This window comes from Corvus moneduloides, chromosome 3 (genome assembly GCF_009650955.1).
Source record: "Corvus moneduloides isolate bCorMon1 chromosome 3, bCorMon1.pri, whole genome shotgun sequence".
NCBI classification, from domain to species: Eukaryota; Metazoa; Chordata; class Aves; order Passeriformes; family Corvidae; genus Corvus; species Corvus moneduloides.
This window is the reverse complement of record NC_045478.1, coordinates 58,963,351-59,251,708: the sequence shown is the minus strand read 5'-3', so window position 1 is coordinate 59,251,708 and position 288,358 is coordinate 58,963,351. Positions and strand designations below refer to the sequence as shown.

The following is a 288,358-nucleotide window of genomic DNA, read 5'->3' as shown; positions in this document are numbered from 1 at the left end:
TTCTCAAAATATCTTCACTGAAAAAGGACCAGCATTTTCCATCTTTCTATTTACTAAAATCGATATTGCATCAGGTTTTAGCAGTGGGTGCAATTATGTTACTTCTTTACAAGCCAGCCAGCATGATCCTTATTGACCTTAAGACATAAATATGTGGGCATTAAACAACCTAACAGCCTTGAGAAGTGGTTTCACCCCCAGAGAGTCACACTCTAGGATGGATAATGAATAAAGAACTTATCAGAATCTTTGTAACATATTAGAAACATTCTCCAGATTACCTATAAAATTCATTAGAGACTAGTGACCTGCACTGAAGCCTGATAAGACAGAAGCTCAGGAAAGAGTTGAGAAAAACATGATCCATCAGAGTCATGGAAATCAAGGGTTTGGAGTAGAAGCACATAAGTCTAAGTATATAGATAGGGAACACTGCTGTTTGGAAAAGATAATGAAAGGGCAAAAAAAAAGGAACAGAAAAAAGTCTTAGTTCTTAATTCTGCAAATATCCAAAGTGAGAGCTTCAGCACTGAATTGTATAGTTTGTAGGCCATATCTTTGTTGATAAGTAAAAGAGGGTCAGGAATCCAAACATTATGTACAGACTTGTGTCTGCCCTGCCCAGGGCTCGCACAGAACATGACAATTCTGTGGATCCCCTATGGCCCTAAAATACAAATGTCCTTTTGTACATGCTTTTTCATTTCAGGCATCCAAAATACTGTAATGGACACCTAACTGGTGCTTTAGAGCATGAAAGGGAGGGTGGGCATGGTACAACCTGAGGTGTTTGGGAGCGGTCCCTGGAGTGAAGAGCTGACAAAACGTACCAGCCTACAGCCTAGGAGAAAGATCTCGGGGGCAGTTTAAAACCTAAATGAGGGAATGAGAAAGCAATTAGTCAGTATGTCTGATCAAAGGCCTGTCTTGGCCTTGTGTCCAGCTGTTGCTAGTTCATAATATGGTCATTCTTTCAGAGACCTCTCATATTTGAGTGGCCTGCAATAAACTATTAGTTTAGATCTCTAACTAAGAAAGAAGCCAAGTGGGGTTTTGTTTCTGTAGCGTAACTTTGCCACCACAGAAGGGGAACATTTGCATTCATCAGCCATCATATACATGAGTGGGACTGCCCTGGGATCAATGGGAATACAGCATTTTTGCACAGATTAGGTGTGGACCTAAATGTTAGGCAGATGGTCAAGGCAGATGGCAAGATTGCCCTCTTAAAGTAAAGAAAGAGAGGGGTTTCATAGGTCTTGGGCTGGCCCTCTTTAAAGAAATTCAGTACCTCTCTGCGATGTCAATGGAAGGTGAAAAATTCATTAGCGTTGGTTATAGAAGTGTATGTCTGGAAGCAGATGGAAATGCCAAGAAAGAAAGCTTGCAATTGTAAAATGAATGAAAATTAGAAGCTGCAAAGAGATCATTAAAAGCACAAAATGGTACTGTTTATATGTAACTGTAAAATAAACATAAAAGTGCCTAATTAATAAGATTTAAAATTATAAACTGCAAAACAAAGAATAATTTTTCTGCTTCGCATTTAAGTAAGAAGAAAATCCATCTTGGAATCATTAGTGGTGCTTAGAGTTCCTGTATTTCATAGTGAATTTTCAGCTATGATGATTAGATGGCATTGCCTCATGTGGTTTGAGGCCTCTGAGCCTGAAAAATATATTTGACTTACAAATTAATCTTTGTCACTGTAAGAATAATTTTGATTATCATTAATGAAAGCTGTTCTTATTACAAGCTACCTCTAGAAATGGGCTTTTGATAACAATACCAAACTTCACAATACAGGTAGTGAAAATAGATGCTTGGCACCATTAAGAAGAAATAAAATTAAACAGAACTGAGATCCAAAAGCAATTTTAAAACCAAGTGGGATCATGATTTTGGAAAACTGAAACTACAAGAACCCCTGAGCTGACCAAAACTTTAATTACAGCCAGTTTCCCCTGCTTTTTACTATGTTTCTACCAGTGGTGCTGACTAAACATAGAGGGGCAGTGGCTTTCCTCTGAAATTCCTGTCCTTCAGCAGTGTTGCTAATGTCAGTCCAAATGACAAAATTTTATTTCTGTTTCCCACTTTCCTTGCAGAGACTGAGTGAGCCTTTCAGGTATTAATGAATTTCTTAATCTCTAGAGTTAATTTCTTTTCTGCTCTAAGTAGAACTTCTTCCACAGAAAGTATCATTTTTGAGAAGCAGGAAATAGGAGGGGGTCATTACCAGCATATGCAGCATATAAGAGTACCCTGCAGGCACTGTGACATCAGGAGAATTCAGGTTGGTGTAAGTGAGGCTCTAACTGCATGTACACCAAACCAAAACAAGCCAGAACTACCACAGAAACCTCAGTCCTGAATTGTCCTGTCCCTGCTGCTTGATTAAAAAAATAATAATTTTTTTTAGCTTTCTGTTGCATCTGTGGAACAAAAGGTAGAGATGTTCTTGGGGCATGAAAAAGTAGAACAGGACTTTCTGTTTTATTCTTAGCTGCGACCTCAGCTAATGTTGGCTCAAAATGTTTAAGTGAATATAAAATAAAGGCCTTGGTTTTAGCCTGCTCTGTTAGAAGCCAAATTCGTATCTGCCTGAGTATATGGAAGTTCAAAACATTCACTTGAGGCAGCTTTACCCTGTTTTTTTCATCCTTCCCTGTCACAAATACACTCACTAAATGAAAAGGCATACTTTTGCTGCCAGTTTTCACAGTTATGATTCAATTTTCACACAGCTTCCAATGGAAATCCAGGACCCATTTCCAAAGACATGAAGTAAACAATGTTTGCCTCAGTGTGTTGCAAACCTAAGTGGTTAATGCATTTAAGCAATGACTTTGGGATCTGAATTAATTCTCACCTTCTCCACAAACAAATATCTGTAATACAGCACAGGCACTGCCACTAAGTGGAGGGAAGCGTTGGTGAGTTCTGTGATGCCATGGCATTCTTTTAAGGGAAAAATAGGAAATTAATAGGAATTCTTGACAAGCAACATGACAACTATTTCAGTGCTATTTCATTTATTTTATAGAATCATAGAATCATAGAATGTTAGGGGTTGTGAGGGACCTTAAAGACCATCTAGTCCCAACCCCCCTATCATGGGCAGGGACACTAGACCACTAGACCAATTTGCTCAAGGCTTTTTCCAGCCTGGCTTTGAACACTGCCAGGGTTGGGGCATCCACAACTTCCCTGGGCAACCTGCTCCAGTGTCTCACGATCCTCACATAAAGAACTTCATCCTAATACCTAACCTAAATTTCCCCTCCTTCAATTTGTACCTGTTACTCCTTGCCCTATTGCTACAGCTCCTGACAAGGAGTCCCTCTCTGGCTTCCCTGTAGGACCCTTCAGATACTGGAAGGTTGCTGTTAGGTTTCCAGGCAGCCTTTTCTTCTTCAGGCTGAACAGCCCACACTTTCTCAGCCTATCTTTGTAGAAGAGGTGCTCCAGTCCTTTTACCAACTTTGTGTCCCTCCTCTGGACTAACTTAAACAGTTCTATGACCTTCTTATGCTGGGGACATCAGAACTGTATGCAGTACACCAGGTATATCAGCTTGAGGTTTATCAGAGAGAAATTTATCAGCTTCTGAGAGAAATCAGGGATATTTATCACCTTAAGAAAAGCTAAATTTGGCTAAATTTGTATCTCTAAACTAAATTCAGGCTGTGACATCAGGAAAGATACTGGCTCATTGATTTTATATTCCTTACGGTGCTCAGTTTTCGTTTTGCAAAATATGGTTTTCTGATGTTGAAAGAAACAAAGTGCATAATTTTCAGTTCGTAATTGTCTGATTCTTGTTTTGGCATAAACAACACTAAGAAAAAGTATTATATAAAACAGTATTATATACAATAAAAATATACTGGCCAAGCCACGTGTGGCTTTCTTACAATGAAGTTCCTTATGTGAATCCCTATCTGCTAACAGAAATGGGAGGAATCTTCTGACTAGAAGAAAGACAGAACTTATTCCTGGTGTTCTTAAATTATTCCTATGAGCAGATGAAATGTGACCTTTAACATGTTTTAATTATCAGGATATTGATACTGCAGTTTTTGAATCTGCTTTGCGTCCAAAGTCCTGAAAGAGCCTGAATCCTGCTAAAATTTCACGGCATGCAGATAGCAAACAGCCAGGATCCAGCCCCTGGGTTCAATCTCTATAGCAGGTTATCCCACACACAGCTGCACCGATGCAGCAGTAAGAGTTCCAAATCCTAATCCAAATGACATTTCTGGATATTTTATGGGCATTAACTAATTTGATCCTCACATTTCTTTCATTGTTTTCAAATTTAAATAATTACCATTGCGCTCATTTCACTCTTAAAATCTGTGTTCTGGAAACTGTGTTTTTTGAGCTCTTGTAGAGTTTTTTAAGTCTTTCAAAAAACTGCCAGAACCGTAAACCTTACTTCCCCCATGCCACAGCTGTGTACCGTGACTTCATGGCAATCCAGCCTGTTTCCAGGCCTAGAGCGTAACGCTGACATATATTTTACAAGAAGTTAAACTCTCTTTCCCCAGTACCTCTGCCATTCATTCCAGATGACAGACAGATGCAAAACAGCTTCAAACTTGTTTTATTCTCAGTCATTGGAGCACACTTCTCAGGATTTGCACAAATGATCTGTCTTGGGTTAAGAACATCTGAGGCCCAAACCCACTGCAGTAGCCAAGGACATGCTTTTGGCCATTGCTGAAGACTACTGAGTACTTTTCAGAACACCTTTTTACACCAGGTGCTGTAGACCCTCCAGCTGGCTACAAGAGAACTGCTGCATTACCCAGAGTAGTACAGGTGCTGTACAGTAACCACTCCAGGTGAGGTCCCTGAAGAGTATGTTCAGCTCCAATGGCATGATCTATTTAGAGACTTAAAAGATGCAGCTGTGCATCTTGCAGTTCTAGAACTAGTACGAGTAAGCCCTAGGGCATCTCTGTATTGACTGCATGGGGAGGAGAGATCCTTAACTTTTTTCTTTTAGTAAGTATAAAGCAAATTATAAACAGTAAAGGGATATTGAGGTAGTTTCATAAGTAAGAAATTAAGTAGACTCAAGGGTAGAGCAAGATGAGTCACTGAGTCCTGATACAAATGTCCATCACTCCCTGCAATCTGCTGCCCCTGCAGCACAGCTGCTTGGTCTAGCCCATCACAAACATATGCCTAACACTGAGAAACAGTGAAGTTTGCATATTGTTTTGGTGCTTGTTGCAGAAGTTGCAAGATAATGATTTAAGACAATAACTGATATTTGTGGTCTCTAAAAGGCCATTTCCTAGCCTCTGTCCCTTGAAGGGCATGACCATACCTGAGTCTAATGTCATGCATGCCCTGTTGTGTGAGAACACACTGGTGAACTCAGTTCAAAATTCAGATAATAAGTGTCATTCTTTTTTGAAAAATTTACCTCTATTTTGGTCTAGAGATTTTTTAGTAACCTGTTTTTTGGGGCAATAGCAAGCATAAGATTGGTAGCAGAGGTTTGACTGAGGTCCCAGCCACTTGTAAAGTTTTCTGGCGGTTCTTTCCAATATGCCATGAACTATCTTTTTTTCTGTCACATATACTCAGCCACATTTACATTTGGGTACAGCACAGGCCAGTATACTAACATAAGTAATTTCAAATTAAGTCTCTCAGTCTTTTCTGGCTCTATAGTATAAGTTCCAACGCAAAATGTACAGAACACCCACGTAACCCATGGCTTTTAGATCTCAAAGTAAATGTTTTCACATAATCATGGATTGCATCCAAGCAAATGTCTGTAAGATGACATTTCTGGAAGCTTTTGCATCTTTACATTATATTTAGTTTACACAATATACTGTACAACTGGAAAAAGTGGCCATATGAGCCAGACCAACATTTGACCTCTTGCAGAGTGCCTTTGAGAACAGGCTATTTCTCTACCCTCCTCTACGCTAACACCTTTTACATCAGACAATTTCCAAATCAGGAATTTCTTTGAAGTTTCTGGTCTTTCTTCCATAGTTTACTTTTCAAAACATCACAAGGCTAGTGGAATTCATGTATTCATATGCTGGGGGCCCCCATGCAACCCAGTCTGGATCTGAGTTACCCTCTCTTCTTTACATCCACCTTCTTTTCCTCTCTCTGTGAAGCACTCCTGTTTCAGTCTGAGTCACAGAGAGTCCTCAGAGTTTCTGGGTGGAGTTGAAATTTGGTTCTCCTGTCCCTACCATCATGCAGCCTTTGTCCTTGAGGCACCATCCACCCTGTTTCTCAACAGAGCTCAGCATGGCCTTCATGCTGGAGCACCTTTGGTGTGAAGGGAGAGGTGATGCTTGTCCCTGTAAAGGCCCACAAATCTACACAAAATTGATCTAAAAACATTTAGGGGAAGGTAACCATGACATTTCTACTGGAAATGTACCAAAGGACAAACTCCAGTGCCTTCTATCATCTGGCTTTCTAATACTATACATGCTGTTTCCAGGGCTTCTGTGAAAATAGTGAGTGAGCTGTGCTCTCTGTGGGAATGGCTGCAAGGAGGGCATAACAGGGGAAAATAATTTCCTTTGGAAATTTGCTTTTGAGTATCCCACGGAGCCTGATCCAAAACCCACTGCAGGCATTGGCAGGCCGGCCAGAGAGACTTTAATACTCTTTGTATCAGTCTTCAGCCTATTCACACATCAGCAAAATTTTTTTTTTTCATGTTGCTAGTTTTACAGAAAATGCTGTGGTGCCATCTGGGAACAAGAAGAGGGAATGTTTTCATTTCGTGAGCATAGGTGAGTGGATTTTTTTTGTTTGTTCATTTTAAAATGCTGTGAAATCCAAAGATGCAATAAGGACCATTTTTCTCTGGGCACAGATGACTGAAAACACAGCTTAAGTTTTTAACTTTTATCTTTTGTTTTTAATTTTTCCTGTATTTCTCAAATACATCATTTAGTGAGAATAATCAAAGAGATGGGGCAGAGATCTCTGTCATTTTCAGTTTGGGCTATTTTCAGTGCAGTACTCCCTGGCTTGCACAAAACAAAATGTCTTTCTGATGGGAAATGTGACTTCTTTTGGTCAAAGGGAGGAGAAACATAAAAAATGGATGAGACAGCAAATAGCAGATATGAGAAGGTGAGTGACAAACAAAGAAGTTAGCTTTCTAAGGAATAAACAGACTATAGTGCTTCTCAGAAGAAGATTGTGAGGGCAGCATGCAAAACATGACCTTTTTTTTACTTGGTTTCTATATCAGATATTCATGCAGGTCACATTTCTTTCTTCATGCTTGCAAACTGATTCTTCTTGAAATGAATGTTACCTTCCCGTGTCAGTCATTATTTTGTCCTCTGTCTTTTCATTGCCAGACTCAGCTGCTCCCTACACAGTAGCTTGTGGGACAAGGTCCCAGGTAGCAAGGTGTCAGTTGTTCCAGGAATGGCTCAGAGAAGGAAGATTTGTGCTACGAAGTGGGTTCTTCAATGTCCCATAAAGATAAGGCCAGGCATCATCCTCCTCCTCAGAAACAGCACAATACAATTTATTTTCTCAACCCACTCAACTATTTCCATGAAAGATGAATTTTTGTGTGTATATGAGGATGCTGCTTGTTCAGTATTTAGTCGTTACAGTTGATCAAGAGGTTCAGCAGCTAAGGGCATCAGCAGAGACACACCCACATGCATCCCCAGAGGTGTTTAAGGCCAGTCTGGGCAAAGCTTTGAGCAACCTGGTCTGGTGGAAGGTGTCCCTGTCCATGCCAGGAGGGTTGGAACTGGATAATCTTTAAGGTCCCTTCCAACCCAAACCATGCTATGATAGTATGATACGCAGAAAAGCAATATGTGGTGTGATGTTGTAAACGTTTTTCTTAGAAAAACTGGCAAAAAATGGACTTTGTTGCCCACAGCTAGAGACCTAGTACAGCTTACATCAAATAACTTCACCCTAGCAAGAAGAGTAGATTAAGGCAATAATTATGCTGTGTTTCTTCTTCAGTAAACATGCAAATTTAAAAATTGTACAAAATTTTTAGATACCCAAACCCAGAAACTCTTTCAAAGAGAGCACCACTAAGCAATGTCTTAGTCAGGACAGGGCTTATAAGGAGATGGAGTATTTATAAACTGCCCTATATACTGATAAGGCTGTATGATTTTAGGCACAACTACTCTTTGCTACATCATAGGTACCAGAGTGGGGGATGTGGAGCTTCTCATCAAATCATTTTGTGTAATTGTACATTTAACTTTAAAACAGGCTTAAGTATGTTAAAGTAATGTGTGTCTTTAAAAACTTCAGGAGTGGGTTCTTTATGGGAAACTCAGAATTTAAAAAAATGTTTGGAGTAAAGTCAAAATATTATGAGCAGTGCTCTGCACTAATGACACATATCAGCAGTATTTGTAACCAGAAGAACAATGTGATAAATTTTAATCGCTAGGGACCAGGCTTTGTGGGAAGTGCCTAATACACAGACATCCTTTATAGGTTTCCAGCTATGACCTATGTCTGAAAGACATTTTAATGATAACTACGGAAAGTAGATGGATTGTCTTCCCAGAGTGTTGAAGGTCCTGTTTGTTGTCATCCACAGCTTCTATAAAGACCAGAGATTTTCAAAGGTACTCTTCTGTCCTGCTATCAGCACGCAATACCACAAGGATGGGACTATCTAAGATAAAACATGCCAGAGACATGTAGTCCTCAGGATTTCCTGTGGGAGTCTGACCAAAAGAAGGCAATATTAATAAATGTAAATTCTGGAACATTATTATCACCAGAGCTGTGTCATGTAGTTTACCCTTGAATTCTTATAACCCCTCTAGTTTTCTCAGGCAGTTCAAGTATTTAACTGCAACTGGTCAGAGTGTTAGACCTCCCCACTGGGACAATTGTTTTCAATTACATTAAAGGCTCAAAGCCTTTGATAGACATGCCAAAGCAAGGAGTTTAGCTTGCTAAATGTTTTAACTCTTTGAACTAATGTGGGATCTGGGAGTCCCCATACTCCTGGACCTTGAAAATGCTTAAAAAGTAGATGCAATCTGGAAGAAGATTGGTGCCAAAAATCTGTAATAGTCCTCCCTTTGAGGATGCTGTTGCCTCTTTTTATATTCATTTTCTTGGAAGTGGTAGTTAGAGGGAGAATAACAAACAAATAGCTTTTCTTGAGGAGGATGAATTACACCAGCAAAGTCCCAGTCAACCAAAACCTTCTCTAAAAATCTAAAGTGATTTCACCTATTTTTTAAATTTTCAGAACTATTCTTTGTTCCTGTGCTCCTCATTGGGGCATTTCTTAGCAGAGAAGTGAAGATACCAGTGCTTAGTGGCTAGCTTCTTGCTCCAAGAAGGAAAAAAAACCAAAGCAAGGAGCAAAGCAAAAAATGCTTAAAATATGCTGATCTTGTGGGATTTTTTTGTAAAATCCTAGTGCACAATTCAGCATAACTTATAATACCATTTTTCTTACAGGACCCCCAGAACACCTTCTTTTCAAGTTTTACTTTTCAGAAATTTCTCTCAATCATGCAGATTACAGAACACTTTGGGCATCTCTGCCTCTATAGATTAACACTCAGGTTTGTCTTAGTTATTTTGGAAACTCAGGCAAACATTAGCTCTGTTACAGTCCTGCCTTGTATACTGAGTTCTTATTAACATATGGGCAGTGGCAGTATTTTGACCTCGAGTGCTTCAGGGTGGTTTCCACTGATTACCACTGTCTCCACTTCCCTTCCAATGCAGAACAAATCAGGAAAGGCAAGAAACAAAAGGTAGTCCACATCAAGTCACGCTACCTCCGTGGAACAGTAGCTTCTGAATAGGAAACATGGCTTAAAAGACAGCTGTGAGTGGGTGGATCACACTCTAATATCATATCTCAGCTTTGTTGAGAATATCTTTCTCCATAACTTTCTAGAAAAGAGCTGATTAAATCTCTGCACAAGTATGTTTGCAACAGACTTTGTCCTACTCGTTACAAATAGAAAGCCAGATCCTTCCTTTCAGGCAGTGTGATATTTTTGCTGTTCAAATCAGAATATGCTGTTCTTTTTGATGAAAAGAGCTGTGGAAAGCAACTAAAAGCTTAGCTCTAAATAAATACAATACACATCAATGCTTTCAGAAATGAGCTTTCATGATTTTTGCTTTGACAAAGATCCTATGAACTCTACAAAACATAAACAATACCTCATAATGAAAGCCTGTTTTTTCAAAGTTGACATCACATCTGACTCAAAGTGTGACTTTTTGATTGGGATTAAATTCAGTTTATTTAAAGGTTTTAGAATAACTCCTTAGTTATCTAGAACACAAGATAAACATAACAAACATAACATTTATCTCATGAATAAAAATGCTGATAAATATAACTTAGATAGTTAAGAAATATCTTTCTTTCTTTCTTAAATTCTTTGTGTTTTACATTTGGGAGCATTTTGTGTATGGAATTTTCACTATTATGCATGTTAGGATGATCAGATCTCACTTGTTTATATGGGGTTTTGCACAGAGAGGGAAAAATATTGTAGAAGAATATAATCACACCCATATGTCTAAAAAAGCATCAAGTTCTGACCTATACATGAGGAACATTTTGGCATTGACTAGCTTTCAGAATAGCTCAAGAAGGTTCATTTTAGATTCCTTAGAGCAACGCTGGAGTCTTGTGAAAATACCACCTCTCTTTAGGTACCCTGATGGTTAAAAATGTGCAAATCACCAAACAGCAATCCTTGGTTAGAGCTCAGTCCAGCCAGTAGCTCTGGCTATCTTATTATAGTCCTGCTTACATTCACACCTGGATTTACCCTGCAAGTTAGGAGAAGCGTTGTGGTGGGCAAAAAGGACCCTTCATAGCCCACATGTTGAGCAAATGAGAGAATCTTTGTAGAATGAGGAGCAAAAGCAACCACCTCCAGGACTAGGACTGTATTTCTGGATTTGTTCAAGGTTTCTTAATCTGTGCTATGGAATCCTAGCTCTGTCAAAATACAAAAATCAAGGTACAATCTGAGATGATAAGACTCAGAAAATTTGCTCCCTGAATTGAGATAATATGAACACTGCACTCAAAAATTAATCACTTCCAGGTGTGGTGTGACTTGGAGGTAAATATTTCCAAATTACATAACTAGCATACCCCAGGAATCCTCACATCTCACCTCATCTAATTAGTCAATTGCTACGTTGATCAACTATCAGTATCAAATGTGTTTGCTGTAATCTCTGAGTTACTAATAACATCCTTAGCATAAAGCAAGAATGATATGAGGTCAATGCTTTATAGCCCTACATGAAATGTTTACTTCCCTGTTAGTCTGGACAAATAAAAGTTGTTAAATCCCAGGCTGCCTCAAAGAACCATTCTAATGGTTCCTTCCAGGAAAGAGTCTAACTGGACTTAAATTGTCTAGTGAATCCTCAGAAGAGATCTAAATTCTAAGTGTATTCTAATGACTGCTTATTTTCTACTTGGTAAATTGGTAGCCAAGAGAAAGAAGGGAAGAAATTTTAAGGAATGTAAGCAGCATATTGAGACCAACAAATTGAATTAATGATAATCTCCAGCAGCCAAATCTGAGGTTAAGTTCCCCTGGTTTTGAGAACATCACCAGCCTGTGAGTAAACTCTGGCTAATTTAGCACCCAACTCTTATGCTCATGATTCAGATCTAAGTTGATTTTTATCCATGCCAAAATATACTGGTTGTTTTTTCTTTCTATAAATACTAAAAATTGGGTTAAAAGAGTCTATACTTCTAGGGTATTTAAAAAAGATTATAATTCAGATAAGACTAGTTATGGCAACCCATAGGTCTTTAGATTTCTCCTCTTTGCTGTACATACTGAAGTATGGAACCAGACAATGAGGGGTTAAATAGTAGTGGTGCAGATGCAGCTGGGCTATGTTACACTAAAAGGACCAGCTAATGGGCATAAAGGAGGATTAGAAAAAGGAAATAGATGAAACTGCATTGAGTGCTGGCAGGGAGAGTCTGGATTTTTGTTTAGGGGCAGGGACTCTTGTTTAGGCTTTTGTATGAACATCAGATAATAAAGGGAGTTTGCATTTGTTTGTTGACTGCTCTCTGTGCTCATTTTTTTTCAAATATTTTTAAATTCCAGAAGTCTATAAGAGCTAGAGTTGTGAAGGTTATTGACAAATGAATACTGAAGTGTTTAAATATGAAGATGCACCTTTATATGTAGGGTTTCCTGGGTCATAGGGGTTAGTTTGATGGAGTATTATAGTAGCCTGGGGTTGACATATCCTTCACCAGAAAAATGGTGGAGAAAGAAAATGGAAGATATCAAGAGTAGAATTATGCTCCTTGTAGGAGGTTCAAGCTCTTCCTCTTTCTTCTGTGTGCTTTCTTGCACTACTGAGAACCTGGCAGGGTTTTAACAGCGTATAGGTAACCATCTACCCTCTCAGATGCCTATCTGCGCCCTGAACTTTCAGGGGGGAAACTCAGAGGGCAGCTGAATTAAAGAATCCCTGGGTCACCTTCTCCTTTTCCATGTGAAGGAAGAAGCTTGATGGGAACATGTATCTTTGTCAGTGTACAGAATCGCATAATCACAGAATTGTCTGATTTGGAAGGGACCCAGAAGGATCATTTGGTCCAACTCTTGAGTGAATTCAGTATTTGTTTGTATGGAGGGAGAAACAGGAGAAAGCTAATATTTGGATATATAAACATTATTTCAGGACTCTGCTCATCCAAAGTGTACCTATAATCACTCTTATAAGTATTAACTGGTTTGAACAAACCCAGAGCTGTTGAAGCATATCAGTACTACAGTATAATGGAGATGCTCTTAACCTATTTTGATCCAGGCTAGCTCGGGCCTGTTGGGGCCCTCCCCCCTGCCATGTGGTCCTGAGAGAGGGGCCCTGGGGGGAGACACGGGGTTTTCCTGCCCCTGGTCAGCCTCGTTCCCCATGGGTTGTTTTGTGTTTCCCTGCATGGGCAAGGACCCTTGGGTCCCCTGATTGAGCAGTTCCTTGGCAGAGCTCCGGCCATGCGGCTGGAGAAATAAACATTTCTCTGAAACATCTGTCAAGAATCGGTCCATATCTATTTCTTTCCATGGGCCTCGTTGATTGATATGCGTGTTGCAGTATCCACACTGTAACACAGGCCCTGCTAGCTGCTCACAAGGGGACTAGTCACAGCTTCTGTGTATGTGCTTCTACTCAGCTGGGCTTTACAGCTCATTTGTTTTTTGTGGATATAACTAGACTTGGTGGCTGGAGGAAGCTAGACTTGCTGTCCATCTAAAAGTGGTAACAGTGGTACCTAGTTATGGTGTTCTTGCCCATCCTGCTATCCCTCAGCTTTAAAGTAATGCTGTGTTGCTGGCTTTTTTTTTTTTTTCCAAAAATAGTCGTGTATCAGAGTTTTACCATCACGAAATATTTGCAGGTGTTTCAATGTCCTTGAAAAACAAACAAAAACCCTCAAAAACAAACAAAGAAACCGCACCAAACTCGCAAACTCCAAGTGAAGTTTTTTCTCTCGGCCTATGTCTTTCATCACAGAGAGGAGTAATTTCTCCATTCTTGTTGAGGTTAATTATCACCTTCAGACCAGGATTCATAATGCCTTATCTCCTAGGGAGTTTCTGACTGTGCATGTGCAGGTAGATAATAGGTGTGCAAAGCCAGTCCTTGGGAATGGGTCCCACAAGGACTTGAACTTTGTGCACCACCACCATCCCCTCCAGGGTGGCTGTGAGTGCTCTCCAACATAATGGCTTTCCAGTAATATCCAAGGTGAGAGAAAAGGGGTAACATCTGGGTCAGACCCCTGCAAATGGCCAGGGACAGACAACAGACCAGACTTGTGTCTGTAGGAATGGTCCCTGACACAGATATGGCCACACAACTGGAGGACACAGACTACAGAGTCCTCATGCCCTTTGTCTGTATAGGTCTGGTATTGGGGCAAGCAAGTTCAGTGTAAATGAGGCTGACTTGCCTTAGCCTCTCCCTTGCAGCAGAAACAGCATCTGCCATTGCACTATGCTTTAAAATTCTGGATTTATAGATGCTGTCTTTGGCAAGGTCCCTGAGATTGAAGGGACTGAGACAGACCAAGCATCTGCAGACAACTACCTGCTTGTGGCAAGCTAACACAAAGAGTTACAGCTGACTAATGTCCAGGACTCATGTGCATTGGCTTATTGCACGTTTTTGTGAGAGGTGAGAGTAATGAGTCTATGCTTTAAATCCATCTGGAGTTTATATCCAAATTCCCTCTTACTCTGATAACTCAGTATTTATTACAGTCTTAACAGACCTCCTGTTCTGTGGCTTCTTCCTGAAAGATCATGAGTCTACATAATGTTGCTGTCAGGGGGATGTTCTCCTCCTCTACCTCTGTTACTCTCAGCCCTTTCCTAGCTCACTCTTCGGGACTGCACTTATCGTTTTCCCATAGGACAGCATTTAATTGCTCCTTGATTGACCTTTTGCCTTGTCCCAACAACTTTGCCTCTGAGGTCATTTTACCAATTCATTATTCTTGGTGGTGGAGAAAAAACGTCCTTCTTAATGTCTAAGTTTCTCTCCCTATTATTGCAGAGTTAATCACAGGAGAATGATTTAGAGTTATTTATCACCACCTTTTAAATACTGGGTAGCAAAGTGTTCCCTGAAAATAATGGCTTGAGAATCCCTTCACTACTTTCTGCTTAGAAACTCTATCTTTCATATCCAGAAATAGGTTGAACATGATTTTTGAACAGAGACTTGAATATTGTGCTGGATCATTCACACTTTCCATCATCCCTATTTGCACCGTTTGCTGTAAAAGCAACAGGGTAGTAGAACCAATTCTAATCTGTGATCTTTGCATAAAAAATAATTGTTCTTTGCGGGACAACACATTTTAAAAGGTTCAGAAAACCTGCTAATCAATCACACAGAGGACTAATGCTTATAAGCACTCTGCTGAAATCAGGTGATGCTGATAAACATACTCTAAGAATGTTTATTAACAAGCCATTAAGGAAAAAAATAGTCCTGGCTATGGAAATCATTTAATCATTTCCACATGAGTTATTCTCCATAAAGCCAGAGTCACCTATCTTCCCTTTTCATACACTCCGATCCTGTCCCCTAGCTTTGGCGTTTGGGGGGGAATTACACTGGTTTGCTGTTCCAGTGGTCCACTAATCCTTCAATAAGACATTCATAAAAGAAGCATGGAACATTAAGTGTGGTCAGAGCAAACCACCGGCAATGTTTATGAATTTTATGTGCAGTCTGTTTTGTCCAGCGCTAATGTTCATTTGTCTGGTGGGTTGGCATCAGGTCTTTCATTTGACGGAGTTTCTTCTAACTTGGCTCATTTGTGCAGCTTTCCTTTTACAAATAGTCACTTGTCGGAAGTTTCAAGGCAGTATTTGTAAAAGATCTTCAAAATAATGACAAATGGTTAAAATGAGCATTAAAAAATAAATAAATTCAGTAACTATTTATCAAGATTACAAACTAGAAGTGCATTTCCTCCAGCTAATATGTGGAACACTTCACCCTGGCATAGATAAATCATGAATCAGCCAAGGGGTTAGTTAGGGCTTCCAGTTTCTATTAGGTCATCTTACTAAAGTCTGGATTTCTGAAGAAGTAAGGGTTCAGGGGTTATTTCTTTTTTAAGTTATAATAATTAACTCTGGGGATGCATAAAGCAGCAGGAAAAAGTGTATTTTAACTTGTATCCCAGCAAAACAGAATCTGAAACTGTTCTTACAGACTATTTTCTCTCTTATGTTGAGAAAAATAGAAGACCCAGAAAAAGAAAGGAAGAAGCATTTCTCTCAAGTGCAGGGCTACAATCTGTAAGAAAAAGCCTTTCCTGTGAGCAAGTGAAGGGGGTGGAGATTCGCACTAAAATAAACAACAAAGTCGGGTCTTGTGTTGGATGTACTGACAAGGTTGCAGTTTAAAATGTTTCATCCCGAGTATCCAGTGTCTCCCAGAAGGACGTGCAGTAGGAGGAAGTGTGAGGTTAAGAATTCAGGGAGATTGGATAGATAGTCGAAAGACTTGGGTAGACAATCTGAAATTCATTACGAGAGTGTATCCCGGGGGTCACCACAAACGTCCTATAAACATCAGTGAACTTTTCTGCAATCCAGAGCTCCAGGAGCAAGTGTGGTGAGCCATGAGATAGCTCCTCCTGTGCACACATATACCCAGGGGGACAAAGAAGGAGATAATGATAGGTGCTCTCTGAAGGGATTAGAAATATAGGTTTCTAATCTATTTTTAAATGTCTCCAAACTGACCAGCAAATATGATCTTTCCAAATGTTGAGCGCATTCTTTAAATTATGCCTCTACTTGGTCAGCCTCATGAATACCCCTCAAGATGAATAATCAACACTGAAATGTCTACACATTTTCTGGTAATCCAGCAGAAAAGCACATCTATGCACACTGATACCCTTTTAATGATTAGGAGTGAGGGAAAACACATGAATTCAAAGAAATAGAAAACCTGGAGTGAAAGAAGGGTCATAGTAAAAAGTCAAAGCGAAATGATTTTGCACTTCAGTAAATGCTTTGATTACCGTGTCCTATCCTATTCAGAAGGATTTGCAGAGTGTCTCAGTGAAAAAGGAATTAAGTGCCTTAAGATCTTACAGTGAGGCTACCCAGTGGTATAAGCAGACATCCTCTCAAGTAACAGAGTTTATGTGCAAATCCTGGATTGAGCATATGTGACATCTTTGATTCTGAACACCTGCCTCAGCTTCCTTTCAAAGAGTTTTGGGTGGTTCAACTTTCTCTGGCCATTTTTTGTAACATTTTTCATTTGCATAAGCATGCTTCAAGTTTAAAAAAACCAGTTATGACTCAGTGTTGTAGTGGCAAAGGAAATATAAATGGAAGAAATATATACTAAAAATGTTCTGTAGTCCACGTTGCACATAAGCCTCAAACCACTGAGCTTTAACCTTGAAGAACTTTGCATAAAATTAATTCTGCCAAGTGCAGTGGGACAACTTAATCTCTGAATATGGTGTAAAATGTTTAGCACGTGTGTAAGTGATTGTGGGGTTTGGGTCTAATATCAGAAACCTCTTCTGCACCAACAAACCTGAAAAACTGTAATGGAAAATAAGTTCACATTGCATTTCCTCAGGTCTGAATTGCATGCCACTTTGATTGTTCCTCTTGCAATAGTCTGCCAATTTGTTGTAATCTTGTACAGACTTTTCATCTGAAAGTTCGGTTTTGCAAGTACAAGATGTGGGAGCTAAGATGATATATTGAAGCATATAAGTAATCAGGAAAAAATGCAGTTCAGCCCATGTATTCTTTGGAAATATGTATAAATATTTACAAATTATGGAGTTAAATCCAGCTCATTTTGTAAATGAAGGGATATTCTGCTTTTTTATGGGAAACATCAAAATCCAGGAAGCATGGGAGAATAAGACATAAAGTCTTTTCCAAGGGACATTCATAAACTCTCATAAAATCAAACATCATGCAGACTGCAACCTTTCTCCTATTTTCATTGTGTGCACGCCTACGCATCCGTGCATTTGTGGAAGCAACTTTCATACAAGAACTTTTTTTCTTTTTTGCATGTACCAATTACTTTGTAAACAACTTAAAGAGATTGGTGAGGGACTGCTCTGTAAAAATGATAGCACATCTGCAGCACAGGCAGTTAAAGTCAACAATTAATTAATTGTTAAGGGCTCTGTTCATCCAAACGTTTGGCTCTGTATTTACTGGATGATTCATGGCTTGTGATCCCTAGTTTCCAGAGAACTCAGCCTGATCCTCCACTTCAACCCTTCCCCTGCTCCCCGTTTCACCCTTCCCTGCCCACACCCAACTGCAGAGAGGCACAAACACGTTCCTTACAGAGTAACAGCACTTTGTGGCAAGCAGCTCACCCAGAACTCCACCCACCAAGTGTATTCAGCAACCACAGGCACTGCTCTGCTGAAGCCTATGAGACAGAGAGCCCTGCTTGCCTGGTGTCAGTAATTCACTGATAGACGGGTATTTACAAAACAAGGCATCCACAGAAGCACATGCAGTCATCTTTTGTGTAGCTGGTTTTTGGTAGGTCACACTTTAATCCCTCAGTGTAATGCATTGTCTGCCGATTGTAGCAAACAGATTTTATATCAGCCTGAATGAAGTTGTGCAGTGCTGTGGTCAAGAGAGTCTCTGGCAGTCTGGGGGGCACTTTATGTCCCAGCTTGGTTCTGAGCCTCCAGATAAGAGATGTCATAGTGATTTGCTTGAGTTACCTCCCAGGGAAAGATCTACTATCTTCTAGTGTATGTAGGACAAACAGAGAGCATTATGTTTATGGTGAACCAAATCCATAATAGTCAGGGTCCAAAATCTGTAGTTCCTAGGTAAATTCTTAGGGGAAGATGTTCCTTAAGTAAGGAGTGCCAAAAAATTGCAGTAAGAATAGATAAAACATTAATTGTTCATTAATATTTTTATTATTACTAACTTGCAAAGCTCCCCTGGAGTATAACAGCAGAACATTAAACATGTCTAGCAAAATAACAAGTACCTATCACTGAATAATCAAAATTGTCACTGAAGAAACAAAATGTAAAACCATAAACAAGCCTTGAACAAACAAGAAATAATCAATGCATGATGATAAAGGGAACCAAAACATCTGGCATCTTTACCAGAAAGCATCTACAGATGTGTTCTGATGTATGATAAGAAGAAATAACATTTCAGAGTCACAGGCCCTCAGTGAGGCTCCTGCCTTCCAGTGTGGTTAAGTCACAGGGAGGTGCAGCCAGTTTTGCTCCCGCTGTGGGTCTCAACAGACCTCCTGGTGAATTGTTCAGATTTCTGAGAGCTATTTCTGGTGTGTGGGACAGAATCTGATCCAATTTCACAAATGAAGTGACAAAAGGAAAGCTGTGCTGTTTGCTGCTTCCTTGAGGCACTCCCTTCGTTCTCAGATCCAGGCTGCTTCTAAAAGCAGCCATATGACAGAGCCCAAACTTCACCTGAGTAATCCAGTTTAGACATCACTGATGGGCAGGGACTCATTGTTTTGGTATATCTTTTAATCTTGAATTCCTGAAAGGGACAGGGAGTCTAGTGAAAAGACAGATTAGTACTATTTTGTACTTTCTTACCCTTTCTTCAGATATAGTCTTTCAGGCTCATCTTGCAATGTACAGCTGGTTTACAGATAACCTGAACATCCCCAGATAATGGCCAGCTGCCATTAATCCAGGCATTTTACTGGAAGATTCCGTAACTTAGCAATAGTCACTTCATAAGGCATGACCTAAATTCATAATCTAATTGCTTCAGAATCAGATAACAGGTTGGTAGGTGAGAATTCACTACAATTATATTAAAAAAAAACTCAGAAAAAAAAAAAAGGTAAGACATCTTGTTTAATTCATGAGACACTGCTAGAGCTGACTGTGGTTGTTCTACCTTTTCCACTGTATCTGCACAGTTTTCCTTATGGCAGGACACACAAGAAGTCACTTTAAAATAAAAAAATACCTGGCTGACTGCTGAAAAGATCATTTGTCAAGAGAAGAATGCTGTGGAGGGAAACTCTGACCTCTAAACCTGCAACAACAACAAAAGCCAGTGTTTTAAAAAGTTATTTTGAAGCCTAAATAAACCTTGATGGACTCCCCTTAAACTTCTTTTACAGTGATTAATTTCCAGCTAGGGAAATATTGACTCTAAGAGAAAATGAAAATATTTCCATCTTCTTTCTAACACTGCATTATAAGATCATTTGACCTACTAGATAGAGTGGAAAATCACTATCTGTCTTAATGTTATTAGATGGATCAGGTTTCACATCTCTCTCCCTCTGTTTTCCTTTGGTTCCCCTGTATCAGCATGTTGTCTTCCCATCTCCATCCCCTTCAGTCTGGCTTCAGGAGGCAGAGCCCTTGGTGCTTATGGGCAGGGTGGCTGCCTTTTTTGTGGGATGATTGTAAACATACAGGGGGCAGTCAAAGGCTCATGGAAGGCCATGAGGAAAAAACCCACCTTGCCCAAAATATTAAATGTACATGGTTACTCACTTTTGTTCTGATTATATTTCCTCTCCCTGTGTGGAGGAGTTGTCCTTTTCAAGAATCAGAGCCATTTGTTACATCACCCACACACCCTCCCCATTTCCACACAGACACAGAACTCCTCTTATGGGTTTGGCTAGATGCTGTAAATGCCATAGGAATCTTCCAGAGGGCTTTTGATCATAATGCCTATGCATGTATATATACTGCAGCCTCAAATTTATTAGAAGGGTAAATAAGTTGTAGTAACCAGCCCCAAAAAAATTCCTTTTTAACTGCCACTGATACCTTTAGATGTGACATGCACCCAAAGAATTGCATGGCAATACTGCCTCCATCCTATTCAGCTGGGCTCTAAAGTGCATTTGCTGTCCTCTAAAAAAGTGAGGGCAGAGGGAGCAGGGTGCACCAGCTGGAGAGCGATAGGAGTTGTGGCAGAAAATCTCCATTGTTTGTTGTATGTCCCACTGAAAGTTTTCTTCATGAGTGAACTTACACTATATTTCCTAAAGTGGCTAAAGTCACTGCTCCAAAAACTTTGGCAGCCTTTGTGCATATCCTATTACTTGCTTGGCTTCAGGGACAGCAGGACATAGAACACCTTCTAGAAGAAAAAAAAAAATGTTTGATCCTAGTTGTTTCTAACAGAATTAGCCAATTCAAACAAGATGAATAATAATAATAATAAAAAAAATCTAGCTCAGATCTCTGTGTCAAAAGAGACATAGAGGAAACATCAGTCAACCCCATGGAATATCCTTCAAAGTGTCCTTGGAAGGATGAGTTGCCCATAGTTCATTACTTTAGGAAAAGTCGCTGTAAACTACTGTGTGCCACGGCCCTGAGGATTTGCCTTGCCATGCTTCCTTCCTGCAGCAAACTTCTGATGGAAAGAATTATTTGGTTTTGTATGAATCAGGAGAAAAACTGAACTTAGAGATCTTGTTGAGGTAGAAGATTGTAGTGCTCAGTAGAAAGTACTTGCATAATACATTCACCCCCTCCACAGCACCCAAAATTAGCACCCAATTGAATTCATGTGTAGGTAAGTTCAAAGAAAATTAAATATTCTTCTGGTAGAGAATCCTTACACAGGGTGAGGTGCTGAGTCCTTTTCACAGCAAGGCTTCTCGGTGCTCACTTCACGGATTCAGGTCATTAAGATAGGTCCTAATTTATGAGATCTTTCCTTTGCAGGACTTTTTTATTGGGCTCCAATGTAACAGCCTGTTCCTAGGCACTCTCACCCAAAATAAGTGATTAAATTGCATGATTCTGGCTCTTTTAAAATATTTTCCTGTGATTTTCTGTGGATTATAATGGCACATTTGCTGTATTTCTGTCATGACTTAAAATGCTTAGCCAAAGGAACAATCTTTGCAATCTGAAGTATTTGAATTTAAAGTTGCAACTATCAGCCAAAAGGTGAACAGCCAAAGCCTGCATTACTGAGAACTTCTTGGTCCATTGATTGCAGTGCTCCTGTGCCAATTTACAGACAATAGTCCATAGGTGCCAAATCAGTTAAGGAAAAGCTGAATGAAATTAAAAGTTTACACGTTCCTGACATATAAATATACTTTAAAAATCAGCCAACAGCTTCTGACGATTTGGCTGTACTCTGCATAAGGATATGTACATGAAGAGTTAATGCACTTGTCAAGACTGAGTAAATATTTGTTTATAATTGCACATAGGCCCCAAGCCAAGTATTTTTTAGGTCCATTAGCCAGACTAAGTCTACAGCAGAAATGTTGAGTAGGACCGTGCTTCTTGTCTTATCCCTCCACTTCCACAGTGCTCATTTCCCTCACTTTGAGGTTCCCCAAAGGTTGTTTCAGGAGAAGATTCTCTTCTCTTCTCTTGAATTCTTATAAGTTTCAGGTGGCAGCTGCCATCATTTTCCTTTGAAGACAGAAGTAGTCAAGCCCCAAAGAAAGCACTGTTAGTGCTAGGATCTGGCCTGACCTCCGTAAGTGGCAGTAGACAAAATCTCTTCTGCCACCAGCTGTCACTCCACCAGCTTTCAGTATTTGAAGCCTTGCATGAATGTGAACTTCTAATACCTTTCATGAACCAGACACTGCAAGAGCCTTTCAGATCTCATCTTGACTCACTTTAAATATTTCCCATTCACTTTTACAAGAATAAATATGGGTTCTTTTCTTAGTGAGTTTTCCACTTTTCTCTGGAAGGGACCAGAGACTTCTACAGGAGATTGGGCTAGCACCTACTGCTCTGCAATGGATTGTCCCAGTGCACCTCATGTTTGCCCTAACATGGATTAGCTAGGGGCAGAAATATTTTACCCAGAACCAATTACCACAGAGTCATCTGTTTTCTGGGGTAGGGTTTCCCCGTAAGATGTAAAACTCCCTGGCAATACTGTGCCTTAGTGCTTCTTTCAAGATGAGACAGAGATGAATAAGGGCAGGGAGGTCTTGCCAAATTGTACAGGCAATCTGAAAGGAAAAGGAGTTTCATTTGTGATAAGGAAATTAGGGCATGTCTGCTACAACTTAGCACTCTGCCTAGTTAGAGAGGGGAGCAAGGACTGGTTAAACCAGAAGGAAAAATGAGTATGAGGAAATACTCAGAGCCGGATGCTGAGCTGGCAGAAACCAGCAGAGGTTCACTGGAAGAAACTGGTTGATTTATATCAAGCTTGGATGCACAATTAGGATGGAGTTTTCAGAGCTGAGATTTACTATTGAAAACTGTCAGTTTTGTGGGGGCAGGGGGAAGAAGGCCTGCCAAATAATTCGCCGAAGAAGATGGGATAACTTGTGCTCTGAGCAGAGCCAAACTACGCACATGTTCAGCAGTTTCAGATGAGCCACATTCTGGAGCTCTACATCTCCCACTTGCAAACATCAAAATGCAGAAATGATGCTTTTCATTATATTTCCACCTCAAAATCTGAGTTTTTTGTAAAAAAGGGAATTACCTGATAGAACCACTCAGAAAGACAGATATTCTTGTTTGGCAGCGGGATGCTTCTGCTTCTGGCCCCAGTGTGAGACCCAGACCATTTCTTTAGTGAAGATGTCACACTCCTTCATAAGCCTGTGTGTTCATATATTGTTAACACAACTGTATAGCTGCAGTAAGCACCTGATGGAGAAAAGTAATAGACATCTCTCATGTGTGTGCATTGCCATTATGTGAATATTGAAATAATCTTTTATTTTTATTCATCTTTTGTTGGGAGTAGTAGTAAGTATTTTTGATTTGATAGAAAAGGAGCTCCTATAGCTGGAGACAAAAGATTGTCTTCAGCAGTACTGAAGGTGTATTTCGAAGGCAGACACAGAAGACTCCAAGCTACACGCAGGCCAGGATTCACTGTCCTGTCTTAAAAACTTGCTGCCTTCTTTCCCTTTTCTCTCCATATCTTCCTTCATTCTTCTTCTGTCTTTACATCTTTTCCACTTCCTGTTCTTCACAGCCAGCTGGCCTTCCTCGGCCACCTTAGTTTCCTGTACGTAGAACTGTCACACTAAAAAAGGTGTGATTTCCCTTAAGGTACCCAAAACCCATACTCCAATGTTTGCTGCCTACAGAACATATTCTTTCCAAGAGCAGAGTGTAGTTTCAATTCCTTTCCTCTTTCATAGGCAGCTTGGGTTTCAGAGAGAAACTTTATTGCACCTTCAAATCTGCACCTGTAGAAGATGGTATCAGAATTCCTTTTGCCAGCCGGTTTATCACAAACCCCTTACAAGCACATGTGCATTCTGTGTGCTGTTTTTTTTGGAAAACTTCTCTATGTTTTGTTGTATTTTTACTCCTATTGGCACTAGCGCAGGGATTATACAGTGCAGCCAAAGGCTCCAAATGAAATACAGAAATAAGGGCGCTTTTTTTCAGTAGACATTGCGTAGATAAAAATCAAAATGCAAAATACTGTAACTCTTCATCTGCTCAATAACAAGAGGAATATCATGAAGAAGTAACAAAGCAAATAAATTTTTCATAAATTATAATAATTGCCCTTCTTTTCTGATCACTCCTGTTGGGATATGTAAGCATTCTGGCATGAGTGAGAGTGAAAAAGGATTTAATGAAGAAAACCTCAAGCTGCTAAAAGTGATGCTGGATATGTAGCAGGAAAGGTGAGGAACAGTGCAGCCAACTTCATATGCCTCTGGTGCTACTAAAGTTGCTTAAAGAGACGGTGTTGACAATAATCATCATCATCATCATCATCATCATCATCATCATCATCTTATTTTCTCCCATTTCCTTATAGTGTAAAATGAGACCTAGTAGTGGTGGAAGGGTTGAATTCCCAACAGTGACATCATGTACTATCAAGGGCCCATTTCCATTCTGGAGCTGAGGATATCCATTGGCACAGCAACAGGTCCTCCCAGGCAGGACAGCAAGAGGCCTGAACGACAAGACAAAACAGAAGGAGAAAGTGTAGCATTGTGGTGCTCCTTGACAACTTGCTCTGCTTAGGAAAGGAGGATGCTTGCCAAGGGGAAAGACAAAGGGAGGCTGAGTAGAGAAGAGGAAGATGAGATTCTCTTTCTCCCACTAGTAGAGATAGAGCAGGGGAAAGTAGAAGGGGCATACATAGAAGAGGAAGAATAAAAAAGATAGGGAATATCACAGAGGAGGCATAAAGTAAAGAGTGGGGCAGATTTTTAGAAAAGGGAAACTGTGACCCTGGAAGTCAACCAGGCTTAAGACCATTACCCTGACTGCTCTCTTCTGCCCATGGGCATGAGCCCACAGTCATCAGCACTTTCTTCTCCTCTGAAGCAGGTCCTCTGGCAAGGCCTCTATTTACTACCTTCTAAAACCATAAGGAACCTGAACTATGTCATTTCTACTTGCTAATTTAACCACACTAAGTTCACAGAAAGCATTTTGTAAGAGGGACATGACCTAGCTTGTTAGCACCACATGTTGTAAGATACAGAAAAAGATCTTTCATACTTCAGAAGTCTTGTTTCTCAATTGCTGGTCTCTTACTTTTTAACTCCTTTGCCGTTTTGAATGGATTTCAAAACAAATCAACAGACACATAGAGTCTTTGGTTATTTTTGGCCAGAGTTGGATAAATGAATAGTCCAGAAAGTTTCTGACATCGTGCCAAATGTCTATGTGCCTAAAGTTTAAGAGTCATGTTTTCCAGGAAACCTTGAAGTTTGCCGAGATTTATGCTTTTGATATTGTCATCCATTACTGTATTCAAAGGAGTTGTCTGCATAAAGGTTGATAGAGGGCAGTCAAACCTTTTGCACCGAACAAATTATATCATTAGGTGTCTGCCTGTGGGTCAACTTGTTCTCAAGCCCCAAAAACTAAACACAGCTGAGTTCTAAATCCCCTGACAAATGAAGGCTGTGAGCAAGGATCATGAATAACATATGGCAAATGGAATTTCCAAACACCACGCTGCCATACAATATACACCTGATAAATGGTTGTCTACAGTGATGCTGTTGAAAAAGGCACTTGATGCAAGCCTCATGCATGGCAGAGAAACATTAACAGGATTCTGTAAGATATTTCAAAGCTGGCAGGGTGCTCATAGGAATGTGTTGTCTGGTCCTCCCTTCCCCGAGCAAGGACAACATCCTTGTTTTCTTGTACATGAGAACAAAGAGCAGTAGTAATTTGACTTGTCATGACTGAAGCCTGTGGGGCAAGAAGTGTTCAAATAAGAACAAAGACAGAATTATGATGGGGAGAAGAAAGAAAAAGAGAAGATCAAGAAAAGGACAGCAAAATATTACTCAAGATTAACTTTTAGGTGCATTTGTAGCCACAACATTTAGAAGATTGCATGGCATTGTCCTAGATGAACGGCAAACAATTTTGTCCAACTAAATAAAAATGTGAACATGAGAACCACTTTCCCCGATCTTGTAAAATACAACCAACTTTGGGGCAGACCTGAATTTAGACAGCACATAAAACCACTGGCTTTGTAAATGAAGTGTGGGATGCTGCATCTAGACACCCCCTGGCCAGCATCACAGCCCCAAAATCAAAATGTGACCCAAGAATTTGGCCAGGACCCCAGAGCAGTGCACAGAAAGTGATAAGGTAGTCTACTGACCACAGGCAGGCAGTTAAAATGGGGAGCTTGTTATATTTCTAGTTGTTTTGGGATTTTTTAGGGGGAGGGGGGGAATTTGGTTTGGAGTTTGTTTCTTTGATTTTGTTTTGGTATTAATTCCTGGAGTTGTTTGCAACACAGGTATCCTTTGAAAATTTGTCTTTTTATATTTATATATATATGCATATGCAAAAATAGATGTGTTTGTTACTGCTGGCTAGCCTCTTGAGGTGCTACTTACCCTTAATGAAGTTTAGAAAATAATAGTAATAATAATAATATAAATGTTTCAAATGTGTTATTTTCAGAAAAGGTGTAAAAAAATTATTAATTTTTCATTGAATTAGACTGATTTGTTTTTAGCTAAAAAAAGAAATAGCAGGATAATTGGGATGTTCCATTTTCAAGTGTTCTCTGCACTTTCTTTGGAGTTTCATTTCAAACATGAAAAAACTATAATAATTAGAAAGTGATTAAATAGTGCCAGGGACTGAAAGTGGTGGGTAAATGCATTCAAATTATTTTTTTTTTAGATGCAAATAATTTTCAGTTTTTCATTATAGTGATAAAATCAGAAAACCTGAATTCATTTTGCATTGACTCTAAATTATCTTTTTTTTGTTTAAATCTGTCTATGTCTCTTGAAGGAAATCTCTCACCTTATTAATAGCACAGGGAAATACATGGATTTATTTCTAAGCTTCATCCAGTTTTTTTCACATAAACATTTGCATAAGTACAAATGAGAAAGTCGCATAAGCCAAAAGTGTTAGGGAAGGGGAAGAGAATAGCTTTTCGTTTAGCCATAATTGCCACCAAGAAAGCAGGGAAAGGCCATGCACCCATGGATCGCCCGTGTCAGTTACAACTGGACACTTAACTGATGTTAATGGGTTAAACCAGCGGTCATATAGCAAGAGTCACTGTGAGACCAAAGTTACCACTACTCTGGCTGTTAGGTGTCAAGTTCAACTCTCACAGATTGCCCAGTGTGGTCTCAGAGCCAAATTTTCAGATGTTCATCCATGCACAGAATAATGCACATGTCACTCAGGGCCTGTGCTTGCTCAGACAACACCTCCATTAAGACTTCAGAAGAGAGATTTTCCTGCCTAGAGGTCATGTGGAGTCTGTAGGCAGGCTGATGTGTAGTTCAGGGCATGGCTAAGTGCTGCACCATTCACAAAAGGCAATGTGTTAAGGTAACAGTTGAAGAATCACTAATTCATGAATCTAAGTCTGATAATTATTTTTATTGCCACTGCTAACTTTTACAGTTTGAACTAAAATGTATGGATGTGCAAGTCAGAATTGCTTGGGGAAATCATACACTAGTCTACATTACGTGGGAAGTCAGATTAGATGATTGTAACACTTCCTTCATGACAGAAAAATTCATGACACTATTAGATGTTTTGTTAAATTGGAGTCTAAGCGATAAGCAAAATTAATAGATTTCTGTATTTCCTTGGGTGGTCTGTCAACAACATGGGAATATTTGTGTTTCTCTGCTCTGATCTGCTTGTACATGCAATATATATGTGTGTGTATGGATCTATTGCTGATAAATAAATAATCTGATTCTCAGGCTGATTGCTTAAAAGCCCCATAGAAGATTGAAGAAATATGCTTTACACACTAATTTTGTGCATAAAGTAACTCTTAATCAAATTAGCCATTCTAGAGAACAAAACAGACCCTTGCATTTCAGCGGGACCGTCCCCATGAGTAAACCTTTGCAAGATTGGTCTCTAGATGTTGCTTAGAGTTGCAAAGAAGCTTAAGTGCTGAACACGTCTTCTGTGCATGTTTCCTTTTAGCCTGTTTCTGGCTCTATACCATCATGATTTTGTCGCAGGAAACATCTATGCTAAACATCACTGTCAATTCCAAGACAAGAGACACATTCAAAAGCACATGGAAGCTTTTTTTGTTACCATAAGTTGCCCGCAGAGGGTCCATTCATTCTGTTTGCTTGTTCCACTGTGTAATAGCTCAACTCAAGTATCAACAAGATAAGCTTTTAAAAGCAGAATATTCCCAGCTGTTGCGGTCAGGCAGCAGCAGCAGGTTCCTATCTGAGGACAGCAGAACAATCCAGTGCACTCGCAGCGATGGCAGTGTCGAGGGGAAGCATGTGTTCTCTGTACACAGTAGCGAAGGGTCCAATAGACAGCAATTAGCACCAGCAGAATGAAGATGAACGGTCATATACATAACCTTAATAAAAATGTCACAGAAGAGAAATCTCACACCATATGGATCCATGCTGAACTTTTTTTTTCCTTTTTTTTTTTTTTAGGAGCAAGACAGCTCCATTTCTTTATAGTCTTTTGCATTAGTTTTTCTCCCTAATTTTTTGCAGCCGTGTTCCTCCCTAAGCATTATGCAGATGCCAATTCATCCAATAACAAAGAAAAATTATATTTTCACTTCTGTATTTTTAAATACACACTCAGTCTCAGATCTTCATCAAAAGTATCTTCCACTCAACCTTATCAACCTGAGTAGGTTACTTGAATGTCATTAGATCCCATTTCCACTCACATTTGAAAAGAAAGTTGCAAGGTTTTATTCCTGCCAAATTATTGTAGCTTGACAGTGTGTATTGCTTGTTCTCAGGTCTTCTACTTGTGTTTTGGACATAGAAAAGACTATAAGTTTTATCATTATAAAGATTACTGTTACAAATAATATTTTGTAAATAATTTTGGCAAAAAGCGTTTTGAGGTATGAAGCTGCCTTAATGCCATCTTGGAGGTGTCATTTCCATTTTCCACCATGAGATTAAAACCAAAAACCAGGAGAAAAAGTGATTTAGGGATGCTGAAGTAGGAAGAAAACATTTTCCAAGAAGGTCGTGTTAGAGTTTTGTGCTTATTCTTTTCAAGTCATGTCTTTGTATTTCCCTGATCAAAAGAGCATTTTTGATGCTTTAAAAACTCAGTTTGAGGTCTGACAGCAATGTTTTGATGCTTTCTGCCTTTTCTCTACACCCAGTAATAAGACTCCTGCCTTTAGTATGTAGCTGTGAATTTTGTTGATTATGTTAACAGAAGATAGGGCTGGATGTGGCCTCCTGAGGTCTTCTAACCATCCCCTTGCCAATGCGTGGGATTGACTATTCATAGCTGGAGATGTTTGTCTGAAGGTCTTCTGTGAAGAAGATTCCACTGTCTCCATTTTTCTTCTCCAGGCAAAAAAAGCTGACCGGTATCCTATTTCTAAAACTAGAAAATTATTAAAATACTAAGGGTTATCAATCTCCCATTTTGAAAGTGAGCCTCATTTCTTTTTGTTATGTCTACATGGAAATCAGGTTAAGTCTTTCCTCTCTGTGACATCCCCTTGCATGCTTGCAGATGTCTCCCTCTGTTTTCACTAGATTAAGCAAATTCCTTTCATGCCACATCCTCTGCATCCACAGTAGTGTCTTCGAGGCTTCTGATTATCTGATTTGCTCACCTCTAGATTCTCTCTTTATTTGATTTGTAGTCTTCTTGAAGTATGATGCCCAGAATTATGGGCTTCAGCTGAAACTGACTGCTGAGGTGCGATAGGAGGGTAATTTTACATCTTCCAGATTTCATTTCCGCAGGAGCATCCCATCTTTTTTCAATAGGCAAGAACAAACTTGCAGTCTCCTAGCTCCGTTGGTTCTCCAAGGAAAAGATTGACATGACAATAGAATGACAGATCATGACTTGAAAACATGCAAAAAGACAGAATTTGTGGAAAACGTCACCATTGTACACAGGTTTCAGTCCTTCCAATACTTAAGTTATATGAACTCTTTTACCAGTGGGAGCGTTCCCATGGAAATGAATGACCACGCTCATGTGTAAAAAATTTGGTTGCATGATAGTGATTGAAGGATTGGGACCAAGATATTACAGAGAAAACACAATGGGAAACTCCAAATGGGAGTCTGGATTTCTCTTGCCTCTTGTGCCACTGCTTTTCTGTTAATCCACTGTAGTATTTCTAAGGACAGGGTGGCCCTTCTCCAGTCCCTGGGAGGTTTCTTGCAGGAAAGAAAATCTAGCAAATCTTTACTTAGAGAATGAAAACATTATTATCTCAAGGAACAAAGCAAAACTCAGAAATACCCACAGGACTACAAGTGTAGAAAAATGCTAGTATGAAATCTCATCTTCCCCCTAGTGCCCCTAGTTTAGCCTTAGTGATGACAGCAATCCACTTACAGCACACACTAAGACATGTCTATCTTCATTTAACTGTGCTCACTTGTGGTCACACTGCCATATAACTCTCTATGCAGATGGGAAACGGATGCATGCTTACAAAAAATGTCTTTAACAATTTTAAATGGAGTGAGTAATGAATCAGTTCAGGCTCAAAATCCATAGAAGTTTCTCTCCCTTCTCCAACTCCTTACTACACATTCCCCCTATGATCTGAACATTAACTCTTGGGGACTATTGACTTGACATGATTCAGAGGTGGCTGGTTTGCATCAATATTTCTAAAATCCCTCTTATTATCTTGCATATGTCAAAGTGTGATAAGAAGGAAGAAGAATGAAGCTATTTATAATTCAGAATGACTGATACCAAAAGGTATTTAAAATCAGATCACAATATGTCAGAATTTACTTTTAAATAAGCTTAAACAAAAGACACAGTTTGAAAATAATTAGTAAATCTGACAAAATTAACTTTGACCTTACAATCTTATAAATACCAGCACAGCTTTTTTTCCAGTGTCAGTATGCGTGTGTGTCTGCATGTGTATTTTCAGCAGTGCAGTAATTTCACAGCAAAGAGCCATACTGAGACTTAGCCCTCAGGCAAGAATTATGCTTCCCTGCTCAGGAGCTCCCCTTGGGGGAATGTGCTATTTCACTGTTCCCTTATGCTGGAATTCCATCTGTACAGACAAGTCAGATTAGTGCTTCATTATTTTCATTATTTCTTATAAGCAGACATCTTCTTCCAGCCCAGCCTTTCAGTCATCTCCACTGCTCAGCTCACAGGGGAGGGTCTATTTAGGTTTTTTCTTAATTTCTCTTAGTCTTCCTCAAAAGAACCTCAAAACAACCAGGTGAAAATGTAAATTCTCTACCTTCCACCCAGCCTGAGAATGGAGATTGTAAAGACACAAAAAATGTGCTGGTGAGCTTGTCACTGTGCTAAGCCAGGAGAGAATTCCCTTTTACCCTGAATTTACCAGTCCAGCCATCAGGACCCCAATGCCAGCTGGTGCCTATATTTTCTTCTCCTTGTCCAGACTATCTGCAGACTTCCCTGAACTGTTTGCCTGTCCTCCCTCTAGAAGGAGACAGTCCTTTCTGTAAACTGAGAAGACCTAGAAGCCCGTTCTTTATCTTGGCTAATCTTCATAGTTTTTTCTTATTGAGTTAATTCCTTGTCCAGCCACCAGCAAAATCCAATATCTTCCTGGAATTTTAGGGGTCTCAGTTATTTGGGATCTGGACTACTGGATTATGCATGTTTTTGCTTTCTGTGGTTCTATGCAGCTGTTTGTGTGTTACTGGGTCATTTCTAGGCCCAAGGACTGGGTTTGTACACCTGACAGCTTGTTTTAGTCCCATCTTCCATCTGCGTGCCAGCTGCACAAAGATATGTGGTGACAAGCCAGAGGGTCACCAAAGTGAACTCCTGAGTGGAGGAGATGGAGCCCAGATCCCTGCCCCTAAAGTGGCACATTTCAGCACCCAGGGCCATAGGTGAAATTCTACATGGTCTGTGGAGCATCATGGCTTCACTGGGGGTAAATAGTGCTTGACCAATCTGGTGGCCTTCTATGATGGAGTGACTGCAAGAGTCGATAAGGGAAGACAACTGGTGTTACTTACCTGGACTTCTGTAAGGCCTTTGACATGGTCACACACAACAACCATAGCTCCAAATTGGACAGACATGGATCTGAAGGATGAACTATTCTGTGGGTAAGAAATTGTCTAGATGGATGCAGCCAATGGCTCTGTTTCCAGATGGAGGCTGGTGGTGTTGCTCAGGGCTCTGCCTTGGAACTGGTGCTCTTTAATATCATTACCAATGACACAGACAGTGAGACTGAGTGGACCCTCAGCAAGTTTGCAGGTGATACAAAGCTGAGCAGTGCAGCTGATGTAATAGAAGAATGGGATGCCGTCCAGGGGAACCTGGACAACCTTGAGAAGTGGGCCCATGAGAACCTCATGAAGTTCAACAAATCCAAGTGCAAGGTGCTGCACTTAGGTCAGGGCAATTCCAGATGTGGGCTCAGAATGGGAAAAGGAACCATTGAGAGAAGCCCTGTAGAGAAGGACTTGGGAGTTCTAGTGGATGAAAAAATGGACAGGGAGGTTTCCTTAACCTCAGATGCTAGGAAGAAATTCTTGCCTATGAAGGCGGTAAGACACTGAAGCAGGTTGTCCGGAGAAGTTGTGGATGCCCCATTCCTTCAAAGCCACATTGGACAAGGTCCTGAGCAACCTGATCTAGTGGATGGCATCCCTATCTATGGCAGGGGGATTGGAACTAGGTGATCTTTAAGGTCCCTTCCAAGCCAAACTGTTCTATGATTCTATGATTATATTCCCCTTATGTTCTTTCAGCCAGAGCTAAAAGACATGACATTCTTTCAGTATTTTTTTTCTGAGGTAACACAAACTTAAAATAACTTTTTCCTTTACAGAGGAATCTGCAACCCATCTTTCTAGACTCTTATATATATATATTCCCTCTTTCCACACTGGAGGATACCAAGCATCTGCCCATTGAACTGTCTGCCAACTGTCCACAGACGTCTTTTTCAGCATCCTCCTAACATTTTGAAGTGTATTCCTTTATTGTTAACCCTTCCTGGACATGCTAGTGAGATTACAGAAGATGTCTGGACATAATTTGTCCATTACTGGCAAGCAAAATTTAAAGGATCCCACTTCAGTAGTCTGAGAACTGAGTTTTTGAATACAGCATGCAATTCGTGCAATCCATAAGAATGAATTGCCAATTTTGATTTGCAATTGCTCAAAAACCTACCCTTTTATAAATTTTTCTTTAGTCCTGCTGGCAGTTGAATTCCTGATCTCTTTAGATAGAAAGTAGGCTTCTATGCAAGTTTAGAAAAATTCAATGTACAGACTGTCTTTTAAAAAATTATTAATCAAATTAAAGATTGACCTATTAATTTAAAATGAATTATACTTTGCTTTCAGTCCAAAACTACATTTGCACATGTAGTGACAGTCACTTACTAATACTTTTGTTGAAAGTGCTATCCCTCCTGGCTCTATTTATTTTTAGAAGACACCTCCAGAGTATGGGCTTTCATTTACAAGCAAAAAAAGTCACCCTTTATGGCACTAAAAATGATTTTGAGAATGTAAACCAAAGTCTGATGGGTTGCCTTCCATAGCCTGGAGACAACATAGAACTACAGCTGTGCTGTATGAATCACTTCGTTCATCTCCATCTTTGCTTTGACTTGCTCATTGTTATTTATTTACAAACTATGGGCCAGACTCTCTCCTGTGCCAGAGCTCCACTCAGTGCAGTTTGGAGATGGGTCATAAGGAAGTCTTTACAACTCTCTCCAGTTTTGTGAGTGCTCCTGGTCTGCACCATTTCTCCTGTTTGCCAGGCAGTCCTATGTTACATCTCAAGTGAGGCCCTTAATGGTGCATTAACTTCAATGAGACTTACAGATATGCCAAATCCGTGGCACATGCTTAGGCTCCTGGCTTACACAGTTGTAAATAAAAGTGACCTGACTTTGTAAAGATCTTTGCAGGTAAGTTTTCTGAAACTTCACAGTGCTTGATGTGGTAAAATTTAGGCCATTTATGATGAAGCTACTTAATCCAAATAAACATACAGAATTATATGCAGCCATCAGTGATGGAAAATAAGTCCTAACTCAATTTTTTCAATGCCTGGTGCAATTGATCTGGAGGCTTTCAGGAAGTTCTGTATAATACAAAAATCACGTGGAAAGAGGAGACTTTGGAAGGTCCTTCCCAAGTGAAAAGGTTAAAAATAATGGCAAGACAGATATCATACTGGAAACCATTTTTGCTTCCCTCTCACTTGGCATCAAGTACCACTGCCCAGACTTTTCCCATACATCTGTGAGATGTTTGAAGAAGAGCCTGGAAAGCTGCTGCTGCATTCTGAGCTCATCCCACCCACTTCAGGCACTCCAGAGAGGTGTCTGGTCACCATAGCCTCTCTCTGTAATTGGAGGAGAAACTTATCTCCAGAGGGTGTCTGGCCACTTGATATCATCACCTACTTTAAAGAGAGATGAAAACAACTTGGATCCTAGCATATGGATTACTGTGAAGTGTCTAAGGTTAAGTGAACGGGCTTTCTAACTATTTATCTTCACGTATGAATAGTCTTATGGAAAGATAATGATGAATTTCCCTCTATGCATTCCTTTGTGAATTAACTTGGACATTTATTGACTTGATTGTTTATTGTCCCACAAATACTAAATTATTCTTGCAACACTCCTGTTCAGTGACAGGATCTAATGGACAGATAGGGAACCGAGGCCCCAGGAGTGGAAACATAAGTCTCCATGCATCTTCAGGGCCTAGTGTGAAATTAATGAGTCCCAATCTTTCTTCCTCTTTTTTTTCCTTTTTCCTTTCTGTCACACCAGAGCTCCCTCTGACTGAAATTGCTCAGTGCACCTGTAGCTATACCTGCAGTATCTCCTCAAGCATCTCTGTGCTAGAGACTGGGGCAGAAACCATTCACTACCAGCAACTGTGTGTGAAACTCAGACGTACAGTCATATACAGCTCAAGTAAAGCAAGGGACTGCTTGCTGGGTAATGGAACCTGCATAGAGATCCCCATGTACTCACATATGGACGTGTACCCACCCATGCACTTGCTGACCAGTCTCATTTACTCAGAGAGTCTTGCTAAAACACTACCATGTATTCAGCAACCTGCTAGAAGGTACAAGCACAGGGTACCCTAGCTGGAGTTTCCTGGACCACTGTACTGCTAGCATTTTCTACTTTATGACTGCTTGACACAGGAACAGTTTTAGAAGTCTTTTTATAAAGTTCAATTACGGAAGTACTCCTGCTTCAGATTTCAAAACTTCTGAAATGACACACTGAGGCCAATGCAGTTTGATGTGTAACTGCTTTTGGAGACTTCCTTCACTGTGTGTATTTAAGCTGTTTGTGTTAACAGAGGGACAGACAGAACTTGTTGCTTTTTATTTTCCTTGTGGACTACTATTGGCAGAAGATGAGACAGGTGCTTTGCCAGTGGGATCTAAGGCATTAGGATAGTAAAACTCAGTTTGCTTAGGTTCTACTTTGCCTGCTGAAGTATTCTGCTCTTCTCTGCTGCTTCCCTCCTTCCAGGCACTCTTCTTTCTCCTGCACTGCTTGCATCCACCATTCAGTTTTATTCTGCACATCTGCCCAATCTAGAACTCTCAGACCTTCCTAATCTCTTCCCAGTTTCTTTGCCTAAGTAGTCCCTGTGCATTGTGTCCACCCCTGACTCCCCCCCCCGCCATCCCAAAACAATTTTCTGTTCATTGAATCTCATACTACCCTTCCAAGATCCTTGTCCAGTCTTCCTGTGACAGTGAGAGGGACTGAGTTCCACCCTACAAATATGGATCCCACCTGCAGCTCAGATCATACCAGTCATGGAGCAGCATTGCTGGGCAAGGTCCTGATATTACTGGGTAACGTGAAGGGATCCCCTGGCCTGTATCAGACCATTTTTCTGTGAAGAGGTCATAGAATCATGGAAACATAGAATCACTTAGGTTGGAAAAGACCCCCAAGATCATTAAGTCCTGCCTTCAACCAGACCTAATTAGTGAGAATGGATTTCTGAGGAAATTTTAGCTGCTAAAATCAAACTCTATATTCAGTACGCTTAGTCTGATTTTTCAAGGCAGTAGAGTCTTGTTAGAAAATGATTCACACCTGATCAGCATAAAGGACCCCTTCCCTACCAAATCTGAAGTGCCTCCTGGAAAGCATGGGGGCATTTGGAGACGTAATTCACTAAGAAAAATGCATTCAGTCCTAGGATGAAACTGGAAGCCATGTGAGGAAATGTCCATAAATTGTCTTGGCACTTCACATTAGATCAGTAATGCAGAACTTATGTTCAGTTGCTTCACCTTATTTTAGCCATGTCACCCAGATGCCCATTTCTGTGGCCAAAGAAGAGGAGTGGACTCCTCCAGAGAGTCATTAATTCCAGCTCAGGCAAGCAAACAAGCTAAATCCCTCAGCCCAGCACAGGCCGTCCTGCCTTACCTCCCACAGAAGCCTGAGCCAGGTACATTTGTTTTTGTGGTAACACTTAGAAACTTCAGTAAAGAGAAATGAATGTGAAAGTGTTTCTCAGGCTTACTCTTCCTGAAGGAAGCAACTGCATCTAGCAGAGCTCCTGCCACAGGAGGCGTGTCAGTCTCTACCAGCACTGTGCCTCCGTTTGTGCAAGGCACACATGGCTGCGTGATCCTGCAGGTATCATTAATATTTTTGAAGAACTGTTTCCTAAGCTGGGAGAGAAACACATTTGTTGCCTGGGGTGGCTCCTAGACTGTAAATCATATGGTAAGCCCACGTAAATGCCTTATAGAGCTTTTAATGAACTGTATCCCATAGGTGAAAGCCAACAGCAATATTAGAAATGGTGTTTATTTTATAGCCTAGAAACTGCATTTTAAATGGTAGTCTAGGTTTATATGACAGTTCTATTAAATATAAAATAGACCCATTACAAAGAAAGTCCTTTACATCTGCTTTTATCTGTGTCTAAATGGCATGCCCAGCTCTGCAATTCCTCAAATGAGACATTTTTAGAACTTTATTTATGTTACAGCCATAACAAACTAGCAACTAGAAAACTATAATGGGCACAAACGGCTAATAAAAATGAGATTGTTGAAAAATACTTCTTAATAGCAATTTACAAAGGGTCCTGATAAAACAGAACTGAGGCTGCGTTTCCCTGGAAATTTGCCACCGCTGTAATCACAGCCATTTGGCATCAGGTACTCCCCTTCTTCCATCTTCTGTGACCATTTCCCTCTGAGAATGCTGAAAGCCAGGTACCCTGAGGTTATTCCCCCGCCCTGCCATTTGTCAGTTGGTGCCTATGGATCCAGAGACACCCTCGGGGAGCTCCCTTTTCTCCCCTCCCACCGTGCACCGGCTCACCTGGAGGAGGAGACATCTTACGGGCTTTGTCACTTGCTCAGTGGGGAGCAGGGCAGCAAGGCATGATCTGTCCCAGGTGCGCAGAGAGTGCCCTGTTTCCTCCTGAAACCTGCAGCACTTCTCTGATGAACTGAGCTGTTTATACAAGCTGGCTAAGATGAGCAGGTCAAACTTTTTGTTTACAGACTGAAAACTATTTTGCCCGGAGCTCACTAACAGCTCCCCAGGCAAAAGATTGGGAGTTGAACTCATTTCTTCTGCAGGGCAAGTTTTGTGGGATTTTGACAATATCCATGTGGCCATTTGTGTGATGTTAGGAGGAAACTTCCTACCACCCAAGGAAAAGAGGTCTTCTTCCAGATGTGCACTTGTCTGCAGCAGACCTTCTCATTAGGCAAGGGAGGCAAGGGCAAGACAGAATGTTCAAGTAAAGGTCAAAGTCCTTGGTCCGATCTAATTGCAGGTAGTGATGAATATCCTTGAATACAAATTGATGTCTTAACCAGTTTGGCTTTGTATCTACGTAAGGAGGAAAAGTTCCTCCTAATGAGATTTTATAACACACAGAAAAGAAGAAAATGTAGAAAAAATTCAAAAGGTTTTGAATCATCAGGGGCTGAAAACACTGCATTAGAAAGAGAATGGTGATATTGAGGTAAAAAAATTACATCATAACTTCACTTAAGACATACACTGGAAATTGGGTGTTCATGACATCTACCTCAGGCTTACAGAGCGAGAGGTTGTTCAAACTCCATGCAAAATAAGATTTAAAACAATGTGGGGAGCCACTTACCCAGTCTCTTCAGCCTTCCTACCAGAAGCACTAGAAATAACACCCATGTACCAGGAATCTCAACCCAGCTCCCCCTTGACCAGACTTACATCTTTCTTCAGTCTTGCACTCTTAACTCATCCATCATGCTTGCTCCTAGTTTACTTTGCAATGAAGGCTGTACATTATGTCCTTACAAATTCTTTTTTTACCCCAAAGAGATGCAGCAGAATAGCCTGAACTATCTGAGACTAGTGTTATGTGCAAAATAGAGCATACAGAGGTACAAAAGGAGCTTTGAAAATACACGTACAGGTAGGCATGCAATATACACACAGGTTCAGGTATAAATGTAAGTGATAGATATTTGGTACACTGTGAGGCTGTATCATTGCTGGAATTTACAAAAGCTCAATTTATTACAGCTCTGTGGCTGTCAACATGCAGAGTTAGCCTTCACATAGACCACCTTTGGCTTTTGCAGTGAAAATGAAGAATCTGACCAAAGACTAAACAAAGAGAGAAAAATAGCTATTAAACTCCAAACAAAATTATGGCAGCAAAAGTGGCAGGAACTGCAGAGGCAGCATCTGTTTAAGGCTGGGCTAGACACAGTGTGAGGTTAAGCCTCAACTGTGGGTAGCAGGGATTCCACTCCAAGTGCAGATAAACATTTCTTCTTTTCTTGTTGTTTTTGTTGTTTTGTTTTGTTTTATTCTGAGAGAACCAAGGAAATTAGGACACATATTTCCCCTAAAAATTCCTAGCTAACGTGAGCACTAGTGTAGTTGCACAGTCTGTTAACTGAACCAGTAACATAGACCCCAGTTTATTTGAACTGATTCTAAGAGAATTAGCAAAATAGAAAGAGTAAGCAAAATTTTTGTTGCTTTATTCTCAGGGGTAGCCAATAAGAATACTTCTGTGAGCGAGATAAGTAAGATCTGACCCAAAGAAATACATTTGGCAAATTCATGAAAACCGGAAAGTCAGTAGTAGCTATTGAGAAATCATAGTCATATTTTTAAGTTGTCCTGCTGGGGATTGCCTTTAACCACATCTCCCCTCCCCTTTCTGTCTCCCCCTTCTCCCAGACTTTTGTCCCAAGTACTTAATTGTGAGTAAAATATTTGTACTGGGAAGACATCAAAGGCACCGATTTTCGAAATTCAATTTTATATAACGCAAGACCCCTGAACTTCAGAAAAGTTCATTTCATCAACTATCACTAATCATCAGTGAACCTGGTGCTCTACCAACTAAAACACAATACTATGAATAATGGATTTTCCCCACATCTGAAGTGTAAGAGTAATTACAAATATGAATACATGCAATGATCATGCTTTGCATGATTCTATTTTCTGCTTTGGCAAAAAAGTGAAGAAATGAACTGATACCTTTGCTTTAGAAAATGGGTAGCCTGCAAAGTCAAAAACTGTAAAGGAAATACTCAATGAAAGTTTGGGGTTTTGGGTTCTTTTGCGCATCTGTTCTAGCTGTTATTTTTTTGAATCTTCCTCCTCCACTGCTCTTCATCTTCAAAGCCTCACTCAAATTATGACATTAAAAGGTGCCAGGTCCCTGCTAGCAGAGAAGAAAGGCCATTCTCTTCTATTTCTCTGGCAAAAAGGGTGCTAACACTTTAGGGAATGAGCCCATGGTATTATTAGAATATTTTCACCTTTACTTGAAGCAGTGTGATTAGAAGATGGGAGGTTGACCCTGAGCTGGGTACTGCTGCATTCCTGCTGCCTTCAGCGATGCAGAACAGACACTTGGTGACGGGGAAACAAGATGCATTTGGAAACATCCACCCCTGTCTGAGAAGGGCTTTTCTCCTCCTTTTCCAGCAGAAGAAACTCTTCTTCAGATTCCATGGGTACATACAAAGCATGAGCTTTCACTAGCTCATATAATTGCATTTAGGACAAAAGTAGCCAGATCCAGCATCTCAAAATCGTTAGAATGGGGACCAAAAAAAGCAATTTAAAATTAATAGCACCATACACATTAATTAGTGAAAGGACCATTGTACAAGACTTCTGAAAAAGGAACAGTAGTTATTTAAAATAAAAATTTAATTAGGTTTTGGTGTCATATTTTCTATGTGTAAAGATTAATTTCTTTCTTGGATGACAGAAATAAGAAAAATCAGTAGTGCAAGAAGGAAAATAAGTCAGTACTGCAGAAAAGAACATATTGCTCAGTTCTTATCTCTGACAAGCTGGTTTTCAAAATAAATCCAAACAAAAACTGCTTCCAGAGAGGTAAAGGCATAATTCACAGTAAAACCAAAGGAAAATTCATGTATCTTCTGGAGAGATACCCCATGCTCATCAGGAATAAATGGAAAAATTAGGTACTTGGCATGCTGTGTGAGGATGGCAAACTTCTCTCTGCAAGAATTGGAATTTTATTGGTAATCAGTTGCATTTATTCTGTCATATACTGTTGTGGATCTCTCTATTTCCACGTATATCAGTGTTTTAACATTAATATCAGCCAGAACACATCTCCTGAGAATGTGTAGCTACGTGAAGAAAATTACACTCTTCATTCTTTTCCCAAGTCAGAATTTTGTTTATATTGCTTTCCTGATCATCTCTGAAGTGGGTGCTTGGTTATTTTCTACAAATTCAGATATCTATGTTATAGCATTCCAGTTCAAAGCAAGAAACTGGAGTAAGAGATTTTTGGTTAACATTTGTTTCTTTTGTTTTGTGATGTTTTTCCATTCTGAAAGTATTCATGTGGAATGTACATCAATATTTTCAGTGTTTTCCAGTTTCTGGACCCCTGAAATTTCTCTCATAGAAATATGGATACTTGCATAGAGAGCTTAAGCTGTTCTGTTTCGCTATAGACTTGGTTTTCATAGCTGCAGTAACCTTCTTCCCTACAATTCTTCAAGAATTTTCTAATTTCATATTAAAACTCAGTCTTACACTGGTAATAAAAAAATCTCAAAAGATTCAGATTGCATTTATTTAAGTTTGAATATATACCAGAACCTTTTGTGTCTAAAGTTCTTGAGGAAAAAATAGGTTGTCTCTTATTAATTGGCTAAAAAACAGTAAGGGAAATTGAATCAGTCTTTTTTTTCTTTACTAAAAAATGCAGAAAAAAATATTTCTGTGTCACTTGAAGATCACGAAAGGTTGCAGAGACTGGGTTATCCTACCCTGCACTTCAGAATGGCTTCCAGTCATCTTATTTTTAGAAACTAGGACTAGAATAAGAAGAATATTTTCATGCATATGCAGCAATTTAGACAAAATCTTCTCACAAATTCAAACTTTTAGAAAAGAGTTAAACATGTAGATCTTAGGTTGACCATTAAAAGCATTAGGGATTAATTCAAGACATTATCAGACCACATTACCAAAAAAAGCAAATGAGCAGATTGGGATGATTTTTATTCTAAACTCTTTAGGAGGATACAAGTCTTAACCAGTGCAAGTGATACAGAATGAAGATGGTCTCTAAGTTCTTCCTTCTTCTGAAACTGCGCTTGTATTGAATATGTATAGACGTATATTTTGTTTATAATATGTACCAACTTCTCTCCTTGGAGATCATGGCTTATTTAAGATAAGGAAAAAGTCATTAGGGGAGATAAAAAATGCAGCCTAGAAAGAGCAAATCCCTTCACCCACATTTTTGCAGTTGAAATTAGGTTTCATGTCTTCTGATTTTTCTAACTCCATTCTAATGACTGGGTGCACTGGTCACAGTGAGGCACCATAACGTGATGCAATCACAAAAACTGTCCTGTGAGCTTGGTCCTGCTGTGCACTTCAGGGGTGCGTCTTTAGGGCTGCATGGTTAAATCCTAAACCCAACCTTTTTGAAAGATCTGGCTTTTTCACACAAGCACAAATAAGATTTCTCAGAGGTGTCTGGTAGCAGTTGTCCTTTCCTGGATGCCCAAATGATGTTCTTTCAAATTCTAGCTTAAGTTTTCTGCTGGCTTAGCTGAAAGCCATAAAGTAGGATTGTTTGGCTGACTATGATTTGAGGGCCAACGGTGTACTTGTTGGCTCTTGCTTCCACACTCTTTACCTCTGTCAAACCTCTCACAACTATTTGCTTTTATGCAATCCAGCCATATGCTACATGGCCATCCATGCAGGGCAACTGTGTCACCGGCTGAGGATCACAGCCTGACTGACTTCATGGGCATTGTCAGATTGTCAGCATCTCTTGCTTCTCACCATTTCGCTTTTTCACTAATGGTTAAAAAAACCACAAATGTAAAAACAAAAAAAGGTCTTGGTGACCAGCTGGGTAGCTGGGGAAGATAATAAAGACATGAACTCTTACCTCTCCTCCCAAAAGATGCAAACTAAACCACCCATTGATCTGGGAGGAACTCATTAGAAAGCCAAAACCAAGTGCAACAAATCATGTAAAACATCTGCGAGTGACTTCAGCCATAATACATGATGGGAGGGTTTTCTGTGTCCCAGATAGCCCCGAGTTCAACTTTCACCAAAAGCCAAGCATTGCTCCTCGGTGAGAACCACCACCGCTGCTTGAGTAACTTGAGGCATCAGGGGTTCAGGACTCACGAGCTGAGGTGTTGTTCTCTGCTTGTGCAAAAAGATCTTGCTATCCTCTGTGTCACTGAGGAATATTCTCTCAAGTGGTGCCCTTCCCCAGGAGTATTTTTGAGTTTCAGAAAATAATGTCGAAACTAAGATGGCTGGGTACAGAGAAAGATTATATTCCAATAATCACTTCAAAGAGAATGGGGGGGGGGGGGGGGGGGGGGGGGGGGGGGGGGGGGGGAAGGCATGTTCCTAATTTCTATACAAAAACAAAGGAAGTAATTTCTTTCAAGGTTTTTTATTTGTTTTTTTCAAATTGCACAGTGCTCAACTTTTAAAATAATAATCATTCTTGACAGCCATTTAATAATTGTTAGTGATCTATAGCTTTATTATAAAGTACTCATCTAATGATGTATTTCCTTTACCCTAAGGGCCAAGTACAAAGCAGGGAAATTATCTTGGTGATACTTTTAATAACTTCCTGTGGGATTGCAAACTCTGGCTGAAGCTGTCTCTGCAAAAGAGTTAATCATGTAATTTCACAGATTAGACAACACAGGGTTACTAATGAGAAACTTCAGTTCAGTGATAAACTCTTTTTTTTTTCCAAGAATATTTTGAGAGGCCTGTAACCTTTGGCTGACACCCAACAAGGCTATTAGTTTAATCATGGGATGCACTACCAAATGTACAAGAGTCAGCAGAACTTTTCCTTCTGAAAATTGCTCGTAACTTTCTGCAAAGAAGCCTTTGAAAACCCAGAAAGAATAGACGGAAGGGAAAAATCAGGCAACAAGGGGGCTGACTTATTGGCTTCCGATAACTGGCATGGCTTCAGCTTCCAGTTTCTTTTCAACAATGTCCGCTCACTATAGCAACCCCAGATCCCATTTAAATGTCATGCTGCCCTCTGTTCTATAAACATGTATCATCCATCACTAAATATTTAGATCTGAATTGTTGGAGCTGAGTTCTGTGCCAGGGGTAAGGGGATTAATTCCTTTCAAGGCCCTCACATGATGGATTTTTCACTGAAGTAAACATCCGAGAAGAGCTCACACTACGGCCATAAAATATATAAATAAAGTTTAAAGTTTAATTAAGTCAACATTATTTAAAGTGGTTGTCATATTTTATGGTGAACTCTCTGTGTTTATTTTGTATGACTCCTCATAAATAGTCTCTCCCTTTCAGACAAAAGGCACGGCTGGGTTAAAGTTAAGGGTCCCATGCATGGTACGGGAAGGAGGATCTACTGGACTGGGGGGATCCAAAACGCTCCCTATCGGGTCCTCTGCTATCTCGTGTCTTCCTAATGAGCTGAGATGTTGTGCAGACACAGGAAAAGCATGGTGGAGTTTACAACAGACGTGACACAGGGAAGTCTTTTGAGTGGCTATCTGGGCTTGGCGGAGGGAGAGTCTTGGCCAGCCCAGTCCAAGGGCTGCTGGTGTTGGGCAGGCAGGCATCAGGGAAGGAAATGGGGCTAGGATGGGGCAGGTCAAGAGGGGCAATCCCCCTCACCTCCACCAGCAAGGGGATTGTACCATGTGCTGGGAGAAAGCTGGCATTGCTCCCCTCCCTAAAAAAGTCTGTCAACCCAACAAGGTATATGTTCAAGAGAAAAATTATGTTATGTTATTATGTGGCCTAATACTTTGGAACAGAAAAAGTAATTTTAAAGGTGAAAGAAAACACATGGAAAAATTCATCGAAGTGGTGGTTAATTGATGCTGTCCTGTAGGGAGGTCTTGTAATGCCCTGATAAGGATTCCTAGATAATTAGCTAAGCACCCAGTGAGAAAGGATGAACCAATTGCTAGAGCTCCAGGTCAAACCTGAGGAAAACTTGCATTTAACTTCTGCATTTCCTCAACTGCCATGGGCTGCTCCTGCCCACAGTCTCTGCTTCTGCTGTACATCTCTATGTCAGCCATGCCTTACATCCCAGTTAAGGGGCTCTTGTTATCAGAACAAACACAAAACTGTTGTGAGATGCTCATGTTCTTGAGGGATGTATGCTGTAAGTCTGAGACCTCTTTTTTTCTCTTCTTCTCAGGATTTTCTCTATCTGTGAAAGGGACTGTGTCTGTGTCTGAAAGAGGACTACAAACATTGCCAGGACAGCAGACTTCAAAGACAGAACTAGTAGCAGAGGCATTAGCTGTGACAGGAGTTTGTAGCTGTTTTTCTATGAGACTGAGAATAAGGCATTTGGTATTTCTGATTCTTACTAATAAAACTGGAATAACAGTATTTTATCTTGTTTAACCTGCATCAACTATAAAGTTTCTGTGGCGGGGCTTGTCTTTTGCACTGTGTATGCAGTGCTCCCACCAAAATGTCCAGTCTGGAAACAGTCACCTATAACTGCTATTATGCTGCAAACACTGAAGCAGGAGAAGAGTCTATTCCCCTTTTTGATTTCAGTTATTTCTCTCTGAACAGTTTTTTTTTTTTTTTGTGAACATGTGAGAAGAGCCAGAAAAAAATGTAGGTGAATGTTATTCCTGTCCCTATGTATGCTCACTCATCTGGTACCTATTTATAAGGTGCATGTGTATGTATATCTGCATATGTACATGCACACACACACTTTATTAATTCTCAAATACCCATGTTTTACCTATGAACATGGACATGTTCACTCAAACTCAGAAGCACAGGTCATGCAATGTTTGTGAGGGGGAATGCAAGGCATACTTTGTCCAGACAGAACACATGCAGAAACACAGACTAGACTGAACTGAATTTACCAGACAGTAAATTCTCTTTCTAGCAAATGATGCCACATGATGAAAGATCCCTCTTCTTTCATTCTGTATCAGTACTCATTATGTTGCCCCAAAATCTTTAGCATTAGGTAACACAATCATGCTGAAGGTAGTAGAAATTTAATGAGGTCTTAATCTGCATGACAGGTTAAAAGCTATGAGAATTTCTAAGGCTCTATGTGGTATCAATGGAGTGCAAACTAATATTATTTGATAAGATAGGAAGAGGCCCAGCTGAAGGGAAAGCATTTCCCTACAAGCTTTGGACTTTGGTTAGAAGTGAGATTGTTAAAACTGAAGAAATGCAGAAAGGAAGAGACAGAGAGAGAGAGAGAGAAAGAAAGAAAGAAAGAAAGAGAGAAAGAACGAAAGAAAGAGAGAAAAAGAGAGAAAGAGAAAGAAAGAAAGAAAGGAAATTCGAAGTACAAAAAAGTGTTTTCATCATTCCAGAGCAAGAAGTATAGAGAGGGAAAAATGTTTAATTTGAACTTCATTTACAAGCAGTAAGGATTTGTTTAAAAACTGTTAAGGAGTGGTAACTAAAGAGGTTAATAATGGCTAAAAGTCGCTATTGCTACTTTTAATGTCATGGAGGGAAATTCAGCCTGTGCAAAGAACTAGCACTAAATTTGTTCATCTTCTAAGTCCTGTCCCCTGTGTTTGGCAGGCAGTAAAAGCAGCTCACAGGGCCTGAGACTTCCTTTCTGAGCTGCCAGAACTGGGAAATGGGAGGCATATTTGATTGCACCAGCAGTTGTCACACAAAAAAAGTGTTGCAATATGCAATGATATTCATATCTTGTAACGTCTGCTACACTTCCCTTGAGGAGGTTCCCATCTGTGGGAGCATGAAATCACCACCCTGGGGCTCACACACTGGAAAAGTCCTACAGAAAGGACTAACCCGGACTGGCATGCAGGCGTTGTTTTAGCCTCACTCCCTGACGTCAGGATGGATTTAGATCCTAACATACTGGCTGCGCTCCTGACAAGTTGCGTTTTAATACATCACTCTGCCTTCCAAAGGTCAGCCAGATAAGCCATCCATAAAATGCACTATTAGCGTTAAATTCCTCTCTTCCCAACTTGTCCCCCCACCTATGGTGTTAGCTGCTTTGGCAAATAGCACAGCAAAGGCATGGTGTCTCTCCTGCCGTTGGTCTTACACTTATGAACGTAAAACGTCTGTCACTTGTTTTGTATCCCCAAGCACCTAGAAAGCTGAGAGCGCAGTGAAGTATTCATTTCATTTCTGAAATACTAGAGGTGGGAAGCAAATATATTTCTATTTATATAGACAAATATATACATTTTCAAAATAAAACAAAAATCAAGTACTATTTTGCTAGTATTTTTAAGGGGGTGAGGGGAATTTACAGGAAAACAAACATTTCATCTCATGACCATTTCTGATGAGTCAGAAGTTTTCTGACTTCTCCTTTTGTGGCAGATATTAGATATGCCAATGCCTTGTTCAATTAAGGACAAGTATCTGTTAAGAGAAGAATCCCCTGGAAGGGAGGAAGAGTTCAGGCAGTTGTTCTTAATAACAGGAGCACAAAGATATGCGATGGGGAAGTGGTGATTAGGCAGACTCTTTGTCCAATTAATATTGATTTTATAAAGCTGTGTGAAATAGCTCCAGTGAGGAAGACTGATGACAACTTGTTCTGGTCAAAGGATTCATCATGGACTGGAAGAGAAGGGAGTATGTCTGGGAAAGCTTATATATGGACATTAGCTCTCAATTTGGCATAAGTGCTTGTTGGCTGTGCTGTGGATATAAGCTTTCTCTTTTTCCTTGACCACAAATGTGCTCATTGTAAAACAGGCTATATATATTTGTGCAGAAATGTTTATTTTTGACAAATCAACAGTTTTTGACAGCAAAATAAAACAAAAATGCATTTTTACTGGTGAATTCTTGGGCAGCCCTCACAGTCAATGCTCCGAGAATTGCCTATACACTGCCAAATCATTCCCACAAGCACAAATATGCTGTTCCAGCTACTTGATGGAATTTATATGTGTATATCAAGGGGCAAAATTTGGCTCTTGGTCTAAAACACGTGGAACACTTTTTAAAGAGAAAGTCATTTAGCAGTGATGTAAGTCTTTCAGTTCCCCTGTTTTGTCTATGCAATATTCCAGTTTTATAAAATGGGATGAATATATGAAATGTATTTATATTTGGCTTTTATAGCAATAAGCTACTGTCTAATGAGCCAGTTGAGAACATCTCAGTTAGTTGATGTTTACCAAAAATGTTATCCCTCAATTGTAATCCTTTAATTCCAGTAAAAATTATTGTCATTCTCTGTACTCAGATTTTTTTCTGATTTCACTGCTTTCACGCTGAGGGAATTCCAGTGATTTCAGCAAAGCTACCCTGGCATACAACTCATGCAGTGAAGTAGTAAACTAGACTCTGGAAGGAATCCTAGTCCACTGAACTCATTCAGAATTTTGTCATTGATTTACAAGGAACAACATTTCCTATAAAATAAGAGCACCTCTTTGTGTAGATGTAAAATAATAATGTCAGATATGCACTGTGTAACTAGTGCTTTATTTTTCTCTATATAGAAGCAACAGAAAACTTTTAATCTTGATTTTTATTTTAATTCTCACCAGTAAGTGTACTTTGGGCTACAAATATATCTGGAAAAATCATCCAAAAAGGTGTTAACAAGATAGTCTGAGCATAAGTCTTATACAAGGCATGCTGAAGTCAAAGCTTTGTGTAGCTGACCTGGATATTTCTTCAAGAGGAGTGTGAAAATAAACAGTGACATGAAGTGTTTGAGTTTTACTTGTTTTTTGGCAAACAACCTGGCCCTGATCCACCTCTCACTTAATTGTATAAGTGCTGTAAACGATAAAGTCAGATCTCATCATCTGGAAATAATAGAAGAATGAAAATATACTGTGGAAATTGTAAAGAATTCTTGACCATGAGAAGGCAAACTTGTAGTTTATCAGTTTCTGGTAGGGACTGGCCTTCTCCAAGGTAGTGTGAGTAGATCCTCTGGTATACTTTGAACCTATCTTTTTTTTTTACTGTCTGTGACCAGACCCACATGCAGGGAGTAAGAGCAGAGAAGAGCTCATGGAGTGATTAAGAGCTCATTGAACAACCCTAGCAAAGGGCCCACTGGGAATCCTACCTTAGGAGACCAGAAGAGCTTGGCATAGGTCAGAAACACAGTGAAACCTAAGGGAGGACAAGGTTACTTTCCACAAATACACTAAGAAGGAAGAGAAGGAGAAATATTAGGAAGAGGAGAAGTTTACACAGAGGAAAATTTTGTCACACGCAGAAATAGTTATAAACAGTCCAGGAATTAATTTAGGCTTCAAAGAGGAAGGTGGCTTCTGGGTCAGGTTTACATTAAGGCAGCAGATAAAATGGGAAGGTTCAAGGTGAAGCTGGTAAGTGTGTGTGCTGACTGTAGAAGATGGGGCTTGTGAGAATGAAGAGTCACTCTGTCATACAGGGCAAACCTTTTAGTCTCAAGTTTCCTCTCTAAATCAGGAGTAGTTCTCCTGTTTCAAAAAGCTGGTAATAAGGAAGCGTTATCATCTCCTCCCTATGAAAAATCACTTTAGTGACTTTGCTCTGATATCTGTGTTGCCTCAGAAAACCTATCTGCCACCAGAGAGGTGAGGGATTCCTAAGGAAACAGGTATGTCCCACCCACATACATGCTCCACTCCTCTCTGTATCTGGGATGCCTCATTTAAGAAGTGTTGACAGCTGCAGTAGGGATTTTACAAGAGATTGCCATTCATATTCCACAAGGACCAAAAGAGCCACATGGGAATATTTAATATAAACAGCAATAGTTTCCCACATCTTTGTTTAGAGAATAGCCTGAGGATTTCTAAACTTTAGAATCATATTTATTCCAGAAGAATGGTTTCACTTATAGCTGTATAAATCTTTCCTTAACTTAAATGTAAAGGAAAGACTGTTGCTTTTGTCTGAATATTTAAATACAATATTACAATATGTAATCATACTGCCATACTACTGCCACGTAGTACAGGTAACTATCACCTCGTATAGTTTTACTTTACAGTGCAAGAACTGACCTGCAGGGACATTATCTGTCTACAATTACAGTGTGAGTCCTGCCAGACTTTCAGGAAACACAGGGGGGTTGTTTAATTTTCTTAATAAAACAAATAATTGGAAAATATTTCCCTGAGATTTCAGTATTGGACTTGCAAAGAAATCTAGGGCTGAAAAATGAAAATCCTGCTTCTAGCTGGGCAGGGCTCCTAATCCTATGATCAGGCTGTGGAGCTTAGTGCTCTGTAAAGCCCAGCCTTGCTTTAAGTGCCTAAGGAGCTGTTAAATACTGAGGTCTCTGGAGTATCTGCTCTGAAGCGTCCAAAAAGCCGTTTCTCTTAGCCTGCCTTTGGAATATTTTAAATGCATTTTTGGCCTACTTAGCACTTTTAAACATTCCTAACTTCCTTAATAAAGCCTACTGCTATATCATTCTTGTCACTACTAGCCACAATCTGATATAGCACATGCAACCTCTCTTGGAATTAGCAAATGTAGGGGAGGGGAGCAAAAGCTATCTTTTGGTTATGAGATAGCAGTACAGTATTGCTGGCTTCCAGCACTCATATGTCAGGCTCACAAATAGCTATGAGACTGGAGTACCTTTATTTCCTTCTGTTTGCCTGCTGATTTCTGAGATTTAATTAGTTGTATGTATCAGCTCTTCTCCACAGCCACGTGGGCTAGAGTGCACCAGAAATTATAAGTTACTGGATAACACAGTGCTGTGTATTACGTATTCTTGAATCATTTCCCTACACTCACATATTTGTATTTTGACTTTCTATTTTCATATCTATACCCTCTGAGTAAGTCTAAAAGTGCTGATGCTCTTTCCTAGCACATTGGTTGAACATTTGTGTCCTATCGTGTTCCCAGAAACAAAAAAGATGGATGGAAAACAGAGGTCATAAACTGCTGCAAAAAGCGGTGCCTGTCCTTTCACACTATTCTGCTTCAGAAAATAACTGATACCTGAGTTAACACTTGGAAATTTTGCTAAAATTTGCAGCCCATGAATTCTGAACAGTGTATGAAGCCATGGAAAATTTCAAGCAAAATTAATACATCATAACCCTAACAGCTGTATGGGCCTGGCAGGTTTTTTTAACACATAGTGTTCCACACATTCATTTATCACTGTTTCAAGAAATGATTGATGACATAGATTGCGCTACAACAAATTTTTCCAGAGTGGCAAGTGGGAATGGTATCATGCAGTTTAAGGGAGAAATATAGAAGCAGAAGAGCCAGACACTCTTCTGTTTGTAGCTCATGAGACCATTACAAAAATAGAAGCATCACTTGTTTGAAGTGAGAGAGAAGGTTCTTTGGTATGCTTGCTGACTGCTGGGTTTTCTTTCCGGGAGTTAATAGAAATATACTGCTCTGGGCTCAATTCTTTGATGTCAGGAGGAAGGGAACAGAGGCATTAAGACATAAAGAACCTCTTCCACTCTAGAGAACCTAGAACTACTTTCTTCCTTTCTGCACAAATGATATGCTATGTTCTCTTCAGATAGACACACGAAGGGAAAGCAGCTTAGGACAGTAGGCATCTTCCCTCACCAGTGCAGTCATTAAAGACAATTAAATATAAGTAGGTTACCTCTACTTAATGTTAAACAGTAGTTCATTCTTTGCAAACAAAGCCTCAGTTTTTGTAAAAAGGATGTTTTATATGAAGAGGATCAGAAATTTTTTTCTTGAGCTTTCATACAAAGGATGCATTGATCTGATTTATCCATTTCCTGGAATACATGAAAGACAGAATAATGCAGCTTTGTGGTATTTTCTAAGAGCTAGGAAAAAACCCCCCAAAACAACAAGTAATCTAAGTCTATTCAGTTAGATGTTTGGATTCATTACATAATGTTGGAGTTTGGAGAAAAGAGTTAACTTCCAATCCATTAATATTTACTTTTTCAGTAATCAAGTGTATTATTGATGCCAAAAGCAAAAAGCCAAAATATAAGGAAACATTCACTGAAGGGGCTACTTTTTAAGACTTTGTCAGTATTGGAAACAACTGGTGTTAAACTTTTATTTGTGAAGTGATTCACAGCAAATATATTCTCTTGTTCTACTTGTTTCATCATCTGAAATTGTGATTTAACCACAGTTTGCAGTGGGTAAAGTATCTATGTATTCGAGACTACTTTTTCTTGATCATGTGCTTGACAAAAGTTTTCATAACTGAGCTTAGCTACTTTGATTGATTTTATGTTTCCCTTTTGCAGCCTCTACCCTTATTCTGCTCTCTGGACTCTTTTCTTCCAAGCACACCAATATTTATGGCATGCCCTAAAGTACAGTGCCCCTTAAAAACATATTCATAAAAGTTAGTACAATCCTAAAGTACAACAAGTTCAAAAGAAAAACAATCTGGAAATGAGCTTTAAGATGAATACTTTAGAGTCGTTATCTGAGGTACACTGGCAGTCTCTAATGAGACATTTGTAATTTAATTGTGTCATGGAGAAACTATAAATTCCCCCAGAGCCCACATCCAAGTTGTTTTTATAATGAAGATAAAGTGACGCACATACCAAAAATCTTTTAAATACACTATAACTTCTTCCAAAAAGATAAAGAGGGCCTATATCCTATTTATGTCACTACACTCAATTGCATAACAGAGCTTACAACAAGTAGGATAGAGGGCAAGAGTCAGTCTGTAATGATTTAATACTCTATGATTCTTTACATTTCTCTTTTAATCACATAATAATTTGGGGGAGTTCATATCAATATGGGAAAGAAGAAAAACAACAGCATTGCAAATGGTCTTTCTAAAGAATCTTTATGACAGATTATATTGTGTTTGATACTTTCTTCAGGGAAAAAAATGTTCTAATACTGCATGACTAAGCCACTCCTACATCAGATTTCTGTGGCTTTGGATAGACAGTTGTAAAGATTGTTATGCCTCAATTAATACCAAAGTGCTGCCTACTCACTCCAAGTTCCTAAATAAATTAGGGCAAGCTCAACTTTCAGATATGGAAATAGCTTGTGCAATTCACCCGTTTGATCACAACAATGAGCCCTCTGGGTCCCTCAGCTGGAATGGTGTATTTCCTTCTCTTGCAGATTTAAGCAATTTTTTTTTTTTGTGCCATGGTTTTGTCTATTAAATTGTGCAGGAGATAATCTCCAAAGTTCCAACTTGTTGGGACAACTTTCTCAAGCATTGAAAATGATACGAAATGGAAGCAGCTTCTAAAATCAAACTTAAAATTTAACTGATATCTAAGCATTCAAGTTTTAGGCAAAGTAGGAAATAAAACGCAGGAGTGGGAGATAGAGGATGATGAAGAATATTTTGTGTTCTAATTCTACAACAAGTATTGCAAAATACCAAATTCTACAAGAACCTGCTTTTGACTGTTTACCTCATTTCTCACACTCAGGGCAGATACTTGAGAACTGTGATCTAAATACAGGACAGGGAGTGATTGTTCTTGTATTTCTATTCTGTCTTCAAAATAAACTGTCTCTGCTTTTTAGGAAAAGATATCTCACAGTGAGGTAGCTTTTCAAAAGCCAGTCTGAAATTTGTCATGAGGTCTGTAATGTCAGCCCAAGAATCTGAGGCTGCCACCCTCGCAGATGCTGTCCACAGTGCAAGGTCTCAGATGAAAGACATCAAACTCCTCTCCAAAAGCAACTCCAATATATATATATATTTTTGGGACCATTTTAAATTTTTTTTCACTCCCAATAGATGAATCTTCTAATATACTTTCTGCCATCTGAAGCTGAGTATTTTCATCAATAAAGAGCAATAATAACCAAACAATCAGAAAAATAAACTCCATCTACAATAATTTTTTATTAAAAATAGGTTTAGCAAGATCCCTTCCAAACTCCATAAACAAACAGTATGATAATATGATTTCTCATTAATCTATTTAATTTTCTATTTCAGAGAGTACATACAGAGTGCAGTAAAACTGTACTGAAACCTGAAACAAGAGAAAATGAAAACATTATGTATAGAATCACAGAAACATAGAATCATTTAGGTTGGAAAAGACCTTTAAGATCATCAAGCCCATCTGTTTACACAGCACTGCCAAGCCCATCACTAAACCATGTCCCGAACTGCCACATCTGCAAGTCTCTTAAATACCTTCGAGGTTGGTGACTCAACCACTTCCCTGGGCAGCCTGTTCCAATGCTTTCAGTGAAGGAATTTTTCATTGTATCTGATCTAAACCTTCCTTGGTGCAACTTGAGGTCGTTTCTTCTTGTCCTGTAGATCATTACTTGGGAGAACAGACCTGAGGTCACCCCAAGGCACCCCCACATCACTACTACCTCCTGTCCAGCAATTGTAGAGAACAATATGATCTTCCCAGAGCCTCCTTTCTCTAAGCTAAACACTCCAGCTGCCTCAGCCACTCCTTGTAAGACTTGTGCTCCAGACCTTTCCCCAGCTCTGTTGCCTTTCTCTGGACACCCTCCAGCACCTCCGTGTCTTGTAGTGAGGGGCTCAGAACTGGGCACAGCACTCGAGGTGTGGCCTCATCAGTGCCGAGTACAGGGGGACCGTCCCTGCCCTGGTCCTGCTGGCCACACTCTTCTGATACAGGCCAAGATGGCACTAGCCTTCTTGGCCACCTGGGCACACCAATGGCTCATGTTCAGCCACGTGTTGACCAACACCCCCAGGTCCCTTTCTGCCAAGCAGCTTCCTGACCACTCCGTCCCAGACTGTAGCATTGCAATAGGTTGTTGTGATCCTCTAGGGATACATGAAAACTGGTCAGGAAAGATTGCAACAATTTGACTGTTTTGATGTGATTCTTCAATGCCTTGTGGAGTCATTTACAGGCCTGTATAAGGAATATGGAAGCTGGGGAATGCAATCATAACTGTATTTCATATTAACTTTTAGTGAAAATAGAAGAATATGCATTCTAGTCAGTGCAGTGTATTAGGCCTCAAATTGCAAAGAGCTAAATGAAATTTTAACACCTTAATTTTACAGGAAGTTAGGCTAGACAATGCAATTGCTTCTTCAGGCTTTAAAAACGTAGGATCTGTGGAGTAAATGTCTGCACTGAGTTCAAATGAATGGAGACAAGTTCTACTGCAGCTGGAATGGATAGGAATTTGCAGGAAATACAGTCCGGTATACACCAGAAAAGGAATGGGTTGTTTCAAATAAAAGTTTGTGTGACTTGTTGCTAATTCCAAAGAAAGAGGTTACAGCTTGCAGATGAGGCACAGGCTGCAAACTATTCAGGATGACTTTCATTGCTCAGAGGTTATAATTAAAAGTATGAAGCAAACTGCCAAAATCTACAATAGAAGTGAATAGTGTACACCAGGTTAAAAGGGATCTGGAGTCATTTCTGGAAGAAGAGACAGTGCACAGCTGTTAGTTTGAGTTTTTAAGGGTGAAAATGATCAGTTACTGTATGAATTGATTGGTATTTCCTGGCCATGTTCTGTTAGAATTAAAAGTCTTCTCTTGGAGCTTCATGTGTCATTGTTTGTTTCTGGCAGCTGCATCCATCCAGGAGCAAATGTCTTCCATTGACTGGATGCATATATTGATGAGTAAAATTTCTGTAGTTATCAGAAAAAATACCTCGGTGCAAAGGAATTTTCCTGATTTTTCTAGGACATAATTCAGATCAGGTGAGAAAAGGATGGGTACTAACTCCACCACTGGAAGTCTTGCCTCCCCTCTAACTGCCATGACAGTGCCTATTTCTGAGGGCATGGATCTAACCAATTGCATACACATGTACATGCAAATAATATCCAAACGATTGCATGCACCTTTTAAGTCCCACTGGCTCTACAGTCTCTGTAGTGTAATGTACCTCACGAAAACCAGAACAGGAGACAAATAGACAGGGCTGCAGAAAATCTCATCATTGGATACTGCAACTGTACATGAGTCCCATCTCAGTAATTCATCCAGCCAAACTTAAAAACACTGTCATCTGAAATAGATAGAGGGGGGCATAGGTAAAACTGAAGGGCTTTAGAAAATCTGAGGCTCACAAACTTGAATGTTGTAATCCTCCCAATAGTACAGTGTCACTCAGATGGTTCATCATCTGTAAGAGAGGGGATTACCACTTCTGTGACAATTATGAAATCATCAGAACAACAGATGTGACTTCAAAAAGTGTATTTCCATACTGCTGGCACAGAAGAAGACATGCTCTCAAGGAGGAGGTACTAGGGTGAAAAGAGCTTGCAAGCATTTGGATTTATTGGAATAATTCTTGGAGCCCTCTGTATTAACTGAAACACTGAGGGCTAAGAAGCCCTGCCTGCTCCTTAGCATACCCTGAGCTCCCATTTATCTGGAGCTGCAAATAACTGCTGCACCTCTTGAGCAAGGCTTTCTTCAGGAGACATGAGCAGCAGGCATGGGGGAATTTGTAAGCCTGGATTACACCCACTCTTTCCACTCTCTTTAACCAGGAGCAGCAACCCACTTTCACAGTACCAAACCAGGGTGGCCAAGTGTGAAAGCTGAAGTTTTTCTGAATACTGAACAAGTTACCTGGGACACAACTGCAGTGCAACATGAAATCTGCTCACACCAGAGCAGCAGCAGCCCCAAGAAGGTCTTAGGCTTTTTCTGTTCTCACTGGCACTGTCTATCCAGTGCAAAGAGGCAACAACTACTTCTGGCGTAGTCCCAAATTTACAGGGCCTTGGGAAAAAAAAGTATCATGCAGAAACAGCTTCTGTGGATAATCCTGGTACCATGCAGCCACTCTATTTTATACCTCTTTACTCAGAGGGGTTTATAAAACTTAAGTCATATTAGTATCCTACCTATATATGGAAAAGGCCCATGAATAACCAATTTTGCTCCTAGGCTTTTTTTTCAGTCTAATTGAGTCACCCTCTTCAGATGTAGAAACAGCAGAAATAGAAACAGAAATTCTCACTGGACTAGACCCAGGGAAGTTGCCTCAGTCTTTGCTCCACTCCCTCACAGGTTTTCCTAGGCTCTCCATAAATACAGCAGGAGATTGTCCATACCTCAAAGGGGTTTTAATCTAAATATTATCAGATTTAACAGAAGTACAAATGTTTCAAAATTTTCCAGCTTCATATACCACATGGATTACTAGTGGTGCAGGTCTTCTTGGAGTAACTTGAACTGCACAGGTTAAGACTCCTAAGGGGCTGGGTCATGTGTAAAACCATTGAACACTCTTGGGGATTGATTTTAAAGGACTTTATGATTTGTGCAAAGTGCTTCTGTCCCTATTTTCTGTCTACCAGCTCTTCAAATATACTATTACTGACTGCAAGAAGGCATCTCAGAGGGGTAAACAACACAAATTACAAATTGTGTTGTCCATTATCAGCTGGGTGGCTGACTCATGACTGTTACTGCTGAGCCTAACACTGGCTTTTAGTGATCACAGCTTGAACCAACAAGCCTTCCCATTCTTGTCCTATTTCCAGAATAACACTTGTAAACATGACACCAAACTGTGTACGGATTTCCCTTTTTTTTCATTTGTCATTCCTCATGCCCAGAGGTTTAGTTAATTATCTTTTGTCTGACTAATTTATCTGACTCCTTATGAGACAGATGAAATCTAGATTTCCCTGGAAACATATGGCAAACTAACCACTAGCTTGAATAGAGCTGGGAACAGTTTCCCATTACTGGGATTTTGTGGATTTTTTGTTTGTATATATATTATTTGTGTTCAATATTTCCTGTTCATGGCATATCTATGGAACATTTTCTATTAAGAAAATAATACCTTGGTATGAATCTTTTAATAAGCTTTGGTACTTACTTTAAGCTCCTGTTCCTTGTTTTGGGAAAAGTGTTCAATGTAAAACATGCAGGTTTCTCTTCTGCACTGAATTTACCAAATCAAAAAATGACAACAACAACAACAACAACAACAACAAGAGAAAAATTGTAGAAGAGACACTAAACTACTGCAAAGAGATCGAATGTTTCTCTGGTCTTGCTTCCATTTCAGCTCTAAGCACTCTGGCAAATCTTGCATCTTAAACATTTGGCCCACTGCCTTGGCTGAAGAGATGTTTTTGTGTGTTAGGCCTCCATGTAAGAAAAGATGTTTGTGTCAACACCAGGTGTCTTTGGTTGTTCATTGATCTCACAAAGAAGAGATCCTACCAAGTCCTCTAATACTTTAGAAACCTTTGCAGTGAGAGATTTTTCCAGATGTGGTTAAAGCTCCTAAATTGTCACAGGGAACATCAGTACTATTTTATGGAGCTGGTATTATGTCATGGTAAAACTTTACTTACAAAGATTAAATTAATCTTCATTTGAAGTGCTTGATTTTGATACTCCAATAACCAAGATTGTTAAGTGGTTTTTGTTTTGTTTTGTTTTTAAATCTTCCTTGGTTACTTTGTCCCATAGTACAGAGAAATTGAATAATTCTGAAGAAACAGTCTGGGACAACAGTCCAACTTGACAGGGCATCGAGATTGAAAGATCTACAGGAATACTCTTATTCTGAAAGGCTGATGCCACTCCTCTTTCAATTCACAGCAGTTATTTAGTTGTCCATTTTAACCATAGTCAGTGCATCTATATTCCTACATGGGGTTTCCTGGTCTAGAAACCAAGTACAAAAGAACGTGCTTCTCTCAGGAGATGTCTGATCTGAAGGTAGACTGCACACATGCATTAGATCAGAGGCTTTCAAAGTACACCAGATTTTGTGCCTGAGTATAAATGAGCTGTATAGATCAAGTGCAATTAAACTGATACTGCCGAGGGTGGTTGGAGTCACTGGGAGGACTGGTACAGCCAATTTGCTCTTTCACGGCCAAGGAGGCCTGGGCTCTGAAGCACGAAGCACTTAGGTAGGAGGGAGCACAGATCTGATTCCCCTGGCCTGAGAAATGCCCAGGAATCCTGAACAAGTCCAACATTCACTACTATTTTTCCTAGGCAACACCTCTGAGTGAATTTTCATGGTGGCCTTGCTGCAGTGCTCAGAGTCTCCTTGCTGGGCTGATGTTTCTGGGGACCTGTGAGGCTGTGCCTCATCTCCTAAACTGCATCTGAGTGAGTGCAATTCACAGATTTCTGATCCTGTGAGACAATGTCTGCTGAAGCTCATGGTCACTCCCCAGTTGCTTCTCTGGAGTGGAGATTAGGCTTGTTGTCTTCAGCATGGGAGCTTGTCTATTTGTCAAGAGCCCAGGAGGTGCTGCGGGAGAAAAAGAGTGGAGCTAATGTATGCTGCTCGTTTTCTGTATTTCTTCCACATGATTGCTGGCAGATGTGACCCGTGACAAATCCTTGAAATATGGCTGTGCAGACAGAGATGGGACAGATCCAAGGGTAAAAAGTTTGTGCTTGGGAGATACTGTGCTGTGACAGATTGCATGAGTTCAGATGTATCTCTCTCCCATCTCATGTTTGCCATTGCTTATTTAGAGGAAAGCAGAACTACCAAAGAGGACGGCTGGGCAGGATTCATTTCCTTACTCCCAAAACCTATGGAGAGGCAAAACACATGCTACTCCAAACACTAAAGCTCTCCTAACAATATGGATCATTTGAGACTGAGGAGTGGAGCTGAAATGACAGAGATAGTTTGTGCCAGAAGTGCATTTTTCGTGAATGCTGAAATCCTGACATTCCTGGCTAGCCCAGTATAAATATGGCCACCCAAGTGCTGTGCCATTACTTGAGTTCATCTGTGGAATAGCTGTTATGTGGTTTCTTTGGCAGTCCAGTGATTCCTTGAACTGAAAGAAAACCGTGGCCTCATTCTCTGTGACTGCTGTGTGGGGGCCAGCATTATGAAAATACCCAAACATGCCATGACCCTATGAGAGCACATGGGCCTGAACATCCCTGTCAGTGTGCGGCAATATCAGTGCTTGAAGATTTCCTGCCCTGGAGCTGGCCTCTGTTCTCCCTGCCTGCAGGGCTATAGCAAGACCTGACCTGGGAACTGATTTCCCTGTCCCTCCTCTTAAAACACAAACAATTTCTCACAAGTGTAACGAGAGGAAAATGCTGCACTTTTATATTAAGCTTGCACTTGGCTGGGTGTGTTTATGCTTTGTTTCTGAAGACTGGACTGGGCACATTAGTAACTAGGGCAGGACAAAGTTCAGTTTGTATGATGCCAAGAGGGCTGTGGGGGAAGATGACCTGGAGGTTGATACTGAGGCTCCTCCCTGGGAATTTTATTTTTTTTAATATTTGCTGTTTGTTGTAATCTCGTCCCTCCCAAGGGAAATAATTTGCTCCATTCAAGACATTTCATAAGACCCAAAGAGAAGTTCTTGCTTTGCTGAGAGACAACAGAGAGGAGTAAACACAATATCCCATAACAGTAAAGTAAACGTCATAAATTTCCGTTCAGATCCAAGGTAGGATTTTTTCAAGAGAAAGAGGAAGCCTCCTCTCTATTAAGCTCTGGCAAAAGAAAATGCCAACACCCTTCTTTGAACTGTAAAGAAAAAATCAGCAGAAATACAGTGGAGGCTGTGTACTGAGAACCTGAGAACTCACAGGCTCCAGACCTCCTTCAGGTGCTTGCCTAAGCTTTTCACACTGCTCGAGAGTATTTTAGTCTCTTTAGCCATGATATAGGAGTCAAATATCAGCCCACACTGTTTTTATGGTTAATGGATTGCACTGCTGCACTGTCAAACCTCAGGGGTTTATTAAACCTAAGGCAGTGTGGGAACAGGGGAGTGAAGGGAGTTTCACTGTCTCAGCCTCGTGAAAAGGCAGAATTTCAAGATTATCAAAAGTATTTAGAAATGTAACCTTCATTTATTTAGGGCCAAGTTCATTAACCTGAAAGGATCGCTATGTCCTTGACACTAAGCCACTATAGGGATAAAAAAAAAAAAAAAAATAACAGTAGTTTGGGTGTCAGGACTGCAGCATGACATTCAGAGGCGCAAATCACTCTTTGCGATTAGGGCTGACACTTCTGAGCTGCTTGGGCACAAATTAAGTCTGTTACTCAGCCAGCACGTAGTTGGGGTGGAGGACAGATGACACCTCACCTTAAAGCCTCCACAGGCAAGATGGGATGCTAGCCAAGGCTTCTGTCCATTCTCACGACTTCCCTGGCTGGAGGAGGGCCAGCCTTTCTAACCTTGGACTACCTTCTTCAGTCCAATCACACGGCACTTTCTGTTTGTTTAATGCTGTGCAGCAGCCTTGAGACAGTGGGGATGTTGCCAGGGAGAACAGGGGCAGCTCAGGGCCTACTTTGTGGTTCTCCAGCACCAAAAATTCACTACTCAGGGGTCCTTCAAACATTGCTCTCCAAGTGGGCCATGTTGTCCAATGCCAGGGTGTCAGGACTCAACTGCAGGTTGCTTTTGGAGCTCTGAGACTCCTGCTTGCCACCTAGTCATCAGCAAAGTCTGGCCTAATCTGACCACCTCAGTGATGTTCTCACCTCTGAGATCCCAGTCAGTGTAGAAAATGCTTTTGTCCCAAAAAGAAATGAACACAAGCATGTAAAAAAATATCACATCTATGCAAGGAGGCATGCATGTATGTAATGATATGTATAAACTTTCCCTTTGAGAGCTGTTTTGGGGATGGAAAAGTTTGCAGGCCCTGCAAAGGAGCAGTGCCGTCAGGCAAGAGGAAAATAGGAAAGTACGGCAGCTGCAAATCCTCATACAACATCTCACTTAAAATGTCATGTGTGCTACTTGGTTTAAATTGTCACCCCTCCAGCAACCACAAACAATGCAGAAACAGCAGATGTGTTTTCTATTTAGAATTAAACAGTTTATTTCAACCACTGTCATTGTTACAGAGGGAAAATAAATAAATATCCATGTTAATGTAAACTTCAAAAGGTACTTTCTGGCATGAATGGCTATTCTGAATCAAGATTTCACTGAGAAAACTAGGATTTGACCATAGATTTATATTGAATTTTTTTTTTTTTATTTTTCTAATAGGGATGCTGGCAGCTCAGCACGCAGTAAAACTCAGACTGGTCAAAAAGATGTTTTGGCCAGATATAGCATCCAATAAGTCATGTCATTTGGACTTAGTGGTCCAGAAAATTTAAGTAAACATCATAAATGTCTTTTGTTATTAAACTTTCCATTGAAACATTTTGTTTAACTCTTTCTTAATGGAGAGTAAAGATGACATTTGGAGCATATATTTACCTACATGATAATCCTAGAGTCACCTAATTGAAATTTAAAAATTGGCCATATTCTCAACCTAGTCAAGAACTCAGCAATTAGAATGATAGCTGGTGTGAGCATGTTTTCCAGAGAAGTTAAACTAATGATGAATTTGACCTTTAGAGGTCAAGGTCAATGTAGCATACAACTCTTAGTTTTATAGGTCTATCACTTTGTACTTTGTAGGGGCAAGAAGCATCTGAAGCAAGAGTGACCATATGAATATTATTAGATCCTTTTTTATTTTTAAGAGGAGACACTCTTTGTAAGGGCTGTTGTTGAGTAACGTGGTTGGGATAGGCCTTAGGAAAATACAGTCATTTTGTACAACAAGCCAAAATAAAGTTTCATTTAGTCAAAATGCCCTCTTACTTCGATGCTTACATTTAAGATACAAAAACAAAGCAGAACACTGTCTAGTTGTGAATATATTTTGTCTAAAGGAAGCTTGATTTTTTTCCACAGCCCAAGGAAGGTTCTAAACCTGAGTATCAGTGTGTTCCTCTGTGTGTGACATGGCCTTCACCAATACCTTTCTTGTGTTTGATTTGCAGCCAATATTTTAAGACCTCACCAGCCAGCTTGTTTCCAGATTTTATATTTTCACAAAGAGATTTTTGTCTTTAGGCAATCAAAACCATGAACTGGAACCAGTGGAGTGTTGCAAGAAGATTCTCTCCTCACCTCTCAGAGCAATTGCCCTTAAAATTGAGATTAAATTGCATCTCTTGATTACTTTAATATAATAGTCAATAGAATTTCTGTGTGTGAGAGACAAGACTTTGCCTTCTCATCTGCCTCTTTTAGCTATCCTGAGGAGAGGTAACATGCAAGTAGGCAAGGGCAGAGCTGGTTTCAAGGAAGCATGGTTCTGATGTCATCACTGGTACATGTTCACTGAAGTAAATCTGCAAAAATGAGTGAAATCCTTTGGTATCAAAGCATCAAGGCTTGACTGTGCTTTGGGCATCTCTGTTAGTGATTTTCTGTCAGCCCAGCCAGTCTGCCTGTCTTGAGTCCTTTTCTGGTTTATGTGACCTGAATATAGATCAGAAGGACTTTCCTGAATGTGATATTGCACCTAAACAGTTCTTCTGAAGGAAAAGATCTGGATCAAGATTCCTGAATAATCCATAGGCAGACAATCTCAATGTACGATAACAATATCTACAGGCGGAATTACACAGAAATAGGTAATGTTTAGTTTCTTGCCTGCATTTGTGCCAAGCTAATTTTCAAGTGTAAATGATCACTAAGAGGTTACATATTTACCCAGGGCAGGAAATGCACTCCTTTATTATAAGACTGAATAGCACAATTGAAGAAACATGTAATACAAATGGAATGGACAGAAATCTGTTACTAAGTGGAACTGAGGAACTTAATTAAGTGCATCATTGAACAACTAAGGTCTTTAGTTCTTAATATCAGCTTAACTGTTCACGCTCATGAGCATCCATAAAGTCTTCTAGGAGTTGGACTGTATGTTTGCATATATATCCTGCTTGTCTCTGTGTTAATATTAGTCTGCCTTCCAGCATTTGGTTGGCTAAAGTTTGAGTGAAGGTTGATGGGGAAAATTGCAGCCAAAGAGGCAATGTATTTTTTATATGCTTCTGCACAATTTAAAATTGATTTGCAGCAACCTAGAAACTTGAGCAGATAAATCTGAAGCCAGTATAATTTTCTTATTGTTATCTTTCCTTTTCATTAAGCCTTATTTGAAATAATTTTAGGCCATCACTCTTCAGGGATCTTGAGGTCAGACCAAGGAACCTTCCAAAGCAATATGAAGTTCATACTAAAACAATGCTATCAGACAGAAAAGCCAAATGCTAATGTTATCTACATGTCAGAGAGTATGGATAAGTTCTTACAGCATTTCTTTGGCAAAAAGGGTTTGCTTCCTTACTACGGAAGTCATGCTATTGCTATTGGTCTCAACAGAAAAAAACCCCAGATTCTGACTCAACTGTTTCTGTTTCATAAAATGAAAAAAGCCTTTTAAGACCTAGAGAATAAGTAAATGCAAATATCTGATTTCGTTCTTTTCCTTTTTGTGAGCTGCCTAGGAAAACAAATGATTTGCTGAGGCTATTCTATTTTCTTAGCTTGTTTGCTACATTGAATTACACAATTATTTATGCCTCTTCTGGAGATGCTGTGGCATATTTAACTGTGCAATAACATTTCTTCTAACAGAGATCATGCCAAAGTTTGGCTGTCTTGATTCAACGAATAACTCTGAGACTCCTGTTTCCAAGATCGACACAATTAAATATGTAGTGTAGTTGATTATTTCATGATATCAAATAAAACATCTAATATTACCTTTACATCCTTTTCTCAGTGAACATGGATGGTGGCAAACTTATTCAGCAGAAAAAGAATTATGACCATAAAATTGGCCAAACAATCACAAATTTATTCTTTTTATTTTGTTTTTTTTTTAAGTGTGTAGCAAAGCAAAATAATTGGTAGTAAGTCTGTAGCTTCAGGTAGTACTCTCTCTGTCTCAACACAGGGCACTTGCATCTATGCAGGTCAATCATAGTTTTTTGAAATCATGCCAAATAGATAAAGATATCTGTGCAACCTTTAGGGATAAGACTAATTAATTCAATGTAATCTTTTTTTTAAATTTTATTTTAATAATTTTATCACTATTTTAAGACAGATAGAAGTATTAGAATTACCCAAATGCCTTCTCCAAGGTGGTTTTCTTTGTGATGAGTGACTGTCTTAAAATAAGGGCAAGAACTGCTTCACCTCTGCAGTGTTATTTCTCAGGAATCAGAGGACGAAACCTTTGCTTTCCACCTGGGAAGGCAGGCTCTTCAGCCTCAAACCAATACTGAAATAACTGCTTAAAATTCTGGTTTCTTCTGAACTCTGAATCCTTACTCATCTTGCAGCCTCATTCCTAGTATCAGCCTTCTGTATCTTCCTTTTAGGGACTACGAGCATCCCTCCCTGGCAGGGCTGACAACAGCCATTGCACTCCTCACTTGCTTCTCATATCCACAGGAACTCTGCTCAAGGATAGAAATTTCCCTTACATTGAAATGAGTGCCCAGACAAGCCAGAGAGAGTGGAGCCCTATGCACCTCCTGGGAGTGAGGCAGGATAGCAGGTGTTCGGAAATAATGGTCACAACTTATAATGTACTGAATATCTACTCCCTCCTCAAGAAAAGAAATAGAGAACATAATTTGGTTCTGATTTCCTTTACAGACAATTTTAAGTAAATTAATCCATATATCTTAAGACATCTTTTTCCTCAGCTGATGATGGGAAACAAAAGTTTCTTGACCATTTCTGTCTAACCACATGACCTTACTACAGTAAAATTACTGGGTTTGCAATGGAGGAAAATGTTCTTTGTGAGAAAAGAGAAGATGAAGCTGGAGGAGATGAAAGTAGGAACAAGGAGGAAAGAATGAAAAGACTTCAAAAACTAACATTTAAAAAGTGTTCAGTGTAGGAGGTGAAAACAAGGGATGATGTATATTATGATATTACTTGTCACCCTATAAATTATGTATGGTTATAAAATGGTTTTGTTATCAAATGATCAAATTAATTAAATTCTAGTGAGACACAATAATACTACTGGAATGGTTGTGTTCTGTGACTTTGGCAGCTCAGGGTCATTAAGAACCCCAAGGAAACACCTATATTTTCCCTAGAGGGCAAACTCTATTTTGGCTGCTTAAATTGAAAATAAAAGAATTGTCGTCAAGACTGAACTATCACGTCTTTCAGAATGCCTTTCAAAATATGCTTGAATGTCTTTCAAAATATGGATGGAAAGGGAAGGAAGCTCTAGGTGTGAAAAGTACAAAAAGGAGCTGCGTCTGATCTCGTTCAAGAAAGAAAAGAGTTGCCCTCTCTGCCCGCCTTCTTGGTGGCTGCTGTGGGTGACTGGGGGTTTGTTTGACATTAACGGCTTGTAGTTTGCCATGGCTCATTGATTTGTTACTCCCAAGCTTTTTAATGTTATATATATATATATGCATATATATATATATATATATATACACATATATATACATATGTAAGTACTGCAGCAGGAGACTTCTGTTTATGCAGCTTACTCTATGGTCTGACTATGCTTTTGTTTCTCAGCATCTGGCAAGCCACTGTCACTCCAGGAAACATTAGCAACACCCACAACACCCACACCAGCCATGACAGATTAGGCACGGTGTTAGGATGGTGTTCATTGCATCTCGTTTGTCAGGAAAGTTGGCTTCAAACTGGGCTTAGAAATACATGCAACTAATGAGCATGACAGTGCAATGAAGCATTTAGTCTGGCTGGCCTGACTGGAACTTTTCCTTAATGCAATGAATATTTTGGGTTTTGTGCCATTTTCACCTGTTCCATTCAGGGTATGACCATGTCACTTACTGTATTTTTGATTGGCATTGTGCAACAGACCCTGGGGTCTCAGTTATCTCTGAACCAAGTCAAAGTAGGCATCTTTGCAGTGACTTCTCTTGGACATTGTTCTGGTCTGAAAAATACTGTTCTTGTTTTTAACATAAAGATGCTTTCATTGGAGCTAGTAAAATCTTGGAAGAGTGAAAAAAGTGTTAATTCCCAACTTGATTACCTCTTCAGCTTTAAGGTGGAGCACTCTATCTGCCTGTTCAGTGTCCTGTGTTCAGAGCTTACTGGAACCTGTACAGTTTTTTAAAAGCTCAGGGAAAAATACTGTTTCATTTGCAAAGTAGACCACTGAGGGACACAAAAATTATAAGATGAACTTCTAACTTTAACTGAACTTGGAATACTGATCTCCCACACCTCTATTAATTTCCATATGTTGTTTTTCATTTCACCATTTCTTTATATACATAATGTTGAACACTAAGTAGAATCATTAATTAAAAACTAATGAAACCAATTACATTTTGTACTTTACACACAGTTACTTGTGCAAGAATGACTTGTTATTTCTTTGAGCATATGAAATACAAATAATTTTTCCATCTGGGTAAAACAGTCAGGGACAAGAGATCCTTGAATTGGCTTGTAAAATGAAAAGGAAGGGGAGAGAAGCCAGAGGAAGTAGTCCGGTATTATTTAGTCACAGAGGCAGCAGCCATCCCACAGGAAGCATCTCTAGCCAAAAGGGAGAGGGGTGGTCCCCCTTCCAGTGCTCTGACCCTTGCAGTGCTGCAGAGCTGTCTGCAAGGTGTTGGAGCCAAGGAATATGCTGCTCAGGAAATCCTGAGACAATGGAGCAAAGCAGCGAACCGCAAACTGTGACTGCATTTTGCACAGGGTAGCAAAATCCTGCAGGCTTGGTGCTGTCTTTGAGGGGACTGACACAATGCAGGTGAAGAGCTTTCAAAAGCCTGATGGCAGCCAGCACTGAAAACTTCACTGCTTCTTCAGTTCATCAGGATTTCTTCACTGCAGCTTCCTTTTGATTCACTCAGATACCATATGCCAATCAAACAAAGAATTTCCGCTTATCGATTACTAACACAGACGATGTTAGACACAACAGTGAGCCAGATACACGTCTGCTTCCAACTAAACTAGACCATGGGCTTTGCCCCACACTTAGAAGGAGGAGGATTCTTCAGTAATGTAACAGGGCCAAACTGACTCTGTGTTTGGTTTTTAAAAAGAAAGCAAAATTATGCAGATGTAGAATTTTGTGAGACCAGATGGATTGTATCTGGAAGTGTTTATCATTTTTAATATTTTGAAACCAGATGTTGATGCACAGACATTGCTGGTTGCAGCCATAGGAAGCTGTGTTAGAAGGACACTCTCTAACCTTTGTTAAGAAATTACAATGTTTTGATCCAGTTAAGATCAACTATTAGTACAGAATTGGACAACCACTGCTGTAAACTGTTAAAAAAATAGGAAACAGATGCTCAATAGAAAGAAAGCTATCAGCCAGAGCATTCCTGATCTTTTTATAAAAAATAAACTTAAATACTTTATGTGCGCTTTAATGAACTGCTATAAAACAACTTTAGTAGTCAAAACATTTCACAAGATTACACAAATGCAATTTGTCATTTTTTAATATTTCCACAGAAGTGATGTCCCTGGGAAAAAGGGCACAGAGGTGGCACATGCCAGGTGATAAATGTAAAATGTTTCTGTGACTAGAACTCTATGCAGATCTGATACTCATAAGACTGATGGCATTTTGATTGTAGGAAAGCAGCAGCTTTTATCACTCAAATAGACTGGGTCTGTGTCTGCGGGGGAAGGAGCAGCCATATCTACATTATGTGGCAACATCTACAAATGTTAACAAGTATATGTTAATTGATCATATTTGCAGGAAGGATGACTGCAGCAGTGCTCAGAAACCATGAATGGAGTAGAGATTTTTCTGTGGAAGCCCACTCTGCTGCTACATTGAAGCATTGACTCTGCTTTTCAGATTTTTTTCGCTGATCACAAAACTCAGTGATCTGGTCCTGCCCCGTTTTCCTAGTTGAGAATGGTAATGAGTGGCAGGCCTATGCTAGTGCAATGCCTGCTGCCCTCAGAGCTGTGACTTCTGCATCAGAGAAAGAATGGAGCTGGATGAAGACCCTGGAGTAAGAAAATTGTCTGAGTTCCCCAGGTCTTCCTTTCTTTCTCTAAAACGGGGATAATAATGCTGTTTATCTCCTGCCTCTTTTTAAATGTAATATAAACCAATAATGATAATTACTGTCTAGTTGTTTTGAAATTTAGTCTAGTCAGAATCCTTTTCTTCAAACCACTTTATGCAGATTGACTTGATACTTTGAGCAACGTGAACAGCTGGGTCCTACCTTCACGGGAAAAACACAAGCAAGTTAAAAATGGAAAAACATCTTGAAGGTATTTCTGAATGTGTTCTGGAAACCAAGTCAGAAGGATCCTTCCTTACAGCAGGGCTCTTTTGCAAAACATTTCTGGAGAGGCATTCAAATTTCTGCCTCTCTTGCCCGTGTACTTGCACAGCTCTTGTACTGGAGCGAAGCAGCGAATCACAATCTGTGCCTCATTTGCACTGGGTAGCAATCCTGCAGACTCGGTGCTGTCTTTGAGAGGACTGACAGTGTTCTGACCATGCTCTTGCAGACTGGGGAACAGCTGCAAGCAGGCAATGGAATGGACAAGGCAATCTGATCTACATAGTGCTCCTAGGTTTCCCTCATCATCTAAATGGCTCGAGGAGAAAGGTAAACTCAAGTCATAGACATGACTGCACAAAGTATAAAGTGCTTGAGATAGGTTTAGATTAAATACCCATAGAAGGAAGTTCAGAATAAGATTATTTGTTCTCTTTCTTGGCACATAGGCTGGACTCAGTTACCGTAGTCCTTGGTAATTTGTACCTTAGGTAACTAGTCCTAAGGTAACTTGAGCCCTCCATCCCACAGCATAATCATGGAAGGGACTGACCATCCATGTACCACATACTTCATGGAGGGGCTCTCAGAACTGCTCTCTTGTTGTGAATTGTCCCAGTTGATTCACATTTTAAAAATGCAGTTTCTCAAACACAGCAGCAGTAGTTTGTTAAAAACATCAGACTCAACTGCTGCCCAACAAAAATAACACTCTCCAAGCTCTCCTCCCCATTTAGTGTAGTCTCCAGTGTTTATCAAATGAATTTAGCACAACCACAAACTGGATTTTTTTCCCTTTGTCTTTTTCCCAGATTAGATGTGATTTGCACATGGGGCAAAGGGAAGGGATACCTCCTTTGCGTATATTTTAGCAACCAAATAGTTTAGTCTTTTGTTCACAAACAAGCTGCTGCTTCTCTTCTCCCTGTCCTTGCTTTTGGAGGCTATCCCAGATCTCAGCTCATGCTAACCAGAGCTATATTACATCTGGCACTGTCCCTGTGATTGCTCAGGCAGCTGGAACAAGTTAGATTGCATTGTTTCCTACGACTTCCCTTTGCATATCAGTTGCCATTTCTCCACCTCTGCTGGAGCACTTTTCCATCTATGTTCTCTCCTTCTGTTCTGTTCAAACTGCCAGAAGTTTTCACAGTTTCTTCATTTCCACTGTGAAGAACTGAGAGGACCAAACACCCAAAAGCAGATGCTAAGGAAAATGTAGTATAGGCTTTTGACCATAGCAATGCAGATTACAACAAATGCTGCATTTTGGCCTGTCCTTGTTCAATAAGGGGACTTCTCTTTCCTGAGGGAGGACAATTTGAGATGCTTTTCAATCATTTTTATTTAGTTTACAATTTTGGACACCTCCCAGGTCATGTAAACCCCAGGTCATGTAAAACAGCAGTGATGTTAGCAGGAAGATTTTGGCAGGTGATATTTGTAAGGGGAAGCTCCGTGAGACTGTTACATATACAAAGTCCTCATTCTCTTGAGTGTGCTGATGTGAACCTGTATCCATGTAAATCCAGCCTGGATAAGCCACCAGAATTCTCTGTCCTCCCTGAGAGCTGGGACTGAATCAGACATGGATTAATTTCCATGATAAGACGCAGTCACTAATTCATATTTCCCTTGTGCCATTATTTACAGCTTGCTCCTTCCCAGCTATGTGTGGCTGCTGGTCAGAGACTTGGCCTTTTCCCAGGTGAGCTTTGTAGCAGGTGCTGCCATGGTTCAAGTTATTGTTTCGCTGCGACAATGCCATTGTCTAAAAACCATTTCATCACTCTGAATCACACCTCTGGATTATCCTTCACACCACATGAAGGATGTTGTTTTTCCCTAGCCACCCCATGAGCTGTGGGTTGGATTTTATATTTTCTAATTGCAATTGTGTATTGTTACAAAAGAAAGAAGGAATTGCACTTGACGTAGCATGGGTAATGTGGAAGATGTATGCATTTTTTATAAAGTACAGATACAGTCTCGCCATTAATTTCTGGTCCAGCTTTGGATTACTATTGTTTATTTGTTAAGTGCCAACTATGTGCTCAGAGCTGTGGAAGACTCAAAATGAAGACAATCCCAGCCCTTAAAAACTTGGATCTAAAATTCTCCAAAAGTCAAAAGAGGGTTTAGATCAGGTGTTCCAGTTCAGGCTCATCCTCATTATGAAGTGGTGCTGAAAAAATCCAGATGCTTAATAAAGAATTGCTGCATTTTCTTGTAAAAATGTAACATTTATTGTAAATGACTAATTTTTCTAATGAATATTTTGGAAGTGACGTTCACATAGAGAAACTATAAACTGCAATAAATTGCATAGGGGTTGCCTGATGTTTCTGGAGATTAAAGAGAATGGAAACTCTTGGCCAAGATGATGAAAAACTTTCAGACAAGCCAGGGAGTGAGTGCCGACATAGTGTAATCTTAGGCATCCATTAAGGACTTGAGGCTATATTATCTGTGTAAGTGCTGGATAGACATGGACTGAGGTACCAGAGGCTGTTGTAGCAAATAAATGTTAAGGCTGTGAGAACAGCAAAACTCATATGTTGATATGCACTGGGAAACTAAGTGCATATCTCTTTTTCTCGCAATTCTCCCTGGGGGAAAAAGTAGTCTATGAGCAGAGTGACTTACCCTTTCTTAGAGCAGGGAGGTGGAGTACAGAGGAAGGTCAGGAAGGAAGGGGTTAACTTTCTGGTGGGTATGGCTGGGTTAGCGCTCTTTGCCCAAAGCACATCAGTCCTGTGTACTGCATTGTTCTGGTATGAGATGAAATACTAAGCCATAGAAAAGTGGCACAAAATGTGTTTATGTGTACGCGTGTGTAACTTTTACCTTCCCCTAAACCTGCACCTCTGTTCCTGTGGGACTGTGGGCCTTAAACACCTTGCATTTAACATGGAAAACACTCACAGTAGTTGACAGGAGGTACACATTTTTCACATGTGCAACCTGCTTTAACTAGAAGCAAAGCCCTGGGTATTCTAGCCTCAAACAATCTATTCCTCATTATTACTCACATGACAAATAAATCCAGCTGACACGTGGGACATGATCTAAAGCCTAGGGAAAGTTCCCATTAATTATCAGGCCTTTTGGATCAAACTATCACCAGCTAAAGAAATACTTAAATTTTTAAAAATAATTATTAGTAAAAAAAAAATCACTTTTTTATTTTGCATGTCAGGGAAGAAAGCAAACACCTGTTCTTCGTGATTTTATTCCACGTTTGGGTGAACATTTTGTTCAGATTATTTTTCCTCCTGTATTCCCTTCTCATCTCCCCAAACCAGTCACCTCTGATGTTGCATTAACATAACTTAACTCTGTGTGGAAAAATTCCATTCCATTGCAGATGTCTCTAGCCTGAAGCAGGGTGAGTGACACACCTGTGTGCTAGACCTACTGCGTTGTTTAGCACGATAATGAATGAGTGGATGTGATTTGTTCAAGGAATGTGTACAATCACAGGCAAATACTGTAAACCATTCAAAAGCCTTTCCACCGGGATAGATCCTCCTGTCTTTACTCAGACAATATTCCCACCACTTTCCTGTCTAAACACAACCTTATTTGCAGTTCAGGTTTATCGTAGGCAGTCGGAAGGGAGAGGGAAAGGGGAGAGGCCTTTGCTAGTGCTTGTGCGATGAGAAGCTGGTTTAAGGTGGAGATAAAGAGTGGAATGACCCCTGGTGCTTTTGCTGGGAATTACTGGCCTTCAGTTTTGCACGGAGCTGGACTTCCAGCGGCGTCCCACAGGCGGCCCGGTGCGCTGGAGCAGCGACAGGCACGGCAGCTGGACGCTTTTTCCCAGCTTTGTCTCCCAAGCTTTCGTTTTCTTCAGTGGGGATGGTATTTGTAATAGCTAAACATAAAGGTGCATGAATTTCTTCTGATTTCAAGCACATATCAGTGTCTTTTTTTGGAGCGTGAAATTACGCTCTTGCTTCCTTTAAATGCATTCTCCTTCGGGAAGGTGGATCAGGTTCACCGAGAGGGTGGGCAGGCAGAGGCGCACGCAATTTACTTATTCCTGCCTACCCTGCTGCTAATGATGGTGCCAGGTATGGCCTGTGACAGCCCGCTCAGTTTTCAGCTCCCCGCACTTCTGTGTGCCTCCCGAGCTCCTGCTGCATCCGCGCTTGTCTCTCTGTGCCATCTCCGCCTCGGTGTGCTCCTCCAGCACCACTCCGACGTCGCGGCCCGGAGCGTGACCTCCTACTGCTGTTTGCTGTTTGCGGACAGCTCTCCAAACCCGCCCTGAAACCAGAACATGAGTGAACCAGCCCCGGGCCCCCAGGCACCTCATCCCGCGCTGCTTTCCCCGCAGCATCCCAAGGCGAGGCGGGTGCAGAGCGCTCCATGAGCAGGAGCCCGGCGTCGGGAGATGGCAGTGTCTCCCCGCCGACGAGCAGCCGGCAGCACAAACCACAACCACAGCGTTTGTGCAGCTCCTTAGATAAGATAGCTCTGAAGGAGAAACTTGATAGATGGAGGCTGGGGAGCAGCAATGGAACCAGCCTGTGGCATCAGCTGAGTCGTGGTGAGCATCTCTCCCGCTTCTCCAGCCGTCAGACTGCCTGCCCACCCTGCTGCCACTCCCTGCTCCTCACACTTCGGGGTCTGGACCTACACAGGCCACAAAAAAGGCTGAAATTACTCCTTCTGAGGTTTGTGCTGGTGACACAGAGGAATGAAAAACTGTCTCAAAGCAGCACTATCTGTTTGGGATCAACCTATACGAAAAAAATAGGGGAAATAGACTGCAAACATTCATAGGCTTCACTGTTCCAGGCAGGAACAATTACATCTCTGTTCACCTGTCACCCATGGGGGTTCACCCCTGCTACCAGGGGCTGAGTGACAGGAGAAATAACTCATGTTTTTCTGGGGGGGGTTCAGTGTGAAGCAGAAAGCGAGGGTGACATTATCCATCTCAGCACCAGCCCATGGCTGAAGAAGACAACTGCTTTCAAGCATCACAGAGGTTCAGGAACTCATACCCCAATTATGTTAAGCTCAACTCCAATGGCTGCTGCAAAAAATGGCTACATGGATCTCAAGCCCTGATCTGTACCAACCCCCAGCCCTGTCCCAGGTCCACTCTGTGCTTTTTCCATCCCAGTTTCATCCCCATAGCTCTTTGTGCACCTCATTCAATTTGGCAGTAAACTCTTCTCCATTAGCTGGTCCCATGTCACATCTCCTCCCCTGCACACCCCCAAGTCCCAGAAACTCACAGGGTGAAAGTGGGTGGGTGCCTGGGACCCTCTAGTTTGTCTTTTCTTGAAGAACAATAACAACAGGTTTTTGCAAAGATTTTTCCTTCCTTCCTGAAATTATGTTTCAAAAGCAAGAAATTAATCTCTGGATTTGTCTTCTTTAATCAGTTCCTTTACTCTACTTAGACATCTCTGGACTCTTAGTTTAGCTGGTCAGAGCATGGTGCTGATAATGCCAAAGTTGTAGGTTTGATCCTTGTATGGGCCATTCACTGAAGAGCTGGACTCAGTGATCCTTCTGGGTCCCTTCCAACTCAGAATATTCTGTGATTCCACAGATAGTACAAGTCACCTTTGAGAAACAGAACTGGCATTTTCCTGACCAGTATCAGTAATGTGTTTATCTGAGGCTACTAGTCTGCCCAGAAACTGAACAGCTGCATTAGTCTGTGCTTTCACTATTATTTGTTTTATGTCTAAGCTGGCAAAGCATTTTGCAAAATTCTGTGCTTGAGCATCATGATATTAAGATCAATTCTCCTTCCACAATGGAAAGTTGTAATCTGTTTTCCATCTGTGTCAGTGTGTTTGTGTCATAGACTGCACAGTGGTGAGGCCAGACGATCTAGGGGCTTATAAAACATTCATCCAAAACTTGTATGGATGTCTTACATTGAGAAAGTTGCTCAAAAAATCCTACAAGTACAAATTTCATTCACTGTTTCAGAACACCTTGGTGTCTGCTACTACCAGTAATTTTCAGTCAGCTTCCAAAATAAAATGGGAAATGGAAAAGCATGGCAGAAATTGTGAATTTTGTAAAGTAACCCCAGAAGGATTGCCATTGAGACACTGCAGCTCACATCGGTTTGCTGTTCTTTCCACCATTTTTCCAAAATGCTGAGTAGTAGAGAAGACCTCAAGAAGCCACTATAGCTAGAAAACTTTGGAGAAGGGAGGCAGTCGGTAGTATCCTATTTTTCAGGAAACACCTGAATGGCCTCCCATCTCTCCTCAGCCCAACAGATGCTCTTAATCAATCGAACTGAAGTTTGCTGAAAGATGTACTAGCACTGGCAAAGTCTTTTGGAGACCATCAACTGCTGTAAATAATGCTATGAAAAAGCCTATTTAAATGGTGGAGGTCCAAGGAATTCGAGGGTACCAGATACCTATGAGATTATCCCACCAGCTCCATTTCACTTGTTTCTTCTAGAAAGAATCAATACAGAGAAAATTTGTGACCCAAACAGGTGTATAGAAAAAGACAGGGCTACAGCTTGCTTAAGGTTGCTGGCAGTCTGTTTTGCACAAAGTCTCTCTGCAGGAAGAGCATGGGAATGCTGGCTCTTTTTATTAAGCCAGGGAGAGTGCAGGGACATTTTGCAGATAGCTGAATTACCCACTCTCAATATGCTATGACCTCAGTAGAAAGGAAATTCATTCATGGAAAATACTGTGTTTTAATCTTGGCTTCTTTGAAAATCCGGTCCTGGCTCCAGGGAGCTTATGGAATGTCTCCTGGCATTGTCTCTATGTCCAACTCATTGCCTTGTTAAGCACGGGGTGGTAAAGTTGCAGAGATCCCAATCTGTCCATTTATCTCTGCCTGTTCTAATGCTGAGAGCTGGAAAAGCCACACACACTGCACTGCAAACCCTTTGGCCCACACTCCTGCCATCTCTGAAGGCTCTCCTCTGTAGGCAACAATAGGTCTTGTCTGGTTTGCTGATAAATTATGCAGTTTGTCTGAGACATAAATTTGGCTTGCAGTGGAAGCATTTGCCTGGCCGAGAGGCGTACTGTATCAACAAATGTACTTATTGGATTGTCTGCCATCACTGAAGTCATCGTCTTGCAGCCGAGGCCAAATGTTACAGTGCATGTCTTCCCTCATCTCTCAAACAAATCACAAGACTGCTTATACAGCTCTGAGAAACTTTCACTGCAGACAGCATGCTATGGAGCTGACACTTGGGTAATGTTACACACGTGTAATCTCAGTTTATTGGATGACCATCAGCTGTAGAGATAGCAATTCCAGGAGGTTTTCTCGAGTAACTCTTAGACACTTGCTACCTCTCAGTTAAGGGGTCAAGCAGCATAATCTTCTTTTCAAATGGCCTCCAAAACATCATTGCCACATCCTAGGGTGATGTCTGAGTAGTCCTAAAGGTGGACTAATCCTGAGACAAAATGGATCTTTACTCCCTTGTCATGGTGTAACCCCAGCCAGCAACCAAGCCCAACACAACCACACACTCATTCCCCCACCAGCTGGATTGGAGAGAGAATCAGAAGGGTAAAAGCTGGAGAACCCGTGGGTTGAGATAAAGACAGGTTAATAGGGAAAGCAAAAGCTGTGCACGCAAGCAAAGCAAAACAAGGCACTAATCCCCTGTTTCCCATGGGCAGGCAGGTGTTCAGCCATCTCCAGGAGAGCAGGGCCCCATCACGTGCAATGGTTACTTGGGAAGAAAAACGCCATCACTCCAAATGTCCCCTCCTTCCTCCTTCTTCCCCCCACTTTAATCCTGAGCATGATATCATATGGTCTGGAATATCCCTTTGGTCAGTTTGGGCACCTGTCCTGGATGTGTCTACTCCCAATTTCCCATAAACCCCCAGCCTCCTTGCCAGTGTGACAGTACAAAAGGAGAAAGAAAAGGCCTTGGCTCTGCGTGAGCCCTGCTCAGCAGTAACAAAAACATCTTTGTTATCAGCCCTGTGTTCAGCACAAATCCAAAACACAGCCCCATACCAGCCACTGTGAAAAAAATTAACTACCTCAGCCAAAACCAGAGCATCTCTTGACAACTAAACTTGCCAAATCATTATGAAAAGGTTATTCTTTGACATCCCTCAAACTCAGACTGCAAGGACTATCATGAGATAGCTGAAAATGTGTCTGAATACCTGGACCCAATGTTCTCTGTTGACTGGAAGCAGCTAGCGCACTCATCAATAGAATGAAATGTTTAACGTTGGTTTTAAAAGAAAAACAATAATCCTGAAATAATGCAAATGCTTGATTATAATGAAGATAATTTTAAATGCAAAATAGTTACAAAGCAGACTAGGAAGTGCATTAGGAACTAGTCTGAAAGTAAATTGTAAAAATGTGGTATGAACAGAGATACTCCATCTGCAAATGGCAAGAAAGGGTGAAATATCTAAATGTTTATTTCAGCTATCCCAGGCATCTTTGCTGAATGTGCAGCTATGCACTACAGAATATTCAAGATAATTAATCTCATGAAAGGTGGGAGTAGGAAGAAGGGACCAGGAAAAATACACTGTCATTGCCAAGTACAATTACCCTTTTCTGACATGCCACTTGATATAGTAGACAGGCTAGATCTCCTGGACAGTTGATCTAATCAGATCTGATAAGGACAACTGCAGGGGAGATAGGATTATCTGAAGAAATGATTGCAAGCAGGCAAGTGGAGAGTAACCTTTCCCACAGCTACGACTTTGGAGCTCCTGACGGTGCTCCAAGCATCTGCTTACATCTGTAGAAAATGAGACAGTCATCTTTTCTTTGGTCAGCCTTTTTACATGGAAGAAACCGAACATAAATGACTGCATATGGCTTTTCTAAACCAGGCATTAGTGTTACATAGTACTAAGCTGCTGTGAAAGGGGAAGTAGCTATCAGCCATGGAATTGTAAGCTGGACCATGAGAAAAGCTGTGCACTGAGGGGTCATCTACGCACTGAAAACCACCGAGGAACTCTGGAGTAAATACAAAGGTGGAGAAACTCGAAAGAACATATCAGCCAGGATTGCACTGCAAAGTCTTCTGTGTTATTCACTTTGCTGCTTTCAACAAAGAAAATATCAACACATTTGTTTTGTACTTTATTGTTCTAATAAATCCAACACTGTGACAAGAGTTCTGGCTTCTTCTATTCCTTTTGTTATCCTGAAATCCACAATGATAAAAACTCTGAAAACATCACCTCTCCAGATGACAAAACATTGTGGAGACAGATTGTCAGTTTACTGCTGTGGCAGTCAAGAAAGACTTCCAGTTACAAGGCTAGGAGTATAAAGTGATGATTATTTATAACAATATTTTTCTTGTAATACATCCCAATATTGAAATCCATGGTTACCAGAGATAAAGAGGTTCACCCTCTTTTAATTCAGAATTATGCCAAAACAATGTCATCCACTTCTTTGCGCACCTCATCTTAAAATCGTTTAAAAGGAGCTATTGTTCCAGAGCCCAGTGGCTGCTTTCTATAGCCAGATGTTTTGTTCTGTGGTGCTATTGTATTACCACAGAGATCACTGCTATTGCATCACTGCAGAGATCACTACCACAAAGTCATCATAGCAGAGACAAGATTCCTTTACTAACCCCAGTTAGGTTAGTTTGAAGGTTAATTTGAGTGCCAAGTGTCTGTAGATTTGCATACTTGAATGAAGGACCTGCTGGCTCTGAGATCTACGGGTGCAAGAAAAGATATTTAAGCTCACAACTACCACTGGAATTACAAGGAAGATTGAAATTCAGTGAAGAAAGCCAGTTCCTTGAAGAAAGCAAGGAACCACATGTTCTCCAGATGTTTTCTAGCATAAAACCACGGAGTAGAGTCTGATTGTCGTTCAATGGGGGTGGGGACAAGAGATAGCTACCAATTAATTATATGTTCTACCCACCTCTAAGAAAGTGGTTGAAATACTAGATAGAAATTCAGTATCTCCCTCAGCTTATATGTAAAGGGTGTTATTTCCTCTTAAAATCCAGATCCTTTTCATTATAAACTTACACCAATCTCTGCACATGGAACAGAATGGAAAATTTCAACAAGGATTAAAGAAGTCTTATGGGGGCCTGGCCAGAGACGAATAGATACTGGATTTATCAACAGGTAAGGGCAAAGGGTTTAGATTAATTTCAGATGTGTGATTCATATCCTGCCATGATGTGTCAACAAAAATCGCTTAGTGCCTCAGTTACCTAAAGTAACAGCATCTTTCCACTCAATAGGGAAGAAGGAAATTGTGCCTGTCTCCCCAAAAACTCTCACCTAGGCTTGCTCCGTGGTAGAACATTACAGCTCTTGATGGGGGGTAGTGGGACAAGTAGCATGAATGCAATTTGCCTGAGAAGCAGAAGGGGGATGGTAGCAGCAGTACCCACCTGCCGCTGTGTTTCCTCTGCTCCATCCTCCCTGCCACATGCCTGGGCTATGGCTCTTTCCCTACACGTGCCCCACTGCAGCAGTTGCCAGCAGCAAAGGGGGAGGCCGCTGCAATACAGGATTTATGGTGAATTTGCACTTACTGTTGCATGGCATTGAAGCACACAGAGTCCACAGCATTTTGTGAGGAGATTGTTGGGTGATGAATTGGCTGAGAAAGGCCAGGCAAACAGTATTATTGTAACACTACATAAATATGTTTTTTTTCGTTTAACATTAAAACACCTGATTTCCTTTAGCATTGTAAACATGTCACTTTATTAGGTCTGGGAGAGCTGATGAATTTAAAGTCATTTTTAGCAAACAAGTGGCAGCCTTTCTGCTTTCTGGATGGAGGTGAAGGAAAGAAATGTTTATCGTGAAAACATATGAAGCAACAAAAGGGACAGGAGAAAGCTGTTGCCTGCACTGAAGTTTCTTGTAGAGAAGAGCCACCCAGGTGGTATTAGTGGAAAACTGTTAGAAAACAGAGGAAAGACAGAACATAATCTCCTTGAAACAGTTGGCACAGTCTCGATGTTTTGTAGCTAATAAATTTAGCTTTCAGGAGGAAGTTCAAATAAGCTGCATTTACTAGTTTTAAGAATGAAAATGAATACATTAATTATGTACAATGTTACCGTCTGCTAAATGCAACAATTTTGGCCAGGGCTTGGAAATTTCTTTGCAGACACAAAGTTTAACCCAAGACTTTTCAACCATAAAATTACTGCCTTGTAAAAGGACAGATAAATGTCTAAGCAAGTGCCTCATTACTGTCAGAGCAATGATTTGTTGTTTCATTTTACTGTTGTGTTTTCCTGGTTATTAGAGTGAAGGTTGAGTCAGCCTTTCCATTATAAGTAAGCTTTCTTTAAGGAACTGCAGTTCAACCAGAGAAGAAAACTCACTGTACACATTTAGGTAAAGAGGAAAAATAAAAACACTGGCAAGTGCTTGGATACCCTTTGGGGTGAGCAGTTCTTGACCTCTTGAGGCCCCAAATTAGCTGTTTCTTTTCCTCTGTGAATAGATACCTCCCAGTTAGGACACCTGCTTCACTGAGAACCGACTTGGTTTAAGGAGGATATAAAAACAACTTGGAGAGAATCAGCAAAGCACTGGGAGCTGCACCCCTTGCTCCCTGGGGGCTGCACCCAGAGGTGATGCTGCCTGGGTCATTGCCCTCTCTCGACTGGAATGGTGGCAGGCAAGGTTGTGGTGGCAAGGTGAGGGGCCAGGTGAGTGGGGTGAGTGGCCCCCTTGAGAAGGGACCCGTGCAGAATTGGCTCTTTCCCCTTTCAACTGGTCATGGAGGTCAGGTGGCTACACTGCATCTCTTTTGGCCACCAGGCAGTTCCATGTTGAATATGACTATGTTCCTCATCAAGACTACTCAGAGCTTGTAATAAATTCCTCATTTTAGCTCCCAGTGAGTAACTGGAGAAGCTGGGCTTTGCTAATTACCCTACCACCATCAGCTGCCATGATCAGCGGCCTGTGGTGATTATTGAGGATAGGACTTTCATAAATCAGTATGTATATGCCATTGGACTGGAGCAGCCCTCCACATTTGGCTCCATTATTCTCCCTCCCCCATTTTTTTCCTCCTTATTTTGTTTTGTTTTTCAACATGAGTGATCATGAGGCACAGATCTCATTAAAGGTTTCTGGTTTGCATGAGCTGCAGAAGTATAACACATTCTCCAGTCATGGCTTGTACCATAAAACCAAATCAAACTAAAAGCTTTCTGTGTGAGAAGGATAGCATTTGAGGCTGATGCATCCTTATAAAAATAACGTTATAGGCTGCTCATGGGATACAGGCAGAGGTTTCCCCTGGCACCAGAGCTCCCCAGCACAGAGCAGTCCCTAAGAGAATGGCTGGGTGGGAGTCTGGCTGCCAGCCACAGCTACCCCAACACCACTCCCAAAAAACACCTGCAAAGAAGTCCTACTGCTAAGTGCCAAGAGTTTGCTCCACTACCCAGGATGTTTACAATACTAGACATGATCGTCTTATGCTTATTTTTTTTCTTTTCTTCTTCCCTTCCCTTATCTTTCCCTCACTTTTTTTTTCTTTTCTTTCTTTTTTTCTGATCTTGGAAACATTACTCTTTCCAATTGGACAAAATTAGAACCTTTTTGAGTCAGAAAGCTCAAAACCAAGACCCTAATCCAGACAAGTTGAAAGCAAAGAACAGGGGCTTGATATGTCAGCTGAGAGCCACAGTCACCAGACTCCTGCAGTGGCTCAGACTGTTCTTCTGGCTGATGTGGTGAGCCCCTGATCTCAATTTCTGAGACTTTCTGGTGTTTTCCTCTTTTCTATCTTTACTTCCCAACCAAATTCTTAGTTTTTTTAACTTAAAGTAAATTCTTACTTTATCTAAGTAAGATATTCAGTTATTTGAAAATCAGGCCTTGAAATTTGTAGAGAAACTAACGTGGAAAAACAAACTGTTGTGATGTTTTGACTTTCTCAGCATTCCTGCTACTGCCTGGGCTTTTGGAAAATGCAAAAAATTCTCCCAAATTTATAAACATTTCCAAAATGTTTCAGAATCCATTATATGTTTGAAAAAAAAAAAGAAGATTAATCAAACAAGTCAACCCTAAAGTGCATTTTTCTCAAGGAGTCTTAGAGGTAATGGATAATGACAAAGAAGTAATTTTGCACCCAAATGAGGAAGAGTCCACCCATAAATGCTCTCAGTATATTTTTGCTTTAGTTCATCACTGTGAACATCATGTGCAGGGCACAATGACAGCCATTTAGAACCATGAGTTTCCAGCAATGAGAAATGAAGGTAATGTTGTGCTATCACCCATTTTTTGCCTACCTCACTCTTCTGAAACCATACTGAATGGCTCTTCTCTGGAGTCACATGCAAACCCATTTGGGAGTCACACTGTAAAATTACTGTCTGCTATGGGTCTCTCTGCTCAGTAGATGGGATTTCTTTGTATTTTGTCCACTTGATTTTTGATAGATCTTCCTTTTGTTCTGAAAACTCAGAAGGGGGCAGATGTACCTACAGAACAGGTGTGTTTGTAAGAGACATGCTTTAATCTAACCCTTCAGAAAGAAGTCCACTACTTACAAGCTGCTTCTTGTGGCTGAATCACTGTGGCTGCATCACTGTGGCTGCCAAGGCTCTGCCACTTGCCATGTAGCTCCCAAGATCAAAATGTCACATCTAAGTGTGCTGACAATTCTGTGATCCCACTTTGGCCTCTGCTAGCAGACTGTAGAGGGACTGCTTCCTTCAAATGAAATTCAGTTCCTCACTAAAAAAAATGAGCTACTGCTCCTGAAACAATTTAGAGTTTCATGAGGGTGATCTTCAACTGGGAAGGCTACTCGCCCCTCAGTAGCCCAGTCTGTCTCCTGAACAACCCATGACCATAAAGGTATTAGCAAAGCATTAGTGAGTGAACTGGCACAGGGATTTAAACGCATACACTGTGTGTCTACATCATCAAATTGGTTAGTTGTATATTTTGCCTCAAGGAGACTGCAACAGAGCTGCTAATTGTCTGTCAGTCTGCATCTGGAGCAAGACACCTGGTGTTCTTGGCAAGGAAGCCTTGGTGCAGAGCAGGGGGAGGTTCTCTCTACAGGCTGCACCCCGCACACAATCCACAGGTGAGCCAGTCTCTGCCAGACTCCATACATGGGCTCAGGACTACTCCAGGCATGAACAACAAGGGCAGCATGGATGTCAGAATCCCAGCTCACACTCAGATCTTGTAAGAGACACTGTGTCTTTCAACCACAAACCAAACAACTTACAACATTGTATAGTGCAGAAAATGACACTTCCAAGTGTATTTATTGAGAAACAGTAAAGATGTACATAATTTTACAAGCTTTAAATTTTAATTTACATTTTTCTTAAATTAGGTAGGCCCTAATAAACTATTATCTGCTAATACATGACAGAGACCCTTGGCTTCAAATCTCCAAAATGCTGCTATTTCTGGGATTTTGGCTTATGTCACTTCAGCTCCTCTTCAGAGATACTAAATAGCATATTCATTTACAGCCTATGCCTGGTGTCAATCCTATAAAGCAGAGATGACTTTTGAACTGAAACCCTGGGTCTGGATACAACTTCACCAGTAAAACCTAGTCTTCCTATCGTGGGTCAAGTCTGTATTCTCCATGAACTCTGCAGTTCTGATGGGATGCAAGATTTCATCTGGCCCAAGATGAAGTGTGCTTGTAAAGAGGACTTTCATTTGGCCTCATCTCCCTTGTCAATGCTTACACTGGAACACACTCTGCATCTGCTTCAGACGCGAGCACTGCTGCTCACACTGGATTCTAATGGAAACAGATCTGGGAGCTTACTGCTACCTATATCTTTGTGCCCAATCTCCACAGGCATCTAAAACAAGCATATATTTTAGGTTTTTTCTGCCCTCTTTTACTGAACTGCGCAGAGTTATGTCTAAGATACTATCCCATGACTGAAATCACACAATATTTGTATTTTGCAAGCTGAGCACTCATGAATGTTCAGGTTCTGTACTGAGAACAGCTAGAGTATCAGCAAAAGGCATTTTATTCCCTATTTCATTTCTCCAAAATACTTGCAAATGTGACCTTGTGCTCAATCTTGGTTGTTGAGGAGAGGCTGAAGGGAAGGTAGTTTCTGATTAATATGCTTCTGAATTAAAATGCATTCAATGTCAAAGTGACCAACCTTGAGTTTAATCTTCTTAGGCCCATCTGGAACAGTCTGGCGTGACTGTCTCTTGCCTTGGTTATTTTCTCCTCTGTATTGTTCATGCAGGAAAATATATCAGACTAATTTCTCTCTACAAGGCAGGCATTTACTACACACTTTTATTTAAAGATATACAGCAATTTTTGCTTAGCAAGAGAGTATTCATGCTCTGAAATTTTATTTTAGAGTTTTAGTATTGCAAAGGCTTTTGAGCTGCATCCTTGAATTTTCTTTGGATGCATGTTTTTGTGGATTACTTGTTTTAACAATTAACTTCTGCTATGGTAGCACACAGAACCTCGTCGTGCTCTGTAAAACTTCCCTCCTTTTGCCTCCACCTCCTCTCTAGAAGTCCATATATTAATTGAGCCATATCTGCCACAGAAAGCTAAGCACAACTCCAATGAAGGCACTGCAAACCTTTAATAAGAACCAACGGTTGTTGCTGGGCTACTTTTTGTTCTTACATCGGATTAGGAAAAGAACACTGAAAAGCTGAACAAATAACTTGAGAAATAATATTGCTTCATGCATTTAAATAACACTATGACATGTCAAAAAGAAAAAAAAAAGAAGAGAAAAAAAAGCTGGTTAACCATACAAATTTTTTGTTTTACCATGTCTTTTACATTGAGATTTTTATGCCATGCTGGAACTTGAGAAGGGCTTCAAAGTTCTTTCCCATTCCAGTAGAAGCACTTTTTTTCCCACCTGAAAAACTACAAAAAGCTGTACTACAACTTTTTATGACATATATTTCCAGGTACTGAAAATATAAAGAAGGTATGCATAATTTTTACTTTTTGGACACACAAATCTGTCACCCAAATATCTATCTAGTCTACAGTGATTTCATGTGTGGCAAGTCTCATGTGATGGCTTTAAACTGCCCAGTGATAAAAATTATTGTTAGTTTGTTGTGTGGTGACTTGTATATCCAATTCCAACACAGCAAAGAAATCCATTTTTATGAATTTATAGAGGAGTTTCACCTTGGACTTGTAGTGGCTCCAGGCTTTCACCTACCAAGTAACTTTATTAAAACCTCAGCAAAGTTTAAATGAACAAAGTTACTGCCTGGTAACTATGACATATGATGGCTTCAGAGCACAGAGAGGGAAGATTTTCACCTCAGTGCTGACTACTGCGCTTGTGCAGACATTCTGGAGTTTGCCTTTAACATCTCTTGCAAACACCTCTTCACACAATCAGTGCACACGCAACCTCACGTGTCTCCACATACAGTGTTAAAAATTGAAAAAGTAGTTTCCATCTTTTGCCATGAGAGACAAACCACTTGCTGTTGTTTCAGAGTGCTCAAGCTGCACATGGAGCATTAAGGGCTCTGCGTGCAATATGGATCTTGCTCATTTTCCATAGCTGAAAGGTAGCATGTTCAAATCTTGCAAGATAATTATTGCTGTATGGACCATAACTTTTAATAGAAATTATGAAAGCTAAGGTGATATATTTCTCAATGTTTCTTCATGAAAATCACCTCCTTATCCTCTCCATAGATGCCTGACTTGCTAGTGCTGTCCCTGTGTAATATTGTTGAGCAATCAAAAATGGATGAGAAAAATCATGCTGACCCAGACCAAAATATACAAAAACGTGGAACAGAATGGAAAATCTACCAAAATGTTGTTTTCTTTGCCAAAGTGGACTATTCTCCTGAAACAGCCAATGCTATCAAGCCAGCAATTTCAACAGCCTCTGTTGATCCTGAATATGCTAAATGTAGCATCATTTCCACATCTGACTGATGACAGCTTCTTTAGCAATCTTTAATTCCTAATGAACTTGTGTTTTATTTCCCATCTGGGATTAACTCCACATTTTCACCTTCTAGTAATGCCACCTGAAGACTTTGTCTGCTGGATGGAACTCTGTTCTTTTATATACAGCAGATGCACTCACTGTATGGCTTTCAGTGGACTCAGTAATTAATGAATATGGCTCTTAGTTCTCTTGTTGGAGAGTCAAGAAATGATGCTGAAGGTGTTAAACACTATTGTTTCTTTTACCTTTCAAGGTAGCAGTCCCCAGTATCAACCTCTCAATATATTCTTAACTTTTCTCAAAAAATCAGTGGAATTAATCAGAATCCAAATAAAAACACAAACTTTCCTTTATTATTTTTTCTTACTGCAACAAATACTTAAATTCTTTGGTGCAGCCCTGTTCTTTGATTTCTTTGAATTTCAAATTTGGTCATGTCAAAAATTATCACAAAGGTTTTTTTGTTTATCTACATAGTTTTTAACCAAAATTACATTATAACACACAAACACAGTCTTCTCCTTAAGGCACAACACATCATTATGCACATTCTGTTTGCCAAACTTATAAAAGAGACAACATTATATAACCCTTTCCCTCCCCTGCCCCCCCCCCAAAAAGAAAGAAAAATTGCATCCACTTCCAAAATCAGCTGCTAATAAAGTCACAGTAAATTATTTTCATCAATAATTTACACAAATTACAGGTCTAGACAGGATTGTCATTATACAGTCTGAGTGCATTCCAATTCAGATTTTCTGGGTTAGGTAGGCTAAAGTCTGGTTCAAACCTCAGTGCTGAGAATATATCCCATTTTGAGGAATGTTGTTGAACACCACCTTGTTGGCTGGAAAATGTGTTTTGGTGCTTTGCCAGTTCGAGTCCTTTGTTCACTCCTGTCAGGGCTCACTTGGTGTGTACCAGCAACCTCCACAGTTTAAATTCATTTAAAAACGTTGCATATATAAGACCATAGAGCTTCCTTACGTAGCACTAATGTTTTCATTCAGCAATCTGAATTCTTCAATTTGGAATTTTTAATTCCAAATATTTCTTCCCTTCTTAAGACAATTCATATGTGTAAAGCCAGAGGCATTGAATCACACATAAAAATTCAGTGTACTTGAAATATATATATATAAAAAAAAAAAGGATTGCCAGCTTTAGAACACAGTTACAAATACTCTAGTTCCAGTGCTTGATGCAGAGCCAAGAGGTCCGAATGACTGGATATCCTCCAGAAAGGCATGTTGTGCTGTGTTTGTTAGAGGAGGGAAAAGGTCAGGAAAGATGAACACCGTGACACAGGGCGGTATATGACACACGAGGATAGTTAGAGATTACCAGCACCTATTTTACACCACCGTGCTTCTGGATTGATTTTTGCTATTAAAGTACTGACAAAAATCAGACCAAAATAGATCTGAGCTTAGTAGCTCAACTGAAGTTAAAATAATTAGATGATAGCCTTTCTTAATAGCTTCTTTGGAAAATGCCTGTTACTTAGGAAGAGCTACTTGCTTATTTTTAGCATGCAAGCCCATACAAAGGAGCAATAGGAAATCCTTTGCTGCTCCACTTATTTGACTGCAAAACACTGAATATCATTTAAAGGGCTATAACATTTCCATGAAAAGACACTTCTCACTCAGCACTTCTAAACAGAGTTGAACTACATTTTTTCTCCATCCAGGGGGAAAAAGAAATCTCTTTGGATAAGTAAATAACACATTTCTAGTTTAGGAATAGATAATTTGTGTTGCAGAAAGCATCAGTGTCTGTGAGAGATGCAGGTATATGCACTATTCACTTTCAATAATTCATCAGAATAGAAAAAACTTCACACTTCCATGTTGTGTTTAGATCTACTTGTAATGTGCTATATTCATCTATCTCTCTGAATTCTACATCTATCCATGCAACATAGCCAATGTTAAGGAAAAAGCATGCCAAACCAGAAAGCACACAATCCAACCACCATTGTTTAGCAAAAATTATAAAGGACCCATCACCAGTACTGTACCTATATTAAGGAACCATTTGGAATGAGCATTTTGGTTATTTTCATTTTGTTTCCACTCCAACAAGAATGCTAAGAGAGTGCTTTATTTTGCTACTCCTAGAACAACAACGTTTACATAACTTGTCCTGTGCAGACACTGTGAAGCAAAAAAATTCAATTTCTGCACACTTCCAGGGGTTTTACTGGGAAGTATGGCACAAATTACTAATTTGATCTCTGAACATTAAAAAACCTTTCAGCTGAAATTAGACTTGAATTATCATAATGAAGGAACTAGGAAACAGTTCTTTTTTGGAAACACAGATTTGGTGCACAATCTCTATGTTGTGTTCTTTTTCCTTTAGCAAATATGCCTTTCCTGAAGAAAATTATATTTTTATCATAATTGCTCCAGTAAACTATGGATCTTCATCTATCTTTGCAAAAAAATTTGCACAGTCCTTTGGATGTTTTCCACATTCTCTGTAACATGTCTCTTGAAGCATCCTCAATTTCACCATTTAAAGAAAAACACCACCCAACCATCATATCATAGCCCTTTCTATCTCTTCCGTTTAACTTTTAATTTACTTGAAGTTTGTCGGACATTTTTGCTAAATTATTTTTCCATCTGTTTTAAAAATAATTTTGTGCTTTTTTTTTTTTCCAAAGTGAAGTGAAGCAAATGCTAGAATCCAAATGGTTCATTTTACTCTAAGTGTTGATCTCGTCATGCTCTTGTTGTCTTGCATCTGTGGACTGAAATTATTTGTCATTTTGTGCAACACTGACAGAAATGCAAACAAAAAGGCTTGCATTAGTAGCTATGTATCACACCAACATTTCAGAAGACAGGTTACCTTTTTTGCTGCCTGTTCTTCTTCTACACCATCCCCAATTACAACATATACTACTTTTCTGCCAAACCTTTGCATTATTCGTTCAAAGCAACTTTCTTTTCCTGGAAGATAAATGAGATAAGAGTTCAGAGTGAAGTTACCTGATTAGCTGCATGTTCCTCATCTCGGCCATCTCCAATCACAACATAAGTTATGTTAGTGCCAAATCTGGACACTATACGCTCAAAACAGCTCTCTTTGCCTGAAAAACAACGCACTATTTATTCAAGCTATCAAGTGAGTTATGGTGAAGCCTTACAAAGGATTTTTGCAGTGGTAAGACATTACTACTACTACTTTTAAAAAGTTCCCAGCCTTGAGATTTAGCGCCAAATCTGGTAAGAAGCAATAGATTCCCTTAGTGACACTAAGATGTTTCAGGTAAAACTAGATCTCTTAATCATTGCAGGAAAGCCACTGAGATAAAGGAATTTGCAGCACTGCAAAAACGAATAGGTTAGTGAATGAATAATTGAATTTAAATATTTCCTTATGATTGTAATCATATTCTTATAAGGAAAGTAGAAATTTTAATTCTAATGTATCTGCAACAACGAGTGATGTAGAAATGAAAAAAATTAATTAAATGATGACTGAGGTAACAGTTTTTCCTGACACTGCTAAAATATGCACCGCTTTTTCCCTTGTGAAAATAATTTAGGAAACATATTGCAGTGCTTTTGTCAATGAAGTGACACATTCCATGCTAAAAATGTTGTCATAAGTATAGAAATGAAACATTCCTGAGTTGATGATTGGTAAAATCTGCAAACTTATCAGTCATTGTATTGTCACTTTTCACAGGAGTGGCAGCTTCTCTTGGTTTAGAGTTTTGGGTGCAATTTCCAGAAATACATTTCCATACATTTCCAAACCATAACACACGAAATGCACACAGTTATGAACAGAGTGGGGAAGTGCCCTTTTGTTATGCAGCACCACAGGTTCTGTTAGTAACACTTGTCATTCCCATCACTGACATACTATGCCTTGGGAAAAGGTTTGTGAAGCTGTGGCCTGGATTGCATAGAGATGAAGGTCAGAGCAGAGGCTAATTAAACAGAAGTTCTGCTCAGGTTTGAATCACAAAACACTTTTCTTTATTCTGTTCTGCAAGTTTTTATTTTCTACACCATACTGATGAGTTTCTGAGGCTTTCAATCACCATCTTTATTCCTTTAGGCACCATCAAAAATAAGGTGAATTTGGAATTCTTTGACATAAACACTTCTGAACACATGCAATGCCTAAATCTTATAACTAAAACTGCTAAGTGTCAGGGAATTGTTTTGGAATCCATCCATTACTGGCAAAAAAAAAAACCAAAAGTAATGCAGTGTAGTCAGAATGGATGAAAGAATAATTTTCTTACCTATTTTGGTTGCACTGTAAATATTTTCAATAGGAAAAGCTCCTCCTAAACTGTATAGCAGAACTTTTGCAAGTGCTGGGATAAGCTGGGTTGTTGTTACCAACACATTTACACAATTACTCCTGAAATGAGAGAAACAGTTTAAGTTTAAATAGTTTTAAAACAGTACCCAAATGCTGATGAGGTGAACCAGCTGTGGACAGCATATTAAGGATTCCTCAACATTTACTTTCACTCACACAGTGAGCTGCTCAGCATCATCACTTACAGAAAATGTACATAAAACCTCTGGCAAAAACCTTTAAAAATATGTAGGTCTGATTTGTAGGAAATATTCCACCCTGGTTTATACAAACCAGGTCTTTGAAGATGGGTCTACGAAAATACAGACATTTAAGACCACTAACTACCTCCGAAACAAGGCATCTGAATCCTTTGAAAGCATAATTTTCATGCTGGTCATTAATTGTCAGTAGCTACTGGCCAAATAAAAGAGTTAAGAGAATATGAAGACATAATTTGTTACTCTTTTATCTAGGGGAAATAGACAGCCAGTACACATTTCTCTACAATGGCATCACTTTCTTCATGTTTCAGGAGTAAGAATATTTCTGAAAAGAGGGATGTCAATAAGCTAGCATCGAATGGTGAGGATGAAAAGTTGAATGGAGAAGGTGTGCAGGCCGGAGAACTCGGAGCTGAGCTACCTTAGGCACTGACAGGCTGGAACATGAGCATGAGCATGACCATGATGTGAACATGGAGTTGAGAGCAAACAGTTGTGACTTTTCCTTCTGGAAGAGACCCTAGGCTACGTTTTCAGCTTAATGTATCCTGATTTCCTGACAGTAACATAACAGTAATATTTAGCTGACTCACAGGTAGCTTCTGAGTTGTACAGTTGTACAGTTCTTTGAAGATATTACAAAAGACTATCATTTAACAGTCCTGAGTGAATGATATCAGTTTTCCAGACTCATCCACCAATGCTCAACGGGCCTTCATTGCTAAAAGTCTCTTTGATGACTAACAATTCAGAAAGAAATGCAGAGCTAAACACAACAGTTTACACAAATTTGTTACTTTTTTTTTTCCTGAAGTGCTTCACACACTGTTAAATAAACAATAATTAGGAGATAAGCATATTGCAAAAGTTGTTATGTTGAAATTAAGGTTTTCATGTCTTTCCAAGCTTGTTCTTTTCACTTGACACTGGGTCTTTTCCCAGACATGTTCAGAAAGCTAGATGACTTAATGTTCTTTTTTGTGGTTTAAAACCAGGATTTTTTAGAATTACTGGTAATATATATGTTACATGGCTGACTAAGTAGCAGCATCATTCACAGTTTTGTTGTTTCTAAGGAACAATACATTTTATCTCTCAATATTGGGAACCCAGACTTTTAACTTCGTTGAAAGAGATTTTTGCTCTTCTGAAAGATTAAGATATATATACTAAGATATACTGGTTTGCTTGGAAGGACAGAAGCAAAATGTCCTTGTGTTCTGCTATCTATACAGTATTTAGGTAGCACTGTGAATAGGCAGAAACATTGAAGGACAGAACAGAGAGCTGTGGAGTTCAGAGAATGCTGTCCACAAGACAAGAAATTAGAGGCTGTCTCAGAATTCTACAATACCCCTTCAATGTACACACATCTGAGAAGACATTTCATACTATCTTTACTAAATGCTGGAATCACTGAAAACAAAACCACTTTCCACTTTTCCTGTGTCCTATTCAAAAGTCATATTAGACCTGTTCTGTTCTTTAAAGGCACTAATTTATTGTAACCTAAAATGTAAAAAAATATCCAATACATGTCCAAAGCTAGAAACTTTTTTTTACAGCAGACTCAGATACATACCTTGTGCTGATAATTGATAATGATTTAAGTGCATTTGTTAGCCAGGAGTCTGTCAGAGCTTCAATCTCTGCTCTTAATTGCAACCATGCATCTCTTTTAGCAGGACCCAGGAGTCCTTTTATGTAAAAAAAGTGAGAAAAATACAATTAAATTCTGTATCAGATGGAATGTGATAGAGTTTATAGTCATTGTTTCTATTTTAAATTCCACTACAACTTGAAAAAATATCGAAGAGAAAATCTATTGTCTTCAGCGCTCAGTATATCTTTGGTTTTATTTGTACTTCACTATATCAAGCAACGACAGGTATTATTTAAGACTAATTAGAATTTTTTACATATTCAGGCTGCTTTACTGCATTTCAAAGTATACCTTTCAGAAACACATATTTTTTAAACCAGCTCCTCCCAAATATGTTGCTCTCAAATTATCAGAGGCAGTGACAGGGAGATCCATGCCATTAGGATCACAGGTGAAGATGGTCACGAAAGAAGATACTTTAGAATAAACTGGCCTTTGCAGTACCTGCTTATGTTTCAAACTGACCTCCTTATGACTCTGTACATAGGTGTGAGCCTTAGGTTACACATACAGAAATATATTTGCTGATGGCTTGCTCTTCATGTCCTGTTGTTGGTTCCTTTTATAGCATTTGCAGCCTTGAAACAGCTGCACATCTTATGTTCTCATATCTCAGTTAGTCCTTAAAAGTTAGTCCTCAAAATCTCTTTTTGGGTATAAATTGACAGATATTTAAAAATACCCAGCCTATTAAATGTTGAGACATGAATTTGTTGGAACCAAGGTATTTTAAATGCAGATTTGGTCCTGGAAGAGAAGGGAAATAGGCTTCCTGACCTTTAGTATCCCTCTTCTCTTTCACACCCTATCTCCCAACAAATGATGATGACTGTCTTCAAAAAGCAGAAGTGAAGTAACTAAAAATACATGGATTAATCTTGCCTTCTGATGCCTTCTAGCAGATATTTTGAAATAAACAGACACATTATGTGCTAAGAAGATTATTTAAAAGGCTAAGAAGTGGAGGATAAATGAAGAAACTTGCCCACTAAGGATGGCTTCTATTTCAGATGCAGGATGAGTGGGAGACAATAAAAACCTTAATCCAGTGCACCACATATCTGCACTCTGCCTTTGCAACGCTTTGTTCCTCTAGTGTGTTTCCCTATGCTGTGCTCTCGGACCTGTGCTCTTACCAGTGCTAAGGGTTTTGTGAAATGCAGCAGCTTTAGAATCTTAGATGCATTAGGAGATACAAGAAAACCCAGTAAACTTTTGGTTAATACTGTTTCAAAAATTAAAAAAGTATATACAATTTATATAAATACATAAAAATTCTATTCACAACACCAGTGAAGGGCAAGGCAGGGCAAGTGAAAGTCAGCCCTCTACTACCACCCTTTGGTCCTATTGCTTCATCCTGTGGCAAGGAAAGACTGAACTATTAACAGTGAAAATACGTGACTGTAGCAATTATCGAAGACTTCTAAGTATTCCCTGTCCTCACAGTCTATTGTTGGGGGGGTCAGTTGACACATTCACCTCCTCAGAAGAGGGCTGGCTGTCTCTGCAAGTCACACAGGACTTTCCAGAACAGATTCTTTCAGCTCTGCTGCTTGATTACCTACAACCTACTGGTGCAGACATGAGTGAGCCCATGAATTAAAACAGTACCAGCAAAGCTCTTGTCCCAATGAGATTTGGACTTTTTGGAGACAAAATTGTGTAAGTTACAGAGCCAACAAAAGAGGCTGTTGGGATAGCAGTGATAGAATTTTCTTGCATCCACTGATGAAAACAGACTAGCAGGTATGGAGCAGAGAGTTTAGGAGACAGTGTTGTTACCAACCAGATCATTAAAATGTAGGATGGAAATGCCCATCCACAACCAATTTGTGCTATGGAAACTATACAATATCTTTCCCAGAGCAACAGCAGATCTGAAGTAGAATGAGTGGTTCAACCACTCAGTAAGGTAAGAATAGCTGGGTCTGAAGGAGGAAAATGGGCTCTGTGGAAGCTAAATGGAAGCTTGCTTGGTGTTCCCAATTGTGTTTCTCCAGCACAACAGTGTGTGGCCTTGCCATTACAGTCACCAGCTTTCAACAGCTCATGGTCCAGTCACATCACTCTCCATTCCCTCTGTGGCTTCCCAGGCTCCTTCCCTGGGTGGGAGTTCATCACCATGCAGCTTAGACTGACCAGCATTTGAAGTTGTTTTTGACAACTGAACTCACCTCCTATGTTGTTCTTGTAAGTATTATACAACTCTTTTACTCTTCTGTAACGGAATGCCAGCTTCCTCATCCAGTCAACCCCTCCTCTTACACCTGTTGGCAGACAAAGGTTTGCACTACTTGCAGCTGCATGGAAGCCATCAGTTGCAAAACTGTAGGTACTGCAAACACCCAAAATACAGTAAAAATAAATACAATGTATTCCTGTAAATTCTCAAATTATTTAATCTTAAAAAAAAAAAAAAAAAAAAGAAAAAATGCTGTATCTTACCTTAGGTCTTGTCCATTATCATCAGAAGAAACATCATCTATATGAACTTGATCGCATTCCTGTTAGAAAGAAAAGAAAGCAAACCCAAATGACAAATTTATCTTGTAAGAGAGTGCAATTGCCATTCCTGGAAGCATCCAAAAGGCGTGTGGATGTAGCAGTTGGGGATATGGTTTAGTGGTGAGCACGGTGTGCTGGGCTAATGGCTGGACTAGGTGATGTTAGGGGTCTTTTCCAACCCGAATTATTGATTCTGTGCTCACCACAGGCTTAGTACAGAAGAAGAAAAATGACCGGTGCAGGCCACTGACTGCACCAGAAGATGGCAGCCTGTGCACACCCACAGCTTTCTATCGCCATCAACCTTCAACTCCTACACAGTCGAAATTACTAGTTAAAATAGACCTTTAGAAAATCAAAATGCAATTTTGGTGTGATTTTTGGAGGAAATTATTTTAATTGTAAAGCCTCAAAAATTGCAGGTCTCATTTATAGTCTCCCTTGTATACCAATATAAACCTTATATTCCCACTCCCTAAAAGCAATTGATGGTGAACCTCAACAGGCATAAAACTTATGTTAAGTGGTTTGGACACTTATCAGGTTCTTCTAATAAATTATGTGAGTGCCTTTGGCTGGAAAATCACATATCATCAGCAGTCCTACAGAACTTAATTATTTCCTGGCTTTGGAAGGGATGGAAGAAACTCAAGGGAACAGAGGTACACAGGAAAAATGAATTCCCCTCCAAGATGGTTTTATAATGAGACAGCTATCAAATATCCTTATCTGCACAGTGGTTACAGCACAAAGATAAGAAATTGTGGGGAAAGCAAAAGTAAATATATAAGCAAGCCATCATGCATCATATAACTATTTTCTGTAGTTGCTTGAACTAACACCTTAATCCAAAGACACACCTGAATTCAGTGTCTACTTCAGTCAGCACTTAATTCAGGCCCTCTGTGATATGCAGGAGCATGCAGTTCTAAGTTTCCAATCTTTCTCTTATAACAGTGCTAAATTGTACAGATAAAGAATAAATCTGAGCAGAAGAGTGATTTCCAAATGTGTAAGCCACAAGTTCCTAGAGCGTGAATTTGGGGAATTGTTATTTTATCTTTCTGCTGTATTTGCTTTGCAATGAAAAAAAAAACTTAACAGACTTTTACTCACATAAAGTAAGTTGTTAAAAACAAGGCAATTTTGTATTAAAAAACCCCATACAATTTAATTTTCAAATACATAATTTTGTTGCACCATACAAGCAATCATAATTTAAAATATTGGGTCAAAGCTAAAATAATGAGTTGCCAAGCTCTGCTCATGTGGTTTAATCCATTAAGACAGGATAATAGGGCTGTGTTCAAGGGACAGAAATGAAGCATTTTCCCCCTCACTAGAGAAATAAAATTTTTTAGTTCTGTCTGAGGAGATTATCTTGAGCTGTAGAATATTTTAATGAAGCTACTTTTGGATGTAAATAGCAGATGAAGAGAGAAAGTAAAGGGGGAGGGGCAGCTAATATAAAATATTAATTTCTTTATCCCTATTTGTTATTTACACTCCAGAAAAAACGCAACTATGCTTCACCCAATGTAGGACAGGAACTCAAAAATCAGACAAAAAGCCCTTCTGGGAAAAATTCTGACTCTATATTTTGCAATATCTGGGCAATATGTGGCTTCCTAATCACCTTCACAGATTTCCCTGGAACTGGTAGAAGTGTTAAGTTTAAAAATTCAGTAATCATTCCTGTGGATTTGAAGGTATACTAATTAAATGGAGGGCACACAAAAGCCTTGATGGATAAGGAGTGTCTGCTGCTGTTTGGGTTTTGTTAAGCCTTTCAGCTACATTGTTCCAGCCTTGAAAATTCTAGGTAGCTGTTCTGCTGATAATTTCATTATTAAGTTAAATGTGAGTGGGTGGCAAAGGCTCAGCTGTTTACTTTTGTTTTTTTTGTCTCACAGTTGGTTCATTGTGATTCTGTGATTGACTCCAGGAAAAGGATGAGGGGACCAGGCAGTTTTCTGATTACTCACCCCCTTGTCCCTGCAAGAAGGTTGTTAATATAGGAGTTATTACACGTGTTATATAGGAGATCAAACCCAGCAGCACTCTCCAGCTTCCTCATTTTCCCCCTTCCTGTTCTCCTCTGGATCTATGGGTCACCTCCTCTCTACATGCTGGCAATATGTATTTGCTGACCAACAAACAAGCTCATGTGCCCATCACTTCTTGTTTTCTTTTACTTTGTTTTCTTGTTTACTTATCTATTTTAACTAAAACGTTTACCTTTTGCAAATTCACTTACGAGGCATGGAAAAAACTTGCCATAAAAAAAGAAAAAACCCCAGTTTGAGCGGATTTGAGATAGTTCTCTACTTTTCTCAAAAGAAACAGGAAACTGATGGCACAACACTACGTCTGAGTTTGCTTTTAAATGACACCAAACAAATATGGGAAAGAAGGAAAGAGAGCAAGCTCTGTGTCACTTTAAATATTAAGGTAAAATACTCTCCACATCAGCTATAGTACTGGTTAAGCTCAAGACACAGTGACTCACTGTCAGTGCAATGTCAAAACTAAGAAACATAAAAATACATTTCCTATTAGAGCAAATACAGGAAAGGAGTCTAGGTGTAATATCTAGCTTTTGTTTGAAGCTATACTAATTTAAATTACATCTGAGTGCAGTCAATTCTTTGCAGCAATTTTTAGAGCCTGAAAATTTGAGAGTACAGAATCAACAAATCATCCATAAAACTTATTATCCTGGAATGGACACTGATGTCATTATTCAGTAAAAACACTGCCTTATCATGCTGAACACAAAACTGTTATTAATGAGGAGATATTCAGCACTTATGCTTTCTTAGGCTTTACAGCAAACCTTTTTTTAATATATATGCTTCGGTCTCTGTTAAAACTAGTTTTACCTGCATCCCAAATTCTGAGACTTAAATCCTATTTTTTATCTCTCATTTCTAATTATAATGAGAAAAAATAAAACACAAAATCTCCTTTAAAATATGGAGGGATAATGATAAAAATAGAAATATAATTCAGTTTGTTTGAAATGGATGCTTTTTTTTTTCTTCATTGACCTGAGAGTGGAGTGGAATAATGGAGTTGGAAGATTCATGTCTGAATTACTACTTGCAATTTGCAGAAATTGTTTTTTTTGGTGTGCCTAATAGGTCTTACCAACATTTCTAAATGCTGTCTTAAAATTAATACTGAGAAATGAAGAAAAACTTAATTTTATTCTTTACCTGGTTGAAAGCAGAATGCCTTAGTTTGGCTATTATTACAAAGCTGAGTCCCATCTCTAAGTGTTTAGGCACATGAACTTTCTAGAGCACCAGACTCCTATTTTTGTGGCAAAACACCAACCACCCTCCCAAGTGATACTTCTCAAGCTAACTAAAATTCATACCCTGAGAATGCAACAGCTGGAGAGCAGCCTAGCCTGAAGTAAAAGTGCAGCTTGGCTGATTAGAACATGGGTTACTGGGTCAGCAGGGAATGTCTTAGCAGATCGGAATTTCTGCATCAGCAGCCATTGCAGTGAGACAGATTTGCATAGAGGAAGGAAAACTTTATTTTTGTGTGTGATAACTTCTGTAACTTGGTTATTATTATGAGAACCTGCTATGTGGTGTTTGTAACCAAGAGAGACAGGGAAAAAAGAAGGTTTAGAGGATGTAGTGACTGGAGTAAATATTACAGGAATACAGGTTCCTTAGTACATTGCAGTTGTCACATCCAGAGCCATGAGGTTTCCTGTGGGCTGAAGATGAAAGCAAAACAGAAGGTATGGGACCTGAGGGCTGACCATTAAAACAGTGACATGATGAAAGGATAAGCAATCTATCTGCCTAGTGAATAAAGGCCTATCTCACTTCCTCCAGGGAGAATTGAAGTTCTCGTGTCTTGATGGTCATGATCATTGGCAGCTCAGCACTCATTTCTGCTCCCCTGGGGGAGGACAGAGAGAGAAAAACAGAGAAAGAGACACGGGGAGAAGAGGAGAAATGAGGAAGAGACCTCAAGTCAGACTCGGGGAATTCTCAGAATTCATTATACATTCATCATGCAGATGAACTGTAATATTCAGTAATAGTCACGTGCTCTGCAAACAGATTTAAACAGACAGGTTTACTCATCAGCATATGAAAGGGTGTCACTACATACTTTGGCACTTTATCTTATTTGCTAAGAAGATAGAAAATTCCTGGTCTTCTTGCACATGCTGGAATGTATGCGCACAACTCATTTCAGTACGTGAACTTTGGAATTTTGGTAATTTTGTAAGAGAGTTGGTTTTGAGACCAAGATGAATTCTGGGCCATAAAATACTTAGCTTCTTATAGAAATTGTGATGACTAAATACATATATTAATTGCTTTTAATTGAATCAAACTGATTGATTTCCGAGACTCTCTAAGACCCCTAAGTAGTATTTTTTGATTTATCTAAACCTGGGAACGGTTCAGGCTCTGGAATGAGCTGGTGTATGAGTTTTCGGACAAGGTATTAAAACCATCCTATGAAGATTAGCCAAAATATAATGATCCACCTATGACAGCTGAACTTGTGATCTACAGAGGAAATAAAAAATGAGAGAAAGGAATGAAGTTTCAATGGCCATAAGCAAGAGTAAAGAGGTACGGAAAGAGAGCAAAGCTCCATTTTGCTGAACTCTTCCACATGAACTCACTACAACACTGAAGAACAGATTCCACAGAATGGCTTAAAGTTCATTCATGCCACATAAAATCTGAACATGCAGGGGCAAAGGTCTGCTAAAAAAAAATTAAGAAATGCTTTGAAAAATTTATTTGGAATCTCTCCCCAGTACAGGGTACCAGAAGGAGACATTCACTGAATGTACTTGTCAAGAGATGACTCACTAGGACTGCAATAAAACACACACTGGGACAGGTGTGTCCAGGGCTTTACTTTCTTAGGTTTCTGCTGCTGCAAGGAGGAAGTGCAGTTCAGGTGTGGGGTGAAGTAGATTCCAGTTTCCTGACTTTAAAAGAGCTAAGAATGTCTCTGGAGGTCTGCAAGGGATGACAAAGACCACTGCAGACTGGTACCTTCTGCTTTTCTTACTGCCTACTTGATGAAGGAACAAAAGAAAAAATCAACATCCCAGTGCATGGAAAAATTTCACTTATCTTTATTTTTTCTATTCACTCACCAGAGACCTTTCTCTGGGATTCTAAACAAAACCTCAAAGTCTTCCAGCTCCCATTCATGGCAAGTATCTATCCATGGAGGGAAGTCGGGGATCTACTCTGAATAGGAAAGCAGCTGTTTTAGACCAGAAGAAGGTCTGAAAAACCCCTATGTTAATTTAAAAACTGCTTTTGAGTCCATCTCTTGACACACATGGTTGTAGGCTGTCACCATCCATGTTAAGAGATCCAGACTCTCAGAGTGAATTAAAAGCCTGTGAAGCCCAGCTGACCAGCCTGCTTCCCAGACCACTGTCCCTGAGAGAGTCCATGCCTGTGCTTCTGACAGGTGAGCTGCCCACAGAGGGCATTCCCTAGGAAGAGGTCTCTCCCTTTTCTGACCAATTTCCAAATTATACTCCCTGGGTATATTGTGACAATACATGTGGTTGCCTGGTTGCCTTGGGAAGAGACATTCACCGACCAGAACATCTATCACAGTTCCAGCTCTCTGAAGCTGCATTCTTTCAGGTAAATGAAGAATATTCTTCATTTGAACAAGTAACAGGGGCCTGTGGCCAAAAGGCTACTCAGGTATCTCAAGAGAACAGTCTCTTCTGGTCAGTTGAGGGCACCCACAGAAGGTGAATGAATATAGAGAACTTCAAGTGAAGAATGTGAAGCATGTATGTTCCTGTTGTGGAGATGACAGCAGACAGCTTTACATAGGTGGAAACCAAAAAGATGGCTACAGGACAAAGAACAGAATAGGTAGTTTGCAGTTCTCTCTCTCACTGAGTTTCACGGAAGGACTCTGGTGCCACAGGAAGTCAGTGCCACCTGGCTAACCTCTCTCTGATTAAAGCATGACTAACCCAAAGACCACATAGGCAGAAAATATCACACACAATAAACACTAATGCACAGCAAAGCCACTAAGTTAAAAACCAGGAATACCGGTGCTAACATTCCTTTGATTCTTACCTCTAAATCATTAAAAAATAAATGTGTGTCAGCAAGATTAAAAATCATTTCTTCCATTCGCAGTCCAAGGGTCACTGCCATGGGTGGATCCTTAAAAAACAAAAAACAAGGTTAACTAATTACATACCTCTAAGTTATATTAGAATTACTTTTAAAATTGCTGTATACAGGGGTTTTGAAACATTAACACTGTAAGAAATTTCTCTGAAATCCTTTCAGTATTAAGCTATTTTAATATAATGCTTATTAAGAAGAGACTGCTGAACTTCTGTTTGTGAGAAAATTCAGGGAGCTGTGGATGTTGAAAAATCAAATATTTTGAAAGTCAAGCAATTTGCAACCCATCTGAACTGGCAGGAAAGAAACAGGTGGCCATAAATATATATATATATATATGTATATATACATATATAAACATAAACAAGTATAGAGAAGATTGGAAACAGGGAAGGCACTTTTAATAAAAGATGTATATAGGAGCATACACTCCTGTGGAAAGCTTATGTAAGTTGTCTTTTGCTACAGATCATCCCTTCATTGCTGATGAAACACAGGAATCCTGTCCCTGGATAAGAGTCATTCAAAATGCTGCATTTGTTCATAGGTCATCTTTCACACTATCAAATTGCTCTGCCTCAGCAAGACACCACAAATCTACCCATCTGCAACAACACTGTCTGAGAGCATTAAGTGTACAGAAAGGCAAGGTAATTAATTTAACTTCTCTAAGTTTGCTAGGAGAGAGGTAAAGCAGATTTGTGTTGCCTTACATTTAGTTTAAAATAATGGTCCCTGATGCTTTGCTGACACCTGGTACCTGGTTTGATTATTGCCATAATTATCTGCCTGATCTTGAGGGGTTCTAACTTTTTAATGCTTAACGTACTGCAGTGGACTTTTAATACACATGCGATCTTCTTCTCATCAAAATATGGAAAAAATATATATTTCATCATTTAAACTCTGATTGACACCAGCAAGTTTTCAGAAATCCCTTCTTAAATACCTTGAGATTTAAAGTCTAAAAGTTTACCAGCATGTAGCAACAAAATCTTACAAAAACTCAAATGATCATTTGTTAGCATTAGGATCAAAGGCTTCCCAACCAGGATCAGGTAGTCACTACTCCAGGGCTTTGCAATGACAGAATAAAAGACGGCTTCTGCACTCAAGCACTTAATAACTAATGGTAAAATCTGAAACACTAACATTTTGACTCTTGCTCATGAAAAAGTCATACTTGAAGGGGAGAATAGTGTTCAAGAAGTTGTAATGATCCAAAGTTAGACCCAATTCTCTGGCCGTGAAAGGAAATATTTTTATGTTGACCCTTGAACTGGTCTAGGCTACCTTTCAGAAGCAAAAAAAAAATGCAGTGCCCAGGCAAAGAACTTCATCCATTCTGTCTTCTGTAGTAATGTTCACTGGATTTGAAAGTCACATGGCTGAAGGCAGCACCAAGTGCAAAGGTCAGTTTTCCGGGAGGGTGATTAAGGAGCACCATTAACAGATTAGCAAAACTCATGTTAGGCACTTAGAACACAAATCACAAAAATACCCTTGACTCAGGAGATTCCTCATCAAGCCATAATGCTTTTATCAAAACGCCATCATATATAAACATGTGTTTGTCTCTTCTTTCTTTTGCATTTCTTTTCTGTGCACAGTAAAATTTATAAAAAATTGTAAGTTTTTTCACCGTAGATATGATATAACAGAGAGTATTTGTAATATGCTTTTTTACCTCAATCCTATGAACACTAAGGCATGTGCATAATTTTATGCACAGGTGGTAACTCATTATTATTTAAGTCATTCACTGGAGTTCTTCCAAAACTGGAATCTCCGACTTTTAATTCTCAGCCTCTTTTTACCCCTTCCTGGGTAGAAGCAGACTTGAATGTGGAAGTTTCCTATAATGTTTTCTGTTATAATCCAGTTCATTTTTACAGAAACTACCAACTATGAATGACAATTTTCTGCCTTGCCTAGTATAGTTGAAAGATGTAAATGTGACAAAGCTCTTATGATTTTCTTATTAGTAGTAGTTTTGTAACCAATTATGCCTGATTATTACTATTAAAATTATATTTCCTATATTCCTGCTTTGGCAAAGTCATGAGAAGGATATTGCTAGGTACTGTATGTAAAATAAAATAAAGCAAAGCAAAGCAAAGCAAGGGGAATTAATTTCAGCTTAGTATAAAATCAGTATGGGATCTCCCCATAACAACTTCTGCTAGGGAGAGTTGCTGGAATTGAATTCTCAAGATATTAACTTCCCTTCTTCCCTTAATAAATTGGCCAAAACTTTGCACTGCAACTGTTTAACAAGAATTAAATATCATGTTCCATCCAGCTCTTGCCATGTTAAGTTCTTTCCTTCACATACAAAAATAGTCAAGAAAGCAGATTTGTCAGGGTCTTGTGGCTTTATAGTGTTTGCACAATATGGAGGAACATGACAATTATCATTTCAATGTCTTTCAGCCTGAAGCAGAAGTTACAGATTCAAGCGGCACAAAGAACTGAGTGTTGAAAAGAAAGCAAGAAACTTGCAGTTGATACAGATTTTAGCATAGCAAATTGAAAAACTTAGTAAGAGGTAGACTGAACTTCTGGAAAAATTGTATTTTGTGCTACTCTGCATAAGCGCACACAATAGAGTAAAAAATTATTTAAAAAAGAATCTGGACGTTTTCCCCAGATAATTCACAGAACAAAGAACAACTCTTTGGCCCACAGAGGTATGATGTTAGCCAGATATCATTAGTGTGCAGAAGAATCAAGACCAGCTACAACACTTCTGTACACCTAAATACAAATTACTTTAGTTATATTAGGATGAAGGCACTAAACTGGAGCCAGACTGTCTGTCTGTGGACTTCTGTACCAGACTGGTCCATCCATCGGAATGCCTCCTGGCAGACTAGATAAAAATATCCTGGGAGGACCAATACTTCAATGTTTTGATCAAGAGAGATCAACTGGAATAAAGCCCCAAAAGCTCAGTGTCCATTAGTGGGAGAAATCTATTTAATACTCTCTTGGTATGTCAGGTTTCAGCACATGTTCGAAATCATTTCATTTCTTGGGAAAAAACTGCAAACACCAAAGTGACTTTAACAAAACCTCAGAAAACAAAGAGATGAATAGACTGTCAGGTAGATTCATTGTGACAGGAATTTGCATGCATGAAGCCTTAAAAATAAGCAAGAAAACAAGCAAAAATTTAAGAAGTGATTTTCAACGGGTGGCTGTCCTGAACAGACTTAAAACAAAACTGACCTCAGGAAAAAGTGGAAATGCTCAAATTAAATACCAATATTTTAACCTGAAGACACTTCCCTAAATTACGTATGTGGGATTCTCAGACTTAAGTTCAGCACTCACGCTCTCAAAGGGGACACTGTCCCAGGAGAGATTCATGTGGGTGGCAATGGAGGAAGAGAACACATCTCTTCTTAATAACCGTAGCTGGTGGCTGATGAAGGAAAACTCACGTACTCCATAGGGAGTCTCTGTTCCACGCTCTCTAGAAGGCAGTAGGAAAATCAACTCAGAGGTCTCAGACAAGGAGGGAGTGAATGGAGAGGACAACTGGAGGTGATGAGAGATACACTATTAACACAGGCGGACAAGAGAATATTTCTGCGTGAATTTGGGAATGTCATCATGGATGTTAATGGTGACAAAGTTTTTCTGTTTAATGACCAGACAAGCAGACAGCGAGCAGTAAAAAGCTTCTGAGCCCTTTCCAAAGAAGTGCACAAGGTTAATGAGGCTTCCCTGACAACTTTCTGTCATTCTCAGTGCTATAAAAAATGGCAAAATATGATCATCAAGTGTGGATTTGTTTTGATTTTTCCACTTGGAAATCAAATTCTCCCTCTTCTAAGCTCACAGAGGAATTGTATTCTTTTTTTAAACAGTTGCACTGTGAGTCACAGCATTTATCTGGGAATCCTTGCCCTCTGGATTGACCTGGGAGAAATGAATGAAATATAAATGCTTGGAGCTAGAGAAAACTCCAGCTTAATCATCCTTTAACCAGCAAGAATAACTGGAATGCAATGGAATAAAGAATACACACTGTTCACAGGGAATAAGAATGTATCTCATAAACTTTTAAGAGATGATGACATCTGCTAACATGTGTCCTGTCACATCAACAAATGGTCTCTTAAGAGCTCAGCATTGTAGAAAACCGTATCTGTCAACTGGTGCTCAGCTGCAAAAACTGTCATCATCCACACAAGTCACAGTATAACAGCTCCAATGCCAATGTTCGTGATTGGCTACTGCCGTAAGTAATTAAAAATAGAAGTGTACTGGTTTTATGAAGTACAAAGCAGATGAGTAAATGAGCTGAAAAATGAGAGGTGATCTTACTGCTGGGAGGCAGCACAGCTTCCCTGACACAGTTGTACTGTAGTTTTTATTCTCTTTCATTGTTAGCCCAATAAAATAACCAATACACCAAAAGCCAGAGGGAAACAGTCACAGGTAGAAAACAGCAAGGCATGGAATATTCTTCTGTGAAAGCTTTGTATTTTAAATGTAGAAGTGATACTCTGGCCAACCTCTGGCCAAATCTCTCCCAGTTCAGTCGGGCTTAAAGCTATACTCTACTGGTGCCCAGATAAGCAGCAGCAATTTGCCCCCTTTTTAAATGAGATACTTACAGCTGCGTCCTTCGGCAAAACACTAATTTTAACATGGTTATTATAAAATTTTGACATCAAATAATTATCATACCATGAAAAGTGCTGAACAAGTATATACCAAATAGAGTGTCCATTCTCAACTTCATAAATCCTTAGGCATAACTCAGAAATCTGCTCTTCGCTTGACAAATACACAACCTGAAACTTGCCTACTGGATCCCGGCCTGCCAAATAATCTCTGCCAATGAAAGCCCTAATTGCCTAAGGAGATGCTGGTTTGACTTTCCTTTTTCTCTTCTACTCCAACCACTTGTTAAACTGTAGAAATCTTTTGCAAGTGTTTATTTCTGGATACAACAGCAGCTCTCAAGTGCTCCTGCAGTCACATGTGGATCCCTATGCCAGGCTATGGATCTATATATGCTATATATATGGAGCTATATATGCTGCACCTCCTCTCACTGCATCCCTGTGCAGCCTGAACTACAGCAGAATAGAGAGATTAAAAGACTAATTTATGATTTTTTTTTCACCTCGTACTGAAATAAACAGCAAAAAGAGCTGGTGAAAATGAGGAATGAAAGTTTGCATGTCAATGAATAGATGGGAATATCCTTGCCTGTCTGTATATTCCCACTAGCTTTGATCTCAGCATCTCACTCTTTCTAAGTATGAAATGAGGACACTTGGTATAAGAAGTTGCCTTCCCTTAAAGCAATGTTTGCATTAAAAACACACTATTCTCACTTAGAAAATTTAAATACGCGAGAAGGGAAAAATTCTGCTTGTCCTGAAAGGGGTTTTTTTGGTGTGAATTCTTTTCTTTGTGAGTTACCTGATTATGTTATACAAAATGAGCTCATGAAATATATATGGAAGAACATGCTGTGCACAGCTGAGCATCTTGTGACGTTAGATGCCTTTACTTTTTAAAATCAGGTAGCCAATCACCACAGATAAATAATTTAGTATTGCCACTCTTTTACACCAGCCTGTTTCTTTTTCCATTGTTAGGCAACAATTTTATATCACCTTTCCAGGATAAACAGCTCTCTCAATAATTTTGAAAGACCTATGTGCTAACAAGACTTCTGCTGACAACCTCACAATTCTTGGAGTATTTACTCTCATAGCAACCCAATTCTGGTAAAAATCCAATCTTCAGTCTGGATTAAGACCTTCTATACAGATGGAAATCATACACAGAAAAAATAAGGACCATATGTACTGAACATGTCATGTACCAGAGACTGAGTGAAGTCTATCTGTGGGACCTTTCTCTTCTCCCATTTCTAAACTCTTAGGCACTTAGGCTCATACATATCCCACCTTAAATTTAGACAACACTGCAATTAGATGCAAAAGATAAAATTCTATGTAAATATGGCAATGGCAGCCACTGCAACAAGGAAAAAGTCTACTATTTTTATTCTACAGGGTCTGGAAATGAACACCTTTCCCTACTTGTGTGAATGCCGCCTATCAGTACCAAAAAAATAAAAACAAAAAAAAAACCCAAGAAAAACCTAACCAACCAACCAAACAAACCCCCCCCCCCAAAAACCCCAACCTCCCCCAAAACAAAACAAAACAAAAAAAGAACAAAAAAAGGATTTTACTTTCATCATTCCACAACTCCGCATCTTTTGCACCATAGATATCCATGACATTAGTTTGCTGATGTTGATCTCAGCAGTATAACTACATTAATTTCACTAAACCTTGAGATACTTTTGGTTTATATAAGACTTTATCTGCTGTCAGTACTACTGTCTGTTAATATGCCATTACTAATATACCAAGAGGAATTAAATTTCTGTTGCTGTTTACAAGACATTTTTCAAAGTTATCCACAGATGTTTTGTGAGCTACAAATGAGCTCTGATTTTTAAAACTATGTGTTACAGTTGGTTTAGGAAACATCCTAAGGGCACAATCAAAAAAGGATGAAAGGAATGACTTTATCACTGTGACAATTCATCAAGTCCTGTGGTTGTCTGTGGGCTCAAAGTGATGCAAAAGTTTGTGTGCAGTTAGATTTCTCCCTTGTTTTGATAACTATTAGTTGGAAAGGGTTCTGGCAAAGTCACTGTTGTTGCAATGTCTGAAAAACAGCAGAAGAGGATTTTTTGACAGAGAACTGAAATGTGCACAGATTTGGCACTGTGAAGCTGCAAAGCAAGGAAGGCTTTACAAGACATGAGTAACTATCCTTATCTTAGCATTCCAGAAATTCAGATTTGCACTTGGCCTGTGACTTTTCCCATTAACTTTCTTTATTAGTAGCCACAAAAGGTTGATCACATGGAAGACTGGCCGTTTCTGGTTATAATCCACAGGTTCTGGCTTCGGACATTTCTAACCCACTGGTAGGGGAGGGGGTTGTGAAAAGCATTTCTGTGATGTATTGTTTCTCGCATCCTTTTCTCAAGCATCTGATTCTGGCTGGAATAATGATGCTGAAAACATGCTAAACAAGCCCCTTATCTGACACAGTATGGACATGACTATGTTCTTAAAAAGAAATACCCTTGCATTAATTTCACTTGAATAGGACAAACAGCACAGAGAAAAGTATATATGTACATACTAACATCTCCCTTGTCCATTTTCCTCCTTCCACATATTTGCTTTGATTTTTTGTTTTATCCAGGCCTTAACTCTACCTCTCCCATCAGTCTGCTCCTGTTGTTGCACACCAGACCCTTCTCACCTTGTCCAAGCAGCCATTCCCCAGACTCCCAATACCAGCCTGGCAGGCTCCCAGAGTTCCTGCTCCTGCTCCTCCAGTCTGCCACTGCCTCTCTTTGCCTCCCTCACTCTTCTTCCTGCTCTCCCACTCATTGCTCTGTGACCTGAACTCCTTTTGGACTCACTGGAGGGGAGAGGATGCTTAAAACTACTTGGGAGAGGGTTTCACTCCCCAGCATTACTCAGCCCAGAGCCAGCCAAGGGAATCAAAAATTCAGTGAAAAAGGTGGGGAGTCAAAGAACAACATCTGCAGCTGGCATTGAAATAAGTCAGACTCTTACTCATCCTATTCATAAATTTCCCGGTAAATTCACCCACCAGCCCAGTTTCTTATTTCTTCCTTTACTCTTCCAGATACTGTCAGTTATTTCCATTTGTGCACTTCATCTATTATCTCCCTGCAATGTCTCTTCCAACTCACGTCAGGAACCTCATCCTTGTTCCTCTATAAATTCTCCTCTCATTTGCAGCATCTGCTTCAGCCCTGCCTCATCTACTGTGCTTAGGGTCTGTGTCTCATTTCTCTCCTTGACTTCTTCATATTAACCCTCTGAAAATGGGGTTTACTGTACACTTTAACTTCACCCAAGCCATAAAGAAAACAGAGGTGAAAAACTTGTACATAGTCAGGCCAGATAGCTGCGGTGAATTGACACAAAATTCACAGCTCACATACCTTGCCATACTTCTGTGCATACGATCCTGTAAGCAGCGAATGAAAAACTATGATTGTTTCATCCAAATCCCAAACAAATACACGCTGAAAACAGAATTGGGGAAAATATTATTGAACAAATAACATCACAGTCCCACCACCACACCACCCAGGGAGGTTAAAAGTAAACTGAGTCTTAAAAGGTTAGCCAAGTACTTATTAACTGAGCAGGTTTTTTCTGAAATCATCAATAAGAGTGTATCATGCACCGTAAAAAGTCAAAAGGCAGTAACTTTTTAACTCTTCAATGATTTCTTACTTGTTCTCTAAAAAGCTTTTCACAAAAGCTCTGTAACGCAGATTTCAGAAACATGATGGGGGTCAGACATAATTGTTAAGGATAAACTACTTTCAGATACTTCTCTGTGAGTCTTATTGATTCAAGATTCTTCTTTATTTCTACTGATTAACTAAAATCTAGAATTCAAATAATACTGTAGGATGAAACAGATTATTTTAATTCAGTTTCATACATTCGATTTCACTCATTTTCATTTTCACTGGTAAATAATAAACTGGACTGTTCAGTGACGGCAGAGCAGTGGGGCACGCCAGGGCTGCTGGCTCGCCGCGTTGCTCTCGTGGCAGCAGGGGACACACGGCACTGGCAGGCAGCACAGCACGTCCCTGGTGCCAGAGCTGGAGGGTCACACACACGCACAGGCACTCTGTGTCCTCCTCCTGCTCCTGCCGCCGCAAGGCGCTGCACGGCTGACATGGGAGCGACACCACTATAACTACTGTGTTGCTAAGAGGTCACCTGTGCTTGAAATTGTCATCCCATAGGTCAGGCAGATGTATTTCTTCGCTAAGGGACTGATCTTGCACATACTTAAGCACAGCCACAACTTCACAGAGGTAAGCTGCCTCATTTATATCCACTGATATAACATACAAGCACAAGCACAAATAGGTGCCTAAATATTCAAAAGGCTATGGCCAGAGGATCCTGCATATTTACACTGCATCCATAAATACATGCAATTAAGCTGAGCGATCTACTTGAGGTTTCCTATTCAAAAAACTACAAGAAAATGTGACAATTTTGAATACAGATTTGTGGTTCTATTGCATGAGAAACTGTCAGGCACATAATCTAAGAGCTAAAAAACACAAGACTGAATTTCTACCTTTCTGCCTAATTTTGTCATGCAGAACAGTAAAGTCTCATTGTACATCTATATTAAAACAGCTGCTACTCTCTGTTACATTCAGTTAGTGACACTGAGTCCATGATGTCTTCTAAAGTGCTTTAAGCTATTTTCACAGTTGCAGCATTCAGAATTTACACTTCCTTAGAAGAAACCTCCACGTTGATGTTCATCAATTACCGCAGACATACCTCCAAGTCACTGTCCGGAGGGGGTGATGGATTGTTCTTCCGCCCTCTACCCCGAGACTTTGACCCAGAACTCCTACATGTTCTCTCATCAAGATCTTTGATTGGCGTGGAGGGGCTCTGCACTGTGTCAAACTCCCCTGTAAAGTCAATCATTCATGTCAAAATTAGTGCTGGATTTCTAAATAATTAACTTTTTTTTCTCAAAGTTCAACACATCTGTATGCAAACTCAATGGCAAGAGACATGTAAAAAACTTGTATAAAAAGAATGACAATGTGGCTTGTCTTATCTAGATGGAATCAGCAGATGCCATGTGCACTTTTGACTTTACCAATGAAACACTATAAACCTTACCAGAGTAAGTGAAAGATTCAAATGACACATATGCATGTGCATATACACAAAAATACACAAGCCCAGGCAAAATATCCATATCTCCAAGGAAGATATATTTTAGAGGTCATGCTAATGGTTTCTCAAAACACGAAGTGCTGTTTAATTAAAGTAGTTAATTTCCCATGTTTTCAGTTCAGCTAGACTTATTTCCAAGGCCTGCTTTACGTTTACCGGAACACACTTTGGCACTCGTCCATGCCCCAGAATAGCTAGGCAGCTTCCAGCTTCATCTCCTCCACCCATGCCACCTGCACTTTAGTAAAGTTCACTTTTTATCTTCACCTTACCTCAGCCCATAAATTGCCAGAGGAAAGCCTTAATATTAAATGCAATATTCCAGTTAGTACCTAAAAGAGGATGAAGTTGTATTTACTGTGTTCTGATCATCTTTCTCCAAGTGTGAAGATTGTGGGCTGTCACAGAGATGTGCCGGAAGGGTCTTTGATCTGGTATGGCATAGCTGGTCTTAGCCACACTCCAGCCTATCCCTGACTTAGCCATTTAACTTGTTTTCCCTCTGGTCATATCAAAGGGCTTTAGAGGTGACCATAAACCAGTAGCTGTGTACTTCTGTGACTGAGAGAAGTAAGTATCTCCTGGGAGGATGGTGTGGAACTTCTCTTTACAAATTACTTTAATGCAACAGCTCAATATATGGAAAATATAACTTTCTTCAACACAGTGCCCTTTCAAAACTTCTAGCAGCAAATGCAGTTTGGCTAGGTTCCCAAGTGCTAAATGACAAAAAACACTCCTTCATCATTTATCCTGTTAATAATGATTTGATTTTTCTCCACTAAAGGAGGAAAGGGTACAGCTTTGATCTGACATCTACTACAGATTTTGATTCAAGGGAGTCCTTGAGCTGCCTGTAATTGAGCATTTCTGGGCCACTGGTAATATTTGTTAAAAGTGCTCATGATGGCACATCTACAGAATAAATTAACATTTGGTACAAACGTTTCCCAAAAGTCATCTGTGATGCATCTGATTTTGAGCCGAAATCTGACTTTTTTTTCTATTTTTATTAAAAAGCATCATTGAGTGTCCAGCAGATGAAGGAGTTCGATTTTTCTGCTCTGTTCTGAATTTGCAAGACCACATCTGGAAAAATGCGTAGTTTTGGGTCCCCAAGTAGAAGGGAGATATTGTCAAACTGGAGTCAGTCCAGGTGAGGGTCACCATGACAGTTAAGGGGACTGAGCATGTAGTAAAAGAGGTTAAGTGACTTTTCACAGAGGTATGCAGAGAAAGGACAAGCCACACAGACAGAAATCCCTACAGAATGGAGAGAGAGAGAGTTCTTGTTGACTAATCATTTCTATTCCCAGCATGGTGTTGATCTCAGCAAGGTCACTGCAAGCAGTGAAGCAATCAATAAGGATCACATTGTCTTAGCTCCTTCCTCATAAGAACAGGAAAATGTACTTTGGTAATGTGTAACTGTACAAGAAGCATCCAAATCAGAACCCTTGTGCAGCAAAAACATACAATGGCTTTCAAAGAAGTTCTGAGTGGGCAAGAGTTCTGTACAAAAACACAGTCTCCTAGATTTTTCTGACTGAGTGGAAAAAAATGTCCCAAACCAAACCCCCAGAAACAAAAAGGCAAAAACTAAGTAAGTGAAGATGAATGCTTACATTCTTACCATAAAAGTCTTCTTATTTATAGCATTTCAACACATTACAACAAAATCAAAACTCATTTCTGCAGTAATATACTAAAACATCTGCTCTCAATGACTGTGTTTATTCTAATCTACCAAAAATAAAATTAAAAAAAACAAAAACCTGTTCTAAATCTGCTCTGAAAGTACCCAACAACTGAAGTAAATAACTCAGATTTTCATTTAGCATTAGCCACGACCTGGTGCTCCAGTCTTCTGCTTGGGTCAATGCTGTTCACAATTGCATAATTATCTATTAATCAGTACTGTAACTAATCACTGTTCCTTGTAAAATCTAGATATTTAAAGCCAACTTTATTTCATTACGTTAATCTCTAAATCAGAATGAGCAGCTGTCTCTTGCTTGAAAGCAAGGTATGCATCTATTTTAGAACTGCAGAAGTCAGTAGTGCTTGTTTTTTTAAACAACTGTAGGCCTAATTGCTTGATTTGCTTTTTACTAACAACAGTCTAAAGGAGAAACTACACTTTTCTTATCCTCTGTTTGCTTTAGAAATGAGGTGAATGCTGATTAAATGAAAATTTATTAAAAATTCAGCCCTGTAACATAAAAGGATGTGAGAAATTCTAGTACCAAAGAGTATTGAAAACATTAACATCATGAAGAACTCCTACTGCAGCCCATATTAGACAGAAATTTTTATTACAATGTTTGAATTTTTTTAGCTTGTTCAATATTCAACACATGCCTAATAAATATACCTCATAGCCTTATCCCACCGGGACCATGAGCAGCACCAGTGATCCAAGAAAACAGTAGGAAAATGTTAAAACCAGAATATGGAATGACAGCTTTATCACAGATGTTCTTACACATACTCATACATTTGTCCAATATGAAAACTTTCACGCTGTGGAGACCTTGCTGCAGCTCCAGTTAGAGGACAGGGAATTACAGCACCATGTTACAAAGGGAATTACAGCACTCTGTTACAAATGGAGGTGGTCTTTCATATCCAGGACATTGTTTCCCACCTCTAGTTCGATGATGTGAACATCCTCTCCTCCTTGTTAAAACACAGTTCTACGACTTAAGCAGGAGAAAAGAGTTTATGCAGTCTGAATATAAACCTAATGCCATCTCCCAGAGAAGCTACAAAGGGTGACCTCTTTGTGGGTACCAAATTAAACTTTGCTGCATCCCAGTAACGGAATGGGAGCTAATATCCTATGGCAATTCACCTCCCCTAACCCTGGATATATGATAGCAAGGTGCCTTCACATGAAGTTTTATCCAGGCCCATATCCTCTACTAGAGTTTTATTTGCCCTAAATTAAATGTACTCATGTATTCAATAAATACACTCAAGTGTACTTTTCTCCTGAGACCTCATCTCCCAGTCCGTCTGAGTTATCCCTATTTGAGATGAAGTGCCCTAAGAGATACCTTTTTGTCTCAGAAATACTCTGTGGTAACAAGTGCATTTTGAAAAGTCTTAATATAAGGCAGGCACAATGCAAGCTCAGAAGAGAAGTCCCTGGTTTAAGGAACTGAGCATTACACAGATGTGGAATGGTCGAATTTCTGAGCCCCTTCATAATTTCCTTATGGATTGACTTTTGTTACATATTCTTACCAGACAGAGAAGCCAGAAGACATCTTCAACATTACAAACCTGCTTTTTTTCCTGACTTCTAGTGTGTTATTGTTTGCCGTGAATAGCAGAAAGAGTAAAGTCTATTTCAGTTTTCATCTCATTTTTTTCATACAGTCAATAAATAAAACTGTAGCTGGTATTAGCTCTTGATGTGATGGGGCTTTATTATGAAAATGAGAAATCCTATATATATGAGGAGTACTAGAGGCTTTGATTAAATATTTGAATTAAGAGCTAGTGGAGATGGTAGAAGAATGAAGTGTCTTGTTGTGCTTAGTCTTAAGGTTTTGTTGGAGTAAGTCTTGTAAGAACTTGTTTGACAGCAAGTGAACACAGTGAGTGCTAAAGATCTGCAGTATGATCTATGATATCTGAAATGATCTCCAAGACACTGCCCCTCACCAGTGGAAATTTATTTTTACAGTGACACAGAAGGGCACAGGCATGTCACGTATTCACAAAGTGGGCGTTTCACTCTCAGCAGAGGGTCGCATGATCACTGCAACACTTCACAGAAATAAGGAGCAGATGAGGGCGGATTTGTTAAGTTCAGATGCACAACCTACTTAACAAGAGAACAAGTTCATATGCTTAAACAATCCACAACCAAGAAAAATCTTTACCGTTCCACAGATGTGAAGCCTTCAATACTTTCTCTACCTGTTCAAACTACTTAAGATTCCTTTTCTTTTGCCAGTTCTATTCAATACTAATGGTACTTGTAATACATGATACATTTACACAGCATTTCTAGGAAACACAGATACCTATGGGAGAGACAACATGGAAACTGTCTGATTTTCTCAAATAAGAATATGAAGGAATAACAAAGCAGCAAGGAAAAGTACACAGGACATACACAGTTATCAAAACATAACTTGTAACTTGAGTACACTCCATACTCTTCTAAAAATTCTTTATGTATGATTCGTGTCTGCTATAGATATCCTCCACCTGATGAAATTTCACCTGATTTCACATTACCTGTAGGTTCTTCTTCCTAAATTTACATTCTGAGACTACTGAATAACGTTACACTTTTCATCAAAAATCAAAGGAATGTGTATCTCCCCATCGCCATTCCATATCATATCTATATCCATACCACATCATACCCCATCCGAAACACACACAACACAGCACACTGTTACACTTTAAAAATCAGCCTGAGGAAAACATTTATGTAGGAAAAATTTCAACCAATTTAATTAAAATTCCAGTGTTTTTTAGCAAATTTAAGCAGTTTATATTATGTATGAGTCCTTGCTTATACTTTTCTACACAGTTACTTTTCCTTTGTACAAATTCATTACAATAATACCTTAGTCTTTCTACTGTATTTTTCAGTAAGATGGTGCAGTTGTTAGGAAGATTTATGCAATAAGCTAATTTTGTGACTAAAGCATAAATTCCTCCCCTATTCAGAGCCTAATCCAAAAGCCAGTTTGTTAGTCTTTTAAGAAATGCTCACGGTCTGCGGGCAAGGCAGACACTGCCCATGCTGGCTGAGTGAAGCCAGTGCCCCTGAAAGAGACTGCTCTAAGGGTGCTAAAGAAAAGTGAAGAGCTGCCACTACCCTCCAGAGGTGTCCTAGGAATACAAGTAACAGGCTGCTGTGCTGTGGTGGCTGTGCACAAGAGGGCAGGGCTGGGCAGGCAAAGGGAGCCTCCTCATGTCTCTTAATAATGCTCTTGCAAATTCGACTACTTCAACACAATTTTTTTTTTTGGTGCTAATAACCAATTTGTCTATTCTTGGTTACTTAAATTAGTGAATTAGCAAGCATGGCTTGTACATATTGGAATAAAGCCCATGTGCTCTTGCTAGCATGGCTGGGGTATAATGAAATGAAAAATGCTATTTTGTTTTAAATTCTTTACAGCAATACTTCAGAATTCGTAGGTGGAAACAGGAATGCTCCACTGCCAGTGATACTGACAACCATCTCAGTCTGCAAAAAGCTTTATTTAATTAGCAAACAAACTGGACAGGTTTCCTAACTAAACAGCAAAAAAGCTTATTTTGGGTGGTTTACATGATAAAATTTTCTGAAAGGCACGAGATTAAAATATCAATATTCAAACAAGCCATTCAATCAATGCAAGTTGGATATGGAAATCCTGTCTTTATACAAGTAGAGAATAAAATACAAAAATTGTTTTCACCTGAATGTAGATCTGTACCTGGTTGACTAGTCAAGCCAGGGAGAGAGTCCTGTAACTGGTAGGTTGATGATGATGAAGTGCCATCAGCTGTGTTGTTTGAGGTCATATATGCACCATATGTTGATGCTGAGTAATACTGTGCATACTGATTTTGGCCAAAAGCTGTGTATGATGGATAATCCTGAAACAGCAGATGCAGCAGAGCACTCAATTAAACACAGTAATGAGTGAATTTTTTCCCATTAAATATTTCTACGTATACAATCATACAATTTTTACCAGTGTTTTGAAGTCTTGGTTTAGCTTTTTTTTTACTTTAATAATACTCAGTGTTTTTTATTTTAAAGATATTTACTAAAAGACTACAGGGAAGCTGCTGAATTATTTAAGTGCTAAAATATGTAACTAGGGTTCCAGTAGGATTTTGATCATTTTCCGCAGAAAATAGCATTGAACCACAGTGAGTCTCATTCAACATAACAGATCTAAATTAAAAAAACATGCTATCACTGGAGCTATAGAAGTCCTTTTGTAACTGGCAAATAGAAATGGTAATATTCATACCTGTTGTGAACTACTGAAGTTTGTAGAATTTGAAACAGAATTGTTTGAATAAATAGTGGATGATGGTGTAAAACTAGAACCTAAAATTAAAAAATACAATTAACTGTGAGAACTTGTTTGTGAATCAAAATAAAATTCTAATTAGAATATTCCATTTTAAGATCAGACAAATCAGAAAAAAACCCCAACTTTTATTTTCTGTTAGAAGTATGAAACAATGTAATGAAACTTTGAAAGAAATGAAATGCTACTTCCACGCATACAGGCATACATTCCTCTTCACACCATGCAAGGAAGAGATCAGCAGTAAGTCATCTCACCAATTTAGATAACATTTTTCAGTCTATTGCAGTCTCACCCCTCCTCAAGTACTGTTTTTCTCTTTTGCCTTCATTTCTAACACTTTAGTGTTACATTTGAGAAACAAAAACCTTTTCAAAAGACTGCATCTGTGTGTTTTCAATCAATCTGTAATGAGGCATATCCTTGTTTGCAACATAAATCGGATGATTCATATTGCAGTTTGTAATATGCAGAAGATTAAACATTGTATAAGAACCCTAAAAATTATCCAAATACAACAGGTTATGGATGACCAGAGGGTAATAAATGAATTATTAACAAATGGTAAATGAAAGAATAAATATCAATTAAGGAGAAGTTCTAAAAAATTATGTTGATCCAAAGAGAAAGAAGTATCAAATTATGTCATACTCAGAAACATGAAAACAAGGAAAAGAGACTTGTATATGTTAGTAAATACAATGAATGCTTCCAGTCCTGCCATGTGATTTCACTCCACTACAAAGTCCAAAGGAAGGTGCAAATAGGGACTGCATTCCATGACCAGATCTAAAATAACAGATGATCAAGATGAATACACATAAGCTTATCAGTACTGGAAAGAAATACTTAGCTTTGAATTTTAGAGGTGGCTACTCACCTGGCATCTGGTAAGAGTAGGGTGTTTGGCCTGGCTGTGGGGTGGAAAACCCTGGGCTGTAACTGAGGCACCCGCTCTGCAGGGGAGATTGGGTCTGTGAGAGCCCACTTTCCGTCTTGATGCCTGGCAACATTACACCCAAATCTGTATAAGAAATTAATTTTCAACTGATTCTTTAAAATATTTTGTTACAGTTGGGAAAACAAAAGAGAAAGCAAAAAAAAAAAAACATTCCAGTCAGCATTGCTTTTAGTTCTACATAAAGTGAAGTAATAAGTGGTCAAATACCGTAAGTGGGTAAGCTGTAGGGCTGTCCTGTCTGTGAGTAGGCTGTATAGACCGCTGGTTGCTGCATTCCTGAATACTGGGTTTGTCCGGCATAGGCAGACATTGTTTGAGCTGCTGGTGTAGAAAGAATGTGTGGATAGGGCCTAAATATCAGGAAAAATAGCATTACTGTGGCAACAAATACTTTGTATGTTGATTCAAGCAATAAAGTAAAGAAAAAGGTTTAAAGATGTCCAAAGGCAGTTCATTATTCTGCCAACTGCTCCTCTTCTGGGATTTGTTCCATCCCCCACTGAAATAAGCTGAAAAACACTCTGTCCCACATTCCCCAAGGCACAGTGAATATCTTATGTTGTCCCACCATTATTTAATTCTTAATCTACTGTGTCCACTTTTAGGTGGGCTGTGCCACTGCTGCGTGTCTCTATATGATCTCTTTCAGCCGAGATCAGCCATTAGAAAAGCCTCCATGCTTTTTTAATCCAGTGGAGGGAAACTTGGATTACAAGGATAAAGGAAACACAGAGGTGAATGTTGAAGCTAGTATATTATGTCATCTGTATAGGTTCTGCTTCAACAGACATGCAGTCTCTAGCTTCAATGGGAGATGGATCCTACCCATTGAGAGCAGCACAAAAAATACAACAGTACTTTGGTAACCAGATGGGCTTTAAATGTTCGGAAAATATGGACTAGGGAAATAGAATGGAAATAAAAATGGTCTTTTATTTATGAATACTGAGGTTTTATAGAGAGATTGAATAAAATCAAATTTAAAATTTTTGCCCTCCAGAGTTGCAAAAATATACAAAGAAACATTTTTCTTGGATTGTTTTGTAAGTCAAATAAGACTTTATGGACCAAGAGTTGAATAAACACATTCTGCAGAATTATGCTAAATGAAACCTGGCCATTAAAAGCCATGACTAAATTTCAGGTTCTAATTTTTTTTAAATTTTTTTCTTTCTAATTAATTCAGTACAGTTGGCAGCATTTACTATCAGAAAAGGATTATTCATTAATTTAGATGCCAAAAAATTGTAAGAGTAGATTAAAAATTCTATTAAACCTTGTAATGTATTTGGCCAAAAGTATCTAATTTAGTTTGCCAAAACCTGGTTTAAGTGGAAAGAGAGCTCTTACTTCAAGCGCCTACTTTCTGTATTAATAAATTTTGGCTACCATTATATGAATGCAAATTTGCTAAAAAAACTTGAAAGAGTGTAATTGGCTCTTGAATCTTTAGATTTAATATTTTCTCTGTATCAAAGTCACACCAATAGCTGTATCAAATACACAGAAACAAGCAGGTGGCATACTGGAATCAAGAACTCTTGTGCACAACACTGATCATAGGACAAACAAATTGATAGGCTGCCAACAGCAGCAGTTTCATACAACACCTTTGGTGTTCCTTCCTAAAGTTCCCACTCCTGGATTCATGTGATTGCCCAAGAATCAGTCCCCCCCCCTGCCTCCCCCCCCAAAAAAAAAAAAAAGAAATGTGAAGAAGTTTTCTATTCCTAACAAAAACCGTTGGCTTAAAAATAATAAGATTAAAAGCTAATCCAATTTATTTGATTTTTAAACCTTATGATATTGGAGAGGGACAAGGAAAGGGTGGTTCACGATTGTGGAATGTTTGGAAGCGTTTGGCAATGCTGGCTGTGGAAGGGTCAGGGGCAGGGTTACCCCCCAGTATGCAACTTGTGCATGCAATTGTGATTTCTATATATAAACTGACTTCTTCGAAATATATCTGTATGTATTCCCCGCATATGCTGTTAACATTCTGATGTCTGAGAACACAATAGTCTGATTATTTTACTTCTGTTGTGTGCTGATATTCAAGGGTATTTCTTGTGCAGCAATATTGCACAAAGCAGGATCTTACTCTGCAGACACATGATGAAAAAAAGTTGGAGAGAGAGTCAGTACCAGAGTCAGTACTGCGGCTTAAGAATTTTCCTTTTTCTCTGTTTCTCCTGCTGAACACTTGTTTGCAACATACCACAAAACTGCCCACAGCCAAGGTCTATAAAAGACTAGAAGAGGTGCAGACACTAACTTGGAGGGATATATCTGTGGAGAGTACTGGTGCGCTGATCTGGGACTGTAGCCACTACTTGTTATTACTGCAAAACAGAAAACAAGAGTACAGCAGTTAGAAACACCATGAGACCTACACAGCCAAACAGTGTGAACTACTGCAGCAACACTAACAGAGAAGCCTATTGAAATGGACAACTTTTCAAGGAAGCAGATGTCACCTGAACTGCAACATCTTAATACAAAAATTTAAAATTTTAAAAACTCCCAAATCATTCATGGTTGTGCAGAACTCTTTAGTTAGCATGGGTGTGTCATGCTTTCTCAACATGACTAACACATTTTTGAGTATACTGTAGAGGCATGTGTTTCATGCATCAGCTGTGATCCACACACTGTCGATCTTTCAAATTTGCAAGTTGTATTAAAAGGGGTAGTTAAAAAGAATCTTGTGATTTAACATACGGTATTTCATGGAATTGAAATAACATACACATACCTTTATAGTCTCACATTAACAAGTTCAATTTTAATACTGGATTGCAAAAACATGTTTTATATGGTTGTGACTAAATTTAGTTAGCTTAGGTGATGGAAGATACTGGATTGAGCACTAGAAAGCAACTACCATTCTTTATAAACAGGCCAATTAGCACATATCCCCTAACAACAGCATTTTTATTTTAAAGGATGCATAAACAGTTCTGTTCAGTAGCCATCCAAATTGTGTATATCTATACTATTCACAGCTGCATTCTTCCAAGAAAGCTAACAGAACAATAGTCATAACCCATTAAAATTTCATCCAGAAGCAGTGCTCACACTGGATTAATTCCAAGTGTTTGGAAGTTTCCCTTTCCTTTAGCCATCTGTCTTGACTAAGACAGATGTATTCCAAATATATGTACTCTAAAGTGTTGAACCAATCCCTTCAGAGCAAATCCATACTGGGCAAACATACAGAGTGTCTTTATTAGGCCATCTGCTGTTCATTCACTTTTCAAAAGATTAAAGTAGTACACAATGAAGCACTGGAATTTCTTTAGTCTAATCAATCATAGTTGTACTTCAAAGTGTACCCTCTTCCTGAGTTATTCGTAATGGTAGTAGAAATGAACATTCAGGATTTTATAAGTGACAAATAGGTTTAGGTTCCTAACTATTTTATGAAACATGATATATTTCTACATCCAGCCCTAATTAACGTCTCTCAGATCTATTGCTTTGAACATATGCAGAACTTCATATTTTTAAAGCTAGTTTAAATGCATTTAGAATGTGTAGGACTTAAAAGGAAAATACAGTAGAGGAAAAACAATTAACTTCTTTTTAAAATGTGCAGTTAAGTATGGCTTGAAAGTAAAGAAGAATTGGATAACAACTTTTAAAACATGTGCCATTAGATTTAATAAAAGAGTTGCTGTTTGAAAAGATATTGAGGGTTTGCCTATGATGGAAATCTGCTAAATTTCATTTTGTGTGGATATTGTTTTTGAGGGTTTTTTTGAGAATGCCTTTCTGTGGTTTGAGCTCAACCCACAGAGCAATCTGGTATGTGTGCAGGCAGCTATTCCCAGAGTCAGACAAACCTATAGCTGTTTCTATCAGCATAACTGGTCCATAGAACTCTAAAGAATGCTCTTGGTTATTTAAGGCTCGGTGAGTAATTAGTCTTCCCTGTTGTAGCTCTGTGACCTTTCTAAAGACAAGCAATAGCAGCAGAGTGACCTTGGTGGTTCTCAGGGAAAGGAACTTTTGTCATCCATTATCGGCTTATTGGATCATTTTTGCCATACTGCTTCACTTTTTGTCTGATCATTTGCTGGATGAGAGCTCACTTAATTAATCAGTTTGGTTAAAGCACGTTTACCATGCCACCCCACCTTATGGAAACTACAAAAAAACTAATTCCTATTCATTTAAATTACTTTAAATTATCAAAATTCACTTTAAATCAAAATAAATTATCAAAACCTAATAATTTTCAGCAAAAACTCTCCTGACTGCTTTATTATTCTTTCCGCATATACCTTATTTTTAAAATTCAGACAGGAAAATACAATGTTTTTGGAATGTGTCTGGTTTTAAATTTCCTTGCTTTTTTCCCCAATTTTCCCTGATGATACTATCAGTTGTAAGGAAGAGAAAGAGGAAAGACTAAAAAATCTGTTCTTTTCACTGTTTCTCTGTAGCTTGTCCCTGCAATTTGTGCACTACATTGTAGACTGTGAGATGTTTGAGAAACACAGGGTGTAAGGCCTACCATAAGAGTATGACCACACCTGTATCTCATAGATGAGACTGCTCATTCTAGGGGTTATAGAGCTTTAACAGCTTTGGCTGCTGGATAGCCTCCTAACTTCTCTCTTCTCTGAGGACTGTTGGCAGTGAGGGAGATGGTGGAGACAGGTTGCTATGGGTTTTATAACTGCAGCACTTTATATACCCATTTCAATGAATGGGGCTAAATGCTCTTTTGTGTTGCTTACGTTAAAAAAAATCAAATTTGTTTATTCTCAAAAAAACTCAAATATTCCTAAGGCTTCTCTACTTGAATTTACCAGAGGAATGCCCTTCAGGGCAGGTATAAGACCCTTGATCTCTTCAGTCCCCATTAACATTGTTTCAGAGAAGGGACAAGCCGACAGCGAGCTCTTCCCAGTTACTCTCCTAGTTCAACTGGCCAAGGTGGTTGTGGAGGGTTTAAATGACCATTAACTGTTTTAATAGCATGTGTTGGGTTCAGTATACTAATATGGGCTGGAGTTTTGTAATTTTTCATTACACATCTGGAAAATTCTGTGCAAAAAGGTTAGGTTAAAAGGACCTCATTTAAGTAACATCAAAATCTCTATGCACAAGGGAACCAAATGTAGGTTAAGCAGCAGTGACATTCCCTAACTTCACCTTTATAGCCTTCAGAAATTGTTTTCTTTATCTATAAACTGTATTCTATATCCTGTGTGTAATAAATACTAAGTAAAAACAATGAGAACATGAAATACCTCTCGCACTACTCCATTCAAATGATAAAATAGTTCTCAAATTAATCCACTATTGTAAGCAATATATACACAGTATTACAGCACATCAGCTGCAACAAATTCACAGTGGATAAAAATCTCAGTTCAGGGCTGCGCACCTCTTCCAATCCTGTGAATGCCCACCCCAGTGGGAGTGCGCTGCAGAACCACAGAGCTGCAAACTGAGTACACCGATACTAATTACCAACTATTCTTCTTTAAAGAAAAAGGAGGAGGAAGGGGGGTGCAAACATGACTCCTCACCCGGCTAACCCATGCCCAGAGGCACAGGGTCTCCCAGGGGCAGCTCTGCAGCACAGGGGAACCGGAGCCCTGAGCATGAGCTACAACACATGGGCTGCAGCCCTGAACAGGATCCTGCCTGATCGCAGCAGCCAGGGAACTGCCACTCTAAATTCAAGAGATCTACGTGCTTTATCTTTTCAGCTTTTCAATCAACAGTTCACAGAATCACAGTTTTCTGTGAAGTCTAATCTCTCTCTCCTGCCCTATATCTCACACAATCTGTTTGACCATCACTTACAGATGGTCATTAGGGACAAAGATGACTACTTTACACCCCACAGGGCTTGTTGAGCCTTCTGCTCAGCTCCAGGACAGGTCATGTGTTTTGACTGCCCTTAGAGCATGGAAATCAATTTTAATAGGTAGAGTGTTTGAAGGAGAGGATTTCTGCATTGCAGTCTCTCAAATGTGTCTCAGCACCAGGAATTATCTTTTCATCCATGTCTCATTTCATAAAATAAAGGGAAGTGCTGGCATCATGATGTTGTCCTAGTTGGGAGTAACACACATATGTACCTCATTTTCAGGAAAACACAGACTGTTCGGTGTTGGGCTTTGTTATGCATTTTTTCAGTTGCAGGTGGCTCATTTGAAATGACATCTGTCTACTGCTGAGCATTTACTGTCTTTGGCAACCCACTAAACTTTCCAGCTAACCAATTAGGTTAAAAATCTCAGAGAAGTCCCACTTTTGTTGAGTTTTTACCGCTCTTTAGTACTTCTCCCACAAAACTAGACTTAACCAAATTGCCTGATTTGGGAGTACGCGTAAAAGGCAAACGTGGAAGTAATGTATTCAATCTTTAAGAAAGGCTGAGTGCGTTATCAGGGCAGCTCTGCGTCTCGCTCTGGTGATGAAGACTGCACATCACCCAGACAGGCAGACTATTGATTTCCCGCTGAGAATGACTGTACTCATTTAATGCTTGAGTTTCTGCACTAAACTGAGAATCAGGTTCATATTTCTTTTGAGCATGCAGGTGGCTAACAGGCAAAAAAGGATTATGCAAGGCTCAAATTCCTGCTTTTTCTTTCTTTTTTTTTTTTTTTGAGGCACCAACTTCCCAAATATCCAAAGTGTAGAGATCTCAAGACTTCTTTTGAAGTCAGTGGAAGCTGACGGGTGAGTGGCACCTGGGGAAATCAAGCTGTTACTTATTTATCTAAACCTGAGCTGAAGGCTGCAGTTCCCGGCGCTCCAGTGTTGCCTCAGCCATAGAGTACAACTCAGTTGCCTTAAATACATTGCAGAAGTGGATAAAATTTGACCAAAAATCAAAAAATAATATATAGATTTGGATATTTTATGATTTGTAACCGTTACTAATAAAATTTTAGCATTGAGTAAAAACAGAGTGAAAAAGAAAAGTTAAATTTTAGCCCAGACTATTTAACTTTTTATGGAATTTTTTAGCCTTTAAGTTGATGGGGTTCCTTTCAGTATAATTATAATGAGGACAATGTTTTCATTTTTTCTAATCAGAAATAGCAAATGCTTGCTTTAAATCTCACAAAATACCTTTCCTTCAGGCATTAAATTAGTTATAAATACTCTTCTGAATAATCAGCTCTTGGGTTTAACTGATGGCTAAAAGACAATTGCAAAAAACATATACCTGATTAAAAAAAAAAATTGCACAGAAACATTGTGATTTCCAAAATATTTTAAATAGGGCTTGACTACCTAAGTCTACCAAAGTAGTAGGAGCATTGGTGTGGAGTGGTGATTCATGGCTTTGGTGACATTTCTGTCAGGTCGTTACTGAACTGATATTTCCAGATCCAAAACTTATTCTCCCTCCTCTCCTTGTTAATATTATTATTAGCAGGATTCAACTTAGTGATTAGAAGGCAGATTATCTGTGTTTTTCCACAGTTCATCACATTTCAATAATTTATAGGGATCTACTTAAACCACTGTTTGTTTGAATTTTTTAAGAAATAATTGAAGCCTACAATTATTTAAAGTAAAACTACTTTCTTGGAAAGAAAGTAGCTCATCGCAGTGGAAAGAAAGTAACGTGGCAATCTGGTCAGTGTTTAACACACTGCTAACAGGAGCAAAAGGATTAGCACTGAGGTATAACCCTTAAGATCTAAAACTGTTCAAATTAGAATTGCTGTTACAAATAAAATCCCCTTATTTTTTCTGATATCATATGACACTAACACTGAGAAAAAGATCTACAGTACCATAATAACAGTATTATTTTGAGACTTTTGCATACAGCAGTGGTCTTAGGCATCATTAAATCTTCTTTAAGATCACACCTCATGTAAATTGCTGAGTTGCATTTACAAAAATGAAAAAGCTATTATTATTTCTATTATTATTATTATTAGGTATAAAATACTATAATATTTTATAGTAGCTTTTTAAAGATGGCTTCCATGCAAATATTCATTAGTGAAGGTTATTAAAAGTTGCACTAATGTGAATCTAACAAAATGTCATCTTATTATGGCTTTACCTGACCCAGTAAAAGTGTCAAGCGATCCATCTCCAGTTGTTGTTGTTGTTTCACTGTTGTTCATGGGTTCTGTTTTGACTGCAAGAAGAGACACTACATAGAAGAATAAGTAGATATGAGATTTTACTTCTAGATTTGTACTGGAGTCCTCATGCCAGCCTCACTAGTGGTAGTCCAGCTCGAACAAGCACACGTGCAACAGCTTCAACCTTCACTCTAGCACCATACTGAGACAATCGGCAGGAATCTGACAGGAATGCGCATTTATCTGCACATCTGTGCATTCACCTAGCTATTGGTTTTAGCAACTGGGCGATCTTCTGGGGAGATTTCAACTTAAATCTAATGGATTCTAGCAATTCCCTAAGAGTAGCACAGAGGAAGGAAATGCTAGCTGTCAAGGGATGTAGCACATAACAAAAATACTTTTTCCTGACAAGTAAAACAATTATAATATGGTTTCATGCTCATACAGAACCAAATTACTTTCACAGTGCCAGCATGTTGCCTTTCCCTTTCCCCTTTTACAGAGTCTGTGGGGGCCTTTTTGAGCTAGGTCATAGCAAGCAATTTTCCATAAATGAAGAGAGAAGTTTGAAAGAAAAAAAAGCCAAAGAACTAGAGTAGGTCAGAAATAACAGCCATGACAAATCAGCTTCTTACTCAGAGGTTACAAAACAGTTTGATCTACTCCGAACTCATATTATTTCTTAGGGATTATCATGCAGTCTTACCGTCCAAGCTGTAGCTGAAAGCACAAAAAGCACCACAGAGGCAATAAATATTTTATAGTTTAATTTGTTACCTGGACAGAACATTTGGCATGGGCTTTTGTAATGGAATTTGGGAACCACCCGTCCAATTGATGTGGTCAGAAACAGCAGTAGAGAATACCCTGCAGCTCCTATTAGCTGTCTGACTGGCAAATGTGGAAGCCTCAATATATTAACACAATTTCTTCATGAAGGTCAGTAAAGGCTGGGCATGGACATTCATCACATGCTTATGGATATCACAGGAGTGGTCAGTGTCCATGGGCACAGAGTGAATAGGCAATGAGGACCTGCACACGCAGCTACCACAGTTGCATGCCAGGTATCCAAATTCTGAGGGCACAGCCCGGGATTTGTGAAGAAGCCTTTACTGTGACAGCCAGCCTGGCAGAGCCCCCCAGCAGGTCTAACATATGCCAAGGAAAAGTGTTCTCTGCCAGCTGGTTACTTGATGCCTCTGAGGGGCATCAGCTAAGCTGACCAAAGCTCTCATCTGTCAACATCACTGCATCCACGTTTGACTTCACTGGCAGCAGTATGGGAAAGGGGGGAATTTCATGTTCTGAGCTGGCAAGGTATCTAAAAACTGTGGCTCAGATTCAAGTCACCTAAATCAAACATATAAAAGGTGCCTACTAATCTCCCTTTATGTTTATCTGAGACAGAGAGGTACTTCCAAAGGTCGATTCAGTCCGAGTACGGCCTGAGCTGCCCTCAAGTTCACCGTCCCTCATACAGCCTGCAGAGGAAAAGGCAGTGCATGAGCTAAATAAAGCTCATGGGGAAAATGTCCAGAACAACACCTACAGACACATTCTGCTATTCATCCCTGTGTCTGTGAGCGCAGTGAGCTGTTCATTGGGAATTGCACAGCTACCAGTAAAGCTGCCTCTGATGAGCCCCGTGTGAGTTACCTCTCCTACAAAATCACATCCCATTTCCGGTCACACTGCCTAATGTGTGCCTTCCTTACTTCAGGAAGCCACATGGGATGCTGCTGATATCTACAACTGTACAAGTGACCTGTGCTGAATTCAGAGGGACACCTGTTTAGATCAAGCAGGAGAAATTGGGATGCATTTGCCTCTGTGACTTGTAGAGTTCCCTGCAGCATTACCAGTGCACCAGTGCCAACCAAACCAAGTAGCACCTTCTGGTTTCAGTTATACAGTTGTATCTTTCCATTTACTGGCTGAGATTAAAAAATTTTTGAATGTGTGTCTTTTGAATGTAAACTTCTTTTCATCATTGTTTCTCTTTCATAAAACTACCATGCCAAATAGTCTCCCTGTAAGCAGCAGGATATTAATTCAGTATGGAATCGTTAAGAAAGAATTTTAGCCACATTTTTTCAAGCTTTTGTGCACTCCTTCTCATTTTGCTAGCTATTATATTTCCATAAAAAAAGAAAAAAAAAGCTGTGACAAAAATTACCCAAAATGAAAAAAAGTAATTCGTAAGAGTAATCAGTCATTGCCATTTCTATAATTATTTGAGAAGGATGTGATTTTATTTTCATCAGATCAATAGAACACATATCAAGAACAAGTTCAAGGGTCGTTTGTCACAAAATGATGGCCTTCACTAAACCTCTCAGTCATGAGGAACATATAAAGTATCTAAATTAATTTATTTGCTGATTGCTACATATGGATGCCTCTATGTACTCCTGCAAAGTCTGGGCTTCTACCTACATGAAAAAAAGTACTTTTTTATCTCTTTCTGTTTAAGAAAGTATTTCACTATTGTCCATAGCAAGATACAAATATTCAGTATTGCATCCAGGATGATGGTATGTGCTTAACTGTTATATTGAACAAAAACTTCAGTCATGAATTGAAATGTTTACTTTAGAATTGTATCTTGTTCTGGTTAATGCCAGCTGCAGTGCACTGCCATCAGCACAAATAGACACCATCTTTTTTCTTTCCCTGGAAAGCAAAGAATCAAAACCAAAAGGAACTCTCCTGTACTTAACTTGAGGAAAAACATTATATTGGCACTGAGTTTTGTTGAAAAATACATATAGAAAGTGTTTTTAAATGTGCTTGATTTTAAACAGTTCTACTTTTTTGCATTCAGATTTTACTACAGTAAGGAATTCCTCAGGGTCCTTCCTCAGTGTAGCTAGAGATTTTGACTATTACCTATTTTTCTTTAGGTTGTATGTCATTAAACAAAGAAGGGAAAAAGCACAAAGCTACCTTAGGAGAAAAAATTCTAACATTGGTTCAAGAGAACTACTGTTCTTTTTACATATCGAAAGAGTGAAAATAAAATCAAATGCAATCTCTAACTGGAAATACATTTGAGTTGCAGCCGGGATAGGGCGAGCAGCTGTGTGCTGCTTAGTTGCCAGATGGGCTTAGACCATAGCAACACACAAACAAAGTAGAGCTACCAACATCATCAGGTGCTGGAGCACATGATGTGCAAGGAGACACAAGAAACTGGGCTTGTTCTGTCCTAGGAAAAGGAGGCTGAGGGGACAGCTAATTGCTGCCTGCAGCTATCTAATGGGAAGGTGCAAAGAAGACAAAGAACAAAGGCACACTCATCTCAAAAGGTGCCCTGGGAAACAACAGGTGGGAACAGATACAGGCTGCACTAAGGGAAAAATCCAATTAGATGTAGGAGGAAAAGTCAGTGCTGCCTTGAGCGACATGATCTAACAGCAAAGTTGGCTCTGCTCTGAGCAGTGCTTGGCCCAAATGACCTCCAGGGATCTCGTCCAAACTTCATTATTTTAAGGCTAACTCAGAATACAGCTCCCAGCAAGCAACAGCTTCTACAAAATACCTTCTTTACTTGATGAAAGGATGTAGCAGACCAAAATGACTGCTACTCTGCTGCCCTGTTTTGTTCTTTTTTTCTCTAAAGCATCCCTCTATGTTAAGGACTGAAAATGAATGCAGAGTTTTAGGGGCAAGCAGTGCTAATATCATGCATGAAGGAGGACAAGCAAGTGCAACAGATGTTATAGCAAACAAATCTGATTTTAAAAGCTCATGTAAAACAATAAACCACACTTGTCACAGCTTGTCACAGAGTTTTTCTGGGAATATATTCAACTAGAAGCACAATTCTAAACATTCTACTGCCTATGGAAAATCAGATTTAATTCAAGTAACACATTGTATTTCCTCACTACTAATAATGAGGACTTAAATTGTTACCTTCCATATTTACCTCCACATGCTGAACAGTTAAATGAGGTGACAGACTAAGTTATCTCAGTCCTTCCTTAAACTTAAATTCTTGTAACTGAGCACGAGCATTCACATGGAACGAGTTATTCTAGTGCAAATTATCTTTTGTGCTCAAGTCAAGTTTTGGGTTTTTTGTAAATTTTCTTTGCATATGTGTTTTACAAATGGCAAGCTAATTCTGAGGCATTTTTTTAAAAGGCAAGCTTTTGAAATCTTCCTAACTTTAATCCAAACCTGCACAACTTAAGCACCCATATAACGACTTGTAGAGAAACATGGTTGTGCATGTTTACACTTATGATTAATCCCATAAGGGTTACACTTATGATTAATCTATAACAATGTCACATATAGAGTTATTATTGATCCTTACAACTTATGAAAATTCATAATACATGTCAGAAAACCCAAAAATGAAAACAACAGCTTGGAAAATTTGACCAAAATTTTGTAAAGTGGCAAGTTACATGTGGCAGCAAATCAGACATAAGCTTTGATTAATAGTGAAAGTCATAGTAGGAGTAAGAACAATACTGACATCCTTGACTTGTGCTCAAGTAATCAAGAAATGCTCTGCTTAAAAATAAAAGAAAAGCAAATGGGCATTCTGTGAAAATTCCATTGGTCTGATTTCCACCAATGCTGACTACTGGCAATTCCCAGCAATGCTGAACACCATGAGACAATCTCAGCCACTCAAAGCATGTAGACAGCTAAGCTAATTATAAGCGAGTTAAATTCTCCTTGCTCATCAAATGACTTTCAAAGCATTGTAAGATAACTACTTGTTGCAACTTCCTAACAGTTTTCTGGCTGTGGGAAAAGCCTTTGAGAGACGATAGGGAAAAAAGGCGCAGGGGTCGGGGGGAACCCCATGAGAACATTCAAACTGCATAACAAAAGACCAGAGCAAACACAGAGAACGTCACACAGCAGTCATGGAGACACACCACACGCATGCACTGTACCAGGGTCTCTCATACTTGTTGCAGAGGAGGGAGTACTGCAACTCAGCAACCAGTCTGCAGTATTTAACACAGTCATGTTGTCTCCTGAGAACAGGAATGGTACAACAGTTCATTCTCCCAATGTCTGTTCAGCGTAAATGAACAGTCTTCATTTATCAAAATCGGTGTTTCAACACTTTAGGTCGAGTCTTTTAACGGAACTGTATTGTTTTTATGGGTATTATTTTAACTGGTTTATTTATGCACATTGTATAATATAGAGGCACCTATTGAAGAACAGTTACTACTGCTCTTCAATAGCATGCTTGAAGTTTTCTCTTTGTGGAGTAAGGATTCTATTTAAAAATAGGGTTCAGCCCTTCTTTGTGAGCTCAGTTACCCTCACAGGCAGATCTAATTTTTATTGACATTGATAGACTATTATTTAAACAGGGTAAGTGATTAAATGCTCTACCTTGTGGCCAGAAAGAACAAAGAAAAAAAATTTTCTTAGTGCCAACTGCTAAAATAGACAGCAATGTATAAACTCTAAGAAAGAAACTCTAATTTGACTCATATCCACGGTGTCGCTCTCATGGACTGCACCTCAGAATGTGGCACCCTGTCTCCCACTGCTCCAATTCAGCTACGGCAGAACCGATTTTCTGAAAGCATTGGAATATCTGTGTTGTAGCTGCATGGCAGTGCTGTCCCTGCAGTATCACCTACAGCAGTAATGACCAGCTACTGCTGAGGGAAATCCAAAGATCCCTTTATTACAAACTTTCGTTGCCTCCCAAGAAATGGAACTGATCAGCAAAAAAAGTTACATAAGTGTAATTTTGATGTACTTCTCTTGACAGTGATTTTAATTTAACCTAAATGCATGTAGCTCAGGGTGTAAGTGTAAATCACTACTCATCAAGGAAGTATGACACAGAAAATTCAATTTATTTCATAAGCTACCAACAGGCATGAGAAAACATTTAACACTGTGTTGAAAGCAACCATTCAAAAATTTTCCTTATTTCATCTTTGAACCTTGTTTCAGTTCTGCCTCTTATTTCAGTTGGTGCAAATCAAAGAAGTGATGTAGGAATTAGAAATTTACACTTGTATGACTGCCAATGTTTCATAATTCCTGCTGGATTTATAAATGGGTATATGGTAATTCTGGAAATTATGGTAAAAATGCATATGACTAAAAACTAGCCAAACTTTCTACGTGCCAGCTGTGTCTTATACTTACCTCCTGTTCCATTTGTTGTGACTGATGTGCTACTGAGATTAGATTTATCCAGTTTGGAACTACCTGGTGCATCACTACTTCCAACAAGATTATGAGGACTTGCTAGATCCTGCATTTCCATAGACCTGTTAAAAACCAAGGTGACAGTATTAATGCATTGTGATACTATCTAAAATAAACTGCTTTTTCTGTAATAAATTTTTTTTTTGTTTTAATATGGAGAGTGTGAAAGGCAGCCAGATTAACAAATAAGTACAGGTTCCTTTGACATCTTTGTTTTTCACCAAACCTAGGAAAGTAGGTAACAGCAACAGTGCCACTATTTTTCACTTCTCGTTTAGGTATTATGAAGTGACACAGGCTTATGAAACTGCCACTGAAACACACTACAGAAACTCTGCATGAGGTAGCGTACATATGTGGGTGGACAGATGGAGAGATAAATGAACAAATTCAGGTACACAGGTATTTCTTAGAAGAAAATACAGAAATTAGGTGAAAAGTCAGGCGTTACATAGAAAGCCGAAACAGGAACTTCTGCCTCTCATTATCTGTATTCCAACCACCAGCAGTCACTGCATCCACACTAAATCACAGGAACAGACCATACGAGTGAACAAACAGAACTTTCATGTACATCTGGAATATTCTTTACTCCTAAAAATGTGTATATTCTTCTTGGATCACTTGGTATTTATTTTCTTCTGCATAATTTCTGGGAAGCTTGCAAAATGTCAAGCGGATTTAGACTGCAATGAATTCCAGCATCACAGTTACACTGCGGGCCTGTAGATGTCTTTCATGCAGTGACAACAGATCTGCCTTTCTCAGACAAAGACAGAGCAGACAAGGAGCATTTCTTAGACCGGTAATTGCAATCCAATTTGCAGTGCGTGCTCGCCTATTCCTTGCTTCATTTATATATTAATGACACAGGAATTTTTTTTCCCCAGAGAAACAATTTTGCTGTATATAAGCAAAGTTGCCAGCCCATCTGTAACAGGAGAACAATTTACCATATGTATAGTCCAAAGGCCAACAGAAAGATAGTCTTACAGGGCTGTAAAAGCCCCATTAGATTGTAGAAGGCTGAGATGGTGAGGAAAGAGATGAACAGTTGGAATGGTTCAGTTAAGACGACAGCTCCCAGGTATTCATATTATGACCAGGACAATCAATGACAAATTGTTAAGCTGACAACCCAACATCTTAAGTATTTATTTCAAGTTTCACCTTGAAACTGCCTATCTTCTGTGCTCCACACATCCTCCTCTGTGGAAAAGCAAACAAACAAAACTACATTACCTTTCCATCAAATATGGGTCTGCTGTCTGAATCTGGTTTTTTTTCCCCTCCAGAAAATGAAATTATCTGGCATTTTGTGCTCCTAATTCTGCTGATCTCCTGGATGCTTTATTCCCTCACACAACATTCATTTAACCCAAGATACAGATTCAGACCTTTCATGTCTTGAATATATACAAGGAAATGTAGAAGATACTACATCTCAACTGAGGAAATTAATGAAGGCCTTACCCGAAGCCACAGGAAGCAAAGAATATCATTTACTCAAGTAAATACCTGAGTCAACCATGAGATGCACTGCTAAGTCACTGGAAGAGCCTCCCCAGCAGCACTCTGGATGAGCAGGAAAAACCTGATGTTGCTGGAGGCCATGCATCAGCAGGTAAGAATTTTACAGCCATATTCAAGGAAATGCAAAGGCATAAATTGCGACTTGAACTGTGTTGAACAAAATTTCTTCATCTAATTGTATATACATTTCTGCACATCTGTCAGCAGCGCGTTATATTTATTGTCTACTGGAAATATGATCAGTGTTAGATGAAATGAACTCAAGTTGTTTACAAGTCTGCCAGGTTTTGTTTAGCAGTTTCTGTCCAAGGATAGCAGCTAAAGGTTAAAAAAAGTCTATGAGTTTCCATCTTGTATGTATTTAAGGGAGCAGAAGAATGCTACACAAAATAAACAATGCGTGTTTCATTGCATACACAGCGTAATGCTCCCCACGTGTTCACTTGGCAGTTTTAAATATCATGATTTCCTGTTGAAGTATGATGAGCACACAGATGCCTAATAGGCAGTTCCAGGTTAGAAAGTTTACACGTGTTCTTTTTTCCCTTGGTTAGCATGAAAGTTGCAATAATTTCTTTTCAGACAAGCATATATCATTCCCAAAGATGCAAATTTCATAAGCAAAATCACTGGCTCACCTACCTAGTGTATTTAAGAAGTGTCCATTTTAAACACTTTTCACAGTCAAATGAATCAGGTTTTCTTAATCAAATCAGATTTTTTTAATCAGAAAATGAGGTCCACTAAGTCTCATTTTCTTGGCAAAGAATATAAACAATCAAATGTTGTAAAAGGAATACTCTTTGTTTCAAACTAGCATGAAACATTCTGTGCAGAGAAGTATTTTTATCGCCCTAATTTATTTTGTATAACAAACGGCATCCCAGTTCACAGACATGGCAAGTTAATTAACTAAAATTATTTTAAAAGTAGTGCATTCACAAATAGATAGCTTTTCTGCACAAGTAAAAAACATCTTGCACTTATTGGTAGTCTATTAAGAATAAAAAGGATATCCAAACCAATAAAAAGTTTCACAAAACCATGTGCATGCATTGTGTTATCCTGGGTGCTCCATCCTGTATGAACAAGTACAGGGACTACTTTTACATATCCCTGTGTGATTTATTTACAGAAGTGCGCGTTACATTCCGTGTGACACATATTATTCAATTAACTCTTCTGGATGCATTTAGTTTACCTCTAGCCTAAAAAATTCTCAGGAAGATGCTACAGGCTTACTAAAATCTTATCTTTCAGTGAATGGAGGATTCAGGAAAAATGCTTAGTAAAATGGATGAAATAATTCCAACATCTTGTATTCATTTCGTCAAACTAAATGTTTATCAGAGTCCTGCTTTCACTGACTTAATCAGAAGCAGGTTCAGGTTCAGTATGTGCTTTCCTGCACTAAAAAAATTTTAAAAGAAATCTCTGAAGGAGTAATTAATACTTCTAAGTTCACGCAGCTATTTATTAAAAACTGCTTTCTAGTAAATGCGGTGCATTCCAATTTAGATGGAATAAAGTTTATTGTTAAAGGTGCTTAAAAAACTACACTGTACAATTTTATTTTACATATTTTGTTTCTCTGCCAGGCACATAACTGAGCTTTAGTTTTCCCCCTCCTGTGACGTCTCAGACTGCTTTTTAGAATAATTAAGTAAAATTCTACATTGTATAAAAAGATACATTTTGACAGAAAATTGATTGCTTGGTAAGAAGATGTTTTAATTATATCTTGATTGTTTGAAGAAGGTTTGCATTATTCCCAGCTTCTGAGCAAAAACCTGAAACCTGGCAAGCCAGATTTGTCTTTTATTCTGCTTTGGTTGTGCTTAAAGTCTTTGAAAGTTGGTATTTGCATGTGCTTAGTGGATCATTTCAGAGGCTTACTAGAAAACTCTCTAAAATATCCCATTTCACAGAACAGTCTCCCAGATCTCAGTGGGCTTTAACTCCAACCTGTGGACAGCCCTACCCAACTGAGGACGGTTTGAATCAAAAATATATCTGTGTGGGAATTCTGAGCCTTCCCCATTAGAGCATATCCTGTTGCCTGGCTTGGAGTTATATCTTTTCAAGGGTTAGCCTATGCTCAGAAGTGGATTAAGGAACAGCATCCAAAGAGGCAAATTCCACCCTCTTCTGTCCCATCTTTACAAGTGTGGATGAACAGAACTTGTGCCCTACCCCAGACCACCAGAGTGCACAGCCCAACACCATAACCCAACCTTGCACAGGAAGGTGTAACTAGGACTAATGATTGCCCCACGTGACAACTGCATCTCTGTACTTCTGTATAGCTTTCACTTGTGTTGTTTTAAAGGTAAAAAGCTTAAGCCTTGCTTCTATGATTGTGTTTTTAAAATTCCTCTTCTATTTTCCCCCTTCGTTACAATCACATATCCATTTGTCCACTGCATTTTTTCAGCAGAGATAAAATTTATTTTCAGAAAATCTGGGTTGTTATAACTCTGTTATCCATCTGAATTTCCAGTTTAACTATTATGAAGGTGGCCTAAGAGCTGGGTCCTTCCACAGCTTGTAACTAGCTTGATTATTTACTAATTCTACAAGTAGAACATATTTACATAATTTTCTTGAAAGACATGATGTTTTAAAATGTAACCTTTTTGCTACATAATCCAGTTCAAACTTTTTTACCAACAAGACCAAAAGTATGAAATAATTTATCAAAGATTTATAAAGGAATAAATATTCTAACATGAAAACAAAGTACTTCAAATGCCAGCCTAACTGGACATTTTACAAATACCAATTCTGTGCAGAATTTGAAGCAAATCCAAATTACAGCAGAACTGAAAGAAGGACTAGATGGAGGCTACTTAAAATTGAATAATTTTAGTTTATAAATAATCATAACAAAAATTTTTAAAGTATTTTAAAGTATTTGATAGGAAATTTGCCACATATGTTTCTTTAGCAGAATCTCACTAAACTTCATTGTGGCAAAAATGTACATTATTATTTTTATTGCTGTTGTTATTATTATTACTTCTATTATTATTATTGTTGTTAGGTTAGTTTCCCCCTGCTTTTCTTGTATCCCTCCCATCATAACCCCAGTTCTTAAACAGTCCATACTTTCTCACAGAAACCTGGGGTCTTGTCCAGTTAAATAGCAGCTACCTTGTTCTGAAATGAAACAAACATGGAATTTCTCTTTGTTTAAAATCAACTTCTAGTGCAATAGGAAAGTTGGATAAGAGAACTGTTCAAACTCAGCTAACTCTGCTTCCTACTTGTATCAGCTCAGCTCTCAGACCTACTGCACTGTTTTGAAGACAAGTGGAGTAATTTCTTTTTCCATTTCCCACATAAATTTTTTTAGGCAGATCTTTCAGCCATGTCCTGAACAGGACTAGTGAGCTCACCTCTCTTTCATACACAGTCTGAACTAGCTTACACAAGCCTTTATTCTGATGAAAACAATCAAAATGGATGCGCAAACACAAATGTCATTTGTTCGATCTACATAAAATCTGCGACAAAGTTTAAAACAATCAATAATTTAGAGAACACCACATTTATAAAGGACTTTCTTCTGTTTTGGATTTTTGTTTTGTTTGGTTTTTTTAAAACTGCATTTATACATTACATTCATAATTAAGCCAGATGTTTTTCATGTTTACTCTTGCGTGCAAGCACTGTAAATAATGCAATTAAAAAGAAGTTACACCAACCCTTTCAAAGACTACAGTGGGCACTAAGAAAGGTGAAGATAGAGGGATTTTGGATGATGAACAAGTTTCCAAGGAATATACAGTTGTATACAAATACAGGTACACCAACACACAGATACATCCAGTCTTATAATAATTCTTTGGTCCTCAATATACACATGGACATGTGTCTAAATGTATGCACAAGAGAAAACTTCCCAACACCTTTCCACGGAAGATCTCTGACATAGTACAACACAACACAGAGCTGAAGAAAATTCCTCAAAGGAGTAACATTTCCAGTCATTTCACCAATTTTCTTTTCCAGGTGCTTTTACACTGTATTTGACAGCCTTTGTAATTTTTTATTTTGTCACTGTAAAAGGTAAGGAAGGAAGTGCAAAACCAATGAGGTAAGTTTGTTCCATTGAGATGACTACCTCTCTTGTTTTCCCTGGCTCATCAAGCCCACCTATAGATCTTCTTAAGCTTTGTAGACGGCCAAAAAACAGAACTTTTGCTATTCTAGGCACAATATCGCAAAAGCTGCCCCTCCAACACACAATTTCTGGGAGCTTGCCAGAGTTAAAAACAAATAATAGGACTGGACACTAGCAAGACCTCCTTCTCACTCTCCTTGAGGCCTCCTTTCTTAACTTGTAAAGCGATACAGTGCTAAGAAACAGTAAAATAATGTCATGTTATATTGATAAAACCAGCAAATGCTCCTCAGAGTTTTATTTTATTACTTTTTATTTTTTAACAGTAGAGAAAACAAGTGCTAAACTTTTTGCAACCGTTTGGGGATAGGAAGTAGATTACAGCTGTATAATTTCTGTTTCTTGTGTGTTTGCAAGTACAGTGTCAGCATTCATATCAAAAAAGTAGTGGAAAGAGGCAAAAGCAAAGTCACATTGGTATTCCAAAAATAAAAATACTTCCGTCAATCTACAACCAAAGTCCGACAGAGGGTATCGAAGAGAGGCAACCTTAGTGAAACAAATAATTAGAACATCCAAGTTTTTCTACCATGTTAAGGAATACCACATAGGTAATAAAAATATCACAAGGTAGAACTTTGCAAAACTGTAAGTATAAAGTAAGGACTGTAGTAGACTCTCTATGGACTATTTAATACAATGGATATGGAATATCACCATGCAGCTTCCCAGCACATGAGTTCAAGCTCACAGGGAAAGAACCCATACCCAGATATTGCAATAACTGCACCATGGAGAGGGTCCTTCTAGTACAAAGGAACAATCATTTGAGGAAAATTCAAAAGTGCCTGATTTTGTTTAACAGCTTTTTCGATCCCAAATAAACTGCTTGTCTTACAGAGGATGGGACTCCATAGATAATTCTTTGGGGCATAAAGGGGCACAGGTTGTGGTTGCTTCTCGGTTTTTCTTTCCCGCCTATTGTCCTCTTGACTATTCAAGCTCTAATACCAGGAGAAAAAACCCTCCTGCAGACAGAGCTGTCTGACAGGCAGACAGTGTTAGTGCCTGGGATGCACTTGAGGCAGAGGGCTCAGCCGAGAACGTGGGCAAGCAGGTTTGGTGACAAAGGCCGTCACTGTAGGTTGCCCCCTCACACCATTCACAGCTAGAAAAAAGGACATCTATTTTAACAGTGCTGCAGCTTCTTCCTCTCCCCCCATGCCCATTTCCCCAGTTAAGCTTTTGCTATCACCCTCCCTTTTTTGACCCTGTGTCACCTTGAGCTTCTCTGTGCTTCCTAACAATTAGGTGTAGATATTTTTTGTCTTTATTAAATCTATGCTTCTCTCTTTTCTCACTGCATGAACAACTGCCAAAGGCTGAAGCTTTTGTTAATCTAGTATATGGCTACTGCTATAATAATAAGATATTATTTTTTTACTGAAAGGGATATATGTATTTGTTCTTTGTGACTCAGATGAGAAGATATGAATAAATACTGTGAAAGATAATTGCTTACAAATTCAAGTTTATTTTTGCCAGAAAGAAAAACTGGTGTTCTTGTGCCTGGAAGTGAAAAGTTTAGGTTTGCTCTCATGATGATTAAACACACCAATGAGTTTAGACAGGCTAGATTGTTGTGCTATATAATTGCTGAAAACTATTCTTTGCTTAAAGGTCAGTAACTGCATGGTTTTCCTTCTTTCTGATTGACTGACACATTTTATTTCAGTTTAATGTCATTTCATGTGGTTTCCAGAAAACCACAGAAAACAGTCTATTGTAGTGCAGTTCAGTCAGCCACAAATCCACATTACATTAATTTATCACTGCTTTCACTTTTATTGGGAATGAATGTCATTTCCCTGTCACAATTAAAAGGCAATGTAAAATTAATTTGGATTTCCACACTTTTGGATAAAACATAGAATAATATCTAGGAGCCATTTCTGGATTTTCCTGTTGGACATGTAGCTGACTTGTCCAAAGCCAACAAGGATTAAAATAAATAAATAAAAATCAAGACAAATCAGTGGAACATACTAAGTTATTTGCCCCAGCATAAACTTCCAGGCCACCCTCTCTATTCTAAGGAGGTTGTTCAATTACAAAACACAGATTCAGAGTAGGGAAATAAGCAGGCTGACACTGAAAAGGTAAGTAATGGGAGGCACTTTTTGTCCATATGCTTCTCTTCCACCTTTTCTCTCCACTCTGAAGATTGGTTTGAGTTGATGAAGGCAAATGATAGTTTTATATGGGAAACTGTTACACTGTGATATAATAAACTGATGCACACACAAAAAGCAAAGCTGTGCAGAGCAATACCTTTCGGCCAGCTGGATCCCAGCCTTTGAGATCTCTTTTCTGGACTATGTGGCAGCCACAGTTTTGATGGGATGCAATTTTAGCTCGTGGTTTACACTCCAGTCACTGGAGGAAGTATCTGGAAAGAAGTAATGTGGTGTCTGAATAGATAATTCCCATCTTCTTGTGGAAAAAGGCAGCTGGTTGGAGAAAACCAGTCCAGGAGCCAGAGAGACAGCATCTAAACTATAAGTGTCAAGGACCAGGGACTGAAGGAATGGCAGACAGAAGGGCTGGGTGGTCAATTCTCTTACTACATGTACAGGCTGAGGCTGGCCCATCCCAAGCCTGGACATGTGAACAGAAAACACATAAAGGTACACAGGCACCTGCTACTTAAAAAAAAGAAAAAAAAAAAATACTAAAGTGGGTTTTGAAGTCCTTATGTGAGTATTTAAATAAACCAAAAATGAATATGACACCACTGTTCCATGGGGAGCTTGTCAAGTATCCAAATTACATGAAATATAAACTACCAGTTTACAGATACATAAGATCTAAATGCAAGTCTTTGGACCACAGGGCCGCATTTTCAAAGAGTAGTTCACCCAACAGCTTCTGATCACTTCCAGATGTGACGGACACTTGCAAATGATGTGGTTCTGACAACATGATGTGCTGTGTCATAAACAAATAACAAACACTTCTGTGGAGATGGTTGGAATGCAAACAGCAGGCCTGTGGCCTTCCCCCCACTTCTGCCACCACTTCTGCAGAACAACTGCTCAGAGTCACATCTGAAAAATCTGCTGGAAATTTCAGCATCCCTTCTACATCTGTGACAGATGATCTGGCTGGACCTAAGGTAACAAACCCAGTGACTGAAGAATCTCACAGTCTTTGGTGGTTTTGAGTTTGATTTGAGAAACAAAACCTGTTTCTCATATATAGAGAGGAATGTGGAGATGACCAGCTCTGCCAATTACTAGCCTGTTGCTAATATATCCATTGTAAAACACAGCCTTCAAAATGACACTGCTTACTGCAGTGAAATTATTATGAATTTAAATATAATAATGTCAACTCTATTCATGTCAGACAATATTTAAGCAAATCTAAAATTGGGAAATCAGGGATGAAGGGCTGGGAATTTTGCTGTTGGCTTCAGCGTAGCCTGGACTGCATGATGTAAGTGTGAGCTCATATTTTCATTAAAAAAAGAGCAAGGGGAAGGTTGTGTCTGACTCACCCTAAATTGAGATGTCTGTTGTATTTCAAACTAGTTATTGTAACATGGTTCTTCTTCAGCAGGAAATGTCCAAAGGGAAAGAAGCTCTTTCAGGTGTGCTGTATTAAGAGTGACCATACCTCATTTCAATGTAATTTCTTTAGCCACCAGTACAGGGGCATTGCAAGAACTTCATCAGCTTCCAGAAAGGACGAGTTATGATGACAGACTAGGCAGAATACAGGAGTTGCCAAAAGCTTGTATTTTCATTCTCTATTCATATTTTAATGCAAACATTCTGAATCTTCTCTTGGTAAATATAAAATGCAGAGAGTTACTGGCAAGCAGTCCTAACGTGGGAAACATTAACACATCTCACTTTTAACAGTGAAGTTCCCCTTGTAAGTTAAACCCGATCTGAATCTTGGCTCCCAAGACAAATATTCTGTAGTTTACCTCATGTGGAGCACATTATGTTTGGCTCCAAAAGAGTTTGTGTCAAAAGCAATTATTTCTGTTCTCTAATCGCAGTCCCAACAATGAGTTTGGTTTAGAATATAAAACAAATATATGCAACTTGCTGACTGCCTGATGCCTTAACTGCTTCAGCATCTGATCACTGCTGTAAGGTATAGCTGAGCACATCCATTCTGGATGGCAAGGTACACTAGGTGTGTTGCACATATCCCTTGTCATTTTGCCCAGGGTGACCTTATTGCCTGGAAGAATCTGAAAGAACTTTCCATAACTAATTACACTCAAAACAAATTCTGGTATTCTGAGCAAGAAAAGGATGATGCTCTGATAAATGCACCAATGCTGGCTGTTCTTTACAATTGATATAAAATGACTACACTTCATTTTGCTTTACTGTTTGATTTCCCCAAGTTATTTTATAATTTGAAACTTAAAGCATACACACCTTTTTCATCTGGGGTGAAGTAGGTGACTTTTCTAAGACTTAATAAATACATGTCGCTGAGAGCTCTGGGGCACAGTTCCCCTTCCCTGAATTATCCCCTGGGGCCACAAGAAGGGGCAGGTAGCAGCTGCAAATCTGTAACACCTCCAGTTCCAGCTCAGCCTGCATGCAGATAACCCAGCCACCAGGCCAGGGCATGCCTGCCTGCCTGGCCAGAGTCATAGGAGTGGGGTGCCAGCAGAGCCACCGCTCCAGCCCTCACTGCCTCAGCACACACAGAGCAGCCCTGGGAACCAGCCTGTCTGCTGGTAACCCTCATTTATATCTCCCTCTGATCAAAACACGGTTTACACCAAATGATTGGATCCCAACAAGACTTCTGACATAACGCTTAGCCTTTTAAAATCATTAAATATCCACTTCTGTCCAAGTACTGAGAGAAAAACAAGGTGGCAGGAAACAAGCCCTGCAGTGCTGTTGGTTTTTAAGTCCACCCACGTCCACGTTGCAGATGTAAGACTGCAACTTTACTGCATTTAGCACAGGTTCCCCACTGGTTCCCCAAGAACCTGGTTTGCGAGACAGGGCAGGGTGCGAGGTGTTCATAACAATATGATTGCTTTTTATGATACAATTATTCTTGTTTCTCAGCAAATGCTAAAGTATTGCTGTTGGGAAACATGGTATAATAATGAAATGCTAAGAGGGATGAATGTTCTTCTCTGGTACTATTTTGAGAAAGTCATGAAAAGCACTACATCTTTGAGAGCACAGGGGTTTATTTTCTATTTAATTTAATCTACATAATTAGAAGGAAAATAAGACATAAGCCTGAAATAACATAGGAATAAAGCATGATCTTATGTCTAGTGACCTGCCAATTACTTCTACACTGAAAAACAAATAAAATCCCAAAACCCTTAAAAATTAAAGTGACAGAGATTTAGTTGTAAATTGAAACAGAACTTAAATGGAATTCATCAAACAGGATGTTCTCCCTCTCTCCCCTCTTCTGCACTTGCGCCATACAATAAATAATTCTGTTAAAAAGTTGATCTGTGGAATTGCTTTATTTATTTGGGCACTGCATATGCCTTTCTCCATAGCTCTGCCAAACATACCTTCCCACAGACTTGCTGCTTCAGTCCTGGGCCTCTCTTAAATGGCAGACACAAATCCCCTATGAATTAGATTGAGACCATCTTGCTAATTTTCACATTTAACCAAATCCAGATTTGAACTTATATTTTCAAAGGTGGATGGCTAGTGGAAGGCAAGTATATTTCATGCTTCAAGGGGAGGTAAAGTTACTTCTGCTCTGCAAGTGACATTAAGAAATTCCCAGAGAAATTTGACAATAATATGAACTCAGATCACAGTAAATTACGTCACTTGGAAGCTAAACTGGAGAACTAAGTCCAGAATTGCCAACAAAACTCAAGACACACATTGGAATATATGGAAAGCTTTGCGATGACTAACAGAAAGGAGCCTGCACAGGCATCTTGTGAGACTCATAAAGAACCTTATCAGTTTGGTTTTTTTAATAAAAGTATTCAAAAGGAGAAGATAGAACAGACAGACCATCTGCAATGTAACCACATAAAAGACCCCTGGGCAAATCCAAACCCATTAGCAGAAGTGCTTGACGAATCTGCCAAAGAGCCAGATGCTGCTTATGGAGCAGCCTCTTTCCCTCCTTGTCATATGGATCCTTTGACTTCTGTTCCCAGAGGAGAACAACACTGACTGTTGCTCAGACTAAGCTGCGTGTGGAGGGAGCTCAGGTACAGAACTGCTCTCTGATAAGGCTGTCTTAACATAAGGAGGGGAGGCAAAGCCTAAAATATTACAACAGGTTTAACACACATTTGTGTAATGTGTGGAAGATGCAGATGTTAGAAAAAAAGAAAGCAAACTTGCAATTACCTTATTTGCATGTGGTCTCTGTATCCGGATTTTTTTTTGTTCATTCTTGTCCTTAGCTGGGATAGAGTTAATTTCTTCTCAGTAGCTGTTGCAGTGCTGTTTTGGATTCAGCATGAGAATGTTTTGGTTTTGGTAAGTCGTGTTTATCCCAAGTCAGGGACTTTTTCCTTTTACATCTCATGCTCTGCCAGTGAGGAGGTATGCAAAAAAGGCTGGGAGGGACCATAACTGGGACAGGTGACCTGAATGGGCCAAAGGGATATTCCACACCATAGAATATCATGCCCAGTGTATAAACTGGAGGAGTTATCTGGAAGTGGGAATTATCTGAGTTCTGGGAAAGGGTCTGGCATTAGTCAGCAGACAGTGAGGAACTCTACTCTGCATCACTTTTTTGTAGTGTTTAGGGTTTGGGGGTTTTTTTATTATCATTTATTATTATTATTTACTGTGATTACATATTCTACTTTTTTCAATTATTAAATTGTTTTATCTCAAGCTACAAGTTTTACTTTTGATTCTTGTCACCATTCCACTGGGGTGGGTGTGTGGGGGATGAGGTGAGAGAGAGGTTGCATGGTGCTTGGTTGCTAGCTGGGCATAAACCATGACAATTCTATTTTTATTTCCTACTTATTTTTTCTCTAATGACTGATCAAGGCCTCGCAGGAAGGCAAAGAGGTGAATTGTGATATGTTAAATATGAGCACAGCATACTAACTGCATGGTGTTAGTTAAATGCTTACTGAGTACATAAGACTGACTGATGGCATTTAAAACATGAAACATCTAGCCAAGAAATTACACTTAAAAATATTTGAGGAAAAATGTGATTCATATAAAAATCAACCTGCACCAATCTCAGAACAAGTGATTTGGATCTCAACGGCCATTTTCTTTTCATTGTCTACATTCTTCTCAGAATTTTTCCAGTGCAAAGTAGGTGGAATCAAATACTTTTACTCTTCAGGCTCACCAATGGTAAAATATATTTAGAGTATACAAGAGGTCAAAGAAGCTGGAACAGAGTCTGAATTAGTTCTCCTGTGTACTTCTGTAATGTGATATGACAGAGAAGAAAACAGACCACAGGAGAAAGAAACAGAGCTCCTTCTCATTGTGATTACTTGTGCTGCACACATAAGAAGAACAAACACCGTCATTTTATGGCTCAAAATCCAGTTAAATTTTAGGATAAGACTTTAAGACACTACTGGATTAAGCAAAAACATTTGCAGGCGTAATCTTAGGTTATCTTCTTTCACTCAAAACCAGTATTTATCCTATCTAAGATATTCCTGAAGATTCAACAATTATAAAAGTTTGATGGATATATTAATTAATACAGAAATCCTGCTCTCTTTAACAAACTCAAAAATCACAAGGCACTTTGATCTCCAAAATCTCCAAATTACTTCCACTAACACTTCTGTTAAAATTTTGGTTATCAATTTTTTTTTCCTATGTGGTGATATAAATTATAAAAAAAAATGTCTCAAAACTTGGGTTTTGTTGTTTTCATTTACTCCAAAGTCTGACCCACCATTGACTCAGGTTAATGGAAGTCTTATCACTGACATGATCTGGCTTGGGATCACAGGGATAAATTATTATTAATATCATAGAAAGTATGTTATGCCCAGTATTAACCAAAAACCCGAGGAATTTTTAACAGACATGAAATATAAAAAATACATTACTTTTGTTATTGTAAGCCACAGGGATCTGTTAATATAAACCATTAAAATACTTCCCTGTGATGTCATCAGTTACCATGTATTTGCACTCTAAATAGATTATTGTAATTTCTGTAAACACATCATATATATTTTTAGAACTCCTTGGGGGCTTCATCCGGAGCCAACAAAAACTGATGGGCAGACAGTGACCAGCTTCAATAGGCCTTGGGTAATCAGTAGACTGAGTTTCTAAAGTTAAGGAATGAGCGCTCAGAAGGCTGAGAGGTACCACACAGACTATTCCAAAAATAGGAGAGACTTGTGTTGCCTGAAAACTACATGCCTGAAAATAAAATTTTCACACAGCAAAGCAACTACTCCTGGTACGAACTGTAGTGCAATTGTCGTGGTTGCTGTATGCCATTCAGTCACACGTATGTGAAGAGTGATCTCCCCAACCATGTTACTTTGATTGATTCCAACTGCCTAAGTGGCATGCAGACTAAATGAGTGCACCAAAACTTTAATAAGTAACAGATTTGTATAAAACATCCTCTGCAAGCTAAGCCCGTGTGTCCCAGAATGTAGTCTTTGTGAGAAATCTTATTCCACAATGTAGTTATTTTAAAATTGGAAAATTGTCGTATGATTTTTGCCAGTCACTGTCTTGACTGAAAAGTCTGGGCTTGATCCTGCCAAACATTTCTCTTAGGTGAAGTGTTTATAATTGTAGTGGCCTCATTGACAGGAATTCTATACTCTGGCATATACCATCCCCTTCCAGTCCCCAAAATTACTTGTGGCAATATTTCAATTTAATTATTCTGTCTTTTCACAGCAAATTTGTTTTGCTGTGTCTGTTCTTCCTTATAGTTTACCCCAAGCTCAAGAAATACCAAAAGCTAGTAAAAAAGACATTTTTCCTGGCTAAAGAATAATCTTATTTTTGCAGGTGTTCCCTGCTGGAATTGACCCGTTTTGCAGAAACACTGTATCTATAAAATTGAAAGAAATGCTTTCATTGCCTTGGTTCATATTGTGTATCTAGCTGGTCTTACAATAAATCAGCAGAGCAACAGGTGATTGCTGGTGGAGTCTGCATGTTTGCTCAGGAGCAGAGGGACACAGTAAGCTGTCAATTGAAAGAAGCTCAAATAAATGGCATTTCAGAAGTGCCTACCTTACATGTCCACTTCAGGATGAGATGAATCTCACCATCAAAGTCTAAATCAGAGCCCTCTCAGTAACTCATTTCCTCAAATGAAGCCCATTTATTACATCGTTATGATCTACAGACTATTCACTATGGAATACAATGGAGCTACACTTCCACTGACTCAGAAAAGCATTATCCTCTGGCCAAGATAAGCTACATATGGTTCACAAGGCAACAAACCCTCACTTTCTAAAAAAATTCTAAGATATGTATGAGAAGAAAATTAGGGAGCCTAATGCATTTAAACAATACATATGAAAGCTAGGTAGACTGGTTTGCTCATTTTTACTGCACAACCAGTGCTATTTATTTTTTCTATTATAACTGCTGAAACTTTAATCACAATTTCCATATCTATTACTGGATTTTCTTGCTCAGCAGCTCAATTGCAAGCTCCTCTTAACTATGTAGCAAAAACACTGTTCATCTCTTGTACTGCAAATGAATGGGAAGGTACTGTTGGTCCCACTCTACCAGGAACTGGTACACAGAGGGTCAACGGTTTTCAGAATCATGGGAAAAGCATGAAATCCTCATCACAGAATCTTTCAGATGCCTGTAAAGCTTGGATTCGGGCTGAGGAGTCTACAGGGTTAGATCTGGTAAACATGGGCCAGCCAATGCCTGACTGAAAGAACGAACAATCACTGCAATCATTCTGAGACAACTGTTAAGGTCTTGTTGAGGGAATTAGTAGGTGAAAGAAATCTCAGGTGTATTTTAGTTGAAACTGCTGAGAATGAAGTTCTGGTGATCTGGTTGTCAGGAATAGGATGCAGAAGATACATGTCACTTTTCTTTTTTTAAGTGTATGAATGGTCATGGAAACATTGTTTGGTAATGCACGCATGCAGCATTAACATAGTTCAGATACAGTAAACATAGTGAGCTTTGCATCCACAACAGTGTGCCCAAACTGCAGAGGAAACAAACTGGTCAAGTGAACTGAATGAGAAAAGTGTGGTAGGTCTCACTGACATTCAGTACCATCTATTTGTTCGTGAATGCATTAATGACAATAATGTCTCTGGACATGTATGTGCACTCATATCCTTACCAATGAAAAATCATGCATGGGTATCAAAGTGAGACCACTGAGAAAATGTGAAAGCCTATTTCTCACGCAAAAGCTTTAAGAGAGAGACTTTTAAGATGAAACAGAAACATGAATTCGTATCTTTTAACTCTTACTATGTGATGCACATAGAAGCATGGATGTTGAAGAACAGGACAGCAATCATCTGATTAACAGCTGCAATCTATGCTAATAACCTCACTGAAACCCATATTAAATTGAAATATTAGAGACCTTTTTTAAACACATAAAAAAAATCCCTGTGCTCTTTTTTGGATAACTGCTTTATCTGGCAACTGGGCCTGTGTGTATGATTCAATATTTACCAGTGATCATCACTGGTGAATTTGTAGTTTGGTAACACATGGGGACGAACCTTATCTAGCTGGTGTTAGTCCAGTAACTATAGTGCCTCTGATTGTCACTGTTCTTACAGCATCTGATAAAGTTTTAAATGTGAGGATTTGCTTAAGACTGGCTTCATTTCCTTTTCCTTTGCTTATAGAATTTTTTTAAAAAGTCTGTAAAGGAAAAGCCAGGAAGAATGGGTATTACTGGAAATATTTGATCCACAGGTTTGTAGTAAAAATCCTGCAATAAAATGGAGGGCTTCTTGCTCTACAGGGCTTAGTTTTAACTCACTAATACAAAGATGCATTGCCCTTCTGCAAATACACAAGTAATGTATTTTTGACACCACTATGTATTTTCCTAAGTTGATTTGTCAGCTAACTTTTATCCCAAACTTACAAAAATACTCAAAAATCTTCAAGTTTTCTCTTTCTTCCTATAGATATCTTCATCACAATATAAATATCATAGTTTAAAGAGGGAAAGTATGTGAACTATTCCTCTGTCCTCCTTTACCTTTCCAGGAAAAAAAGAAACTGTATTTAAACGGTCAGAAAAATCTCTTCTTTCTTCTACAGAGTCTCCATCCTCTCCAGATGGTAAAATACCATGATTTTTTTTCCTATAATCAGTGAACTTTGAGGAAGCAGTAGAAGACCCTGCTGAATATCCATTTGCAGTAACATCCTTTCCCTCCTTTCTTTTCTCTCCTCGCTGTCTCATTTTATAGCCCAGAAAAACCAATACTTGCTCTCATTTCTCAGTTACTGACATAACTTTGGTGTTACAGTGGAATCTCTGGCAGGTCTGGTGGTATGGAAAGGAGGATTTGGGGGTAGCAGAGATGCATTCATGAAGCAGACTACTGTCTCAAAGAAAGATGCTGTTCGAGGAGGTGTGGCCAAATAGAACATGCTGTTGCTGAGTGTGAGCGGGAATTTAAGACTTTGTATTTATCATTTTATCAGACTTCAGAATCACATATTCTATCATTTCCTCAGGTCACATGGTATGAGGCTTTAAGTGTAGCTTACAGGTTTTAGGGCAACAATGCTTCCTTATTAGAATCAAAATGGCTTTTTTAATTATCTAAGTAAAAAGGAATGTCATTGATAACTGCAAACGAGTTAACTTTCAAGGACTGCTCTAGACTTCAGCAATTCTTGTATGACATTATATTTCATGTAGCAGCTGTTCAGCACACTCAGGATTGATACCATTTTAAAGTTACCCATCACATAAGAAAATTAAGAGCAATGCATATTTGCAGGCTCTGAACACAGGAACTTCTCTCCCTAGCCTTGCTAGTGAATTTGATACAGGGCCAGCATGTCAGAGTTGTCCATCATGATACTCCTGCCTGCTCCAGACTTGTGGTAGAACAGTTGGCAGGTCCCAAGTATACACTGCCTCTGTGTCACACACCAATATTCCCAGAAAGCATTTTGCGTGACTGGACGACTAACCAGTCTTGCAGGGTGAGTTTGATTTTTACTACATAACTATGAAGAAAGAATGCCATAATAGTGATACAGCCATAATAACACCACTATAAGGTATAATGTCACCACTTAGGTGAAGTATTCACAACCCCTTCATAGAGATTTGATAAAAATAACTCCCATGAAACTCTGACAGAATTTGTAAGACAAAGCTGTTTGTGAATCAAAATGCCTGTCAGTGACACTGAAGAGTCATATGTTTCCTTTTGTCTTTACAACTCGCCTATCCACCATAACTTCAATTCTTAACTACACTTCCCTCTCCCTCTGTGCACTTTACCTGTTTGTTAAGAAAACAGCCACTTTCTATAAATAAATGCTGGCGAGATTGATTTTTACTGCATGTATAACTGGTTACTTCTGAAAAGCATTTTTTGATATGCTGTATGGGTTAGTACATCCCTTAAAAAAATTTAGTAGTCACATCTGCAGTATGAATGTTTCTTTCTAAAAGACAAACCCAGGCCAAGCAAGACAAAGAATCTGCTGATACACACATGTCACTCCAAGAATTCTCCTGACAAAGTTCCCACACCCAATTTAATTACTTCCCTACTGTAAAAACACTTTCCATCTGCATTTATTGTAATAGTTTCAAATCCAAAACTAACAGACTATAAAGCTAGCTAAATAAATGAATGATATTGGCCTTAGGTCCCAAGCCAGGAGCTATTCTGTAAGGCTGTGTGTCTCTTCATTTTTATGCTGATGTTTCATTTTATGTGCAGTGTTTTCACTTAAGCCTTGTTTAGAGAAGAATTACCTTGCTCCAGGCTCTAGAGCGTGATGCGCCACACAGAGCCCTCTAGTGATGCTCCAGCCCGAGGTCTGTCAGAGATTCCCCTCCAAGACCAAACTTACATTGTGACCAAAAAATCCCACTTCAGGCTGTATATGCAGCAGAGCACATGCTCAGGCTAGGAACACTAATTTCAACTCTATCTGATATATCCTCAAACTGAGGCTGCAGAGCTCCAAATGAAAAGTGTTTCTGTTTGAAAATGCACTTTAAAACTACCAGATTTAGCCTTCTGACTGACTATTTGTAACATGGGTTCTCTTGCACATTTGGGAGAAAAAAGTATCTTATTCCTCAGACTTATTATGAAGATTTTAACTACACCTTGTAAGAAGTTTCCTGATGTGCAGAGATAGTAACAGTACATTGCACTCTGAGTCCCCAGGTTTGTTGCAGTTTGTTTTCATCACACTTTGATGAAATTACATCAGACTGGAATTCATAGTTTTTCAGGGCTTGAGACACAATAGTCTCATTTGGGCAATCAGGACCCTTAAAACTTCGCACTTATATATGAGCGTTATGCTAAGCTGGGATTCTCGGTGTCAAAATACTCAGAAAAAACTTGACCTTTGTAATAAATTTTAGTCCAAAACAGCAGCACAGCAGATATGTTTTGTCATTTAGAAGGTACAAGTACTGAAGGGCAAAACGTGTTTCCACTGAAGTCCTGGTCAAAACTGCTGCTTACTACACTGAAAGCATATTTGGACTTTTAACTATCTCTTCCCTTTTCAGTTCTTACCAAACTAAATGAAAAGCCATATTAATAACAGCCATGAGCTAATCAAAGAAATTCAGATGGTGCACAGTGCAGCTCAAGACACAGATACTATAATGGCCTTGGATATTTCAGGTGACCCCCAGAGGATCCTGCTGCAATAATTAGGGAACATAGTTAAGACATAGTTAAGGATGGGTTTGGGAAGAAACCCTGAATTATTTAACTTTTTTGAGTTTTAGTGACAATGTTAATGAAACGTCAGGTTTTTTTTCGTCTTTCCCCTCACAATGAAAGTTTCTGAGTTTTTATGACACTGAAATAGTCTATACGGAAGCAAGACAAAGACAAAAAGCACTCACTAAAAATTGAAGAAAACTATCCACCGGTTTACTAATCACCAGGAAGATGCACATGTAAAACAACTACTACTTCACTTGCTCAAAATTATCCATACACATACATACATGCAAGAAGCATGTAAGTCAAACCCATTTCCTTTTTCCCATGTATGTGAAATTAGAAATGACTAGGCCGGAAAGAAATGTATGGCTTCTTCCCAGCTTATGAACACAGCATGTTTTTCACATGTGAAAACAAAAGAAGTTTTGGCAAGGACAAATTTTCCCAAATAAAAAATCAATTTTCCACTCTGGAAATGAACCATATTTTCAATAAACTTCAGGACTGAGGTACGCAGAAAAGGAATAACTGAAGAAAGTGACATTTGATCACACAGATTTCCCTACACTATTTAATAGTTGGGTTTTTTTCTTGATTGAAGGTGACTGTTCAGTGTTAGGGCATCATCTAAACTCAACAACCCAGACGCTAGGCTGCATCTTTGACTGGGAAAAGGAAAAAACCGCTTTTAGAGTAAAAACCATTAAAACTGATCCAACCACTCGTTCTTTGCAAAAGAGGCTCTGATGCTACAAGTCCGCAGCACAGCTCAGCCTCGCGCTCCGCCACCGCAGCGCAGTCAGTCGGCGTCGGCCCTCCAGTACTGTACCTGGGATTCTGCGGCTCTGAACCATCGGACTCTGGACACGGCTTCTTCACCTGCAAAAGCAAAGCAGTGCTGGTTACTCTCACTCGAAACACAACTTCCTTGCTCTCCATTCATGCACTTACAGCAGAACTTAAAGCGGATCCTGCTCTGCTCACCATGATCTCTATAAAATACTTCCCGCACTTTACAGCAGCAGTTTGCAGTACTAAACAGTGTGTTTCATTATTATCCCATGAACAGCTGCCAACTGCACTTCCCCAGGCTCCATTAGTATGTAAAGCATTCTGCTAAAATAGCTTGGGGAGTAGTCTTAACTAGGAACAAAGAAACCAAAGAACCAGGTTCCCCTCTTTGAAACGAGAAAGCCATACTGTTCTCAGCTTGGCCAAGAAATGTTTTCCCAACTGATACTGCTTCTGTTTCCTGCTAAAGCTCACAATAATAAACACCAGGTTCTGGGGCAAAGCGCACTGTTAGTTAAATAATTCATATGGTATTTTTTATTTTGTGAATCTGCTAACTGTATGTTAACTATATTTTCCTATTGCATCGATGAACACACACGCTGTTTTCACTCATATTTACAATATATAAGTACATAAAAGGAATTTCAGCTTCCAGCTTGATCTCCACAACACACTGCTGTAGGCTGATTGGAGGTGATAAAATCCATCATTGTCAAATAGAAAACTGCTCTCTTGCAGAGTAGGTATCTCCTTGGGATCTTCATGATTTCCAGTAAAAATTTAATTTTACCTTCTGGTAATCTAAATTACTTGTGTTTTCAGCAGCGGAAAAAATATTTTGCTCACTAGCTTGCTAATGCAGAATCCAGAAACCTCCTCTGTGGGCGGTTTCAAAGTTCCAGTTTTAAAGCCACCTAGAAATATCACTCACTGGGACTCACTTGGTGTGAGAGATACAATACAAAAAACATTCCCTTTAAAACCATGCAAGTTTCAGGATACCTTGCATCAAGAAACTCTTCTATATTTTTTTGCTACTATAAAAGTATTTAAGAGAAAGAAAATGTGACTGTGAGTCACTTCTACTGAAGTTACTGACAAATGACAAAACACTCACCCACTCCAACAGAAAAAAGGATTAAACGAATGCTAAATATTTTCCCTAAATCTCTCAGCTGAATGCCATGCAGCAGCAGTCATAGAGGAGCCACTGGCAGAGCATGAGACACAGTCAGCGCTCACATAAACCCAAACTTGACAGGCACTATTTCATAAACATTCAGGTGCAAACATCATTGCTATAGTTTTATGTTAACCCCACTGTTATTAAAGTAGTGAAGATCTGAAATACAATAAAATACTTCAGATACATAAACAGACGACCACCTACAATGAAAAATGCCTTCAATGTGCGTTATACACAAACATGGGAAATATTTATTCAGGTTGCTATACTGAGTGTCTCCTGATTGTCAATATCATAGGGAACTGTTCAAAAAATATATTTAAAATCATTTAAAGTCACTGAAATTACAACAGCCTCTCCTTGACAGGAAGTGTGTACTTCCAGGATCAGATTGTCTCAACTGAATTAGAGGGTTTGACCAGAAAAATAATACTATCATTTTGAATATAAAATATAATTTAAAATTATTGAAAACATAATGTATTTAGAACTATAACATAAAATAACCTAACATAATTAAAATTAATTAAAAAAAAAGTATATTCCTAGTAGCTATTTAAACATAAATCCTAGTAGAGCTTCTTTTTCCATATCCCTTTACCATACACTCACTTCCAGCATACTTTTGCTATCTACTTGCTCTCAAATTTACTGGCATTTACTTATTCCTTTCCCATTTCTTTGCTGTTTTGTGGTTGCCACCAGTAGCACTGTCTGTCACATTTGCACTGGGGCTCAGACCTCACTCCCCAGGTCAGGACAGTTCAACCACTGACTTTAATCGGCTGCTGGAGAGTCTGACAGTCACCCAGAAATCCCAACACCCAGGATTTGCAAAGTGATCGCATGTCCGGTGGTGGGCAACTACCACAGAAGTCCAAAGAGAGTACAAACATATATTAACATTATCTGAGCACTTTTAACATACAGAATATATTAAGACCCCTGGTTTTCCTGGGCAGGGATGAGAGATGCAGTAATTGGGTACTCACAGATGAGTTGTCCTACCACAGCTCACACTACTACTGCATTTTGCTTTGACTAACATTACAAAGCAATTGAAAGATTATGCTTTATCTGCTTGGTAAACAGTAAAAAAAAAAAGAACCAAAAAACCAACAACAAAAAACTCAACTGATAAAGTTTGGTAAAAGTGGAAAGGTCACAGCAAAAAAGCCACTGACCAAATGTATCAAAACGACTCACCTCCTGTGTGATGCAATAAACTTGGGGAGAAAAAAAGTGGGCATTTTTTTATTTAAGAATATTGCAATGAAAGTAAAATACTTCAAAAAGTGAGAATGTCTCAGGTTTGCAGCTTGGCATATAGATGATGCAGTTCATCTATGATCACTACCTGAAGAAATGTGCAGAACCACAGAGTACAGATTTGGCTTTTCCTCTGAGACTAAATGTAAACTTCATTGCATATCTTTAGGGTCCCTCTTTGAGAGAAAAGATTTAATAAATAAAAATGTTATTTCTTAAAGGAGGAGCAGGCATGGGATTTTCTTTCAAGTGGCCATATGGAATGAACACCATTTCTCTTCAAGGCTACTCAAGTAGCAAAACAGATTCTGTTATTCATAAAATTATGCCACCCTTGAAGGTGAACAGAAAATCACTGTGAAAACTTCTGATCAAAGACTAAATATTGTTTCCTTTGTCTTCAGCTACACTGTTTTACCTCTTAATCTGCCTTGCTGACTGTTTTCAAAATAATTAACTTTCACTAACACCACATTTATTTACATTCTCATGTGTAAATGCGATAAAAAGAACCTTTTTCTTTACTCCTGCTGTTTTCCTTTCCCCCCTCTCTGTTTACACAGGTTTTCTCACCATTTTAGTTAAATGAATGTTGAGAGTCATTCACAAGAGTAAGTTTCAGTTTGAATTTTGTCAAGCTGCACTGAACTCTCCTGCTCTGGTTGCCTGCTACAAAATTTTTGAAGAGTTTCAGCTAAAAAATCCTTAAATACAAATATTTGTGAGAACAGACTGTTGTGTTCATGTTTTAAAAGTCACGTCATTATGCTGCCCATTGGCTTCAGCTCCTGAAAGTTGGAGGCAAAATCCCAAAACTCAAAGGGGAGGGGGAGAGTTTGAGGTGTACAGATACCCAGGAATTATAATTTCTGTGAAATTTTGCCCACATTTATTTTAGTTTGTAAGATTCTAAAAGCCCTGTTGTCACACTGTTAGTGAACTCCTACAGTTTGGGCCCTGAATTTCTGAAGATCCTTTCTGCATTGAATAGTCTCCATCTCAAAGATGCTGGTGCTGAACGAGCCTTGGAATTACTTCTGAGTGCCAGGAGAACCCCATGCCATGAGGAAATTTGACATTATCAAAACTGTCCCTCTTTGCTTTGTACTGTGCAGTACCCTGGGTACACGGTACCCAGGCAGTACCCTGAAAGAAAAAAATCCTGTAGACTCAAATTAAGGTAGGAAAAAATGGAAAAAAAAAGAACAGGGAGAGGGAACAGAAATCAGGGGACAAAAGAAGAATGAGCTCTTGATGGTGGCAAAACTAAAGGAGAGAAGAAGCCAAGGGAAAAAAAATGTGACAGATGTAGGGGCAGGGTGTGGACAGCAGAAGAATATGGGGACTGGTTGAAGTGGGACACCACAGTTTGCTCTCCTCTCTTCTAGATTTGGGACTAACAACACAAACACAGGCCTAAGCACTTGTCAGAGACCTGTGAAACACATTACAAAAGTCATTAGTGACCAGTCTGCCCAGAGCAATAGACTAGCTCTGCCTCTGCAGCTGTATGAAGAACTAATTAATGATCCAAGCTGGGAAAATACACTTTCAACTTAGAAGACTGTGTATAAATGTTACATTTATGCAGAAAAATGAAGGTCTCATTTGGCTTAAACTGGGGAAAAAATAATCAATGTTTTATACAATATCTACCTTCACCTCTGACTTGGTTCAACAGATTTCAAATATGAACACTGTTAAAAGTGCCTGATTCTATGAAGGGACTGTGAAAAAGAGATGCGTTTATTAGACACCAAAGAACTGCAATAAATATTTGATATGATTTTTATATGATAAATATTTATATGATGAAGGATTTTTTATTAAGTATGGGCTTTGGCTGCTTCATGTTTAACAAAGATAGACTGAGGAACATTTAAAGAAAAATCTAACTATGCATTCACTGAAAAAAAAAGACACCCCCTGGAAAGCCTAGTATGTCAGGTAATAAGGTCTGCACCATAATGCATAGGAGGCTGAATTTCCACAGGCCATATTAATTCTGGCATTTCCTTGCTTCTGATGTTTTTCTTTGCAACATTAACATCTTTTAACATGATTTTATTGGACCCCATTACACTAAATGTTAAACCATGAAATGGTCCTGCTCTATGAGGTGTTCTCACACACACACACTGGAGGTATTAAACTTGTAATGCAACACAGGTGAGAAATCCCTTCTAACACCTACAGCTGAAAAATCTTGCCACATCAGCACTAAATTATTCTGGCAATGAATCTGCTGCGTTCCCTCATATACTGCATCAATCATGGCCTTGAGGATCCCTCCTGAATCAGTAGGTGTGCAACAGCGCTGAGCAGAGCCTGCAATGCTTTGGGCCTGGAGGAAGCAGCTAGGCATGGGGGAGCTGTGGAGGCTCTAACACCAAGGAGACAAGAATGAAGAAAGGAAAGTACTTTTTGCAGACCCAAGGACATCTAAAAGCACATCTTTGTGCTTACTCAGCCTGTGTGATTGCTCTGGAGTATAGGCAGAAGAAGTGCACTTCTACTGCCTGGATGAGTCCCCTCAGCAAATTACTCTGGAAAAAGTTGACCCACCTCTACTTGCTGTCCAGGTAAGGGACTATGTCTGTAGAGCAACTCCACGAGAGGATGGCACAGGCAGGGGAACAATTTGATGGAAATATATGAGAAGAATACAACTCAGGGTATTTGTAGCACTGTGATGAGAATAAATAAAGAATAGTTCTCCTCAAATGTTTCTTAGATGCTGACTTTGACAGTGTTTATATGGAGTTTTATAACCACCTTGACAACAAAAACCTTATCAGAGACTGTCTTTACAATGCCTTTGTGTACATAATTTGCCAAAGATTTCCTTTGCTGCCATGACATCACTGCTATCACAAAACTAATAATGTCATTTGCTTGACCAACCAAAGCAGGGCAAGGGCTTGCTCACAGATACAGTGCTGAGATTTAGCCACAAATTGTAGCCATGCAGAAAATATATATGCTTTTGATTTAATTAAAAAAACCCCACAATGAAAGAACAAATATTATTGAGAATGAAGCAGTTTTTTGACGACTAAATTCAAATAATACTCCAGCTACACGTGTCCTGTGAAGACAAAATCTCAGTGACACTTGTGCAAAATCAAAAAAATGCTGAGTAGACCTAGAGAAACATATGAAAAGAATTCTAAATAATCCCAAATTCTGAACTGATTTTTTCACAGTAATTCACTATTCTGCCACACTTCCATAAATCTCATAAGGATTTCACTTACTTAAACCTAGTGATAATAATAAAATTATATAAAGTTTTTTATTAAAATGCAATATTAAATGAAATTAAAATGTATATGAAAAAGTAAGGCTACATACTTATGCACAATCAAATTTTAATTACATTTCTGATGGAGTTAAAAACCCATACACTGATGCTACTGTTGAGTGAAAGAGCTTGAAGCAATAGAAAATTGATTTTTTCCCCTATTTTTCACAATGCAAAGACTGTACATAGCTGTATTTTAACTGAATCACATCCCGAAGTAAATTTGTCATATTTCAGCGGGTCTGAAAACAAGAGTTCTGATTGCAGTGGAAGAATGAGGAAAAATACGCTACATTAATTAATTTAAAGTTCACTATTAAAGGAGTTTTTTGGTTGTTGGTTTGTTTTTTCTTAATGCAAGTCTGTATGAGCTAGTCCTCTAGTGGAAACATTTCTGCTCATCACCTAAACTGGGTTTAGCTAATCAATGGTCTCTTCTATTCTCATAGTCATGAGATCAGTATGCCATCAGCTAAAATTGACAACTCTAATCACAACAAGATTGAGGTTTGAATATGCAAATTCTTTTTTTATGAAAGTAAAGTGCAAATTATTTAAAAGTTTTGAGTATGAAAGCACACTGCTGATGCTGACCTTTGCATTTTATGTAGCGCAGTAGAGGAGACTTCACATTCAAAGACATCAGATATGTTTCCGTGTCTCTAGGGTGTGAGAGCCAGGGATGGGAACAAGGAAAGTCACTGCTGTTCCACCATCACTTCTCTTTTCCCATCCTAAGATGGATTTGTTCTCAATGAAATGTATCATTGCTACCCTCCTGCCTTTGCCTCCTCTTTCCAGAGCAGTACAGTAGTAACTCTGGTCTGCACGACTATGTATACAAGTTAGGCATGCATACGAAGATGTATGCCTAACTTGCAAGGAAAACTAATCCAGAAGGAATATATTTAGTATTAAATACCTACAGTTCAGGAATCTAAATAGGTCTAGGCTTGTCATGTAAGGCTACCTTTACATCCAACAGAAAGATACAGATGTATTTCAGCTGACTTAGAGTAGTTATCTATTTCAGACAGAGAGGAATTACACCAAATTAATTGTGACTAAAGGTTTCAACTCTCCACTTACCTGATGAAATGCAGGTAGTTGGGAAACACTGAGGAATTGGAATGGTGCTGCCAAAGAGAGAGACACACAACCTGTGTGTCTCATTACATCCTCCATGAAATCCTCTTTGCCAGAAACACTGATTATAACAGTGGAGAGAGATAGCTCCCATGAAGTTTCATGTTTCAGAGCCTCAGCTCCTTTGAACCAGTCACCGATCCTAATAATTTTAAGAAGGAGCTATGCCTTACAAAGCATACAATAGTCTTAAATGCTTCCACTTTTTGGGACAATCTTCATGACTCTCACAACGTTTTGGATTTTCTGTACAAACTGCTGCCAAGAACAGTGTGGACGAACGAGACACCAGTCCACGGACAGCCCAAAAAGCTGCAAAGAAGCACTGCATTTCCTTTTGATCTTATTTCACCAGACTGGAGTGATGAGCAGTGACACACTAGAGCTCTTGCTGGAGAGCACATTACATACACATTGAAGTTAATGGGAATTTAATCAATTCAGGTAAATGCCTTTTTCATACTTCCAGTGAGACTATAATGACAGTTTCTTTTGGGCACACTGCACAGTCTTACCATTGGCATAAGCCTTTGTAAAACATAAATCAGAAAGCTTTATCCAGTATGAAACTGTGTTTCTACTGAGAAGTTTTAGAGAATGAAGGTGTCATTAAGGTGACATGAATTGATAAAATCTGAGAGAACTTTAATGCCTCAATTTTCTTATTCATATTCTATCATTGGGGACTAAACATTCCTTCCTTGGTAATTTCTTGTTAGTGGAAGGGTTTCCTACGTGTTCGTTTTTGCAACATGACTAATGGGTTCACACAGTTCAGACCTCTAAGCGTCTTTAAAATCTTTTATACCTGCAAACATTTTTAAAACACATTTTGAATTGCCTTTGGCGCAAGCACACTAAAAATATCAGAGGGTGTAACAGCCAAGTCATAATTTAAGTGATTGGAACCTGTAAAGTACTAACTTCTACATTTTGAAAAGCATTTATGCATGCACTGTGGGAAAAATTGGCATCCTTTTTTTTCTTTTTGTTTGTTTGTGTACAATGAAAGAAGGAAATATGCCTTCCCTTAACTGGTGGGTCAGGCAGGGCAAATGCCACACTACAATGGCACTTTTTGTTTCAGCCTGGGTTACCTAATAGCTCAGAGCTCACAGAACACTTTTTTCCTGCAGTTGGGAGGATGGGCCTGGCTCCTTTGAAAAAAGAAAGAAGAAAAGAGAAGAGAAGAGGGAAGGCATTACCTCCCCATTTATAAGTTCCAAAGGCCAAAGGTTTGGAAACTCTACCAGCCTGGAGCTCATTTATCAACAAATTCAGATTCAGGAAAAAATACTAAAGTACTAACTCTGATTTTCTCTCATTCTCGTTTCCTTTTCTTTCTCTCACATTATTTTCCTAGCTCGCTCCCTCCTCCCCACCCCTACCACCTCTTAAAAAATGCCACACCAACCTAAACACAAACCTTCGGCCTTTTTTTGCCTTTTCAAGTCAGCAGTATATCTCAGTCAAGCTGACTCCGCAAGTATACCCTTGGTGCCTTCCTGTTGTCTTCCTGGTACCTCCAAACTGGAAATCAGCTAGAAGATACCATTCTTAATCCAGATATGGAAAAATGCTTACTGTTTTTACTCCAGTTATATCCCCATGATCTCTTCCAGTTTTGTTGCAGTCACACCATTTTTTTTTTTGTGTTTGCTTTTTAAATATCAGCATTCCCAGATACCATTGATCTCTTTTCAGGAAAAAACATACTGAAATGCAGGAAAACAGCTATGCTGTGCAATGCTTTCTAGATTTCATCTTGTGATTCCTCAATTTCACAGAAATATTGTAAACAAACTAGGTGTATCAAAACTGCTTTGGAGATTTCATTCAATATTCAAAGGAATATCAAGTCATCTCCTGTTATATGCATAAAATTCAGAGCCTCCTCAGAAAACCTGAACTTATTTTCTTTCCTCCTGCTTTTCAAAACCAGCCAGGGCCAACAAATGCAAAGAAAAAAAGGATAAACTTTGAAGCTGAAATTTAAAGCAATGAAAGTCAGGAAGTTCAAAAGTTAATGTTCCTATGGCTGTGTTAACTTGGCCATGTTGCAAATAGAGCATGCAAATACTTCAAGCTATTTTATTAAAGGCCTGTAGTACCGTGCCATAAAGCTGTTTTCTTTTCATGTGGAATCCAACTTGTATGGGGAACAGTACAGTGTATTTCTACTGCTAATGCTGACTTCTCCACTGCAAGTCAAGTATCCCCGCCTCAAGGCACTTCTCTGTTCTGACATTGCTGGTGTCTCACTGGAATCCAACTTTCCCTAAGTTCACCCAAGAGCTTACATACTGACCACTGCAGGAACAAAGGACAACTTCTCTCCTGACTTATTTGCCTCATCAGAAAATAATCTGTCTTTCCCCTTGAGACCAAAGAACATTTGTCACAACTTTTCCATCCCCCACTTAGATGAAATTTAAACAAATGGCCTTGTCGATCATCTCCTCCTTTCTGCTCTTTACTATCCTGGTTTTTACCAAAGAGCATATTGATACCCCAGTGCAGTAAAAAACATGATCTCACATCTATCAAATACTCATCCTCACCACAGATTATGAAATACATACATGTAAAATACCCTGATTTAGCAAAGAATTTATTTTACTCCCCTTGTACTTTTCTGCTTGTCTTCTGTGTTTTTAGTATACATATTGCCATGTGCTAAGGTTAAAAGAGATCAGCCCCCAGAAAATCTGCCTTATTCTTGGTCAAAAATGTTATGTCTCTTAGCTCCACTGAGAGCTCACCCACCAATGCTGGGTCAGTGTTAAGTAAGCAATGTCTGAAAAACCATCAGTTTCATTATCCTCTCAGTCTTGAAGAAGCATACTCATCATCTGCATTCTTCATGCCAGAATTAAGGGACTTTAAAGACAAGGACTGTGGTTTTCAGCTATATTCAAAAAGCTCAGGAAAAGAAAAACAGCTCTAATGTGTTCACAGTACCCTCACTTGATGTGGGTAGTTTTTGCACAAACTCTGTACTAATTAGTTTTCAAGCACTAAAGTCTTCATAGAAGTACAACCTGTTTAACAATGAATGAATACCTGACTCGGGTCACAGTCTGACAGAATGGGATGGAAAAGTTTGGGTACACTGAAAGCATTGTATATGGATTCAGCTACATGGCAACTTGATTTATTGGCAATCCAAGGAAAGTTCCTAGGCTGAGGTTTGAATTACTCCAGACAACGTGGTAAGCTCTTCCTACAGGCTCTTCCAAGTTTAGCTACTTGTTCACTGCTGCCAATTTTGCTCACATACTTTTTGGCCAACTTTTCTTCACTGTTGGTCTTACCCAAGCTGTAAGAGCCAGATGTAATGGTAGGAGACCAGTTATTACCTTCAGTGTCTGCCAAGATAATGCATTCTGTGTGACCTGTCCATCACACATATGTCATAAAGAATAAGAGGTAACATTCTACATTTCCTTCAGAAAAGGAGAAGAACTACTTCAGCTTTTAAGTATGCTTAGTGTGCAGCTAGTAAGAAGGACTCAATTCACTTCCGTGTTTTTTGGATCCTTCTTCATCTCTCAGGAGAGACAACCATATTCAATTGACAAAGTTGTAAGTGACACAGAGTACCAGAAAGATGAGACAATATAACTGAGCATTATTCACAGAAAATTAAGAGCATCTGAGTTCTTTATTACCTAAATGTTGGTGGTTTTTATCAGAAAAAATACCCGTCATTCACTGTGCTCCTTCACAACCCTGAAAGGCAGGAGTGCGTGTATGCTGAATACATGTATGGCGACCTGGGAATGCAAACAGGCTCTTTGTGACCAACTGCAATGACTGTGGAGTGTGATCCAGTTCCTCCAAGTTCTGCATGGGCTTCCGCAAGAGTAACAGCAACAGCTGCCTGAGCTGATACTGTATTGACTCCTCCAGCAAAAGGCATTCTCTGAGCCAAGCGGTTGTCAAGCCTGGGACAAGCCCACAAAGATTTAAGCTTAGTCCTAAATTGGATCGTGGTGGCCTGTTACTGTCAATGAAACAATTCAGAATAATGAAGGTAAGTCTGAATATGCCTTTGTAGGACAGGAGGCTCAATTAATGCCAAGAAGCAACAGGTGGACAGAGAAATAAGACAGGTTGGAGGGAGGATGAACAAGGTAATATGAGCAGGTAATATGAACACGATTTTAGCCCAGCACCTGCCTACCTATTAACAGCTGGCAGAGTTCTGTAGGCATTGTGGAAGATAGGAATTACGTTAAAACAGTGCTAAAATAAAATAAAACTAAAAAGAACCAGGCACAAAGCCCCAACAATAAAAACTGTTCTGCTCTTCTGTGGTAGCTTTTCTCCTGGTAGTAGATCAAAGGTATTCAGCTATAAATATCTGACTTTAACACAGATAGTATCTATGAATCTGATCATGAACAAACAAATTGGTCTTTGAAAACGGCCCAAGATGAAGTCATTAACTAACTGTACAACACTAGTATGTTTTGCACAAGCGCTGAGGCCATTCCAATCAAAACCACCTGCTTAAAGCATATGCAAATTATTATGCTACAAATAATTTAAAAAGTGTATTCAAAACTGGGAAAAAAGTGGAAGGAGAAGGTAATAAACAAGTGCACATCATACTCTACTTAGAAAATTACCGAGTAAAACTTCTGTATATTTACAGTGAACAGCTGTGCTTTTTCCTAGCTTCATACATTTCTGTTTTCCCACATTACTGAAGCTAATTTGTTTAGGATTTTAGCAACAATTTCTAGCAGCTGTTGTAACATTAATAAACTACTTCAGATAACTAAGAACTTCAGCAACCTATTTCTCTCATAGTAAGGATGCAAAAAGTTATTTGTAGTTCAAACTACTTGATGGTGAAAATGAAATGATCAGTGTTTTGTGGCCCAGATGTTATCCAACTGGTGAAAAAATAATTTGTTAGAGGTAAGATAAAAGGACACACAATGCTGCAGTGTAAAATCTCACAAACACTGGGTATAAAGTAAAGACCTATTGACATGCATTTGGATCATCAGGGAGCCAAATTTACTTTGTTTCTGGTTACTTTAATTTTCAGTACCTTTGGAATATATCAGTAAAAGTCAAGAAAATGCTGCTAAGAAATGAGTCTTTTTTTTCTGGGTTTTTTTGGTGTTTCTTTTGTTTGTTCTTTTGGTATTTTTTTAAGGGTATAAGAAAAAGAATAATAATTTAGCAAAGGCAAATGGATAAAATACTTTCGAATAAATACATAGGAAAATACACTGCACATAATGTGTGCTATAGTTACTATATGCTAGTAAGCACCACAGAAGCAAAATCCTGTGTGGTGAGACTACTTTTCATAGATTTAGATTTGATTATTCGAATATTAATGAACATTTACAACACAACATTCGTTAAAAACCCTGTTAATATGATAGGGTTAAAACATCATTCAGGGAAATTAATCATAAAAGAATAAATGATTAATTGTATCTGTACACAGGAATACAGCATACATTTGGTTGTATACTAGTAACAACAGCCACAATTAGAAAGTACGTAATTTTGGTTTTGTCACTCGTGTTATGCTGTAGTTCTTAGCACTACTCAGAATAGCTATATTTATAGCATAAAGTATGTAAATAAATCCCAAACTATCAGCTAATAATATATTTTTCGTTATTAGCCAAGGGGGACAACATCAGAGGCAATATAGCTCTTAAAACACTGCTGCAAGAAGGAACCACTTGACAGATCATATTTCAGCTCACATGTAGGCCAATTTTGTCTCTTTTTTCAGGTTTGAAAATTTGACTGGCAATATCTCACTATGGATCTTTAGTGTATCCAAAGAGATTTTCATTTTGTAGTATTAATACTGCTATATTAAAATGCATAATTTTAAAATATTTGAAAGTATGTTTTAATTTTAAAGTTGTTTTATAAACAAAATAGTTGAACTAGCTTTCCAGAAGCAATTAATTAACTTTGTCAGGGTTTTTTTTCCAAATTCATACCATTTTGTTTATATTTGCTGTCTTCCAGTAAATTCTTTAACCAGCAGACAGTTACTTGGAATAAGGAATTCTTCCAATTTATTTTGGATGGTTTTATATACCCATCTCAAGTAATAAAGAAAAAAAACCTCTTTAGTTTAGGGAAATATAATAACCAAGATTCCCTAAACTCTCAAAGCATTCAAAACAAAAATAAAGAGACTTCTTAATAGTGACGGATGAATTTCATGTACCCAGGGCAGTGTCCAGGAGTTGCAATAAAGTGTATTTGCAACGCATCTGCAGCCATTTCTCCCACAAGAGTCTGCACATTTTCCCCTAGTCCGGACAAGTGAGCAAGTGTCCTTCGTCTCCAGCTCAACATGCCAAATCTCCTGCATCTTTCGACCCTCCTCCCTTCTCTTCTGTTTCCCCAGCCCGACCCTGGAATGTTTTGGCCACGAGGTTAAGAAAGATTCCCCCATTTATCACAACCTGCCAAGCACAACAGGGTCACAGTCCCAGCCCCGGCGCTATCACTTAGCTAATCCAGCCTCGGCACAGGCATGAAACTTCAAAGATATTTTGCCACGGGCAAAAATTAGTCCTTATTTGCTTTAAAATCCAAGTATCAATCAAGTTAAACTGCGCTTCAGTGGAGCTAACATTTTGAATGTTCAGAGCAACATGGACATTTGGTTCTTAGCTGTGACTCTAATTGAATGCAGAGCTCACCTTGAATAGCATTACAAATACTTCAAGTACATCAAAATTCTCATCATGAGACAATTCATTTTATCCATGAGAAAGCCCTTGATAAAAAGAACTGTTCAATAGTTGATGTAAACACACAAAAGCACCTTTTGGTGCATGTGTGCAAATAAATACAGACAATACACACAGAATCTCTGTTTATGTTAAATCACTTCAGATTATTTTAGGCTCCAAAGGTTTTACTATGAGTTATAGAAGATGAGCAGCCGAACTTACATGATTGTAGAGGTCTGTTAATGACTTTTAAATATCCCTGAAATTAATGTGAAGAACAATTACAGATTCACTATAAGAATGAGCAAAGGACTTTTCTTCAATATCTAGGAAGCAAATCATAAATTGTACCTAGGTAAAATCATATGGAAATTTTACTGTCCTGGGTGTCTGCCTACCACTTTTTGTTCAACCCAATGCAAGCAATACGATAATTATGTTTTTTAAATCAATCCAGGTTCTTCTTCAATGTCTATTTTTAACGTCATCCTTATGGGCTAAAATGGGATCCATATTAAAATCATATTTTTAAAAAAAACTTCACCTTTTCTTCAGGTATTTATTTATAATTGAATACTGTTTAATTATGTATTAATTCAGAGTAATGACTGAATATTGCAAAGAGAAATAAACCACATAGATAATATCTTTCCTGTAAAGCTATTGCTGAAATAGATATCATTTATTTTTTTCCAGCAATATGATTGAAAATATTTTTAATAAAATAAAATATAAAAAGGAAATAAGTAGCATATTAGCTACAGCATTAAATTCTGCAAACTGCTCACGTGCCTTTTGTACATAAATTTAATACAGCCATGCTCTCCTTTCATTTAAAAATACTGAAACATGTTAAATTTTAATCCCTTGTGAATAACATTTACTAAATAAGTTTTACAATTCAAAGCTTAAAACTGAATAAAGTGCTTAAAGTGCTAATTATTTCCTCTATTCTCCCAAAGTAAATGTAAATTCAATAAAATTTATGTATAGCTATTTGCAAAGAAAACAACAGAAAACAAAATATAAAAATGATAGGTAAGCATGTGAACGAGACAGTATGTAGAGTGTTTTTTCATCTGCTTCTTCTATTTAACAGTAAGTTCAGACATTTTCTCCGACCATTTTAGAAAATAGCCTTGACTTCTAATTCCTGTGGCAGATGAATTAGCTTCCCTGTATGGCCACTCTAACATGCATATGTATGTGCAAGCATGAGCACACAAATGTACAAACATACAGATATTTTCTAAAGCCAAATTCAAGTTACTTTGCTTGATATTATCCACATTCACACAAGATTGCTGCTATTTGATTTGCTGTACCATTTAATAAGGTATACTAAGTACTTTTATAAATCTCAAATTATTTTGGAAAAATGCTTCGGTAAGAACTATTTTTTAATTTAGGAATTTAAAATATTAATTGGTTTACATACCCTTTTCAAATTTACATTTGATTTACTTAAGAAGAAATTGTAACAGCACAAAAGGTACTAAGACAGTCAAAACCTGTTTAGCTGAAATGTATTTCAGAAAATAGTGAACAGATCAAGGAAAGAAACATGTAACTGGATCCTGCTGCTTGCTGCTTACCAGATCACAGGCACAAAATCAAAGAACTTACTGGCTGCAAGAATTTATCATACCTTTCTTCCAAAGAGGTTCCCTACCTATTACAGATCCCTATGGCTGTAAATGCTTGCTTACAGCTGGACCAAATCCCCTTGCTCTTTCTTTCCTGGGACTTTGCTTGCTGCTCTAGGTTAATAAAACAGCACTCCCAGAGTGAACCCCTCCTGAGTTTCCCTGAATGAAACAGACTTTTAAGGAGCAGTAATCCCCATGCCAGCTCCCACCGCAGCCTTTGCACTGCTGCTCTTGCTGCTGCGCGGACCCCACGGCAGGGAACAGCATTTGACTACAACAGCAGTACATGCACATGAGTTCCCTGAAAAAAGCTTTAATCACAATTTATTCTCAAAAAAATGGTCTGTTCAATTGCAAAGTGCATGAAAAAAAATAGATAATGTTACAGAGACAGAGCGGACTTTGGAGAAGGTAGGACCGATGCTTTAGCGTATTTACACTTCAGCATTATTTGTTCCAAATGTATGTCTAATCAACTTAGAAATTAACTAAATGGATTTGAATGAAGTATTAGGAAAAATATTATTTTATTGTATCCACAGTTTTTGTAGTTTAGGGCTAATTAATTTGAACTCAACTTATGTCTAGACACCTGTCTCAGCATACTGGCCCTTAAGTGTCTCTTATAAATATGTTATTGAACAACACACCAAGGAACTGCTCACAGATTTGACAAAATGTGACATTTGCAGCACGTTATAGAACCACACATTTTATTTCTTATAGTACTTAACAAGTAAGCTCCTGTGTTAAAAAAATGCTGCTCCTGAAAGAACCTGATGAATCCAGTCCTGTCTAAACTCCTGTACTCTAGAGCCACCATGAACAAATACCTTGTTCCAAAACCAGTTTGAAACTGCTACTACAGAAACTAAAATCAAATCTCCTTTTCAGAACAGAATCTGAATGGGAATTAATACCCATTTATATTTTCCATTTTACCACTAAAAATCACTTGCATCAATATCACAAATTAAAATCCATCATAACCTTACCTCAGTAGTCTCTGAAGAACAGAAACCAATTCCCCAGATATGCAAAGTCAGTTTCCAGGACAAAAAAAAAAGAAGAGAATATCTGTTACGTTTCACGCTAATTAACTTCCACTGTAGAGCAGCTAAGGTGTTCAGGCAGACTTTCAGGACCAAAAAGCTTTTGCATCAGTCAGCTAGGACTTTTTAAACTCAGGAATACTGAAGACACTTTGTTCTTCCTTGAACTGTCATGCTGAGCCGAGCACAGTCCGGTTACTTAAGTTAACTAGGAGGAGATCTGGATAGTAAACAAGCTTGGCTCTGTCCAATGGCTTTCCACACCCTCCTGTTTATAGTAAGATGACTTGCATTCAGAGGTCACCCCATCAACAGCTCCTGTCTTTCAGTGGGTATCTAATGTGCTGCATTTATCCCAAGGCTCTTTTAATGAAACCACCTTCCTGGTCCCTGCTCGCCTGCTGTTGCTATGACACATCTGCTCCTTATTGTGCAAAGCCCTATTAAGTGTTAAAATATACAGAAAATATACCTGGGCATATATTCTGCAAGTAATTCAGGTATTTATAAGTGCTTACCTTGACTGAATATTAGCAACAGAAAGTCTTTTTAAAGATCAAATAATTTTGCCAGCAACATTCATCTTGTGAATAAAAGAAATTCAAGAGGAAGGAAGATGGATGTCATTGTTTGATCTGGATTTAAAACTTCTACAAATACTCCCCAGAAGGATAATGCATGTGCCTGTGCCAGATAATATTTACTTGAATATGTTAACATGCTGGAAACAAGAGATGAGGAGTGTCCTCAAGCTCTGCTGTAAAATGATACAGAGCCAAGAAAAACAAGGGTCAAGTGCCAGGACCCCAGTGAAAACACTAAGTCCGTTCTGGGCTGAAAGAATACATGGAATTTATGGTTCTTACAAAACACAGTACATCTGCAGCAGTGTAGAGCCTCCTAGCTCTCATTTTTTAGGCATACAAGTGCTACTGGTTACAAGAGGTTTGTGATCCAACTGGCAATTGTTGTTTTCTACATACAGCACTGCAAACCAAAAGAATAAAGCTCCAGAAAGTTGCTTATCACAACAGATAGATCTTAATTAATTGTATCTTAAAATGAGAACAAGAAAGTTGCGTTTAGTATTTTCCTTCAGAAGTCTTATAAAAATAGGAATTCTAAATTTCTACCAGTACTTTTCCTCACTTCTTAGCCATCGGGCAGCACTAGGAAGTTCAGCCTTGTTTCAGTGGGGATGTGAAACTGAAGATGGCACTCTCTCCCCATGCAAACACGAGCCTGACTACTGCTGAGAAATGCTCTTTGAGTGAAAGTTACACCTGTAGCACATTTTCGGCACTATTTTTTGTCACCACTACAGCATCAAAATGACAGATAGCAGCTTGGCTCTGCTGAAGCTAATAAAACATGATTGATGAACTGGGCTAGAAAGCCATGGCTATTCAGATTAGGATATTTGTGCCATCATTTGACAGGTTCCACGCCTTATTATTAGAATGGACTGTCAGGACTATAAGGGCCACTAATAAATACATCCATCCAGATTCCCTGATGATGTTTTTTGTACTTAAACCTACTAATGAAGTTTAAATATGAAAGTTTTTTTCATGTGAAATCTTGCTCAATTTTTCTAAAATACTTGTGCTTGGAAATACAATATACTTCCTTAAACAGGTGCCTGTCAGCTGCTATAATCTCATGCACTGAAATCCAAGTAATCCTCATTTTACTGCATTATGTGGCATAATGAAGACCCACCTCTCTGACAATGAAAACCCACTGAAGCATATATAAAGTACTGGGGAGAACATAATCAGCTTTCAGATGTTGTTTTTGACATTAGCTTTGGGCATAACCTCATTCTTAACTACTGAAACAACACATCAGATGTGGAAGGTGGCTAGTCAAGATTAGTTGGGGTTTCCACCACCAAAAGAAGGGAAACAAAGGAAAAAGCTGTTGCAGTAAATGCTGCCAAAGAAGACTGAAAGCAGCAGGATGTACATGAACAGGGGGCTCCAAGGCTCGAATCCTACTCAATTAATTACAGAGAGTCTTCACAGTAGTGGAGAGTCCTCACAGTAGCAGATAAGGAACAAAATTTTTCTCTTCTTCTACCAGGCATCGGGCAGAGGAAAATCTGCCTGGGCTGGGACTCCATTAACAGTTAAGGAGCACACCAACACTTCCTCTGAATACCTCTGTGTGCAGGAGGTCCCCACTTGGCAGCTTCAAAGCCAAGCAGATTGTTTGCCACTCCCTGCCACCACCTCACCTCTGTATTCCCATCTTCTGTCACTAACAAGAATGAAAGGACCAAAGAAACAACCATCAGCCTTCCTCCTTTTCCCAGTTAAACAAGACAATTTTATTGTTTCTCAAGTCTGGATGCCTGGAGGCAAAGTACAGTCCCACACACTTGTAAAAGTAGTTTATCGCATAGTGGTGATAAAAAATTTCTATGCCATAGTCTGGTGCACACTGGTACCGTCAAAAGATGACCAGAGAAAAATATTGCATCTACAGCATGTGCTCCTTTCTCAGACTGATGGACAGGGAAACCTGTCCCAACATCCCTGCGATGGATTAACTTCTCTGCAAACTGAGATTACTAAAGGGAAGATGTATTTTATTGACACATAAATCAGAAGCATCTTCATGCCCTTTATTTACAGCATCATTCTAAGGACACAAATGTAACAAAAAGGAAAACAGCAGATATTAGCAAAGAAACATTGCAGTCATTCCAGAAAATATGAAAGCATGAAATGTTAAGTATTTTGAATTTCTCAATTAGTGCTGCAACCAAAAGTGCTTGGTTTAGAGTCACAGTAGTGAAAATTACTTCCGATACTATTTTTTCCTGTTCTAAACTTTGTGTTAGATGCTGTTGTTCACTGTTTGCCTGCAATACAGAGAACACCAAACCAAAAAGAAAAGCCAGCCTTTGCATTTTAAGAAATGTCACAAACTGACATTGCCAAGTTGCAAGTGTCTTCTTTTTTTACTATTCCTTCAGATTTCATCATAGGACGTGAAGTGCTTCTCAAGGCACACTGCAGGGAAAAACACAGCAACAGCAGCACATTTTGTTGCTGTTGAGCAACCTTCTCTAATATATCCTGGGAACCACCACAACCACTTCACATTTTGAGTCAGGGTATTTTTCAAACAATAGAATGATAAAAATCACAAAAAGGAGAATGCAACTAGAGGTACTTTTGGAGAAAGGGATGCCTGTGAGATTGTGGGTTGGTCAACAGTTTTGTAACCGAAGATCAAATTCACTGACAAGTAAGTATGTTCCTGAATTCTTTGTTGGATCTTGCGTTCAGTGGGGTTTGAAGAGGCTTTGATCAAGTGGGCTGCACCACTCTCTGATTCTCCCCTCTTTGGGGTCTGTCGACCTTTCCCTGCTGGCTGGCTCTGGAAAATCACCACAGGCCCTGGGGGATGGCAAATTTTAGCCATAGAATGGATGATGGTATAACAGTGCCTCCAACATGCCTAGCTTTTTTTAAAAAAATAACTGAACTGCTTTTACCTTTTCTTCTTTGTTTGTTTGTTTAGTTCAAAGATAAATGATATAATTCCCAGTTCCAAACTACCGTGCTTTTTAAAGAAATTTAAATTAGGTTTAAATGTACAACCCCCTCCAAGATGGCTTTGTTGACTTGTAACTTCTCTTTTGTTTGTTTTCTCTGAGCTGTATTTGTGGCAATTCATCAGACTTTACGGAAAGAAAAACTACCATTTGAATTTCACTTCATGAGTGCCTCCTGCCTGCTCCAGGACTTGTCTGTAAAATCAAGGGATCAAAACAAAGTCATTCCTATTCTACTACTTCTGTTTATACATGACACTATTTATTAGACTCTCCAGCCACCACTAAAGTTGTGTTACATTCTGCCTGGGCACTGACCAGCCTGAGGCTTCTTAGAGCAAAGTCTGTGGTTCCATCACAGTCCACTCCACTTTCCCTCTCCTCGTTCTCCTCAGCCTTGCAGAGAGACTCTGCTTGGTTACAGAGAACAATAATAAAACAGTGGATACTAGATGGATTTAAGAACATGCACTATTTTCACAATTGAAACTGCTACCAAAAACTAAAAACTGCATAAATATCAGGAAAGAGATTGAAAACATGGAAAGGCAGATCTGTGATTCTGTGATTCTAAATCTCAATAAAATAATTGAAAAACTGATGGAAGCCAGCTAAATTCTAAGCTCAAAGAAAAAACAGACCTCTGAGCATATCAGATTTTCAGTGGTAACTGAAAAAGTTTGTAAACATAAATAAGAATTACACAGAGTAAACAAAAATTTAGAAGAGCAACAAATGGCATATATTTACAAATAACATTCCTGAAAGAGCTTTAAAACACCACTTTTTAAATAAAAGTTTAGAGGTCTTTCTATTTTGTTTTCTGTTTTCTCAGCACCTGAAATTTCCAATTTATTTCTGTAGTCTTACAGTTCAGCCTTTAAACTGAAATATCAAGCCTTTAACTCAAAGCGTTAATGACCAACACAATAAAGTGGTGGAAACTGGCCACAAAGTACTTTGTCTCCATCTCAATTACTTCCACTGGTTTCACTGAATCTTTTTGTAAAAATTACTCATTTACCTCTCATTTACGCCTGCCATTTTAAGTATCTGTGATATTAATTCTGACTTGAAATAAACAAATAAATCAAATCTGAGCTTTACAAAATGTATGTCAAGTTCAAGGTGCAAACTTTGTGAAAAGATTTTTCATATAATTTCTCCTAAGGGAAAGTTCGTATATGACAGCCTATCTCTCAAAGGCATCCAAGGGAAAAAAAAATGGTAAGAGTATTCATTCAAACCCCTGCTAATTATTATGCGTTTTTATCACCATATTTTCTGGAGTTACATTCAAGATGGGTAATGTGTTTAGTGATCAGTGCTGGGCACAAATACGATCTCAGCCCTGAAATCTTAAAGTTAGTTTTATTAATGGCTCTAGTATAACCTTCCAAGTTTTTTTTATGACCAAATAAAAAGTTTATTTAAGTAAGTACAGGAGAGACTGTATGTAAAAGCTCAGAAGGAGTTGCAATTTTTGAAGTGAATCTCAAAAGCTGCAAGAAAAGGAAGAGGTTGAACCATTTAGAGTTTTTGACTTGAGCTCCTTATCATCAGGCCCCATTTTCTATCCTTGTAACCGTTATGTGTTCCAAGACACTCAGTAAGAATGTCTGCGTATCTGACTGCTCTTAGTCAAGCCTCCCGTTCTAGGTAACATCCAGTTTGAGTACACAAAATGCAATCCATTTTTATCTCTAATTTTTTTGGATGTGTACAATGCTCCTCACTGCCTGTATTCAGCACTTCTTTCAGCTTCTGTTCTGCTTCTGTGACAGGACCAGCTCTCCTCCCTCATTCCTCCTCCCTCCGTGCACACATGACTACTACAGTGTACACAGCCAGAAGTGATGGTCTGAAGAATGGCACGATAGAATTTTCATATAAAACAGGGGTTGTATCCTTGCTTTAGCTTACTGTTTATTTTGATGGCTGATTGGCACCTCCATAATTACCACGGACCTTCTCAACAGAAAGTTGGAGCAATATCAGTTTGGAGACAACCAAAGCAGGGATTCCTACACTGCGGTATGCAAACCACTTCAAGGCAGTGCTTTTGTGCTGGGGCAGGGAAAAGTGGGAGCAGCAGCAATAGATCCTGACCTTTCTGGGCACAGTGCTAGGACTCATACTGTTTATTTGTGCCTGGAGCAAAATCTAGTGTGGTAGGGGAAGTGCTTTGTGCATGATGGAAAAGATGGTGTTTAGGTTCTGACTTGGGAGGCATGGGAATTAAGGAATGGCTGACTTACTCTGAAAAAGATCTGCTATATGACTCTTTCCTAGCAAATAAACTCTTTTAGGCCTTCTTCGGTTTAAAGGATTAATAAAGTCAGCAGTTTTTACTGAGGACACTTCCCTTGATACATAAGTATGTAAGAAAAATTCCATTTTCCTTTTTTAAAAAATATAAACTTTCAAAGAAACATGATAAAATTTATGCATGCACTAAAACTAAACCCATAAAAATAATTAATTAAAAAAAAGAAGAAAAGAAAGAAAAAAAGAAAATTTTGCCTGTAGAGTAACTCCCTTAAACACAACCAGACAAAAGCTCTGGTTGTGAGTCAATGAAGCTTATCTTTCATAAATTTAGGGAAGCTAGTCAGCTTATATAAAGAAATGATTTTCCCTGTATAGAAACTTGGAAGGGAGCCGTAAGTAAAAAGTAACACAAACATGAGTTACATGGTGAAAATTCTTGGTTTTCTCCATCGCTATGTAAGGACATTCCAGGGAGATATCTAGCTTGCTGGTCAGTTAACTCATCTTTACTGGAAACAGCTTTTCTCAGGCACTTAGGAAACACTGTCCTACCAATGTCTTTTAGCATTTTGAACAAAAGATATATCAAAAATAAGAAAAATAAATTTAACATTTTTTTGGTACAATGTTTTTATAGATTTTATTCAAAATGTTACAAATGTTTTAATAAAGAATCCATACTCTGAAAGTCCTGCTGAGCCATGCTAACTATTGAGGTCTCTGCCTTTTCATATAAAGAGACTAACAGCTAGTTAAAAGAAAAAGTCCTCTTGTGTGACAAAGCCATGTTTCTCCCAAAGTTACAGATGACACTGTAACTGTTAGACAAGTCAGTACTCTACATTTTTAGGCATACCTCTGATACTATATTAATTTCTTAAAAACATAATTCTAACAATCTTTCACCATAATTAATTGATAAATTATCTATATTCTTTCTTGATTTGGGTAAGATGGTGCTGACAAATTTGTTCCCTTGAATGTTTATGTCTTTTTACTCATCAAAGGAGGACTTGGACAGAAGTTTCCATTTTTGCCTTTGTTTGTGTTGGCAGCTTTACCAATGGGAATTACAAAGAATTTCACAGCCTGGCAAAGGGAGGAAGTGACATCTCTATATCCCCAAATTATCCAAGCTTTCAGCAGCTTGCTCCTTCTTCTGCTGTGCTAAACTATAGCCTTTTATTCCTTTCTTCTCCAGTGGCAGCATACTGCAAAATACAATCCTCCCTCTCTGCAATTTTATTAAATTCACCCTTTGCTTTAAGCTATTCCATGCTGAAGCCTCAGTTAATTTTTTTATTCCTAGGAAACACAAAAACACAGGGGCATATTCTGTTCTTTAGAGGCATTGATAATTTTTTTGGTGGAATGCGCCCCAGTAATCAGGAGCAGAATGTGGATAGTTTTGCCAAAATATCATTGCATTGAACTGATCACTACAGTGTAGTGAGTAACTAACTTAGTGTTACTAAACACTAAAAGTGTTTTAAGTTTGTAGAACACCTAAAAACTCTACACTCCCTCAGTATTTTTCAAACATATAGATTTACAATTGGAAATACAATGGTATTAATGTCCTCTTCTGACAACACTCTCCTTGAGTAAAATATCTATCTAAAACTATCCATTATACAGTAGCAAAATTTGGCCTTTGTTGTGGTTTTCTTTACCTAGTATTTCTATGTATAAATAATTAAATTTCTATGTATGAAGTTTTATTTCACTGCATCCGATTTCCTTCTCATCACACTTGCAATTCTGCTACAGTCAATGGGGTTGCACTGTTTTGAGAACAAAATCTGGATCAGGATACAGATTTCAACACCACCCTACTCAAAAATATAATGTTTCAGAATTTTTACCGCAACTTCAAAGGTGGATCATCTTACAAGTGACTAGTGCTGTAGAGCAAACATCCTCCATCATCATAACAGATCTCTCAGCAAAGCACAAGCATTTGGAAGTAGTACTTGTTTTACATCGTCATCTCTATTTCTGGACACAAGTGCAGAAATGCAGATAAGTTGTTTTTATCTACTAGTTAGAATCTGTATATATAAATAAAGAATAAAATATCACAAATCATAGTATTTTGCAACATGATTCAGCAGCTTTAAGAAAATCAGGTTTCTGTCACTGCTACTTACATGGTGCTTCTGTAACTGCCACTGTCACTGCTACTTACATGGTGCTTCAAATTAAAAAAAAATTAAAATCCCACAATGAGGGGTTTTTATTGCATGCTTTAAAATTTATATTTTACTAAAATGGATTTCTAAAAATTTTCATTAAGGTCTAAATGGGTACTTTGAATTCTGCTTCTCCAGCTGGACTTTTCGTCATTCCCATCAATCAAACAATACCTTTTAAAGACTGAGAATGAAATATAGAGACTTTAATTTTTTTATTCTGCAGAGAAAGAAGTGAACTGAAATGAAGGAATGAACACACAATATGAAAGAATAAATCCTAGTAAATTTTGCATGTAAACAAATCTTCTGTCCAAACTGGGAGACAAGCACTAAACCCAAATGGAATACAAGTAAAATCTATTAATGGTATTTCCTCATAGTACGTGAAAGCAATTTCTCTTTAACTTTGAATGTAATGCGGTGATTCTTGTCATGGGCCCCATAAAGAGAGTACAGATAAACCTTTTTCTTCTCTCTGACAGCTAGAGCTGTATTTTGACAATTTTTAAGATACAAGAAAGTGGTTTGGAGATACACATTTAAGCAAATGACTTCTTTCAAAATATTGGTTTCTATGCCAATACAAGTATTCAGCATAACCTATTAAAAAGCATATGCATGTGATTATTTCTTCACATGTGAGTTGTCTCACTGGCTTTAGTAAGTGTTTAATTCACAGTGTGCAGCTAGGCATATGTGTAAATCACCACAAGAATGGAATCTGAATTGAAAAAGTGTTAAGTTTCTACCAGGGAATTAAGTCTATCCTCCTTTCCAGATTTGTAACACTTGTTTTCAACAAAAAAGACATGACACTGTAGTATGTGCAATTAGAAATGAGACTTAACTGCTCACACTCATTTCTAGAGATGTACAAACACCTTGAGATATTATTAAAAAAAGTATATAGTGCATGAAAATATTACTTCAGAGATTTGAAACATTTTAAGCACACATATATTAATTCAAAATGAATCAGTTATAAATATCTTCAGTTTTAGCAAGAGTTCAAGGGAATATTAGAAAATACCAAGGAGTATTTTAAATCACTTAAGGTGCACAGCAGAGAGAGAAAATATGCAACTTGGCAATGAAAATATGTAGCTAAAATGAAGCAGAACTCTTTCACTACAAGAAAAATGGCATCACTTATTCAGAGTGGCTGACTGGGAAAAACATGTATGCAAGGTTTATGGTGATTTGGCCCAAAATTGTTGCATCTGGACAGAGCAGGGCACAACCCTAACCCGTTCCCTGTTACTGGGTGTAACTGCAGTTCTGCTTTCTGCCCCTGCTGTGAATGAACAAATGCTGTATTAAAAGAACTGAGGGATAAAAGGAAATTTGAAACAACCTCCCAAGTGCATTTAAAAAAATTAAATAAATGCCTGGATATGCCTGCACAGAAGGGCAGGGTAGGAAAAAACAGTCCCAAGTGAAGTCCTTCTGCTGAGAATTCCTGTGTGAGAGCAGAGCAGGAACCCATGCCAACAGAAAAGGAATAGACTTATTTTTTTCTTCAGTGAGTGCTGCACTCCAGAGCTGGCTGAGATCTCAGTTTAGAAGATATCAACTGTGATATCTCTGCCTTCAGTCTCTACTACGAATTAGATTACCAGATTAGATCTTTGGGTAATACAGGATACAGTGACGTATTTATGAAAGTGGACATTACTGACGATTTTTAAAGTAGATCCAAGGGTCAGCCCCTGGTCTGGTGAAGTTATGGAACAATCTGTCAGGACAAGGAGTTCAAACTTACCTCTATACTATATGGATTTGTTGTTGTGAAACACAAATATTTCTATCTGACCAAGAAAATACTATTTAATATGTGAATGTTTTATTTTTCATGAAATAATTTCAGTCATAGAGACATTCATGTTCTCTAGTGGCAGTGAATCCTAAATCTTTATTATGAGTTGGTAGAAAAATATCCCTTTTTATTAGGTTGAAATATATTTCAGTTTCCCGTAATACTCCCTATATTGCATCACTTGCCCTAGTGCCTCTATTGTATTCATTATTGCACACACATTACTGCACTCGTCTGTCAACTATATCTGTCACAGTCCATAAAGGAGGGTTGGGGGGTTGAATATCTTTATTAATTTCCATTTCCCATATCTGAATTCTTTAATTCTTCCAAATCCTTAGCAAGCTGAGCAAATAGAATTGAACATGAGGCAGGGATTTCTCTCCCTCCCTCTGTCCCTCTGCACTTTCCTGTGTCAGCACAGAAAGACTGCGAGAGACTCAGAACTCCCTCCTGGGTAACCCTTCTTATGTTTTGTGTGAGGTCACCTCTGCTGTCACCTTGGGTACCAACACTCCTACCTATCTCAGCAGTATCAGGGAAGGAGGGTGGCAGGGCGCAGGGGTCTACTCACGTTTTAGGGAGCTACAACACAACTCCACTGCTTTTTCTGAATAGCACACTTCTCAGTCCTGTCCTGAGACTCCCTGGGACTCTGTCTCCATGACACTCAGGAAAACAAAATCCAATGCACCACTGTGGCAGAAGCCACATCTCTTCCTCAGCTGACTTCTAACCTGGGTTCCTCAATGAGAAGTTACAACTAGGTTGCATTAACCTTAATTTTTATTTGCTAAATATCTACACAAAGTCAGACGGCTGAAGCAGTTATATGAACTCTTCTTTTATTAGATTTTAAAAGCTGAGCATTTTTGTACTGTTACCAATTTTTTTCTTTACTGAAAAAGAAACCCTGTGAACCTTGAGGCTGATACTTTAGTTTTCAGTTAAACAAAACCTAAATTTCTGGTTTCTATAATAAGGTTTACCATATAGACAGAAAGGGAGTGAAAACCACAGATTATTATGTTAGCTTTTCAAGCTCAGAAGGACACATTATCTCAGAGCTGGTTTTTGAGAAAGGAATACAAACAGGACCTGGAGGTGCACCAAGTTTAAGAATAACCTGAGCAGCCGCTCAAAGAGGAATTCTGGAGGCGGAAGAGTAGCTTGAAACAGCTACCACCTCGACAAAATGTAGGGAATCAAACAGAAATAAGAGCTGAAGGACTGTTTCAAAGAACATATGTGTGAATGAACAATCAACCTTGAGCATTTCGAAAACACTAACTCCTGCCTTCCATTTGACACTATGTGAAAGGATCATACAGCTTCTTACTGCATGATAAAACTGTGTCTTGCTTTCTCTAGATCTTTATCATATGTACCTCCTCAGCACAGATAAAGATGAAATCAGGGGTCCTTAGAAGTTGAAGATGGAAAACTGAGATTTTCATTACATCTGTTTTTCTAATAAAATATTACAGATTTTTAATTTCAGAATTTAATGAATAAATCAGCTGAGGAGTTCTTTATCAAAATTAAGTTAAACAGAAGCCATTTTCTGAAGGCCAGAGAGAAAATTCAGATGGCTAAATCAACTCAAACGAAATAAAAAGAGAATGAATATAAACAGGACCTGTGCTAACAGTAAAAAAGAGAGAAAATGGTTACTACAAAAATGTTACAGTCTGCAAGATTGTTAAAATTTAGGTAGGAATTTTGGGCACTAAATCACAGTTTTTTTGAAATTTCAGTCACTAAACCAGAGTTTTCATAGTAACTTCTTGACTAAATAAAAGGACATACAAATAATTTAATCTACACAAAAGAAATAGAGAGGAAGAGTGACTTAAAAACCCCAAAGATGTCATATTTTGATAAAATACAACTAAAATTCACTAACTTTGAGCATAAATCAGGATAACCATTATCAAAGAATGGCAGGGACCCTAACAACCCCCCAGCCCCTACCCCACTGCCATTGGTGATTGGTATATTATGATACACAACACGTTATAGAGAGGCACCTTCCAGATTTTGTCTTGATGTTTAAATTTTACAAGGTTGGAAGGTTACTAGGTTATGAAAAGCTGATTCATGAGCTGATTCACGTGCCCCTCCAACTTTAAGTTTTAGTTTAAAACTATCCAAAGGTGTGGTGACTATGGCTATCTTTCTACAAGTCTGTCTTGCTAAAGTGATGGCCAGTATCTTCAAAGGGCTATTAAAGTACCTGGAAAAGTAGAGGAAATAATGAAAGGTATCAAAACATTCTAAAAGACTTGTATCTACCATATACAAAACTGTCAGAGAAGCCACACTTTGAAGCACAGGTATTTTCTACCATTTAAATATTTTGTATTTGCTTTCAAGTATTTTAAATTATATTTGTAATTACACAGTTCTGTACCAACACCAAAACTTACTACAATTACTGAGTGAATAGGATTTAAAAAAAAAAAAATAGTGCTAATGAGACATTATTAAATATATAAACAAGAACTTCCGTTTTTAATCTCAGACACAAATACGAAGAAAAATGTCTCAGTATACCCCAAGACTAAGAAGGAAACTACAAATCTAACTATACCCAATAGGTAACTGTTTTACAATTCATAATGGATGAAGCCTTGCAATTATATGTTTTTCAGAAAAATATTTTGTCACCTCCACAGAAATGAGTTTTCCTAGACACTTTTAATTTCAGTTAAGACAACTGGCAGGAAAGCAAAGGAAATCAAGTTCTTCTACCTCTAATGTAAAGGAATTGAATTAAGATATTCAAAACCAGGAATTTTTTTTCCTTTTCTAATCCATATAATGAACAAAAAATTAGAAGCTGAGTTGAGCTTTACTACTCAAACTAATTTTTTAAAGGTTTCTGGTACATAGAACTTCAAAGGCATCTAAGTAGGAAAAAAATTAATTGTCAATTCAAACTCATTCTTTCAGGTCAGAAATTAATTTAATTTGTAACATATGAAAATCCTTCTGTATATCTTTCAACATGTTTATGTATCCAGATGGGCTTTGAAAATCTGTCTAAATATGATGATTAGTTCACTTAGTATCTGCCATTAATAATTCCCTTGTCTAATAAATCCTTTAGTCTTGCATGAAAATATTTTTTTCTTATATATTCAAATTATTTAAGACTTCCATATTTTAACAAAAGAAATTTAATATTGTTTTCCTGCATTTGTCTGGAACTCTGATTTGCATCCTAACTGCAGGTTGATCTAAATAATTAGTTCAAATTTAGATTTCTACCAAATAACAAATGTAGTATCCCTTAACAATATTTAAACTGAAAATCCGAGGTTTAGTAAGACCAGAAAATTACTTCTTTTTCAGGAGTCATGTGAGACAGGTACACATTTCATGAATATGTTGTCAAGGAGAAGTTTTCTAGGAAAAATCCAATTTTAAAATACTCATAAAAAGCAAGAGAAACTCTTGGGCTTTTTTTCTGATGGGTAGTTCAAACTGAAGTTAGAATTGTGGTTTAAAACACTTTGACTGAAACCAGGCAACCCTGGGAACCTGAATGACTTAATTCTACAAAGTCCTTTACAAGGACAAAAAGACTAAAATTTTTAACATCTGGTCTTCCACCACCAAAATCAAGAGCAGATCGACCATGGATGTCATAGGCCAGATCCTGTCTTGACTCTTGGGATGGCAGAACAGGCCTTAAGATGGGTATAAGTGACTCTAGAAGCATCACATAGGCAAAGTTATATCCATACTCATTCACGGATTGTAGATTACATCTTTATACATATCATTTCTGAATTCAAGTTACTAAATATGTTTCAGCTTATAAAAGTGTTTCTGACACAGTGTAGGGTGAGGAGAAAGGATAAGCAGGTAATGCAACTAAAAGGAGCATACATTAATAAGTTAGTTATCCATTCCTATAGTAACTTACACCTTCTTCTGGCTCTTTGGTATGTAAATTAAAGTGACTGAAACCAATTTACATATACATGTATACAGCAGAAACTGGGTGGAAATCTAGATTGGCTGAACTAACAAATTCCAATTTCTTGGCAAGTTAGATATCTCACCTAAAATCTCCTTATCCATTTATACATTAGGAAATGTGGACAAACCAATTATGGAACAGACACAGACCCCATGAGATCAAAAGCAGATCAGTATGCAAGGGTGATAAGCCTAATGAAAGCATGGTTTCAAATGGCATATTTTATACTCAGTAGGAGCCAACTGGGACTTCAGAACATGGAAAAAAAGGTAAAGAGGGACAAGTCCAAATGCAGAGGGTTTACATCTGTGTACAAACTGTGGAAAGCAGGCACTTCTCAGCAGCTAAGGGAAGGCTAAGTTAACAGCATGGGGATTGTTTTGACTTTGAGCCAAGGCAATTAGGGAATTGCACAGCATTACGGCTGTCCTGCCCAAGAAGAACACCAGAATGTTCTACAGAGCTGCACTCTTCCAAGTAGAAGATGTCCCACTGGCCAAGGTTTAATTTTGCAACTTAACAATGATATTAAACATTTGTCCAGATCTCAGTATGTGCCTGATGAAAGAATGGGATAGAGTGTTAAATATATAAAGACTAGCCAGTATTACCCTCAAATCTGTCATCTATTGAATGCATCTGGGAGAAGCTGGACAGAAAACTACAACCTTTAAAATAAATCCACAGATCACTGAAATCTTGCAATAGTGGCTCTCCCTGGACGCTGCAAATGAATTGGATCAGCAGATAACTTTGCAAACACAGACACACTGGGTGTGGGTGCATACCCACCCTCCAAACCAGATATTGCCAAGCCACCATGCCAGAAGTGAGTTTTCTCTCTTCTGACTGGATAGTATTATTTTTATGTGCAGTTTGTTGAACAAAATAGTCTCCATAGCCTTTGGATAGTGAATCCTTCAAACAAATCTAAGTTTGTGTGTGTGTGTGCATGTGCGAAATGGTGAGTTTTCTTTGAATGTTCCCAGCCTATATTATAATATTCGACTTGTTCCAAACCCTACAGCAGTTACTTGGAAGACTCCTCTAAGCATCAGTGAGCTTTGGATCAGCTCCTGGAAAACAAAGCCAACTTAAAGTTTGACTGCAATGCACACATGTATGCAGGAATCCACCAAATGCGGAATAATAAACCTGTCTGCTGACACACAGTGGTACATCCTGCATTTGAACAGAACACAGTGACACAAGGGCCAACTGGCCACTGAGCTCAGTGGCTCAGAACCAAGCAAAATGGGCCCCTCTAATGAGGCACAAGGTATTCTTTTTGAAGGCACATGCAGATCCCAAATGGATACACACTGTTCTAGCAGAGTGAGTCACATTGCATTCCTAGAATGTGTGATCTCCCTGCAGTCTGCTTGGGAGACCATGCTATTGCATTTTGCTCCATGAGCTTCTCAAACATGATCCAAATTAACATAAATTTTTCTGCAGTCAACTCTCTGTTTAAGAACCTAAGGAGATCTGTTCAAGATACCAAAAAAATATGCAGTGAGCTGAACATCCTGCCTTCAGCAGACGCTGAAAATGTGTAACAAGGAAATCACATGATGATGTTTGTCTAAAATATTCTCTAACCCTCTCATCTTCAAATGTTAATTATTTAAACTGACACTTAAAAAGAGTAATTCTTTCCATTATGTCACCCAATCTCTTTTGATCATTTCACTTGTTTCTTAATCTTCAAATTAAAACTTTATCCATTTGAGAACCTACTCTCTCCTCCCAAGCCTGTCAAATATCCTCAAAAAATAGTTCCATGCAGAACACTTCTGCATGCCTTTTGAAATTGCATGAAAAACTGATCAGCCAGATCTCCTTCTCCTGAGAGAATTCTAAGACAACAGTGAGGCATGCAAACCCTTGAACTCTCTTCCATACAATTCCATAAAAGAGGAATTGGAGGATGAGGAGAGACCTAAAATTCTTACTGGATGAAAAGTTCATTTTGAATTATGCATATGAAGCATATGCTATATGTCACATATACTGAGAAATTTGTAAGATTTTTAGTACAAAAAAAAAAAATCAATCTTCCGCTTTTAGTAAAAAAATAAATAAAAATTGTGTCAAGAGTTTGACATGCTTCAAGTTTTGATGGTTTTTCCTCAGAATTTTTAGGATTTACTTTTAAATGAGACGAAGAACTCCTCTAGGCTGAGATATGTTTCTTTCTTTAATGCACATCTTACAAAATTTTACTGAATCATATCGCATACTGTACTTATTTAAAGCATAATATAATTATCCTGTATAATATTTTTAATTACTTCAATCATATTGCATAGACTCTACAGAACAAACAATCCAGACATAACTGTATTAGGTAAACAATTATGTCCCCTAAGAATCTGTGGAGAGTTGACATAAAAGTGAAAACTAGCCTTTCCAAAATCCTTGGCACTTGAGAATTATATGGGACACAGACAAGAAAATCTCTGGAATGCAAAGAATTCCTGTTACCAATAATTTTCAACAGTCCTACAATGAGTGGAAGTAATTTCAGTCTATTATTTCTAGCTATTTCTGCCCTTTCCACTGTTTGATGCAAGTGATAAGTCATCATAAGGTCCAGCTGCTGTAATGGTATGTTTATGTGTGTTCGGGAGGGATGAAGAAACAAAGCCACTTTCTGTCACATACCTAGCAGTGTAAAGAACTTGATTACAAATCCCTTTACCCTTTCTAAAAAGCCATATAGTTAACATGTGACTGTGCAGTTTTCTAGGAAGGAAAGGTTACATAAAGGTGATACTAGAATTCGCTACCTTCTCCAGTCACCACTGCTGACAAAGCTGTGAAATTCTTTGGGGACAAGTGCTGTGTGCCACTGAAGAATATGATAGTTACCTCAGCCTAGGACTTGATGATCCTTGCAGGTCTCTTCCAGCTGAGAACAGTCTGGGATTATGTATTTGCTCCTTCTCTCATCCAATGAGGCCCAAACGTGGGTTGTGCTATCAGGCTGATGGTAGCATACAAAAATTGCATTCAGGAGCTGCTCTGTGGCAGGTTGTTACTGACACTCCTCAGCATCAACAGCCCTTGTTCTAACTTTAGTCTTTTGATTATTTCTGAAGCAAAATGATTTTTCAACAAGAGACAATGAAGGGAAACCAAATATTCATGAAATGCTGGAACTAAAACAAATGGCACTTCCTTCAAAACAAATGCAGATGGCAGGTGAGCCCAGCCCAGGACAGCAAAGAAAAAAACCCTCTGTGAGCAGCAAATAATCAGCTCTGGATTTGTGGAACCAGTTTGCATTTGGCAAGTGAGTGCACAGTGTTGTTCTGCTTGTTAATGGAGATAAAGGCAAAAAGATTCACTCCTCATGTAAGACTTGTAGAGCATTTGTGGCTGGTACCCTTAAGGATCATTTCTCATGCCATCCATGCTTCCTTGATAAACTTCTGTTATGGCCAAGCACAAGAGTCCTTATAAACAGCATTCATAATGCAAACACTAACGTAATCCACAGGAGGATGGACGTTACAGCAGAAGGTGGGAGAAGCTGCACAGGTGTGAGCATATGAATGTATATAAACATAGGTGTGACAGCACAGACTAGCCCAAAATCTCACACATTTTGGGCAGAGCCTCAATAAACCATACCTACATTGCTTACCTCTAAAATATACTTCTGATAATTAACTACAGAAATAAGAATTTATTTCTGGAAGAATGAAGGTGACTGGTTATATGTGGTTTGAATCAAATGAAATATTAAAAGAACAGTTACTCAACAGAAAGAGGACTAATATTCTGCCTTAAGATTTGAAACAGAAATTAAAGTCAACAAAATAAACATCATGATAGCACAAAAAAACCCATAACAGAGCTTCATGAAAAGCACTGCTCTTCTAAAGTAGGTCTTTTCTTAGAAACAGACCAGACACAGCTCCCATTTATTATTTATGGTGCCTTGTGTCCATGTCAGCTCCTGATTAATAATTAAAATTAATCTCATTAAGGCAGATTTCATTACAGGATAATTTAATTAAATGATGAATTGGCTCCCAGATGTCACCATTTGCGCCTTCTTTTAAAAGATGCTGCTGATGACACAGGTTTATAAGGGTTTAGTCCTAACCTGAAAAACTACATTATTTAACAGATTTATAGCAATTTTCATAAGCAAAGCACACAACATGAAATATAATTCAGATAAGGTGAGACAGGCACTTCCAAGTATAAACAAAAGTATATGGCTGACTCTGTATGGCATGAGGAAGTACAAGAAGGTTGGCTTCAAGTTTGTTAAAAAGAACTCTAACCTCAGTATTTGTGAAGATCGTACATACCAATATTGTAAGTAACTTCATTGCCGCACAAAGCAGCTGAGACAGCTGCAAAAAAAATTATTTCAGATAGTTTAACAGAAAATTTCTCTAAATTTCCAAATTCAGTGTCTCAAGAACCAAAGCAGATGAGTGAAAACGAGAATTGTCACTGGTAGCAGAGGACGATGAATCTGGCTGTACCATACTTCCTACTACCCTTTTCATAATGCTATGCAGGTTTCTCTTGATAATTAACTCAAAAAAGAAAAAATAGTCTGGTGGAGTAGCAGCCGCTAGTGAATCAGCACTATCAGAACAGGCCTGATAATGAGGGTGTTTCATAAGCTAAAGAGAAAACAAAACAAAGAGCAGAGGCAAGGCCAAGTGGTGACATAAAATGCTGCGACATGAAGGTTCAAAACAGTGGAAAGGTGTTTTCTTTAGTATTTCTCCAGTTTCCTATATTTCAAAGTGACAGTTTACATTTCAGAAAACCTCACAGAACTTTTTAAAAACTCTAATTGTAAGGAAAAATGAGAAAATATGAAGCTGAATTATTAGAGTGCACCACTCCAATGTGTGTGTTTGCGGGCTAGCAGTGCTTTTAGGCAACTACATTTGCCTAAGGCATGACCAGCAGCCTGCTCTCAATCTGCTACATATTACTACTCTACCAAAACACAGTTTAGAATATGAAAAGCACCACATATGTTTAAGTTCATGATCCAAAGAATCTTTGAATACATCAGACACAGAGAATAAGGCACAGAGAAGGCACAGTCAAAGTCTCCGCTTCAAGCAGTATTCTGTTCACATCAGAGTGCTCCAAATAAAGGTGCCAGTTATCCTTCAGAATTGAAGCATTTTGGTACTGATACAAAACCACCCAAAATACTTTAAATGTGGAAGCTGTACTTCCCTTGGGTGTCCCTGACACATTCAAACCATCTGAACTCTGCCACAGGACTGCTGTTAAAACCCTCAGTGGACAGAACATCACTGCTCCTGTTTCTTTTTGGGAGTAAGTAAGGCAGCACTCACTCAGAGGTGATAGATCTGGTAGCTGTTTTGATCACCAGACAATCTTACTGAACTGCCTGCTGGTTATTGCCAAAACTGTAACCAAGAGCTAAATCTAGACTATCAGTTTTAGATATTTAGAATTAAGTAGAGCCCTAATTTACTTTTTGGACTCCGTCTACTATCCACAGATATAGAAAGAAAATGACAAGGCGGTCAACATGCTGCAATCATCTACCTGGTGGGAAATACTGATCAGGTGAAATGGGCTTGATTGTTAACCTGCTAATTACCAATTAAATCAGTGATCCACTGTTTTGTGGCTTGGCTTCTCAGCTATAAGCCAGCTGGTCCACTTAGGTGCCTAGGGAAGACTGGCCTTCTCACTTTTTTTTTATGAATAGGATAGTGTACTCCAATAAAATAGTAAAGAGGTGCTTTGCAATAGGTATAAACATATTTAAGTTCTAAGTCTGACTGATATGCGGCAAGATATTTGTCATAAAGGGTGTTCAATTTTCATATCCCAGAGGAACGAAAAAAATCTCACAGATGGACACACATACAGATATATCCCCCAAGGGCCTTAATGTCTTATGCCCCATGAAGCCATAGAATCATAGAATATCCTGAGTTGAAAGAGACCACCAAGGATCATCGAGTCCAACTCCTGGCCTTGCACAGAACCACATCAAGAGTCACACCATGTGCTTGAGAGCGTTGTCCAAATGCTTCTTGAACTCTGTCAGGCTGCTGCTGTGACCACTTCCCTGGGGAGCCTGGTCCAGTGCCCAGCCAACCTCCAGGAATAAAACCTTTTCCTGATACCCAACCTAAACCTCCCCTGACACAACCCCAGCCATTCCCTCGGGTCCTGTCACTGGGAACACAGAGAGAAGAGATCAGTGTCCGCCCCTCCCGTTCCCCTCACAAGGAAGTTGTGACTGCAATGAGGTCTCCCCTCAGTTTCCTCTTCTCCAGACTGAACAGACCAAGTGACCTCAGCAGCTCCTCATATAGTTTCCCCTCAAGGCCCTTCACTGTCTTTGTTGCCCTCCTTTTTAGCCTTCTGATGGCTTTTATGCAAAAGTGAGACAGGTAGTGAGCGGAGTAGTACCTGCCAACATCTAAAATTGTGCTGCTCAAAACCCCTGCTTAATAGGTGTGATTTTGCTTGATGTTGTATCTCTTATTCTGCACAAAGCCAGAAATGTCTTAAATTGAAAAACAGTTAAAACTCTCATGGTTCATCTCCATGGAGCATCACAGAATGGTGCATCTTTAGCACTCTTACAAATATCACAGATTTTGCTTTGTTCCTTATCAAAACTGTAGAGAACATTTTACTGCTGTGCTTCTCCTTATTAAAAAAAAAAGCAAAAGGGAAATGACAGTACTACTGTGCAGCTTTGGAAACTGCTTATATGTATAGATGTATATGTATATATAATATCTTCTAAATAATTTAATATCCATATGAATTTTTAAAGCAGTCATACAAAATGTTTATTCAAAGATTACAGAAACAAATTCCTATGTTCTCCAAATCTGTTCTATCACTCTCTTACCATTTGCAAAATCAATATGTCAGTCCTTCAAAACCTTTTGACTGGGTTCTCACAACAAACTACTACCTAAAATGGGAAAGACAGAAAGTTGCTGTTTATTTTTGTCAGTCCCATGGCTCCGCTGCATGTTGTACCATTTTCTTTTCCTAGACCTACATTCTAGTTATTCTGAAGCACTGGTTTCACTTACATTTTCATTTAATAGCTCATCAAAAATTATCATCCCCATCAAATTTTGAGCATTATAATATGAATCTCTTTTTCAAAATTACAATTTTTCTGCTGAAAATACTGCCCGCAAAAAAAAAAAAAAATAGGGGAGACGGGAGGCAGATATGTCTTTATTTTCTGAAATTCCATGGCTCTACTCATCTGAAAAATGAGAGGGGGAAAAAAAATCCCACTTAATTTTTCTTCTGGTTTCTATATGTTTATTGAGAATTTTATTAGTAGCTATTACAAGTTTTATAGAAAAAACATAACATAGCATTTCTGGGATTTCACCACAATTAAAGTCATTAAAGCAGTTAAAGCTGCTTCTTCATGTCTCCAGTTTCACACTCTCTCTACCTTTCCACACGTTCTACCAGGAAGGGCTCAGCACACTGCTTCCAGTCTTTTAACTACCACAGACACCGCCATGTACTCCTGCTTTGTACCACTGCGTGGTGCAGGCATGCCCAGCTCTTTCAGGAGATAACTCTTTGGAAAAAGTGTCATTACAAAGGAGAAAAATAAAGGCAAAAAAAACCTGACATCAAACCCAGACGAAAAATCTATTACAGAGCATTTGCAAATAAAGGTAATGCACAGGGAGAAGTGGTTTTCTACATCTTATTGTGCTTTTAAGATAAGGTAGTAGTGAGCAGATAAAATTATATTCTCTCTTCTCTTTCTTAAAGAAGCCTTTGGCAAAGTGCTTTTGTACTCGCCAGACTACACACCTTCTGGCTGTCCTCTGGCACAGCAGGAAAAAGAAATGAAAATGTGATGTATAGTTGCGTGCTCAGAGCTACGCCGTCCTATTTTCTAGAAGAATTATAGAGTGCTCCCTGTGGTAACCTTACACTAAACTAAGAAAACATTTTGAGGCATTATCATGGAGTTTTAAAGACAATGATACTTAAACACCAACTTAACTGCTGTACAGTTAGGGGAAAGTGCATTAATCCCATTTATTTGAGCCTGCATGAATCAGTGGTTGCCCACCATCTCCAGAAGTCTGTACTGGTGGTTTAAGAGAGCAGCAACTATTAATTCAGTCAATTCCATATTAGCATAGATCAAAATGGGTGGATATCATTAATATAATGGTGTATCAGAAATTACACTCTGTAAGGTAGAGTAGAGCTGAATTTGTTTTCTCCCTTACATACCTTGTTCACTCTTGATTCTATCTATACTTGTGTTTTTCTGATGGAAAAGCCTTTACACCAGCAAGGAATGAACGCAACCGAACATAAGCAGAAGGCATGCAAGGACACAGGGAGAAGAACTACAGACCCCACACCCTGACTTCAAATAGGTAATTGCAGCTACTGCTGTCTCTTGCACAGAAACCATTCTATACTATTAATAGGAAAATCCAAAGGAAGAGAGATGCCACATTTTAGACAACACACCTGAGTGAATTCTTGGACCAGTCAGACAAGGACAACAGCAGCTGATGCTTGGTTGCTTCACTTGAAAATTTGGGGTTTGTTAGGCATTCCCTGCCTTTATTCCCTTTAGAATCATAGAATTACAGAATGGCTTGGGTTGGAAGGGACCTTAAAGAACATCTAGTTCTAATCTCCCTGCCACAGGACCTCCCACTAGCCCTTTGAGGCAAGAGAGCAATGCTCACCAGTGACAGGAAACAGTGCTCTCACAGAAATGAGATATATAATTATTTTCCACCAATATACTGCCAGAGTCATGAATTAGAAAGAACAGAGGTGGAAGAGGAAGAGCAAAAAACCTGGAAAAGGAAGGGGATGAATTTGCTTCTGTAATTCTGCTCATTCTCTCAAAGCTCTGTTTTAAAAAAAAGGAAAGCTTTTTTCACCTCTTGGGAGCTTTCCATGCCCTATGAATATTGATTATGATTCCTTTTGATTTTGTGTCCCTGGGAATAATTTTATTTTATACTGTATATAGTTATGTGACCACAGCTAAAAATAGACTGCCTTCTTACCAGTTTTTCTTTGACTTTCCTGAAGTCTAGCAACTCAGCAAATAAGTTATTTTAGCACAAATTATATCTTCATAGAATTGTTCAAATTACCTCAATTCATCAGCAGGCCAAGAAATTAGTAGATATTTGTTTTGACATTCAGTGTTACAGACAGAACACAGCTCTGCGTCCACTGGATACAAAGTGAAACAATAATTCATTTACATTTTGATAAAAATATTTTCCCCTCAGAGTATTTTTTCTTGCATCCATTGAATAGTAAAACCAGCATTTTCATTAACAGTCTTTCTATTACTTACTTAACAATGTTCTGTGAAGATTCAAAAAATTTAATTATTAATGAAGAGCTGAAAGTATATTAGGGTGACACTGATGACCCAAATCTTGAAAAAGTAAGGACTGATATTTTTATTTTAGGATTTTCTAGTAAAATATACGCTGCCAAAAATATGTCCTGCTTTCTAAGGATGAGCTCACAGAGGAGTGAACATGAAAATTTAATTCAAGAAACACTGTTCTGATTTTTTTTTCCTAAAACTGTGGTTTTGAGTCAGGTTCTTTCCATTAATCCCTTGCCAGTTTTACAGGAGTTAGGTGAATAAGTAAGGCTTTTCCCCATTTTCTGCTCAGCTGGGAGCTTAGGCAATGCCTCTCCATTACCACAGCCTCATTCTGAAGCTACGTTAATTCTTAATGCCTTAATCACTTGTGCTTATTAAATTATTTAAAATGTGCTCTGAACAACTAAGGAAAGAAGGACCTTCCTTTGCAGCTAATGAAGCGAAGGAAAGTTCTGGTTTCGCAAAACCTGTAGGGTTGAATAGGCAGCTGAGGAAAGATGCCCTTGAAAGGTTATTTTTTGCCTTTTACCTTATTTTTTCTATTTCCAGAAGAGGGAAATAAGAAAAATGGGTGAAACAGAAGCCACAGAGGTCTCATCTTCCTGAGAGGACATCATTATTTTTCCTGGTTATGTTGACTTATAACGTCTCATGATCATCTTCATATTTAGTAGCTCTTGTACCTCAAGGGTTACAAAAATGAGGCTACTGCTCCAGTGTTACCACAGCATCACATGCTCTAAAGGTTGTATAAAGAAACTGTATCTTCTCTACAAATACCTCCTCCTAAAAAGCTGTAAAACAGGTAGCAGGTAGAAATACCACGGAAATGGAGGAATCCAAAGCTCTTTCTTTGCTACCAGGTACATGAGCTACAAACAGGAGTCTGTAGAAGGGGACAGGTTTAAATATGCAAAAAAAGGCCAGTGACCACATAGGGGTGGCACATGGGCATGGCAGGAGGACCAGTGACTGTGTCAAGCATTCGAACAACCTGTTTTCCACAGGGCTGCAAAGCAGTGTCCAAACCCATACATTAACAACTGCTTACTAGGGGAAGCACATAGCCCATTTTATCTGCCAAAAACTTTCTTTAATGAGACTAAACACAGAGGTGGTAACATTCAACCAGCAAGGACTACCAGCCTTCATGGAGAAAGTCCCACATTACCACAGGGGACACTGGGACCTGGGAGGGGTGGTTTGGTCACTTGCCCTTTTGTAGTCTTCCCCTCTGCTCCCAGGCTAAGTTTCCCTCCTAAGACAATCCCTTTAGCAAAGTTTATAAAGTGTTAAGCATTCTCCCAGGAAAAAGGAAAAACAAGCTTACAATATTAAGATGTGTCTGTCTGAGCAATGCAATAGGTTGTTAATTATGCAACAGAAAGGTAATTTGGAAGAAATGGTACAACTATGAAATGAACATAACCTCACCAAGACCACAGAATAGCTCTACCAAAAAAAAAAAAAGAAAAAAAAAGTTAAATTACTTACCAAAATAAAAAGCCAACTCTTTTCCCCACTCTAAGGGAAGATAAGGATTCTAAAGATCCTTTTTGATATATGTACTTTGTAATATTCTACTACATTGCCAAGTATAAAGAATATTTTGTGTTTCATGAATATAGAGACAAATCTTCTTGATTATTTTTCATTTTTTCTATTAAGTGCTCAACAGAGACCTCAAAGGAAACAGTGGAACCTACTAGAACTCTCAGAAGTAACAAGTAACATGCAAACTGCAGAGTTTATGTTATTTGAATAACCTCCCAAAACTAGATACCAAACAAATCTTGAAGCATATTTGAATTTCATGTATATACAACTATTTAAGTGTGGTAAATATAATAACATTTGCAATTTTGTGATTTGTGAACTTTTTTTCCTTAGTAGAAAGGCAACAACACTAAATCAGCAATACATTATTACTACACATTTTAGAAATTATCAAGGGCGAAATCAAATTTATTGCAGATGTAACACTTCCAAAAGAGAACAAGAATCTGGATCTCTGCCAAAGAACACACTTTGGGCAGTCGATCACATGATCTTCAAAATAACTAAATTAATTTTGTTGTAAAAAACCCTAAAGCGTACTAAATACCAAAACCAAGCCTATGAAAGTGATTTCCAGATTGAAAAGAAAGCTTTCTTTAATTTCTTTTAAGAGTATCCATGGCATCTAGCTTTCTAACATGAAAGGCAAATATACTTTCTATCAATTACAACCCGTATTTACTCAAAACAAAGGGATTTAAATGATGAATATGATAAATATAAAGCCTGGTTCAGCTTACAGATGAATGCACTTTATCAAAAACTGAAGTCATCTAGAGCAGGAGACTTCCAGAAAGCAGGAAAAGCAGAAAAAACCTGGTTTGTCTTCTAATATCCACCCCCAGAATGTCCCAGGTGGGAGATTACAGCCCACATGCCAGTTACTCATGGGCTCCTATTCAGAAAAGCATACCTATTCAGGAAAGCACTTAATTAAGCACATGCTTATATACTTTTCTGAATCAGGTCCACAGTACCATAGGAAATGGGTATAACAGACATAAAATGCATGAGTAAAAGTAACTGAGAACTTAGCTCCACAGCATAAGCTTTCATTTATGTACCTTTATGTTTTTAAGATATGATGCACTGCTTAAAACATAGAACAGCTGAGCATACTATTCTGTAAAATGCAGCGTGGCCAAAAGGAGACCTGAGTATAATCAGATCCCAGGACCCATTTGGTATCTCACATGCCTAATCCACTGCAGAAAGTGCTGAAAAAGATGCAGAGCACCTTTTGCTCACATTACTTAATTTTCCATCAGATGGACATCTTTTGGCATATTGCTATAATGGGGATAAATGGCTGGTAGCCAAAGAGCTGTTTGTCACATATTTTGGATCTACTGATGCACACCCAGTTAGAGCCAGCACAAACAGGGAGGCAAGAAAGGAAAGAGCTCTGAATGTGTTGATCAAGCAATAGGAAAGATAACTTCAAGAAGGTAATTTGTTTTTCACTAGCAGCAGTACAGAGCAAAAATTTTGCATTTTCCCCTCCTTTCAACGGTGCTCTCTGAGAAATCCAAAGCTGGAAAAGAAGGTGGCCACCAGCAAGTGAAGTTGCTGAGCAGCTGCTTTGGGCAAAGCAGGAAGCGGACAGAGGACACACAAGGGATGGATTAAGAGCCACTGGCAAGGTCTGAAAAATGCCAAGTTTAGATATGCTATCATATCTGCATGTGATTATAAGCCAGCAGGAACACCTTGCGGTCTGCCCTGGGGAAACCCAAGTCTTAGAATGGTAATTATGCCTACGTATGGGAATACCAGACCCCCCATTTAGTTTCAAACAACTGTCTTCATAAAAAGGGATACCTTTTTCACCTAGCTCATACTGACTTTCTATCACTAAAAAATAATTTTAAGCTGAGTAAAAGTATGTAACAGCAGAACCATTCAAAACTTGATACCGAGAGCCGCAAAGTTTAAAAATATGCTGCTGCCCAGAAAAGCTTTGATCAAAGAGATAAAGGATAGATTTGAAATCTCTTTCAATGCAAGAGAAATATAGTTTTAATATATGCTGCAGTTTCATTTCTTGGCAATTTTTATTAACACTGAAAAACAGCAGAAATTTTATTAAGTACTGGATACTCTAAACTTTGTAGTTAACAAACCAGAAGCTACACAAACTCTCACAACATTACTAATATATTTTTTGCAATCAGTCCATCTATTAAAATGCAGAGGGTTTTGTGCAATTCAATTGCAGTGTTATTAAGCATACTTCAAATTAATCTTGAAAGATTGAAAGCACCATAATGAGATATTATTTTCTAGTTACACTTATCAAATCGCGACATCATGCAACTAAACCAACAGAACGGTCTTTGAACAGGCAGCCTTCATGAACAGAGATCCTGACAGCCAACCCAACTCTACGTAGTGGAAAGATGTGTACAACCTGAGCATAATTCCAGGGCTGCAGATGTACTTCAGGGAGAGAAGCAAGGTTCTTTTCAAGTCACAGCAACATGACAAGTAGGTAGAACAAAAATAGCAGAGGGCTGCAAGTTCTGCGTACCAATTAATGCATTGCTACCATAGTCTGACTTAAGAGTTTCCGAAGGCTTTACTTATCATGCAACAATCACTGAAGGATCTCTAAAGGATCATGTATCAAGTCACAAACCCATGCAATCATGCAGCAGTTTCTTTACTGTGTGCTTTTAGAATGGCAAATAAGAATGCGGAAGTCCCTCTTTATTTCCACTGTCGATATTACCATGTCCGGCAGCCGTAGGGAGGAGGAGAGAAGATCCAGCAGGCAGGAATTGTGCAGCAAGATTGATTAATTTAATTATTTTACAAACTCTTTTATAGACTTTTTCTTCATAGTATAATTGGACAAAGGATTTTGTCCTTGGGGGTGATTGGCTAAAATCCTAAAACCTCCATTGCCAAAATATTTTTCTACTGTACCGTAAACATAGTTCTACAAGGTCGCAGGTGTTCTTAGTTTACAGAACTTCTGCTATTATCTTCCATAAGAGAGAAAAGTATCCCATGGTTTAGAAGAAGCAGGAAAATTCCTTGTTAACAGCATTTCTGAATCCACACCTCTTCTCTGAGTATGAAGACTACAGTTACTCTATTAGAGATTGTTTCCTTCTGCAGTCTTCAAGGCCCATCACATCCTACAGCCATACTAATTATAAATATTCTGGCCTGGAGTTTTGTTTTTCCTCATGATTCTCTCCAGCTCATTCTTTGCACCAATTTCTCTTACTAGCCGAAATACAGACACAGCAAGAATTTACAGATACATGCTGGGCACACACGTTATTGCAATTCAATTATGCTTGATTAAATCTCCAAAAATTTGCCAGATTTTCTCTCATCCTTGGGTTGAATTTGCTCAAATGACAAATATTTCCAGTATGAACTACAAAACACTGGCACATAAATTGCACACACTTGTTAATTCCACTGCATAATACAGCGAAGGATCTGTAGGGTTTGTTTTGGTTACCATGTATTTTGTTTCTGTGTTTACTGTTATTTTGGTAGGCAAGAATTTTCTACCAAATTGGTAGATGTTTAGTGGCTTATCAAAATTCAATATTTAAAATATTAACATACTTCAGTATTTAAACGGTGACTTTTTTTGTTGGAGATATAACAGATGTTAAAACCAATTCATAAAAAACAATCTTCAAACCATTTCCACTAAATTTTATACATTAAAATATTTACACTGACAGCAAGTGTGAAAAGTGTGGGTTTTTATATGTTACAGAGCTAGATGTGGATACAAAGATGGTTGGGTGGAGTAGACACATATTTTTCACGTTTTCTTCTTATAGCGCCTAAACCAGAGCCCTTTAATGCTAATTGTGTCACAATGATTTCTACTTCTGGGCACCAAAAAGGCACGTCTTTTTTGCTACACCTTCCGTGTGTGGGTACTGAGTGGAGAAAGCACAGTGGTAATCTCTTGTGTTCTAGTGCATACTGTCATTAGAATAATGTGTATCAATAGCTTTCTTCAAGCAACTAAGAGAAGTACAAAAAGCAGAAAAAAGTTGAGGATGGTTGGAAGCCCACACGACATCTACCCAGTTATGAAACCTCAGTGCCAAATGCTACACACTGCACGATACCATTATTGCACTTTTTTATTCACTTTTTATTAATGCAGAATAGTCCTGTCTGTTCTGGGAATGCAAAAATTATTTATGCCGTCATTTGCTTTCCATGTGGAAGGCTGCTACAGCTTCTGGTAATTTTTAAGATGGATTTTTTCTCCGTTTCCCCCTTTAATCTGACATCATTAAGTCTCTGCCTTACAGGGCATTATAACTTCCCAGTATGTACCACATGGTGTTAAATGGGAAGCTCTGGGAATAAAGCTAAGTAGCAGTGGAGTTCCTGTATTCAAACTCACAAGCATACCTTAGTCTGGACTTGGGTAAATCACTCATTGGGCTTTTCTAATTTGAATGGAGGCATTTTCTTCTGGAAAAGCAGAAAAATTCCATGTGCAAACTTACCAGGTGACATTACTAACATTTATAGATAAGAAGACAGTGCAGTCTTTTTCCCCAGCTAGACAGAGGTTACTGTAGACCAAGAAGTAGAAGACAATGGCAGGAACTTTTTTGGTCTTCACATGACAGTAAGCTCTCTATGTAGCCAAATGCAAAGGCCTCATCTCTGTAGCAGTATTTGTAACAGAGAAAAGATTACTGCAGAGATCATACCACCATAAAACCCCCTTACTTACACAAATTTACACACAAACCTTTGCTGCCTGCTCTGCACTGTGGCATCTGCTAAAGACTGTTTTCTAACCCCAAATATTTATGCTCCCCTGAGAGAGACACAAGGAAAGATATGAAAAAAAACCCCAACCAAAAATAAAGATGAAACAGTTGGAAATTTCCTCTGCATATGCTAACACATCTGTGCATCTAATGAGCTTCAAGACTTTTATAATGGTCTGAATGTCTGAGATACATTTTTTTTGTTAAGATTAAGCTCAAAAGCCCCCACCGAGCAGCAGCAGAATAGCAGGGACTGATTCTCCTATTTTATACCAGCAGTTAGTAGGAAAGGATAAGTGAATACTAGGAACCGACAAAGTTAGCTCCAAATATCAGATGATGCTCCATGAGCCTCCCCTGGATGACATTAATTTCATTTTTCAAGTATTACTCAGTCATGGCACTTTGATATCTTGCTACATCAGAAGCACTGAAAAGTATAAAAAATGAAAAGCAAACACAGTGGCTTAGTGAAACCAACAGCAAGGAGCTCTGTCTCTATTATTCACCCCAGCAGGCAGCTTTGCTGCATTTCATTTTTCTACATTATCATATATACTTGGTCAAAGTATCCTCACAGTCATCATTTACACAGTTGGTTACTTTTTTCCCCATGGATGTTATTTTACATCTTTTGCTCTCTTTCAGCACTAAAATTTTGCAAGAAAATCACCCATAACCCACACCTTCCTATGTATACACTGCTAGTTTCTCCTGTGAAAATGTAAATTTTCCAAAAGAATGGAGGTAGGTATTACAGAGGTTGATACTTTTTCTTAACTTTTTCTGAAACCATGCTATCAGCAAGTATAATTTCTGACACCTGTGAAGCACTCAGCTGAAGATTTCAGATGTTTTGAGATGCTGCACTGTTCCTGGTTAGGCACTGCATCATGTATTCACTCAAGGCCTCAAGAATGTCTCTTGAGACTGCTGGAAATCAGAGGACAGCTAGCTGGTCAGCTCTTGCTCTTGGCATATGCCAGATGGATTTCTGCAACTGGTGATTTTAAAGAACCCTTTCACAACCATCTGGCATCCTTCCTCTTCAGTGCACATCATGTTAGGTGAAACCAGACAGCAAGGAATATAGCACTGCCCCTGGGATAATTACAGTTATTTCTCAGCTCCATACTCTTACAGGTAAGCTTGTTGAATTTTGCAGCATTATTTGCAGATCCACAATTGGGTCATATCTGCAGTACTGACTGAATATTATTGCAATACCAGTTACAAATGGAACTCAATGTACACCTAAAATTTTACAGAGATCTTTTTGACCTGCACAGTAGGCATGAGAAATTCATTCTTCTATTAAGGAGAATGTAGTACAAGCTTGCTGACCATTACAGTCCTTTTTTATCATTCTATATTTTAGCATGTTGACCACATCTGGATTTCCTTGTCTGAAAAAATACACAATATCCCATACACCACAGAACATGAAAGTAGCAATTAGCACAATCTAAACATTCTTCTTTTTTTTTTCCTCCTACTATTTTTAAGTGCTGACATAAGCTTTTTGGACAGTAGCTCTGTTTGATACCCTACTGATAGACTTTCAACAATAGGTGAATTTTACAGCTGCATAACTATGTTGGAATCAGGGTCTAGATATGTATTCAATTCTTGTAGTCGTAAGTGGTTAACTACAGTTCCATTGCTACAAAATTTTTCAAATGCTAATATTCTAATTCTACGTCTTCTTTCATCAATACACAGGTATTTAGATAAAAATACAAAGCAGATCAGTAGACCATCAACTGGAAACAAGTCACTTCTTCAAACCCTATTATGTTTGATAGGATGTCTTGTTACGCATTTATTCAGTCTTATTTACCACAGCTCAACACCAGAACTCTTTATATGGTTAATGCCCAAAACAGAACATATCCAGCACCATCAGAAAAGCAGATGAAGTGTATCATTATTATTGCAACACATCTGCTTCCATAGACATATTATAAAATACAGTTTAAATTACATGAACTGAGAGATTTTCAGTAAATAGTTCAGTATAAGGTTCTCAAAATGCTAGCTAATTCTACCCTAATTCTACCTACCTAATAATTAGGTATTATTTCAGCCTGGGAAGTTCAGGTCAATTTTAATTCTTTATGTGTTTGCTTTTATCAAAACTGAGTACTACTGAACTCTAGTACTAAGAAGAAAGAACTGAAGAGTTTATGAACAATCACCCAATGAGGCATCACATAACTGCCCTTGATCCTACAGAGACTATTTCCTCTAATTCTACTTTCAATTTGCAGTTATCTTCAGACTAAATCTATTATCTTGCAAGGAAAATGTATAGTTTTCCTTCACTTAATTAAACTCTGGATTCCTTGACTTAAAAGCAAGTTATGCATGAAATGAAATATGGTATCAGCTTCTTGAAAGCCTATGATTTTCACTTGTGATGCCCCAAGGAGTATGGTTTAAATTATCATTTACTACAGTTATTAATAAACATTCCATTTGAAATGACAAACTCACTCTTGCACCTTCAAAGCTATGGGATGAGCATAAAATTAGTTTCATTTTTATGAAACTTCTAGATGCAGGTGCCACATTACAGAGGCTACAGGTTAACCATTAGTTTTACATTGATGGGATAAAAAACCCATGAAAACTCACTATCAAAGCTGTTTGACCTGGGCAATGTATTTGAGAACATGACAGACAGCAGATAGATCACAGGATAAGCAGCAGGATATCTGCATGTCTGTAGCCCACCAAAGCTCCAGTACCACCACAACCACTATTACTACATGGAAGAAAAAGTACATACAGAAAGACATAAACAAATACAGCTCTAAAGATTATTTAGCATAAGCTGAACTTGAGCTTAGCCTGAGTAACTAATCTCTTGAAAAGTAGATAATAAATACGTAATGGAAGCTGATAACCAGTAGCTCAGTGTGTGTATTAGAAAATGATTAACTGTATATAAAGGGAAATTGTAGTTGGATTCAGGCTCCTGAACACTTATAACCCTGTATGCAGCATCTGACAGACTGTGCACAGCATTCAGTCTTCGTGTGTGCTGGACTTCCCTGAAAACAGAGGCTCCTGTGTCCAGTGCAGGGAAGGCTGAGTGAATCCAGTCCATGAAATTAAAAGCATCCTGGAACAGTCCATGGCAACCAGGTTAAGCAAGAATAAGCATGTGAAGCTCGGATGCCCCAAATGCATCAGGGCCTCTCAGGGCCAGGCTGTTTATATAAATGCATTTAATAGTGGTTGAAGTAGGATACCAATATAACTAACCATTAACTATAGAACACATTACTCCCTCTGATGGTAAAACCCACTGAATGATAGAAATACTCCCCACATTTCATTATGGAATTATTTTAATTTCACTGTTTCAAAAATTGTCATACTATCAAGCTTATTTCACAACTGAAAGAAAACAAACTAAAAAGGAGGAAAGGAAATGACAGCCCATTCCACCCAAGCAAAGGCCTGAATTGCTGGGAAAGCAATGTGCTGCATTCAATGTGCTGCTGGAAGAATTTTAACAGAGTATGAATCTTTGAATCGGTGGAAAAAAGAGCAAGAAAAGGTTTTCCTAACTGCTCGAGAGCTACTATGAGGATCACTATTTAGTGATCAAGTTCTTTCTCACACTTGATCCTATCTGGGCTGGTAAATGCACAAATCCTATTTGCTCAGAGTCAGTAAAAAGAACCCCTGAAAAACAGTTAAAGCACTGATTACTGGTTTTTAAACTACAAGCATAATTTGACTTTTTAATGGATGGAATTTAGTATCTACACTGCCATGTCCAGCAACACAAGCTCCCAGGCTGTGGGCTTTTACTATGTAAATCACCAAAGCGCTCAGGTGGCAGCCCAACACACTTTACTACAAGCCGTGAGCACTCCCACAGGGAAGGTGACTGCATGACAAACCAAAACTTGAAAACCTGTATAATTTTTTAACAGCATTGGTAACTGAAAAATGAAAAACATTCTTTTTCATTTCAGAAATGTGATGTTTGCTTTAGTTCCTCCTCTTGTATACTTTGACTGGATCATACAAAAAAAATTTCATGTGGCTCAGGACCGAAGACTAAAAATTTAAAGCCAAGTATGGTTTCACAAAAGCAGGAACCACTAAAGACCTGTGCTATAAAAGATGTGCTTTTTCATTACAGAAATCCCTTTAGTCACTGCTCCTAGTACCAAAACCAAACCAAAAAGTCAAAAAAATCATGGTCAGTTAACTTGCATTCCTCTGCTGTTAACATAACACAGAAAAAGAAAGGGAGAGATAAGATAAACTATATTTGCTGCCACATTTAAGAGAGGGTTTGTTCAGTCTTCACTTAAACACACTTAATTTCTTGGTTTCTCAGATAGAGCTTGCCTTTACAAGAGTAACACTCCAACACAAAACTCTGGATCTCTTAGATGCAAGCTGCTTCATATTTGGGTTGGTGACCTCTTTGACTAAAGCATGATCACTGAAGTCCAAGTGCTGACATGAAGCAAAGCATTCTACTGTGACAATATTCCCATAGAGCACTAGGTGTTGCTTTCAAGAGCATGGATGAAAACAATCTTAAAACTAATTATTTAACTAATTAATAAATAAAGAAATAAACAATATGAGTTTCACATTGTTATCCCAAGGAGATCCTCCAGGACAAATTCTGCCTTAAGTTATATTACGGCAAAACTCTCTCCATTTACTGCAGCCAAAATATTTCCATGTTTTTAACTTCTTCTTCACATTGCTAAAGATTTAACCTAATATAAAAGAGGACAAGGATGAGAGTGTGGTTTAATGGGTCTGCATATGCCCAATCTGTTTAAGACATGCTTTATAAAATATGAAATTAGATTATTTGCCTAGTGTTATTTTATTATTTAAAAATTATTTAACATTCCTCCCTGCCATTATTCTCTTTTAATACCAGTTTGCTTGCAAGTCAACCAGTTGGATGCAGAGGCAGAGCTCAGATAAAAATTACTATAAGGAGAAGAAAGAAACCATGACTGTTACATGATGCTGAATAAATATTAGCCATAGCCACAAATCATTCAGATGTATTTGCCAGTGAAATATTTCTGAAATTATTGCTTTTATTTTGTACTGTATTTCCAAGCCTTTTCCAGAAAAGTACTTAAGCACTTGCCTAACTTAAAGCACATGAAAAATCCCATTGATTCAAGTGGGCTTAATCACATCCCCGAAGTCCCACGCATTCTTCGGCACGCTGCTGCATCTGGACTTTTTACAATAATTAAATGAGTATAAACCAAATGTATGTTCGGTGTAATCCATGCTTTTCATGTGAAAATGTAGACTTAGTTATTTAATAGGCACGAAGGCACAGGGCTTTTACCCTTGCAAAATGAAAAAGCTAGAGAAGATTGATTTACTGTCATGTTGTTGAATATTTTGTGTGCATTACAAAACCCTGACCCCTTTTTACTGAAGAAGAAAGTATTTCTGAACACATTAGCTTCACCTGGACACTGTCAAAATCAGAAGCTTAAGCTGATGTACAATCCTTCTGCTAAGGAAACTTGTATTTTCATTTTGCATTCACAAATTGGACAGACATGAATGCTTTTGGAAATCTTGTGAGTAATTCAAAGTTAAAATTCAATACTGAAATTAATTAAAAGCATAGCATTTATAAATTTGGTATTTTAAATGCTTGAACAAGTGTCATATCATACAAGCAAAATTCATCTGCAGGGCTTGGAATGTGTCTGTCCGATTCTGATGATTTATTCTAAAAAAGCACCATTTATAGAGAGAGCTAATAGTTTTATTAGACTGACTCACATGTTCCAAATCTTATGATGCATGCATAGATACAAAGCTTTTCTTAGGTGAACAGGTCCTTGTGGAAGATTCAAAAAGGTCTAAGCTGGCCCAGTTTTTGGGCCTTGAAGACAATTTCTTCCACCTGCAAGTTTCTGCCACTATTTTTTCTAGTGGTGTTATCTGTTATAATACAATAGAAGTCACCTCTGATATTCATATAGCATCAGGGCTATAACATCACTAGTAATAGAAAATTTCATGCTCCAGGAACCTTGGAGACCCCTGTGCAGAAGATGAGGAAAGTTCATGTAGTTTATGGCAGTGGTAATTTTCCCGAGTAGTTCTACCCCTAAAATTCTGGTCTGGGGCCTCTCTGGAGCCAGAAATACCAGCCATAACAAACTATATAGTAGCTATGTGTCAGTCCTTGTCAGCCGTCCAAGGACAGTATGTGACAGCAAAACATTTTCTTTTATTGGTTTTCCTTGTTATTAAATAAAGCCCATACAGTGCCTTTCCATTTAAACCTGTGATACTGACGTGGTAACATCTTCCAGGAGACAGGCAGAGAGCTGAACCAGAGGAGACGTGCCAGTGACAATGACAGAAGCATTTCTGTTTCTGTGCCGTCTTCTCATCCCATCTTGCAAGTTTACAAGCCATGGATATTATGCTGTTGCATTCTCCTGGATACATTTTTAAGATAGTGCCTACTTAGCTTTTAAAGAAAAGTGCTTTCAAATCATAATTTTAATTAACTCAGAAAAAAATGCAAATTTCTATTGCATATATGCCAACAGTGAACATTTGTGTTTTTGATGCCAAACTGTTTCTCCAGTGATATGCAATTCATACGACACACAAGTCAACTCAATTTATTCTGCATGTCAAAATGCATTAATTGCTTCTGAGTGTTGTCTCATTTGGTCTGTCCCATTTGCTAAATGAGAGAAATAAAATATATATAAAACTACTAATGTAGTTTGAAAAGAGTGCCTTCAAATTTAACACTGGTGGATTATTGTACAGAAATGACAGAATGCTGAAGTGGTAGAGGGCAAAAGAAAGAGAAAAAAAAGAGTATGTGTTCATAGAAGTTGTCATGTCACATGAAAAAGTCATGCAGCTGAGAGAGAAAAACAGCGATGTTTCTACCTCAAATTCCTATTAGATGACAGAGAAGAAATTATGGTATTACACTTTATTCTTGATCTACTCTAACTCAAAATGGGTGATAACTTTAGATCCTCTACAGCAAGCCACCTCTCTGTGCCAGTCGCTGTGTCTGTGAAAAGGAGGTACTAAAATATCTAAGCAACTCTCAAAAATACTCTGAAATAAACCTTCCAAAAGACAGGCTGGTTTTTCATTACTTTCTATTACAGCTGACTTGAAGTTATGGCATTTTTCTTCAGTGACTGATTTTAATTAAAAGCGTGTAATCACTCATTAAGGAAACTTTTTTTTCTTACTAAATCCATAATTTCTTCACTTACTGATTTAACTGTTCTTTGCTTTCATAACTGAAGTACTTGTGCATGCTGCCAGCATTTCATGACCAGAAGCTAGACCAGGTAACTTCCAGACATCTCTTTCAAGCAACACCCCTAACCTGAGAAGATGAATTGCCTGTAATATTCCAAGTCCTACAAATCCTGATATAACAGAGGTAAGAACCACAGCATGCTATGCTGCAATGCAGAGCAGTGAAATAGAACATTTTAAAACTCAGTTAAAGAGTTCAAACTAATCTTCATTTCTTTGCAATAAGCTCCAGCCAAAGTTCCTAGGGTGCTAGCAGGCTGCCCACCCCAGAGGTGGGGAACATTAAAGGCTGCAGGTACAGGGCTCATGCAACAAAGAAGTAGCTGCAGCTGAAAACTGATCTGCAAAGGGATCACATCTGACAGCTTCACACATTAAAACAAAACAAAACCAGGCAAAAAAACACTGTTCAAAAAAGGTTGCCAAGGATTGTCCAGCTGCGAGTGGGCCATAAATGCAAGTAACAGATAAAACAGTCTGTACAATCTGATAAAAAACAAATAACTTACCCAGGGCACAAGGGGGGTGATTGTCCAAATGTCACAAAAATAAAAACCTGTTCGTTCAGGTTTAGCTTCACATCTGCTAGTGTCCTGTCCTACAGCACTGCAATCTATTGTCTAATTCTAGGTTAAAATGAAGTAATCTAAATATGCACACTGTTATATAAAAGGGCCAGGGGATGAAATTACACCAGTTTACAATAAGGCCCTTTGAAACCCTAAACTAGCAAGTTAGCAGCCAAATTGTTCTTCTACTAATACAGACTGAGCAGAAAGTGATGACTAAAAGAGAGAAAATAAAGAGTGTAAACCTGTAGTTCTCAAAATCCGAAGTGTGTTTGCTGTATCAAGGCACACCAGAGGACTATTCAGGTGCTAAAAAACTACTGTTTTTTAAACCATCTCCGAGTTCAGTCTTAAAAAACTTTTGTTTTCCTATTGCTAGATTCTTCATAAATACAAGATCTGTAAAATTTCCTCTTCTTCCATTTCAAAACAAATAGAAATGTTAACACGCATCTTTTGAAAAAAAAACAACAAAAAATTCTAGTTAGTATTCAGTAAAAAAGTAAAAATCGGCTTCTTTTTTTTGAAGGAGAGCAGTAATTGTAAAATAAAAATCTAATGTGCTTTATTATACCTTCTAATTTTTTTTTCACTTGGCCTGCATGAAGTCTATGGCAAACATAGTTATTAAAACTATGGTTTTACCTAGCTTCATCTGTTCATGTAAGACTAATTCATGTGGTTTTAAGTATTCTTTTGCTTGGTAAGTAGCAGCCTGCTCATGGTAACAGACCTCACACCAGAACATGAAAAGGACCATTTGGTTATTTTCTTCTGTCTGTGAAATACAAGTCTTATTATTTTCCTCTTTTTCACTCAAAATACTATTAAATGGAGCCTTCCTATAAATGAAAAGAAAATTTCCTTCCTGTGCATGGATGTACAAATATATTCTGCATCTGAACTGGAAATAAAAAGAGGGTCATGAGCTTTTTTGGACACACCCACCCTAGAAGTACAGTGTTATGATAGGCCTCATCCCTGCTCCATGCCAGCTGCAGGGATCCACTGGATCTCAGCTGCACCTGATGGATCCCAGCTCACCTCTGCATCAGCTAGTAACTTGCATCATTTTCCTGCTGCTCTTCAAAATAGAGCTATTTACCTATTCATTTGTGAGTAAAGACAGGAAAGCCAAAGTGTAATAAACTCTCTTGTGATTCTTACTCTTTTTCTCGCTCAATGACCTTGATTAAGACTTGATTCCCCCACCTCTGACACACAGGAGAAGGCAAAGGAAAGGGGTCACAACATGTTTCTCAGTACAGAGGCTCTGCAGTACAACAATTAGGCATGTAGACTGACTCCTGGTCAAAAATAGGAAAAACAAATAAATTACTGACATAATGCAATAAATAGTATATATATTACATATAATCAAGCTGGCGTCTCAGAAAACAGCAGCTGCTCAATTCAGTCAAACAGCTCTTTAGAGGCTCTGAGGACAGGGGAGCACTTAGATTTCTGAAGCAGTGTGTGGTCATTGCTCTGAGACAAATGGGGAAGAATTTATTTCTCATATGGCAACACGGACGTTGTGGAATTGCTCATATAAGTTTCACCTAACTGATGTACTTTCAGGATAGGAATCACAAAATCAATAATTTCTTGTTAGTGTATTTTTTTGAGTTAAAATAATAATAGTGATCTCAAACTTATGGAGAAGATTCAGAATAAAACCTACACCACGGTATATCATGCTTCAGGAGGACGATCTACTGGCAAAAATTAAAGTGATTTCCTTTCTTTAAATAAAAACTTGAAAATTAATCTTGTTCACTGTACCAAGGAACGGTGCCTGGCTTCTTTTCCCAAGGATGAAAGATTCTTTAACAGAATGCCCAGGGAAATTAATCCAATAAAGGAATCTTTCTCTTCAGAAAACTCAACTGTCCATCAACATTCTACCCAACAGCAAACACCTTCTAATGCATCTCAGCTGCAGGGAAAGGCAGTCTTCAAAGTAACCAAGGACTAAACTATTCAAAGCCAAGGTGCCAGCACAAGTTTGAGCACAGGTCTTGCACTCATGCTTAGTCACACAATCTAATATACTTGCAACAGAGGATAGATCCTTATTCTCCATGAATTTTCATGATGTTATGCCTTTAGCTCCCAAAGAGAAATCTTGAGGCTGGAATGAAGTACTTATGCATCCCGAACTTGTCAAGAACCAGAAATCCTGCCTGATGAGCAGAAACTGCCCAGAACTAACCAGTATAAAACACATTAACCAGTACAAAATACCACAACTATACTAAAAGCAGATACATCTGATACCTTCTTAGAGTTTAAACCACCGAAGCCTCCTGCTTCCTGGGATCTCTAGCCCACAGACATGCCCTGTGGCTTTTAAGGAACCAAGCCATAGATGCTGTATTTTTTTTTTTTTTATTGGCTGAGAGAGGAGTTTAACCAAGATATAACAGTGAAATGGCTTTTCAAGTTGGGAGATGAAGGCTTAGTGCCTGCTCTAGGCAGACAGGCCTCACACAATTCCTTTTCCCAGGACAGTGCCCAATATCTTGGTGAGATTTTAGTCTCAGTGCCCACCTGGATGAAGGGAGTGATGAAATGGCTCTCCCACCCGTTACCGTCAAGTTCTGACACTGTTACTGAAGACTAAGAAGAATAAACTTGTCTTGAATCACGATTTTCTGTGACATTTCTTAAGGACATCAAATCCTATCTCTGTATGCAACACAGCACAGATTTCACCTCAATTTGCAATCTGCAGACTGTTTCACATATCAACATAAAGCTATGTAGCACTTATGAGAAGTACCACAGAGATTATAGTATGATAGGGTAGTAAAATACCTTCTGAAATAGGCATTTATCAGGCATCCAGTGCTGCAAAAACATTTTAACTACTATGAAAAGGTGCTTTTGCACTAAGCTAAACTGGCTCATCTACTTCCTATTAATAACCACACCATGAATAGTCAACAGAAAAATTGTTTCTCAGACTGCAAGAGATGAACTTCTGCCTAATCTTTTATAACCTTTATAAAACTTTATTAAATTACGAAGCCATGTAGCTTTTACAGGCTCTAAAGTTTTGGTTGGGAACACTTTAAATACATAAATACGTGCAGCTGTCCCAAGTAGTACCACCATGGGGACTTAAGACACTGTTAAGACTTTCCAGTCCTGTACCATTTAAAATCAGTAATAAAACTCTAGTCCAAGATAAAGTCTCAGATAGGAGCTACCCAGCCAGGAGAAAAGTACTCCTTATTAAAGAAAATTACTGACATTTTAGAAATACATGCAACTTTTCCCACTTCCTTTCACCTGTGTTACCCATAAAAGTCTCTAAAAATATATATATTCAAACTAGTTTATTGCATGGATAACCTCTTTCAGCAAGTCAGAAAGACAAAATCCCTTTGTTCATCTTTAGTACACTGTGCCCAAACTCAGAATCGTAGGGATCACGGTACTGGCAAAATGTGTCCCTATTGTGACCAGTAAGAAACAGTAGAAAATTAAAATGCTAAAAACAAGGCCAATACATTGGCTGGCAAGCCCAGATAGCTTTGAATTTGCTTGGAGCTGTCTCCTCAGGAGTCTGGTGCAGTCTGGTGCTAAGGAGGTCTGGAGATGACATCCTTAAAGGAAAGGAAAAATAAGAAAGGAAAAAGGAGAAGAAATATCCACCCCATTTTTCCCAGAAATGCCATCAGCAACAAGAAGAATCTCCCTCTGACATGGGACAGGGAGATAGATTGCCAATTCTCACAAACCCCTTGAAAGCCAAGAGAAAGCTGAAAAACTTTATGTATGTCATCTGCCACAGTCTGACCATCTGAAATATTTTGTTCATGTTTTTGGTAACCCTTGCTTTGCCAAAACTGACAGACCACCGTGGATATACATTTTAATGCAATTATTTGAAAAAGGCATACCACTGTGCACATTTCTAAAATTTTATTCTTCCAATGTAGCTTAATTATATCCCTCCAGCAATTGTAGTTCTGCAAAAACTTATATAACAAAGATCTTCTTCATTTCAACAAGGAAAAAATACTAAAACCACTCATTTAACATACAAACTAAAAGGTTTAAAACTAGGAGCTCAGAAGATTTCCCCAGATCTTACTACAATTTTCAAATCCACAGTAAAATCCTTTCACACAACTTGGTTGAAAGAGTTCAAATTATTCAATTCAATTTAGCAACATTTGTACTTACTGATTGTTCACTTAGATCCTGAGAGTCTTCCATTGAGGTTTTTCACCTTTATTTTCCTCCACAAGCAGAAATTATCTTCCTTTCAATTTACAGCTCAGTAGTCTAAATTAAAAAAGAAGATAAAAAATGACATGTTAGTCTATGGTCCTCACTTCAAAACCAAATCTTCAATAAACAAATAGCCTAACTGAGGTTGTGGTTTGCTAAAACCTGAAGCAAAGTTCCCATGCGAAGACTAATTTCATTTAAAGTGCTTCAACACCTTCGGTATTATTTTAGGAACTATCTAAAATACATCAACAGAAACAGGAACTTGTCTTTGACTCCTGCCAGAAAAAAAAAAGCTATGAAAACAAACCAATAAAGAAGCTAAAATGTTGAATACAGGCAGCTGTTTAAGTAGTCAACAAACGAAAACCCTTGAGAGAACATATTATAAAGACAGTTATAGAAGAGAACTGCTTAATACACATTTAATGATAACCTCTTAGCCATTAAGTGTCTGGCAGAAAAATAGGTTATTATGCAATTATCAGCATGGAGTCCCCTCTCTCAGGTTCATTAAATTCCTGTAGGATTAAATTAAACTCACAAAGTGGTTTATAAAATGCAGGTCCCTACAAAGTGCTAAATGATAGACATTATCCTAATTATCTACGATGTCTACCCCTTCTCTAATAGAGTGAATCATTCTTATCAAATATTGAGATCCTCAACAGGAAAACTCTATTCTCTAAGAGTTCTACCTGTGAATGATCATGGTAACCTTAACTATAAAGCCACATGATTATATTACAATCTCCTTTCTCAGAAAAGATCAGTTTTGGAGTTATGCAAATTTGCATAATTTAGAACCAAAAAAAAAAGACAGGAATATTTCATATATGCAATAATCATATAATTAATTAAAGCTCATGTTACATTAAAAAAAAATCAATATGTAAACACATACATTAAGGAACCTAAACATCCTGGACTTGCTTAACAACATTACCTAGATTTGTTTATCAAGAAGGCACAACAAGGAACTACCTGGGACTATGCCCAGTATCTTAAACATATTATGGATCTCTGTTTTAAATTCTGACCAGCAAGCACTAATAAATGCAAACAATGTACAGCTGTATTGGCATTTGAAGAATATTTGAAAGGAGCCAGAGCCATGGAACCTACATGGAACAAACCACGGCACCTACATATTCTCACCCACTGCCCTGCATTGCCTTGTGAACACTGCCTCTCTTAATCTCAAGTGCAACTTACTTGCCATACCTCCACTTACTCCCCAAAATGTAACTCCCAAAAATTTTGTTTTGCATTAGATATTTTCTAATATCAAATTAGAATGCACAAATGCACAGCCCCAGTCTACCTTGCTTTCAGTTTCACCCCGGTTTTTCCTGCCACCTCCTGTCTATCTTCCCTGTTGCTGAAGTTTCAAAATTATTCACATTTCATTAATTTTTGCCATGATGTTAGACAAGGAAAAGACAAATTGCAAGAAAATCATGTTACGTGTATTTCACCACAGCTGAAAAGAATTCCTTTTTCAAAATGGTTTTAGCGTCCTCTCAATTTCAGAGGGATCCAAGACATCAATGTCTTCCCCCGCAACACCTTCACCAAAACTGTAATCACTTCCCGTGATTTTTTGGTCAATGTGGAGCCCACACTCTTGTGTTTGTAAATATCTCCTCCAGTCTTTGTTCAATGAAGCTAAAAGGAGAATTGAAAGGCTTCTTTGAAACACCCATTATAGGCAAATTTCAGAAAGAAGACTGCCATGATCAATAGGTATTTTAAGAGAAAGCAGCTCTACATGGCATTGCCTGCAGCAGTCCCAATCAAAGGAAGCAATTGCAAACACAGAGTTGAATTTTTACAACCAATACTAAAATATTCCATTAGTAACTTGAAATAAAATCTGCTTTGATTTAATTAAAAGTTTGTAGTGTGTTCACTTTATTGCATTGGTAAGATTGTCTGTGGAAATAAATGGTCAAAATACAAAATATGCAACAAATTATTTGACTAGTTTCTAAGTATAGCGACTGAAAAGTCAGTACCTGGCTTGCATTCAAACAGTAAATGCTGTAATTCTGTCAGTAGGTCACCAAGGTGACAGATACCCCACTTTCTGTATAAAACTCAACTATAACTCAACTACAGAGCAATACCATAACAGATAGACCCATGTTTCTTTCCTTATTGATGGGTGCTTAATCAAAGCACACTGAGATCAACAGATGGATGTCACATTTTTCCTAAAACAACAGTGTATCAATATTTTAAATACATCCTGGTGACACAAATCCAACAGGAGTTTTATTAGTAAGACCTGCCAATGATTTACTCGCAGCAGGTGTTGTGTCCCAAAATTCAGATGGGTGCATTCACTGGATTGCATCATTAAATATCCCACATGTATTAGTCACTTCCTAAAAAAGACTAAGTTTTCCTGAATTTTCGAAGTTACTTTACTGAATTGCAAGACAAAGACAAGCTTTTTTTAATCTTTGCAGAGATACACAATATGTTAAATATATTGTTTGCATGAACGTGCTAAATTATAAGTTTCCATGAAGTTCATCTTCATACTCTCTCAAAATTCAGAATTCTCACTGGAAATGGCACTTTTTAAAATGAAATTCAGAAATAATATTTTATCAGTTTTATTCTACCTATCAACAGCTGAAACTTGCTGCATTCTGAGCCCAGTTAAAGCAGTTGATTATAACCAACTGCTAACACAAAGATTTTTATAATGGCACTTATGCCAATTGCACTTAGACCAAATCCTTTAGGGTTTAGTTTTATACATTTGTAAAAGAGGAGAAAAACCATTAGAGAAGTCAGTGATTTAAATAAGACCAACATTACTCCCTAGTAAAGATATAAAATTAAAGGATAATAGTAACCTCGTGCTGTTTTATGAGGCAATAATCCAGTTACCAATTCAACCTTGTAGTTTATTCCATCAAGAGAACCAGATTAAAAACAGAGGGAGGGAGGGCACTCTTATCCCTATTATATTGCAAGTGTTTCTAACTGGGTTTAAATATTTTTAAAACTGTTGTTAAAAGTCTTAAACTCACAGACAAGCCAGAATGAAGAAAAATGCCTGTTTCTCCTCTTTATCCACTCCTTGCAGATGTGGCTTTAAAACTGATGAAGTGTTTTATGCTCCCAGATAAAAATTTTACCTTTCTAAGAAATGTCTTAATTAGGAGGATTCCTGACTTTCCTCATCAGCAAATGCATTTAAATCTAATTTTTTATTTATTTATTTTTATCTGAGGGAATAAAACACTTCATCAAATTTAAACTGCAACTTCCAGGACTTGACCATGAGGAGAAACATGTGTTTCCTTCCAGAGATACACACATAAGTTAAAGAAAATAAACTACTTGAGGATCTGCTGCACACTGCTTTATAAATGACTGAAAATGTAATACAATTTCATTTTCTATGGGATGTCTACTATGATCCTGTGTTGCAACTTCCACCAGCTCAAGATAGAATGTGAAGTTTGGGGACCCACAGGTGAAAACCAGTCTTAAAAATCTACATGTTTCCCAAGAGTATTTCAGAGACTGCTTCAGGCCCTCCTGTCGGCCAGACAGGGATATGGATCTCCAAGAAGAATCCATCATCCAGAAGAGGGTTAAATATGGCTGTCTTTGGACCAGTTTGATTGCAGACCACTTTTAACTTGCTGAGGATGAGAATTTTAGTCTCAGAGAAGTCTTAGAGCATTCTGGAATCCTTTGTAGCACATCCAGGACCCACTTCTATATTAGTGACATCCGAAAATCTGAGCTCCGTCCTCATCAGAGCCCTTGGCATGCAGTGGAGAGGACAGCAATACCGTCATGTACCACCAATTTTAGCTTCAGGCATTTCCAGCAAGCCCTGATGGAAGGAAATCATCTTCCCTGGGTTTTGTGTTCTGCTGAGCACCTGCCTACATCGATTTTCATTTGCAGATGCATTGCTTAAATAGAGAAGATAGATTATTCCTTATTTTGAATAATCTTAATTATGCTGGGATTTCACAGAAAAACTCATGCAACTTTACACAGATGAATACCCTGCCTGTTTTAACCACACACACTGTTGCAAACAGGGAAGGAATACGGGAGGAATTTCCATGATGTCCCGAAAAGCGAGCAGAACCACCCATCTGCTTTCTCTACAAACAGCCCTCATTTTCACAGTAAATACTTGGGTGACAGCATACTGGCTGCTTGGAGGGGGCTGCACAGGACACCTTTTAAGACCCATTCAGTGTTCTCATTCCAGCATGTATCCAGCGTGGATGTGCATAAGAACACGCATATGTCGAAACTGGGCATATGGTATATATTCTAATGTATATGGAAAATGTGCCCCTGAAGTTCATAAACTTCAAGGTGCAATGTCAGACATTATTAGATTTAGAGTCTTACTACGATTCCTGCTGGAGATGAAGTAGTGTTTGTTTCTGCTGACACAAGATATTTTCAGTCATTTTCAGATCTTAGGTTAAGATGCATGTCAAGAACAGGTATGGGATCTTCAACACCCACCACACATTTACAGTTCTGAGCTCATCTAGCTTCCCTCTACCTTCTCCCTCTCCTGAAAAATTACACATCTGTAACTGCGATATAAGTTGTTATTTCCATCTTCCTTTCTGAGCACATTAATTCATGCCAGACACTAAACACAGTAATCAAAACAGACACAATTCATGCCATCAAGCCGCAACACACTGAAAACTCCTCAAAGTTCAGATCAAATTATTGACTTTCATGCAAGTCACTATACACTTGTTAGACACAGTCTTGCAATTTCTGCATGGTCTTCAATGAATATTTGTATAATTGTCAGTTCTGCGTAATTTTCTTCCTTGAACTGAGTTTGCTGGAGGGTGGCATTGCTTGTGTAGCATTTGTGGACATTTTATTCAAGAAAAATTAAGATGGTATTCCCACTCTGCATCAGGTACTTCCAACTTAGAAACAAGTCACACCACCACAAAACCATTTGGTACCAATCAAAAACAGGCACCAAGACAAACAAAGCAGAGCAACACAGACCATGATGTCCCTGCATCAGTTAGGTACGTAAACCAGGTAGGAAACTAAAAGTGTCCATGACAATAGATCTGCCTGCTGTCCCATTACCATTATGCAACACAAAAAAAATGGGGAAAACAGAAAGGCTTCCTGGCAAATGGCAAACACCTGTAAGCACTGGATCTCATTTACTTTAGGTAGAAGAACAGGGTGCAGCATTTATCTCTTGCAACTCTGGCTACCAACTTTATAGATACTCAAATGTGAACTAAAACTGATTCCCCTACTCTTCCTACCCCTCCCATCCCATACCTGTGCAATGAATAAGAAGGATTAAATTTAAGAATATAGAATTATAAACTCAGCAATACCTCCCTTATCCTAGCACTGTGAAATTGTCAAGATTGAGACCAGAGCTACAAATCCACTGACGCTTAGGGGCTTCCCAACTGTACAAGACCTCATCACTCATGCTTAGAGAAGGCATGCAGCTACACAGACTTCATCTATCTCATTCCAAATTAATCAGTTACAGAATTTTCCAGATAGAAATGAATAAAACAAATTCTGAGACTTCTGTCCTTGATTTATAAACAAGTCTGATCTAGAATCCCACTGTGTTCCCCTAAAAATAAAGAGAAAATAAAGGTGGTTTACAGGGAAAAGAAACAAAACCCAAACAAGTAACGCAAAGATGACACAGATAGAAGCATACTCTGCTAAGATTTTTTATTAAAATTTTTTTTTCCTACTAGCTGGCCATTTCAATGTTTTAAACAATTAGATTTTTTTTAGGGGGAACAATTTTGGGTTTTACTACATGTGATTTGGTATTTTGGTTGACTTCTGAGACAATTATTCTCTCTTTTTTTGTAGAAATAGCTGTAAATAAAACAAATAAAACATTTCAATTCTTTATAAACATGCCACTGAAAACAGAAAGAAAAAGGCTATACTTTGTTAGACAGAGTATTTAAAAACACACTGTCAACTTGAAAATATTATTTATTTTTCCCTCTCCCCAAAAAAAGCATGTCAAATTTACCTTTTATACACAAAAAGCCCCCTCAAAAACCTTGTGACACAAAACTAGTATAAAATAACAAAAAAAAAGCTATTTCTAAAACAGAAACATTCTAGAATTTAGGAGAACCTAAAAATGAGCATATCCACAAGGTAAAAGAAAGCAGCAGTTTTACAAGGCTGAAAAACTTGATGCAAAGAACCCAACCACATGGATTCATGAAAGCTGTGACAGCACAGTACCTTTGATCCTATTTGCTTTAAAAACCATGCCACAGTTTGAAGAGTGTATTCAACAGTATGAGGATGCCATGAGAGTTACTGTAGAAGTTCAGATACTCCCTAGGATTACTAGAAACATCCTGGTGAAGGAGGAAGTTCGCAGCATGCCCATCCTTTTTACGTGTGAGAGTCATTGTCCAGTAGCTGTTATTCCTGTTACTGCCAAATGTCTCACATGAAATTCTTGAATGGAACATTTTGAAATGTCAGAAAGAAACACAAAGTTAACCAACCCAAAAGAAGCCTGGGCACTTTGGTTCTGGTTTGGTAGAAGAAATGAAATGTTATTAACTAAATTTGACAGTAACCCCTAAATATTGCATTGGAGAAAGTGTTATTTTTTCATTCCATGAACAATGGGAAACAAAAAGTGTGAATGCAGAACTGTCCCAGAATATGGAACTCCTTCTGGTGCCAGCATGCAGCTTGGGTGGCTTCTGACAGAACAGAATGACAATTATTACTCACCAAACCTAACACTGCTGCACCCCAGCCATCAAGTCAAACTGAAACCTTCAGAACACAATGACTGAAAAGTAGAAAATTTTCCATGTACCATCTTTGTCCAGCACAAATGCAAAACGCCATACCAGATGTCCTGTGTAATCTACATTTTTTATGCTGATCCTCACATGAGCTGTCTGCACTCATTTCAGCTCCTGGCCCACCAGCAGTCCTCATAGGTAACTGAAATGTTGTGACATCTGTGGAACAGCTCGCAATCCTACAGGCAAATCTCTTTTACTCTGAGCCCGCAGTAAGTGTGCCACACAAAGTAATTGTGAAAAACAGCTATTCTCAGATTTTAACTAAAACTACTGTTTTGACAGTGCATCCTTTACCACATTTCCCCATTTAGATATTTATTAGCTGTGCTCAAACTATGTTAGATTCTCCTTTGATCAACTAAAATTTGTTAATCCCCTGGAAGAAACATTTTCCAATTGTTTAATTACTCCTCTGGTCTTAAATATGAAACCTCCAATTTTTCAAACTACCTTTCTAAAGCTAAGAAAGGGTACAGCTTTACAGTAGTAGCTGCACCTGTACTACCTACACAGATAATGTAACCCCTCCTACTCTGCTGAATACTTAGTTTAAGTTAGTACTCCTTTTTTTGGCTACAATACCATCATTATTATTCGCTATGGCCTCCATTTGTTTGGGGTTTTTTTAAATAAACTGCTGGCTTGTAGGGAAGTACATACTGTTTGCTTGCTTTCAGTTTGCTCAACAAGCCAGACTACTCTCATCAATCTGCACTCCTCATTATTTACCCACCCCTCAGTCTTTGTAGTAGCAGTACTTTAGGCATTACAGCCTAACAACAGAAGTATAAGGAAGTTTGTAAGAAGAAAAATATCTTTTATTGGGTCAGCAATTGTTCTAATCAAGGGTATTACTTCTTGTCGAACTTACTAATCTTGTGTCACCGGTAAAATAATAAATAGGTTTTGATTTGATGATTGCCCCATGAAAAATTCTTTGTAATAGCATGTTTTTTAAAGACTTGTTAACAAGTAACTATTTGTGAAATCTATGCTTTATTTTGCTGCTTAATCCATTTCATTTGTGCCAAGTTGATTTTGTATCCTTCAACTTTATTAATCAAAAAGTCATGTCAACTCAAGATAGACTTACAGAACTTTATTACATCACTACGCTTATTTTTGGAAATCAAACTTGTACTCACATCAAAAATAATATTGCTGGTTTGGCTTGCCTGAGTGTTCATAAACCCGTGATGCGGAATAGTGTGCCTATTCCAGTGTTATATGGGAACAACATAAAAAAAGTCATTTGGAATGTGATAGCCTGTAAGTTAATACTTTGTGACAGTGGAGACTAATAAAAAATAGTTGCCATAAATTAAGCACTTGTCTACAGTGACAGCTATGTAATGGCCACTTCTGAGAAATTATTGCACTTCTTTCCCCGGGAATAGTGATAAAAGAATGCAGCCTGTCATGAGCGCTGCAGCCCTTGGCAGTGACGTCCTATTTCTACTGGGGTTATGCTCCTCCTGTTCCCTGCAAGCCCACATTTTGGACAGCAGTGCAAAGATCTGGAAAAGTTCTGTCATCTGGTATCATGTCTGAACTCCTGCCTTCCTTCAAGAAAATCACAGCTGTCCCCTCCAAAGGCCCCAGCACTTTCCCTATTGTTTTAACTTGCACATGTATCTGCAAATTATTTGCAGCTACTTCAATTTTAGTCAAAAATCCCTGCATCAACACAACCTTTTGATTAAGATCAAGGGATCATTTTTGTAGGCAATGTTTTCATTCTGAAAAATTCCACCTATCCCGCAGACTTGAACCCTGCACTTCAGTTAATAGAGGTGGCAGATTAGGTAACGGAGACTGTGGTTCTGCAGCTATTTCTGCAGCACCGCTGCCAGGCTCAGCAGCACGGGTGCTGCCACTCATTCCGACCTTTGCCTCGTTGCCAGCACAGCTGTTTGTGAACCACAGCAGGAACAGATCCAACTTAAACGAGTGGCCGGCAGAGGCGGGTTAAGGGGCTGCTTTAGAAGCGCTGCCACCAAATGTGAAACCATGGCTTCACACTTTTCTGTCCTCTACCACAGGAAACAGACAGAGGTAGGACTGCAGATAGGGTTAGTCACACATGAGGTTACTTCTTGATGCTTATATGAACCAATATTGCTAGATAATGACGCAAAAAACAGCAAAATGATGGATCTCTTCCTACAGACCTATTATCAAAGTATTCCAGACTAAGTCCTGATTTGACAGCATCTCTCAAACTGCTGTTCCAATCCTGGACTTCCTTCAATGCAGATCTAAGCAAGATCTCAAAAAGCTGGGCGATTTCACAACTATCAGGGAGCAAACTCTTCTATTTCATTTGTTTTATGCCAAAAAAATTGACTGCTCATCTAGCCCTTGCAGAAATCAGACTATCATTTAATCAGAAAATTGGAAAACAAACTGAATCATAGATAACTAGCTACCAGAAGTGACTAGGAAACACATTATCTAGCCATTTCAGCTGAAAACCTCCTGTTGCAGGTGACTCCCAGACATATTGCTGCACAGTGAGCTCAGGATTCAGATGGTACTTTGAGCACAAAAATATTGCTTCTCTGAAGGAGCAATTAACTGAAAAAAGTTAATTTGAACATTATATTAGATCCTTCTACCATACCAGATTAGAATAAACATAAAAAATAGGTGTCTGAGTGGAAAAGTACTTTCATCTTCCCATTTGGAAAATCTGCCACAGTCCCAAATCTTGCCTTGGGGTAACAGGAAATGTTATTTTCAAGACCCTTTCCCAGAATATAATCTCTGCATTTGTGAAAACCTCTATACCATTCAGCCCTATTAGTTGTCAACTTCCCAGTTCTCTGTGTTAAGAAGACCAGAACAGAAATGCTAGGTTGAGTTTGGGTTGTGTTGCTAGAACTTGGTAGAGGAAATGTGCATAATCTCCTTGAGCTGTGCCTGGCTTTGTGAAACCATGTCTATGCTGGGACACTCGGGAGAGCTGGAAGAAGGACCTCACATACAGCGTGATGTCAGGATGCATAAACTGAAGTGTACAGAGGCTGGTGTAGCTGCTCTCTCTTCAGAGTAAGATAAACTTCATTTTCTGTGGAGTTCTGGGAATATACTACAGTAAATAAAAAGAAACATCCAGATGGGTTTTAATACAGTAAACGGACTTCATGCCTTTCTTTGAATAGATTTGGCATTCATGAAATGTCCCTGAATAAGCACAACCTGATTACTCATTTCTTTGAGCAACAAAGTTGCCTTAACAGAATTAAAACAATACAGACAATTAGCAATATTTCTAACTGCATCATTTTCAAGAATACAGTTACTGTAAAAAGCATTTCTGTGGTCATTTATAAAATGCTACAAAAAAAAAAGTTCTAACATATAAATGCCTTGTATGGAGTACAAAAATGCCTTGAAATGGAAGAAAAAAATATATAGTTTGGATGTTTATACTTAACTCCCATTTTTTTCCCTAAGTATTGCAGGATTACTTCTCTCTGCATGTGATCTCACACATATAATACATATTGCAATACCCCACCAAAAAAGCAGACTGAACTAAGAATAGAGGACTAGATACTCATCTGGCATAATGTGAGACCACTCCAGTAATTTCAGCATTCCTACTCCAATTTGCAACAGCTAAGGATCTGGCACAAAACATCAAGTTAAGTTTCCAATTACCTCATGCACCAGCATTGATTTCAACAGTTATATACACACAGTCATAGAGGAGAATTATTTGAAAAATTGCAAACTCAGCTCTGTATTTCTTTTACTTTTATGGTCTAAATCAGACCCTACATGGTATTTTAATTTAAGTTTTTGTGGTTTAATTATATATATTTCAAGAGTAGACTAGTTACTCGCTGATCTACCCAATTTAAAAAAAAAAGGCAGCAATAATTTTTTACGCTTCTGAGAATGTGAACTTGTACTGGGTCATATCACAATAGTAGTTAATTTTAATGCTGCCAAAAAATCTAGTGCATAGTAACTTAAATGCATAAATAAAAAGTTAACAACTATGCAAAAATCAGTCTTCTGTATGTGAATATTTTTCAGGTTGCCTTGGGAGGTCTTTTTTCTAATTTTCTGCTCCAAATTGGTCAAATTTTATAGTCCAGCACAACCCTAGTGCAAAGAGAGTATTCAGTCCGCCCAGACAGACAGAGGTCTTCAGAGACCGCATTTAAATTACATCCAACTGAACTGCCCTCCACTGTAGATCTACGAACATCTACTGAATGAAAAATCATCGTAACAGTGCTTATTTATTTAGGTCTAGGAAAAAGACATAGAGCTCCAAAGGAATTCATGCACAGAAATCCTCCAAACTTCTTTTCAAATCCATGATAATTGCAGCCTAGCTAAAATTCTAGTGTGTAGTACCCAAGCCTAACAGCCTAAGACCAAAAGAGTCTCACTGGTGTAAGGAGTTCTGAACTCTGGTGTAAGAAGTTCTGAAGTTTACACTGGTGTAAGAAGTTCTGAAGATAATCACTAGTCATTATAATATTCCCTTAGAGAAATAAGGAAATTTTAAACATATTGAAAATAAAATGCTTAAACTTTAGTATTCCTCTGACAGCCATTAGCATCTGACATTTTGCTCAAAAGCCTGATAACTAGCCTATATGATCCTGTGACTGAGACTGCCCAGTGATACATTTCAATATAGGATAGTCAATCATCAAAGTAATTTTCACTGTTTAACATTAAAGCAAAAAGGCAGCCAGCTATTCGACGCATTTCTCAGGCTTAGAGACAAAAAGAAGAAACTGCTGTAAAAGAGTTTTTGCCTTTAAGGTCCTGTATTACAGGCATCCCAAAAAGCAATCCTTCTGGCAGCATTGCAAACTACAATGTGGACTAAAAACGTGAGTTTTATTGCCTTTTCAAAAGGATTTTACTATTTATTTGACATATAAGCACTATTCTTATCTGAGCTTTTGCGCTGCAAAATGCATCCAAGTTCCTTTAACCACTTCTGATTTAATGACAGATTTAATAACATTGCAACACAGAAGTGTGGAATTGGCCAAAAAGTTATTTCACAAAAATCTGATTTCTGTACAGCAACATCTAAAATGTCACCTAATACATAGAAGTAAAGCAGAAAGTTTTTAATGTATATTGTAAATCCTGAGGCTTTGATAGGTAAGACATCTACTAGCTTTAAAAGACCATAATTTATTTTTAATAACCATTTTTATTTAATTTTTCAAAGAGTAGCAGTTTATGCCTTCAGTAGAACCATACCCTGAAATCTCAGGGGTGATAAAAGGGCCATGCCAAAGCTGAAAGGTTTCGAATATCAAACTATACTATTATGTCAGGGTCAGCAAGATCAATTAGCACTTTTCAATGACAGAAAAAGGTTAAGTGGGACATACATTTGCACAATATTCAAATCCAAAAAAGAAAAATAGCACATATTAGGCGTACTTATAAACCTCTGGGTCAGTGACTGAATTTCAACACCCTTCTTCCAGTTGCATACCATAAATGCTGGGTTTTTTTAACACAAAATGTCAAGAAGATGACAGATATATTAGATAGCAGAAATACTATTGGATTCCCAAGTACAAAGGAAAAAACAAAGGCATCTGAGTGTTGCTGCTACCAGACTTGGTTTAGCGGTGAACTTCCAAAAAGCTTTAAAAATACTTGACAAACTCGACATATGTCTGTTAATTTGATGCCCCTGTGTTTGTATTTTTCCTGCAAACCCTGAGAGTACCAAAATGAAACCTAGTGAGCAAATAAACCTATTCCTATGCTTCAACTGAAAAACAAACCTAACCCCACCCCTCAATTTGAAAATAGTAATCTGTAAATTAACTCATCCTAAATCTGGGAAAAAAGCAAGTGTACACCTTCTGCAACTAACAACTATCCAGAAACATGCACACAGGAAGTGAAGAAACTTATGTTTCAATTCTTAATGTCACAAGAATACTCACTAGAAGCACAGGTATGTTAGAAGTTAATTCGACACCTGTTAATTCAAGCGTTGCAGTCATAAACATAGCCTGAACAAAGTAGCTGGTTATGATATCAAATAAAGCCAGCATAAAATCACAATAAAAATCCGAGAGATTAAGAAAACCTAAGGAAAAAGCACCCTGTGCTGAAATCAGTGATTTAGATTAGTATTGCACCGAGTAAGAGCAACGCAAGATTACTTTTCCTCAACGATATATTTCAAAATGTCTCTTTTTTAAGCCTGTTTTTCAAGGAGTGATTTGAAATATTTACTACCAGACAGTACCTAATTTTAGGTTTTAAGTGCTTTAACAGCTCTATGAAATATGATCAGCAGCTGCAATATAGAAGTATGCTGAATAAACGCTCCTTATAAAAAGGGAGACCTGCTCTACCCTGAGTTCATAAAATCCCTACTTTCAAGAAGGAAAAAGATAACACAGAAAAAAAATAATGGCTGTGTCCTAGAGTGTTTAACAGAAATTCCAGGATTTTCTTTTTTTCTTTCTGTGGTAACTTTTGTATTTAAGAGGGTAAAATGCTGTTTAAATTTTAGCACTAGTGGATTGCACACAACATCGTCCAATACTACCACTTCAACAAGGAAACAGACAGGTACCTTCCCTCACCAAATGCCAGTGATTAACATTAATTCTAGGACTTGCATAAGGTTTAAAAGAGTTGCATAAAGTTTAAAGAGTTAAACTTTAACACTTGCATCAGATGCTAAAAATATGCCACATGATACTATCTATAGCTGTATTTCTACAGTTGCCTTGTTTGAAATATTTTAACTGGAAACTTCAATTAACTGAGAACCCACTAGTGCCCTACCCAATACATTGCTTGTTTAGAATTTATTTATTCCATTGACATAATCCATACAGAATAAATTTATGCTGCAAAATGTTGTGAGGCCATTAATAAAGACAAATCCGGCAAGAGTAACCTTCAACTAAATTTATTATCAATACCATCATATACATGTAACAATTAATAACTGCATACAAATTATCTGAACAAAGGTACATAAAAGATGAATCAACCTACTCCACTTTCATTTCTATTAAATTTGGTTGAAGAACATTTGGTAACATCATAAATACCACAATTTTCAAAAAAAAAGCAAACAGAGCTGTTTCAGATACAGACCAGCTAATGTTAGACGTCAAACAGAGAAAGAATCACCGTGAAGAGAGAGAAATGTCAGTCTGTATTTCCACTTTACTCACAGTATGATATATATTGCAAGTATGCAGGCATTTGTTATTTGGCACCATTTTCAGAAATGTTAGGAGAAAAAGTCAGACCCGCAGCAATTTTGCGAAATTTTCCTTTTGAGTGTTAAGGAAATGAAACAAAAAGATATGGCCTGAGCTTTAATGCAAAGTACATGCTTCAAACATCCAACTCTGAGGTCAGACCAGAAAATCTATCTGCCAAACAGAAAAGATGCCGTCTTTGTATAATTCCCTCTAGATCTAAACTGCTGATTAGTTTATCTTAGATAGGCTTTCTAGTCTCCGCAAATGCAACACGTAAAACAAAACTTAGAAAACTGTAAATACTGGTTCCTTACTGTTCTAGCATGACTTCATACTTAAACTGGAACCGGCCAAGGCGCTCCCTTGTCTGGTACAGCGTGCCTCCGGGATTTTTGTAAAATACCAGCTATTTCACACCGCCACGCGCGAGCCCAGCGTGTCCCTCCGTGTGCTCGGCTGCAAGCCCTGCCCGCGGGTACGGAGCCGGCAGCACCGCGCCTGCTTGGCTCGGAGCGGCAGTTTCATAAATGTAAATGAAACTTTAGATGCCAACTACCGATTGGCAGCGGCGATGCCGTGGGATCCCTCTCTCCCTTCCCGGCGGAAGGCGCCGCGGGGCTGCACCCCGGGCAGCCCTGTGTCCGGCCGGGTACGGCGCGGACACCCCGCGGCTCGGGGAGAACCGCCGTGTGAAACCCAGATGGCGTTTCTCCGCGGGTATCTGACTTTGGAAGTGTCTGTAATGACAGCAGGAGAAGGAAATTAATGGCTAAGAGCCCACTGGGTTTGAACACGGAGAATCCTGTTACCTCCTCGGGGATCAAGTACGCGCACACACCCGCACGCACGCACACACACAAGGCTTACCCACGTGGAAAAGCTTTCTAACCAAAACACAAGTCCCCGCATTGCCGGTGGAAAAGGCGGCGGGACCCCCGCGCCGGGGCTTCCCCGTGCCCCGTCCGCCGGCGCAGCGGGGACCGCGGCGGGGGCGGGGGCGCCGTGGGACGACCCGAAAACGCAACGTTTTGTCTTTAAACCACAAGAAAAACAAGCCGGGGCGGGGGAAGGGAAAGGCAAGAGACATCCCTCAGGGAGAGGAAACGGAGAGGAACAAAAACAACGGGCAGCTCTGTCCCCGCTCCCTTCGGACGCTGGAAAAAGTGACCCCCGGAGCCCCCGCGGCGGCTGCCGGCCAGGAGGCAGTGGGAGGCAGCTTGCCCCGTCCGCCGGCACCCCGACCGCGGCACGGTGGCAGCGCTCCGCCCCGAGGCAGGCGGGCAGCGGAGACTCCCGAGCGCTGCCGGCGCTGGGGCAGCGCGGGGCCGAGGGCGGGCGGCGGAACTGACCGGCTCCTCCGCCGCTGCCGCCCGTGCCTGCGCGTCCCGGCCGGGCTGCCTCGCCCCCGCGCTGACCGGACCCTCGCTGGAGCAACGGGAGTTTCGGAAAGGGACTACCATCCCTGCGTGTTTTCATGCCGCTCTGTCCGGAGGGGACCCCCGCCGCCAGAAATGTTGTTTCCTCCCAGCCCCCGGTCAAGCCGCCGCTGGCCCCGCCGCCGGCCCTCGCAGGGGCAGGCTGTCGGCAGAGCGACCCGGCGGCTAGCAGAGCCCTCTCGCCCACCCCAGGCGGGCCGACAGCCCCCGGCTGCTCGCGGGGCACAGCCCGGGCCCCCCGTTTCCGCCGCACCGGGAGTGGGCGGGAGGCGCAAGCGGGGAACAATGAGACGGCAGCCGTCGCGGCTTGCTCCTGTCTTGGGGCTTACCCCAGCAGCCCCGGTAACACCCAGCCGAAGAGCAGTGAGGGCAAAACGGCAGGGAATGTCACCTGGAGAGAGGCAGAAAGTCTGGCTGGGCGTGGAAAAATCACCCCGTCCGCACGGGAGATCAGTTTAGTTTTTTGCAATTAAACTCGCGTGGAGCCGGCAGTGAAAGCTCATCTCTACCCCGCGATGGACGGCTCCAATGCTCCCTCCCATCATATTTGTTTTACAGCAACTTTGTTGTTGTTGTTGTTGTCATCGAACCGACGCGAAAACAGTCCTAAATAAACGCTAAATACAAGCACACGCACACACCCCCTCCACGAACACATGCACATGAAGCAGGGAACCCGTTTCCTCCACCTCCGAGCAGAAGGGGTGGGAGGGAGACGCAGGGACGGGGAAGTCAGAGACACTCACCTTCTCGCTGCCGGAATCTGCCGCTACCTTTATTTTAGGGCCGCTCCTTATTTATTTATTCTCGTACCTTCTCCGAGCCGAGGCTCCCCTTTTGCACTGTTCCTCTGGCAAAAACAGAACATCCCCTCTAAAAGTCCCCCCCCACCCCCCCCCCCCCCCCTTTTCTCCACACACAAATAAAGAGCAACTCGGAGCAAAACGGGAGGAGAAATTCGGGGCGGGGGGGTTGGGGGGGGAGGTAGATGGAGGAGGAGGCTGGTACGGGAGAAGCCAAACACTCCTCGCACTAGAGTGCAACTAGTTGCTTCTCACTCACAGGAACGTAAAAAGTTTCCCTGGCAAGGGACGGGACTTCCCTAAGAAAAGGTAACCCCCTCCCGCCCTCCCACCCAAAAGGGCCGTCCCGGGAGCGCGGAGGTAAGGGGCGCGGAGCCGGGAGCCAGCGCAGCCCCGGGCGCCGCTCCGCACTTGTGCCTGGGGCTGCCGCCGGGGCTGCTCCCTGTGCCGGCCCCTCTCGGCACGGCAGCCCCGCTGCCCACCCGCCGCTGCCCCGCTCAGCTCACCGGCACAGCCGCTGCCCCGGGCTCGGAACACCGCGGCGGGCACGGACCGCCGGCTGACCCGGCCACCAGACAACTCCGAAGTGTCCCTCCCGCGGTCCCCGGCCACGCAGCCCGGGGCCTGAACCTTTTGCTCTCGGTGCTCCCTGGCATCTGCAGTTAGTAGTGATGGGAGCAAAGGAGGGAGCCCTGAACGGCAGGGGTTGATTAGTGCCAGTCCACTGAGGTACAGGTAGTGAAGTCCACACTTCACTTTTTTCCCTTGTTTTTTTCTAGAAGAAACCAACACTATTATAAAGTAATCCTGAGTTTTAATGATCAAGTTCATACTTGATCAAGTGCTACACAGCAGGACTGGTTGGCGTACCCTCTTATAGGATATATTTGTCTCCTTTCTCTCAAACTGGTCATTGTGGATGAAGTCCTCTCCTGCTCTGAAACTGAACGTTCTTCTCTGCAAAGAAATTCAGCAGCTGCATTTGGTCCTCTTTGCTCCTTTGTGTGGGGAAGCGGAAGAAAATCCCTAATTGCTTAGTCACATTTCATACTCTTACCCTTCACCTTGTATTATCTTCTGACTATAGTTTCACTGAGTGGATTGAGTGGCTCTTGTTCAACCAGCTGCATCACCCTCTTTCTGTCAAGTTAACTTCACTCTCCAAAGGATCTATGTAAAAAAATTAAAAGAGGAGGCAAAAGTTAGGCCCTATATTTGGAGAGAGATGTGAGAGAAAAGTCCTGGCTTTCAGAAGTCATGAATGTTAGAAGTTTTTGAGGTCAGCAAATCACATGAAATGAGTGGGAAAAAAGTACTGATTTGTGAAGATTCTTTCCTAGTGAAGATTCTTTCCTACCTGCCTTCTCTTTTCTCATTTTGCATTTGGTAATACTATTTAAAGCTATTTAACTTTACTCAAGCCTTTGCATTTCATAATTTGCATTGAATGAATTGTACTAACATGGTCATCTTTCTCCTAAATAATTTCAGACTTCAGATGATTTAATCTTCATGAAAACAAGTCTACAAAAACCCTGTATTTGCTGTCTTGGAAGAGTTATCACTCAGAAAGAGGACAGACTTGGAAAACTCCTTTGACCTACAGAAATACAGCTAGAATAACTTTTATACTAAAAAAACCTCCCAAAGCCAGCCTTCAAATTGACATAGTGTAGGACAAGCCAGAAATAGGAAATTAATTTTCAAAATGAGAGTTTAGAGAGTAATTGGAAGGGGAGAAAACTCAGATTTGCAGAAGTAATCATGATTGACAACCCTGCCACAGACTAAGTTGTGACTAATGCCAGCACCCATCGTGCTAACAGACTCCTTCTGCGAGGAAACAACTCCTTCCTTTCGAGGGGACTTTTGTGCGTGGCAGCACGGTGGTCTAGCGTGAGGTACTTGAACATGGTAATGAAGGTTTTCTGGAGTCTGGTTTCCTTCCACTTCAATGAATTGAATTCCTGTTGCAGGGAACAGTCCTGTAGTAACATTGTTTGCTTTAATAGACATATCACTTTAAAGCAAGCTCTTAACCATCTGTTGCACTCTCTCTTAAAATGTACAGCTGACTTGAAAAGATTATCTATATCTTTGTTCAGTGTAACTTGCTTCAAATTGAGGAGGTATGGGAGGCCTGCACTGCTGGTACATGGTATGGTCCAAAGGCAAATCTCCCCACAAGGGGCCTGATCTTGATGGTGCTGAACCATGCTGCTGTGTTGCTGTTGATTTTGGTGAGGGCAGGCAGGGTCATGCCAAAACTGATGAGTGTCGCATGTACTGAAGGGAGTCTGGCAGAAGCTGATCTGATAATCAGACAGTTTTTTGCAGAGATTTATTGTAAGTATGACTTTCACAGGCAGTAATTAAATGATGATTTTGGTTAAATCAATGTCTTTGGGCTGAAGTAAATTCCAATGAGCTCAGTGGAAGTGATTTCAGAAGGCAGCAAATCCAAAATGTAGTACAATGCACTGGTTCACATGAATAACTCTGTGTGACCATGGAGAAGGTCATGCTAGAAATAGTCCTAATAGAGCCCAAGGAAGGGCTGCAGGATCTGCTTTTATACCAGAATAGAAGAATAATACCATATCCATTTAAAGCAACATGGGAAAGTAAGTAGGCAGGTTGTAATTATCTAGACTGGTATTTGGGCGGTCACTCCTACACTGGTAAAAATTACTATAGGGTGTTTAATGCCCACAAGTTCTCAGTATCCTTGGTTTTGCCTCTTAATTAGAGACAGCACCTGTGATCATATTCTTTCTGCTGGTTCAATACTGTGTCAGCAGAAGAATGTCACCCTGTGCAAATATAATTTCATAGAGTAACCTGGAATTTCCTTTCAAGTCTTCCACGCAAATACTACAGACCCAACCCTACTTACCTTGTGAAATCTAGTGAGATTACAGCCATAAGCAGTACGGCTCCAGAGAATAATGTTTGCATATGTTGCTAAAAACAATATGGGATTTGGAATATTAATAAATAATTTTAAAATTAAGCCAATATTCTTTTTCATTGCATCTCAGTGAAAACAAGGGTTTGTTGTTGTTTAGACAAAGGGATTATGCTTAAATTATTCTGAGAAAAGCTAATGACAGAGAGTCATGATTTTGTCAATGTATCATTGTTATGATTTATTGACGTGCCTACCATATCCTGCTTCCAGCTTAGGTACCTGTTGCAAATTTTGTTTTGCAAAAGCAGGGCTTTGAAATATGGTTTCTTATTTTCAAGTTCAAGTATGAAATCCAAAAGCATGTTAATTAGGCAAAGACTGTTGATCCATATACTTGAGGTTGTTATTGGTGCTTCATGGATTTATAGTCATAAAAAAAAGAATGAATGGGGGTTCTTTTGACGTGGTTATCAGATTTCAGGTTTAAAAAGAAAGTGGCCCACCCTTTTCAGTAATTTGACATGCAGGGTTCAGCCGTGGGTACAAAAACAGGTTACAACTGGATAGTCATTGTGATCTTGAAATGCCAACTGTGCCTTTAAGTATGTTATATAACCTATTTTTTGGTTTCAATTTTCAAGTATGCCATCATTTCAGTGTTACTTAGATTTCCATATATTTTTTAATCCAAACAAATCTGACCTCAATCATAAGGTTCCATGGTTCCAAATAGTTGAGCTTTTCTAATATTTTATTTTGAGTGCCTACGTTCAATACTTCATCACAGAGATATGTGCTGCAGACAGTGCCAAATACGGTGCCAGGGATGTCCTCAATTATCTCCGGCGCTTACCAGGAGAGGGCTCTGTTCTGCATGCCGTACACATACAAAGGTCCCACTGAAATTAGTGCAAGTTTTGTCTCTAAGGCTTGCTTAAAATGAAGCTGGCTAAGTCCTTTTTTTTCCAGCTGCCTGTGCAGACAGAATGAGGTGTGCTTGATAATCTTCATTTGTATCCTGCCTTTGCACCAGGACCTTTTTTCCTTCCTGGGAGAGACCCACTCTGCTTCCTGCAAGATACCTTTCCATCATGTTTCATGGAAGTTTCATTTAAGCAATCTACAGAGCTGACCCAGGGAAGATCTTGGGCCATACATTCTTGTTTGATGATCCATGTGTTCCCTGATCACCGTGGGATAAAAAAATCTATGTCTGCACTGATCAGAGCTAGCACACAGGTCTGTTAGCTTACTTCTTGTCATAATTTTGTTCTCACCACCTAGCATTCTCCTAAAAAATGCCCTGGTCCAGTTCAGATTGTATGGGTATGATTGTATGGTATGGGTCATCCCTGGTGCTTTGTCTAGTCCAGGCATCTATCCTATGCTGGAGAATGAGAGAGCTGATAATGAGAATTTTGGCCCTACAGAAACACTTCTCTGACAGATGGCCCTAGGTCAGAAGAGCACTCTTCAGAAAATTTCCGTGTGCAGATGTAGCCTGAAAGTCACTCTCAGACCTGTTCCAGAGACAACATTGGGTCAGGTTATTGGGGAGGCAGGAGAAACGTCAGGGCTGGCATTACCTCACCTCCAGAGCCTCTGGCACTGGGGGAGGACTGAGGGTGTGCCCCACATCCATCCATGTTTATTCTGGCTGCAGAACCTCGTTTCAGATTTCATTTCACTACAAATAAAATAAAGAGCAATCCTTGGATTATTTATAAAAATGTGAACATTTTAAGCTTTACCGTTAAATGTTCGTGCTGCTGCTTAGTGTAATTCCCTTAAATTTGCTTTTTTAATCAGTTTTATGTTAGATGTACTTTCCTCACTTCTGATTACTTCTAGGAATTTTCACCATCTTTTAAAACTTCTCTCTGGTTATTTTTATCCATTTACAAGATTCTTCAGTGGAATAACTCTGAGATGGCCACCATAATTTTCCTAAAAATCTATTGAAAGCAGCTTCAAAATCTGTGAGACATAAAACTCAGCATTTTGAAAATGGCTTTTGGTTACATATACAGGTAGCATAAACCAGAGACTTAATTTTACTGTCATTGATCAGAAATGGTCTGTGTAAGTCAGTATTTGTGCGTGTTAGTCAACTTTCAGGCATGTTGAGGTTTCCAGTGAAGCCAATAGTAAAGCATTAATCAGTGTTGTTGTCAGCAGGATAGAACTTGTTATGCAAAAACTCAAATAAAGATTCATACCAAGAACTTTTTACTACACTGTAACATCATATTGTTGCTGTATTGCATTATAATGTAATAACATATACTCACCAAGGAATGATTTGCCATAAGTTTTTTAACATGTTTTATAGGAGTAAAAATGTCATTGCCAAATGACGCTACAAATGACATTATATATTACCATTATCCTAAAAATAGCTCTGTTACTTTCAGAAGCATGATTGAATTCAGTTCTCTTAGTAGCATAAGATTAAATGAAGCTCAGGCAATTTCACTCATTTATTTGCAGGTGGTGTGCAACAGAGAAAGGAAACAGAGAAAAACTATAAAATGAAAAGCAGAGATTCAAAAAAATTATGTCAAAGAGTATTTTCAGAAAACCTGTTTTATTTCAAAGTACAAGTTCCTTTCTCCTGTTAAAATGTTCTGTTCAAAGTCTTTAGACATTTCTGAATGTGTAAGTTACAGCTTCAGTATGATCTATAAGTATTTATGGATTCAAACTGCTAGTTTATTTGCAGCACTGTCAGAATGGTAGTAGGCAGAAAGCCAGGCATAGCATTTAGGGGCAATTACCCTTCCTTTACAGCAAGTATTGCGATGTTGTCTTGCATTGGAATACTCCTGACCAGACTCTTTAGGTGTTGGTTTCTGTGAGGACCTCATCCTGAATCGCAGAGATATCAATTAGAAATAAAGTGGTTGGGTTGTTTTTAGGGCATTTAAACAACAGTTGTATAAATCTGTTTTGTATATATCTGTTAGTTAATCCTGAGGTTACACTTCTTATTAAATCATTCTTTATGCATTGAAATCTTAAGATATCCAGCAAGAGGAAAGTTTGTTTCATCCTGTCTGTGAAGTAATAAATATACTCTGAATGAATCAGCAATGTTCATGGTTTCTGCATTCCTCCAGTGGGTCTAGTCTGTTTATGCAATATATTAGTAGTTATTAATGTAGTTATTAATGTAGTTATTACACTTACATTTGGTTACTTATTAACATTTACTCATAATTTTTACATTCTGTGGGGAGGTCCTTACTGCACTTGGTAAATGCAGAGGTAGACACAGTCCCTGCCCCAGGGATCTTACCAGCTAGCGCCATGCAAAGCACACGAAAGTTAATAAAACAATTTCCTCTGGCATGGTCATCCACTGATTGAGGCTGATGTAAAGCAGCACTTCAGTTCTAGTATTAACTGGAACATGCCTTGATGTATACATGTAGATTTTGTGAGGGCATTTTTACTGCAACTACACTGGACTGCACAGATGACAGAAGAGTCTTTCAGCAGAGAAGTAGCTAATTGTTGGATGTACTTTCTGAAACCAACAGCTCCGAATTATAAGTAAGGTAAGAAGATACTTATGTGAAACTACTTGAGGCCGTATAACTTTGTTTCGGCTAACATAACAATGTTGATACATCAAGAGCTATGAGAGTTACCTGAGCAGCACTCTGCTGATTTTCCCAAATCAGACAAGTAGAGATTATGTGCCTTCTCAGTTTCGTTTTCAGGGTAGAAGAACTTGTCAGGCTATGTGTGATTGAGTATTGATGCAACGGTATGTGCACGTCTTTCTCGCCATTAGTTTGCTTTTGGGCAACAGCTGTTCTGGGATGGGAAAAGGATGTTTTTGACAACAGTCTCCAAAGCAGTCCTGAGTAGTTTAAAACAGGAGGCAGACGTTCATCAAGGTAAATGTCTCTCTTGAGCCTTTATCCTCCCTCACCCTTCCCTTTATATTCTTCTTTTCCTAGTAACAAATACTTTGCATTTTTTTTAGCAATTAAAACCAAATGGTGTAGGTTTTGCCACAGCTCCTAAGTTGTCTGAGACCCACAAGCGGCTACTTCAGCCCTGGTTTCAGAACATCTTTGCTACTACAGTGAAAAAGAGAGAGTGGGGGAAATGGGCACAAGGGAAGTCGACCTCAGATGAGAACAAAGCAGTTAGTGTAAATCTCCACTCCTTGCCCTATAGCACACCACTTCATTAAAAGGCATACAAAGTTCTCTTCCTCACCTTTTCCATTAGTTGACTACACTTGGGACTGACTGTGAATGTGAGTGCCTTATTAGCATTTGAATGGCCTGTACTGCTGTGTAAAGGCGACTGAAGATTGAACTTAATGGTAAAATAAAAAAAAAAATCACATATCCTAAAAGGCCTGTCTTTCATTTTCACTGCCCCATATCCTGTTCTGGGAAAACTTTTCTCCACTTCTGACTTTGTAAAAGCATATATGCATCCTGAGATTTTTTTTAAATACACATTTACATTATTCACACTTCTGAAGCTCTGAGAGGGACCAGCATAAAGGACCTAAATTCTGGGGAAAGTTTTGTTCTGGAAACAATTATTTTTGTTGAGAATTATTGATGAGTTGATTACCTAAGAATTCAGTAGGAAATTGAAGAGGAGGCAATTTCTGTGTTTTGAAAGATCATCAATAACAAGTAAAACCAAGTCAGGTTTCTCCATGGATTGTTTGCACAAGAGTAGTTGTTGATAAATGAAATTCAGATTGATATTAGAGGTACATAATGTGCAAAGTGTAACAGCAGTTTTACTGCTCAGAGCTTGTGAAGACTGAATAATTTACAGGCAATTTACTCAACCTTAGTAGACAAATAGTAAAATTCTTATAGCAGTTCTCCTCATCATGTATCCTATTAATAATATTTTTCTTTTTTTTTAAGTATATATCAATTTTCCTTAAGTTTTGTTATTGAAAACAGGCAACAACTTTTAAAATAATTGCACTGTATTATGAATGGAATTTAATATTACCTACTTGGGGGTGGGAATTATTAAATAAATGCTTTCATATCTTAGGTAATATAAACCACAGTTATGATGTTCAGATGTATGGTATCATGGCTTTGCTCTTAGAGTGTAGAAGTTAAGACATGGCATTACCATAGCTGGCAGCAAGAGGAGATGCTGTTTCAGTTGTGTAAAACATACAGTTTGTTATGCAAAGTCAGAGATGAATTGACTTTGATGAATTGGTACGGAGGAGGGTGACTGGTGCTGGAGTTCTTTCTTCATCCACCAGGTTCCAGATAATGGGACAGAGATGTTTTCCCACATTCCTTCCTGGAATTTTCACTTCTGAAGATGAATGGCAACAGCATCTATATCAGAGTGCCAGGAGAAAATCAGGAATGTTCTTGTATCAGATTTGCTTTCACCTGTTCGAAAGTTTAAAAAAGTCTTGTGATGAAAGGCTTTCAGGAAGAGAGGGCAAGTGAGGTAGTAAGTTTGCTCAGGTATCCAGGATCCTTCTTACTTGTCCTATTTGGTATCATACATACTGCTCTAAATGAACCATAATGTGAAACAGGATTTCTAGAAGAGAGCAGAACTGCTGAAGTAATTAATACGTTCTTAAAGGAAGTATTTATTACAAAAAAGGGTTTGTTTCAGCAATTATTCTCAAGTAGAACAATCTGGAAAAGCAAAGCAATGTTGCCCCGACATACCTGCTAGTTCCCTAAAGAGGGGATCAATTTCCTCCATCAGAAAAAGAATTTTCTCGGTCTCTGTAAATAGAAATGTGGTGGGATTTTTTTCCCCTGTTGTCACTAGTATTTGTATTTGGATGCAAGTTAGAGTAAGGAAAAGTGGTCTCCATGTTTTTAATTCTGGGAAGTACCTGGCAATCTACATTCTTGCAGATTTTAATGATGGAGAAACAGGCCTAAAGAACAACATTAAAAAACATCTTTGGTGGAAGAGAGTCCATGCCCTGAATTATACTGAGGTTCTGTAGTATTTGCAGCCCGTATTATTATCCGCAAGAAATGCCCATGGAAGAAGGAATTACTAAGTCTTGTAGCAGCTGAATTTGGTGAAATTTATAATGCTGACATAACAAGGTGTTGACGTTGGCCCATACTAATTCCCCTTGTAATCACCTTCTCTTTGAAGTGACTCAATATGTATCGTGTTTGTATTGCAGATATCACACCTGTAGTTTGTATACAAATGCTTGAGAGATTTATAGACCTTATTATATTTAATTCTCTAAATTATATTTGTATTTCATTTAAATTGGAACTTCGTGTCAGCTTAGCAAGATTATTAGATAGCTTAGTAACACTTCACATTAAGTAGAATTTCCTTTGAGATTAAGACACCATTCTTTATGTCCTAATTTAGTGTCTTGAGTACATTTCAGCCAGTTGATTTTCTGTCTTTTTTCTCTGATTTTTTTTCATTTTAATTTTTGCCATGTCCGCTCACATTGTAAAATAATTCCATTAGTATTGTCAGAATGTAGAAGCTGCATTTAATTAAAGGAGTACTTAACAGTTTTTTGATATTTCTCTGACAATTATACATCAGTGATGTAAAGTGTACCCCCTGTTATGTGCATAAATATTTCTATCATTATTTTATGGAAAACAAGGAAATAAGGCAAGAATGATTATTTTCGGGAAACTATAAAATCTGAGTTTGCAGTTCTTTGGCCGAGAGCTTTGGTTACCCAGGTACTGCATATCATAAGGCTGTAAACAAATCCTCTGTTTACAGAAGAGGCAGGTGGTGAATGCTGTCAACAAGACTTCTTACACCTCCATGGGAATCCTAAGTTAGCAATTGCCCTAGTTCTTGGGCAATAGTAAGTATGTGAGAAAACACATATGTGAAAAGTCAAGAAAAGAGGAACAAGAAAATCACAGATATGTAAAAATAAATCTTTCAGATATCAACAAGTTTAGTGGCTATTTCATTCTACATGTTTTTTATAGTTACAGTAAAATTACTGAAAGAGGGGAGTAAGTTTGCAGCATGAGAAATCCTAATTTGAAAAACCTTCCATCAGCTGTACTACTGGCTTCATGGCCTCAGGAGGTTATCTGCTGACAGCGTGATTCTGGAAACCAGAAATTGATTGCTGCCCTTCAGGTCCCATCTCATATGGCCAGTAGTAACTGGGATGGGGGAACCTGTGGGAAGGATATACTGCTGTCACTCAACAGTGATCTTTATGGCTAAGTAAAGAGAAGTACTGATGAACTCTGAAAAGAACCCTGTCATCCCCCATCAAATAGAACAATGTTACATATTACATAAGCCCTGAGGAAAGGCTTTTAAATGAAAGAAAGGAAAATCAAAGGTGGGCAAGTAAAGCCCCCACAGGGTTAATGGGATGATTCCTGCAGAGGCAGATAGAGGGATGCTAAATATGGCGCTGTTTTTCCCTAGCTCCCACATCAAAGTTTTCATATGTGTCACAGAGATTTATACAACTGAAATTAACACTGCGGTGGGATAACAATAGAGACTTACAGATTTATTCTTGCTTTAGGAAATAAAATATGTATCAGTCTCTAGGATGGGGCTCTTGTTATATTGGGTGTTAAATGACCATCTAATTAAAATGAAAGAACCTTCCTGCAGAACTTCAGATTTAAGGGTGCAGGAAAACAAACATAGAATAATTAAAGTACTTCCCCAGGGTGGAACAATTCTTCAGTACCATTAGCTGAAACAGAAACCATGCCTCCTGTCAAACTGTATTGCCCCTGTGGTATCATGCATTCTAAATATGGGAGGTATAAGTAGGAATTTTCATTCTCAAATTATTAGGCTTTTTTTTTCTAATTTTCAGAGTTATAGAATAAATTTTATTCCCCCCTCTTCGAAAATGCAGAATTATCTTCTGTTTTGGATTACCTATTGAAGTGTCGTGGCCCTCTAGGCTTCATTCCTGTTACAATTACCATTAACTATGAGCATGAATAGACTGGACAAGGCTACACTTAGTGTAGAAGAAAACAAGGACTGTTTGTGATATTAGCACTGCAGCTCTGTTAAAATTAGTAAACCGTCATCATGTTAGCGAGCAAAATGAATAGACAGTCACGTACCTTTTTGCTGTAAGTAGCCTTATAAATATGTGTTAACTGATTTTAAAAATCACAAGGCTAAAACAATAGTGATTTATGCAGATGAACAAGCCAGCACCACATGGCTTGAGCCGCATGCTGCAGTATACTTCAGTGTTAAGAGAGCTGAATTGCTCCTACTATAGATCTCCATTTCTGCTCAAAGCATTTAACTGAAGGAAATACCACAAATCGTGAAAGGCCTCTTCCTTTTTCTTCTCACGTACCTTCTTTGAGGTACCTACCATTTTTGAGTCAGAGTGAAGACCAATGGCACAACTCATAAAATGAGAAACTATCACTATCTAGGAGATTGAAAACTGGATAAAAGCTCATGAAACATAAAACTTAGGGCACTTGTCTCCATTCATCTTGCATTTCTGCTTGAATGTTGGAGGAATGAGGGTAGAGGACTGAAGATAGTGGGAGTAAAAAAAATTCTGCCCTGGGTTAATTTATGACTAGGGTTTGTACGTTTGCTAGTTTTTCAAAGCACTGCCAACTTGCCCAAGTGGCTCGAATGGTCAAGACAGGTTGAGTCATAGAGTCATACAAACACAGAATGTGCTTACTTTGAAGGTACCCATCAGGATCATCGAGTCCTACTCCTGGCCCTGCACAGGACATCCCAAGAGTCACACCATGTGCCTGAGACTGTTGTCCAAACGCTTTTTGAACTAAGACAGGCTTGGTGCTGTACAATCAGTAGTGAACAATAGACTTAAAGAACTGGTGAGATCTGGCTCCTCGCCCTATATGACAAAATACCTATTTGCCTTACCTAACTTGAAGATTGTCTTCAGCATAATTGAAGCTCACACTTCTGGAATTACTGAAAAAATAACTTTTCCACCTGGCTTGTCTAAGTGCTGCGTCTACTAAAAATCTTTCCAGGAATCTTTAGTTACACTTTTTAGGACCTTCTTCCCCATTATTGCTGGTACCATATTATTTTGTTTTCTCTAATACGGATGTTTCTGTTTAAAAAAAAAATCTTGTAAACCAGTCATCCTAGTTCTTAAAATCTACACTGCACTGTGAAAGGCTATATTTGATTTCCATATGTAGGATAGATATGTTCTGTACATCCTGTACTATTCTTATTGATGCTGAGCATTTTTCCTATTCCCCAGCCTTCAACAGACTCATTAAAATCCATCTTAAAACCAGTAACTGATGAATTTTGATGTGGAAAAAATATTTTGAAAACATACAATTCTAATTGTTGGTTTAATCTAATTTTTCATTTGGTAAAATAATAATTCATAATTTTATTAACACCAAAGACCCAAGGTATTTTTTCAGCCTCCATGAAATTCCTTATTTTGTTTTTATGAAATATAGAAAAGTTGTTTTACTACTAAGGCTGTCCTGCCTTTTGTTTTCTTTCTATTTCCATCACCACAGCACCTCTATTTTGCCCTTCAACACAAAAAAGCTGTTAATTTACATCCATGCACTGAAAAGTCCAACTGGAAAAGATTTTTATAAATTCTTGTGCTTAGCCTTTTTTTTTCCCCATCAATTTAAAGCCAGAGATTTTAAAAAGTACAACTAGTAAAGTCACCATGAATTGTTTAAATATGAATAAACCCCATTTTTCTCACATTTCACTTATATGTGGAAAGTATGTGCCATCTTTTTAAACAAATGAGAGCTCAAAAGTGTTGCTCATCACTGTCGAGGGTGTAAAGAGCTGTAAATGTACAGAAGTTTGAAGCCTGCAAAGAACTTCTGTGGAAGCCTACAGAGCATGCACTAGCCAAAGTCTTCTATTTAACAGCTTCTGGTATTGTTTTTATGTATATAAGCTCACTATTAACTTCATGTTTTGCCATTATTTCTCAGAAAAACAGATGAAAGATCAAGGCTCATGCAGACAAGGAGGTGATCTGAGACAACCAACACAGCCTCACTTATGGACAAATCATCCCTACGCATAGGGGCTGGCGTTGGAACTAGATGGTCTTTAAGGTCCCTTCCAGCACATGCCATTCTATGATTCATGAAACTAAAGACAAATGGATTGTTTGATAAGCAAAAATGATGGAGGCAGGCTCTTTAAAGTAATAGTATATATAAATTATGCTGTGGCTCTGGAAGTGCTTTGATATGAAAATGTTTCTCAATCACTTCTGCAATGTAGAAGAGAGTGGCCCTTTTATTAGATTGAGTATGAATATCAACAAAAAGTGCATGGGATTAAGGGATGGGACTAGCCTAAGGACTTTTCTAAGGTATTTTTCTTCACCTATTAAGCAATTGGCTAAAAAGGCTGCATAAGCAGTGCCCTCAGTGTTCATTTGTCTTGAAATTAGACCACTTTTATCTCATATGGCAGAGGTCCTTGCATGAGAACCTGACATCATGCTTTCGGTCCCTGTCAACCATCACCATCAGGTCCCAAGATTCAGGAGTATTTTTAGTAGAAGTGTCAGCAAAACCAGGAGATCTGGAAAGGTCTGATACCTCTTCTGTAGTGAGGTACAGAGCTACTGCCCTGACAGCTGTAACAAGATGATCAGTCATCTTTCGCCAGCTATTTGGACAAGAGGGTACTCGGGACTTAAAAAGCAACAGAGGACTATACAATTGGAAGATGAGCAAATGCTGATCAGTAAGGCAGCCTGATCTTCTACCAAAACTCAGGCCAGACAATTCAATAGCTTTAGTGACATTAGCTCTTTTCCTGTAAAAAAAAAAAAAAAAAAATTTAAGTGGATCTCCTCAGACTGTCTTCCAGAAGCAAAGCAGAATCTGGCACAGGAGAGAATTTCTTTTAAATCTCCACTTTATTGCTAAATTCTTTTCTTCTTGGAGTGTGTTAACACCATAGGACCACATCTATATTAAAGGAAACTTTATGCCATGATGGAACTGTGGAAACAAACTTCAAAGGCATATCCTTAATGTTGAAAATGTTCACCATGGATGGACTGCTCTTTTCTCTTTCTAATAAACAAGTCTGAAACTGCTTTGAGTTGTGAAAGGAGATAGATTTCACATTGTAAAAAACACTGAAATTATGAAGACAACTGCTAGAGAAGTTTGGCAATTTCACTACCATGTGCTTGCAGAAGGAGAATAGAATATCCTGGCAGAGAATGGAACCTTAGAAACATTTCAAAAAATACTTATTTTTTAAGTTTTCCTAATACTGATGAAACCTGAGTTTATAGGAGAAACTAATACCTTAAACAGTGGGGTTTTTCCCCACTGTATATGATCCATAATACTTAGAAATTAAGCAACCAAAACAAGAACCACTTATCAGCAATCATCCAAGAAAAGGAATTAGCACAACACAGCAGCTCCAAAAAAAGAAATCAAAGCCTCACTGGAAACACAGGATAGGAAGTCCTGGACCACTTGGTAAAAATCAAAGGCAGAATTATGATTGACTTCTGCTGGATCAGAATTTCACTCAACATGAACTTAGAGTAAGCAAAACTAAATTATGTATATGATAGCTAGGCCAAGATACTGTAATTTACACTTGTGAAAGTGCCATGCCACTGATGCATCAGCATACTTACAGTGCAAATTCCATCTGTATTTTAGTTAACATAGATCCCTCCATAAATTACATGAATAGTGAAATAGAAGGCAAATGCAACCAAAGATAGAACTGCAGCAAAACATCTGCATGAATCATTTTTGCAGTCAAGGTTTGTTTCTGTAGGACACAAACAGGTTATGCTCACACAGATCTTAGCATAAATTCTGTGTTATCCAAAGAAATGCAGAACTGCTGTACACATGTGGCATTTCCACAATGCTGAACTGAAGAGTTTCATCTTCCTTTGTTTGCATTTATAATCTAAATATGAAGAGACAACTCAAAGTCCATCACTATTATGGGCAATCTTTAGCACACTTGCATGCAGGAGAAGTGGAGGCAGAGCACTTAGAAGCCCAATGCTCAGAAAAGAGGATGAAACTGCTCAGTTCTGTCATCCAAAAAAGAGATCTCCTCTTTGAGGAACATCTCCGTAATAAAAAGGATCTCCACCAGTCTTGAAAGCGTACCTAAGATAACCCACAAATTTACTAGTTTTGTAAGAAGAACAAGTGGTAAAAGTGGGTAACAGCTTAACCTAAGATCTCCACTGAGCCAACTGTGAGTTCTATCATTCCTATTCAAGAAAAAAATATTTTCACAGGGCTGGAAAAAATGTAAGGGTATAAAAAGCCTTAGGCATTAATAAAGTATTGTAACAAGGAAATATCTTAGCATTCATTAACACCAAATCTACAAAATCATAACATATATTTTCTATGTTGCACAGAAATACACCATCTATATAAAAATCCACTCCATATATAAAATGGGGCTTGAATATACTGCTGTATAAATAAACCTACAAATGGAACATGTTTGCTACAAGTTTATATACTATGACCAATAGGCAAGTGAAGAAGAATGGAACTAATAAAAATGTGCCAGCTGACTTCTTTTCACCTCCTACTTTTGCCAGTTTTACCTACATTTTATCTGCTTGCAGAGCTGTATGACAAATATTTTCTGTGTGAGTAGTTGCAAATTGTCAGGGTTTGCAGGTTAAGATGCTATGGCTAAGAACTGTTGGTAGGGGTAGGCTTGGCTTTGGATCTCATGAGCTATACCATGCAGGCTGCTGCTTTAGTGTATATCTTAAGCTGTGAGGCTTCCTCTTTGTTCCTCAGATCTGCCTATCCAGCTCTCTAACATTTACTTTTTTAGTGTAAATGCATCATATAAGCACATGCCGTGTTAGCCTGTGAATTTATTAACCACATTATGGAGCAAAAATCAGAAAGAGGGGGTTTTAAAAACAAAATCACCATGAAGTACTTACAATCTACTAGAGAGACACACATGGTGAACATTCCACTGTATTCCAATACGAGTGTTACATCTTGAAAACAATCACACTAATAGGAAACCCCATTAAAATATTTTCCCACCACACAACCCTGCAGCCGGAGACTGTTTCAGACAATGGTTTCACTTTTTAGTAATGATATTCTTAGCAGTGCCATTGTGCTAAAGTAGTCCCACAGATATCTAATTTTCAGTAGGATAACACACAGTATTATAACATATCAGAATTTTTAACCAGAAAATTTCCCTTCAACTTTACAGACTTTAGGGCGCTATGTCACCATATGTGGTTTCTTGCATATTTCTGACTACTGTATTCTAGAACTAAACAAACTTTGTCACACCAGCCCTATCCATGACAGATTTCCACTGCCTGGAGGTATCTATGGACAAGAAATAAGCAGTCTGTTTTAACTCATCAGAAACTGAACCTAATGAATAGGCTAAAGCCTCATCTCTTTACTAGTATTTTATTATTTGTTAGGCTGTCTCCTGGTCAGTGCCATTCTCACCACTGTACTTTGCTAATGGCCTATCAACATTTCCACTAGAAACTCTTTTTGAGAAGTCAGTGGCTTAGCTGGAAATTTACAATAGTCGTGCTGACCTAGAATACTAGTTCCCAGATGTGGTTTGAATATTTTATTAGAATTTTAATATCAATGCATGTATATGAATTCTAGTGAGGAATGTTAATGGTCTTATTTAAACCAGACAGTCATTGCACAAGTTTCAGCTCCCTACGATTTAGCCGGTGCACCTTGGGCTTCTGGGGCAACCTGTATTATTTCAGTTTCCATGTTCTTTGAAACAGTGAGGTCCCTTAAATCAAAAAGCGGGGTTCTGCTATCTGCTTGAAACTGGGCCCAAGCATGCTCACAACATTCATGAGCACTGCAATGGGCCAGTTCAGACAGCACTGCAGAATTCACAGCCGTTGGGGACTTCCTGATGTTTGTCAGTCCTATTCCAGTGTCATGCGGTGTGCAATATGAGCTGCTTCTTGCTGAGTGCAAACTCCAAAGTGGCGTCATGAGCCCTCTGGGGAACACAGACCTCATCCTTTTTATTAAGGACCTGGCTGGGACCCATCACACATTCTGCCCACTTCTTATTTAAGAAGAAATATCTATGTGCTCTTTCCTTGCCTCTTTCTTTAAAAATTAAGTACTGTCATCACTTCTGAATACTTTCCTTCAACTACCAAAACCAGACCCTGGCAGGAAACTTCTTCAGCTTTTATAGGCGGAGAAATCTTTAGGAAAATAATGAACTGCAGCCACAGAGGTCCAGTCTGACTGGAGGGCTGTACAGGCCTGTAACAGCACATTCATCGCAAAGCAGAGGCAGCTCACACTAACAGGACCCTTTGACATCCCTTCCCCAGGTTAACCTGCATCTACTGAATTTTCAGTATGAACAAATGGTTTTGAAACTCCTGGTTTTAATGAAGCTGCTGGAAAAGCAGGTTTCCTAGGGATACCATAATTTTTTCCCCAAACATGCCCCTGACACAATCCAAGCATGAGCTACCATCGATCCAGCACAGGGCGATGTGGCTCATGAAGGGTCTAGAAAGCGTTATGAGGAGCAGCTGATGGAGCTGAATTTGTTTAGTCTCAAGAAGATGAAGCTCGGAGGGGACCTCGTTGCTCTCTACAGCCTCCTGAAAGGAGGCTGCAGTGAGGTGGGAACTGGTCTTTCCTGCTGTGTTGGCAGCCAGAGGACCAGAAGGAGTGGCCTTAAACAGGGGAGGTTCAGATTAGATATTAGAAAATAAATTTTCCTTGTTAGGGTGGTCAGGCACTGGAATAGGTTGCCCACCTGGAGGTGCTATAGACGTGTCTGGGTCTGTCTGTGGGTGATGTGGTTTAGTGGTTTTGGGGTTACAGTGGCAGTGCTGGTTCGACAGTTGGACTGGATGATCTTAAAGGTCTCTTTCAACCTTGATGATTCTATGATTTGGGTAATTATCAATATGTGGCTTTTGCTGATGTGAGGATTGCAAAATGAGTCATTCATTTCATTCCTCATTCAACCAGACAAACCATGGCTCAGTAAAACAGTGTTCCTATAAAGGCGCAGTGACACCTCAAACCTTTCTTCTTTGGAACACAGTAGCATTAGTAAGGCCACTGCTCAATGTTATTATGTTTGAGCCCTGATTCTGGTTCCAAGATCAAAGACATGACAAAAGCTTAGGCAGGAGTAAGGTAGCATCAGGTGATGTGAGAAACAAGCTTCACATTGGGGTTCTTCAGGTACTCTTTGTCACATCACATAAAAGGGAGGATTCATGATGCTGTTTTGGAAGTTACCTTTATCAAGACCCCTTTAAGTACAGGGTGTCATCTAGTCAGTATGTCTCTACTACAGCACACCCTTTAATCTTCACCATGGCCCTATTTCCCAAGTGCAAATAGGAAGCAAATTATAGCTGAAAGCTAGACAGGAATGTCAGAAACATGGGTCTTGAAGCTGGAGGGATTTCCTCACATTGCTCTGTGACTACATGATATACAGATGATTCAGAAAGTAGAAGCTGTTATACAGCCCAACAAAAAAAAAAAAATCTATATTGGAAGGAATCTAAAGGAAATGAAAGAAAAAGAGGGTCAGTTTAAAAGGCTAACTGAATATAAATATCATGTTTATAAAATAAAATAGCTGCTTAGTTAGACCTTCAATTTTAGCTCTCAGAAGATAAAAGAAGTTGAAGTGCTCCATTATGCCAGGCTTGCTTGGACACCTTTTCTGTTTGAAGCAGCCACAGAGGAGCAGTTTCATTCTTACCCTGATAAGCAGGGCGACCACATGCTCTATGTGAGGCTATTGCGCAATACTCCAACAGTAAGCATTGGGAGTCCATCCGAGTTACGGGCCCACATTTTGTAATCCTGGTTCACAGGCTATAAATAAACATGTAATTGATCCCTCTTCAGAGAACAAACTAGATGCCTTCTGGTGTCAGCTTGAAGTTAGGAATAAGTTTCTCATTTTCAAATATTCAAGGGGACTTGACCAATTTTAGTTAGTAAGGGCAACGCCATTTATTTCTTTACTAATAAATGGATAAAGGAGTTAAGTAATGATTTCGCAGGCTCCTTTGCAATACTTTTCTAATCTTTATCTTTTCTTATTCATAAATTCAAAATATTAATTCCTATTTAGTTGTGATTTTTTGACCCTCCTGATTACTTCCTTTTCAAATCTTAGAACTTTTTATTGTCCTGGACTTCATGCAAGGCATTTTCTGCAAGAGCCTTGGACTTTGGCACAGTTTGAACTAGTTGGAAACAGATCTCCTTGCAGGTGCACATCAGAAAATCCTGTTGGTTTTAAGCATTTGTGGAGACCACTGGTGGTGTGCTTCATGTTGTTGATGTTCAGTGATGTTTGGTGATGTTCAGAGTAAAGAGAAATACTAGATACCTGCTGCATGTGGTAGGAAAAAGAATTAGGAAGAAAAAATGTGTAAAATTTAAACTCATTCAAGTTAAAACCCACATATTTTTATATGTAAAGGATGTTTTTCCCTGGAAAAAACTCCCTGAGGAAATAAAACCTGCACCATCTCTTTGTGTCCTTCTAAACAAGTCTCAATGTTATAGTGAAAAGCATTATTTTGCTCATGAATTACAGCTATATGTAAATATATAATTTATGTCCTTTTGGGGTCATCAACCATCATTTTCCCTTTTAGATTTAAAGTCTATATATCTTACACATTTGTGATAATATGGATAATAATAATAATTTGATGTTTTAGTGAATGGTTAGATTTAGAGAATGAAAAAATTTAATACTATTGAGGGGTTTTGTTATGTTTTGGTTTGTTTCATTTTATTTGAGGGACCACTTTATCTTATTAAACTTAAGTAAAATAAATAGGTTGCCTTTTTAATGCTTTTAATGCAGCTAGCATTTCTCCACAACTTTTCAAGTAGGCTGAGCATATTTTAGATTGAAATTATAGCAAATTAGTGGGTATAGGACATACCAAGCAGACTCTTCTATAGAGGAGGGAAGACTTTGTATCTGGGTTTGTACCACATAGATTTTGGACATACAGTGCAACCACAGTGAATTACTGGTGGGAGTTGCAATGCAAAGTGAAGTTCTGATCCCAAACAGAGCTCTCAACAATCTGAGAATGTTCTAAAGAAGATTTTCAAGGCAGATCTGAAGATTAATCCCCGACACAATACCTCTCACTGGACAAGGCACTAGTAAAACAGGAAGAAAATGGAGTGTTCTTCTTCCTTAACAAAAAGGGAGCAGAAACACTGGGAGCTTTGTCTCACGATATAGGGGAATTCAGTTGTGAGCTTTGAGCAGAATCCACTCCATGCCTTAACAACAACCCTATTAACCAGCATTATTGCTACTCTTTCTATTATTGCAAACAATTATAGCAGGTCTGGAAAGAAAAGCAAGAGAAAACAAACAATCAAGTTTATCAGTCTGTTTCATTTTATCTATTTCAGTATAACTGCTACTAAAATGTACATACTCTGAGCAGTATATAAAATGTTTTAATGACCAGGACAGAAGGTTACTAGCTAAAGGACAATTAAGTGGTTACCTCCTAAGTCGCCTGTTGCACATTTACATCTGGAGGGAAATTGTACTCTAAAGGCTAAGCCCGCAAAGAGCTCCTTGGCAACACAGAGCGGTACTCTGCCTAATCTCATGCACCCTAAGGCCAAAGCATAAAAAGAAACTTTGGCCTTGTAACTCTTTCCATGGCGGTGCCCACCTGCCTCAGTGCTCAGAATTCACAGCAGCTGGCACAATGAGCAGGGACCATGGTGTGTTGTAGGTATCAGTACTTTCTAGGGCACAGATACTTCACCCTGGCTGCAGGGCAGCAGGATTGCTGGTCTCCCCTACTGGAGTGAGGTACCTGGAAAAGGTATCTTCTCCTCTTTCTTTTTTTTCAATAACCAAGGATTAGTTTTTTAATCCTTCCTGAAGACTTCACAGGAGGAGCTGATGGTACTCCCTACGTTTCAGGAATCCCCCAATCTGGAAATATACTGGAAAGAGCAAGAAATGAGATATTTGCTCTTAGAGCTGTGCTTGTGTAGGAGCTTCTTTTTTACATCTGTTGCTGTTACTGATGAGGTGCCCCCAAAGGCTTTGCGCAGTCACGTTCGGAGGCTGCGTGCAGCAGAATCTGCAAACTTGACAAAACACATATGCGAGGAAGATCCACAATGTGTGATGTTTAGCACACCAGAAGCTTCTCAGATATTTCAGAATTTGTATTAATCTTTCTGCAGTGCAGTAGTTTGAGGCTGAAATCAAAATAAAACAGAATGAAGTGACAGTCCCGATGGAACATTTACAGACTAGATGGCTGTGAAGAGGAAGAGAACAACTACCCAGAAATTGACGCTGAAGTATCTCTGTGAAACTTCACTATCTTGCTCATTAATCAAGTACACACTGTAAAAATAGATGAAATAAAGTGGAATATCTAAAGAGGCATTTCAATAACTACGGTCTTAGAGCTGATGACTATCATGCATCTCATTCCTTCTTTATCATTAGTTACCCAGTGGCTTCAGCACTTCCCACTCTGGGTTCAGTATCTTCTTTTTCATCCTAAAGAAAATGTTACAACAGCCAGTCTAGAGGCTACCCTGAGAGAGAAAAATAAATATTTTAATTTACTGGCCTAAATAAAGGAAAAGTTTGAGTACAATCAGATGGGTTGGCAGGCTACCTGAGATAAGAAAGACAACCCTGATTTCCAGTATTATTACTAGACATGGCTTCATTTAAAAGCCTGGAGTTGTTTTAAGAGGAAGGAATTCATATTCCAGAACACTCAGTAGCCTTGTATATGAAATAGGCAGATAAAGGATAGAGCCAAAGTTGCTTAAATATTGTAACCACTATTAATCTCTTTGGTGGTCATAGTTTTGCTGGGCTTGAATATTTAAGGGTATTAAAAAACTGGCTACAAATCTCATTTGAGAACCCAGTGAGGCTTCAAGAATGAGAAAACTAGCAACCTGCTTAGTCCTGTAAAAATAAGTTTCTAGACATATCCAACAGCAGATTTTTGGCTGTTTAGAAATTTTAAAATAAAACATTTAAATAGGATTAGACAAAAACTGAGAAGGAGGTTGAAAATCTCTCTGACAGACAGGTTCTTCATGGCTGTAGCTCTGAAGTGGATCTATGACATCACCTATGAATTTCTCACATCCATGCTTAGACCTGAAAGCTGAGCATGTTTAGATCTGTTTTTCACTGAATAAAAATAGTAAGTTCCAAGCCCCCCTACCCATTCCAAATAAAATGAGGGGAGTTTTGCATTAATTCTGTTTGGTAAATATTTAACAAGGTTTACTACTTTTGGGCATTGAAAAATGTGGATTCAAACAAAATCACAAAATTCCTTTAGAAACCCTAACACGTAGTGGGATCTTTTCATTGCCCATTAGTTTCTGAGGGCGTTTTTCCCCCAGCCTTTAGTACCTACCTAGTTTACACCAGAAGACTCTTGCTGAAGAAAGATGAGCTGGAAACTCACATTATTTATTAAAAAAAATACTTTCAAATGTGTATGATTTTAGGGCTTATGGTTCCTGGAAGAACTGTTTGAATATGGTACAAATGGAAAAGGAAAGCAGACCTATGTTATGTGTCGTAAGGGTTAATTCTTTCTCAAGGGCAAACAAGAGGTACCTGCTATGAAAGCAGGTAGAATTGCTATTGCTGTGCTGAGGAAACATAGAAAAGACTTCTTTTGATCCCAGTGACGGAAGAAATGCACCTGGATCAGACGAGAAGGTAGGCATTGTTTTTCTCTCTTTCTCGAACTCTGGGGCAGCCAAACTGTCTGCTTGCATAGGCAGGGGATTGCACAGAACTGCCTGTCTTCACTTCTTTAGCCATGTCTCATCACAGGCTAGGAATACATACCCTAGGAAACTCCTTGAGCTGCTTCCTTACTTACATTGAGTCTCTGCAGTATCCTAAATCAGCCAAAACCTGCAAAGTACAAGCTGGCCTTGAGTGTTGTATTTCAAATAACACACAACAGTATTCTTTCAGAGGGGACATCCTCCCTTCTGTAACTGTGTCATTCCTTCTGCTATTAATGGGAGCTGCTAAAGAGGGTGGATAAATCTCCGAAAACAGTGGCTACAGCGTGACGCATGTCCTTACTTAAGCAGTTAGGCAAATGCAGTCTGCTTTTTCTCTCTTCAAGGGCCACAGAACAGCTGAGGGACACTATTACTTCCCAGGGCCATCAGAAGTGAATCCAAAGGTCCAGCAAATATTTTCTTTTCACTCTCTACTTGTTTCACTACCCAACTCTGGTGAATTTTTAGTTCAATGTCTCTAAAAAACTGAAAGGAAAAGTACTCCTGCCGTTATGGCTATTATTACAAATAGCCAGTGATGTAAAGTCAAAAGGTAAGCCATACTGGAAGTTGTAAGCATCATGGATTTTCATCTGTAATAAAAGAATACAATGGTTTTTAAGTTTCAGGGAACAAATGAGAATTTTTCAAAACTTTATATTTTTTTATCCCACAGGAAAATATTCAAGGGAATTGAAACTCTCAATTGGAACACCAGTTCAGTACAATACTTTGTGGATCTCTCCAGTCCAAAACTTGATTTCCTAATCAAAACTAGAGAGAAACTGAAGGATATGATGAAAAGAGAGTGACAGAAACCCCAGAAGAGCAAAAAGCAACTTAATCAGGGACAGAGAAAGTTGTTGACTAAAGACGCTGCTCAAGTTAGTGTTTACTTTTTTACAAAAACATGGATGGTTCCACTTGGATAAACCCATAATTGTCTCTTTTGTGCATCTGAAGCATCCAAAACTGCAATGACAAGTCGCTTTTGATTGGCTTTTCTTTTACCTGGTGTTATGAATAGAGTTTCAGAGAATCTTGAATTCATGACAGGAACATTTATGAAAACTTTACGAGTTTTGTGGTATAAGAACCATGTTTCCTGCCCAACCCTATGGCAGGTGTTTAAATTGAAAATTTATTGCAGTGTGAAAATCTGCAGTATGGCATTTTTTCCCAATACGAAACCCAAAGATTTCCTACCAAAAAGAAGAAACCAGGCAAAGTGAGCCTTATCAGAAACCAGGACGGTCATAATTATGATTGTCAGGATCCTCAAAATTAATTACAATTTCAAGCTGTGACAGAGCCTAAAATAGCAAGAGCTGCTAGTGATCCAAAAATCACTCACAGCATGTCCAAGCTAGCATTTGGCAGAGAGCACATGCAACTTAAAAAAAGAACATAACCCTTTAGGCCCATGTAAGCAATTAAACTTTTTGTGGAAATGTCAGACCATAAGTATGAAAAGACCTTTCAATTGTTTATGCACAACTTTCCTCTAATTAGTGAGAACTGATTTTAATTTTTGCCCCTTCATTTTTCAAATAATACCAGATGGGCTAAAGTTTGGAGGGCAGCTGTTCTGTTCAAAACAAAATAAAGAAAAAAAGGAGATGATTCTTGCCAAGTCAGACTCCATGATTCTTACAGTGAGGGGGTACAAGTAAATGCCAATCAGCTTAGCAGCATTGAGAGATACGTAAGGAACTTAGCCTGAGAGCTCTGCTGACGACGTAAAACAAGAAGACATTTCCAGAAGTGTCTGTCAAACAAAGTATAAAAATAATCAGAGGCTGTTGGCACAAGTTACTGTGACTCTAGCTGATGTTCAAGTGGATGAAATTTAACAGCACTTTGATGACTTTAATTTCATTGTTGCAATGCTTCTTGATAGTGTTCTAAATGCAGTGATCAGTGAGGTAAAAATAAATGATTTGACCACATTTCATCAGAGCTACCTCAAAACTCTAATGGGGAGGATTTTTCTTTCATTGCACAGGCTATTAAATTACTGCTGTCATATTAACCTGTGCTTTCTCTGCCACTCTCCACATCTCTGTCTCTCATGTGAAAGACAGTAGCTTATTCCTTCTGTCTCCATCCAGGCTTCCTAGACCTAGGCCTAAAACAAAAAAAGCTTTAAGTCTTGAGCGTGATGACCCCAACACTGAATAACTACAAAATAGGTCAGTAGAATGCAAAGCAAATGTCACCTAGTGAGTAGGGAAAACCACACATGCTGCCCCTGGAGTCTTGCCATGGCTTGAATTCTCTAGAAGAACGCTAAGCCAGTCTCCTGACTTTCTAGACTTCAGTATGTAAATTGAGATCAGTATTTATCCAAGCATTGGAGAATGAGGAGGTTGCACTAAATGGTAGTTGTTTAAAATCCTTGGGTAAGAGGCTACTTATATAACTACTATGACATTTACAATACATTTATTTATAAGAGGAAATACATAACACAATGTCTTTCAAATATCTTCATGTAGTTCTGCTAAAAAAGACCCAAAATGTAGGATCTTATTTAGATCTTTTGGTAATGTATCATCAAAAGTTGTTGTGCTATTTGGAGCTCTTTCTAGAATTTAGATGTTATCTGGTTCACTTTGCCTCTGTTTTCCCTCACATATGTGGTCTGTCTTATCTGTTTGAATTAGAAGCTCTTTGCAGCAAGGACTACTGCAATGAGTCTGTGGTACCTAATGAGTTAATCATATTTTGGCCTTGTTGGCTCTGCCTTAACACATAGTGCTAAAAATTAATCAATTTAGTGCTTAGATTTACAACTGCAGTTTGATGGAAAGTTAGAGTCTAGGAGACAAGTGATATCCTCTTACACTGGCAGAGCCTGCAGAAAAGTGTTCCTCTCAGTAGGTCAAAGCAAGAAAAAAAAAGAGTGAGGGAATGCATGTGAAGTCATTGCTCCTGCAATATAAAGCCGAGACAGAAGCATACATCTCCAAGAAACAAGTAATAAATGAGCACTAAGAGTATAAAATAGATCGCGTTGGTTCCAGGTGTGGATCGCAGTCTCTGTGAACATAGCCTCTAAGGGTTAACTTTCTCTTCAACTCCCATTGAATTTTGTTCCTTGTTCCCATTTCTTCCTATCACCTGGTGTATCTTTATTTTATATATGAGAAAGCTGAATATTAAAAGCTATCTAGGACACATATATCAATATTTGGCTGATGACACAAAAGGAGGGCAATACTGAGTTATTGTTCATATCACTAAAATTGCAAAAAGATGGGATCATCAGGATTCTCCCTGTAACATGGCAGCTGGGGAAGGTTATGCTTCCAGGCATCTTATGAGACTGAATTGTCAGAATGATGAACCCTTTAGTCCTGTGAGAGCTAACTGCAACAATATACAGCACTCACATGGGCACAGAGGAGGATTTGGTGTCAGAGGTTATTAATTTGCCCTAAAAATCCAAAGAAATACAAGTTCGTAACAGTGATGAGAAGCTGGCCAGTTGAAGAAGCAAAGTGGTTGTTGTCTTGAATGAAAGAATTGATGGTGGGGCTGTGTTTGAAATACCACAGCCAATGCAATAGCACAGAGTAAAAGCATGACTTGTTCTTGGGGCAGATTGGGAATAGCTGTGAGTCCTGTCTGGAGAGTCTCTCTATTCATGCTTACATTTAAATGTACTAGTATAGAAGGCAGTAGCACAAGTTGGGATTCATTTCACCAACTTCAGCACAAGGAGTTTGAATCTGCTCTGGAAAACATGTCTCACCAATTTCTTAAGAAGGTGTTAAAGCACTGGCTGTGGAGCATCTTCGCTCTGCCTGGTAAGGGTCAAATCTGGGGAAGAAAGTAGTCAGTCTGCCTTCCTCCTTGGTTTGTCTGCAGGCCCTTCCAAGGAAGGGTGCCCAAAAAAAGTCAATTTCACATGTATTGCAACTAGATGCAAACAACTAGATGGCAATGACTTCCACTCTCTAACACCAGTCCAGCCTGAGTCTGACCCAGCAAGCCCAAAACAGAAATCGCTGTATCTCATTACCAAAACTCTGAACCATCCAACTCATTTGACTTCTCATTGTATAGACTATAAATAACTTGATTCCAGACATTGCCAGGTGGCGCAACAGGGCGAAGGCCACCACAGAGGAGCATGTGCTCTAATCAAAGCCTGTATGTGAAAGCTTGCTTTCAACTTGTATGTCCAGTGGTTTACATTGAAGGTCACCTGCCAGAGGTGGTATTTTGCTGTCTTTTCGATGGATGTTGGCTGCTTTTTCGACTAGGGAACTGTGTTTCCCTCAGGCTTCAGAGGGAAATTGTGGTATACCACCCCCAGGATTAGGAAAGCCAGGGGGCTAAGCAATAGCACACATATGCCAAGGAGCTGACTTTGATGTAGTGGTTAAGACTCCACAGGAATTCCAAGGCCAAATCCCATGGATCCTGCTGCTGGCACGCAGAGGAAGCTTTCCCTCTGGCTTCCTCGGTGCTCTCAACATCTTTTGCAGAGGCAGCACAGGCAGCAAGGTTGTGGGGCTGCCCTTGGCTCCTGGCCAGCACCTGCATACTGAGCCCTGGGCAGGAGGTGACTGACCACAAAAGGCTTGCTAAAGCTGCCCCCAGCAGAACTAACCTATTCTTCACGCTGAGCTTTCACTCCCAGGAGAGCAGTTGTCTCACTGCTTAGTGCATTTGTTTATCTTCTTGCTAGCAGGCTCCACCTTCAGTGTGCCCTGTGCTCCTGCTATGGCACTCCTCCTAGGACAAAGTTTGTCCTCTTTGCCCTGCTTATTACCTTCTCTGTAGTTATGGCTCAGGCAATGGATGTTGGTGGGGAGATATCTCCTAAAGCCATCTTTCCTATTTGCAAAACCTGCAGTCATTCCAAGGCGCATTTCTTTGCAGTTTCCTTCATAGCAAGTTTACGCCAAGTTTGCCACCATGGGGTTCGATATCCTGTGCTCTCAGCATGCAACAGGATGGCTTAGGACACTGCTTTCTTTGTTGGAATCAAGAATTGCATTTTGCTTTCTATTATATTCATGCTGCAAGGGAAGCAAATGTTGCTGTAGTGGTTTGGATCATTTACATGAACGCATTGTTCCTATGGAGGCTACGTAGGTGCCAATAAAGAAAGAGGGATTCAGGAATGCAGTCGGTAATGGCTAAATTATAGCCATGGTCGACAGTTGTGTCTGCTTTCTGTCCCAGTAGTAAGGTACCTAGAGGACATAGGACTAAGATTAGAAGATGAGAAAAAAATTCTACAGACAATTAATACAGGCACACTTAAACTATTGCAGTATTAGCAGGGCAAGTCCTGCTTAGGAAGGCTTTTAACAATTATCAACAATTTTTTAGAAAAGAGCCACAGTTTACATGTGCAGTCAGTTGCTTTCTAATTGCTACAGCAGGCTACCACTGGGAAGAACAAAGGAAATATTTAGCACATCGTAAATTCTTCTGCAGCCCTGCCGAGTGGCTGGAGTTCAGATTACAAGTTTATAACCAACATTTGAGAGCAATTTCTCCTCCACTTTGAGAAAGTGGGTGGGGAAGCTGTTCGACACTTTCTTCAAATGTCTGAAGTAATGTGTGTCTGAAAGAAATGCGGGTTCAAAATTCTCTTCCACTTGTCTTTTGATTCAGGATTGCAATGTGCTGTTATATATTTAAATGATGAAAAAAAAACCCTTGCTAAAAAACAGATGAAAGTGCCATTGTTGTTCCTGTTGCTATTACTATTAGCTTCCAACTTTAGCACTCTTGCAGGAGATTTGCTGGAATCTTGCAAGCTGATCAGTATTTGCTCCCATCAGTGCTTAGGGTCTTGCAAATTCTGCAGGGGGATGTGTGCTGGTAACTGGAGGGGAGGCATTAGTCTCCTTGAGTCGGTACTTAATCATGTCCATGTCTCATGAATGAGGTGTTGAGGCTCTGACAATTGTAAAGATTTCATGATCTAGCAGAAAATAAGCTGGTGCCCTGGCTGAGACAACCCCCCTTTAATTTGAGTGCTAGGTGAATTCAGATGTTGCTTAAGTTTCTCCTAGCTTCACTGGGATAGAATATTCTCCATTTAATGTTAGTAATGAGAAATATTACTGTCTACTCAGCAGCTGCCAGTAACGTAGAAGAGATGTAAGCAAGCGAATCTGCTGTGTTACTCAGTTTGAAGAGGTTTCAGTGTTAACCCATAACTTTTCTGAACTTTTCTTTAAAGAAAAAATTGTCTTAGGACTTAAATCATGTTAGATGTTTGTCTACATCTACTTTGATATGCTTGCTTCTGGTTTTGTTGGTTTTTTGGTTTTTTTTTTTGTTTGTTTTTTTTTTGTTTTTTTTGTGGTGGGGTTTGTCAATACTTCAGTATGTCAGCCAGCATTACAACCCATGTGTATTTGCTTCCCCCCTCCCCAGCTGACTTAAAAATGCAGCACACTTGGAGCTGAAAAATTCAGACTTGCACATGCCTGTAGCCAAATTAGAAAAGAAAATAGAAAAATGAGGGATTAAGCATAGTTTTTAAGAATCACTTTTCAGTGTTCTTCACAGTACTGAGTCTGTGACCTTTGCTGCATGTAATATATCTACATGTAACATATTTTTTACATTGCTGCCCCAACAAAAAGTTCAGTAAACATTCATATATTCTATTCTATATTCATATATCTTAACAACTTCATAGTGGTACATCAGAGACACCGTCAGGATCTCATTGAATGCAGAAAAATACAGTTTTCCTTCGGAAGTCCTCCACCAATCTCCGAGTATATAACTCTAAAATAATACTCTATTTATGAAGCCTACTCTCAGTCACAACTTTAAGGGGATGTGTTCTTATGTGAATGAGAGCTGGTGACAGTCTGTCTAACCACACTCAACTCTACAGAAGATACAGAAGAAGATAGAGAAGCCACTGGCTTACTGCGGTCTAGCACCATCATTATTACTCCATAAAAATTAAGTAAGATTAGGTAAACTTTTAAAAATAGTTTAATGGCAGGACACACAGCAAGCTTGTGTCATTAGAAATAAAATCCCAGTACCTGGCCATTGTGGGGAGACTTAAAGGCTTGAAGCAGTGGAATACAATGGAATGGCTGAGGTGCTCTGTAGAAGTCTGTTTCTATTTATGTCTTTCTATCATCAGCTTTGCACTCTCCACCCCCACACACATTACTCCTCTTCCACTGAATAAATGGAATATTTCACCCATGAATAACAATCTTCTTTCACTAACCTAAAAGTGCCACACAATGCCTTCACACCTGCAGCATTTACAAATTGCAGGTCCTGTGGTCACGAAAGGAGCTTAATAAGCACTTCACAGCTGAGATGGCTGTAGGTTAGAAGCAAAATGTTTGGCTGAAACCTGAATTTTATCATTGTAAACCATGTAATTTCGCCAGCCTTTTGCTCCTACGGCCCATGGTCACAGCAAAACTATTTCCATGACAGTAAAGCTATCTAGAGAGCATATTGTAAACACATTTACTTTTATAGTTTGTTGCCAGTTTGGTAATCCCTGTTTAAAAGAAATTGCGGAAGTGATTTTAAAGGTTAAAGAAATATGCAGACTACAGGACTGGACATGTAGGGGCTGCCCCCACCTTCTGCTTTAAATGAAATGACAGATGGGTGACACCTTATATCATGAACATAACTGGTACTTTAACAATTGATGTTATTTCCACTCTTTTTTCCATTCATGCTTCATCAGGACTTTTTCTCTCCTTCCCTGTCTCTCCTCACTGTTTACTTGTTTCGAAGCACTTGAGTCTCCAGTGGGAGACCTAATCCTGAAAGCACTTAATGTATGAGAAATAATGGGGTTTTACTATGTGTTAACATTATGGCATCTACTTGCTTGAGTAAGGCAAGCAAGTTCAGACTGTGCTGATGACCTGCTTTTGCTGGTCTTGTCAATCCTACCATTTTCATCTGAATTTAATGTGAAGGAAAGCTTGAGTCAGTCTCATGAAAAACAAGATAACATTGGCCCCTTTCATTACATTCAAGGGGTGACACAGGACAGCAGCAGAGCAGGCTCTCAGATATCTTTGTTTCATTTTGTCAGATGACCCTTCTTAGTCTATTCCAGCCTTTGTAGCTATGGCCATATTCTGGAGTGTTGTAAGGCATACGGGTGAGGGGCAGGCAGTCTTCGAGAGGAAGAGATGGGGCTGGATTAAGAGGTTTCAAACACTCTTCAGGGTTCTGTGTCTGTGTAGAACACCATTTCACATTACACATAGGAATTGGGACCTGACAAAACTGAAACTGGGAAAAATGTGCACATAACATGGGTGGCTCTGCAAGTGTGTGCATGTATGCAAAGACACACAAAATGGAAAATAGACATAATAATTAATTGATAGAATACATATCCTTAAGTGTTTGGATTTATATCCATTCCCACACAATAATTAAGTCTGTGTAAAGTGTACATTGCATTTGGAAAATAATCATGTACTTATGCTTCTTGGCACGCTATCCCAGCTAACTATTGTAGGCACCAGCAGCCCTTGAGCTTTTGCTCCCAGGAGATGCAGTACAAAGCCAGTAACGGACATAAACCAGCCAGTTTATGCAAAGAGATGAAGCACAGCCCACTGAGAGCTGCAAAAGACTTGTGCAGGAAGGGAGTTTACCCTCCTTTGGGCTCTAGCAGAGCTTGTGAAGGTACATCTGCTGATGAGAGTCTGGGAAAGTCTCGCAGCTGGTTAGTGGGTCGGATATTTTCATGTCACACGGGACTTTTGATGCATTGGATCTTAAGTGATCATGCAGCTTCCAGAAGCTTGAAGTCACCACTGTCTGCATGTCAGCTCACTTTTCCTGTTGCCATTACTCCAAAACAAAGCTCATATTAAATGCTTTGAGTCTTGGCATAACACAAATTCCCCAAACCACATTTATCCCATGACTAGTGATGAGTGTGCAGTTCTATTGTTAGAAGCAAACCACTTCAAAACACCATAACATACGCTTTACACATATTTTCAACCCTATTCTGTGTGAACAGCAAAATCTTTTTTTTTTAAACTTATTTTTTTTAAGTTTTTAAGATCTCCACAGTGAGATCTTAGTTTTTGTTTTAGAGATGAGTATCTTTTACATAAGTAAGTGTGTTTTGACATCAGTTCTTTTTCTTGCCAGGCCTACGAGTTCTGGGTGCAATGTGCTCCCTGAATTAGTTATGATGTCACCAACACCTAAAACCAGGCATTTTTCTGTCCTGATTTAGGTGTTAATGACATCATCATCTGCTACAGTGGAAACAAACACCAAAAATTTAAGCCTGGGTATGTAAATCGAGGAGTAGCTGGTTTTTGAAATACTTTGCTTTAAAATGTAGTATTTAGTCTAGACACAGATTCTGTTTATAATTTGGGATCACAAATGTTCCATGTACAGGAGAATTGGTGCTAAACTTTAAGAGAAATGAAAAAAATATTCAAGGTTATAAAATGTTTTTACATACCTGAAAACAAGAAATGGTCCTCAAATAAATAGGAGCATAATTAACTGACTCATAGGGCAGAGTAATCTGATCTGCTTTATTAAAGTTTATCAAGGAAATATTAATCAAAATCACCTGAAAATCTTCAAAATTTGTAACTGTGACCTCTGAAACAAATGGAGCCTAGGCAAGAGAAAAAGCATGAAAAAGAATAATTGGGTTTTTCCAAAATACTCAGGTAAAGTTTAAACCAATCTTCCACCTTGATCCGGGTGACCATAGTAGCTTTGGAAATATCCTAAACTGATTTTAAAAATCAGCATGTTAACAATGATGCAACTTGTCATATTTATGCATAAAAATTAAAGCTATGTGTTTGGCACAACTTTTTACAGATTTTTTTACGAAAATACTTCAGTCATTTTCAGTCCCTCTTCCTGCAAGGCACAATCCAGTAGCCACTGATCCAAATAAAAACCTCAAAACAACTAGATGATGCCAATTCAAGAGAAGACTGTCTCTGCAGCACTTGCTGCCAATGGAGCAAGTAGCCTCCATCAGAACCAGGATTCTAGAGCTGGAAAGCAGCTAGTTTCATCAGGGAAAGCACAAATGTAGAACCCAAACACTTTTCTTTTTCAGACAACCTAAACAGGATTATGGTAGTTTAAGTGCAAAAATATGGGCTTTCATTTCATGTGGCAGGGCTATTATGTCTACTTTGATCACAGATTTCTGGAAGTGTTTTTAAGGAAATTAAAGGCAATTCCATAATTTATGGTAGAACACATGGTGAATTAGGTACTGTCCTCATATGGATGCTGCTGTCGCTGATCACTTGGTTCCTCTGCTGAGTCTGCTAACTTATCCAAGAAGAGTTTAATGTAATATACATGCACAAACCTCTCTCAGGATGGAAGCCAGCAACCTGCCATATAAAGAGTCAGGAAGTGGGAAATAGTTAAAATCCTCTGAGATATAGCCAGCAAGTGAACCTTGCTCACACATCTCTTCGGTCAGAGCTCAGACCGCAATATTGCAGTATAAAGGGAGCATAAGAGTGGTTAGAATCCTCCTCCAGCTATTCTAAAGAACTTCAGAAAGTGTTAGTATGTTTTATGGGTTACTGTTCCATGCTGCTGTGTTTTAGGGATGACTTTGTACAATGTATTTTAATGAGCCCCTCAAGGAATTTAGCAGAGTTCCTGGATGCCAGGCAGGCTGAAGCATGAAGGTGGAAGTGAGCACCTCAACTTTGTTTATTAAGAATGAGACATCTTCTGCATATACACAGAAGAAAGGTTTTCAAGTTGCTTAAGCATCTTTCAAGTTACCAGCTATGATGCCTCAAGGACTAACTCAGAGAGTTTGCAGAATTCCAGTGCTGCATGCAGTTCTCTGCATTTTTGCCTAAGTCCCTGTTTAAGTCTCCAAGCCCTTATGTGGGTAAGCACAGATTGAGAAAACACCACTGGTTGAACACAAACCTCATTTTGATAGCGCTTATTTTATCTTGGTGCAAAGTGACACCTACTGTCCCTCTCCATTTGTATTATTATCGGGAATTTATTCGTGGTGGGTTTATTTTTGTCTAACAGTGAAGCGTAAAATTGTGCAGAAGCATCTTGAAAATAAAAAAATAAAGACAAGACCATCTCAAAAACATCTGTGTACGTTAGCCATTAGTATTACTATTGTTCTTGGATATCCTCACAACAACTGCATGCCTTAAAGGTTCTGGAAGTTGATTGATTGTTCCCAAACTACTACATAGTTTTAGTTGATTAACCACATATATTTTTGCCAATATGTCTGGCTACCTTTTAGAAGTTACTGCATTGCTGGCCATATTACAGAAACAGATTTTTTAGGGATTGGAATCAGATTTGGCAGTAAAGGGTTCAGTTGCAAATTCATAGGTGATCTTAAAATTTCATTTGACATAAAAGAAAACTCTTTGCAATGGAAAAATAAGAGCCTGGATTCTATTTAAAATGACATCTCCACTTGCAACTGTTTTTTCTTTTGGTAAGCTTTAGCATAAGCCCTCTTAGGGACAGTGCTCACTGAAATGTTTGGTATTTTCCCTGATCATTTGAGATCATCTTCCTAAGAAACATCCTGTCTTTTGAAAAGCAGAAAAATATCTGTTCAAAACAGCTTCTCATTAAAAGGTCTTTTGTCCTTTGCTTTGGCTTTTTCAGTTTTTAATGAGTTGTTTATATATCTCAATGGTTTGAAAAGACAGATGTATTTTATGTAATCTTCCATGTAAGCTTTTTTCATTTCACTTATAAATTACTTTACCATATTTTAAGATGCAGTTATGGTTTCATGGAAAAATCATGAAAAAAACTGTGAGCAGTCCTTTGTTGCCCACCATGAACTTCCAGATAAAGTGGGTATAAATTGCAGTGGGTAATAAAATCCCAACTTATAAATAAGCCACGATTTTATTGTAGAAATAGCAATTAAAACTGTGTTGTTCTGTTTTATTTTTACTCTAAGACTGTAATATATGAGTTTCATTTGGGTAACAGTTAAATAGTTAACAGCACACTCTCTGTTTTGCTCCAAGGGCAGCTTTATGCTCTGAAGCTGGAGACCCCAGACTGCTTAGAGATACAATGATGAACGGCCTCCTTGTAGGGAAGGGCTTCCAGAGCCTACCAGGAATGGCTGTAACCTAGGCATTATAAACTTGTAAGGAACAGTGAAAGACAAAGATGCCAAAACTGTGAACCTTGTAACAGATTAAATAATTTAGGCCAGATGTCAGGCTGTATATCATAGATTTCTTCTTTCTGAAGCAGAGCTTGACCAAAATGGTGTCCCATTTTTTCATCTCTGTAAGCCTGTCCTCAGTTTGCCATCAGATATGCTTTTAACTCTTATAGTTCTGACATGCTTCAGGCACAGACCCTTAACTGCATTTTGAGCCTTAGTCTGCAAGCAAACAAAAGACAAAACAATTGGTTTGGTGGTTTGAACAGATGTGAAAATGTGTGCCTTGTCTGTTGATTTGGAGTACCAATCAATTTGACAGCTGTTTGACCTGTGGCAGAGATTCCAAATGTGACTTGAAAATCACCAGTGTTACTTGGCATTTCTTCTCTGAAACAAGCATTTCATAGCAGAGAAGGATCTGTGTTGTTTTGACTTGAAATGGAAGTGGTATCCATAAATATCCTAAGTATATGCTTTAAAACTCAAATGTGTACCTACTCCTGGTCTGGAAGAATCAAAGTCTGGTGTCTGTAAGACTCCCAAAGCAAAACACAAAGCAAACCAAGGAATACAAACTTGCTGTTTGTATTCTCTGGTGTCTGTGGTTAGAAGTTGTGAGTCGTTTCTGATTTTGCTGACTCTTCCTCTGTTCAAATCCTGCTCTAGTTCACGGGGGTTTTTTTTAAATTGGAAGTAGTCAAATTGCTCAGCCATAACTGACAGGCTTCTGTCTGTATTGGGCTCAAGTACTGTTTAGACTTCATGATCATTCTCTACACAGGCAGGGAAGGGAAGGGAAGGGAAGGGAAGGGAAGGGAAGGGAAGGGAAGGGATGGGAAGGGAAGGGAAGGGAAGGGAAGGGCAAAAGGTAGTTTGGATTATCTAATTAGTGGCTTGATTTATCCTAGAGTTACTTTTACTTAATTTAAGCTCATATAATTTGCTGAAAACTCTTCACAATTATCCCATTGTGTTGATTTTAACACAGTCATGAAAGAGCTGAATTTTGTACAGTATTCTACAGTATCCAGTACACACAAGCAGAAGTGATCTGCAAACAAATAAACTAAGGAAGTCTACAGTTAATAAATATTTATAGAAACATTCTTCTTTATTTAGCAAAATTGTTTTCAGTTAGAACAACTCTCTTCTGCTTATGCTTTTTGGAAGTAATCCCAAGTTTTCAAACCATCAACTAGCCATAAGGAAGCTGTTGAGAAAAAGATCCAGGCAATGGACTATACTATAGAGAGATAAATTCTAAAATCACCACCACATTATAAAAGTATCTAATGAAAACATCACACAGTATGAAGTCAAAAGATCTCTTTGATTCTCTGGCACATGTATTAAAAGATATATGGGTGTGCTATAAAATGCTACATGAAATACCTTGTATGGTTCTATCCTTTAAACATATAAAGATATTTTATAGTTCAAAACATGCTGACCACATATGACATTTCATATAGATACTATTAAATTAGCAAAATGCTATTGTTTCAATGTGTACTTACTGCATTATTTTTGTTGACTAGAGGATGCAGAGATCAGATTCTGCTTTTGACTCTTCGGTTTTTCCATGGTCACCAATACATTAGTGTAACTTAAGAAGAAGGTCTTAGTTCTCTGTATGCTAGTGATAATGAAAACTGCTCGTGAAATTTCAAGTAAAATAAAATACAGAATAGCCGTCATGGTCTTTTCTTTATTTCTACTGTAATTGTGAGAAGTGGACAAATTTAATAAAAACAGTTCTGCAGAAAAGCAGTTTGCAACTTCATGATGAAATTTGCAGTTTTCTTCACTCTAGTTTAAAGTTATTGTAAAAAGAAAAATGTCTGTTTAATACTAAAATATGACTGCTATTCAGTGAAGTTTTCCCCAGGGCTAATCTTGGATGTTGAATATGGATCTGGGGGAGGGAACCCCATCTGGAGGAAACTGGGCAAGCTTTCCTAGCACAGATTTTGTTCACATCCCTTAATTGATGCTTAATTTCATAGGGCTGTGAGAGAGAAGAAAAGTAGAAATACAGCTTCCTTTACTGGTCCCATCTTCACAGACATGAGATGGTAGCAAGTTTCTCTGCTTCTAATCTTAATCCGATTGTCCGAATGTGATCTTACTCTTGTTCTGAAGACACAGTCATGACAGTGATGCAAGGTGCAGAGCCTTTGGTCCATAATGAGAGGATAAAGTATAGAAGTGATGCAGAACTGGGAAGGGTAACCATCTGTCTTTTTGCTCATCCATCACTATGGAAATATCTGAACTATTTTGTCTTCCTTACAAGAAAATACTAATTGTTTGCTTGTTTAATATCTTAGTGACAGAGTCAAAATTTGGGATTGGCAATATTTTTTCGTGGTGGTGGGGTTGTTACCCCTGAAGATCTGAGGAACAAAGCTGAAAAAGCATCAAACCATGGCTTCCAGAAGATTTGAGGACAAAATTAGAAGGGATATTGTAATAAAAATGAGAATTATGCTGCAAAACAGTGAATCCATTATTCTTTTTAAACACAGAAGATTCAGGAAAATCCTTAGAGACCACTAGAGCTGTAGAATTTGATCAGGATATGTTACTGACTGCTATTGACTGCTATACTTGGTCACATGCTAATCAGACTATGTGTGCTTTAAAACCCATTTATAGTTTAATTTATGACAAATTGCACTACTTGTATGGTATTTAAAGGTGTCACAGACAGTTTGAATGTATTCCGAAAAGCAAGCAATGTTTTCTTCTTTCTCTAAGAATCAAGCAATGCACTTTTCTTTCCTTGATGAAAGATCCTGGCTCAGCAGACTGAGCTGCCTCGCAAAATATATATATGTCTGAAATATAAGAAGCTTGCACTGACAAAGAAAAACACAAAAATAAAATAAAGGCAGCTAGCTTGATGACAAGCTGGCATGTTCAAATTTGAGGCTCAAACTCAATGTGAATCACAACCATGTGAATCTTACTCTGTTTCAGAATTGAAGCAGAACTCAGATCCTGCAAACAGAACTATGCTGCCTTGATTTACACACATGTGTGGAGACCTGCTCCAGTCCGTGGGGTCACTTGCTCATGTGCAGAGCTACATGTGGACTGGATTATCTGGGTAATGCCATGGAAGAGCTTTCTGATTCTTTTTTTTTTTCTCCTTTCTAATGACCTACCATTGTGACACTTTTCCATCTTTTGGAAAGGTTACCACCAGGAAGGAATGTTGGATATTGTGAAAAAAAGTTCCTATGAAAAGAAAAGCTGGATAGATTTTTAAGCAATACTAGGAGAACTATATTTACAGCCCTTTAAAAATGCATGATTGTTTCTAAAGATGTGAGAGAAGGTTGTCAGTAGAAACAGGTCATCCGTAGTTTCCATGTCTGACTGCACTGGGAGCTGGGGGGAGTAGGCGCAAGGAGAGGGAGAGGTAGAAACAGATTGTAATAATAAAGCCACACAATAGTATTACACATAGAGTTTAACTTTAAATAAAGATTGCCCAAATTCCTACCTGCAAATGCTTAGCCTGGTGTTTGTTACACTTCCAAGTGTGAAAGAAAAGCCACAAACATTTATCATGATTGTCAGTAAGGGCCCCTTCCACACCTCTCCCGTGCTCTCCACTCCTTTCTCTGCATTTTAGAGCTGTCAACATGCATGCTTGCTCAGGCCTCCATTTTTAGCCATTAGTGCATTACAGGATTGTTTTACATGGCCTGCCTAAGAAGAAACTGCTTGATTTGAGTAGGCAGGGAAGGGCTTTTAGGAGCTGGGAACAGTCTGAGCCCTGGCAGCATTCACGACATCCTCCCTGAGGCTCGTACCCATTGAATTCCCTCAGCACACACTGAGCCCTTCTCATGCAGCAACCTGCACTAAGCACTGCCACCTCAGGGAATGCCACACTCCAGCAGTGAGGAGTGTGCTGGAGCACTCCTAAGCTGCTGAAGTCTGCACTGAATTCAAAGATCCCTTTTTCTCCTAACTGAGAAATGTGAGAAAGTTCTCTTACCTCTTAGCAAATTCTTTGTATGATTATTCCATATTCATGCCTCCCTACTGCAGTCTTTGCTCTTTTTTCTTGGGGTTCATTACCTTTCCATTGTCTTATTTTATCCCTCTTATAGGTTATCAAGGTTTGTTCAGTGATCATTCTTATGTTTTCCTACATTTTATCATATACTTAACTGTATAGCACAGTTCTCTGAGAGTCCATCAGCAGGGGGAGTGCTTTAGGAATAAATTTATTTATCCTCTTTTTTTTTTTACCCGAATTCCAGGCATTTATGCAAAGAAAGAACCTTTTGAGCATCTGAAAATGATGCACTGGGGAAGGTAGGTTTTTATGTCATGTGGACACAATGGTGGGACTAAATCTGGAGGGAAAGGGGAGGTATGTGGAAAAGATTTTAGTAGCATGCAGGGATGATGAGGACTCATTCAAATTCTGTCTCACTGAAAAGAAATGTAAAAGAAACGCAAAAGAAACCCGGAGGTGACTGTGCATTTGTCTTCTCCATTTCTGAGGAGCAAGTTTCCCCAAGTTCTGAGGAGCAAGTTTCCCCTTCTCTCACCTAAATGGCAGCCATGAGGAGTTGTGGTGTGTCCAGATGACTCACACTCTGGCCCACAGTCATGCTGTGGCAGCTGGAGCTCCTTGTGGTGCCAGGCACTGGCCCAGCACCGCTCCAGGGCCACCCTGTCCCATCCCACGGCACATGCCCTAGCGGGGGGCCCTGCAGCCATGTAATCCCAGCCAAAATCAGGTCTCCAGCATACAGTGCAGCCCAGCACTTGGTGAGTGAAGGAGCTTCTGACAGCAGCACCATGTACTGAGGGATAAAGTGCTGCCATAAAATCTCCTACATAAATCCCACAAATCTTTAGGGAACCTTCTAGTCTTTCCTGAAACATTGCAGTACAGTGCAGTGCCACTCTTATGGCATCTCCTACTTATGTATTTCAGTTTCCAGCTCCATCAGTTCAATGAAAATGCAATGTGGATGCTACTTTGAGACTGAATTCTTCGTAGCACCTGTGAATGAAGGAAGGAGGTAATTAATACTTATCCTGTTTGGGATCTTTTTGATGGAGCTAGGAGAGGAAGTATGTGGTTAGGATTTTAAAGGGCTAATGACATGACAGTCTTCAGTCACTGCCAAACTGAACTCCATTCAAAGCTAGGCATGAAGTGATTTCTTTTATTTGAACCACAAGGAATCTATGTCTCGAATCAATTTTTAATTATGAATAGATTATTTCACTTGCAGTCCCAGTTCTTCTATTTGCCACTCCTGGTATTTAATTTATGCTGCTTCAGTGCCATTGACTTTGTTTGGCAATTGCACAAATAAAAAGTGCACCTTCACCCTCCTGTGTGCTTTGTGTCATCACCGCACAATAGCAGGCACTGTCCACATTTTGAAGAAGGTCTAATGCAAAAATTGGCTTTGAGAGTAGCCAGTATTTCAGGGATTGAAATGGATATCTCCTACATGCACAAAGACAACTAAATGAGCTATCCTAGAGTTATTAAGTAATTTTTTGTAGCTGTCAATCTGTTTAGGATTCAGATGACAGTCAACCTTGACTTTTGTTGTGGTTTCCTTTCAGTATCTTACCTTAGATTTCATTATGATTGGTGCTTTTATATTTCATAGTTACTGCATTTTCTTTTAATATCTGTGTAGACATTCTTTCACATATACAAATATGTGCCTAAATGGTTAATAATTATATTTTATTTTCCACCTCTGCTCAGCTTTCTGTAATATTTTAAAGTGTACTGTAGGCTGTTAAGTATTTTCAATAGCCTCTCAAACTATGCAGATAAGCATGAAACCTCTACGTGTCACCTTCAGCTCTGACTCTGACATGTACAGAGGTCTCACAGGACAGCAAACTGCTAGTTATAGATTACACTCTTTATTTTCCAAGGAGTACTCACAGATATCTATGCATTTATACATCTTCACTGCTAGTGTTACACAACAGGGGAAGTTTTACCTTCATTTCCCTTCTCATGCTGGGAGATTGTAGGTGTGGTCTCCTATATGACTTCATATGACCTCAGTGAAGAAAGAAAATTCAAAATGTCAGAGTCAACACAAACTCATAAAGAAATATACTACAGAAATGCCAACCCACCAGTGAAGTTTGGTTCAGATTAAAGGCACTCATTTTATACAGATCTGTCTATTGCAGAATGTTCCCAGGTGCTGTAAAATGGTGTCACTGTGTTTCTGATTCTGAGCTTATGAAGTAGAGTTTTACCATTTTGCTCACGGATTTGTGGAGGATGGCTACTGGGGCTTCTCCCTAATTCCTATTTATACAGATAAATCATGCACTTTTCTGGGACTCAGATCCTTAATTCCTTCCAGACACTATGTGTATTGAGAAGGACTAAATGTGCAAGAACTTAAGATGTAGGAGGTTTGATAATCAGAAATTTAAGTGGGATGGGTGAAATAATTTTTTGTATCTTCCCTCATCTTCCTTCCCTCTAAACAGAATCCAAGTCTCTGCCTTCATGTTTGTATTGCTCTTCAAAGGAAATGCAAAGTGAGACAGGCACAAGTATCTTCTCTACATAACTTCTAACCTTGGGAAAGGTTGAGTCCCAGAGAGACAGCTCTGATGGCTGTGTCAACACACATTGACGCTGGTATGACATAAAGATGTACACATTTAGAAACGTTTTGGAAATCATTCCTTTTGACTCTCTGTTCCTTATTTCCTTTCTAGATACATTTTATCACATTTGCATTTTGCTCCTATTTCTTCTTCTCTTTTTTTTTCCACAATGTCCCACCCTGCTCTGGGAGATCACAAAACAGAGAAATTGGTAAAAGAAGGCCTGAATTTTTCATGTAACTTTCAAAAAAATCTCAGTCCTTTGTTTCACTGCTACTGAAAGCTATGGATTAAAGAAAAAATAAAAAAGGAAAATAAATAGTCTGAGAGGACAAAGCCTCCTTCCCTTTTAACACAGGGGAGCCAGTGTGAGTGGCCAGCCATAGTGATACCACACCACTGTAATTATCTGTGTGGAGGCTAAATAGAAACACAGAAGTGATTTTGAAATTGGGTATATCCCTAGTGAAATTTTGCAGGCATGAATTCAGGGAATTAACTGACAATATTCAGAACCCAGCTTTAACCTAAAATGGCTGGGGAGACCACTTCTGATGCAGCCAGTCTAGCAAAGCTAGGAGTTAGCAGTCATGTCTGGAGAGCCTGGAGCCACAGGCTGGGATGTGGGTCTGTCTGTTGGTTCTGTGTCACAGAGTTACCTTTGCCCAAGCAAGCCTGGTGATTTTCATTCCCCTGCAGGAATATTGAATATTATCAGTTTAAATGTGGTTTTATGGTTAATAAGTACTCTTCACGCTGGTGGTAAGGGCCCCCCAGGGCCTAACAAAGATCATTCTTTGTTTTAAAAGAATCTCATAAAGGTAGATCGGTCATTCTGATCACATAGACAGATGTGTGCCGTCCAAGCACTGCCTACCCCCTGCAGTCTGCAGCATGCACTTGAGGAGTCCAATAATATGAACCTCACTAATCATCAGGGTGTCACTTCAGGGCACACTGTGCAGGCTGAGCGAGGCGTCCCCGCGTTAGGTGCACAGCAGAGTCCCGGCACACTCTGAAGTACAACAGAGCTGCTCTGCACAGTGAAGGCAGAAAGCTAACCCTGAAAGACTGTGCATTTTAGGGCCGCAGTGATGGAATCTCCACATCTCCAAGGATGAGGCCCTTTATCCCTATTTATTTTGTCCCCCTTACCTGAAAGGTTCAAATTAGCTGCTCCATTTAGAAGTTTCTGCTTTCATTTTTAACTTGTGCTGTTTAGAAAAGTGTTAAGTCTTCAAAGCAAAACTTGTCAGGGTTCTGGAAATCATATGCAATGTGTTTAGGCATAAAATAGTCCACAGACCTCTACTTAAGTGGAGCACACCAGTGTATATTTCCCATCTTGCTATAATTCCACTGAGTGCCTGATCTGAGACTCCTTTGTTTCACCTTTCCAGTCTTTGCAATTAAAATTTGCCAGTGTCAAAACTGCTGAATCCCTTCGTCATCTCTTCCAGCTCTTCACTGCCTAAATCTTCCCCACTGAGATAATTGATTCACCAGCTACAAAAATCTGCTGTTAGCCTTTTGCTTACAAGAATCCAAGTTCATCTTTGTCTGCCTGACAAATCTGATGCTTCTCATACCTCTAAGAATACAGCTTCCCTCTTAGATCTAAACTACTCAGGAATACTCCTCTCTTTTGCCAGCTCTTCAATCCTGCTTTCCCCAGCCACAGAGAACTGACCTTTTCTCTATGCTCTCCATTTGACTACAAGAGTCTAAAAGTTGCTAGCCTTTTGTTTTCAGAGTCCTAAGCAGATTTGGTAGCCACCAGTTTTTTCTCTACTATTCTTGCCAGCAGCTCTCATTTTAGCTTTCCTCTTCCAGAAATCTTCACAAGAAGTAATTTGTGCATGTCTGGTGACAAGTGGACTTTGGTTGGTGTTTTAAAAAAATCTCAGAAAATATTTCACTGAGTAACTCTTCCTTTTTCAGTCATTCTGGTCATTTTTGAATGGCTGCTTTTGAGCTGAGATGTGTACAAGAGAGTCCCTTTATTATTTGCTGTAATATTTTATGAGGATTTGTTATGCAGCTTGGAAAGTGGTGACACTAAATCCTTTTCTAATGCATCAAGCCCACTGCAAGGAATACTCTACTCATTGTTAGGCAGACACATGTGGGTTGAACGCAACAAGGCATTTGGCTAAAAAAGCTCACTACTGACACATCTGCTTTATCCATCTATTGTGGAGGGAAGGCAGAAAGAGTTGTGGGGAAGACAAATTATAAAAAAAACCCCAACTCCTCAAATTATTATTTTAAATTATTTTTGTTGATGTGAATGTAGAAGAAGATTAGCTGACTTTCTGGAATTACAGCACCAAAATGACAGTGATATATGAGATGAAAAATGCTCCCTAATACACAGAGACCCTCTATTCCTCCTGCTGCAGTGCTGTGTGCAAGAGACACATCCAAGATTTGGCTTACAAAGCTGAGAAAGAAAATACTTTATTTTTATTCTTTCATTGCTTGATTCATAGGCAGGCAATGGAGTATTTTCTTCAACCTGGAGTTCATTTGAAAAGAGACAGAGCTATTTTTTTGCATTGCATGTCACTTCAGATGTCTAAAAATATCTATTTCAAATGTAGTGCTCTTAAACATAAAGTATTCAATTTAAAAGCAACAATAAAGAAGTTTTAAATTCACATGCTTAAAAAACACTAGAAATGCAGTGTTAGAAATAGATGTTTTTTCTGACTTGAAGACTAAATATATCTTAAAGGCAAACCACAGTAAATTATTTTGACTTACACTTAGAGCAAGGAAATGAGAAATATTTGCCATGTGCCATCTTACTTCTGAGAGTACTCACTGGTTTTGTTCAATTCACACTTTATAAGAGGCTCTTTGTATGATGCTGTTAACAAGAACAGTGCTTTGTTCCACTAAGAGCTCACTTGATGGGAAATTGTTGCAGTGGGGATCCTGCAACACGCATATATCAAACCAGGAGTCCCGTGGAAAGGAAATATATATGGACAGACAGATTCTTGCTAGATGTTTCAGAGGTGTTTATTTCTCCAGCCGCAAGGCCGGGGCTCAGCGGAGGAACTGTTCCAGTCACCGGACCAAGGGTCCTTCTGCCCGCGCAGGGAACACAAACCAACCAATGGGAACGAGGCTGAGCAGGGACAGGGAAGCCCCGTCTCTGTGCCCTCAGGGCCCCTCTCCCAGGGCTACATGGCAGGGGAGGGACCCCAACACCTCACCCGTTTTATTTTAATAAAAGGAGAATGAAAACAACTGGATAAACATAACAAGAACAGTTTCAGAACAAAACAAGCCACCCTCCTGAGTCTTTAAATGTCCAAACAGATTCTCTGGAACATCTTAGGGCTGACAGAAGGGAGACAGAATTCTCTGAGCATGCTTTGTGGGGAAACTGAGGCAGGAGAGGGTTTAACTTCTTCCCTCCCCCTTTTCATCCCCCACTCGGCATTGGAAAGGGATTTTTGGGGAAACAATTGGCAAAAGCATGGTTTTGTGAGGGAAACCATGGATGAAAAAACGGATTGGGAATACACTGGGGGTAATAGGACATAGGGTAAAAGGGAAAGGTGGGATTAGGAAAGGGAGACTGTAGGGGGGACTTACAATAGAGATACTGTCTAACATGACTACGATTTTTTGCATATATACTGCCTTTTACAGGAACACCATCAGGCCCAGTGACCTGCGATGCTTGTAACCCTTTTCTACCTCGTATAATTTTGAATTGCACCACCTCTCCATCTCCCAAGCTTGGGATGTATTTTTCAGGGTTATTCTTTTTAATAGCAGTTCTATGCACGAATATGTCTTGCTGGTTGTCACACCTTGTTATAAAACCATAATTTTGCTTAACATTATACCATTTTACTATCCCTAAGGTCTTAGTTACTATGATCTTTTTCCGAGTGGCTGCTGTTTTCTGTCTCGCTGCGTCTTTGCTCTCTCCTTCGGTCGCTCCCGTGTTGGAATTGTCGGGGCTGCTGGTGCCTGCGCGCTCTTCCCGGGGTCGCGTTCGGGGCTGCGCGGGCCGGGCCGGGCCGCGCCGCTCAGTTCTCCGCGCGTCGCCTCCTCTGGTCGCAGCTTCGCTGCCAATGCCGGGCGCTGCACCCACGTCTCGGCCGGGCCCCCGAGCGATGACCCCCCCGCGCTCCGCTCCAGCGCGCGTCTCGGCTGGGCGCGGCTCCGCTCCACCGCCATTGCCACCCGCCGCCGCCCCTCTCGGTCAGGCGTTCCCGGGGCTCGCTCCACCACGCGCTGCACAGGACCGGGCGGGCACCGCCGGGTCCCGCCGCGCCTCGCTCCACCACCGACACTGCGGCTCGCGTGGCTCCGCCCGCGCGCGGGAACTGCCTCGCTGCTGCTCGCAGAGCGCTCGGTGCACGTGGCCTGGGCCGCACGGTCCCTGAGCCAGGCTTCCCTTCGCCAGGACACAGCTGACATTGCTCAACAGTCTCGGTAACTAAATAATATTCAAGAAAATATTCTTCCATCGGCATATATTTTGACTCAAATATTAACTGTGTCCAAACGGTTTTCCAAAAGCCCTTGGTAAGAATTAAATCCCAAGAAACATAGAAAAAGTTCTTAAACAACCATGCCAGGAAGTGTTTCAGTTCTTTCTGAGCTTGAATCAAGCTAAAATTTACAAATCGTTGTTCAAGAATCGTTTTAAGTTTAAGATAAATGTCCATATGCGGCTCTGAGAGCCAAGAGTCTTCCCACGGTTCCTCCATAGTTTAGATACGGAATAGCAAAGCAAAACCAAGAAGAGGAATCCAAAGTTTCCAGGGTTTACTCACACAAATCAGTCGCTTAGGGATCGGGGATCGTTCTGCTCTCAATTCTCCACCATTTGTTGCAGTGGGGATCCTGCAACACGCATATATCAAACCAGGAGTCCCGTGGAAAGGAAATATATATGGACAGACAGATTCTTGATAGCTGTTTCAGAGATGTTTATTTCTCCAGCCGCATGGCCGGGGCTCAGCGGAGGAACTGTTCCAGTCACGGGACCAAGGGTCCTTCTGCCCGCGCAGGGAACACAAACCAACCAATGGGAACGAGGCTGAGCAGGGACAGGGAAGCCCCGTGTCTGTGCCCTCAGGGCCCCTCTCCCAGGGCTACACGGCGGGGGAGAGACCCCAACAGGAAATATACAGTGTATAGTGGAGTAGACAGGGACGTCAGTTGAAGCTCTTCAGACCTGTAATCCTTGACATTCCAATTCACTACATTTTGGCAGCTAGGAAATCTGAATAAAACTCTTATTGATCAAATCTCCCAGTACCATTCCCTTAAGAATCTCACCTGCAAGAGAGGCTTTATAAGACAAGGTTTTAGGAACCTCATGAAAACATGCTCTCAAGGCAGTTGAATCCAGGTGAGTTTCCACAGGTTTTGGATCAGCCTGTCCACTGGGTTGAAGGGGGCGTTTCATTAATGGATGATTTTATGGTTGGTCAGGACCTTGACCTGACTACTTAACTTCGTAGTGCTAGATAACATGCCCACGATGGTTCCTTTGGACACCTCCAGCTCTAGTGACAGCTCACATTTTCCTATTTGATCCACCAAATAGGTGGCCACAGGTGGTCCACCAAATAGGTGGGGCAAATAGGAGAGAAGAAACAAGGCAAAGAAAATCAGTGACTTACGCGAATGCTCAGGCAACTTTGCATCAAAAGTTAGTATGGGACTGTGCTGGTTTTGGCTGGGGTAGAGTTAATTTTCTTCACTGTATGAGTATGGGGCTGCGTTTTGGATTTGTGCTGAACATAGGGCTGATAACAGAGATGTTTTTGTTGCTGCTGACCAAGGCTTACACAGAGCCAAGGCCTTTTCTGCTTTCATACTGCCACACTGGCAAGGGGGTGGGGGTGCACAGGAGGCTGGGAGGAGACAAAGACGGGACAGCTGACCTCAACAGACAAAAGGGATATTCCAGACCATATGGAATGCTCAATATATAAAGTGGGGGAGAAAAAGAAGAAAGGGGGGACATTTGGAGCGATGGTGTTTGTCTTTGCAAGTCACTGTTACACATGATGCAGCCCTGCCCTCCTGGACATGGCTGAACTCCTGCCTGCCCATGGGAAACAGGGAATTAGTGCCTTGTTTTGCTTTGCTTGTATGCACAGATTTTGCTTTCTTTGTTAAACTGTCTTTATCTCAACCCATGAGTTCTCCATGTTTTACCCTTCTGATTCTCTCCCCAGTCCAGCTGGTGGAGGAGTGGTCAAGTGGCTGCATGACTCTTGGAGTGGCAAGAGGTGGCAAGAGAGCAGTGAGAGCTGGGCATCATTAAAACCTCATCTGTGTGAGCAGAAGCTCCACTTGTTGGCTGTAGCTCAAGCTGCTGAAAATCTGGGAAAGAAAAAAGGCTGACCTTAACATTTACATAAACCTATAGATGTTTTACAAGCAGGATGATATGTACCCTACTCTTCTAAGTGTGTGTGTAGCATTTGAAATTCACTTACTTTCTTTTATCTGTTTGTGGTAGAAATTTACAATGATTTGCATGTTTTCAGAACACACAGCTTAGTTTTATCCCATTTAATGTAACTTTGTGAATTGCATATATTAATAAATAATAAATTATATATTTTTCTTTTGAAGCCTATTTCAATTTTTACTTGTTCTATTAAAACCCCCTTTGATTAATTTTTTGTTTCATTCAAGTCTTTATTTCAAAGATAACACACTTTCACTTTTGTTCCTACAGAACTCTTTCTGTGACAATTCTGGGGTGAAAACACTATTTTCACTGTTTCATTTTAATGTTTCATTTGTCTTATTGTGGAAAACCTAATTTTTTATAATGCATTAATACAATTTTCTCTAAGAAACAAAAGACTATAGAGTAAAATGCTGAAAGTCAGTGCTTTGTCATTTCTTCACTTGACTCTTCTCAGTAAGACAAGTGTTAGGGGCAAAGGCAGTGTGTTTCAGCACGTTTTTTACCGTAAGCACAGTAATTTTTTACAAGGTATCCCTCAGAGTAATGGCAAAATAGAACACCAGCTCTACTCCCACTGAAAAAAAGTAGTAAAACTTTTCTTTTTAGTGCTGGAAGAATCATTCTTGTTTGGCACCTTTTAATTTCACAGTGTTTCTCCTTGTGTTGTGCCATCTTAAGAATAGATACATAGGGTTTTCTGATTTACTTCTCTGCTGTATTCATTGCCTCATAAATTTTTAATGTGATTCCTACTAAGCAGTCATATACTTTTAGTCCCCTGTTATGCAAAACTGTTTCCATACCTGTACTTATCTTTGCCTGCCATTTATAACCTTTGTCTGCTTGTTAGATCATTTTTGAAGTGGTATGCCCAGCACTGACCATGATTTTTAAAACAATTTCAGAAATTTAGTGACTGTGCCAAAGGTCATAAAGACTAATCTGAGCAACAGTTTCCTTCTGTGTTATCTCACAAGCTGAGTAAAAGTATCAAGGATTAAAAGAGTAGTGAAAAAGGTGATGGGAAGAATGCTACAGCAACATGATAGAGGCCTGTGTATTTTGGTATTAGCCCCAATGGTAGTATAACACCTTCTAAATGTTTTCTCTTGAGGGTTCTTCTTCCTTCTCCTGAACATTAGAGCTCGCTGATAAGAGTTCAGAGCTGTTGCGCCATTGACGGGATGGGGCAGTCAATTTCCATGGCCTGGATAGCTTTGTCAGTGAGGCCCAAGAGCTGCTGTATGAGCAAGGTTTGGACACAACGGCCTAATGACACTTGGCCATGGTACAGTTTTCCTCACGGTGTGACAGAACAAAGGCATACTGGAAATGTATCCAATACTTGTGTGACATCCTCTGGACTTCATCGTATTGACATGCGTGACACATGGAAAAGCCTACCTCAATTTTAGGAAAAAAATAGGCTTCTTTTTTTTGCATTTGTTCAGACCTGGGACTGTGAAGGTATACATCCAGAGACCCTTCATTAGCAAAATGGAGCCATCTGATCTTGTAGGACAGATCTTCTAAAAATTGCTGAGCTACTTTTACGCACAATGGGAATCTGAGGTGTTCTGCTCATAATGTTTCTACAAACGATGCCATTTCAACTAATGGTTGAAGGTAACAAGGTAATAAGAAAAGCAATAATAAAACTGGATATTTAGATACACTAGAAACCACATTTTATTAGTTGTTTGGGCCTTTTTGTATCAAATGGTTAATGATATTTGGAGCAATAGAGAGTGACAACATTACAGTCCTAAAAATCATTGTTGATTTCAGTCAAAAAAACCTCAGTTCATATGTCATCAGCCTTGTTTCTACCTATTCAAGTCTTTACCCTTGAAGGAGTATCTTTTTCTCACTTCTTGAGCCTTATCTTCAGGAAATGTTAATTCATTTGCATTAACACAGACTTTCCTTTCAGTAAAATCACTGGGGAACTGTTTGTCCTGTTGCAATTACCATCATCCCTACTGGTTTTTGGATTTCGGTAGCACAGTCACAAAGCTGAGAGTAAAACGATGGGCCCCATACTTTGAAGTTCTGCAGGCTGTGCAGTTTAGCCTGATAGCATGACTATAGCAGGGACATCAGCTTGATATGTAACCTGGAAATTATCTCCAATCTCAGTTTGCATAGGGATGCATGGAATATATTTCGGCTCCTCCAATGAAACAGACTGTACCTACAGCAGTGCAAGAGCATTTACCTGTTGGCCACACAGGTCTAAATTAGAGCATTGATTCTCTCTGCACCAGGGGTTAGCTCAATATGTATCTTTTGTACAGTATAGAAACAAGAACATTAGCATATGATGATATGGTGATGATCGTCATCATTCTTACTGTCTTTAATCATAACTAAATTTTTCCAAAATCAAATGCAGTACGATTCAGTACACATTCCTGGTTAAGCTGTGTGCATTACAGGACCATTTTTAGGAGCATAAGGATGGGTATAATTTCCATGCTTTCCTTTTTTTTCCCCCCTAAACTTTAATATCTAAGTGTTAGAACAGACATATTTCCCCATACTGTCCTTTGTCCTGCAAGCATTGTTTGGTAAAGGCTCACATGTCTTCAGATTGGCCAGTCTATACCTGATCCAAAAACAGGTGTTTTGACAACCTCCAAACACTTGTAATTCTTCATTAAAGCACTGTGAATGGCATATGTGAACAATCCTGCAGCCCTTGCCAGTTTATAAATAAAAAAGAGGCATGATCATATTTAGGGTTATTTGGCCTTACCTAAACTATTTGGAACTAATGTAATTTTTTCTTTTTGTGGCTTTGAATCGCTTTTATTAAGCAAACAATGATGAGTGCGTTCAGAGTGTGAGTATACTATGAACTTTCGCTGCCTCATTGAGAATAACTTTGCAGATTTATCATCAGATTTAATACACATGAGTTTTAAAAATGTGTATTCTCTAAATGTAGGAAGGGGATTTTGGACAGGGTCAGGAAGAACCATCACAGGTTCTTCTAAACTGCAACATCCTTGGTGAACTCAGAAACAAGCTGTTTCTGCCTACACCCAGTTCATCTTGTAGCAAGTCAACAGCAGAATCAGATCAGACAACGATCTTCTGAAGAAAATCCCCTGTCTTCTTGTCCACCTGAGATGACTTCAATATGAAGATATACTTGATTTTGGAACACCAAAGTGCATAGATTTCATGTTATTTTGTCATAATAATAAATAATAGCAATAGTAATAATAATAATATTTGAAATTGTGTCTTGATTGACTCCATTTGTACTGACCTATCTTTTTAAGTGAGGGCCTGTTTAATATTGCAAACTGTGTCTGACTGGCAGGGTATGTAGAATTTGCCTAACTTTAAGCAGCGATTTTGATTTTTGAAATGGATCTTTTCTTCTCTACATTGAATACAAAGAAGTACAAAACCACTGAGATTGTTTCACTGAATTCCATTCCCCCTGGCCACGTTGAAGGCACATGTATAGACTTCTTCAGTTTAACTCATCAGAAAAATGTCATAGTAGCAGAGACTTGTTGATACAACGCAGATTCAGGCATTGTAAAAATTGATGACAGGGTGTCTTGGGGTGACCTTATGATGTGTATCCCATATCGCTGCCTATGCCCAGAAATTAATTTTTGTGCCTTTCTATGCCTCTAAACTGAGCCTGAAAGGGGGAAGGAAAAAACTGAGCAAAACTTTCTCAAAGCAGTTTGCAGCTCGTTCAAGGTTACAAAAAGATAGCAGGTTTTTTTTTTTTTTCCCTAGCTGGGGCAGGGGAGGGAGGAAGCACCCGGCTTGTTTTTTTTCCAGTCAGTTTTTGGCCAGTTTTTTCTTCTTGTTCTCTGGAGAGAGACTGAGAGTTGGACTTTGGATTTCCTTCTCTGGAATTCCGGATTTTTCCCCTTTTCTACTGGACTGCCTGATTGCTGTAACATCAGAGCACATCGGGAGGACTTTCCACCGGGCACAGAGGGCCTGGCCCCGGCCCAAGCCCCAGCTCCGAGGAGACCAAAGGGAGGACTCGAACACTTTCCCAGGTTTTTTTCCTCTACCGCGAAAGATTTTACCATCTAACATTGTTTTCCTTCCCATGTGTTTGTTAAATAAATAGTTTTATCTTCTTCACTTTCCTTCGAGGAAAATTTATTTTTTCCCGAACCTGGTGGGGGAGGGGTGGTTGTGCCTTCTCTCAGAGGATATATTTCTAAATTTGCCCAAACTGGAACAAATTTAGTGGCGCCCAACGTGGGGCTCGAAGGAAAGTGAAAAAACTTGTGCTAATTACATTTTGGGTTGAATTTACTTATTCTGTGTTGGAGTAAAGTAGTCACCATGCTGGTTGAGTTCATAATGTCTCTCTGGCTCGATGTACTCATGTCTTTCTGGTCCTTAGGCTTCATTGAGGTACTAGTGCTTTTTTGGTCCCTAGGGTTGTTTACCTATCCACAACTTGCTCCAATCTTGTCCCTGGTATGTAAATTTTACAGAGAAGGGAGACGAACCAGGATTTCTATTTTGCTGTGCTCGGTGATAATGATTTATAAGAAGTTGATAGAGGTACAAGCAGCTGTTCGAAGTGTGTATGATAAGTGGTTTCTCCGTCCTAACCCCAGTCCTAGCTTCAGTAGCCTGTTTTGGGAATTTATTAGTAATTGTACCCAGATTGTTAGAGGAGGAGGAGATGGGGTTTCCCTTCCCTTTAAATTTGATAGGTTATCTTTTGAGAATGTTCAGTATCCCCTTGATGTTAAAGAGACCACCCTCCTGGTATTTAATCTGGTAATCTTCCTCCATGTAATTCATAGCTTGTCTAGAATGAGAGCTCAGATTTCCAGGGTGACTGCTGAGACACCTGACCCAGAGGTGGAACATCTTGAGTGGTGTGGGGAATGGGAGGACATCGGCCAAACCCTAAAGAAATTCTCTGACCCGATAGTTTGGGATTTCCCATCTGAACAAATTCAGAAACCAGCTGAGGTGGGAAAATATCTGAAAGAGAAATACAATGACAATTCTAATGAGAACAAGCTCCTTGCAATATGTTGGGCTTTGGCATATGCCTATCGCACACTGCAGCAGCAAGTAAAGGTAGAGAGGCAGGAAGATAAATCAGCAAAGCCTGCAGATACCCCAGTCACTCAGGCTGCAGATAAACCAGACAGCAAGCCCAAACCAGATGGAGAGTCTAAGCCATTGACAGTGGCTCCTGTCACGAGGAAAAAGCACACAACCAAAACTGATCGCCCAGTGAAAGATGATGATGATGCAGGGGAAGGAACCTCAAAACCACCAACGGACTCAGGCACAGAAACCATTACTGAGTCCATGTCCATAAAGGACCTTCACAGCCTAAGAAAGGATTACACCCGACGGTCCGATGAATCCATAATAAGTTGGATGGTCCGTATTTGGGATGCTGCAGGTGATGATGTGATGCTGGACGGTGCTGAAGCGAGGCATTTGGGATCCCTGTCACATGATCCAGTGATCGACCAAGAGATGAAAAGGGAGGCTAACTCTACCAGTCTCTGGAGACGGATTTTGACAGGCGTGGCTGAAAGATATATGTGCGGAGATGATCTCTACATGCAGCAAACCCAGTGGAAGACCATAGAACAAGGGATCCAGCGCCTGAGAGAACTAGGGGTGGTAGAGGTTGTCTTCACAAATGACCCAGGATTGAGAAGTCCAGACCGGGCCAGAGTTATTCCATACATGTGGCGAAAACTCATACATCTTGGGCCACCAGAATATGCTTCTGCTTTAGCAATAATGAAACCGGACTACGGTGCGAATGAGACCGTGCGGGATATGGCAATGAAGCTCCGAGCATATGCAGACTCTGTGCATGGCCCAACACATGCAAGAATTGCAGCTGTGGAAACACGTATGCAGAAAATTGAAGATGAAATGAAGAAGAATCACCAGGAGATTAAAGAGTGCCTTCTCCGCGGACGTTCCCCAGAGAGAAGGTACATCCCACGAAGTGAGCTGTGGAATTTCCTGTGTGACAGTGGGGAAAACATGAGGAAGTGGGGTGGACAACCCACGTCTGCTCTGGCAGCACGAGTGAGTGAATTGAAGGAGCGCAAGTCTCAGAAAGGAGGATCTACCAAAAAGGAAGTAGCTCCAGTTGCCTGTAGCCAAACTGCTGGAAATGATGGAAAAGACGATGGCATGTCCAATTCCCATGAAGGAACCTCTAAGGTGCAGGCCCAGGGAAAGAAGGATAACCAGGCATAGAGGGGCCCTGCCTCTAGCCAGGTAGAGGCCAGGGAAAACCGTGTTTTTTGGACTGTGTGGATTCGTTGGCCTGGTACATCAGAACCACAAAAATATGATGCCTTGGTTGACACTGGTGCGCAGTGTACAATAATTCCATCGCAGCATGTGGGGGTAGAATCTGTTTCTATCTCTGGTGTAACAGGTGGATCACAAGATTTGACCTTGGTGGAAGCCGAGGTGAGCCTGACTGGAAATGAGTGGAAGAGACATCTCATTGTGACTGGCCCAGAGGCCCCGTGCATTTTGGGCATAGACTTCCTCCGGAACGGGTATTTTAGAGACCCAAAGGGACTCAGGTGGGCTTTTGGAATAGCTGCTGTGGAGACAGAGGGCATTAAGCAATTGAACGCTTTGCCTGGGCTATCAGAGAACCCGTCTGCAGTCGGCCTTCTGAAGGTGGAAGAACAAAGAGTACCAATTGCTACCTCGACAGTGCATCGCCGACAGTACCGGACAACTCGAGATGCTGTGATTCCCATCCACAAGATGATCCGTGAGCTGGAGAGCCAAGGGGTGGTCAGCAAGACCCACTCACCCTTCAACAGCCCCATCTGGCCTGTGCGCAAGTCTGACGGGGAATGGAGATTGACTGTGGACTATCGTGCCCTGAATGAAGTGACTCCACCGCTGAGCGCTGCTGTGCCAGACATGTTGGAGCTCCAGTACGAGCTGGAGTCCAAAGCAGCGAAGTGGTACGCCACTATTGACATTGCCAATGCATTTTTCTCCATTCCTCTGGCAGCAGAGTGCAGGCCTCAGTTTGCCTTCACCTGGAGGGGCGTGCAGTACACCTGGAACCGACTGCCCCAGGGGTGGAAGCATAGCCCCACCATCTGCCATGGACTGATCCAGACTGCACTAGAAAAAGGTGAGGCTCCAGAACATTTGCAGTACATTGATGACATCATTGTGTGGGGGAACACCGCAACAGAAGTGTTTGAGAAAGGAGAGAAAGTTATCAGGATTCTCCTGGAAGCTGGTTTCGCCATCAAGAAGAGCAAAGTCAAGGGACCTGCCCGAGAGATCCAGTTCCTGGGAGTGAAATGGCAAGATGGACGGCGTCAGATTCCCACTGAGGTCATCAATAAGATCACAGCAATGTCTCCACCAACCAACAAGAAGGAAACACAAGCTTTCCTAGGCGCTATAGGTTTCTGGAGGATGCACATTCCTGAGTACAGCCAGATTGTGAGTCCTCTTTACCTGGTTACCCGCAAGAAGAACGATTTCCATTGGGGCCCTGAACAGCAACAAGCTTTTGCCCAGATCAAGCAGGAAATCGCTCATGCGGTAGCCCTTGGCCCAGTCAGGACAGGACCCGAAGTGAAGAACGTGCTCTACTCTGCAGCCGGGAGCCATGGCCTGTCCTGGAGCCTTTGGCAGAAGGTGTCCGGTGAGACTCGAGGTCGACCACTGGGATTTTGGAGCCGAAGCTACAGAGGGTCTGAGGCCAACTACACCCCAACAGAGAAGGAAATCTTGGCAGCCTATGAAGGAATCCAAGCCGTCTCAGAGGTAATTGGCACTGAGGCACAACTCCTCCTGGCACCCCGACTACCAGTGCTAGGGTGGATGTTCAAAGCAGAGGTTCCCTCTACCCACCATGCCACCAATGCCACATGGAGCAAATGGATTGCTCTCATCACACAGCGCGCCCGTATCGGAAAACTGAATCGCCCTGGGATTTTGGAAATAATTACAAACTGGCCTGAAGGTGAAAACTTTGGTCTCACTGATGAAGAAGAACAAGTGACACGTGCTGAAGAAGCTCCACCGTACAACCAGCTGCCATCAGAAGACACACGCTACGCTCTTTTCACCGACGGTTCTTGTCGCATCGTAGGGATGAAACGAAAGTGGAAAGCAGCCGTATGGAGTCCCACACGACGGGTTGCAGAAGCTACTGAAGGAGAAGGGGGATCAAGCCAACTCGCTGAACTCAAAGCTGTTCAACTAGCCCTGGACATTGCTGAAAGGGAGAAGTGGCCAAAGCTCTACCTCTACACTGATTCATGGATGGTAGCCAATGCTCTGTGGGGATGGTTAGAAAAGTGGGAAAAAGCTAATTGGCAGCGTAGGGGAAAACCAATCTGGGCTGCTGAAGAGTGGAAAGACATCGCTGCCCGAGTAAGAAAGCTGGTTGTGAAAGTCCGCCACGTAGATGCCCATGTCCCCAAGAGTAGGGCTAATGAAGAACACCAAAACAACAAGCAGGTAGATCAGGCTGCAAAGATAGAAGTGTCACAGGTAGACTTGGACTGGAAACACAAGGGAGAGTTGTTTCTAGCTCGATGGGCCCATGATGCCTCAGGCCATCAGGGCAGAGATGCCACCTATAAGTGGGCACGAGACCGAGGGGTGGATCTAACCATGGACAGTATCTCCCAGGTTATCCATGATTGTGAGACATGCGCTGCGATCAAGCAGGCCAAGCGGGTGAAGCCCCTGTGGTACGGTGGGCGATGGTCCAAATACAAATACGGGGAGGCCTGGCAGATTGATTACATCACACTGCCTCAAACCCGCCAAGGCAAGCGCTATGTGCTCACAATGGTAGAAGCCACCACTGGATGGCTGGAGACCTACCCTGTGCCTCATGCTACTGCCCGGAACACCATCCTGGGCCTGGAAAAGCAAGTCCTTTGGAGGCATGGCACCCCTGAGAGAATTGAATCTGACAATGGGACTCATTTTAAGAATAGCCTTATTAACACCTGGGCTAGAGAACATGGCATTGAGTGGGTGTACCACATCCCTTACCATGCACCAGCTGCAGGCAAAGTGGAACGGTGCAATGGATTGTTGAAAACCACTTTGAAGGCACTGGGTGGGGGAACTTTCAAAAATTGGGAACAGAATCTAGCAAAAGCCACCTGGTTAGTTAACACCCGAGGTTCCACCAATAGAGCTGGTCCAGCCCAATCTGAATCCCTGCATACAACAGATGGAGATAAGGTCCCAGTAGTGCATGTCAGAGGTCTATTAGGAAAGACTGTGTGGATAAATTCTGCCTCGAGTACAGACAAACCCATCCGTGGGGTTGTCTTTGCTCAGGGACCTGGTTGCACATGGTGGGTAATGCAGAAAGATGGAACAACACGTTGTGTACCACAGGGAGATCTGATTGTTGTGTGACAACCACCTGTAGTGTGAAATGCCAGTATACCCCTGCTTGCTGATTATCACTGTCACTGTTCATATATAGCTGTGTATATATATATATATATATATGTATTAATGTGTGTGTAAAATTGGAATATCTTAGTTTGGGCATTGAGCCAACAATATGGGATAAGGGGTGGAATGTCTTGGGGTGACCTTATGATGTGTATCCCATATCGCTGCCTATGCCCAGAAATTAATTTTTGTGCCTTTCTATGCCTCTAAACTGAGCCTGAAAGGGGGAAGGAAAAAACTGAGCAAAACTTTCTCAAAGCAGTTTGCAGCTCGTTCAAGGTTACAAAAAGATAGCAGGTTTTTTTTTTTTTTCCCTAGCTGGGGCAGGGGAGGGAGGAAGCACCCGGCTTGTTTTTTTTCCAGTCAGTTTTTGGCCAGTTTTTTCTTCTTGTTCTCTGGAGAGAGACTGAGAGTTGGACTTTGGATTTCCTTCTCTGGAATTCCGGATTTTTCCCCTTTTCTACTGGACTGCCTGATTGCTGTAACATCAGAGCACATCGGGAGGACTTTCCACCGGGCACAGAGGGCCTGGCCCCGGCCCAAGCCCCAGCTCCGAGGAGACCAAAGGGAGGACTCGAACACTTTCCCAGGTTTTTTCCTCTACCGCGAAAGATTTTACCATCTAACATTGTTTTCCTTCCCATGTGTTTGTTAAATAAATAGTTTTATCTTCTTCACTTTCCTTCGAGGAAAATTTATTTTTTCCCGAACCTGGTGGGGGAGGGGTGGTTGTGCCTTCTCTCAGAGGATATATTTCTAAATTTGCCCAAACTGGAACACAGGGCCTTTTTATGGAAATGGCACTTTTCATACCTTAGAATATTCATCTTGGAACAGTTTTTAAGAAAAAACAAAATCATGGATAGACATGACATTTCTTCCACTGCTGCAGTCCCATACTACTTCAGGTGAGAAGCAGATGCTGATAATATAATGTTACTCCATAGCTGTGCACAGGAAAGTACCATATTAGTACACAGCAAACTCAGAAAATCAGGGGAAAGAGAGGAGAAGAATGACCCATCTCACCATTCTCCTCTCTGCTTTAGGGTAATGTTTCGTAGCTACTAAATGAAAGCAACTGGAGGATATGTTAACAGGCACGCAGCTGTAACCCCCACAGAGCTTTAAAACACGCTGCATCAGAGCAACTTAACTTTATTTTGGGAGGTTATGGGATAAGTCAGAACCTGATCTCCATTACAGCTAGATTCCAGAGATATGATCTATTTCAGTGAGGGCTCAGCGTGGCCATATTATTGGAAGTGGGTGAAAATCCACCTGGATTTGGCGCTTCAGACATGCCTAATTAGAATTCTTTAAAAGCTGTAATGATTTTTAGAGGACTACTCGAGAGACATTAATAGTGTCATGATTCTGTAATATGTTTGTTCCTGGAAAATGCATATGAGCTCTTCTTTACATGTTCTATATGCCTCTCAATTTCAGGAAGACAATTAAGAAAATCCAAGGAAAACCAGGAAAGACTGCATTAAATTACTGAATTTCTGCTTTTGAAAATGATAAGAACCTATAGATATTCATAGTGGAGGATCATTGGTAGCAAAAAGTCTGTCTTGCCAGACTGGGATTTGGAAAATATAGTTCAGGTTTATTTCTGCCCTGGACCTTCTGCACAGTTGCAGGTTTTATTTCTGCCCTGGACCTTCTATGAGACTGACTTTCTTAAGCAAGACATCAGGATCCAGATCCATCTCACCTGACTGTCTTCTAGAACGGTGTTGTGATTAAACCCAGCCGGCAACCAAGCCCCACACAGCTGCTCACTCACTCCTCCACCAGCTGGATTGAGGAGAGAATCAGAAGGGTAAAACGTGGAGAACTCATGGGTTGAGATAAAGACAGTTTAACGAAGAAAGCAAAAGCCATGCAAACAAGCAAAGCAAAACAAGGCACTAATTCCCTGTTTCCCATGGGCAGGCAGGAGTTCAGCCATGTCCAGGAGGGCAGGGCTGCATCATGTGTAACAGTGACTTGCGAAGACAAATGCCATGATTCCAAATGTCCCTCCTTCCTCATTTTTCCCCCCACTTTATATACTGAGCATGATGTCATATGGTCTGGAATATCCCTTCGGTCTATTGGGATCACCTGTATCTTCTCCCAACCTCTCATGCATTAGTACAAAAAGCAGAAAAGGCCTTGGCTCTGTGTAAGCCCTGCTCAGCAAAAACAAAAACATTTCTATGTTATTAACTCTGTGTTCAGGACAAACCCAAAACACAATCCCATACTGTGAAGAAAATTAACTCTTCTCTGGCCAAAACCAGCACAAAAGGGAATTTCTTCTCCTAGTTATTGTACCTAATCATACAGCCCGTTGTATCACAGATAGAAGATATTTCACTGCCCTTGCCAGATTCTGCATGGACTATATCTCATCTAGCTGTATGCCTTTGATGTTCTATGTAGGCACTAATTTTCTCTATCTCCTTCCAAGACAAACCCTGAGCATGAATGAAGAGACAGCTTTGCCCCAGGGTCCACTCCATGAAATAGGTATTTGGTTGCACACCAGCAGCCTCTGCTACTTCTGTAGAGACATGATTACAAAAGAGCTTAGACTCCTGTCTTAGATTAAATGCCTAACTTTGAGATAGCTGATATTAAACATGATGAATTCTAACACCGCATCTCTATGTGCTTCTCACACTGTCAAATAGGAATAAAAGAACATTTTGTCCTTCTTAAATTATTTGCATTTTACTCTGACCTTTTAGTGCTCCTGTGTTAGAAATGTGTGATTCTATGTAAACACTTTAATACTAATTTACATCTATGAATCACAGAATCATAGAATGGTTGGGAAGGCACCTCTGAAGGTGACCTGGTCCAACTCCCTTGCTCAAGCAGGGCCACCTGCAGCTGGCTGCCCAGCACTGTGTCCAGATGGGTTTTGAATAGAGTCACTGCTATCAATTTTTCTATTACTGGTTAAACAAGGTGATTTATATTTAATATAAATTTAATATAAAGAAATTTAATCTAAAGAAATTTAACATTTAAGTTACCACAATTTTTTAAAAAAGGTAGAAAAGCTTAAGCTAAGAATGTTCATTTTTGGGGGAAAAAAGGATTTTTTTTTTTGCTAAACATAGCAAGTAGAGAGACGGTCGGGGTACAGATAACAGACTTGAAATCCATGATGACATTGCTTTGCCAGCTCCTTCATTAGTCCTTAAAATCTCTTAATCTGTCATAATTTCTTTTATATGAGCAGCCTTTTGCTGTTTTGGTGTGCAGTGCAGCAGATTAGCCTTTCTCTTGACAGTTTTTTTGTGATATTTTCAGGATGGCTGATGGGAGAATAAAAGAGCTAGGAGATTTGAGACAAATTTACCCTGTAGTTTGCTGTTACCCTTCTGAGTGCCCTCACAGCTCACTGGTTGCTGTCTTGGTTAAATGCAGTACAAACCATTCTCCACAGGTCATTGCAGCACTGGGTCAGGTGTTCAAGGCGCTGTGTTAATTAAATGCCACTGGTATCTCTGGAAAGGTGTGCTTCTGGTTACTGAAATAATTAACACAGGGAAACTTATAGGAATCCTCACACATTTTGTGAGATGAGCAGAAACCTCATTAGCAAAGCACTGATTTCCCATGAGAGTTGGTGGGTGAAAGATGCATTGAACAACTGGCAGTGTTATTTTGGGAAGAAGATCATATTTTTCTCAGTGTGGTTCAGCATCAAATGGACAGTCGCATATTTTTATTCCCCTGGAATCTACCAAATCCGGGAATCTGGAGCTACTTATGTGTCTCTTTCTAAGCAGCTCATGTCTGCAAACACAAAATGAATGTAACATTTCTTGCAGGGCAATCAAAAAAGAGTGGGGTAAAAAAAAAAGAAAAGTGGCATACCCACACCACTGCCACTTCACTGCTGTCCCAAGATTCAGATTCCAGTTTGGCCGGAGATGAAATTGATAGCTCTCCAGGAGGAATGTGGGAATAATGGGCTATGGACACTGTGAATGAATTATGCACTGCTGGCACGGGGTTCCTCAGTGCATCACTGTCCGAAATTTTATTTTTATGTGACACATATTTAGAAAATTGAGAAGGGCCTTGGAAAGTTGGGACAGCTGGTGAGCGTGTGAGGGGTGCTGGGGGAATGCCGGGGCTCTGCCAATGTGCCTGCCAGCCCACCACCCCAGGAGCAGGCCCCTGCTGCCACCAGGGCTGGACAAATGCTATGAAAAGGCTGGCATTAAGTGCCTTTTACGGGATATGAAACCAGCATCCTAACTGGTAAAAAAAATGAATTGTCACTGACATTCTGTCAGTCTGCTTGGAGCCCTCTCTGCTACTTTCCACAGTCTGGTAACCATTACGTACAAGAGATCAATATTCTTCTCAGTGCTGGAATTCAGGTAATGATTTCCAATAAAACACATTTCAGACTGTTCTGGCTAGAGGACAGGGACAAGCCACAAAACATAATGCTCGTTAAGCCTTTATTTTCTCTTTATTTTCTTGTCTTTTCT

General features: G+C 39.2%; 1 protein-coding gene across 11 annotated transcripts; it reads right to left on the bottom strand.

The window, feature by feature from the left end:
- Positions 1-82,796: 82,796 nt before the first annotated feature.
- Positions 82,797-226,624, bottom strand: EYA4 (EYA transcriptional coactivator and phosphatase 4). 11 transcript variants are annotated; one of them, XM_032101768.1, is made up of 20 exons: positions 226,282-226,624; positions 209,951-210,052; positions 151,965-152,014; positions 131,499-131,623; positions 130,286-130,354; positions 125,321-125,413; positions 119,540-119,606; positions 117,472-117,614; positions 117,184-117,327; positions 116,241-116,320; positions 115,695-115,857; positions 109,831-109,967; positions 108,450-108,533; positions 100,355-100,444; positions 94,182-94,240; positions 93,911-94,071; positions 91,653-91,767; positions 89,785-89,906; positions 88,514-88,614; positions 82,797-86,766 (listed from the first exon to the last, which is right to left on the bottom strand). In XM_032101768.1, exons 2-20 carry the CDS (start codon positions 209,981-209,983, stop codon positions 86,686-86,688), a joined length of 1,917 nt encoding a protein of 638 aa, XP_031957659.1. In that variant the 5' UTR covers positions 209,984-210,052; positions 226,282-226,624; the 3' UTR covers positions 82,797-86,685. The 11 variants fall into 11 exon arrangements, with proteins under 11 accessions (XP_031957659.1, XP_031957658.1, XP_031957656.1 ...); XM_032101767.1 differs by lacking the exon at positions 88,514-88,614 and adding an exon at positions 88,374-88,474 and having other exon boundaries at positions 226,282-226,623; XM_032101765.1 differs by lacking the exon at positions 88,514-88,614 and adding an exon at positions 88,374-88,474 and having other exon boundaries at positions 115,677-115,857; positions 226,282-226,622.
- Positions 226,625-288,358: the final 61,734 nt, after the last annotated feature.

Coding starts and splice junctions, on each gene's coding strand:
- EYA4 (XM_032101765.1), bottom strand. CDS start 209,983: ATGGAAGACTCTCAGGATCTAAGTGAACAATCA. Junction 152,015..209,950: donor AGGATCTAAGTGAACAATCA/GTAAGTACAAAT, acceptor TTGCTTTTGCAG/GTGAAGAAGCCGTGTCCAGA. Junction 125,414..130,285: donor TACTCCCTCCTCTGCAACAA/GTATGAGAGACC, acceptor TCTTCTATGTAG/TGTCTCTTCTTGCAGTCAAA.